The sequence below is a fragment of the Lates calcarifer genome, linkage group LG13, assembly GCF_001640805.2.
Source record: "Lates calcarifer isolate ASB-BC8 linkage group LG13, TLL_Latcal_v3, whole genome shotgun sequence".
NCBI lineage: Eukaryota > Metazoa > Chordata > Actinopteri > Centropomidae > Lates > Lates calcarifer.
This window is the reverse complement of record NC_066845.1, coordinates 3,169,496-3,383,191: the sequence shown is the minus strand read 5'-3', so window position 1 is coordinate 3,383,191 and position 213,696 is coordinate 3,169,496. Positions and strand designations below refer to the sequence as shown.

Sequence of the window (213,696 nt, the reverse complement as noted above, 5' to 3'; positions counted from 1 at the left end):
AAGCATTAAAGTTGATTATCTCCCCCTAGATACAAATGGCACAGTGGGGTAATGCAATAATTAACTGGGTGAAAATGATGAAAAATGTGTAAAAGTACATGCCTCAGTCATCTTTATCAGTTGCTTGGTTCACTACCATACTTTTTGAGAGCAAGCACCTGCTTTGCCAAACACAAAGCATACCGGAGAGCTTGCCATTACAGGTATTTCTCTAGGCCATCCATCATCATGGCACGGCAGCACTGAGGTATGCTTAGGTGAGCCTGATTAAAGCCAAGGATGCCTCCCGACCCGCTCCGAAGGAAACGAGAGGGGAGGGGGACCGGCACCCCTGCTCCATCCATCTCCCTACTGCTTTATTCATGTGCTATCTGGTTCACTGGCTTTTGCTTCGTGTTCCCTCTCCATTACTTGAATTCTACAGCAGGTGCTGGTGAATTGTGCATGTCTCATTATATGTTTCACAATACCTTCCTCTCACTGCTCTTTTATGTGTAAATGATTGTACCCTGGAAAGATTACCACCAACCATCTATTCACAAAATCCACCTTTTCAGATAATAAGAATAAAATTAACCATTGAATGTATGTTATCTTTTTTAACAGTTCACGAAATATTTTTAATAAAGAGGAGACTACTCAGTCAGTTAGACGGTATCATGATGATGAAAGGTAAAAAGAGATTTTAAACATACAATAATAAATCTTGTTATTTAGAAGTGTAGTTGCATGTTGTCGCAGGGTGGCGCAATACACTGTCCGCACACTTCATATTAGGAGCACTACGTGTTGCCTTTCCAGCACTTCCTCTTGAAAAGGCCCCGTGAACGCGCGGCAAACGTGGCTACACTATTCACGGTATGTAACTCCACAGAACAGTCTTAAAACTTGATGTTTTTTTATGAGTCAACGCTAATAAGCTGTTATTTTACTCAGAATCTCGAATGTGGACGTGAGGGAAACAGCCACTGTCGTGAGTTGAAAAACGCATTCTTTGCTAGCCTGTTGCTAGGTGCTGTGAGGAGAGAGTACGCCACACTTGCTGTCCAGTTAAAACATGTCATAAAACCCAATTGGTACGGTGGCCGACAAGGGTAAACGTACTGCACAACTAAGAAAACACACGGAAAAAGACAAAACCATGGGCAAGTTAAGAAAACATCTTTATCGGTCCTGCTACCGTAAATCGGGGTGATGAGAGTCCTCTGATTTTCCACTGTAGTTGGGTACACATTGTATCATTGCTGTGCTAATCACGTTAGTTATGTATTACGGTATTAATGTAACCCAGTCGTTTGTTTTTGTTAGTGGAACAGCAGCTGCGGGGCAAAGTATTAAAGATGCATTGCATCATTCTGTTGACATTAAAATCATTTGGATTTAGTGGAGTTAATTCACTTTAATGTTTTATAGTACAACTACAGCGTAAGTGAACTGCTTTTGATTGTTTGATAAAAATGTGCATGTTAATTTAGTTAGTGGTGATAATCAAGTTTGTATTCATGCTAAGTGGAGCATATTTAAGTTAAAAGGAGATATGTTACAGGTAAAAAGTGGTTTAAACTGATAACTAATTGATGTGAATATTAAAATACCAACTAATGTCATGATGTGTGGTGATCCAATAAAAATATTCATTAGTTTATACTAAAATACCAATTCATCTTATTGTAATCGAAGTGTATCTGAAGCAGATGATCAGCTCAATTCATTAATTTGGACACCACATAAGAATACATGCACACGATTACCTCTACCAGGGTAGTAGTAGCAGTAGCAGAGCATTCAACTCTCACATTCACAACAAAAAAGGAACTAAACTTCTGAATCTGATCCTGTAATTTAAAGGAGCACTGGAGTTGAGGGTTTCATCTCTAAGTGGAGTCATTTTTGTTTTTCTGCTTTTTAAAATTATATTTGAAAAAGATAAAGTCTTAGCACACAAACATACAAAATGTGGCACATGTGGCAGGAGCTAAGGACAAATGGAGGATTCAAATAGTGGCTTACATAGTTTGAATGTTTACTGTGTGCCCCAGGACTTGATTTAACCGTGCTTAAAAAGTAATCAGTAAAAATCAATTCTAAACAGTTAATCCGGGAGGAGATGCCTGAATTGGAATGGTGTGATTTTGTCTCCTTTTACCAATAAGGATCTGAGGAGCTGCATTCTGAGTAAAGTGGAAATATTAGAGATATGTGACTTGATGCCAAAACAGAGCATTACAGTAGTGTAGCCCAGGTTTTAAGAAATCAGGAAAGCAGCAATTGCATTTTCCAAATTAAAAATTTTAATAACTTAGAATAACTAGAAATTGGTTTTAAAAGGAAGAATGCAGAACTACACTCCGTAATCTTAATAGTGGTCTTTGTTTGCCATTACATAGTTAAAATTAGTTTTTCTCTTAAGTTAAACCATCCTGTTATATCTAGTGATTTGCATCTGTGAAGAATTCCTTGAGACTGTGTTTAACATGCAAGATTTAAAATGCCTACATAAAAATTATTCAAACAAATAAATAAAATGAAATACAATATTAATCGTTATGTATTTTCTTTATGTATTTACTGTTTCATAATTGAATGGAAATTAAAATTATTAAAATGAAACCACAACATAGAAAACAAAGTGAAGAGCAGTATTGCATTTCAGTGTTTTAGTCGAGCAGAGGCCAGCATAGGCCTGCCAAAACTAAATGCAAAGCATTGCCATTAGTTTATCATTGCTGATATGAGCTGTTGGCCACCGTGAGAGACTGCCTTTCACATTATAACAGATTCTAAGATATTAAAACATATAGGTCCTAAGACTGAACCTTGAGGAACTCCACAAGGTAATGCGTGCTGAAAAAGGATTTCAGTGAGCGGTAAAGTTGTAGTGGTATGAGCTGAGGCAGTTTAATGTTTTGCCTTTGATGTGAACCCTCAAATTTAAGGCAGCCCATTAAATCCTGTGTTGTCAAATGGTGCATTAAGATCTAATAGGATTCAAATTGAACTTTTAACCCCAATCTGCTGCAAAAATAAAATCACTGGGTGTAACTAGTGTAAAAATGACTGTGTACTGTATGCTGCTCTAAAATCCAGATGGAGTCATTGTTGTTTTGGGCTCATACCTTACACAAAACTGAGGCCATGGGGGTGCCCCAATAGCCAAGTGGTTTGGTGGTATATGACATTGACAACATCAGCACAAATGCTCTCAATAGAGAGTCCTCAGTTTGTTTCCCTGGTGGCCAGACCATTCCCCCACTTTTTTCCCCCACATTTCCTCTCCACTATTAAATAAAGGCATAAAATACCTTATCTTTCAAAAAACAAAAGCTGAGACCATGGACAAAGCCTAGGATTTGTAGGCAGTATTGTACTGTTAAATGTTAGAAAAGGCAAGGGAAATTAGGCATGGTAAAATAAGCATTGCTAGGAGATTATAAGGGAACAAGTGATTGACACCATACACAATTTAAATTCTATCAGACAGGAGAGAGAAACTCCCCAAAAAGTTCCATATGTTTGTTTGGCTGTTCTTGTAAGGCAGAAAATCAAATATTCTGTTTAACACTCCCCATAAGAATGTATGAGCTTTCCGGATCTTGCTGGACACTTTTCAATTTGTAAAATGAAATGAGAACCTGTGAGATTAATACAGCTTACCTGTGTGGATCACTGAGGCTTTCTTATACAGTACTCACCAAAGATGTGGGAGTGACTCAGAGAGAAAGTCGTGCTGAAGCCTAGGTCGATTAAGTTTTTTTTTTCCTTGTTTTTATGCTTCTAATGAGCTATTTCATCTCAGAGGGCTTATCCCTCTATTGAAGTGAATAAACTCAGTATAATGCATGTTTGGAGTTCAAAATGAGTTTAACTTCCTTTCACTATTGTGTAATGTAGTACCTTTTGTTAGGGGATCTATTTTGGTGTGAATTATACAAGCCAATAGGAGTGAAGTAAGTGACCCTTATTCAGATAGCTCTCACATTAACAGCGGCTACTTACAATACAGGCCATCACGGGCTTTGATGGTTGTATAAATGGACAGATCAATGAATCTGATTCATGACTGCGTAGTCATGATGCAAATCAGTGAATAGCAGAATAAGTAGCACCCTGGGAGAATTTCCGGAGGTACGATTATGCTTTCAGTTTGAAAACTACAGCACTGTAATAAATTAAATTTAAAAACAAAACCACTGTCCTTCTAAAAGCTCAAGATTCTTGGCTTCCAGTTTCAGGGGAGATATACTCATATTAACAAGTGTTAAAAGTGATTTTTGTTTTGGGTAGGGTTGTTCCTTTAAGTACATCAGGATTCCTTTGGCATTGCAGAGGACATAAAGTGTAATCCTCTAATGACAGTCAGGCCCGGCTTGGCTCACATATTACTGTGAAGAGGTAGTAGCTACGGCAGATCCTGTTAGTTTCAATTTGCTTACTGCTGCTGAGCCAGCAGACTGAACTGAATGATAAGGGACCAGATTCAAGCCTAATCCTTCTATCTCCCTCCTCCTCTGTCTCTCTCCCTCAAACTAACCACAACCAGTTGATCTGCCATCACCCCTGGCTGTGGGAAGAAGCCAATAAATGTTCTTCTGGATGTGATGTGATGTGATGTAGATTTTATTGTCTTCCACATAGACTAATGCTCATTTCTTACTAAGATGCAAGCAGAGAGGAAAAAGAAGCTCAGCGCCTTGATATTTTTTTTTCAATTCTGCTTCTGCTTTTTACTTTCTCCCCTGGCAGTACAGAGGGTTTGGAAAAGGCAGACTTACTAAAGCCTTCCCTTGGTGTATTTGACATTATGTGGCAATGCAGAGAAGGCAGTCTAAGCAGTATAATCTGGACCCCCTACCATCTGCCTGGAATTTGACCCATGCTCATGCTTTGAAGAAATAGTGCCCACAGAAATGTGCCTGCAATTTTAATGATATAGTGTATGATTTGTTTTTGCCATATGCAGACTGGCACACCAGATTTCTCATTTTCTAGTGTATCTACATTTAAATAGATGGCACTGGAATGGGTAAGCTCAATATAGCAGAATACTTGCTTCATGCCATTTTACTGTTAAGTAGGGGAACATTTCATTTGAGTGATTCACCTTGAGTAAAAACAAAAAAAAACCAAGTCGAACTCAGTGCTAAAACACTTTTGAGAACATATTTTTCTCCCCTGTTTATTGTGCTTCATTTGACTGCTGTCAGAGCTGTTTCATGTGCATGAGTATTTGAATTTCGACTCAAAGGGAGCACCTCTGTCTGAACCAGAAACACTGCAGGAAGCTCAGCAGAGGAAGGCGAACGACCTACAAAACAGAATCTATGTGCCAGTGTCTGCATGTGTGCGTGTGTTGTGGAGAGGAGTGGGTAACAGTGGGATGATGCAGATCAGAAAACCCATCCAAGTGTTGTTATTTGTATTCATACAATGTGAAGAGCTTTGAGTATAGGATTATTCATAAAGAAAGATGAATAATCACAGATTTATATTGTTTGTTGAAAGTGATACACCATCATTTGGATATTGATAGATGAAAGTAAATGTTCTATAACTATCTATTAAAAACCAAAATAAAAGAAATGAATTGGATTGTTGTAAAATAAGAACATTTAACAGTTGGCTGCTGATCACCATCAGTTGTGATATATGGAGTATTCAAATTCACATAATTCACTCTTGTGTGCTAATTTTGTGTATTTGGAAAATGTAGCGTAACAGCCAACTCTTACATCTCAGATCCCTGAGCTAAGAACACAAGAACAGACTTTCAACTAAGGCCAACTTTCTATTCTTATGTGGTGATAGATTACCATAACCATATGCAAGTTTTAACTAAACTCAAATAAACTGAACCTGGTAGAATTGGTACCTAAAATCACAGAAAAAGCACATTTACTAACATATTATACACTGTTTGGTTTGGGAACAGTTCAGCAGTAATGTAGAAAATGTGTCTTTTGTTCTGCACTCCAGCTTTGTTTTTTCCTCATTAGTTTTTGAATGTAAATAATACTGAACATGTTCTGGAAAACTCTATAGAACGTATTTTTTGTGCCTTGCTAAATACCATATTCAGATTTTTGTTGCTTTTACAAACAGAAACACAATGTCTTTAAGCACACAGTAGTCTACCTTGGTGGTGTTTCTGTGATGACATAATTAGCACATAGTTGAATGAGACAAAGGAAATAAATAAATAAAAAATCTTTGAATCTGCAGCCAAAGGACTCATAATTGGAAAGGTTTAAATTTACATTGTGATAATACATGCATTACGAGAAAATGCTTTGGGCAATTATAATGACAGTACAGAAATACTAGCAGGTTTCACACAGACAAACTGATTTGCGATGAGAGATGAAATGAAATTGTGTACACGTGTGTGTATTGAGGATGAGTGTTAGACTGCTGGTGGGAGTAGTGTGACTCCTCTCAGGAAGAGCTTGGGGAGGGTTGCACCATCTCATAAAGGATTTTGCAGCAGATGGTTGTCTGCCTGGTCGGGTCGAACGGTGATCCTCCCTGCCCTTGTCTCTGACCCGGTGTCATCCTTTTCCAGTATGGAGGGCAGCTGAAGGCCAGTGATTTTTCATACTCGTGCCTGCCCTTGGACCAGGAACACATCCGGCTTATTTGGACCAGGTTGTAAAATTGCTTTTACTTACAGACCTATATTATTAAATTGGGATTGCTTGTGAGGTGTTGATGACCCTCATGAGGTGCTCTTAAGAGGCCTGAACTTGAAAAAACATCTTCCTGCTCCCATAGCTAGTCTCATCATCTATCTCCATTCATTCTTTAAAACTCCAGATTTTGCGTCTGTGTTGCATCACAGATTTAAGGCTTAGCTTAGCTTTGTGGATGTTGGATTTGGGTGGGGTTGTTTTAATTGGGCCTCCCCAGCCAGTAACGTTTATAAATTCTTTAATCAAGAGGTATTCCCCAGTAAATTGAGAAATGTTTCATGTGTGACAGATAGTATCAGCAGATGTTGATCTCATAGACTCTGTATTGGAAAAAAATAATTTACCATGGAGGAATAAAATATTTATGATGCATTTGGAACAAATCCCATCATGTATTCGCCTCTGCAATTTCCTTTGAATGTGGAGCAGAGTGAACGAGGCAGGAGCTCTGTGCTGCTCTCTCCAGAGATGCCTGTAGACAAATGCTGGCTATATCAAAACTTCAGTGAGGGAGGTGACAATGTCAGCTGCTGAACTGTGGGGGAGTGCAAACTGTAGGCAGAAAGCAGAGTGTTTGAGACTGGCTGCTATTGGATCCAGACTTAGGTTTGTCTTTTGCAAGGTTTCTCTACTGACACCTAATGGCTAGTGTTATAAAATATTCAGAATATCTCCAAATAATTAGAGAATGACTGTAGATATGGCACATAAATCTTATCCCTACAACAGCAGGGGCTCCCTGAATAAATCCAGTTTTACAGAGTTTTTGCCTCTGCAACATTCTTTTTTAACTTGCTCACTATAAATAATAATGCATCCCCCTTTTCACTTTTTATCTCACACCTTTTTCTGCTTTTATGCTCTTCTTTATTTACGGAAAAAGAGAGTGGTAGTATTTTACGAATTACTAGTTCTCATCATGAATTATTAAGTCAGTAACTTATTGAAGTGTTTGTTTTACAGAGTTAAATCTCAGCCTGCTATTACTACTTTTAGAATAAGAACATTACATTCAGTAATGTGATTATTATTTATTATTGTCCTACATAAGAAATGGATGCTTATTGTCAAACATTCAAAATACATGTTTAAACATTTTGCTGTAGTTCTGTTGCTTTTGGTTTAACCTTATACATCAACCACACTGTGAATCTGAAGAAGAACAGTGTTCAGGGCCTAATACAGAGCCAAGAAATAGAACATAGTGCTTCACTTTTCAAGTGCTTGAAGGTTAATTATTCAAGACTTCCCTCTCTTCACAACAAGCCGAGAACAGCAGGATAGCACGGTGAGCTGCAGCTTCTTCTTTATTCCCTTGGAGAGTGTCAGAAGTTTAAAACCACTGTTCAACTATAATTGAAATGCACACGTTGTCTGAAGTCTGGCTCCTTTAGCCAAGGCAGGAAGAAAATAAAGGACAAACATAACCTCAGATACTCTCTCAGTAAGCAGAGCAATCAGCGATATGATTCTAATCAGCAACAAGGCTAATGTGTTCTTTGTTATTTTGATTATGCATGCATTGTGAGTGTAAATTATGTGTGTAGATAAGGTGGTTCGTCTGATTAAAGATTTTCTTTTAAAACCTACCAGTACTTTATTGTGAATATGTTGGACATGTAAGCAACAACACACCAAGAATATGGGTTTTATAATTAGGTTTCTATCATTTAAAAAAAAATCAATTAAAAGCAATTAAACTCAGCACATAAGGAGATGAAATGTTTTTAAGAAATGCATAACAGAAAATGTATGATATTAAAAAGGCAAACCTGATGCAGACAGAGCTGGAGATAAAAGAATGCCTTCACTTGGTTCACATATTGAAAACAACTCCACAAAATTTCTGTCTTGTTTGTGTATAAAGGCCTCTTTGATCCTGCCTTCATGAGTTTTACAAACCCAGTCTTTTCTCATCATTAGGAGTCCAAATTAGATACAGAAAATTTATTTTAACGAGTGAAAGCAAAACTGTACCCTAGACCCAGACCAAATGACCCCAGCTTTAGACTCTCTGCACTACTGAACAACAGCATTCAGTGACATCTACAGCTTCAGCAAAAGGCCCCAAACTGCACTAATTTATATTTCAGAATCATCTTAAACAACCAATAACCACAGCCTGGGGATTTTCACATCAACTGCATAGTTTTTATTTACCTCATATCATACCCTGCCTCATATCCTTTATGAACCAACAGGAGTTTACACACAATGAAGTCCATGTACTCTAGGGTCCAAGAACACACACAGATTTCATCTGAGCATTCAACACCATCTTTCCTGAGTGCCTGAGGAAATTTTCATATGTGGCCTCACTGTTCAGGTAGTTGCACAGCTACAGTGTGCAGCGAGCTCAACACTTCCAGTAAAGGTTGAACTAGAAAACTGGATTCACAAAAGTATAACCTGTATAATGAATTGACCGTCATGCTGGGAAGAAATTTTGATTATTTTGATGTAATAATGTAACTAAGTTGGTGCATTTATGGTCATTCTGCCAACAGTTTGTAGTTCTTTTCACCAAGAGGGACCTACCATCAGTATTAGATATCATAAAACTATAACTGACATGGAACTGTGGCAGTAGTGGTTGCTACTAGCAACAGAATGTTCAACTGAAACCAGCTGCTGGTGGCAAAACAGTGGGTATCAAGACCCCCATTTGCTCCTGGATTTTAGACTACAGAGATGATCCCTACTTTCTTCTCTTACCACTTCACAAATGGTTTTATTGTCAAAAGTAGCTCTGTCAGAATGGAACTGTAAAACTTGCTGACAACACTAGCTACGAGCCTCAAGGGCAGGTGGGTGGTGCATGGAAAATCACCTGATGCTTAACAGAGGGAAATCATACTTCAGACCAATATGTCAGCAATAATTTCATTTAGAAAACTCCAGTGATTTCACACAGGAACATGAGATGACTTACTTTCTTATTATTATTATTCTTTTATCTAAATTGCTGTATGTGCCGCTGAGCACTGTGTGTATCCAGGTTTTACTCACAGCAGCAGGTGATTTCCCTGATTTAAACCACATCTCTGGTTGTTAAACAGTGAAATAAGGTGCTCAGCTTGCATACATATGGTTCTACGAAATTAAAGTATAAGCCTGCCCTGCTGTCAGTATTCATAATATTATAATATATAATATAATATCATATTATAATATATAATAAAATAATACATATAATATTCAATAATAACAGCTCATCATCTTCAGGTTTTCAAGTGTTAACTCGGGCTCCAGGAAATAATTCTGAGCATTTTTCCCTACTCTCACATTTCATACACTAAACAATCAATACATTATTGAAGAGAGTAACTGTCAGATATATTGATAATAAAAAATAACTGTTGATTGTTGCCTCACAGTACATCTATGATGGAATGACACCACTTTGCCCGAGGCTCTGTGTGTTTATTACCTGATACACACAAAAAAAGAGAAGCAATTTGATAAAAAACAAACAAATGACCACATGACAAAACTGCAACAATTATGTCTTAAAACTAGATTTTTCTCTCCCTGCAAGATGGAGGATGAAGGACCACAACATAGTTGATATTCTACAGTGGTGCAAATACCTGACAAATTTCATTATGTAAATCTGAATTATATGGAGTAAAGCTGGGGCCCCTGGGTAGTTGCTGTTGATAATCCAGCCTGGGTGACTACTTGAAAAAGAAGAAAACTTTTAATTCATTTCAGTTTTCAAGAATTAGAAAAGAAAAGTTGCACAAACCACTGTAGCCATAAATAAGTTTCTAAATAATGCTCGAGTTATCGAGCATTATTTAGAAACAAATGATTATTAGGCCTTATTACAGTGTATTAATTTACATATTTTAGGCTTGGTAGCATATATCTGTATAAGAAACTTTGCCTAGCCTATATGAATGATGGGCTTCTGGTGTAAATGCACAATCTTTCACAGGGTTCAAATACAAAAGAAAACAGCTTTATAATATTGACTCAATAAATGTTTGGTTTAACAATATCACTTATTGCATGAACGGATCTGGTTAACAACTGGAGTTATCCTCTGTCAGATATAGCACCGCCCACCTCCGCAACGTTGCATCAGAATCGCAATATCCGGGAAACGTAAGCCTTCAACACCTTACCCGGCACCCTCACTGCATACGGTACACATTTCTCTTCGCATAAGTTATCTCTAAACGTGAGGTAGCTTTGCACTTGTTATGGCTGAACAGACGGTCGTGGAGAAAATGAGCGAACTGAAAGTGGACGAGGGTAAAAAGGTGATACTTCACTTTCCTTACCGGCTCAATTTAAGCCAAATTAGCGAACTGGCTAGCAGCTAGCCTAGCCACCAGTCAGATTCATGCTGCCATGTAGCTACCAGCAATGTGGTGCTAACGTTAAGGCTAGCTAGCTTTTACCGGTAACGTTATGTTTGCTTTACCGAAAATGCCTCTTTCAAGGTAACACAAGCACTGATTTATTTATTTTGTCTTTTAATCTGTTTAGGTGGCAACTTGTGCCACGTTGCAATTAAGCAAGCGCAGCCGGCTAGTTGGTTTAGCAAACATACCTTGTAGGAGAGAGCCTCTCTCCAAACTAAACTCAAAATTCTGGAAATTAAATGTTTCTCTGCTTATCATAGGCCCGCACACACGTTAAGGCAGTATTTAAAAAACTTGTACGAGTCACCTATGTTCTCTATTTACATCGGCACACGCTAAGTGGACCAAGCGGGTTTGTACTCGACATATTTCTAACAATTACTCAAGTGGTTTTAACTGGGAGGACGCTGTCAGATGGCGTGAGCCATTTATAAATTGTTACTGGATCACTTACTGGATTTACCTCAGAGTCACACTCTTTTATGGACTATAGGCTACATATACCCAGGCCTCTTTGAATTAAGAGATTTTGCGTAGTGTTAGTGTTTCCCAGTGTCTAGCATTAGCAGTGTATGTTACCATTGTTATATCAAGTATCGAGCAAGTGTGCGAGTTTGCCATCTTAATATAAGTAGTGTGTAGTTTGTATTTGTGTCTGAACCAGCTTCATACTAAACTTGACTGTCATGCACTTTGTTGATGAAACTAAGTTGTGAACCTCATGATGTGATTTTTGAAAAGGGTGGAACTGAAAGCAGTAAAGATGGAGGAAAGAAGAAAGCTAAGGCCGCTGGAGTCTCTCCAGGGAGGGTGGAGGTGAGTTGCTAAATCGTATGTATGTACTATTAGACATTACTTTGACTGCTTGTTTTAGAAGAACATAAATCATTCTGTATGTCCAGTGTTTGTGTACATCTGTCATTGTATGCTCATGCATCTAATAGTGGTTATTAGACTTAGACAGACTTTGTCATTCAAATTTACACCATACAGTGCACATCAGTATGAAATTCCATTGCCTTGGCTTGAATAGTGCAGAAATAGAACAGCAGCAGTGTTGTACATGAAAATAGAATGTTGCTAAAAATGAATAGGTATACAAGGAAGAACAGCTATATATAAAATACTATAAAAATCTAAATATTAAATATATTGCACTTTGTGTTGTGGTATTGCACAGCAATAGTATTGAACTCCTGAGTAGGGAGCAGTCCTGTGTGGGAGTGTGTAGGTGTGAGGGAGGGTGGGGGGAGTTAATTTTTTTTATGCAGCAGGTCCATGATTATCTGTGTTTGTCTGTGTGACTGTTGTGACATCTAGCCACATATTAATCTGGGAAACACTAGGTTGCTACAATTAATTTTCAAAGCAATAAATATTTAAGCAGGCTTCATCATGTACTGTAAATATCAAGTTTAGAGATTAGCTCCCACTGTCAGTGTAGTGACTGCATTTTGTGCTGTAACTGCTTTGTACTGATTTTTGTTATATATAAACAAAACATTTCTGTGTTCTGTGTAGCTGTCACAGTTTGATGTCTAACCACATCAGACTATCAACAACAATGAAGAGAGGCATTAGCAATTTGCACAGATTAACATCAGATGAAATTTATCCACAGTGACAGCATTACTGACTACCCCCCCCCCCCCCCCCATTTACTCACACCTCTCTTGTTTTTGTCCAGCTGTCACCACCACCTCAGTACATCGAAGAGCGCCTTACTTTGTACACAAAGCTGAAAGCCGAGCATGACACTCTGATGGCAGAGAGGGCTGCAAACAATAGCCGAGCCATCAAGGTGACCCTGCCCGATGGAAAGGTGGTGGAGGCTGAGTCTTGGAAGACCACACCATACCAGGTGGCCTGTGGAATCAGGTCAGTGTGATGATAGGAACGATGTCTGTCTGTCTAGATGCAAGTTTGTATTGTTTGTAGATGTGGCACTTCACTTTCATGTAGCTTAAAAAAAGAAAGGAAAACCTCAAGGGTATTTCAAGAATTTCCAAAGATTAACTGTCAAGTTTATTAGTACAGCTTGTAATTATTCCTAACAGTGTAAAAAGACTTAACAACACCCACATTATGAAAACAGTAATTCAAAATGACACCCGCCAACCTAAGACTGTCCACTGAAGACAAGAAAATGCTTAGACAATAACACCTCATTAGTATTAAAAGTAGAGGAAACTCTGCTGTGGTAAAGATGGGAAATTAGCTCCCTACCAACATAGCCCAATATACAATAAGTGATAATAGTATGTTAACAGAGATTAAAAGTTGATAACCACGGGGCACATGAACAGACTGCACAGTAAACACAGAAGAAAACTTGAGGAAATGTCAGGAGCTCTACCACCACGTTGTAAGAGTGGAAGCCAGTGTTGCTCCACACACTTGTAATTTGTTCATGGGTGTATATGGCTGGTGTCTTTAAACATTAAAAGCCCGTAAGTCTGTTCTTATTTTCTAAAATTGTCAATTTGATGTAGAATATTTGATGTTTTCTGTCCAGTCAAGGCCTTGCTGACAACACAGTGATTGCCAAAGTGAACAATATTGTGTGGGACCTAGACAGACCTCTGGAGGATGACTGCAGCCTTCAGTTGCTCAAGTTTGATGATGAGGAAGCTCAAGCTGTAAGTACACCTCAGCCCTGTTCTAACACAATGTGTATAAGTGCATGTATAGGTAAATGTAGATTCAGATATTTTCCCCCTATGGATTAATAGAGGGGAATTGTAGTATAGTAAATTCTTCTTGATGCACAGTTGGCTCCTTTTGAGCACCAAAAATTATACTCAATACATTTGTTGTACTTAGTAACTAATTTGGAGTATATTTTATATAGAACATACATAGAGAACTAATTACAACAGTTCTTTAGATTTTCCCAAAATTAAACAGTTGAGAACTCAGAATAATAAATATTTTTATATGCTACAAATTGTATCCCACACGCACTATTTTGTCACAAGCTATGATGTTAATTTACTTTTTTGGATTTTCTCAGTGTCCAATGATTTTAACAAAACCAATGGTTACTTAAGAGTATGCAACATCTTGAAGGGTTTGTTCAGTCTTATTGATATGCAGTTAGGTCAAGGTGCCTGGGCATGTAAGGTTAAAGTGATGACTGAGAGGTTTACAATCAATAATAAACCTCAAAGCTCTGTGATCCACCAAGTGTCTTTGCCACAAAGACATTAAGAGGAGATGTGAGAATATAAAAAATAGCTGCAATCATGCACTGCCATAAAAGTGACAGCAACTGGTCTCTCTAAGAGAATAATGAGGCTTGTTCCTTTAAAAAAAAATCCAGTTTGAGTGTCATTGTCCTGGACAGTCCTGAGCCATTTCTCAGCTAAGATTGTTAAGTACTTACACTAATGGAATGTGAAATGTTAATCAATTTACTTTCCAGTGTACCTTTTGTCAGCATATGGTGCATTTAGCATACTTTTAACATCTTTTATATTGTCAGAATTCAGGAGAAGTGAGATACCATGTTTAAGTTGTTTGTATGTTCTTGAAGGCTTTAACAAATTTTGCTGCTCAGAGAATGACTAATATTTGCACAGACATTAAGGACAACAGTCTTTATTTTCCATCATATTTCTCATTCTTAATAAACACAAAGTAATGGACTGGACTCTGATTGGACAATATTTTTTGTATATTGTTTAGGTTTACTGGCACTCTAGTGCTCATATCATGGGTGAAGCAATGGAGAGGGTGTATGGAGGCTGCCTCTGCTACGGTCCCCCCATTGAGAGCGGCTTCTACTACGACATGTTCCTGGAGAACAATGAGTGAGTCGCACAGGCTTTGGGTTCAGATTTGTCTGTATAATTAGTTGTTAGTCAGCTCTCGGTGTTATTTTGGTGTGTACCTCAAGGCTTAGCAGCTGTCAGTCGGGTTCAGTGTCTGAGGCAGGTAGCAAACACAAAACGTGTGGATTGTTATGACACTAATGCCGTCTAGCTGGATTTTCTTGGGTGTGGATTTAAAATGACATCTTTCAATATCTATGAGATTGGAAGCCTAAAAGCATACCTATTCAAAACACAGAAGTAGAGATTACTGCAGTGGAGCTTTGAAAGTGTTGAGACACCCTTAGAAATTTGAACACCTCCTCCTCGTAAACAACTTTTTCACTTGACCTTTCCCTGAAACAGATGCATTTCTCCCTGCTTCAGGCTACAGGAGAGCGTGAGGAGTGCTGTCTAATTAATTCTACAACCTCTATAATGAAGTCATTTTATGCTAATGGGATTCTTGAAGACTGTTTTTTGCAAGAATATTTTGACATTGCTCAAACCCTAAAGCCAAGGACTTAAAAGTATTTGCCCATGCTTGGCAGAGGTTATCAGTTCCTGGAAGTCAAAGAACTGGTGTAAAAAAAGGTCTGGTCACATCCATGATGCCCTCTAGTAACTGTGTCAGACTAAATTTAGCAATTGGAAGCAGTTTGCATATTAATGCGGGCTTCTAAGTAAGAAAGTCATTGTTGAATGTACTGTTCCTGTTTTGCTTATCTATTGATGTTTTGGACAGGGGTGTATCGAGCAATGACTTCCCATGTCTGGAAAACTTGTGCAAGAAAATAATCAAGGAGAAGCAGCCATTTGAGAGGCTAGAGATAAAGAAGGAGACTTTGCTGGAAATGTTCAAGGTATCTTAAAGAACTAACACACAGACAATATATACAAAAAAGAAAAAAAAGCTGTAAGGAGCATTGCTTTGGTACCAGAACTTATTAAACCACCTTGGGTTCTTTACAGTACAACAAGTTTAAGTGCCGCATTCTGAATGAGAAAGTCACCACTCCCACTACCACAGTATACAGGTGAGCCCACTTTCTGTGCTTGTACACGTTTTCATTTTTGAAAAATAATTCTGATTATTCTGGTTTTCTTATTGTCAGCAAATCCAATGAAAAGACCAAAATTGATCAGACTAATAAATATTATGTGCATTCAAAGCCTAATACAGCTCATTACCCTGTGCCACAGAGCTCCATTGTTGTGTCCAGAAACTATTGAGACATATAAATGAGCCTCACCATTGCACTTGGTGACATGATCCTTCATTACAATGAACATGGGCCCTGTAGTTTATTTTGAGTCACTCATAGACCATCCTGCTGAGGGAAATCTTCATTATCTAACCAAATAAATAAATAGTGCCCACTAAACTTAACATCTGTGTTTGTTGAAAACTACAGTGCCCAGTTGTTTAAGGAAATAGTTTTTCCTTTCAGAATGGAGGAATGTATGTGTAACCTTTTTTTTTTTTTTTTTTTTAAATATGTATATATGTATTTTTACATATGTATGTCTTCAGTAGTAACCAATGGGCTTGGGGCTGTCAGATGGGGTGGGGAAAAGTTGAAAGATGGGCTAATGTGTCTTTCCTTTTGGCCTTCTTATGGGATTTGTTGACAGTGACAGTCTAGAGTACTGCTAGCCTTATCCTAAACATGACTGGTTATTGTGAGGCATTTTAAAATAATATTTATTGCACACTTCAGGTGTGGTCCTTTAATTGACTTGTGCCGGGGGCCTCATGTGAGACACACCGGGAAAATCAAGGCACTTAAGATCCACAAGGTAAGCCTGTTTGTTTTCAGTTGTGCATTATGTATAGCAAAGTGGTTATAGTATATGTTGGTTTATTGTTGATTAAACCAGATAAGATTTCAAGTACCCTAGTCTGTGCCCTAAATGTCTGGCAGTAAGCACATTTGTCCCCATTTCCAGAGCCAAGGTACCTTATGTTTTACTCTCCAGGGAATTGATGCACCCAAAAGAGTGATGATAGCTAACATACTCCTTTTGTGGTGTGCTAGAATTCGTCTACGTACTGGGAGGGAAAGGCGGACATGGAAACCCTCCAGAGGATCTACGGGATCTCCTTCCCTGACCCCAAAATGCTCAAAGAGTGGGAGAAGTTTCAGGAGGATGCCAAGAACAGAGATCACCGCAAACTGGGCCGGGTATGTACTGAAATGTGAAGAGGCTGTCGGTTAGCAGATGAGTTGATGTCCATAATCCATACTTTTAAAGCCATCTCAAAAAGATTTTATTCTCAGAAAAAGTAGGCAAAATTAACCCATAGCATAAAGCAGCATTCAGTTAGTTTGCTACTAATCTAAGAAAGCACCTATTAAGCTGTAATGGTATCTTTAGTGACATATATCTATAATCAACTGACAGTTAAGGGTGTGTTTGTTGATGCCATTCATTCAGTATAATAACAGATGTGGAAAAGTGAGCTAAGCAGGAGACCAAGTACGTTGTCAGACAAACCTTGTTACATTAACTATGTGATGAGCCAGTTTGGCCCGAGTGGTGGCTCTTTCACGTCACACTAACAAAAGGTTTTTCTTTTTTTTTTTAATTCAGGAGCAGGACCTGTTCTTCTTCCATGACCTGAGTCCAGGGAGCTGCTTCTTCCTGCCAAAGGGAGCCTTCATCTACAACTCCCTGATTGAGTTCATCAGAGTAAGTCAGAGCTGTCAGACCTACAGTGGATATTTTCTGTCATCTCACTCTAAACTTTAATACAGAAGAGAAGACTGAGGTTATGAGGCAGGAGGTTTAATTTGCAGGAAGACCATGGAAGAAGGGAAGAGTAGATTTGTACTTTAGGTGGCCTATATGATAATAATGGTTTTATATATTCACATTACTAAAAACTAAGGACTAATGAATCAAGTCTCAGAAACCAGGTGCTAAGCATATAAAATGTTTCCACAGCCAAAATAAATTAATTATTGGACGGAAACTTGTGCATGCACATACAAGAAAAGGATAATTAATATCCCTACCTTCTCTCCCCTCAGAAATTATGCTGGACATAGATGTTGACACTTCTAATGTTAATGCTTATTCAATACGACATATCTCATTTTTGGCCAGGTAATAGAAAAACTTTACACAGTAAGAAGTTAACCTTTGAACACAAACTTATTATTCATAGCTGTTTATTTGGAATAAATCGAAACATGTAAAAAAGACTTGATTGACAGCATTGAAGAAAAGCTCTTAAGCTTGCACCTGCTCTGATATAATGGGCCACACACATCAATATGATTCATTCACTTTCTTGTTTTTCAGTCAAAGCAGGCACAATGCAGTGCACATTGGAAGTAATTTCACTTTAATGTGGTAAAATAGATTTCTGACTGAGGAGACTGTGAGTAATGAGATCTGTTTAAAAACAGCTCTGGATGTACAAGCGACAGAACACCTCAAACATCCAAATATTTGTAGCGTCTGTAACTGTCGGGATTTTAAATAAATAATCTTATTTTATTATTGCTATCGGCTGTCTGTTTTGAATTCTAAAACTAATGGCAAAGAAAACATGCCTTCACAAAGAGCAATAAAGCACCTTTTAGTTTTCCCCAGATCCCTTTCACAATGTGTAAACAAACTGGAATATGAATGTGCAGCAGTATAAACATTCTTAGAGATATTTTGCTTTTTCAAAACCTTAGTCTTTGCTTGTAGAGTAATGTATGTTTTAGAGGATATGCACCATTTCAGTGAGTCCTCTGGTATTGACAGAAACAGTCTCAACCATTTGTTTGTAGTTGTGATGTGCACGCAGAATTATGAAGCTGAGTTTCTTTATGTAACTCAAAACAGTCTTAAAAGTGAAATCCTCAGTGTGAGAAAACATTGCTCCGTCTTTGGCAGAGTGAGTACAGGAAGAGGGGTTTCCAGGAAGTGGTGACACCCAACATCTTCAACAGCAAACTGTGGCAGACGTCTGGCCACTGGCAGCACTACAGTGAGAATATGTTTTCCTTCGAGGTCGAGAAGGAGACCTTCGCTCTCAAACCCATGAACTGCCCTGGACACTGGTGAGGACTCCTTTTCCTCTCATTCAGAGATGTTTGAAAGTATAATTTTGATTTTAGCAAGCAACTCGCACATGAAGTGTAAAGAAAAACAAACCCACTTCTGTTAGACATTGTGTATCAAGTCTTGCTCTAGTGTGAAATAGATATTTTAAGTTGGTTTCTATCTGTAATCAGAGAAACAACTGTTTGTTGGAAGCATTAGGCAACGGGTACTGTTGTCACAATAGAAAATGATTTTAACCTTGGTAAAATATATAAAACTAAAAACAACAGTATCGTGGCAAACGGGGACAACCATTAAGTAATGTTTTACCACACCTGAATAGCTTTATAAGAGGTTGCTTGAGGGTTTTGTTATCAGTAGTAGACTCAGTCTTTGTGAAATAGCTTCATATTTCACTGCTACGGTAGTTTGTTATCCAGTTCGGCTCAGCTTGTAATGGACTGATGCTCTTGCCATGTTTTCAGTTGTTGAATGACCCAGTTCATTTTACTGCTGAATGCTGCATTGCAGTGTTAAGAGCCAGACTGCAGCTCTTTGTATTCAAATCTTTTATCTCCTTTTTACTGTTCCAATCTTTGTGCTATCCACATGGGCAGCCCCTCTGGTGATCACACTGAAATGGAAACTGAGCTTGCAAACACATTTTGTCAAAGTGTTGGATGTCAGTTAAATCAAGTATTTAATTCAGTCTTTTTCAGTGGCATTGAAGTAGTGGAGCAATTTTCAGTTATTGTGATAATTCTGGGTTGAAGTTAGCACTTTTTTTTACACTTTGCCTGTGTGTGTTTGGTATCAGTCTGATGTTTGATCACCGGCCACGCTCCTGGAGAGAGTTGCCCCTTCGCATGGCCGACTTTGGCGTCCTACACAGGAATGAGCTGTCGGGAGCCCTCACTGGCCTCACACGTGTCCGCCGCTTCCAGCAGGACGATGCTCACATCTTCTGCTCCATGGACCAGGTGAGGCCTGCACTGACTCTAGTTCACACAACAGATGTATTGTAAGTCTGATGGGAACATGAAATTTGAGCTTACCAGACCTAAGGGACATGCTCCTCACTGCTAATTGAGGCTAGTGACCAGAGGCTACATCAGCTTCTCACTGAACTGTCAGTGGTTGTGTTGCATTGTTGGTAATGTAGGTGCCAGGTTTTGACAGAAAAGATGAATGTATGGAATAAATAAGACCGTGTGTGTGATTGTGCTGCATTGATTTTCATCCCATATTTGACAGGATTTTATTCATTCCATTGTCGCATACTTCTGCCAGTACCTCTGACATATGTTTCCACTTGCTATTTAGATCAATAAAAATGCAGTGGATTCAAAACACTTGAAAGCAAGTTAAACAACATTAAGACAAAAAACAAGCACACAGTGGTAAGCTATCACAGAGTTTACAGGGAAGTAGCTTTCTGTCGAGAATCATTTATACCTGTTTGAAAGTAGCCCAGTTTTGAAGGCTCTGTGTACATCAGTGTCCTGCTGGGACAGTTTATTAAATAAATTCAGGTAATGTTGTTGGTGAACAGTCTGTCACACTCTCAGATAAAGTGAGAGAACTCAACGAGCCGCTGCCTGCAGCCTGATGTAGCAACTTGCATGTTAAATCCTCTCACCAGAGAGGAGCACTGCCAATACTGATGTACACAAACAGGATTTTGGAAGACTGAAGAGATTTCTTAATTAGTTTGTTCAAATGTAGTGACACAGCAACTTGCAGCCAGGATCCCACTGATTTTGTTTTCTCTTTATCAGTAATGGCTTTGGATTGAATGGTTAATTATTTGATTGCACTTTGTACACAAAGTATTTTGATTTTAATTTTTCACTTTCATTGCAGCAGCTGGAAAGCATATCTTGTACTCTTCGTTTTTTAAATTACAAAATCAAACAAACGTGGAGCAGACTGCAGAGGATATGTTTTTACCCTATAGCCACTATTAAGTCTATAATCAGTAACTCCAGATGGTGTCCCACGTTTAAGAAGTTAAAAAAAAACTTGCTCTGCAGAGACTTACCTTTCTTTTCAGTTCTTCTTGTCTTTGTGGTATATATCCCTTTTCACATCCAAGTTGTTAGCTCTAAACTTGTGATTGATCACATATGATGAAAGTCCATGATTGCCTCACAGGGACTCAGTGGCAACATATAACACAATTATATTATGATTAAATGTTGCCAGTGGCTCTGTTATCTAAAAGAAAAATGAGCAGTTTATCATCAAATAAATATTGGATCACTGTTTGATTGCATCATATAATTTCCTTCTTAAGTAATACCGGAACAAACAAAGATGAAATCAGTCCAGAAATTAAACTTGCAGACATATCCAGATGGATGATACAGATTCTGTTACATTTTGTTTTTTTGACCCCAGATTGAGGAGGAGATCAAGGGCTGCCTGGACTTCCTGCGGACTGTGTATGACGTATTTGGCTTCACTTTCAAACTCAACCTCTCCACACGACCAGAGAAGTTCCTTGGGGACCCAGACGTGTGGGACCAAGCAGAGAAGGTAATCAGAATGCCTCTTGTTTCTCTCATATAGTTGGAAATGTGAACAACCCTCAGACAAAGCCTCACTGGAGAATTAAGATGATGTTGGTGATATTATCAAGATGGAAATTACAGAGACACTCCACAGACAGAAAATGGAAGAGTGAGATTCTCTGAGACCCAGAGAACATTTATATTTTAATGGGTTTTATTCTGTAGAACTGCCTTCAGTTCTGAAGCAGAAAAAAATGTCTTCTCCAGAGAATCCACATCAGTGCAATCACTGTCAAATCAAGCTCACCAGTTACATTTTGCAGTTTTGGTTCAGATGTAATTTGCCCAGGGAAAGAGCAGGTAATATATTAAAATTAACTTTAACAAAGTAATGAGAGTGAGTGAGTTAAACTGAGTGATACTGACTTTTTATTGGTTGGTGCTTTCAGCATTAGATGAAACACAGTGAGGATCACTCTTAAGGTGTAGCAAGAATCAGCTCAGTATTAAATGACAGTTGTTCGATAAAAGTGCCCCAAGTAAACTGCATTGTTTTATCAGTAGCACAGGTGTATGAAGCACATGCAATTTGTTTATTAGTCTGGCAAGCCTTTACTCGCAATAGATGAAAAGGTCATGCAGCATGTGTTGAATTTCACAGTAGGGTGAGATTTTCTTTCCCTTGATTTTCTCTCTTCATTTGATTGTAAGAGGTATGTTTTATTTCACCAGTGAAATATATTTGCAGTGCATATTGACACACACTCTCACTCTGGAAACTGTTGTCTCACAGAATAAGATGATGGTTTTTTTTTGTTTTTTTAAACACCTTACTGTCCCCAGCCATGTGTCTTTTCCCCCTTCATCATTTGTTATGTTTTCATGTTTGGTTTGTCATCTCAATCAACTACGAGCTGCTGGGTGTCAAAATGTTCTAGAGTTTCAAAATGCATTGTCTGTTTTGTCAACACAAAATGCTCAACTCCTCTCACCCATGCTGATTCACTAGACAGATGTTATTTTGAAGTGCTTACTCTTTATTACTGGCTCCATTTCTTTCTTTCTTTCAATTCATTTGTAGTTTTAAGGGTATCTTTTGCCAATTGGAAAAAGTTACTTTTAATGTGTTATGTCATTAGTGTCAGTGAAGTTGTTACAGTAACTATTTAAATATTAAAGAGTTTGTTGCTGATGAACAGAAGAGGCCAGAGGATTTTAACACTGCAGTATAGAGATTGTACTAGATCTTACTGGCTGCATGTGCTAATGATGGTGCACCTTGCTGTAATTAACTTACTTGCAGTTCTCAGAACAGGGATAGTAGTTGTTTAAGGAAAACAAAAAGAAGAAAATTCTAATAGCTTGTAAGTTGTGCAGCTGATTTGCTTGACCTATCTGGATAGTTTTCTCTGAGGAAAACATTCTCTAAATTCAGCCCTGACTTTTTCTGAATAATATTTGTTCATACAAAGGTGGAAAATTGTACACAAAAAGTGACTTGTAAAGTTGGCCTAGTCACTGGAACAGATCTTGCTGCATGTTTCACTTACCTCATTAACTCCCACAAGCAACCATAAAATATTATTGAGACGTTAACATTTCTCAGTTCAGTGATTAGTTCCAGATGAAGAAAATGTCAGGTCTAAATATACAGCTTTGCTTAACACCACTGTTTACTTGTTGGTTGGCCACTGATATTGTAACAAAGCATTAATTGTTTGTTTTTACAGCAACTGGAGAACAGCTTGAATGACTTTGGGGAGAAATGGGTTCTTAACCCAGGGGACGGAGCTTTCTACGGACCAAAGGTGGGCTCTGCACTGCACTAATGATGTAATTAGACTGTGAAACAGCAGGATGGCAGTTGCTGACCGTGTGCCCTTTGATTGCAGATCGACATTCAGATCAAGGATGCCATTGGTCGGTACCACCAGTGTGCCACAATTCAGCTTGATTTCCAGCTCCCGATCCGCTTTAATCTCAGCTTCGTCAGGTAAGAGTGAAATGACGAATAGAATATTGTTTTTGTGTTTTATTGTTTTTTCAGTCAGTTTCTCATTTTCCCTGCTTGTCTGTGTCTCTTTTTCCCTTTTCTGCCTCCACCCCCACCCCCCAATGATTTTGTAGTCATGATGGTGATGACAAGAAGAGACCAGTGATCATCCACAGAGCCATCCTGGGATCAGTAGAGAGGATGATCGCTATTCTGACAGAAAACTACGGAGGCAAATGGTAGGTGAACAATCAATTTTAAAAGGTTGACTTGTCAAGTAAGACTGGACTCCAGACATTAATATTTTGTTTTATTGCAGATGTTACAGGGCACTGATGATGATTTTGAGATTTATGGGATACAAATAGATGCACCTCAACTCTGTTGGGCTGTAAATATTTGCACAGATTGTGTCTGGGCTGCTTTCTACCAACCAACTGCAAATATGTCCTGTCCTTTTTCAGGCCTCTGTGGCTCTCTCCTCGTCAAGTGATGGTTGTACCTGTGGGACCAACTTGTGAGGAGTACGCTCAGAAGGTAAGCACTGATCTCAGCCTCTTAAGTACATATTCACACTTCAGACACAGAGACAGCACAAATGGTACCCTGAGGCTATCGGGCACTTAAATTCAACACCAAGCTGATTTTGAATTTGTTATAGCTGTGCTGAACTTGTGTTTTCTCTCTCGGCCTATCTGTCTCTTTGTCCCTCTATGTCTGTTTCTCGTTTTCCCGCTCGCTGTCTCTTCCTCTCGCTCTGCTTCTCTCTTTTTCCTTCTGTCTCTCTTTCCTCTTCTGCCTCTGTCTCTCTCCCTGTCCTTCCTTCTGTCTCTCCTCCATTTCTCATCCTGTCTCTTTCTGCTTCTCCCTTTCTCCTCTGTCTGTTTCTCTCCTCCCTCTGTCACTTTGTCCTTTTCAGTCAGTTTCACATTTTCCCTTTTCTGCCTCCATCTCTTCTTGTCTCTTTGTCCCTTCCTTCTGTCTCTCCCTCTTTTGCCCCTTTTTGCCTCTATCTCTTTCTGTCTCTTTGTCCTTTTCAGTCTGTTTCTCATTTTCCCTCTTTGTCTTTTTCCCCTTTCTGCCTCCATCTCTTCCTGTCTCTTTCCCTGTCTCTCCCTCCCTCTGTCTGTCCATTTCAGTCAGTTTCTCATTTTCCCTGTTTGTCTGTGTCTCTTTGTCCCTTTCAGTCCATCTCTCATCTTGTCTCCTTCTGCTTCTCTCCCTGTCTGTCTGTCGTTTTCCTTCCCTCTCTGTGGCTGTCTCTCTCTCCCTTTCAGTCTGTTTCTCATCGTCCCTCACTGTCCCTCTTGCTGTCTGTGTCTTTTTCCCTTCTGTCTGTTTCTCCCTTTTCTGCCTCTATCTCTTCCTGTCTCTTTCCCTGTCCCTCTTGTTGTCTGTCCCTTCCTTCTGTCTCTCCCTCCATTTCTCATCCTGTCTCTTTCTGCTTCTCCCTTTCCCTTTTCTGCCTCCATCTCTTGCTGTCTGTCTCTTCCTCTCTCTGTGTCCCTTTCAGTCTGTTTCTCATTTTCCCTCTTTGTCTTTTTCCCCTTTCTGCCTCCATCTCTTCCTGTCTCTTTCCCTGTCTCTCCCTCCCTCTGTCTGTCCATTTCAGTCAGTTTCTCATTTTCCTTGTTTGTCTGTGTCTCTTTGTCCCTTTCAGTCCATCTCTCATCTTGTCTCCTTCTGCTTCTCTCCCTGTCTGTCTGTCGTTTTCCTTCCCTCTCTGTGGCTGTCTCTCTCTCCCTTTCAGTCTGTTTCTCATCGTCTCTGTTTGTCTGTCTCTTTTTCCCTTTTCTGCCTCCATCTATTTCTCTCTGGCTGTCTCTCTCTGCGGCTTTTTTTCTCTCCCTGTCTGTCTGTTGTTTTCCTTCCCTCTCTGTGGCTGTCTCTCTTCCCCTTTCAGTCTGTTTCTCATTGTCCCTCACTGTCCGTATCTTTTTCCCCTCTGTCTGTCTCTCCTTTTCTGCCTCCATCTCTTCCTGTCCCTCTCGCTGTCTGTCCCTTCCTTCTGTCTCTCCCTCCTTTGCCCTTTTCTGTCTGTCTTTTTTTCCCCTCCATCTCTTTCTGTCTCTCATTTTCCCTCTTCTGCCTCCATCTCTCTCTGGCTGTCTCTCTCCCTGTCCCTTTCTGCTTCTCTCTTCCTCTCTCTCTCTGGCTGTCTCTCTTTCCCCGTCTCTTTGTCCCTTTCAGTCTATTTCTTTTTCCTTCTGTCTCTCCCTCCTTTGCCCTTGTCTACCGTTTTCCTTCCCTCTCTGTGGCTGACTCTCTTCCCCTCTGTCTGTCTCTTTCAGCCTGTCTCTCTTTTTCCCTCTCCTGCCTCCATCTCTTTCTCTCTTGCTGTCTCTCTCCCTGTCCGTCTCTTCTATCTCTTTCTCTCTGTCCCTTTCTCTAATCTGGCATTTATCAGCATAGAGTAGAATTAGTAGAAATCTGTTAAAACGATTAAAGGAAATTAATGTACTTGCCTGTTTTTGATGGTTGGTTGTTTCTATGGTTAATATGGCAGGTCAAACAGGAATTCCACAGCAGCGGCTTCATGACTGATGTGGATCTCGACCCAGGCTGCACTCTGAACAAGAAGATCAGAAATGCACAGTTGGCACAGTATAACTTCATCCTGGGTCAGTAGCAACACACTTTTCTGTCTGTCTCTTCCTCCCTTTATCTGTTCCTCACTGTCCATCTAGATATTGATTTCTTTTGTCCTCTTTGCATGTTTGCCTTCTTGGGAAAGTGGTGGGAGAAAAGGAGAAGACGAGTAACACTGTGAATGTGCGCACTCGGGATAACAAAGTCCACGGCGAGCGCACTGTGGAGGAGTGCATCGAGCGCCTGAAACAGCTCAAGTCTTCCAGGAGTCGCAATGCTGAAGAGGAATTCTGAGCTCTCTTAAACTAGCTGCTATCAGCCTGACCTTCTCTCTGCAAGTGCTCAAATCCGGAAGGAAGTTTTTGATGAGGGATAATACTTACTTTACAAAATTGTCTAGTCTTTGTCCCCAAGAAATCACATTTTTCTGATTTGACAGTGTCTTCTGTTGCATTTTTACTGTATCACTCTGTTTTCAGTGATTAAGTCTCATGGTTGCTGTACTCTATAGACTGAAGTATAATTGTCAATATCCTCTCTGCTTATTGTTTCCTGAACAAAAGTAAGCTGAAAATCTCTGGATTTTGGGCTGTTGGTCACACAAAACAAGACATTTGAAGATATTACCATGGTCTGTTTGAAACAATTTGCACTATTTAAGTCAAAACACAACTGATAATGAAAATCATTAGTTGCAGCCATAGTTATGTTGAACATATTGTTACTTACACAATAAACAACTGACCCATCTCTCACAGTTGGACTGGCTAAAAACAATGTATTTGGTCTATGCAAATAACAATGATATGTGCTTTTATTTGCAATGAGAGTGGGGAAATGAGATCTGATCACTTGAGCAGTCATTTGAGACGTATGTGGCGATCACCCCAGACACATGTTAATGCCAGGTCTAAACAGGGTCTGTGTTTTCAGTTATCAAGTCTCATGGTCACTTTACTCCAGAGAATTAAGTATAATTGTCAATATCTCCAGTGGGATTTGGTCTGAAGAGCTTTACAGAACACATCTGTGCCATTAAATCTATTGTACCATAAAACTTGTCTTGAAAAACCTTATGTAATGAACTGAGGGGAAATGGTTTGTACCACTGTCTTAACCGGTTTGTATAAGTCACTCATTATTTCTTCAGGGAACTGTACATGAATTTTGAAAATAAACGATCTATTCTTGATGTGTATGTGCTGCTTTTTCTAAGATACTAAAAGATATGACTCACCTGTCCTTCAGCACCAAATTCTTGTTTCTTCAGAGTTGCGTCTTCTTAATTATGCTGTTGGAAACAAGGCGGTCTGTTGGTCACCTGTGTCAGGAAAAAGACTTTCAGTTACATGAACATTAAAATGTTTATAAAGCAATCATAGCAATAAAGTACAATTTTGGCAGCAGACAAAATCAACATGTATTTAAATTGTACTATGAAGAGGTGTGAGGACAGAAAAGTAGAGGTTTCTTTAATAGATGGCCCTTGGTGCTACTGACACACTTATCAAATGTGTTTTTATAGTCATAACTCACTTCACAAGTTTTTAGGCCAAAGTTGAAATTATTAGATAGTGCAAAACTTAAAACGTCCAATTTTCCACAAGGGTGAGGTGGAATTGGAGAGATGAGTACCAGTGTGGTAAAGTGGATCCTTATCACCCTCCTCCACTGGTGCGTCATCACTTAGGAAATCATAGAAATCACTGATGTGCTGGAGGGTAAACACCTGATGTTTCTCATTATTACATGCTTACTGAACTTGGAGAGACATTTACTTGTGCCGTCTGCTCCATGAGTGAAATATTTTTCATTCTGATACTGTTTCGACTTTGCTTTATACTGTTAAAAGATGCCATTATTCCTTTTCTCGTAAGAGGAAAATGTTTCCAATTACATGTAGCTACCTGGATGAAACATGCAGGATACATCACGTTCAAGTTACTACCATCTGTGTTCCAGTTATTCACTCCCAGTGCATTTATTGTCCATCTGCTCTCCTTATTTCTGCTCGACTCATGCAAAACTATACTTTAAAATGTGATACAGTTACAGTTTTTGATGATGTATACAATCTGCACATGTTGCACCCAGCTCTTGCTTTAAGTCTCATATTATTATTCCAACCACAAGTGGGTGCTATATCTGTATGCTCCACTCACAAAGCTGGAACAGACAAATAGTGAGAGCAGTGTGTTTCAGCAGTTATATAGCTGGGAAAAGTGGCCCTGCACCAATTATTGCCAAGGAACTTTTTGTGGAGAAAAACTCACCACAAAGTTGGTGAAGGAAACTAAAATGCTTTTGCTGTGGCTTTAACTGTTGCACTTATTTAGACACTCTGCTCACACAGGTTCAATATTCATGAAGTACTTAACAGGTTTAACTCTGGTGATGCTTCTGGCTATAGGATATGGCAGTAACTTGTTCCCTGTTTTATTTGGAAATGAGCTATTTAAATCACGCAAACTTCTCCCATAGATTTAGGTAGGAACATTAGCACTAAAGTTAAAGTTGAGCATGAAATATGGTCTCACACTTCCAGAAGAGGCAACGAGTGCCCAACTCTGAATACAGGCCAATAAAAACATTGATTTTGGCTGCCTCTGCAAGTTGCAAGCAATTAAAATAAGTGAGAAGCCATCAGTTATTTTGGCCAATTTGAACTTTTCAGCACCAAATAAAATATGTTCACAGGTTTGGCTTCTATATTTTATGCTTAATGAGACACAAGTCTGTAGCTTGGTTAAAGAGACATATTTAAAAGCATTTGTCATTATTTTGTTGAATGTTATGTTAGTGTTTCAGTTTTCTAAAAATGTTTTAAAGCACTGATCTAGCAATGATAGTCTTTAATTACTCATTATAATAACAATCATAAATGTTCATTATTTAAGTTTAGGTTTGCTTCTATAGAGAAATAGCAGAGCAGAAATTAAACTAGTAGAACAAGGAAATCAGAGAACAAAAAGTAAAACTTTACCTGTGTTGGTGTAAGGACGTCCTCATATCAAATCCGACCACAAGATGGAACAACTCAACCAGGATCCTGTGGGGGAAAAAAAAGGAGTGGGGCTAATGTCAGTGGAGTGTGGGAGAGAAAAACATTTTGATAAGGGGTTAATGAAAAAGTCAATGGAGTAGGAGAGTGTCAACAGACAGAGCAAGACAGCCAGAAACCTCTGGGGATTTGGCTCGGCTGTTGACTCTCAGCCTCCCTGTGAATCCTCGCTCCCTCTTTCCCCTGTTGGAACCTTTCCTGTATGCTTCACTGGCAACCTGGCCACGAAGGGTCACAACGCTTCACTGAACTGAGCAAACTTTTCTCTCTCTCACCACACATGCATTTTAAGGTATCAATTCACATGTTAAAAGGTCCCACTGCTGCAGCTCTTTACTTAGTTGATGCTAGAATAAGCCTTGGTATTAAAACTCTCTTTATGACGGGAGAAAAAAGTTAGTACACTCAAGTAGCTGGTAGCTGATTATCAATATTGCTTTTAAAAGCAGAACCAAGATATTCTAACAATCATCCTCCAAAAACATAAAAAGTGAAATGAAAACTACATTCCTGACAATCTCAATGGTGATTTTTTCAAATAATATAACTGACATTTTGGGATATAATAATAAGCTTATTTGCTCGTTTGCCAAGAGTTGAGAAGAAAAACACCACTCTCTGTCTGTGCCGTAAACATGAAGCTGGGGCCAGCAGCTGGTTAGCTTAGTTTAGCATAAAGACTGAAAACATGGGGAAACAGCTAGCCTAGCTCTGTCTGAAGAAAGCAAAATCTGTCTATCAGCAATTGTATAGCTCACCAATTAAGTGCATCATGTCTGGTTTGTTTAACCTGTACAAAAAACACAGATATAGCAAGTTAAACTGTGAGCAGATTCGGTTACTTTTAAACAGTGCCTGACTAGCCGTTTCCCCCTGTTTCCAGTCTGGTCACTAAACTTCATATTTAATAGACATCTTTTCATCTAACTCTTGACAAGAAAGCAAATTAAATATATTTCCCAAAATGTCGAACTATTCCTTTAAAACACATAATGAATGCTGAGATTTCTCATCCAATCTGCCTTTTGTTTTCTCAGCAGACACAGGTTGTTGTCCTTATTTTTTTGTTTATTTTCCTTTGTCACCATGACAACTGACAGCAGTCACTGCTGTTGTATACTCAGTTTGTATGATGTATGTAAAAAAGCTTTTTCCCTCAACTTTTTTTTTTTTCCAACAGTGACAGCCAAAAACCAAAAAGCCTCCCCTGTGACACACTCATGTTCCTACCTACTCTCCGCCCTTTCATCCTCGAGTCATGTTGCTTCTGGACCAAAGAAATGCATATTTGAATCCTTACCAACCATTTTCTTCTCCAGAATACTTCTCTGTCTCTGCAGCAACTGCTACCACCCTTACCACACACACACATGCATACAACCTCCTCCTGCACCATTACCCCTCTGCATAACTGCAACAGAACCCCAAATTATGGTCAGCCACTCATGAAGTTAGTTTTGCTTGGGAAAACCAAGCTGCCATCTTTAATATCATAATGTTACCAAATTATATGGTTCTAATTGGGAACTGTTTGATCACACTTTCTGTCATCTGGAAAGCTAGCGTGTGACCTTAACAGGCATTTTTTCTCATCTCAAAAGTATGACCTCTGCTTGTGACCCAGCATAAATTAAGTAAACCACTTTACACCAAGGAGAGGCCTTTGCCACCAGTCACACCCTGCATGTAGCCAACACCAACAATTCACTGTGAATATCTGTGATGTAGGTCTGGAGGATCTGCAAACACAAGACAGCTGCATGTCAAGCCAAACTGAGCAGCAGCACAGCAGTAAAGTCGAGGATGAGGACCAAAAACAAAAGTACAGAGAATAAACCAGTGGCAGCAGGTCAGATTTCTCTTTTACTCAGTTACAAATCTGGTCTGAAGTGACAACTAACAAATATTCTCATTCTAAATGATTTTGAAAGTAGATGATGTTTAATATTTTTTTCATACATTTGAAGTGCCAATATTTAGTTCAGTTTGTTCTGTACTATTGCCAGGACTTGGCCCATTACTTTTAGCTAACTGTTTATTACTGTTTAACTGTTTAACTGCATTTATTGACTTACTTACTAGGTAATTATTTCAACTGCCCCATTACCTTCAGCTAACAACAGGTTATCAATTACTTTTAGCTAACTATTTCAATCATTTATTTATTATGTTTAGCTAGAATTACAACAGTTTATTTAACTATTTCAGCAGTTTATCCACCATTTTGAGGTACTTTCACCTGTTTATCCAATAATTTTTAAAATAATAACTAATTATTTAAAATGTTTATTTATTACTTTTAGCTAATTATTCAAATAATTACTTTTAGGTATCAATGCTGACTTCTCTGCTTATATTCTAACTAATTTTCATGCACCATCAATGGCAACATGTGACTTTATGGACTTAACTGACTGAGGTTGGTGAAAGGTGCAGTCAGCCTATTGTAGCTGGTAGTTTTTATGATAAATCTACTAAAGATCACACAGATTTGCTGTCCTATTTGCATTTTCCTCCTAAACATGACGTCGGTACATTTATTTTAATCAGTTCATAGTTTCCTGACCTACTTCGCAATCTTTTCACCTATTCCCCAAATGTAGAGGTACCCCCTTGTGTGCAAGTTTGGGAATCACTGATCAGACCACTGACCACATCTCGTTATTTTCCTTTCTGATCTAGCCAACAGGACGTTTCTCACAAACTCACTGTGACATGATTATTTTAACAGGTGTTTAATAAAGTTTAACATTCTTGGGTTGTAACTGCAGTAAAAGCAATTAGCCCCTGACACTTTAAAACCCAAACGTCTTTTCCACAAATCAGCATTTTAATCTTAAATGCAGCGCCCAGAGCATCACAGTAGCAGTCAGAGTGGTTTTCTTGTAGCTAATATGCTCCTTATGGTGAAGAATTACATACTGTAAATCACTCATATGCACAGTCCACCTTCCTTTCTTGCCTGTGTTTGTTGAAATTGGCCCGCAGCACTGGTCCAGCCTGACTCTAGCAGCCTCATTACAACCAAGCAAAAGCCCATTACTCTGCTCTGCCCATGGGGAATAACACCTTTTTCTTCATTAACCAGCAAATAAGAGCTGTTACCCATAGTTTCCATTACTTTGTATTGTATGCCCTTAATACAAAATAACTCACTCAATCGACTTAATTTTCAACAGATTTTCCCTTTCAACACATTCTTTTCTCAAGCGCAATATCCTATTGAGTGACAAACCTAGATATTTTTAGAAAATGAAATGACATGAATGTAGCCATTTTTTCCTTTCCTCTATACAGCATTTTTCCAGGTAACACTTGACCTTAATAATTCTGTATAGCCTCTGACTGATCCCGTAGTAGTTGAACTGTTAGTTGGCTGTTTCAACCATGAATTCCTCCTTTCTCACCTTGCTTTAACTCAAACACAGTCTCTTCCTTATATGCAGCCAGCCAGATGTTTAGGCTGGAAGTTCTCCACAGAGGAGGCCTCAGTGGTATGCATGGTTGTTATTTATCTAAATTGTATTTTTCTCTTTAACAGCGTTTTTTCCCCTCCTTTCTGCTCTCAGGGGTGGTTTACTTTAGCCCCAAAGTAGGAGGTGCAGAGTGGGAAGGCTTTGCCAGCATACCCACAATTCACCAGTGGCTGACGGAGCTGATGAAGTTGAAGTTGACAGCTGCATAAATCACCAGCTCATGGTGCTAATAGGTGGCAGTATAAAATCAAGCTCAGACCACCCATGCTGCGGGGCAGGAATAGGAGCATCAAGTCATATCTACCATGCAGCACTGTACAGCCATCCGAAACACTTAACCCCCCTCTGGCTGCCCGGACTGTTCCAGTCCAAGGGGCTCTCTTAGCAACACAGGAAAGGCCCGTCTGGCATCCGCAGTGCAGTGATTCATATTTGGCACTTTCATAAAGGTTCCAGGCTGCTGGAGTTTTTTAGGGCCTATTGTCGAACGTTTCACTCCTCTATCGCCCTTTTGGAAAAACCTATAAACATTTCAAGGCCAATAACTGAACAGGAGCCTGTGCTTTTTCCTCTTTCATACAAGGATCTCAGTATGTCGTCAAATTCATTTTCTTTTTCCTCTTCACAGTGAGGAGAAAGGGCAGAACGCTCACCACTACCTTGATTTTTTTATGTGTAGTGTATTTCCACATATGAATGGAGAAGTGCTTTAGCTCATTCAGTAGAGCTGCTAAGAGAGGTGTGAAGGTGGCTGTTTGCAGGGCCTCTCTCTTTGTAAGAGGGGAGATAAAACACAAGCAGAGCATGAGGGGGCGGGCCCTCATCACACAAAGCAGAGCATATTGCTCAATAACAAGGCCTGAATCCCTGTGTCTAGCACAACAAAACTCTACCTTGAGTTGAGGGCCCCCATGCCATCAGGTTTGACCATGCATGTGCAGAATGAATGTAGACCCCCCACAACCCCATACCCCTCCACCCTCACGTCATTTTCACCATGTTTTTTTTTTGTTGTTGTTGTTGTTTTTTTGTTTTTTTTGAGCATGTCTGAGCTTCTGTTGTGTCCAATGACTTGTGGAAAACCCTAGGTTGTCCAATAGGAAAAGGCCTTGGAAGAAAAAAATAATGGTTTCAATCCCTGTGGAACCACTTTAGCATTAGTGACGACTGTGACCTTGAGAAGAACAGTGAATTGGTTCACCACTAGTGTGAGTGAGTGACACCTCTCAGATACATGTAGGTATTTGATCCATCGTTAATATAGAAATAGCAGCTTTAATCAATTAAAATGTTGCTTATTTTCAACAGACATATGTAGACCTGAAACGATCAGTCATTTTGAAATGTTGATCGGATGAAACAAGACAAGTGAAGACATCACTTAGAAAGACTGTGAAAGGCATTTTTTGCCATCTTCTGACTCTTTCTTGTTGGAACAACTGATCGATTAATTGATTACATAATTGCAAAATTAATCAATACTGAAAATAATCATTAATTGAAGCCCTAGACACATGGTTCATCTTAGTGTGAGTTTCACAGTTAAAAGGGTAACACTCGTCATCATAATTAATTTTGGTACCATTAACAAATACCCCGCAGAGACCATAATCCACAATGAATTGATGAGAAAAGAAAATAATGCCAGCTTCATGCTCTAACACCACCTCTGGCTCACATTTTTTCAATTCATTAAGGGTTTTCCCTCGGTTCACTTACATGTGAGAAACATTTAAGCCTGCCAAACCATACCGCAGAATTAAATAAGGATTTGAATGAGGGGAAGGACAATTTAATCACACCTGGAATTCACTTCACCACAGCAGCATTTTCATACCCTTCATCTGAAAATCCTCTCCTGCCAGCTGACCTGTCTTTTCTTCTTTGACCATACACTCTGCCTGCAACCTCCTGGCTCTGATGCACTTAAGCTGCTACAGGGTGTCCTTTACAGCCTATAAATGGCTTGGGGTCATCTGTCATTAAACTAGAGTGTGCAACAAAATGACTTCTGGCTGTGTTTGCCCCAGACGATAAAGCCTCGAGTGTTTATGGCAACTACCTGTTCCAACCTTTCTCGCTGTCTGCCCAGGTGGGCTGACGCGTGGAAAGGAAAATAAATGATGTTGATGTTTGTAACATTGCAGCCTCTTCTGTGGTTTAATGGTTAATGTTAGCGATACATTTGATGAATTTGTCAAAGTACCAGCTGCTGTAAAACACGGTATGCTTAAAAAAGTAGTGTAGGATTTCATCTTTTTAATGGTGAATTTATCGTTTTGGCTGATTTTAAGAATAATGATCTGTGGTGTTTTTGTGTGTGAATAAGCACCAGTGGGGGTTTTTTTGTTTGATTATACATAACCTTGAAATGTTTTCATGGCAATCCTCAAATTTTAATTTTGGTCTTAAAGTTTGCCTAATACAGTTGCTCACTATGCAGATATTCACTAATAACATGTTTTTAAAGGTTTAAAAGACTAGAATATGGAATAAAATCAGTATTTATATAGGAGTCAATTGTATTTTTCTTTGACATTTCCTTATTTCGCTCATCATAGACCAAGCATGATTGAATTACCTGATGTGTTAGTGTGGACAAGCGGTAGTTTGTGGTTTTGTGGTGTTTGTGGTGTGTGATCTGTTGCAGTCAGTGGTCAGACAGGAGGGGCCAAGCTGGGGCTGTTAGGCTGACCAATGACCACAGCTTAGTGTAAATGGTAGAAAGTGGTTAGCAGAGGCTATCTATGCATCAGTATGTACAGTATATATGTATTTATGCATTATTGAGTATGCACATTAGCATGAACATATTGATAGTGGAGGGATCTACAACTTAAATTCTAGACATAAATGTATACATATTTATCTCCTGTTCTCAAAGGGATCCAGCCATGGCTTTGGCTATGATGGCTTTTTCAATATGAACAAAGCTGCTTTAAGAGCTGCATTTGAACACTTATAACATTATAGTTGGCGAACTTAATGTTCCCCTCACTTTTTCACCTACAGCACTTACGCAATTTGCATTTGTTGGGTTTCTTGTGGAATTTATAAGGAAGACCAAAAGCCGACTGTTACTGACACAACTTAAATAATTGTAGAGCTGAAATGACTAGTCGATCAATTGATAAGAAAATTAGTCAACTGCTATATACTATAAGACAACAGAATATGTTTCGCTTTTTAATTGCAGCTCTAAAATGTCATGAAGTCAAAAAAACAAAATAAAACCCACTCGCTCCTAAAAAAATTCCCTAAATAAAGTTTGACTTTAAATACACAAGTGTGGACAATGAATCATAAAAAGGAGACAACCTATTTAACTGCCTGTAAAGTATTTTGCACTGTAGTCATACTTATTCTAAAATAAGATGAACTACAAGCTACCATTTTACCATGAACTGAGTTGCAAGAAACCACTGCAGCTGAAAAGTTGATCCAATTATATAAATGGAATAACAGCATTTAAGGTTGGACTTTAGCCACAATGTGTGAATGAGGTTTGAAGGAGGTGTCAGCATTTCATTACATCTGATAATGTTCCGTTTTCAGACACAAGGACACATATTTACTAAAAATCCCAGTTGTCCGCAGGTTGGTTTTTTTTTCTGGGGAAAAGAGGATTTTGACAGGAGTTCCAGGGAAAGACTATGATCTCAACTCTCAGTGTTCAAATCTTGTGCAGATATTAAGTAATGTAAAAACACAAAAGGACAAAAAGTTGGCTGTTACTACAGCAAAACAGTGTCCTGTCTGCACTCAGGTGATATTGCTGTTGACAGGATCACACATGTGACAGAACTGTCTCTGTAACAAGACACTTCTGAGTGTATTTATATAACCACTGTTGGCAAAATATTGAGTCGCTACATTAAAATAACTCTGTTTAGTTTGAGTAATCTTCAGTTTTTCAGTTAAAGAAACGCTGCTAACTGCGCTGCAGTCGACAAGACGTCTCACTCAAATGCTGCTTGATGTGACGTCCCACCCAAGAGTGACATCATGCCATGAAGAAATGTGACTTCATCCAGCAGTGAACCAATCGGGCTGCCAATGACTTGGGGCCTGTTTTTTAATGCTGTCATGGGAGAGGTGACTGTAGTTGCAAGAGCCAAACAAAAGGCTCTTTTGTCCCTCCGTCCACATCTGTCTGGACTCACCTCCCCTAATTACCAAGGTTAGTCTTTGGAATTGACAGCATAAATATTAAACTGTCAAACTCTGTCTGTTGGCAACACGTTCCAGTGTGAGTCACTGACTGCAGAGGTCGAAGGAAAACAACACCCTCTTTCTCTCTGCTGAGCACGGCTGGTCAACACAGGAGAAAAGTGAATACCTTAATGTTCATTCCTCCTTGTGCCTGTTTGAGTACTCATCATTACACTGTCTATGTTTTTATATTTGGTGCATTTTTCTTTGTCGTTATGTAAACCAGTACAGCTATAACCACACATTAGTGGTTTTTATACACATACACTTAGGTTTATCCTACCCCTATGTTCCTGTTCTGTTTAAACCCTATTAACACAGCAGCATATTAAATGAATAGTTTGAGATTATGGGAAATACACTTTGCTCTCTTGGAGAGAGTTAGATGAGATCAAGACCACTCTCAAGTCTGTACCATGAGTATGAAGCTTAAGCTAGTAGCAGGTTAGCTTAGCTTAGCATAAAGACTGTAAATGGTGGAAACAGTTTACCTGGCTCTGTACAACAGAAAGAAAAGCTGCGTAGCACCTCAAATGCTCATCAATTAACTATTTATATCTTGTTTGAAGTGTAGAAAATGTCACTGTTTCCATGTGAAAAGTAAATGTTGATTTTACATTTTGGTTTTCATATGGATCAAACAAACATTATTTAAAGAGGACATTATAGCCCAATGGATCTTTGGGGCAGAGTTTAAAAAATCCAATAATGATAAGTCTATAGACAGTGATTTAGTCATTTATACAATTAAGATTTTTTTGTTTGTGACAATCTGTGTTTTAAAGAATTGTGACCACACTGGCACATAATAAGCAGTGTGAATCCTAAAAATGAGCAGAACATTTTACAGTAGAAAAATAAAAGGATCAGTGCTCTCTGGCAGCCAGATTATGACAACACCATTACTGATGTATCTGCAATAAGCTAATATTGGCTAAAATATTGGCCTGGTCTGTTTACATTTGTAGTAACAGACCAACTCTTAGCAAGTAGCCAAAAAAACAAAACATATATTGCTTTAAGGAAGACTGGCATATTGCACCATACAAATTTTCAGAATGGGGAAAAAAATAAAAAATCTTTACTGCAGTCACCTGCTAGATGATCTTGAGCACCCCTTGGATCAAGGCGTGTTGAAAAGAAAGTGAATGTGCAGACTTTCAGTAGCATGGGGATGTTTTCTTTGCTGCTGTTTAGAGTGAAACACTCTGTTAGCCTTAATCATTTTCCAGACAAAGCCTGGGATTTCAGCTGAGGAAATGTTCTGCCTGCAAATCTATCACCGATGATCTTTTCAGATGTGGGTTGAGACGGGGGAATACAGCTGTATTGACGGGCATAAAACCTAAACAAACTACACTGACAAGACAGAGAGCTGTGCAAACAGAAGATTAGAGGAGAGATGAAAGAAGGAGGAAGCCGGTTCAGTCAGTCGATGCCAGGAGTCTGTGGCTTTTTGCTACTGTATCCAATGGTGTGTTTGAAACCTGAACTTACTGGAATCAAAAAGGTCTTTGACATGACTAAAAATGACAATGAAAAACTAAAGCAGAACTGAAATGATTAGTCATTTAATTGTTTAATCCAACAAGTCCCCCAAATTAAAACATTGAAATATGTTGCCCTCTAAATAGACATATAGAAGCATTTTCTGCCCTGTCTGCAGTGCAACATCATTCCCTTCCAACACTGTTAGAAATTTGGATTAAAATTATGACTGTATCTGTTTCAGTGATCCATCCATCCATCCATCCATGTCTCTCCCTGCGTGGACTTTGTTGCTCTTTACCAACATCACATGACCTGACCTTTGCTTCCACCATAACTACTTCAACAGGGCTTTCAAAGGAGGAAGACACTGACCCAGTATAAGCACTGATGCAGCTACACAAACTTACAAATCTAAAAATGCACTTCATAAATTATTCCATTCTGTGAATGGTGTCTGTTGTACTGTGTGTTGATTTTGTGTCTTGTTTAATGCTTTTGTGTGTGTGTGTGTGTGTGTATGCTACTTTCATGCCCTTCTAAATTGCTTCTTGGGGACAAATAAAGTGATTTAACTGACTGATTGAAATCAATCAATTGATTGCACTTTGAAGATGCCATCTTAGGCATCCAAAATGGATCCACCTCTTCGTGGTGGGCATTTTTTAAAGAACTATTCTGGCATTTTATGGACCAAGCAATTAACCAAGAAAATAATCAATACATTAATGATGACAAAAATAGTTATAACTATAAACAAACAAAAAAAAACCCTACTTGTAATATGCAAACATCAAAATTGGACAGACTCTTTTTAATTAAAAACTATGAAAAATTTGATTAATGAGAAAATACAAGCTTTCTGTGACACTTGTACAGAACTCTACATTGTACATTGAGCTTTTGTGTATGTGTGTGTGCTTGGTCTTCCCATGACTTGGAGGCATGAAAGGACACATAGTGGGATCTCCTGATAGCTCCTCCTCTTTAGTGAGGCAACAAAAGCACCCATCGTGTTATTTGGTTAGTTTCGCTGTAACCCCCACATCCACCGCTCCATCACACAGTAGCCAAACACAATCGAACAAACGCTGTCACCCAGAGTCGGTTGCTAAACAACCAAGGTAGGCATCCTCGGAGATGAGCGGCAGTGCCCTAGGTCTTAAGGACCCCTATCTGTGCTGTGGGCTGGCCATGTCCTGCCTGCAGAGAAGTGTGACAGAGAGACCTGACAGCTGTGCTGCCTTGCCCAAGAACACGCTGTCACAGAGGGATAATAAGAGCGGACTGAGTGGCCCCCTGGCCGTCAACAACACCACAGCCCCCACTGGCCGATTAGAAAGAACTTCCCAACAAAGAGGTGGCCAACAAAAGGCCCATGTTAAATTAGGCATTTAATTCAACACTCGGTCACAAGGTTAAAGTAATCAGAGGGAAATGGTAAAAACATATTAAAGGGACAAGATGAGACATAGTGTCAGAAAAGCCCACAAAGATGACTTTAAGTTATGTGAAGAAATACTGAACTCAAATTATTAAGATTCTAAGTTAAAAATAGTGAATGACGAAATAATATATTAAAAGCTTAGCAAAAAAAAGACAATTTTGTACATCAGAAAACATGAGCACTGTCACAAAATGAATACCCCAAACCACCAACTCTAATCTAAACTCCAAACTAAAAACAAAGCTATGAGGAGAAGGCAAGTTGCATTTGTCGTGCATCTCATGCTTAAAATTATTCTCAGCACATCAAAGACGATTGCAGAATTTTAGATTTATAGATTTCTGCTCTCATTCACTGCTCTTGCCCACTGGACCAGACATCAAAACCTGGATGAAGTATATTTCCAGTGTTGTATGAATTCTGTCTAAGCAAATAAAACCACAGTGCAGAACAACAGAGCAAGCCACAACGCCCAGCAACTCACAAAACGCCTGACTAGAAAAACACTGTAAACTGCCATTTGTAGTAACATGAGGAGAATCAGTACCTGCTAACCTGTTGAAACTTGTAATCTCCCCAAGTGTGTCACATTACAAAGCGACACTTCTCAGGATGCCAGCACTGGTTCAAGTCTCAGTGTCAGGCCTTAGAGTTGACTGATACAATGCTTCGGCAATAAAGAACATGATATATGACATAAGTTTAAAAAATGACATTGAGGAAGTCATCTGGCATGCACCCGTTTCCTCAAATCACAGTCTTACTGTGCTCGTTTTGAAAACTGAATTTGCAGTTGTTGTTATTTTATGATTTAATTACAAGTGTAAAGCTCTGAGGTATTGCAGGGGGTTAAAGGAGAGCTGCTCTCTCAGCGCTTGCTGAGCAGAGGATAATTATAGGGAGGGAAAACCTCGTCAGAGTCAGAGGAATTCACTCTGATTTGTTCAAGAGTGAAAGGATTCCTTGTAAGCCTTAAATAAATTTTAATTGCAGTAAGCTGTCTAACACAAGAGACCCCCCCCTCGTTCCTGAACCCTGGTGAGTTGGGAACTTTGATTAGATTACAAAAAAAGGACTGAAGGGGGTATTAAGGAGCCACAGGGGTCCCCGTACTCACACAAAATACTTCATTTATATTTAAGGAGTTTTGCTCCAATTCAAAACATGCACCACTTGCAAGAAGTCACAAACCTACACTGCAGCACAGCAGTTTTCTCATATAACAAGAAGATGATTTGTCAAGAAAAACAACTGGTGTGATAATTCAGAAAATGTTTTATAGTTGTAAAGGAAATACAAGACTGGATTTTAGTGACAAACCAGAAAATAATGAGTGTAAACTTGTAAGTGTTGAGCCTTAACACAGAAGTAAATTAATAAGAAGATGAAACCTAATTGACACACGTTGGAATGCGTGTTTCCGATATCCTTTGGCAAATCCGCCTTCTGCCCTCATGTCTCACTTGTCAAGTCATGTTGTGGTATTTATAGGTTTGATTTTCCAGCTTTGTACCTGCATTTTATCCTGTTTAAACCTCCCAATGCCTGTGTGTACATGCTGCTTTAATGTGTGAATGTGTCTCTGCAGTGGCATTTCATTGTCCTGATCACTGCTGAAGAATTTCTGACAATGTCACCAAAAACATTTAACAATTTATGGCAGAACTGTTATATTAGATTTTACAGGTGTATCTAATACACTAGTCACTTAATATATGTTATCTTGTTATAAACAGTAATTGTAGTCAATCACTGTTATGACACTGGATTAAGGCAACAGCGGCCTCTGCAGCCACAAAAGTGTTAATTACAGGACACTGGCGAATTAAATTTTGTTGAAAGTTTGTTTGTTCAGGTGCTGGAGGCAGCGTATCCCTAGAAAGTAACAGCTCATGTACAGAAACCAAAGCCTGTCAATTGCTCAGAAACCAAACACAAAATTCACTGAGGGGGTTGATAAATAAAAGAACAAATTACTGGGCTAGCTTCTTTTGTGTGTGACATAGCGCCATAGAACGTTAGGCACTTCTCGTAGGAGATCATACCCAATCAACCCAAGCTGAAGCCTCCATTAGACAAATCTGTGTAATTTATAAAAATGCATGAAACACATGATGTCCTCAACGTGATTCATGAGGCCTGAGAGGTTGTTTTGAAAATTCAAGAACAAAACAATGAAATAACTGATATCCAAGGTTTCTTCTAAATCTAATCAGTGGCACTGTGGATGGAGGAGAAAAGGACTGAAACCAGTTTCCCCTGTTTTCATCATGGGGTTAAGTAGAAAGCCCATTCTGGACGCTCCTGCCTCTCTACATGTGTGTGCCCTGGAGAAATGGGCTAGTAAAAGTTTTAAATGAGCACTAGACAGGTGTCAGCAGTCTTTTAGGAAAGACAAATCTGTCCACGGCATTCGATACTTTCCCCTGCAAAGTACAGACAGAAAACTGTCTGGGCGGACAGGGAGAAAGATAGAGATGGATGGATGGAGAGAGGGAGGGACATCTTGAAGGGAAATGAATACCTAGATACTGAATATACTTTCTTTTTTTCCTTCTTTCCACTGCTTATTCTCTCTTAACATGTGTTTATGTCTACTTATAAGGACCTACGGGAACTGCGATTGAGTAACAATTTGTTCATTGAATCAATCTGACTTTTCAGTGTTATCACATATTACTGTAAAAGGAGTGGTGTTAGATAGCTACAATTTGTTAAGCTTGAAATAACTTGGCAACACAAATTCATGCACCACCTATAGTACCAAGGGTATAAGAACATAAGTACACTGCATGAATAACACAGAGGCTGGAGACTGGAGAGAAACTTTATGTCTTAAAGAGACGCCCTTTTTCTCTGTTGGACCAGAGTTTCAAGACCCCTGCACAAGTTGAAGCCTGCTGCTGGGTGCTCAGGCCCCGAGGAGTGAAAAGGGCCGATAATTGAGCTGAAAGGAATGGAGGGAGGGAGTCATGTTCCGGCAATGAGTCCAAAACAAAACTCCTGCTAATTCTCCTCCCTTTCAAACTGTCTCCTGCCTCGGACATTCAGGGACTGAATCCAAGAGAGTACGGGGGAACTTTGCCCAAATTTAAAGTATAGTCATGTATACAGTAAACTGGAGTATAACATGTGTAGGTGTGTGTGTGTGTGTGTGTGTGTGGGGGGGGGGGGGGGGGGGGGGGGGGGGGTGATAGCCATTCAGATTTAAATGTTATCTTCTTAATTCACTCATAATCCATGTCCAGTTGCCTTTGACATTCTGTAAATAAAAACTTATTGAAAAACTCCTCCAGTGGATGTTAGGGTATCAAAATGTGTTCTATAGACAAAAATGCACAGTAAATGTAGTTGCTGGTTTTTTTGGGGTTTTTTTGTTTGTTTTTGGTCCAGACATGGCTGTTGGCCATGTTGGGATTTGACTTTTCTAACTAATCCTTGTCTGTATGATAGACAAGTCATTAAATTTAGTGAGGAGAAGTCAAATTTAAACAGTGACCTTTGCTGGTCACGGTGAAATGATGGCCCTTGAAGTTGCATTTGTGTTGGTTGATTGATCTGAGCCTGTCAAAGGTCTTGACGCAGCCTCTTCTGGTCTTCAGCAGCTCTGATGGCTCAGCAGTTTCTCTTAACAGACAGATCATTCTGCAGCAGCTGCTCCATTCTGCAGGGTCACAACCTGCGATGGACAGGAAAGACCCTGCAGGCTCTAAGGCACTCAGTTAAAGACTGTGTGCATCTGATTGAACTCTATCTCTCTCTGGATCTCTTTGTCCATTTCCCCTTCATTTCTTTCATGTGGATTTAAATGGTGCTGTGTGTGTGTAAAGATGGCTGACTATCTCTGGGCTTGTGCAAAGAAAAGGTTAAGTTCAGCAGAAGTTTGAGCTCAGACTGTGCAGCTCTCCTGAGGAGAAGCTCAACAACGCAGCAACAGAAGAAAAGAGGAAACCAAGAGGAAGAGCTAACCACAGGTGTCTTTGTGGAAAGCCTTAACCTGCCTCTGGCTTGATCCCCTCCACAAAGGCGAGCTTTGATGGGCTGATGCGCCGGCTTGTAATGAATATCACTGACAACATCTTCACACCTCCTCCTACGCATCGCTGAAATGACACAATGACTATGTCAACAGATGCTCTGCAGTATAAAGGCAATTCTGAGAGAAGCGTGTTGTCCCTCATATGTACATGGTACATGCATGAACTTGCTCATAGATACATAAACAAATAGACTTAAAGAAAATAATACAGCATATGTTCTTGGAAAATCAAATATATTCAGGACTTTTACAGGAGCTTTTCAATCCTACTAGTCTCTACATGTGCTACTCTGAACCCCAAAAGCATTTTAAACTAGTATTGTTTTAATGTATGCTGACTCTGTCTGCCTTACTGCCAGCTCTTCTTTTCAGCAGTAATTGCAGACATTGGATTCATTTCACCACATTTTGTACTGAGATGAGAGTGCAATCATCCTCCCCTCCCTTCCTCCTCTGCTCACGTGAGGCCTCTTAATGGTCGTGGTATTTTTCACCCAGTCAGGATAGCAGGAGTGCTGTTATTCATTATCCCAGGCAGCTGTTCCTGCAGGGATAACCTCACATCTCTGAACTGTCAGAGAGGGCAACTTCTTAACTTGAGATCTTCATTGACACTGAGCCATGTGCAGGTATGCCAGGTCACCCTCCTCTGCTGACACTCATTATGGCTCATACTAATTTCCACAAAATATTTAGATGATAACAATAAAATAAGCAATATTTGTAAAATCATCTTTGTTTGAGTTGTTAAAAATGTATCACAGGAAACAGTCTGATACCTCCTGGTGGCTAAGTTGGCTAAACACGTCAGTACGCTCCAGAAAAAGTGCTTGTCAGATCGTCAAACAGCATCTAAAACCTTCTCCTCACACCTTTCTGATGTTTGAATTGCTGAGGGCTGTATCCAGTAACCACTGTTTTCCCAAACTGCTAATCCACCACGGCAGCCCACTTCTCAAGCCACTGGCTAGGTGTGTAGAGGTAAGAAAGCATGCAGGATTTGTATTACTACTACTAACACAACTACTTCTGTCACTTCTTATGACAGAAGTGCAACATAAATGTAATTGTATCTGAGGAAAGACTGGCAGAAAATGTGCACTGTATCTGCATTTGTACAATTCATCATGCCCTGCCCTTTACTGTGATGGCTGGTTTAGAGTGCAGCCATTTGTAAAAAGTATAAACACTTTTGCCTTTAGACTTTATTTAACTACTACAGTATCCTACAAACTAGTTCTTTTCAAGCAAACTCAGCCTTTCGGTGCACAGCTTGTGATTGTAGGGCATACAATTCTGGATTCAAATCTCATCTATGATCTTTGCATATCATCAGTTTATGTCTTTCCATCCCTTCTTGCTTCTATCCGCTATCCATATCAAATAAAGCAAATCCATAGCAAAAAGAATCTGTGAAATTCTGCACAACAATAAATCTCTGAATGCATATCTTATCCTCGTGTCTTGTCTTTTTTCCTGGTTGGATCAGAAGAACCTTAGGCTATCTCTTCTTTTAACAAAAGCAACTGTTCCGTGAGAGGCACAATTAAAGAGTGGGAGGCAGGAAGATTACACACAGGCTTTATAGGCACCTCCAAATGACTCAAGAGCAGACTATTCACCAGCTGGTAAAATTATCCAGCATTGTCACGAAACATTCAGAGTCAATCTTTCTCCTGTAACGCACCCACCTCTCCCTCTCCCCGCTAGGCTAGGTTACCTCCGCAGGGGTTATATAAAGTCGAGGCGAGATTGAAAATAGTTCTGACGTTTGGGCAAAGTGAAAAAAGCAGTCAGTCTGGCTGCTGTCAGAATAGATAAAGCCACAACAGTCTTCAAAAGTCAGGAACATCAAGCACAGTAGATTAGTGCTAAGGAATTGGGTAATAACTTTAACACATGACATCTTACCACTTTCCATCACGTATGCAACTTCAAAGGGGGAAATATGGTATTTATTGATGGGCCCATAATTCAGTTCTCCTCTAAAGCAGGTCAGATTTCATTGGACAGGGCAGAGAGAATAGAAACCAGATGATATGAGGCCTGGGCCCCAGCTCCGGCTGAGCTTTCACTTTAGGCCTGCAGGTTGTCGGGTCGAATCCTGATAGGGGAGGACCCCCATCTTCCATGGATCATGGGGTAAAGACAAAAAAACAACCTCTAGAGCAGTGGTTCCCAGCCTTTTAAAAAAAAAAATAATAATAATCTGCCGTATCCCTACATCCCTATCAGAGTTTCCCTTCATCAACACCACCTGTCATATGCCAAGTACATTCACTTCATTTGATTCCAAAGTGGGAGTCACGCCATACTACATAAAGGTGTTGTAATTGTTCATACAGTACAGAGCTGCTCTACTGGGACAAACAGAAGCTGGATTCTTCAACCAGTCATTGCTTTGGCTAAATAATTAAACTGTGTAGTCTTTACTTTTATCAAACTATTTACAAACATATTTACATAACAAGGCAACCATTGTATTGTAATTATTTTTTGCATTGCTCAGCTCTTCTATCTCGTAATCAAACCGTTGATTTTCTTGCTTCCGCAGTGTAATATGTACTTTGCTCCACCAGCACAGTTACTACATATTTTACTGAAAACACACAGCCTCTAACACATGACATGCAACACGTGACTGCACTGAGGAGGGCAACTGGCTTGTGTAAGCCATCCATCCCATCTCACTCTGCAAACGCCAAAGGGATTTCCACAAAGCAAACACTGGTTAGCCTCGCTATTTAGTGTGGAGAGCCACCGCAGCCAACAAGTTCTCTTCCAGAAAATGGCTCAGTCTGCCCCTGATAGGGCACCAGTGTGTGTGTGTGTGTGTGTGTGTGTGTGTGTGTGTGTGTGTGTGTGTGAGTGATGTGAGAGAGAGAGAGAGAGAGAGAGAGAGAGAGAGAGTGTAATCCATATGATTCTGCATTGGCCCAGATACCTTAAGCAATGAATAATTCACTGGCAGAGATCCAAACTGGATGTGGTTTGATTCTCTTTGCTGTAGATTTTCTCCCAAAGGGGGGATGGTGGTTTTACTATCAATTACAGTGGCTAGAGCCCTGCAATCTGAGATCCTCTGTGATTCATCCATGCTATGCCTGCATGCTTGACTGGTATTCATGTTCTCTTGCAATTATCACCATACAGATAGGGAAAAAAAACCCTTCACTTGTCCGTTTCTGTTGTTTCGCTGCCTGCTGTCAGTTGTTTCATATTGTTGATGGTGTCCCTGATCAGCTGTAAAATTTTAAGAATTGAAGATATCAAGACCAGAATGTTTTTCTTTTGTTTCCTACACACTATAACAGTTACTTTTGCTCTGCAACTGTTTAAATACAGCTGTTTGTAATGTACTTAGCATTTTCTGAGGACACTGAGTACTTTTCCCATGGATAAGTTAGATGACGTGATTTCATGCAAACATATTTCAAATGCAAATGCAGTTCTGATGGAGTTTAACTGTGGTGCATTTTTCTCTGATCTAAAACATGTGCATTAAAAATCAGGTTTATCTCTCAGAATCAAGCAGTATGGACTTTCTGTGTAGAATCACAATTTTTACAGTGGTACTCAACAAAGCCCCAGTAGGCCAGAATGCAAGGTGGCCACAATACATGCTGCAATTTGAGTGATGGATAGTGCCACAATCATAGTGAGGCCCTGATATTCAGTGGAAGAAACAATGTAGTTGCAAGAGACAAATCTGACTTTTCTACCACCATCCACCCCATTGTGAAGAGAGAATAAAAAGCAAGAGCCCTGATATACTCCAAAACGGATTCACAATAGAGCAGATGTGGTTCTTTACATACTACATTGGGTGTTGTTTTGCATGGACAAGTTCAACACATGCAAACTAAAAATCAAAATGGCAACACCAATGCAGGCAGCACACTTGTACGCATGTACAGTCAGGTGCAGATGATCCGGGACATGAGCAGCTTACGAAATTTGTTTGATGTCAGACCCCACGCAGCTTCATGGAAAGTGTAAATTTGCCAAAGTTTGGAGAAATGCAGGGATTAAGTGAATGATGCTGACAAAGTAAAGTGAGGGAAAGTGGATACGTCAAAAAGTATATTACATCACTTTATCACAACAGGATTATCATTACACAACCGTGCTGACATGCATCTATACTCAGTAAACTGGTTGCTGAAAGTGTCACTCTTTCTTTCATATGGTTATCTCACAGTATGATTTCCCTATGGGTCCTCACAAGCGCCAGTGCCTGTTGTGTGCCACATCAGATCAGAGGTTTCTGAGGAGATGGCACCTCTCAGTTCAAGCATTATGACTGATACTCACTGATACAGTTGTACCCAAGAATAATTTTCACTGAGGTCTACATATTAGTCAAAAAACCACTGACCTATGATGGATGAGTTGGACATTCTGTCTAAATTATAATGAAAAAGAACCTGTAAACAAACCTGCATGACATTTGTGTGACAATTTGCCTCAAATTACAGTCTTTAACTACTAACTATTGTATAACCATTAGCAAAAAGGTAGATAGGAAATATCTCCCATATAATTTTGCTTTATTTTATTTCAAAAGTATTTGTAATATACTTAATTGTGATCATGGGAAATCCCACAGCCCTGTAATTGAGTTTTTTTTCCCCTTCTGCGAACGGCCACATTTATGGTGCTCATTAGAGAGCACAGAGTGAGTAACCCCCAAAGAAATGTCAGTAGCTGCTCTGTGAAACAGTCATTCATGAGGCATTCTTTGATTGCTCATTGGACAAATTGATATACAGCGAATAAAAGAGGGTCTTACACACACACATTAACACACACACACTGAGCTTCCCGTTAGTGTACGGGCCTCTTATTGTGCAGCTCAGCCATCTGTCTCTCAGCAGTAGGTCCTTGTTACCTGTTGTACTCTTTCTTACCCTGCTCATTCACCAATCCACTCTCAGTGCCAGCAGTTCTTTTTACCATCTTCCTCAGTAAAGAGTTCTCAACAAAAATTCCTCACAGAAAGAGGGATCCAAGTGTCTCACACTCAGACAAAAACTAGAAATAAGGAGCCTCTCTGTGCTGCTTGTTTGAACTCTCGAGTATTAGTTATTAAAACTTCCGACCTCTCTGATTCTTTAGGATGATTTGATCTGTATAAACTTAAGCAAATGGAGAGACTGAATTCTTTAAGCCATCTAAGATTTCAAATGTAAGCCACGTCACTGTCAGAGCCTTTGGCGATGGGCGAGGTGGATATTGAGAGCGACGGGGGACAGATGCTTCTCCTTAGAGCATGGGAGGGGGGTTTGCCTGTGGCCCCCGCTCAGATGAGATGCTAAGTTTACATTGCACCAGTCTGCAACAGTCTTAGAAGTCAGTTGGATGTCCAGACCCGCACCATATGGAGTTAGTTAGGGAAGCGGAGCAGTGAGCCTTCGGGCCCTTTCTGCCTCTGTACGGGACCAGCAGCGAGCAGTCGCCTCAGTGAGACATTTTCCAATCGCTGCAGGCAGCATAAAGCTTCAAAGATTACAGTCAAAGTTTATGTTTTTTGGACGTGAGAACAAAAAGGCTGGCATCTAATAATGATGAAAGGATTCCTGAGAAGGTGCTTTGCCTACAAAAGCATTGAAGTACGATGAAACTTGGATGGAAGTTAATATTCGGGTTTCATTTGGTGGCTGTTTGCCACTTATAAGCATGTCGTTTGATGTATTACGTGTTAAGTATGCACTTTTGTACTAACAGAAGTGCATATACACACACTCATGCCCTGTGTTTTAAGTGGCTTTGTCCAAACCATTTCTGCAGGCAACAAATCAGCATGCTCTAGATTTGACTTTTGACATGCAAATTCCCATAGAGGTTTGGTTAAACTTCAGTGCTTAATCAACATTTTTCCTTTACTTAGAGCTGTTTTCCATTCCAGTAAATTCAATAAACATTTAAAAAAAAAAAAAAGCAGCTGTTGCTTGTGTGAGACGTTCTTTCTAATGACCCTTAGTTAACTTTGCACCTAATGTGGGCGTTATCGTTGAATAACAGGAAGTTAATTTTCCTGTTCCTAAACTACCCAACCTTTTCTGACCAACGACCTCTCAGAATAAGGGGTCAGGGCCAATTATAAGCAAGCTGCTAATAGTGCTTTAGTGAGTCCAGATGTTGTTGGCCTCCATTAGTTAAAGTCACTGCACAGAGTAAATGACCACAACAAACTGGATCAGAGTCAAACAAAACCTGAAAACAAAGAAAAACATTGTCTGGCTATAACATCTAAATGTTTTTCATATACTGCTTAAATTAGTTTGCTTATGCTGCTTTTTTATGCTGATTTTTGACACTTGGCTTAGCATTTCAACCCTGTTTCAACTTAAATGTAATTATTTGGTTAAAAGATACTGTACATTTGGATTGTTTATAGCATATTCTAATATAATACTCACATGAAATGTGTAAACTTAAAAAAGTATCTGGCCTCTAATCATTGTAATACAATAATTAGAAATTGACAACCCTTATTCTGTGAATAAAATGCAATAATATAAGGCTTCAGTAGTCTGTCAGTCAATTCGGGTTTGGTATCTTTCACTGCAAAATCTAATGGATTTTGTATACCAGGTATGGTCGGAACAGAACATCAGCAATAAAGCTACATACAAACCCTACTAAAACAAAAATACCCACTTGATTATCTCAGACTGCTAAAGCCTCATATAAGCATCTGCTTAATTTAGAATGCTTTTCATTGAATGTGGACTTTGTAAAATTAATAGGGATTACTTCATGATAAGTTTCAAGAAATTATCACATTCAATTAACACTCTCAAACCTGCATTAACTGTTATTTACTCTCTTTTTAGCTTGGCTTTTGGTCTTCACCAATGCCTGAGGGAAATATATGGATGTTTAGCCACAAATGCTCAAGTACGCTCACCAGCTAATTACTGCCTTTGTTCATCTATCTCCATTTGGTGCTGGCCAGTGAACCTAAAATGTTTTGAGCTGTAAAACCAAAACAATGATCTGAAAGACACAAAAACGCCCCGTAGAGCTACAGGGACCTGCAAAGTACATAATAATTGTTTGTGGGATTGTTGTTATGAGCGCTTGGTGCAGCTGTAACAATGCCATGTGAGTATTGTGTTAAGACAGCACCCCTGTTTAACAGTGAGTTCTCCCACACATAAGCTAATTTTACTTTCTCACTTTGGAGCTGAGGATCCATAAAGAAGAACACAGACTTCAGCAAGTTTGCCTGACTAGGGAGAACTTAACACGTCTTAATTTAAATTCCCACTGTATGTGACATCTTTATTTCCATGTACAGAGTGGCTTGTTGTTGTTCTGGTGTTGGTGGGAACATACCTCACTCTCACAGTGTCAAAACCTTGCCTTCTTTCCAGCGTAACAGGAAGAGAAATGAGAAAATGGCACAGTTTGTCTTGTTCTTGTCTAAACAAACATCACATTTTCAAGTTTGTATATTTTAACATTAAAAAGGCGACACTGTGGCAGACACATTCATTCCGGGCTGTACAGCTGACATTTTAGTCATCCCGTGGAATGGCACATAGACACACATTTCACAGTCAACCAGTAAGTTGTGAAATGACTCCTGCAGGGCGTCTGGATATAGTCAAAGCACGAGCAAGAGATGTACTCAGGGTTATGTATTATTTGTTTGAGTGATTTTAAAGCTCTTAAAACAGCTCAGAGTTACAGTCAAAGCTGAACATCATATGCTAAAGTCTCTCACTACATAAGCTACAAATCTGCAGTGGTTTAATAAAAAAGATTCAACTAAAAAGACTCATTGAAGGCTTGTCATGCAAGAGACTTGTTTCTTGCTACAGAGCTGCTCCAAGGGTTTGGGTTTTAGAGGGTAGTCCATGAACAATTTATGTGCTTTTTTGTTTGTTTACTGTGGTTTGCTGGTCATAAAAATAAAGTCAGCTGAAGGAATCTCTCTTGCTTGCGTTCCATCTCTCTCTCTCTCTGTTTCTCTCTCTCTCTCTCTCTCTCTCTCACTCTCACTCACACACACTCTCTTGGCTGGCTGTCAAACCCTCTGAGCCATTTGGACTGTCACACCCACCCTTGGCCAGAGCTGAAATTAATTGCTGACGAAAAAAGCGCCTAGCAACTCCCTCGCTGCACAGCAAAAACACATCAACAGGTTGTCACTTGTGATATCAGGCGGGTTATACCTCCACTGAATTATACGAGCTGACACTATTAAATGATACACCGTTAGTAGGAATTTACATGACATCACTGAGTCTACAGCATACAGTACAATGTTGCTTATATACGTCTTTGGAGAATGGAAAAGTCGTCTTATACTGTGGTGCAGAGGCGCAGCATCGACACCTACAAGAAGAGGAGGCAGTATATATATGCGATGAGATTCTATAAATATGTGATATCAACATCCAAGAGGAAAGCACAAGTAAGAACATACAGTTTTTACTATCAATACAGAGATACACCAACAAACAAAGATGTGTCATATCATTCAAGACTGTTCAAGCCAAATTTGCTAATTGATCATGCACACTATTTGTAAACTTCCACATGAACTCTTCAAATACAGGGATAGCCAAGACCATCCAGCTGTATGATGCAGCCCTGTCTACTAAAAAGAGACAGTATGTGTCAATTTACTTTGCATTGCCTAAACATGTCCATGAATTAGTTGCCACAGGCAGTTATGGCAGGAAAACGTATAAAATGCATAGTCAGTGAATTTTGCAACTTTGTGGATACATTCATTAAAAATGTTTTTTTATTAAATGTAATCAGTGAATCATTACATTTCTCTCAAAATAAATTTGGTGTTGTAATTTAATGGTATATAAATAAACGCTTTAGGAGACAACATTAGTCCAATGACATGAATGATTGCAATTTTTAAAATATACCATCAGAATTTTGCAAGCTACCTTCAATCTCAGACATGAGTAAGTGCTGTTTACCAGTTTTTGCATGAGTTTCTGTTCTCTCATCTTTGTGAATACAGTTACATATGACTGCTTATGTTAATTACCTAGTTCCTCTTGTCTTCCCTGTGAGTCAAATTGATTTTTTTTTCAAAATTACTTAATTTAATAAATAAATATAACTTAATTTCAAGACTTAAAAAAACCATCTAGTAAATGAAGGTCATTCCATATTGACAACCTCATCAACATGCCATGTCCCCTGCAGTCTGCTGGGTGCACAGGAATGTTCACAGTAGGAAATTGAAAACTTTCTCATACAAGTTAGGGCAGCGGAAATTAAAATAATGAAGTCAAGCATTTGGAAGCCCAGATTCAAAACCTGAAGGAGTTTGGTCGAGACGTTTTTATTAACCTGCGTCTTCGGTCAGAGGACAGCTTATGAAGTGTAGCTGCCAAACAGTCCCCGAGGCAAAACATGTTTGAAATGGACCACGAACAACTCTCTCCATCTCAGTTACTGTTTTGTTTTTTGACCACATTTTGGTTTCTCAACATGCTCAATTTTCATCATGTTACAGTGTATGTGGCAGATGGTTCTGCTGTTCACACGACTTCCATGTTGGTTTTAGTTGGTGTTGGACAATGTGTCTCCTCCTCTGATTCAAACACCACAGGAGAGTTTAATCTTTGTTCTGAACTTAGCTCTATAAATGCTGAATGCAGAAATTCCTTTGGTGACTTGGTGCCTCTAACTTTCACTCAAAAGACAACATGCATGTCATGACAGTCTTTTCTTATCTTTCCATCTCTTGCTGGTGCTATCTTCCACTTTGGGAAAAGAATGTCTGCTGCTGTGTCAGGGTGTGCAGGCTGCATGAGCGAGCAAACAAGCAGAAAAATGAGCTGACACAAAACAGAGATGACTGCTAACTGTCTAAGGTCTTACTGTTCAATGATTCACAAGTGAAAAGTCAGCTAATCTCAGACAAGGTTTTGTTATTGGAGAGATGACTGGGAGCCCACTGGTTTCTGTCTATCAAAACACTTCTAGACATAGCTGTCTTGCTAGAACAACTGGAGTAACTGCAGAAACTCTACCCAACAAAAGAAAGAGTCTCCCTCTTGTCGGAGAAGGCAAAGAAGGTGAAGAGGGATAGTGATAGAAACCAAGGTAAAAGTTTAAAAGTTGTTTCCACTTAAACTAGACTGTTCTCTATCAAAGTAAATTATTTTTTTGCCACTTGACAGCTGTTTGACATCATTTCTTCCAGCCCATAGCTTGCTGGAAAGATTTCCTGCCATCCTTGGAACAAATCTATGACTCAAATGTCAAAGTTTGGGGCAATATCCAAGCAGGACAGCAATGTTTAGTGTGCAGACAGGGCTAGTGTAACACCAGCCTCTTAGACTATTCACTAGTTGTGACATTACCCATCTGACTCACACTCTTCACTGTTCTCCGGTTGTTATGTGTTCAGACATTATTTCCAGGACAGCTAATTGTGGCTAAAGTGCAAGGACTGAATTGATGTCAAATATTGAAACAAGTGCATGTCTTACATGGATGGCATCTGGACCCTTAGGCTTTAGTTGACCCAGGGCTGCTTCTAATTGTGTATTCATTAAGATAGTTTAGTAGCTAGAAGGCCTGAATGTAGCTCTGATAGTTCAGGGTAGCACCCAGAGAGAATGGCTATGCTCTAGGGTATAATGGGGGAAGATTTTTTATCTATAGCTCCATTCATGGGGAAATATTTCTGTCCATTTGGTGGAGGACTGCTCTCTCAGTGGGCCAAGCCAGAAGATAAGAGAGATGACTAAAGACAGGAGACAAGCTAATGGGAGGGAGAATTCCCATGGCTGGCCAAACCACTAGCAGCTGGCCATCTGCAAAAACACTACAAAGCACGAAAACATGATATTCCCAACAAGCTCGGGCCATCATGAGGACCAGATTCACAATTTTAACCTTTTTCTTCAGTTTGAAATTATGCCTTTGGGCTACACAGAGCAGCATGTCGCGTTATTTGTCACAAAATTCCTGTTGAGGTTTGACTTAAAATTACAGGTTTAGCAAAGATCCAACCCTCCTTTGTCTTTATTTGGGGGAAAGGGGAGTCAAATTATTTCCTTCCACAAAACCTCACTGCTCACCGTTTTCAATAGTCACATATTTAAACAGAAGCAGTCTCAAGTATTTTCTGTGCCCCCCATGCATTTTAATGCGTTTCCTGCAGGTAAAGGAAATGCAAATGAGCTGCCAATTTAGGGCCAAATTACCTCTAAAAAATACGTAAAACAATAACCACAGAACTTGTGTTTCTAATTTGATCTCTCCCAAATTCAAATTCACATTCAAAATAACACAAATATACAAAATCACCAATGCTCAAACTATTTTTTTTTATCATAAATAATGAGCTCCTCATATAAACTAGGGAAATACACAGTACAAAGTAACAATATGGTGCACTACTTGTACAATTTTTTACACTGCTATGTTTTGCTACCGGTTTGCTTTTTGAGTCTTGATTATAGTCAGTGTAGCTAATGTTTGGATTCATGTGATGTGCAGTAAAAGGGGAAAAAAGTATCTAGCCAGAAGAGAGGAAGAAATACTACTTTATTTGATCTAAGTACCCCGTTGTGACTGCAGGTGACTTTCTAACTCACTAGAGAGCACCACAAGAAAAGATCTACCCTGATTACTCACTAATCGTAAATTTGTAATGAGCTTGTTCTCCCAAAGTGTGCTACAGTTAAACATCAAAGCCCTCCAAAAAAATATAAACATACAATTAGAATTAAAATACTGATTAGAGTGCTATTTAGTGTGGAAAAAAATCTTGTTGAAATCCTAGACATACACATACTCTCCCTCAAGGACCCATCCAAAGCCACTGCCGGAAAGCCTGTGGTCTACAAGAGAAAAAATGTCCATAAACACAAGTGTGGGTTTGCCTTGGCTAGAGCATGTTAGTGTCTCTCTCTTCAGTGGGTGTGTAAATCTTTTCTGCCTGGTGTGCTGTGATTCTGCGTATAGCCTTAAGCAGCGCTCTATGCCAGCATGTATTTTTTTTTCTTCCCCTGCTTACGACTACGGTGCACAATAGTTTCGATGTTTCCCATCTCTGGTGGCGAGACCTAAGGTCAACACAGAGATGGAATATAGAGTCATACGCCAGTCAGACTAACGGTCCCGGCTATTTCCTGTGTCGCGGCACCGTGCAATATGATTGGTCATCGAAGGACTCTGTGTTATGGGAATGTCTCTGTGCTGCATCAGGCTTCATATGAGCAAATTGGTTCAGACCTGTTCTCTGTTTTCACTTAAATCTGCTCTTTTTCGTCAGCAGCTTCACCTCCAGCTTCCTGTCTTTGTCTGCCTGTCTGAGATGACTCAGATATTTCTGCTTCATAACATGAATTCTAAGTGGATTTGAGGCTGTGGTTAATCAGTGGTTTATCACTTCTATGACCATTTTTAATTTTGTGGGGAAATCTGACCACAGTGAGGTCCATTTATAAAAACAAATATTAAGACAGGCAAGGTACTGAGACTTTTTAAGCCAAAGAAACCAACAGAGAAATTCAACCCAAGCTGATGAAAACATATTTCTGCTCTGGTTATGTGGGGACACCACCAGAAGGACGTTTGTGACCCATCTGGTTTTCTGACCAGCAGTTAAAGGCACAAGCTGAAATCCAAAAAATGTAGAACCAAAACCAATACCACTCACATATGACACACTTTACTGAACACACTGTTCCACCTGCATTGACGCCTATTTATACAAGACTCCTGTCACAACTTGTGGATGTCACTGTTCACTGACACTCAAGTCTGCAAATAGTTTCACACACAACTGCTACACAAAGGTACCTGAGAGAAGTAGTCAGTTTAACCCAAACTACAATGCTTCCCCAACCTTAACAAAGTACTTTTTTAAAATTACAAACAATGATCTTTCCATAAACCTACCCAAGCCATTTTTGTGCCAAACCGTAGCCGCAGCATTCTCATATCATAAAAAGATTTACTTTTTTTTTTTTTTTGGTAACAGTTTTTGGAAGGAAAGACATATTATGTCGACCTGCCAAAAAGGGCATTAAACAAGGACTTTGGCTGAAACATAACGTTGCCTTGAAGATCATCTTTTACTGTGTCGACTATGCAGACCATTGATGCAATTTTCCAAAGATCTAGTTTAGTATATAGTAGTATATACTTAAGAATTTAGTTGCAGTGCTGGAGTATTAACAGCAATTGGAGAAACGGGGTATTTCGATTTATTTACAATCATGTCAAAAGATGGTGAAACATGCTGTTAACTATGTTTTTCTGGGAAAACATCATGACTATCTCTCTCCCATTTGAGTGCATCCACTGAATAATCTGCCGCCTTATGGAAACTGTTGTCATAATTTGGCGTTTGCCCTCGCTTCCTCTTTCTTATTATCTGTGAGAAAAACAAAACTGTGGATTTTGTCTGAGAGACAAAAAGAGAGCTCTCACCCACAAACCCTCTTAGGAACAAAATGAGTAAGTATTACACTGCTATACGTAGCCAAATGCACCTGGTTACAAATTGTCTGCAGCCTCTCTTGCACTAACAAATCTCCAGGGTGACCTGTAGTGAAGCTTTTCCTCTCTTTATGAGCCAGCTTTGGATAATTGCGTATCTTTTACAGTACAGTTTCCAGTTAAAAGTGCTTCACAAACAAAGAGCTTTACAGGGATCTGGAGGGCCGCTACATCTCTTCAGCGCTACTCACATTCAAGGTGCATGAAGAGAGGTAGTTTACTTTGGCTGGTGTTGGGGCTAACTCAGTCAGGCAGGGATCTGAAAGAAGATCAGAGGGTTTCACATTGTGGTCACTTTGTTTGATTGGACTTAATTCCTCTGAGTGCCACTAACACTCCCTCCTTTGTTGATTAACTGTGAGTGACAAAAAGCACACAAAGGGAGCTCATTAGATGACAGTGACTGTTGAGTGAAGGCATTTACATGATTTTAATCCACATTATGCTGCATGTCCTGGCTCAGAAATCAGGCTTTACTGAAACACATGTTCCACATTAACACCAGTTTGTGAATGGCTGCAAAACCCACACACAAAACAATTACCGCATGAATGAAAAGATAAATAAAGCAACAAAAGGTGTTATCTAACAGGGGCTAAGATTATGCAAGCAAAGGGTTAGAAAGTTAAATGTGGCTCTGTGCCCTTTGCTCTTCTCCTTGAGGTTTTGTTTGTTTAACAGCAATAGATCCTGGAAACTCTCAGAGGTGCTAAAGAGGGAGGGCAGTGTGGGTGTCAGGAGGATGTTCCACTTCCTAAAACCAAAAGGTGACATGTGTTGTGCAGGTTTTGGTTTCTGATTCTGATGAAGTTTCATTGAATGCAGAAGTAATCAAGTGAAAATTAAATACACACAATTTTCAAGTAAAAATGTCAAACATTTACTAATCTACATCTTCTATGAGGATTTGCCAATTATCTTTGTTTTATATAATTATAAATTGAATGTCTTTGGCTTTTGGACTGCTGGTCAGAAAAAACAAGCAATTTGAAAACACTGCATTGTTACTATTTTCTGACAAATTAAATTAAACAATGAATTGAAAAAAGTAATAAACAAACAAAAAAAGACAGATTTGCCAATATAAAAATAAGATAAGATAAGATAGACTTTATTTATCCCACTTGTGGTAAATGTACACAGTTACAGCAGCAAGAAACAAGAGTGATAGATGTGCAGTTTGTAATATAGGAAAATGGTGATAATCAGTGAGGTGATAATTGTTCAATCCCTAGTTTTACAGATCCATTAAATCAGTTTGGCCAGTTTTCATTTAAAAGTACATAGGTCTGTGTCAGAGATGATAAAAGCTACAAAACAGCAAAGACAAAAAGTCTGCAGTCATGCTAGCAGCTCTGTGAGACTTTACAGCTGTGCTTTGAGCTAAGTGATAGTATCAGCAGGTATATTGTTTACCATGTTACTGGCATTCTAGCATTTTCACACGCAACACAAACTACAGCTAAGGGTAATGGGGATGTCTTTAGTTTTGTTAGTATTTGGTCATAAACCAAAGTTGTCATTTTTCGCTTAAAAAATTACTTGAATTAAAGAAATCAAGTATCAAAATAGTTACTAAGTGAATTTCTGTTGCTATCAAATAATTACAACAGAATAGACAATTACTTCACTTATTGTTGCAGCTTGTCAGTATATAATGCATTTGTGTTTGGCTAAAACACAATTATACTTAGGCTGCAGAATCACAGGAAGCTTAGACAACACATGTAGAGGATTAGAATTACTTTGTGTGCAGTGTGATTTCATCACACAGTCAAGGCTTCTAGAAAATGTTTTCCAAATGCCAGTGACCCAGCTTTATCATAACACAAATGTCTTTATGCAGAGATTGTTTTTGAAGTGGTTTGAGGGAAGCTATGATGACAACATAACAAACTCTGCAAATGATCTTGGTAATTTGACTTTTAGTAAACACTGAGGTTGGACAACAGCGGTGGTAGAGATGGGGTTTACGAAGGAGGAGGTCTGCAATGACAAACTGAGAGCAGCTCTGTCAAACTCTGTTCCACTTCTTCTCCATCTCATAATACAAACTTAGCCTGCCCCTGACAGACAAAGATCAACACTGAGAAGAGTTTTGCCGTGGCCAAATGGTGGCTGCACACCTCATCTCTCAGCAAACGCAGCATGTCTCCACCTTACAACAACCAATGGAGAGAGGAAGTCAGCGGAGCAGCTGAGAACAGCCAGCTGGCCCATTTACACACAAGCAAGAGTAAGTGAGAATTTAAATATGCCCTTCTAGGAACGTCTCAAAACGATGACACGCAAGATTAGAGAGAAATATTGTCCTCATTAGCTCAAGTTTAGCATCATCTGGTGCTAAATAGACTGGATCCAGTCACTAGGGGTTTCCAAGATCTATGAGCACCTCCTGTACTTTATTCCTCGATAAGTAGCAGGTAACTACAAGAATCAAATGTGTTAATTAGAGGTGCATTTAACAATTATTTTTATTAGCGATTTCACTTTGGATTATTTTCTCATTTAACTGGTAATTCCCCATGTCTAAAAATTGTCAAGTTTCCCCTGATCCTAAGGTAACATCTTCAAATTGCTTGTTTTGTTTGACTAAGAGTTCCAAAAAATTGAAATCTAATAAGTTTATTAACACACATGATTAAGAAAAGCAGCAAATCCTCACATCAGAAAAACTGGAACCAGATAATGTTTGGTATCACTGCTTGAAAAATTGTCTCAGATTAATTTTTTATTGATCAACTAATCAATTCATTAACAAATTGTTTTATCCCTGATGTCCATTTTTTTGTTCTTAAAAGGAAAGGAAAATTGTGACTTTGCAAAGAAAGAAAAATAGAACGGCAGTGACAGAGATGGAAATTCAATTTACTAAGGTTTTATGAGGGAGGAAATATAGCCAATTCAACTTGAAAATCACTTAACAAAAATACATGTGGCATCAATGAATACTGGCTTTCTTTCAGGAAAATTGCCACTTATATTTTAAGACGGAATTTTCTGCAAATATTATCAAATGCAGCAATAAGTGTGTTTTTTACGACACTGTTAAGTTACGTTTTGTTCCTCAGGCTGAACTAATGTTTTGGCTAAGCCAAGCTGATGAGTGTACACAGGTATCTCATTAGGATCCTTTCTTTGGCTGGTTAACCACCACCAAACATACACAGCTTGGCTTCACGCCTGCTAAAGAAGTACTAATGTCAAGATTAAACATTGTGGTTTCCCCCCCAAAATGAGGCCAAAGCACGTACACACACACACACATCAAACCGCTCAGCTGCTGAACCTGCACTATAATGCTCTGCAATTAGTTTGTGTTTTGTTTGATGATGATCCCTTCTGCCCCGAGGCTCTTTCAGCTACATGATGAATTTGTCCCACTAACCTCATCATACAACCCCATCCTCCAGCTGTAGCTCTCACTGCCTCATGCCACAATGTCTGAGTAACATTGTTATTTTGTTACTTAGATACTGCATTATAATCTACTGTACTGCAGGTAAAGAGTTGAACAAAAAACATCTTCTGATAGCCAAACCACAAACACGAATGAAATCAGAGGATCATATTTCCAGGATGAGTGTTACACATCACAGTAAAGTAAGCAGAATCTATTGTCTTTAATCACAATTAATGACAATTAATGAAATTTGGAGACAGTTTTTATCTGTAAACTGCCGCCTTAAACAGTTTTTTTTTTCTGTCTGAAGGATTCAGCTGATTTATGGAGATGAAAAGAAATGACAGCTTAAGGGTGCCAGCTTGCCTCTGTGGCTTGGATGCAAGACACATAGAAAACAAAAGATCTCAGAGAGGTGTTAAAACCAAACACATGACAAAGCTCAAGTCAAGACCAAAATTACATAGTGGATGATGCCAAAAGTTTAGACAAATCTTTTCTCTCCCTTATAAATATTCTCAACTGTGTTTTCTATAGAACCAGACCAAAACAGACATGGATATGCTTCAACTATTCTACCAAAGAAGACAACATCAGCAAAACTGTGACACATAACCAGTATTAAAGCGCCTCCGTTTCTTACTTTGAGCAATGGGGTCCTGGTTGAACACACATTTTACTGCTAAAGTTTAAATAGTTTGGTGTTTTTTTCACATTAGAGATTTCTGTATTTGTATTTCTGCCTGTATTATTCCCAGCGGCTTTACACAGCTGGGGTTCAATTAGAAATATAATTTCTGTCAAGCTCATACAGTCATGAATATTGAATGCCATAGAGAAATACTTTAGATTTGAAAGCAAGGTTTCAGGAGTTTTGAAATGCACCACAGAGCCGTGCCCAGGAGACAAAGCCACCTGTCCAAGAGGCCCACCGGGAGGCTGAAGGCCAAATCTCCAGCAACATGTCAGATTCTTTGATTAACATTCCTGCCCGGGACTCATTCAGCGGCTCTGTCAACAGGTGGACGGCAGGGAGACAGGCGGCTCGCAGACAGAATAATTGGAGGGAATTCTGACTGTGTCCTTCATCACTGCTAATAATGAGACAGGTGAAAGAAGGAGCTGAACCTGTGAGTTTCTCTCTGTTTTACCTCCCTCAGCACCAGCCTCCTCTCCTGGACAAAGAAAAGAAAATACTTTGTTGAGAATTATAGAGAAAGAGGGGAAAAAAAGACGGAAAGTGTGTTGGTGTCAGGAACAGAGAGAAAGGTCTACTGGTGGTGTCGATTTGGAGCTGTTTCCTTGGTGAGGGGACTTTTCACTTTTTTGTTTCAAAGAAAAAAAGGGATTTTTTTTCTTTCCAAGAGACCCCGGGTTAGAAAATCCTGTGAAAGCAACAGCTGTTGTTTCCTTTCCTCCAAACAAAGGCCAAGGACCCACTGGAAGCTGATACGCCATTCAGGGGCAGTTGTAAAATGAAACGGGCGCAGGAGAAATGAGTCAGTTCTTCTCTAAGTCATGACAATTTGTTGCTGCAGGCGAAGATAGTCCAACGACAAGAGAATATCTAATGGCACCCTTTCTTAGTTTCAACCCAAAAAGCAGGAAAAAAAACTTAAAGAGACTTGTGTGTATAATCAGACATCAGACACGGGATGATTAATGTATTCAGCCGAGCTGCCAGCGGGGAGGTGCCAAACAAATGAGTGAAGAAAAGCACAGAAAGTGAGACACACAAACAACAAGACTTTCTCAACTTGTGTTTTGCTCACACTTCACAGCTAATAATCTGAAGGGAGGGGGAGTCATATATCTCCAAACCAGACGGTGCCATTTTCATTCTGCAAATAAACAAATATTATTTTCAGTGTTTGGTTTTGCAAATCTGGAACTGATTGCCTGGTTCATAAATCCCACTGTAGCCTTTGTTGTAAAGCTTTTGAGTATTGAGCAAGTGAGATATTGTACTACGTACACCACAACATTGTCTTCACTTTTGTCTTCACTGATTGTTCAATTCAAATAGTTCAAAAAGTAGCTTCAGAACATGAATGATGTTATCCCTTTGGCTGCTGTCTGAGGTGCAGTCGTAGGTCAGACACTGATCTAAATATTTACACCCATCTCTCTACAAATCCAGTTTCAAGGGTTTTATGTTTGACTGTCTCAGTAAATAATCACATGGCTCACAGTCAGACAGAAGTCCATAATTCTCCGCTGTGTTCCCTCCCCGGCCCACGCCAGCTAAATTAATTTCTGGAGCCGACCACAAGTGTTGCAACAGTTGTGTTTGGTGGACATGACCACAGGCTCTTGAGAAGAACAGACAACTGCAGAGTGTACTTGAGTTTGCACTTTGGGAATGAATAACAGAGACAGCATCTATTTCTTCTAAATATGAGAGGGAAGGACTGAAATGTTTATGCACTTTAGGAACATCTTATCTTATCTAACAGTCCAAAAACATGAGCACATGGCCTGACTGCTGCAGACCCAATCCCTGTTAATTTATCAGATAATGTCAACTCAATTACACCTTTGAATTAGCTTAATGAATTTTATGTCTGTGGTTATGAATATTCTCTTTTCTGCTTTTTCCCAGATATTTAAAGGAATGATCTGACATTTTGGGAAATATAGGTGCTGGTAGGCAGAATTTGTTACCTTTGGACAGAACCAGGCTAGCTGTTTCCCTGCATTTCTAATCTTTATGCTAAGTTAAGATAACTGTATCCAGGCTGTAGCTTCATTTATGTTAGTTATGAGAGTGGCATCAATCTTTTCATCTCACACAAATAAGCATATTTTCCAAAATGTCAAATTATCCCTTTAAATGTCTGCAAAAAATTATAGACATAAAACACACATACATAAAAAGTGTGTTTGTGCTGAAGTTAAGTGGGGCGGGGGGGCTCAGGCCTGAGTGGAAGCAGCTGGCTCCAGGGTTTTACCTGTTTGACTGCCACCAGCCCTGAACTGTCTGCTGCTGTCTGCCTGATCCACACCAGGGGCCTCAGTCCTGCAAAGACTCTATAATCCCATTTAATCATGAAAAATGTTTGAAAATCCATGCCAATTTCCGCATTCATAAAGTTAATCCCAGAGGTCTGAAAAAGAAACAATCATCTCTGCATGACCAGATTCAAATGACACACATGCATCTTAACCTGCCCAATAAACTATACATACAGTATTTTCTAAAGTCACATTTTTCCAGCACAGAGACCTGTAGTGCTTATTAACTTTCTTGTCCATAAATGAGAAGATCACTCTCATGTCTGTCTGTTTAATATGAAGCTACAACCAGAAGACAATTAACACTAAATACTGGAAACAGAGGGAGACTGGCTCTGGATCATTTGTTTGATCCATTATAATCTTAAGTGTAAAAATGATAAGTTGTGGATTTTCAGGGAGTTATGTGCAGTTATATGCAGAACTATTTCTGGGCTAGGCATTTCACTACTTGTTCTGGAGTCTTGTTGTCACTGTTAGCATGGAAGCTAAGCTAACATTTATCTTATATTTAGTGTGCTGATATGATAGTGATATACATGTTCTCATACAATTGTTAGGGAACAAAAATGTTTTTTCAAAATGTCAAACTATTCCTTTAAAATTTGATATCCTAAACTTGAAGCAGAAACTACTCAAGTAACTCCAAAGAACTACACACAGTGTGCCTATAACTTGCAGTATAATGCAGCACATATGAATAGCCATTTTCCTTGGTTTCAGTCTCGACATCCCTCCTACTTTCTTTCCGTCTCACTTTTGCTGACACAAACACTCCCACTTCCATGCCAAAATTTCAGCCTGATCACTTTCACTCTTGTTCTTGCTACTCCTGCTGTATCCTCCCCCAAACACACACACACACACACACACACACCACACACACACACACACATGCACACACTCATAACTTCTCTGTGTCTTGTTCCAGACATTACTGACTCCCTGTTGTACGCCCCGCCTTCCTCTGCTGTTTCTGCAGTGTCTTTAACATGACATATGAGCAGCTCAGGAAAAGACTCGCTCAGCTTTCTGTCTTTACTCGAGAGCTGCTAAGCTGGATTTCCATGGATTTCCATGTGACGAGGGGAAAAACAGGCCTAAATATGATCCAGGAAAATTGCAGTGGTAGAATAGCTCTGGATTTATGCAGTATTATTTTTGTCTACATAATCACCATCCTCCTTCAGGTCATCATTTTTGCCATTATTTTCAGTATTGCTATGTTTTTTTATGTTTAGCATGAATGTCAACTCACAGCACATCATCACACTGTTTTCAGGCAGTACTGAGCTGACAATATGGTGGAAAATGAGGGCACACATTCAAGTTTATATCTTCCTCATGAGCAGTGTTACTTCTGCTGTTTTCAAGCACAGTCACAAACTTCACTAGTGCAATCACAGAGGAAGAGAAATGCCAGAAAATCCTCCCCGCTTCATTTTTCTTTCAGTTTGTGGATTCAATCTGTCATCCTAAAACAATGCAGAGACATCTGAAAACCTTCCTGCTCCATCATGAACTGAAGCACAAAGAGGGCTTTATTAATGACCCTGAATCACCAGCCATGCTCTCGGTTGCTTTGGTAAACTGGACCATTGTGTGTAGCGCCTTTGCAGCCAGAGCGGAATTATTCATTATGTGTTTAGCTCGTGTCAGCTGAGTTTATTACAGATTCATCATGTTTTGTGCCTTTGTACCTCACAATTTAGGACACAATTTGACTGAAAAGGCTGAAAAGTTTGAATCATTCTGAGAAGAGATTTAAATGCAGTACATCACAAATACTACACTTATTTTTAAGGACTATTTATTGCTTAATGGGAGAAAAAAAAAATCTCAGATGACGGGTGTGGAGAAAAAATTCAACGTTAAGAAATATTATTAACAAACAGCAAACACACTTTTGCTTACTTCAGATATGTCCCTTTAAATCAACCAATTGCTTCCTGTTCCAAGGTAAACTCAGCACTTCTTTTTACTGCCACTTGTTGGATTTCAAACAGAGACGTCCTCTCCTCTGAACCTTTTTCAGCTGAGGGGTGAAGTGCTGCCTGCTGAAGGCTTTTGGATGTGTTTGCTCATGGGATTTCACTTGAGGATGTTTACAAATGCCACTGCAGGGAGCACAACAGGAAGAATAGAGATCTAAACCAGTGTTTTGAATGACACACTGAGCTTATGTGGATCATTTACTAATCTGCTGAATACATAAAGAATTATTATCACTGAGTCTCTACCCATGTAAATCAAAGCATTTTTTCTAGGCTTATGAGGGTTTTAAAGATCTGAAGGAATGTTATATCTATAATTATATTAAGATCTATAAATATACATTCAAGACAGAGTATACACAGTATACACAAATAGACTTAAAGAGACTCACTGAGACTGTGTTAAGAGATAAAACTGGGAGCCAGTGTTGTGATTAGCACCTTTCACAGCTTCCTCTGTCCCACGCCTGCATTTTCATTAATTACTCTGAAGGCTCCCATTTGTGTTTAGGTTAACAAAGCCACATCAGCTCACACACCAACCCAACATATTTATGACCTACAGTCTGTACAGAGGCTGTTCTGCATGAGGCCGCACTGCTGCCTGCCCTCTGCTGTGAAAAGAGAGCAAGCATAAAAGAGGAAATGAATGTGTGAGGGATGAATACGTGGCCCTGGGGGTCAGCTTAATGGAGTGAGACCCCAGCCCCTATTGACTCCCACTGCCAAACTATTAACTCCTCACTACTCCCAAGCTACAGGCCTCATTATTCATTTCAGGGTGAAAGCACATTTCCTGTTTATATATTTTGTCTTGTTTAGTTGACTTTTGTTAGTAGATTACTCTGACACTGCAAAACGATCAATGTTAATTTAACAGTGAGGGAGTAAAAATCAGCATATAAGTCACTTTTAATACCACACCACACCAATTAAAATTAATATGACACTGTTGGGTGGGTTTAAATAATCGCCTCTGCTCTTTAAGCACAGGAACTCTCCATATCAAATCAAACATTGCTTTGTTTACAGTGTTACTCAGCAAAATGCATTTTGCCAAACAGATATTTATCATCTTAAATGCTTTTCCCATCTCATAAAAATATTTGCAGAATCTTTTCAAAATGTTCTGAATTATTTGCATCAGTTGTCCTCTTCTCCTCTTTCAAGTCATTACCCAGCAAACTCTGGAGTGAGACAGAAAGAAAGTAGGAGAGATGCCGAGACACCAATACTCAATATATACAAACATGTAGTTACACAGCATATATGTTTGCGCATGCTGTTAGGCTGCAACTGATAATTTTCAGTATTGGTTAATCTGTCTGTTATTTTCTCGATTAATTGTTTACTAAACACTGGAGAACTGGAAAAGCTAAAAATGCAATGCGCTGGTGAGGACATGTTGCTTCAGATACTAGTCATGCAAAGGAAAATGCTTTAAGAAATTGAGGTTAAAGGTACCCACTAAAGTGTTTGACCACTAGTAGTGCTATGGAGCACTATTTGTGACACAATACATTTTCTTGCTCATCATTTCATTCTGCTCCGCTGATCAACAATTGGTGCAAGGAAGACAGATTAAAATATCCACAAGAGACCAAAACACTGCACAGTGGTTTGTGCAACAGGACAGTTGTGAATTTCACCAGATAAACAATAAAACTAAACAATAAAAATGTCACAAGGGACTCCAACAGAAATTAGCACTTGCACATATTTGATTGACAAATGCAAGTTACTGCTGCATTACATCACTTTACATTGCACTAAAACTGAGGCCATAGGTTCCAGCCCCCCCCCGTGACCCTTAACGGATAAGTGGTATAGATAATGGATGGATGGTTGGTTGAAGCCATGTTCAACGTTTTTACCAGACAACCCTGCGCTTTCCTTGCCTGAGCCTACAGCTGTGATCCAAATGATTTTTGCTTCTTTTTTTTTTTAGTGCTATTTTCTGAACAATGTAAACTGAGACCCACTCATCAAGACACTGGTCAGCCGCACCACTCCTGGTCAAAAACTGCACATGGCAACTTTAAAGAACGCTAAAAATTTAATGAAGATATTTTTGCTGTGTGCATATGGAACTTAAATGTTATCTAGAAGTTTGCAGCAAGATGGTCAGGCAGTGACACCAGAACAATCTTCCACAGAGACAAAATTTATGGAAATAAATCCACTTTCACCACAAATGGTGATAATTAGGAGGGCTTTGCATGAAGACGGTTGCAATATGATCTCTTAAAAATTCATGTGGCCTCTTGAGATGCTACGGCAGCTAAGAATCCCACTGCCGTGTGTGTGTGTGTTTGTGCATGTCTAGGGGCTGGGGGTGTTAATAACAAGCGAGAGGGGTATGTTTCTTTAAGACAAGCCCATAAATGGTGGCCTGGTCACCACCTCCTTCACTGAGAAGGGGCTGGCTGCAGTACCAGTTTTCCTTGGCGGGTCAAGCCTGCCATTGAAGTCTGAATGGGCTGCCATGGCAGATTACACTGCACAGCTGTCCCCCTACCGTGGAAATTAAGTTATGCCCCGTGTCAGCAAGTTTTGTGTTTTCCTCTCTCCGTCTCTTTCTGTCTCTCGTTCCTGCCCCTCCCCCCTTTCCTCTGCCCCCTCTCGTCTTATTCCTTGAATTGTGGAGGCCTCTCAAAAGTGCACAGCAAGAGCAGGCTTTTGGAGGTAGAGGTGGGTTATGGGTAATCACGCTGGGAAAAAGAGATGAGTGGCAAAACAACCTCAGTGCATCTATCTCTGAGAAAAAAAGTTTCAACATGTACTACAAAAGCAACAATCAGATTACTATGAAACTGACCTGCATGCCTCCACAATCTTCCAGTAGCACATGAAAGCATTTGCATACACATCTACACATGCATAAACACAAACACAAGCGTACAAGCAGAGGCGGCCCTGACTCGTCTCAGCGTCTCTTGGACTGCATCCTGCTGCACTCATGGCCCCTGCCTCGTGTTTTGTTTATTTGTGGGTGAAGTTGTTTGTGTTGTGGTCAAAGTGAAAGGCAAACACTCCAGCTCCTCCAGTGATGTGTGAACATGCTGGGAATGTCCCCCTGGGCCCGCAAAGCAGCTGGACCCACTGGCTGTTACAAGCTGATGGAGGGTGAAGAGTCACTGCAGCCAGGCGGACAGAACATGAGACATTGTTAAACACCTCAATTAAAGGGCTATAAAGTAGAATTTACTGCACAAAATTACCATAGTATATCTATGGAGAGATGATAGGGCTGATCAATAACAATGACTCAAAACAACGCATTGCCAAGTGCTCAGACATTTACTGTCACTGATAATTTATGTTTCATATAACCAATGTCAACTGAAAATACTGTATTTTTCCTGAGGTTGCAACTTTTGCTGTCAGAACAAGACAATAATTGACTGCGTCCCAACCCATTCAACCAAAGAGCTTCCATACTACTCTGAGAGTGTAACTTGTTTTAGGTTTAGAATAAGTCTTTTAGTTTAGTTTTCTTTCTTGTCAATTATCCACCACATTTACACTGTTTTACTGCTTTAACCACTTAAACATCTGCACTTTCATTATTTTTCATTTCATTTCACTGGCAATAAAATACACATAGCAGGTAGCCTGTGCAGTTGTATGTTGTGCTGCTTCATCATCAACATTTTTGCCTATTCTACAGTAAATAATTACCTATTTCTTTTTATAATTACCTATATTTTTATTCCTTCCTCATTGCATCCATTTACTGCTACTATGAGCCAGCTTCTCTGCAGGAATCATGAAAGTTTCATTTCAAGTAACTGTTTCTCCTGAGACATTTGATTACCCCTCCAACATGTTGTTTGCACTGCACAGATTGCGTACATGCTCCAGTACAATTGGATTCAATCAAACCACACTAGCTGTCATTCTGATTCCATGGCCACAACTTTGGGAGAGGACATGTACTGTAGTAAAAATACCTTACACAAACACACACACACACCATTTCTGTTCACCTCACTGGTATGTGTTTTGTTACCATCTGTAAAAACAATCCAGGTCAAGATATTCCCTCTTTTCTCCACTCACTAATGCTCATTACTAAATAGTATGAATCATACTTTTAACTCCACTGCTGCACAAAAACTACTTACAGAAGAAAAACTGTTCAAATCTTTAAAAAGATAAGGAAATTGTATTTGCAGCCTTTAACCCAAGCAAGCCAACACTTTTCTATTCTTCTGCAGTGAAATTACTATGGAGTTAGGTTTTTTTTTTTTTGCATCGTCTTTTTGATTTTTTCACTACACTACACCAGCTATATAAGCACTGCAGCACAACTAACAAAACCAGTGTACAACATTTTGTGACCCCCTTTGTAAAATACTCAACAGCAACATTTTAAACAGCGAATATATCAAATGGCTGCCACAAACAGTCAGGTAGCAAAGCGTTCTCTTGGTGACAGTGGGATTAGTGCTGCAGGTTTTCTCTCAGGACCCGAGGAGTCGGGCTGCAGCTTGAGTAACTGGATTACAGGCCTTTTTCTCATTTCAAAGGGTTGTGAACTCAGCAGAGGTCTTGCATGATGAAATCAAAGTGGCAGCTGAAATAGACGGGAGAAAAACAACAAGAGTTTCTTGAAAGTCTCCTGGCATCGGTCGAGCAGCTAATGAGAGAGATGCAAAATCAATGATCTTTGCTTTGCCGTGTCAGCGACATCTCCTTCGAATGGCATGAATTCAGAGAGCGATCCCCAAGCAAGGGTGAGAAGGAGAACATCATCTGCAGAACTGAAATAACTTACAATACCAAAAACATTGGTAGTAATTCTCACTTTCAAGTGAAAATAACAAGCAAACAACTAACAGCAACACACTTCCTTTTATAACTACCTTTTAACAAATGTGTGCCTGAGCTATGGCAGGAGCACAGAGGGGAGTCGAGGTGGAGCCCATTCCATCGAATACCCTGTGGTAACTTTAGGGGATTATTTCCAAATCCTTTCAAATGAACTTTCCATCTCAGTGCCTCCTCCTCCGTCTCAGCCATTCCAACTGTCCAACCGTTTCTACATCACTCTCTGCGCAACCTCGCATGGAGCCAAGGCCAAAACAAATGCCTGTGAGAAATATGGTCAGCACACGTCAGGAGTAAGGAGCTCCCTTCAAGGCCTGAATATTAAGGAATATTGTTTAGTTTTATCAATGTGAAAATCAGACACAGGAAGCCAGAGCTAATGCACATAATGCACATTCACAACCATGGAAAATTGTTGGAAAATAGTCAGATAAACAAAAATTTAACTTAATGCCTTACATACCTTGTTTATAAAGACTTAAATCACAACAACATATATGTTCAAGCTTCAGGTCCTTGGAGAATGCACTGAAACACTGACGTATTTCAGACTTTTTGTTTTGATTGAGGATTTTTTTTTTTTAAGTAAAACAAGTTCCAGCTGAATAGGCTCCATATAGGTTTTCCATTTACCTCTCCATGAAAAAACACCACCCCAACTGATGCCAGGACTTAAGTAAAAACACTGCAGGAAAAGTGGGGCTAAGGTCAAATATCCCATGTTGTCAAATATCCCTAGGAGTAATAAAGAAGTCATGTAATTATATATGGAAACTTAACTTATTCAACTCACATTGTTGAATACATGTAGAAGAGGGAAAAAAATACTATAAGGATTATAATAGATCCTGTTACAAGCAGCCTACGCCAAGCATTAAACCTCAAGCATCAGTGGTTGAGAGAGCTGCACCTTTGTAAACACAGTGCTGTGATATGCATGGGGTGAAGGGGTGAAGTGATCTGCATGGGGTGAAGTGTGGGCCGTTTTGTTCAGGAGGCCAAAGGAACAGAGCTTGCAAGTGAAGTGAACTCAGTGAAGCAAAGTTGATGGCAGAGATACCTTACACACGCTCAAAGAGCTGGAACACAAACAGCCACAGTTTGTAAATTAAACCCAGAACCACCCCCAACATACACACACACTCTTCTATGTGTGTAGAGGAAGAGAGTAGGGTGTTTTAACAGCAACGTGCTGTCACAATCAACTGTGATAATTTTTAAGATTTCTGAGGCACTTTTTGTAGCTGCTATATTTATTAAAATTTAACTAAAATAACACTTTATGCTTCAAACTTGCACCAAACACAAGATCTAAAATCTGCTTTGCAAGCACAACACTATCAAATGTATTCAAGCACTTATTGTACACCACTCCCTTTTTATGACATGTTTTGTGCAATTTTTTTCTACCTCACTCATCCATTCAAACACTGTGCATTATTATAGCCTAATCATCGCATGCTGTGCTTTTTCTAAGTGCTGAAACTGGCTGAACAAATGTGAGCGGCAAAAGAAAGACAAGAAGGAGGAGGAAGAGGAGGAGGGGAGGACTGAGACTGGGCTACACAACTATTCTCTTGCTGGAAAGCTTCATACCACATACCGACACTGTAAGAAAGCCTTCATAAGCCACGCTTATGAAGAGGATCCGGGGATCTCTTTACATACAGAACAGCTTTAGCTTAATATAACTTTTTCACTGAAATATTCACGCTGTAAAAAAAAAATATGGGAAAAGTTTTGAAGGTTCTGAAGTGACTTTTTGTATCAAGGTTGTATACCCTTTTTGTAATTTCTAGCTAAAGAAACAAATGCCAGTAGAAAAGATAGTTAACATAAGTCACAGGCGATGGTAAGTGAGGGTTCAAGATAAAACATCTCTCGCCAAGCCTGTCATGTGTTTTCTTCTTCTCTTCGTTTTCTTGCAGAGGAGGTTTGAGACCCAAGCGGCAGCAGATCGTTCCCACATGCTTCCCTGCCGCTCGGCTCTCCAGAGGTGTCAAGCCAGCCTGAAAGAATGAAGTGCCTCCCTATTGTGCTACCCAACTATTATGTGCTTAACATTTCCATGACAAAGATGCCACTCGACTTCTCCTCCATCCATTCAGCTGGAGGGCCCTTGTCCCCCCTCTAATAAAACATTTTGCAGCAAATCATTGATTTAAAGCCCCTGAAGTCGACCAAAGGGAGGGGTGGCATGATCTGCAAGATGTCTTGAAAATTACACTAGTAATAATTCTACAATAGTACACACATAGCTTTAGTAGAGGCTGTATAATGTAGTATTTAATTGAGAGAATAAATAAATACATCTTGTACCATAACTGCAGCCAATTAAAAGCTATCATTTATACTCAAAAACAAAGCTGTCCCTACAGAATTTAAATATGCTATTACTCCTACAGTGAATGACAGGTCTGTAAATAAATACATGTACTAATAACTATAATTAAGCCACTAATGTTAATGATGCTGTGAGAGGTTTGTTTACATTAGTAATGTTTGTAAACAATGGAGTAAGACACTCAGAATTTTGAATTATCCATCTATTGATCAAACTCTCTGATTTCATGTAAATATTTGTGGTGGGAAAAAAAGATTGTGTCTTTAACAACCCAAGACTGTAAACTCTGTCCTCACTATCTGGAGGCAGAAAGTGTTGGTGGTGGAGGGAGAGAGAGGGCCGACAGCTGCCATTGACAACAGCCAGGTAAATCAAGACAATGCAGGTCATTAGGCTATCAGTTAACAGAGCCTGTATACTGCACTGTAGTTACAGAAACAGGAGTGTAAAAGTTAATGTTTGTTAAACAGCTGTATTTGGAGATGCAAGAGACCAGTCATATCGTTTTATATGACAACCAAAAAATGCCTTATTTATCCCACATACTGTCCAATATAAAAATAATGTTAGTTTAGATTTTTGAATTAGATATTTCAGTTTTAACTTCATGAGCAACAGGGTTAATGTACAGTGTAACCTTATCTGAGTAAACCCACTTAACAAGTACTGTAAAACCAAACTAGCATAGCCAACATATAGCACTTAAAATCAGTCTATTATGGAATAAAATAAGCTGCTTTTATACTTGAAGTGAGTTATTTCATGCACAGCTGATCTTAACCATTATGCAAAGTGTAATGGGATTTGAAGAACTAAAGATAAGTGTGTGTAAAATAACGATTCACACACTTATCAGACTTACAGTATGTTTATTACCAATAACTGATTTGTATGCATAAATCAAGTCACTCCATACAGTTTTGTAACTTAAAGACAGAACAAACCGTCTGAGAAAATAAAAAGAAGAGCATAAACTGATGCTTTTCTCTCAGTGTGACTGATTTTTGTTCATATTGCAAGTGTCTGGGCTTGTGATATTTGATCCAACATTTATTTTCCAACCACTATTATAGCAAAACAGCACTGTTTACAAAACCCCCAAATTGACTGAACTGTGTTATAAAGGTTTTCAAATTCATTAAAAACCATTTTACTCTTTGTAACTCTGCACAACACCATCAGGGAAGTAATGTGGCAAACAACAACAAACAACTCACAGTCAAGAGCGATTATCTTCAAGTTTCCTTTATGCCTTCTATAAAAGTATATCATTGAGGCAATCATACAGTGGATTTAGACATTTCTTTCTCTAGGCTATATACAGTGAATAAATCATCTCATAGCCTAAAACATAGAGGATTCTCTGAAAAAAAATCTATATAGGCTATACACATATATACAATGTACATTATCTTTGAAGAGAATACAGTCAAAATAACTTCCCTTTAAAGCTGGAATTCTCAGTCTTTTATTCACATGATGGACATTTGGATGTAACTAGGTGGCATGTAATAAATTACTGTTTCACTTTAACTCCTAATATATTTACAAGTTCATAGATTCCAGCATTAAATACTTGTAAATCAGATAGCCAGGTGCCAAATGACAACAGTCTATCATACAAAAATAGTTCATATCTTTAAAAAAAAAGATTGGCAGTGCACAGCATGTACTGATTAAACGTTGCATTGTTACCAAAACAAACCAACTGTGTTTCTATTATGACAACTCTACTATCAGTCTGTGACTGTGAGAAAGTAGACAATCCTATTTAGCTTATCACATAAGCAAAGCATCTGGAGAGCCTAGAAGTGGTGTGGTTTGATAAGAGAGCAGCCCTGGAGCTCCAACAGTTTTACGATATATTTCTGCTTTCACTTGCATAGGAAATATCCTGATTTGATATCCTTCAGGGTCTAAAACTCTTAAATCAAACACGGCCTGCGCCAAAGCACCCTTTCCTCTACTCTTTGAGGCTCTAACCTTTCACAATAGTGGCAGGTCAATGAGTGACAAAAGTTTAGATTGCCTTTTATCCGGACAATAGTCGGGGCAGATTATGAACCCGGGGATTAAATAAGGAGCAATAGAGCCAAAATGGATGCCAGCAGGGTCAAAACACAGTGGGCCGCTGGAAGAGAGGCTCCATTCTCCGGCTCCTGCGGATAGTCCTCATCCGTCGAGTCGTCGTCGTACTCTTGGTCGTAGCCATCGTCGCCGCTGCCTTCGTACCTCTCGGTGGAGTCGAAGCACAGCGCCTTCATGCTGTTCTTGACAAACTCGCAGATGGCTCTCTCCGTCCCGTCACACATACAAGTGTCCAGCTGCTGACCCTTGGGTATTTTACGCATATTCGCTATCACGTTCCGGCAGGCGTTCGTGCAGACCGCCCCGCTGAAAAGTTTCCCGCAGTGGTTCAAATAATCGTGCATCGCGGAGCTGCACTGCTGGTCTCTCTCGCACTGGCGCCGGGCTTCCGTGCAGCCAGTGCTGGTAGTCCTGGGCAGGCAGGGCTCGATGGCCCGTTTGGTGCTCGTGCAAATCACGTCGTGGGCGCAGCTGCAGTCCTCCAGAGCCGGCCCGTTTTTGGTCAGGTTGAGCTGGACGAGCGAGGAGATGCAGTGGCTGGGACACTTCTTCCTCTCCCCGCTCAGCACGGGGCCACACGCGCGCGTGTAGTGTTCGTACGCGTAATTGCACTCGGGCTCGGCTTGGCAGTTCATGATGGCTTGCCAGCATATCAGCCGCCGACTGTGGGACGGCGAGGCCACGGAGAAGTAGCCCAAAAACAGAAGCACACAACTAAGAGTCGAAACGGATCTGCAGACGGTCCGTGCCAGTGCGCCAGGGGTTGCCATTGTTCTGGCTGCAGGAGAACGGTGAAACTCACAGCACTGTCATATGTAAAACTTCTACACTACTTCCATGGATCGTGTCTTCACCGGAGACTGTTATTTATTCCGAGGCAGATGGTGTGTGATAGGCCCGTGTGTGGGCGTTCAACAGGCTGGCAGTGCACTGTGTAATCCCGGCTCCATAAACCCGTCAACGTTGACCCATATGAGCCGGATTCTTGAGCGAACCTCCCGTTATCCATACATGATTGCTGCGAAAACTAAAATAGAAACTCGCAAGATTAAGAAAAGAAAGGTTCTCCATAAGTTAGGAGGAGTTTCTGCAGCGGCTTATTCCATCGCCGTGATTCTCTGAGTTCTTGCAACAAACTGCCTCCAGCTCAGCGATTCCCCGTTGCGAGCTCTCTCCTAGCGGATCTCCACCAAAACGCGAAGCCGGACAAGTCCCGAGAGTCCTTCAGGAGACTGCGCTGGATCATTTAGCAGTCCTTGTGCGAACGGGAGTGCAAACAAGTAGCGCATGGGGAAAAACAACAACCCTTATGGGTCGCAAAGTGGTCCTCTACTCTCTCCCCTTTGAGCATTTGTCTTTCTGTTCCTCAGCCCCCCTCTCCACACATTAGCGCGGTGCCTCTCATTGGTTGGGCCAATTGTTGTGGGTTTCTACGTAGTGATGGGCGGGAGTTTAGGGTGGGAGGAAGATGGGTTTGAGATATACAAGGTGAGGAGGGATGAATGTGTTGGAGAGTAAGTTTAGTGGGGAGAGGACTTAAGCACAATGGGAAGTAAATTGAACCACGTTTTATGAACGTAAAAATTCCTCAATGTACATCCTAAAGTGTTTCCCCCAAAGTGAACCCCACGGTTTTCATGAATATTTTGTCGATACCTGTCCATGTTATGATAAGTGGCTTTGATTTATAATTTTTTTTAGAACCTGGTCTCTCATCAATCTTCTTTGGCATTATGACACATAGGATAATAAAAAAAAGATGGGGTTGTTTAAATGGCTGGTGAGTTGTTATACCTCATCTGATGTCTTTAATGAATAAATATTTTGATTTGAGCAATAGTCAAGTGTTGTTTTTCCATTCACAGAGAAGTGTGATGGAGTTCATTTTTAGAGAGAGCTGTCCTCTCTGTTTATTATCTATTACACTTATTTTCGCCATGTTTGATCATTATTTATTGATTTACATCTTTAAAAATTATAAATGTACAAATTCAGGTTTGGTTCATGATGTTTCATTTGCAGTACTTAATGCAATCTCTTGACTATATCTGCATTACAATAAGAGCTACATTGTTCTATTAAAATGGCTTCTGACATGTTATGTCCCATCTTTTTTTAATTATTTTTTTTTAATTATTTGAATTTGTGGGTTAATTTTTAAAATATTAAGGGTATGCACTTTATAGCCTACATGCATTTTAAAGTGGTATTGGGGCTTTCTTCTTTATCCAAAGTTAGAGAGCTGACAGAAAATGAGAGGAGACAGAAGAGGAAAGACATGTAACAAAAGGTCTCCAGCTGGAATAAACACAACTTTTTTATGCCATGATTTCCTGTAGATAATGGGTAATGACACTGTGACTGTGCTGCTGTTCAATAATAAATTGAACCCCACAACTTCATGCTAACGATCTGTGCAGCATCCTCACTGATAATTTAATCATCCACATCCTATTAACTCTTCCTCAGCAGAGCAGTTGAGTACAAATTAATTGTGCTATAACAGGGCACTCGGTGAACATTATTTAATATAATCTCTCATTAAGGCTAACTTCCCTCATATTATTGAACTACATCTTCCACTGTCAAATGTTAAGCCGGTGAATCAGAGCACTCCAGCACTTTTATTTGCTGTGTCTTGCCTTAACACGTGATCTGCCATTAATCCTTCATTGAGTAGTCATTCTATTATCAGCTAAACCTGAATGAGTTGCTTATGTGTCAGTTTGTGATTTTTTTTCCATCTCCAGTAGCTTAGCAGTATGATGTAGGTGTCAAGATGTTAGGGCAACAGGTAATAAATGTGAGCAGAGAGAATTTGTGGTTGTGGATATTTGTGGTAAAATTGGAAACCTCTGCTTCTTCTGTGATTGAGAGTAGGTAGGCTCTTTGATTCTGAGGGATGGATACCAAAATCTACAGTTTACTTTCATTTTACAGACATAAATATTTCTAACAAACTCTACATACTCTAGTTATCCATTGGTATATGTCACTGAACAACAAAGAGCATAGAAAAGCAACGTACACTGCAAATAGCAATTTTTCAATGTTTTAATGTGTATTATTTGTACTATAATTAAAGAAAATGAATTCTGTGTTGGTGGTGATTCACACCTCAGTTTATACTCATGTTTTCAATAGTTTTCACAGCCAGGAAATTTGTCTCCCACAGGTTTGAATCATAGTTTTCTGTTGTCTAGTTTAAGGAGAGAGTTTTTGCATATTTATTGATACTGACTGGAAGGACCTCAACCACAGCTATGACAAAATACACACTCTTAAATCCTCAAAACAGCTGCAACCAACAATTATTTTATTATGTTGATGATTTTCTCTATTAACCAATTAGTTGTTCTGTCAATAACATGTCTGAAAACTTTGAAAAGTGTCCATCATAGTTTACCAATTTGGCATATTCATATGTCTTGTTTTTTTCCAACCATCAGCTAAAACCAGCATATCTTCACATTTGAGAGGCTGAAACTAGAGATTTTTATGTTTTTTTCCTTAAAAAAAAAATCATAAACAATTACCAAAATTGTTCCAACAAATATTTTCTGTTGAATTGTTTCAACAATATTTCTCACGTAAACATCCTTATTCACAGAGACAAGCAGAGCTTAAGGTTAGCAGACATTTGCTGATTCTAATCAATGCTGCCAAGACTAATCTGCTACCACAAACACATAATTCAAACTTAACAGTATGAATAAACAGACCAGAATGCTGTAAGGGAAAGCCAAAAGTTTATGAGCTACAGCTCTTCTTAAAGCAGCCCTCATGTGTGTTTTTATATTTCTTTCTGTGACCATCAAAAAGGTCAGTAAAAATCAGAATATTTTGTCTGTTTTAGAAAAAGTTTTGACTCTACAACTTTCCAAGAGCTTAGACAGTCACCCTTAGATACCTGCCTGGACCTCATCATCAAAATGACACATGACTGTGTGTACGTATGTGTGTGTGTGTGTGTGTGTGTGTGGGTGTGAGTAAAATGATAGCCCACATGTTGACACATGAGCGGGAGGAGGCAGTTTAGTTCTTGAGGCTTGATGTGGATGAGGGAGTCAGGGAAAGAGAGGAGCGAGGGCACAAAGGCTGTTTGTGTTTCAAACAGCATTCTGATCTCAGGAATGTACCTTTAGGCCACAGCCGTGAGCTTCCCACTGCAAACAATGCACTCAATGTCAGTTACGGCTGGCTAGCACAGACGCTGCTGGCACTATTCCAAGGTCCCAACTCGCCGAAAATGATGGATACAGGGAACTCAATACTTCAGGAGTCCCTCTACTGCTTTTCCCTCCAGCACAAAGAATGGAAACACTGTGTGCTCTGACAAAAGATTTCCAAACACCAAAGTCCTCATTGTTTCAAGTGCTTTTAAAACAACTGTAATATAAAACAGAGGCAACACCACCATGCAAGTGAGGTATCCATTCATTCATCTTTTTTACTGCATTTAGTGTTAATAATGCAGCAGTTTTGCCTTTCAGAGTCCATAATAATTTGCATATTTTGAAAATGGATTAAATTAAGACCTTTGGGAGAAAAGGCTGTTTAAAAACTCATCAACCACATAAAAATCTTTCATCCTAAACACTTACAGAAGGAGAAAAAAATAAAGAGCTGATCGAATCATCCAACACTTTTGTCTTTGCCAACAGCTGTATGTTTAAACCAGATGTGCTGCACTGAGAGCTGAGCGTTGTTACTTTGAGGGCTCAATTAAATCCGAGTTTGTGCCGCAACAGTCCAATTAAGGGACAAACATAATGATATTAAAACCATCCCCTGCTGATGTTCAGAGAAATGAGAGCTAGTGAAGTTCACATCATACCAGGCTATTAAATTAAGTTGACTGAAATAAAAACATACTTCTATATTTTACAAGACCCAAGCATTGCCAACAGGTAAGCTAATATGTAAAATATCTGTGTCTTTAACCTATTTTTATATGTTTCGCAGTTTGATTTTGCATGGAATTCAGGTCAATAGAGTTAATCTTTTAAAAAATGTCACAAATGACTTGAGTGTAAGAACTTTCTTGAGATTGTTACTTTAAGTCTGAAAATAAACTGATCACCAGACTGTGCTATCAGTGTCTCTCAAAAAAAATCCTACAGTAAAGACATTTCTAATGCCATATTTTAAACATTCTGAGACCAGTACTGGTCACAGATCTGCTGTAGTTGAAGTGCTGCTTAGAGTTGTGTTGTTACGGAGAGAGCTGATTCCCAGCAGTGCAGATCAGCAGCAGTGGGCCCTGCACCGTGCTGTCTGAAAAAGGAAATATCAGAATACAGGAAATGAGTTGGCAGGAACTATCCATTCAAATTGCTTCCTCTTTGGGATTTCAGAGAAGCGATAATGGCAAGTGATAAGTTATTTGGAACGTAACCAAACAAGATTAAGGATTCATTTCCTTCCTCATGTCTGCCTATTAATTTGCCTCTGTTTTGTCCGTCTGCTTCCGGGGATTTACGTTCACTTGTTCGGTTTGGAACTGCAGAGTGACGCACAAGTGATTACAACCGTACAAGTTGGCAGAAAATGGCAGAGAGCCATAAATAAACCACCTATTTTTACCATTGCTAGAGTGCTTCAGCTACAAAAGTCATGAATCCCTGGAAATTGCTTGGGATGGTGATTATGAGAAAATCCCCTGCAGGATGAAATGACACATTGTCTCTTTTCACAACACTGATGCAATACAGTTTTCAGGGAATAAACACCATTTACTTTTTTCCCTAGAGTTTGATGGGGTGGGAAATTCAAACTTCCTTTCCTATTGTGTTTAGAAAGTAACCATAATGAGTAGGTGGACCCCTTCTTCAAAATCCTGCTATCCTGGGTAAAATGTTAAATGAAGTGTTATGGAGGGGGTGTGTTCCTTTAATCAGTAAGATTAAAGTCATCCATCATGTCAAACACGCACTGATCTTCCTAACCTTGTTAGCACAGTCCGCTGCACTATAATTTCTACAAGATTCACCATCATCTGATCTACACATTTCATGACACAAACTCTCAAAAATAATTCCTGGGAATTTATGTGGAATAATGAAATGATGAATTTAAACTCTGATTGACCAACTTTGTTTAGAAAGCAACTAAAACTGCCAAATATCCAAATGTGTTTTAGAAGAAAAAGCAAGGAGTCAAAATAAAATAAAATGTAAAAAGACATGGGTTCATGTACCATGGTGGCCTTGGGTGTAAGGCGCTGATCTTGATCCATATGGTCCCTGGTTCACATCAGGTCTCAGACCTTTCATTCCCCACCTCTCTCTCCACTAATTCTCAAAATTCTGACTCTGCTGGTAGCAAAAAAAATAAATAATAAAATTATGGAAAAAAGAAATGGGAGGAAAAACACTCATCTCACTGTTATGTCAACTACCAGAAAACTACCAGTGTGGTTTTAGAACTGTAATTACATCCAGGTAACTTCTACAGTATTCACCCTGACAGACCTCTGTGAATTTCTACATGGCCTCCACACACCACATATCACACAAGCAGCTGTTGCAACATATGCTGCTCAGCCATCAGCCTGTATGAGCGGCTGTTTATACAGGCCCAAAGGCCTTTCATATCACTGCAGACAAACACCAGCACATATGGACCAACCAATAAAGATCTAACCCCCTGACACAGACATATGACCTTAATCTCCCAAACATGGAGCGCAGCAAGAAAGAATGCAACAATATAAAAACACAACAAAGCATACATATACATAATCAGTTTGACCACAAGTGCTAAACATTCCTGATCTGCTGTTGATGAAAAGCTCAGCTTTGTTATAGAGAGCAGTAACAAAGACTTGTGGTAGTAAACACTGCACACCTGCAAAAATTATTCACACAAACTAAACCTAGAAAACCTTTACTCAAGTCAACACTAGTCTAATGCATGAATAGCATGAATCCAGGAATATAAACATGGCATAAATCTAAACTTTGCCTTGATAAAATATGCAAGTGGGAAAGCTTACAAAATAATAACTAAACATGACTAAAAATCTGACCAAACAGTTAATGTGCAAGTTCTTAAAACTTGATACTATAGACACATTTTGGTATTGAGGTTCAACACCCCGCCCTACATGATAGTAGAACACACTGTCAGAGCATCAGTATCCCATGAATTGTGTTGATAACAGATGATTCTGCAGGTCACGATCTACTGTCCAATGCCAAAGTTCCATGCCCTTGCAGGAAGTTGTGTGCTATATGTGGCAAGGCAGAGAGCAAGGGCGTGGAGGTTGGCGTGGTGGGTGGGCATGTGGCACCTTTGGTTTTATACAGGAGACCAGAGTTTGCACCCTGTTACAATTATTATGTCCCATACTGATGATAGCTACTTGCGTTCTCTGGTTTATGATTTATTATTTGGAAAACCAATGACATCCCATTGTCCTATGAATTAGCCAATGTTAGCAACCTAACAAAATTTATAATCATAACACTGAGATATCGTAACGTTCATTTAGAGTCATGTTTCTGGCCACTGGGAAATTTAAATCCAATAATTGCCTCTTTTAACTTTTGGTCTCTACCAGTCCTTGTGGGAAATATGTAGCTTTTTAGCAGCTAAATAGCTAGGTGTTTACTGTGTCTGTCTGTCTGCTGTTTGGTGATGACCAGGTAGTGTACAGTGGACATCTGGACCAGAGAGAACAGACAACTTCCTGCTGTGGCCAAAAACGATGCTATGAGACCAGTGAGACTGGACCAAGACAGTAAAGTTGCAGGCTGGACCACGAAACAGTAAAGACAACAGTAAAGATGAGGCAAGCTGCAGATTCAGATGATCATTCTCTGCAGGTCAGTACAAGTGACCCCTTTCACTTTGTCACATTGTTTTCCATTGTCATTTGATAAAGCGTCATAAAAATATTAATTATTTGTTTTTGTTGCAGAACCCTAACCAGCATAACCCGAACTACCACACTCATTTCTATCCTCAACCATGGCATAGTTGCCTTGCTTCTGTGTTGTAGAAAATGAAAACTTTAAACACCTTGGCATTGAACATAAAAAAATCTTAGTCACATTGCATGCAATCTGGGGTTTGGATTTGTGGATTTGTCCAGTATCAATACACTTGTCTGGAAATAGGGCTCTTTTTGTATTGTGTAACTTAGAATACTAGTTTGGAAATAATTTAAAAAGAAACACATTCCACTGAACCTCTCTGCATCTGTAACATTTATTCTACCAAGTGTCTGAGTGCATAGTCCATAAGATATCTAAACAGCCAAACACACAGCAGAAAACCATCTCAACCATCTCGCACGGCTTTCAAACTTGTGTCCCAGAACCCCCTGCAGTTTTTTTGGCAGGCCTCCAAACCTCGAGTACCAATTTAAGAGATTAGACCCAGAAAAAGCACACAAGACCAAGACAAATGGCCCCCACCAGATCTCCCCCGGCCAAACTCTGGCATCACAGTCCGCTATAGAGACGTCAAGTAGTGCTAGTGGGAATGTGAAACCCTAGCATGTTCCCCCATTTGGCACGTTCCTGAGGCTCCAACGCAGTTATGAGGCCACTTCATAGGAGTGTAAACTGTGTATTTAAAAAGCCGTCATTGTGGGACTAACATTGGCCCTGGTGTAGGTTGTTAGAATAACTGAATGACACAATGGTTTCTTTTCTAAATAAACAGATGTGGGTAGGCTGTTAAAACCTTCATTTTTTTTCTCTTCCTCTTCATCGCCTCCTCCCCTCCTCCATCCCATCTGTAAGTGGCCTCACACACACACATATACACACACACTCACTCTCTCTCTCTCTTTCACTCTCACTGCTTCACTCTCTCACCCTTCCTCCCTCCGTCCACATGTCTAAGAAAGGCAAAGGGCCGGTTTCCTCGTGCAGCTGTTCAGTACAGACGGGCCTCTATTCCAGCCTCCACAGTGAGGTGATATCGGTCGTCTACTTGGGCTGATTAATTGCGTGTCATTCTTAACTCCTCCAAGACCACTGCCCCTCTGCAGCCCCCCGAGGTACCCCCACCCTCCTCCTCCTCCTTCTCCTCCCACGCTGCACATGGAGGAAATGAACTCACCACAATCCTGCTGGCACTGGACTTCTATCAGATCTAATTCTCAATGAAAGATTACTGTGGTATTTCAAAAAAGACTGAGGCTGGTCCAAATAATAATAATGATTCATAAGTTCTGTGGATAGCTAATGAAAAGCAGCTTACCTCACAATTATAGAAATAATATGTGATATCTAGTATTTTTCACTTCTGTTCACTGAAACCTAAACATTTCCTACATTTGATGATTTAGAGGAAGGTAAAATCTGTTTAATTTAATGCAATCTCCAGGAACACCAAAAATGCCATATTAATAGCAACTTGGCACTGACATACTACTGAGATAAGGTGGAAAATGTTGATACTGAATGTTAAGGGTAAGGAAACTTATCTAATAGGGTTCATTGCCACCAAAAGATCATGGTTTAGAGGAGCTAAAAACAGAAACTGTAAAGGTCTGGAAAACTGTGTCTGTTGTACAGAACATCCAAAACTGAGAGTTAAAATCTGTGCCCTTTTTTTAGTCTTTTTTTGTTTGTTTGTTTGTTTGTTTGTTTTGATGGGATATTTCCTGATTTAAAATCATGCAATTTTGGTAAAGGTTTTCAGAAAAAACACATTGTTTTTGCACAGTTAAAGACACGCATAACTTTTCAGATTAGATAGATTATTTTGTCCATGATTTTGTCCATTTTTGTACATTAATTTTCCTTCGTTCCTTTGGGAGTTTTTTCTTGACTGAATCAAGAGTTTAAGGACAGAGGGTCTGGTATGCTTTGGGGAGATATAAATTAAATTGGCTTGAATGGATTTTATTTGATTTTCAACATGTAAAACAGTGGATGTGTAAGATTCACACAAAGCTTGTGTTTGAACAACAAGCAATATCCAGCTCTGTAGTAGTAGTAGTCTATGGACACTGAAAAACTATTGCCTCTGTTGTGGCAAGTACAAACTAAGTCAAAGAAAATTCAAATAAGAACCTGGTTCCTTCAGCGGAGAGATGAAAACTTTCTGAGGTTTTTCTGTTTTATAATACTGGGTGGAGATTTGGCTATAAACAAACAACGTGAGCTTGAAAACTATTGAAAAGTGGTTCTGGTTCTGCTATGCTGATAAGGCAGCGTGGACTGCCTGGTGACCAAATAAAAAGCACATGTCTGACATAGCATCAGAGATGCATCAATCCTCCATGAACTCTTGACTCCAAGGGGATTACTGTGGATAAGACTGATGTGACCAATCGACATATTGCGTACTTTGAAGAAACACAGGCACCATTTTAGAGTGTCAGCTTTCAGAAAAAGTTTTTCAAATTCACACATTTGAAGGGTTTAGTGTTTTAATGTTTATTGTATTTACATTTGAACCTGCAGTCTCTTCCTTAAGGGCAGTTTTTCTAAGTTTAATAGAGCATAACACTGTTAGCAAACTGAACTGTATGCATGTTGTACAGTTCTCCCTTTGTTTGAAGCTACATGCAAGCTCAAGTTAAATTTTGAAATTGTGTAATATACAAGTTTTTGAAATACAAATACAGGATAACTTCTGAATTACTAAACTATGCCTGTGTGTGTCACTCCCAAACAATTTGCTTCAAAACAGGCTTTTAAACAGATAATAACATTATCAGAAAGGAGTAAAACCTGATTGCAAGATCAGCTCAGAAACCATCCTGAACACGAGGCTTGCTTCTTTTTTACTGCAGATTCCCTGTCCTCACCTTCAGCTTATTTTGCCTTTATCAATGCCAGTTACCTTGGCCTCAGGCTAGAGGCTGTTTCATTGTAGACAGCACATCAAGATGACTGACAAGTGTTCGGGCAACAGCTGAGGGAGAAGGAGAGCGGGATTAAGAATACACTTCACTGAACCAAAAGGCAAAAAGATGATCTGAGCCAGAATCTCCAATACAAGACAGTGTTCACATAAGACCCAGAGAAATATGAAACCCATCAGCAACAGAGACATATCAACAGATCTACAGTCTTAACTGAATCAGTAAGGCAGAACACCAATTTTCAACACCAGAATGTGCCAGTTATCACGAAAACATTTCTCCAAATCATTTCTCAAGGTGAATTACAAGCTGTCTGTCAACTGTGTGAGGAAGATGCCTGTGAGATGATAATGAACTAGTATCACTTTGTGCAAGAGCATAAAGTTTGCAACTAAAGCACAGCAGCACTCCCAGAGAAGACTTATTTAGCTAGGAGATCATTTTACCTTACTGGATTGCAGACCAAACTTAAAACTCTTTTGAACTCGTAAGAGACAAGAACTGATATAATTAGGTTTCGTTATCTGGCCTATTTAAATTAATAAGGTGTCAGCGATTACTTTGGTAAAACTGTAACAATTTCAAATCTGTCTGTCTGAAGGATGTATATCTCATTCAGTCAATTAGAAAAGCAAGAGAACTACATTTCTCTATTAGAGTTTTGGATTATCTAAAATGGTTAATTTTCTGAAAAAGACATCATGTAAAATTCTTTCCATATAATGTAATGTCCTTGGCAAACAGCTGAATTAATATTAATGCATTTGGTCCTCACATGTGTGTCATAGTCTGGGATTTCAGATGTCTGAAATTAGCTCTTCATATCATTGCATAAAGACAAAGTTAATTGGATTTCTAGTGCAATCAGAAATATCTATGATAAGGTGGATTCAAAACCAGTACATCATGATGACTCTTACTGACTTTTATATGAAATTTTTATGCTCCAAGGACTCACTCATAGTCTTATCTTTCTGTGCAAGAAGGTAACCCTTCCAACATTTTTTCCTCTGAGTAAGAATTCAAACTTGCAAATGTTAAACAAAAAACACCTTTAGTGCTGATGTTTTGCCACAACACACCCTGTCAGTGTCTGCTTTCAGCCGATAACCGCCAGGCAATAACTCTAGTGGGGCCCCAGATGGCTTTGGACAGACTCATCACAACTAACACCTCAGGTCACGCCTCAGGTAATCCATCAGGGCACTGAGCTAATTCAGTAGTGTCAGGTAGGAGTGAAATAAGTCTGTCTGACTTCAGCTCAGTTCAGGCGGAGGTTATGACTCCATTGACACAGTTTATGGCTTCTTCCGAGTGTGTAGCTCTGTGCACAGATCATGCTCTGATATAACAGGCATCAACAGAATCTATAACACTCTCACCCTGAAGGTAAATAAAGGTTTATGTGCAAGTCAGTAAAATAGTTTTGACACACACACACACACAGGATGACAAGCTGTTTCTGATTATTCTCCTACAACACCAATTATCTCCCAGGAGAAGAAGCTCTCATTCGATGACTGTACTGTATGATGTGGTGTTTGACTCAAATCACAGGAGCAACTGACAAAGTAAACCAGACGACGGCCTCATTATTCAGAACTCTGGGCAACTCCTAACATGGCAGCACGCAGGGAGGATGATTCCACTTTCTGTCTCAGCTGTGTCCTGGTTGCTCACAGCAACTACTAACAAACAACAGCATACAGTAAGAGTATTAGAAAGAATTAGGCAACAGTCAAATCTAGAAAAAGTCTTTCCTGGGTTGGATCTTTACACTGATGGTAAATAAAATCTCTAACAAACCAGGTTAAAACTGCCAAAAGGAAACATTTATTTAAGGCAGCATCTGTCTGCGTTGTGTTGGAAATATCCTCTATAATGCTGCATGACAGATATTCTTCACATAAATATAACGTGCGGCTCATTATGCATTTTCTACAAAACATCTGCAAGCCAAGAAAACTAATGACTTCATATCCCACATTGGATCGCATTGATAATTCTCATTACAATTGTTGCTACAATGGTTTAGGTTTGTTTGGTTTACATTGTATAAACAAGTAAGAACTCACACAGAATTCATGGCTAATTTAACATTGATCCACAGGAAGGGGAAGCTCAGGATAGTGATGCTTGAAGCTTAGTTATTACAAATATTTATTGGCCAAGACATCCAAATATCATAATGATTTAGCTCCAGGAAATATGATTGCACTGTCTGTGTGATTTATTACCTACGCCAAGGAAGTACAGAAGTACGGTTTGTTTTTGGTTTGTTTGTTGTTTTTAGTTTAGTCTGTTTGTTGGTTAACAGGATAACTCAAGCGCCTCTTAACAGATTTTAAATTAAAACTTTGTGGGAAGCTTAAGCTAGTGAAAAATAAGTTTTATGCTTCTTCTAAGCCAAAATTCTGTTTTCCTCAGTTCCTTGGTTCAAGGAAGATCATGCTCATTGGTGATCAAACAAATCTTCTGTAATTTGACCATTTTGCTTATTTACTTTTAATTATTCTCTGTTACTTGTTTTCATTTCATTCAGTCTTTACACCATCTTTACTGACATTTTACATCTGGATTGGCCTGAAAAAGTTACTCATGTGGTTTTTGATATCCCAAATGGTCTACCTAAACTTGGGTCAGGTAATCTAAAATCCTGGCCAATTTCTTACAAACCTCTATAACTCTTCACAGGGTAGCTGGAACCAATATTTTATGACATGTGAAAATGTCAAATCTGAGTGATACTGCAACAGGGCCACAGGTGATATACTTAAATGTCTGTAACCCCAAAACCTAAATATTCCTAGACATAACTCAGGCATTATTTAAAACTGTGGCCACTATTAGCTAATCAGTATGACTGTTTCTTTGAATGCATCTTTTCTATTAATAAAGTAAATTTACATCATTGTTCAGCCATGCTGGAGGTATTCATTTTCTGGGTGTATTCTAGTTTCAAATGTTGCTAATGATTTGATTGTTCAGCCTCAGTAAAATCCAGGCTTGTTTGATTAAGGAGTCAATACCTTTTATGCACGTAAATTGAACCCTTTCCCATGTCTGTGGGGTGAAATGCACCATGTCTTAAAATTAAGTGGGTGACCTCTTAAAATCACAATTTAAAACTATTAAAAGTAAATCAAACACCACATAAACGCTAAATTAGGAGTAATGTGGAATGTGTTTAGTCTTCCTCAGAAAGTTGGAAACAATGAAGAGCTGTCCTGCCTTGTTAAATGAAACAGGAGATGAGAGGTCAAAAGAGAGTGGGCATTAGTATGCACAATCTATACAACATGTTGGAGAATGATACACTTTTCATGAACTACGCTGATTAAGTTAAAGGTTCCGTACTAAGCTTTTGACCTTAGTAGTGCTATGGAGCTATCTTTGGGTCCCTGTTGTATTTTCTTAGTGCACAAGGATACATGCACGTGGGCAGTGTGATACAGTCCTGCCAATTGTTTGACACTATTCGACTGATCTACCGGTGGCGGTAACATGCCAAGACATGCAGACAAAAGCAGGGACAAAGACAGCAAGCTAGTAAATATGGATATAAACAATGCAGGATTTAAATGCTTAAAAAATAAACTTCGCAAATACTAATCAAACTTTACAAAATGTATCATATTTGAATGCACAATGCATGGTGAGTAACAATGAATGTAAACAACTTTTGCTTGTTTACAAGGGCACCTTTAATATAGCTAAGCCATTTCACTAAAGGACTGGTGGGATTGTAATGTTAGATTATGTGACAGGACTGTGGCTTTAGGCTTCACAGAATAGCATATACAGTATGTTTAACTGGATCAAACTGGCCAAAGTAAAAAGAACCACATCACCTAGATCATAAACGGACAAAATCTAAATAATGTCGAGCTGTGACAACTGGTTGATTAATTGATCAATAGAAAATTAAGCTTCAATTGTTTTGGCAGTTGATTAAACATTTCAAAATCTGACTGTTGTCTGGACAGAACAAGACATATGAATATTTTAAAGACAAAATAATTAATCAGTTAAGTGAGAAAATAATCTGCAGAATAATTAGTTGCAGCTTTAAGATTAAGTAAATTCTATTTAATTTGGATGTAAAAAGTGTCTAATCAGCTTCAATAAATGCTATGAAGTTGCCCCCTTAGGCTGGTTGATTTTGTTGCTACACTCACAGTCCAGGTGTGCACCTATGACTCCTCCCTGTGTCTCTCTGTGTTAAAGGGCAGGTGTGTCTCACTGTGATGGCCAAAGGTTTGCGACCTTATGTGCTGCCATTTTCTGTTACCTCACGCCATTACCCTCGGGTCGTCCTCTGAGCTGGTAGGAATGTGAGTATGGATGTGCAGTGGCTCGCTCAAAAGGCTTTTTATGACCCACGGGTGCCTGCTATCTCGGTCACATTTCCAAACCTAACTGGAAATATTTTGTAGGAAGATGTTCACTGATTTATACAAACTAAAATTCCAGAGAATATATTAGTGCTGGCCAAGACTGCATATATGGATAACCAAATAAGTTTGTGTCTAATTTAGAAGATTTTACAACAGAGACTAACAGGACAGCACAGGCTGATGCCTGAGAGCAGACTAACAGTGAGGCCACTGCTCTATTACATACCATATCCATCACTATGGAGAGACATTGAAGGCAAAGAGGACGTTTGGCATAATCATGGTCATTTCCTGGACCCAGCCGTGCACCCTGGCTGTCTCTTATGTATGGAGTCTGGCAGTCTGGGTCCATATAGACAGTGCAAACACACAGCGAACACACTCATCCATCCAGCACACAGCAGACCTCTGATCCATCTGCGACAGCAGCCGAACAATCTGCTCCTTCTTCTGGCCTACCCTGTCCAGACATACTTTCTGTTGCAATCTGTCCGCCCAAATGGAGATAAAGAAGAACACCAGAGCCTGATTTATCAGTCAACATTGAACTATCTGAAAGTCCCTTCCACAGATGGCTGGATAACGTCAACGCGAAGACCTTTCTGTCCCCCTGCTGGTTTCTTTTATCTACCTCCTCCAGACATGTTCCTGAGAATACTCAAGAGCACTAATGATAAGCTTGGACTTTCAAAGTCAGAACTCAAGGAGTAAAAAAGTAGGTCTCTATATTTCTTTTAACGGTAACAACAAGGCTAACCATGCACACTTAGATGACTGCAGTAGAAGTCATGATAATAACTGTAAAAATAACTTCCTCTGATTAGATGCCTAAGGTGACATTTGAGGTCAAAAATGTCAGGCACTCCAAAGCCAAGCTGGTAAAATTAGACAAGGATAGAAATACAGCTGCACACTCAGCTTCAGTTAATAAAGTTGTTACAAACAAATCTAGCCTTGTCACTGTGGCTGAAAGACACCTTGACGATGGCGCTGATGCCAGTTTTTATACAATAAGTAGCATCTCTATTAATGGTGCTGGTTTATCATTACAAAAGCTAGTAAAAGTAGCCTTAAAAATGTATAATATGAAGTTTGTCAATAATAAGTTTATGTGACTTTTTTTCTTGGACAGTGACTTAAGTTTAGATTGACATCACTATTAATTGATTTTTGGTCACTTACGAGGCAAAAGAAAAAGATGCTGACATACAGACATGAGCTAAGGAAAAAGCTCAACAGAGATGAGGTAAACTTGGAGTTGACTAAAAATTTTCTGTAGGTTTATCATTACGAGTGACCTCTTTCACATTAGACAATGACATTTGATTCTTCATTCATGTGAAAATTTCAATTAGTGCAGCTTTAAACAACCAGACAGAGACCTATTGACATGTATGGCCAAAGTACGATGGTATCTCACATAAAGGCTCGTATTTAACTGTCTCTGATAGTTCTCGTCGTCTTTTCAGCTCCTCCACTCTCCTGTCAAGTTAAATGCTCTGCTGATCACATTAAGCTTAAATGCTTTTCTTGTCTGTCAGCACAGCTCAACCCACAAACACACGATAAAAAACCTACAGTGATACTATCTGTAACTGGCATCAAATGTTCTTTCTAGAGGTGTTGTAATGTAACATCTGAAATAACTTCAACCTCAAACGTGTTTTGACAAATCTGGCATGTACAGCGGAGACAGATTTTGTTTTGTTTGTTAAAAGTATGTAGACTCTGATAACTGTCAAAATGTAATCAGTGGGATCTTCTTGATGAAATAGGCTCTGAAAAAAAACAGGTTAATGTGCAATGGTGGGAAAATGTCACGATTATTGTTTGTGTCATTGTCACCTGCTAAAGCGGTGACAATACTCTCCATGGACAGGAGACAGAGCCATATTTAGTTAGAGCTCATGGTGTTTGGCTTTGACTTGATTAATGCATGCTTCCTTGTTTTGGTCCACCAGCTTCAAAGAGGACAGAATAAATTATCAGTATGTTTTGGCAACATGTTTTTTTACAATTAGCGTTTGGAAGAATAATCCATCTGAAATATTTTACTTGCCAAAAACATGGTGAACATCATAAAGTTTAAAACAACTGTCGCTTTACTTCAGTTCAACAGTACAGACATTTCCTCCTCACACAGAAAAGGTCAGCACGTCTGGTTCTTAAACCTTTGATATCAAACTATCCAGCACACTCAGGTCTTATCATAAAAGCATTTTCTAAGGTTGAGTAAGCCTCTTCACAGACGAAGAAAGACACCAGGGCTACGCTTTGAACTTGAGATAATATGGTCTGCACATGGTGTGTGTTAAGGAAGTGTTTTCATGTGAGTGCATGCATTTGCATTTTTCAAAGTAGTATTAGGCATAAAGAGCATTTGGCATCTGTAGGGTACACTTTCCTTAATGTTTTTCTTATGCAGGCATCTTGGGAAAGAAACAGAGTTAAGTACAGTGTGTGAAAATGTTTTCAGATACAGATGTTAAACATCAGTACAGTCACATAAATCAAAATCTACTAAAACATTAAGCAATTTGCCACAACATGGTGCCATTTCTCTTGATTGTAATACTCTCCTCAACCTCAAACTCATTCTAGTTTCATGTTCGTTTTCCTAGTTGTACATGTTTAGGGCATCCAGAGGACAAACTCTTCAGAGTCCAGAGGATTACTTGTGAGTGGCCTGATTTTTCCATCAAGTCTCTGGCCGGAATTTGGGGACAAGCAAGACCTGATTTACACATCCTGCAGTTCCCCCCACCGACCCCCTCCCCTACCTGACAGGAGCAGCTGCACCTCATGACAGATAGGCCATGTCATCTCCAAAATTCCTGTAGCGCTGCCCTGCTCTCAGCATTTCTGTCAGCACTCAATATGACGTTCTAATTTTACCAAGGCTGGCAAGCCTGTACACCCTTAGTGTGCATACTCATGTATATATTCAATTATATAGATACATGAAGCATGTAGTGGTGGAGAGTAACTAGGTAACTAAGTAAAGTAAGTAAAGTAACACACTTCTACTCTATTTCAGAAGGAAATGTTGTAGTCATTACTTCACTGCATTTATTTGAAAACTGTAGCTCTTAATAACTTTACACAATACACACTGTATAACGTTTCATGTACAAAACATAAGCGTATGAGCTCATAATTATGATGCATTGCTTTACACAGGTCTACCCCACAGTATATAAAGTAATTACAATAGTATTCACCTCAAGCAGCTACAATATTAACACTCTGCTTACATGTTAACGGATCGGTAATAATAATCTAATGACTGAATGAAAAACTATAAAACATTATAGTGAAAACTATAATGATAGGGGCCATTAATCTTCCATGCCAAATTCTTTTAATTTTAATACTTTAAATACTTTTTGCTGAAAATATTCTCCTACTTTTACTTAGGTAAAATTTTGAATGCAGGTCTTTTCCTAATGGAGTATTTCTACATTGTGGTATTGCTGCTTTTACTTAAATAAAGGATCTGAATACTTCATACACCACTGCCACGTACACACAAACCAAGACAAAGTCAAACAGATACACTCTGTAAAAAAAAAAAATTAAAAAAAAAAATACTTGCTGGTATCTCTGGATTTATGGAGGCTGCTGAATTGTATTTTTTTTTTTGGTGAGAAATTGGTGTTGTAACATCCTTGATACAGTTAGGATCAATCATACACAACAACTAACACATAACTGTACACAATCCGACACAGGTCCTCCAAGGTCTTGCTAAGGCCATGGAATGAGCTGCACAGCCCCATGGGTAATGGACTGGGGATGTGCTGGAAGGAAACTCAAGCCTTCTTGCCATTCCAGGCAGAGCACAGCAGGCCATGCTCAATATCAATGACAAAAGCAGACAGGCAGCAAGCACTGATGCATAAAACATGAGCCTGAGAAAGTTAGCACAACTGAGTCAATTATCATTTTTTGAGGAACACTGAATAAGATTCTGCAACAGAATGTCTAAATTAGTGCTTGGTAAACCACATAATACCTTTGTATGACAAAGTAAGTTGCCATTATTTAAGCTGTGCTAATATAAACAATGCTACCTTATTGTCCCTTTATGTAACTTCACTGCACAATCTGAAACTCTGATGGGAAGAATGAAGGTGATCGGACACAGATTGAGTTCTCCATACCAAACAGTGTCAAACATCTAGACTCCATAGAGAATATGACTTAAAGAATTACTGAAGGAAAAGCATTGCATAGAACAATATTTAGTGAAAGATAAGGAGTGTTAACTCTAAGACAAACACATTTAAACAAGCATGTAGTGAAACTACTGTGTAGTCCACAAAGATACAGCAGTTTTGTATAAATTCAGACAAGGCCAAGGACTTGTTTTGGTTGGAACCATATGGGACTCATTTGTGAGGGAACTCCTGGCATCGATTCCAGGCCCTGGTTTTGATGTTCAGATAGGCACAGTACACATTTCGGTCAACGTGAAACTATTCCAAGATAAATGTGTCCCTGTCACCGTAATGGTGAAGAAAATTCCAAAACTAAACCATATGCACATTAAAATGACTTTTATTTCATTTTTCCACACTTCAACAGAAATGTAGGGAGTTAGGTTGTTCCATATTTTCAAATAATTCCATGCTACATCCATAAAAAAAAAACAAATGTCAGTTTTAATATTACTTGTCTATAAAGTCGAGCACAGTTTCTAATGGCGAGATATTCCAGTAATTGGAGTCCATTTTGAAAAGTGTAAAAACAATTGTGTCTATAAAGTTACAGTGGACGTTTCTCAGTTCAACTTTAACAGGCAGATTTGTGTCTGCTTTTCTCTCCGGCTTGGATCAAATTAGTTGAGGGGCCTGCTTAGGGAGAACTTAGGCTGCAGCAGGGACCGACACAAGGTTCAACTCCAAAACTCTATTGTTGCATCAGCTTCTCCTGTAGTTACATCAAATCTTTGAAAAAGAAAAAAAAAGACATAGATGGGAGGAAGCTTCCCGAAAAAAGAAGCCTCATGATGACTGGCTGAGCTAACCTGTGACCTCTAAGACAGGGCAGCCAAAAAACATCTGTGAGAGTTCTATTGTTGAGCTATTTGATGGAAGAAATCATTGTCTTTTAGGTTTGTAGTGTGTTTCAAACCCACAGTGGGCAAGAGAGAAGCTGTTTTTTCCCAGGCTGATAAAGCTTAAGAAACAAACACATACATGAATGATACAGTGTTACTAGTATTGGTTGTGCAGGTTTTTTTGTTTGACTTTTTAATCAAGGTTCTCACGATGAAAACAAAAGTACAGTGTCGAGTATGGGTCCCAAGAGCAGCCAAATTTAGTGATTGGCCTATTCAACTTGCACCCATAAAAATGCACACAAAAACTAAATCTACTACCTAAAAGTACATGAAATTGCTGCCGATTATGGTGCGGGTAATCATTCCTATAATGCTGGGTTCTTGTAATCTGCTGTGTTGCCCTGAGTGATTCAGAGTAATGCCCTCACCATGTTAGCCATGCTGTGATTACAATCTGAGCAGCTATGGGAAAGCCATTTGCTTTAGATGTACGGTAAATTACAAGGAAAACAAAGCACACACACGCATATAGCAACATGCAGACACTGTGGCACCAAAGTATCAAATCACATAGCTCATGTACCTACACTACACTGGCGTAGGACACAAGCAAGGAAAACTAGATTTAAGTATTGTACCATTCTCAAATGTCCAGTGGCCAAATTCTTGCTCTTTTAAAGAGGAAAGAAACAGCAGAAGCTCTGACCGGTCCAGGATTCTCAGCAGGTCAAAACTACCTTTAAGCATAAGTGGTTTCCTGGCAGATAGAGTGAAACTTCTCCAGATTTAGCAAGCAGTTTAATCTCTACCTTAAAGGTTCACATTTAAAAGTCTGCCTTGAAACAGTAGTCAGGTACTCAGGTTTTGCCTGCCGTAATTCCTTCTCCTGTCCGCCCTGGGTGTGAAGAAACCCCTTGCTAAGATGTTTCCAATGTAAGTAATGAGGGGAAAATTACACATTCCTCATTCTGAACAAAAATACATTCCAAAGTTTATTTGAAGCTAATATGAGGCTTCAGCAGTCAGAGCTAGACAAATCAAGTGAGTATCTTCCACAGTTCAATACTTTTTAGCACAAAATTCCCTCTTTCTGCAGCTGAGCAAGGAAGCACTGACTGTGGAAATACAACAAGGGAATTTTGTACTACAAAGACTGCAACTTTGAAAGCCTCATATTAGGTTCATATAAACTTCTGAGCACATTTTACAACAACAAGGACTGTGGATTTTGTCCCCCCATCACTTACACTGCAGTGCATAAGATGAATATGAACAGGAAGAATGGTGACAGTGAGAAAAAACGGTTTCAGTGTTTGTATGGCCAAAGACAGACTTAAAAAACTGTGAACTTATCCTTTAAGGGGTTTGGTTTGTGGAAATGTGTCCTAGATTATCATTTTTTGACTACATAAGACAACTTCTGTCTTCAACCTTAAGTGGAGGTGTGTGAAAATGTTTGTGAAAACTAAAACCTTTGATCCATAGCATGCAATATCAGTTATGGCACTCAGCTGCTTTGGGTATTTCCGTACATAAGGCAGAGGCCACAGTCATATTCCACAAATAACAAACTATTTTAATCCTGCATGATTGTAAAGCAAAATCAATCAATTCTGTGCTACTTACTCACATCTAGTTTAAGAGAACAAATAACTGCAGACATCATGGTGAAATTTTACCCAATAACAATTATTTATCATCATTTTATTACAAGGAGCCTAAACACCATGTTAAAATAATGATAATGTATTAAATGGAAGAGTTGGCTTTGGAGCAAGAAAGTTGAGAATGCTTTCAAGTGCTTGTGTTACATATCATTCAGTAGTTGTAGACAGAAGGTCAGTGGTAAAGCCTACAGGAATTTCTTCACCTCAGCTGAATCTGACAGACTCAAATCAAAGTGTCTTTCTTTTCGTCATGAAACCTCAATATGCCACAAACAAGGCCTCCTCTTTGAACAGTAAAGAAGCACACTGTAGGTTCTTCTCCTGCAGCCCCTGACTCTTTCAACCTGTAACTTCAATCTACCAGCAGCTGCACGCCCGCATGGAGCTGCCTCCATGAGAGATCCACTGCCTGCATCCATCAGACAGACAGAGACTGAGGACGCAGTGCAGGCTGCTGGCAGCCACTGCAGCTTAGGTTTCACATCCACATATTGATCAGAAGAGATATAGAGGATCACTAACAGGGACTGAGACACCCACTTTCACAAACTCCCACAGTGCTATTCTTTTAAGAGGATAAATATGGTGTCAAGCCTGTCTGTTGCACTCTGCCCTGAGCCCATTCATTTCTACTGAGGATGTGAATCCTAAATGGCTACATAATTTCATTAAACCTGCAAGGACTGATGTTTTTGGCCACTTGGGGGCAGCAAGTTGTGAACAGCACATTGATATATCATCACCTTTTAGGTTGATTATTATTAGTAGGCTGTTGTTTATTCATACATACTAATTTTGATTCTGTTTTTGGTATCGACCTACTTCTGAGGGAAGTATCTGGCTGTTTAGCTGCTAAATGTTCCACTATACAGTATGTTCACCAGCTAGTTGCCAACAGAGGAATAGGACTACACAGACTATACTTGTTAGAGGAAACAATTCACTTTTGGTTTTGGTCATTTCATGGGATTTGCGAACAAAATGGAAAAACACAGAATAATGTATTTTCTGTCTAAAAGTGTTGACCAGCCCATTGATATTATCTTCTGCCTTTAGGGGAATAGAAAGATGGAAGAATTTTCTGCATCTGTTATCATTTCAAATTCATGATTTCTAAGTGAGGACCGAATACTTGGAGAGAAATTAGATACCTTCACTTCTGGTGGTGACAGCTGGTCAAAGAGAAAGAGGTGTGTGCAGTGTGTGTGTGTGTGTGTGTGTGTGTGTGTGTGTGTGTGTGTGTGTGTGTGTGTCAGTGAGAGAGGATGCAGCTGCAACCTGGCTATATGATGGTAAGGGTCCAGAAGCAGATGGGGGCTTCAGACTGCACTACAACATGATAGCCATTTTGGAATACCCACATATGTTTTTACAAAAATAAATAAAATCACATTCTACACACAGTTTCTATCAACAGGAACACTGAAATATCAACCAAGGACAACACTGCATTTTCCATGCCCCTATTTATCTAAGCTTTTATCTCATGTTTTTAAGCTTATATATCCAGATGACATTTTCTTTCTGCACACTGTAAACACATTTACTTTTACTTTATAAAGAAGGCAGAGCTTCCCGTCACAGGAGGCATCAGCTGATTATGAAGTCCTGCAGTCCAGGACTGGAATCTTTTGTTCAAGGATTTCAGGTTTGAAATGACTGAAGAACTTTGGCATCTGAACTGAAGGAAACCCAATATTAGGAATGTCCCCCCATGAAGCATCTCTCCCTCCCCTCTTTCTGCCCTGAGTGCTTTCAGCCTATACCCTCCTGAGGCCTCTCTAATGATACCAGCAATTTTGGTTGAATAGGAAAGTTACTTTAAACTCTGAGTCAATCATAGATCGGCTGTCTGCGAGGAGTAATCAGCCTCTGATTAATAACATTTGTGTGAGGTTGCTCTCTGACAGCTAATATTTTCTGTTGAGTGGAAACCTGAGCAGAAACTCTCATTTTACGAAACATAATTGATTGGAATTTAAACTGTAGCTATGAACTGTATTATGCATCTTTCTGAACTTTATACATCACAAATAAATGTTACAGGCTCAAAGTGATAAAGAAGAAAGCTGCCTTGCTGCCCTGGTTGTAACCCAGACCTACCGTCCCTGGAGAATATTGACCCCCATGAGGCCGGGACCCCAGAAACTCACAGGAATGTCATTAGTCTTCTGCCAGATCTGTTTGATTATTTCTACTTTTCTCATGTTTGTCTTGTGAGACAGTTCTGGGAAAAAATGAAAATGACACTGACTGCACTACAATCCCCCGTAAAGTACTGCAGATTGATTTCAGGTGACATAACTAACGATCTGCAGCTTTAGTGACCCTCAGTCCTGACAAGTTTGTCACTGATTTATTTCACATCAATAATATCAAGTTTTCAGCCAGCTCACCACGTGGGCAACTACACAGATATTAAATATTTTCTCCTATTTAATCTTATCAACTTCAGTTCAACTTGAATACTTGGTTGTCATGGATCATATTAAAAACTGTAAAACTAATTATAAAGTGATATCTATTCAGTTGAAGCTCATCTGTATTAGCTCAAAACATGGGTTGCTAAGTTGTCTGGTTTTTATTCAGGTAGTGTTGAAGACTTTCTCAAGTGAACCACAGTAATACTAATTTAATTTTTTAAACTACAATTCAGTGCTTTGGATGAGATCAAGCACCAGCAGGAGCACTACTACCACCACCTCAAAACATTCACCTTAGTAGAGTGACCTACAACCAACCTTCATTCGTCATCAATCTTAATGGAAAGACCTGAACAAAAGCTAGAACTATTCCTTTAAATCAAGTATTGAAACATGTTATTTCTGTGTTTACAATTGAGAAATTAGGCCTCCATGAATGATGAAGCAAATGAGCCAATAAACGTTTTCTTTACCCTAACATGCAAAAACTTAACTGTCTTGCACAACAGCATGTAAATCACCCTATATGTTACCCAAGTCTGGACATGAGTTACAGCAGCTAAAATGTGGTAGCTGCTTCACTTTTATCACTCCAATTATAGTTAAAAACATGACGCCTGCATAAATGCCTGTTTGAATTTTCACTGGTCAGGGGGAGAGGTGGGGAGAGAGGAGGGCTGCAGAGGGAAACGTATACTCAACATTGTGAAGTGAGGGTTTATGAAGAGCCTATCCCCCCAGCAGGAGATGTTTTATTAGCAGTGTTTAAATGACCGGCTTGTTAAACATCAAGCGGCAGGCGGGCAGCCAGGCGGCTGTGGCCTCAGGATCCGCTGCACTGCTACATCGCTGGCTATTTTCACCCTCTTCAGAGCTTTATTTGACATGCTAGTGTGTGGACAGGGTTGTTTCGAGACACAATAATCACTTTTAACTTCAGCTGAAACACTAGATTCCCACCTGTGAGTGGGAGTTAGAACTCGGGTGGTCCTGGGTTATTCAGTATCTCCACAACATCAGAGACAGAAAAAAGTAGGCCAGGAAAAAGAAGTTAGATAAATAAGTCTTTCCTTTAAGTCTTGATGAGATTAACACCTTAGCACATGCAGAGAAATAGCTTAAGACCCTACATGGATACCCTGGATATTCATTCACGCACAAAAAAAGGCACGGATTAGTGTTTTTCATCAAACGAAAAGCCAAATTATTAAATTTTAAGGAAAGATATAATGCGATTCCTTAACGCGAAGGTCATGGGAGCACATGAAAAATAAATGATCCCTGGAGATGAGGGCTACAGTCATGGAAAATATGAGACATTAAGTGTGTTCTTTGATGATGATGACACAGATGGAACATCAGGAAATGGGGAAAAAGTCAAGCAATGACTATAGACGGCGATTCATTTTAGGGCATTGCTCAGTTATTGCTGATTATTTCCTCTCATTTCTCTGAACACAGCTCATGTCTGCTTGGTCCTGCAGGGTTCACACCCATCTGGACATCAGCCACGTACAGTTTTAATAGTGACGCCAGAAAAAAAAATTTCAAGGAAAGAAAAGCATCATGACCATTACTTATCACTGACTTCAATTGAAAGGAATTTTGCAATAATTATTCTAAAAGAATAATTAACCAATATAGAGCTGCAACACGAATAGTCAATTCATCAATTCGTTCAACAGAAAACTAATAAGCAAATGTTCTTACATTCGACTAGTATTACAAAACCATGCTGAATAAATGAAATATTGTAGAGTTTTCCACACTTCTGTTCATAACTCTCCCTGTTAACTAAGCTGAGTGAAAATGATAAAAAAACTCAAATTCATATGAGATTCAAATGAGTCCAACACAACAAAACTAATATTCTCATAGCCTGACAAGCATGACACCATAAAAATGCAGATTTGCCTTTCATTTACATAAGATAAGATAGACTTTACTTATCCCACTTTAACCCACTGAGGGTTATGAGATTTGCGCATAAAAAGACACCATCTCTGCACAATGCAAGTGAGATGCAAAAGGCAATTAATGCTCAGTGATAGCACACGAAATGCCTTCCTAAATTGGTGTGTTATTCATACACCATTTGGTGATACCAGGCTGCACAGTCAGAAACTTGCTATTGCAGTATCAAAGACGCTCCACCAAATCACTTCACATCCCACTGACTGTCAGTCAAAATGGGGGTATTCTGGTTGAATAAAAGGTAGTGAAGACTCTCTACCTCAGCCTTCAGTGTTATTCTTCTATGACTAGTTATTTTACCCTCTCTGCAGTCTGGATTTGTGTCAGTGCTGCTTGAGAGGTAAATATGAGCACTTCTCTGCATGAAGACAGAAAATTGGCACAGGATCCAAAATTTCAAGTTGAATATAAACCTCAGACAAGATCACTTTCAAGTGCTTTTTCTATGAAAGTCAAATAAAAGTATAATTCAGTATTCAGTGCTCTGAGGGGTTAACCTGGGTGACTTTCAATCCGATAAACTAGAGAATGTTTGTAAGTCTCAAGATCACTTGCCTAAAATGATGCAGCTTTAAGATCAACTAAACTAGTCATCTATGACTATCGCTGTTAATGTACTTTTTGTATATGAGTGTAACGGTTGTCTTTCATAGTCTTGTTGCTCCATATAATGACATACGTATTTTAAAGGTGACCAGCCATTTGCTGCCAAATAACACTGAAGAAAAAGGACAAAGTCAGAGTTTTGTCAATCTCCACCAAAGAAGGTAAAGTAAGCACCATACAATCACTACAAAGTACTGTAAGTTCCCATGCAACATTTTCACAGACAAGAATAGCATGCTATGTATACTGTAGATAAGTAAACAGGCAATAGACCTTGAAGCTATTCCAGAAACAGGCCACTCAAATTCACAGAAGACAACTTATCTCTGTAGGAACTCACATAACACACTGGATTTAGAAACCTTATCATCAAATCCACCTGCAACAGTCTAAATAAAGCTCTGTTGTCCTGTTGGACAAATTGCTGGAGTGCCAAGTGCCATTTGTGTTAGTTCGCAGCTCATTTGTGGTCCTGAACACTAACGGGGTGGTCTACTCTGTTAGCCAAAACTGTTACTGATACATTACCACTGTTTCCATGTTCAAGCCTGTAAGAACTCCAGGTTTTCCCTGACTGAAGGAAATAACTGTATCATGATTTGTGTTCACTTGAGTTTTCTTTTTGGCTGGAGGTGACAAAGAGATGTAGGATAGAATTGAAAATAATTCAAGGATAAATTCAACCATGGTATCCAGACTGGTTTTTGTAGATAAATAACAATTTTAGGAATGGCATGTTTGACCCAATCAGACAGATATCACATTCCTAGGAAATTTAATGACAACTGACAACACTGCACATTGTAATATGTTAATATGTTAGAAATCAATCCTTGAACTAACGTAACTATAATCATTCAAATAGTATGAAACACCAGTCAGCTGCTAAAGAGTCAGCTCATCCAAATTACAAAAAACATATCTCCAGACTTAACTGTAAACAGTTTCCACAGGGACAATTTCTTGGATTGCTTTCATACCTAAACTGTTACAGTTCAGTCAGGTGTTTGCACAAGCTTGTCTTGTCTCCTAATTTCTGGCCTTTCACTCATTTAGCTTTTTCCTGCAACACTTGTGTGACTTTTTCTTTTACAGAAGCATAAACAATCTTTTATTACGGAGCCCTGAGCCATCTATTTGATAGATGTGATTTTGATCCTGCTAGACATTGCTCAGTGTGGTTGTCCAGACTGCCTGTGATTTATCTCACGTCTCTAGATTAAACAGTGTACGCTCCTGGCAGCCTCAGAGACAAGCTGTGCTCTGAACAATTTCAAATATAAATACAACCTGACTATGAAAATCTATCTTTGAGCTTTGGGGCTTCACCGTGTTCTCAGAGCAAATGAGGGCATGGAGCAGGAGTAAAATGATTGACTGCACAGGGAGTCTTCCTAAAGCTAGTCAAAGACTTTGAGAAAGTGAACCTGAAAAATTGGGCTTCAAACCAGGAAATTATGTAAAACAATTTCTTTAGTTTGATACACTTTTATGCAAACAAAAGCATACCGGCTGATCAGATAATTCAAACAACAACATGAGAAGAGAGCAAACATATGGTCTAACATGGGGTCTAAGCAGAACAAGCTGAACAAATCCTCCTGTACTGTGATTATATTCTATTAACCCCAGACTGTTTTCTCTGTAAGAGACAAGGCCCAAAAGCAAATGCTGGCAGCACAGACACAGTGCTGTATTAATGATGCACTAGGGAGTGGTTTGAGTCCAGAGTATATTTCATGAGCCAGAAGAATGAGTGCTGAGGTTTCTGGTTTGGGGTCATCTGAAGAGTCAAGACCAAACATCCCTTGTGGAGTCCCCACAGGAAGTCATCGCTAGGAGCGCAATTAGAGTGAGGAGGCCCCAGTTTTTTTTGTTTTGTTTTGTGTTTTGTATTTTGTTTTGTTTTTGTGTTACTAAGAGTCTCCCTGTCCAATAGATAGCAATAGCATCTCTACCTTGTGTTGGGATAAAAAGGGGAATGAAATAATATCTGCTTGGTATCAGTTATCTGAGCTGTAAAACTGTCGTAAAGTCATTCATACAATAGACATGCAGTCCTGAAAATCACATTGACAATGTTCTTCACATAGTCAGACTTAGGGAGTTAATCATGACATAACTGAAGGGCGTGACTTAAATGTCCACTGAAGACAAAACATCACAGATCTGTGAGACTGTAAAGTTCCTCAGATTAATGCATAAAACAAACAGAATACGTCCATCACGTTTTCATTTGATTGGGTTTGACTGCTGCTCATTTAAATATCTCATTTCATTGGACCCTCTTCTTCTGCAGTGATTTATACTACCTGTCCGGAGAATTAGCGCCACAGGTTGTTCATATCAATATGCACAACTTGCGATATTCGCGTAACAGTGGTGGATGGAGATGCACACTGTGTGCTAAATTTGGACAGAAACGTGACTAGTGACTTGATCCACAGGACAGGATGAGCTTACTTTTTTACATGCAAACAAAAGTACAGTACAAAAGCTGAGGACTTCCTTCACTCGAAAAAAGTTTACAATCCAAGATGCAACTACATTCCCTATCAAAATATAACTACCAAAACAAATTAGTGGCAGATTAATGTAATTTCTACAAAAATCTGACCAAGCCTCGACAGTTTTAGTCTGGGCTCCAGACACATTTATTACAGCATTACAGTACTGAAATGTAATTCCCATCTTTAGTTGGGAATGAACACATTATACAAATTATTTGGAAACAAAAACAGTTTTCAGAAGTTACTCTGAAACTAAGATAATCATCCTTTTTAATCTTGTGAGAAAATTATAATTTCTGTAGTGTTCCCAGGTTTAAGTGAAACACACTGACAGTTTAATGTTGTTTTATTTGGTTGCAACCTTGTTTGAGTGTTTGTAGTGATTGATGAAAGTGAAGTAATCCAACAACATCTGACAGTTATCAGCTAATTTTCACAAAATTACACAAACCTATTTCCTTATGTCCCACCACTATTCTGAAACAGATCACAACTTTAAAACATACTCTGCGTGTTCATGTCTCCAACTGTGATGACTTTTACGTGACCGCTTACTCACAAGGCTGAATGATGTGTGTTTACGTGTTGAGGAGTTTGGCATAAGCACCAGGCGGGCTCCTGCTCCAGCTGATTGTTTATGTTCATGCTGGAGACCAACCACCTACGACCGACATTAATTCAGGCAAGAGAGACGCAACCACCATGTGTGAGTGTTCTCTTACTGTAAATATTTCCTTAGCTGTGCATTTGTCGGCTGCTCTCCCTGGCAGTGCTCACATTTTAAAAAGGTGTGGGCTCAGACAGATTTAGACAGCAGTGGTTCATGTTGTTGAAGATTACTTGTCAGAGAGTAAGTGCTCTCTCAGCAAAAATACTTCCTTCTACATGGGGATTTAAGAGAAGTTAGTCTAGGTAAAGTAATAGGCATTTTTATTTACTAAGCTGATTAACAGTGGCTTTGCCCTCAACATTTCAACAAATTAGTTGTTAGATACCTCAGATGTAAACCTTAAATCAATCTTTTTATTTTCCCTAAAATAAAATGTAAAAATGTAAAATATGTCAGAGCCAAGTCAGCAATTAGTCAATTAATAAATTAGTCAAATGCTAGAGTATCTTTATTATCAAATAGTTGTTCAAATAATCTTAAAATGGCAAAAATTAACTTCTCTCAGCATCTGAACCATGAATGTCTTCTGGTTTTTGTAGTCCAAAACAAAACATTTTAGGGCATCACCATGAGAACTTCTGCTTTTTTGCTAACATTTTATAAACTACATAATTAATCACGACAATATCTTGTTGATTAATCAATAACATAAACAACCAGTTAGTTCACAACACTTCTTTAAGTATTCTAAATACTGGATGAAAACAGATTTCAGGCATTAGCCTCATTGCCTCATTTACAGTAGCTTGTTTAAAATGACATAAAAGATAAGACTTTTTCCAGGATTTAACTTCAAGAATTGAATTTACTGTCAGTACATGTTTATATAATGAAAAACTCATTCCCTAGCTGCTCCCTTAGCAATATATACACAGTAAATGGATTTTATAATAAAGCCACTAAATTCTACAGTTCATTATTATTTACAGACCGTCAAATATCATCTTTAAAATAATACTGACTGGAGTGTATGAGTTTTGTAGGAAGAATATGAGATTATGTTGGCTTGGGACAGAGAAGACATAATAAAAAAATGGAACTGGAAAAATATTGAAGAAATACCTCTAAGATATTCATGTTGGCTCATGGTTTTCTCTTAAAAGTGATCACAGCAGTTTAAAGTTTCAGCACACAGTCATGTTAAGGGGTCATAGCACCATTGCGTGGGTGAGTGCCACAAAAATCAAATGTTTCTTGTGAGTCTTTTTATTTCACTAAAGCAAACACAAGCATGACTAATCACAGGGCGGTCTCACTTCTTTTTTCTTTTTCCACACATTTGAAGACTTTGCACTATTTATCTTCCCAAACAGTTTCAGTGTGAAAAAAAGATTTATTTATTTATTTTTATTTCAATCCAGAAAATAATGAATGACCATGACATATTAGTTGGGTTTAGAAATTGATTTTTTTTTTTTTTCAAACAATAAATAATTAGTTGCTATGGCTATACTGAGGGGAAAATATGATGTTGCTCCATTGGAATGTCTCCTCTGTGTCCTGCCAAATCTGAGCTGGAAACACTTAGTAGGGAACCTGTGTGTACGAGGAACCGCTAATAATTTGCTTAAGGGAACACACATCTGGTCGGATGGCTGAGGCAGAGGTTAAGAGTGTCGAAACTGGGCCACTGCTCCTTGCCAGTTGCAGGCTGAGAATAGGGCCTAATGTTAAACAAAAATCTTAACTACAGGAAATAGGCCTGTTATCATAATATAACCATTTGCCTTGGCTGACAACCAGACTAAAATTGCTCCTTGTTTACTACTTTTGAGTAGGGCCAAAAGTTTATGGACAGATAAATCACAAATCCTTAGCAGAGCAACAGCGGTCGCTGAGCTGTTTATTTTTGGTATCGTGGCCAAAAAGTAGAGCAAATAGACAGAACAAGTGCGAAAAAAGGCAAGTTTGTTTACACAGCTATCTGCTTTGTTTGAGGGCTTAAATGATAATCCGAACAGTTTCACCCTCTGAGCTACTGAACACTGACGAGTGTTCAAACGCTTCACAACGTTTTACAACAGCTGCTTTCAGAAACAGAAGCACAGAAAACTGTTTAAAATTTACAACCTGGCTGGAACAAAACAGAATACCAATTAACATGAGGAAAGAGATGTTTCTTCAGCCTGCTCATTTTGGGAAGTTATAAGAAGTTACATTACATACTAATTTTTCTCATCCTTTCTAGAATCCACTTGCTATCTACTAATGAAGACAACATGAGGGAAAGAACAGATGACATAGAGGAATGAAATAGAGAAGGAACATTTGGCAAGGCATTTGTTTTTTAGCATCATGGATGAAAGTTTTGTGTTTTTTGGCCTCAAGGTCCTCACCTGTGCTCTCCAAACACTGTTAAACTCTGCTGATGAAGCATTCCTTCCACTCGCTAAACCTTCAGTTCTTTTATGTAATAAATTAACTCAAAGTGACAGCATTGCACAGTTTGACATTAACGTGAAAACGACCTCTCAAATCCCCTCTGAAAGACTCTTTCAGAAGAAGGCAGCAGGACCTGAGCGGCTCTCTGGTGACCAGGAACAAGCCTCAAATCAGTGCAGTGTTTTGGCAGCGCGCCCTGCCCTGCGCTGATGGAATCAGTGTTTTGGTTCCTGTGTCAGGGTGTAGTTTTCCATCAGAAATAGGGTGAACCACATCCATATGAAGTGCTGCATATTTGAGGTTATTAAAGCAGGGGCTTAGTGGCCTATGCTGGCACTCTGATCCTCAGTTCTGTGTATGATAAAGTTTTAGGACCCCGGGACAGCACAGCACCCTTGTTACTGCAGCAGACCTGCTGAGAGAAGCCTAAAGTAAAAAGAAAAAACAGCTGGGAACACTTAAAACCAAAGCTAGCATATTAACTTTTTCCAAAAACAAAGTAAACATCTTTTCACTTCTATCGCTAATGTATCAGCTTTTTTTTATTTTTTTTTTTAACCCTTCTTAAATGTGAGCAGTGGTTGTTTCACCCAGTTTGTTCAGTGTTTTGCATACCAAAGAAAAGTTATTTTTATGAAGCTTCTGAGAAACTGTAAGGTAAGATTTCTGGGGCAGGACTGAGTGCAGTGTCACTTTTGAAATTTGAAGTTTTTTTTAAAAAAGCAGACTGTAGCTTTTGAAAAAACACAACAGTCAGCACTCCTCTTTCAAATAAAAAGTTGAATTCATTAGCAAAAAACACACTTATTCACTTTCTCAAATCTAGGGGTTGGTTTTGCTGCTACAAGGCCTATAAGGTCTTCTATGATCAGCAGCTTATGGTGGCTATGGCAAACTAACAATTGCAAACTTTTAGAAAAACATAACTATTGTGATGTGTCTAATTTCACATACTAACATACTCAAACTTGCTATGCGTGTATAAATGTGTTCAATTTGACAACAGTGCACTTTAAGTCCCAGAGGCTGCACTCAAACCGAGTAAAAAGTTGACTGAAGACAACCTCTGGAAACAGTGGGCAGAATATCTAACACACAGAACAGAATATCTAACACAGGAGTGCACTGAGAGCCAATTTCCAGCTGTTAATGAGTGATTTTAATATTTGTATCAAACATGAGATAAGAACTAGACCTAAATGTAACAAAATCTTCAACAACAAAAACAGAAAGAAATACAGACCATAAGAGAAAAAGTGGGGATTGTATGTGGTGTTTTGTCTTACTATCAGTTACACTAACACACTGTGTAGACAACTCCAGAGGGATATAATTAATGTCTCAGACCAACAAAAAACAGATGTAATTCTGTTCATAAAGAGGCCACCATGCAGCCTCTACCCATGTATTACTGAGAAACTATTTGCTCCAGGCACTGCTACATGCGTATTTCTTTTAACAAGGATGTCTAGGCTCATGATTCTCTCGTATTTAAGCAGTGAAACACAAAGAGGAGAAAACGAGAAGATGATATTTACTCTAATGCTAGGACACTGCAGGTATTACAGGAAAATCAGACCTTTACTTCTAGGGAAAGACCTGATTCAAAACTTCATTATGGTGCAGTTGGGATTTGGAAAAACAAAAGAGCACGTGATGCAAGTGACAGAGGCGTAATGGAGAGCATAAAGCTTTGACACGTGTAAGGTCACTTATATCCGACACAGCCAAGTGTTTCATTTGAACACCAACTACAAGAGCGCTTTCTGAAAACAGAGGAACCAACACGCGACAACACAGTGTGCACCTACTGAAGGGACAAATTCCTCAATCATTAGGTCAGATTTCTCTTGGTTTTATAGATACTTGCTTCTTTCGAAAAACAAAATTAGGCTCCTCCGTCGAGTGTGCCCTGCATTTCCTCAAACACAAAAATGACCATTAACAGCTGCAAGAGTGAGAGCCAGCTTTCCAGCTTTTTGTTTTTGGTCACTCTGACTAACACGATGACTCAGCTTTTTAATAGGGAAATGCAGCAGGTCTCTTTGAGGTTTACAATTATTTTTAATGAAAACTGTGTTGTAAAGTCATGAGTTACCGTAATAAATTCTCCAGTGCCAACCCCTTTCTATGAGGTCATTACATGCAAAAAGCGGATTTTATGTGGGACAAATCAAGGAAACAGCATCATTATGGATTACATTTGTGTTAACTTTACTCGACTCTAGAGGTTGTTTTTGATGTCTTGAAAGTTCTGCAGACATCTGCAGTTACTGCATATCATTGACATTTTAATGCCATGACAGCATATTCAATCTAAAACTGGGCCCACTGTTATCACAACAAAGTATTATTTTGTTTTCAGGGTGGGACAGGTAGAAGTCTGTGTGAGACAAACCAGTAGGTTTTTGTCTGCAGGCCTATCTTAACCATCTGAGGAAACCTAAAGCAGGGGGCTGTACCCAAATCTACAGACTCTTGTCGGAGTTCATTTCCCCAAAACCTCCTCCTCTCAATGAACTCCAGATGTTTTGCAGACGAAAGTGAATTTTAAGGGGTGGAGGGGTGCTGGCATTTGGGGGAGTTGTTCTTTTTTAGAACACTATGTATAATGTATGTATGTAGCCTACCTAAAAATCTGTATAGGCCCTTTACACATGGCAGGATTCCAAGGTCGTGCTGAGACATTTTGTCCTCTTGAACAAGTAGTGAAACTCACCATTCTGCTGTAAAACACATGGAATAATTTACATTTACAATGAATGCAAATGCAGAATCTACAGTCAATACAATTGGAAGAGTTGCAACTAAAAGCAAGTCCACACATACTATACTATTGCCAACTCAGTTCAAGTAACAGCCAGCACAGAAACTATTCCAAGTCTAATGAAGTCCTGACTTGCACATCTTTGGCACAGAGAGTCCACAATTCTGTGAACCCTCAAATTTAAATAGTAGGTCAGGCAAACAAGCAGAGGAGGTGTTTCAGATCTAGTGACTGTGTGTGGTCCGCCTCACTGAAATAACCTGAGGTAATGAAGTCATGACTGGAAGAAATATACTGCTCTCTATTTTTTAATAAATATCAAATCCTTCTTGCCTGAGGGCCAGATGAAGAGAAGCCTCGATCGAGTGTTCCTCTTGGCTCGTAATAATGTGGCAGCCCCCATGCAAGATTCTCAGACAAGGGGAATCAAACGAAAAAATGCATGAAATGCAATTATTGTCCCTGCAGTTTCTACAGAGTCTACACTCTACAAAAGATGTAAAAGTGAAGCACGTTGTCAAGAGGTTTCTACTCTCAGAATAAACTGAACCGGAAATGTGCACATATTACATAGGCCACTTTTAAGTCTTCTGTAAGCGTGTTTTCGCTTTTAGCTACTTGTGGTTTGTTTTTTTTTTTTCCAAATATGAATGAGGCTGATGTGAGAAATTAGTGTTTTACCATGAACTTCCCTGACCCCTCATCAGATCCATTAAGGCATCCCTCAAACCGCTCCCAGCACCACCATCCTCGAACCAGTCTGACTCCTAGCTGTAAATCATGGTTTCATGCTCGCCACTCTTTTGCCTGACTCATTCGACCAGGACTGCAGACTCATTGTTTGCTTTCCTTCCTGGTAGCGGCACACGTTGGCTACCGCGCATGACATTGGCAGCAGATGTGGCGGGACCCAGAAAAAATAAACTGGCCGACGATGATGCCGTCCGCAGAAGCTAAATATTGACTTAGCGACCTGTAATCAGATTCACACACATGACAGAATGGAAATAAACAGCAACATTTGCCCGTGTCGCCTGTGCCGACCCTCCCACCACAACACAGGAAACCCAGCTCGCTGGGAAAAACCAGCCGCCTGGGGCTCTCAGCTCAGCCGATCTGGTAATGAGAACTTGCCTATGACGCCAAGGGGTGGGAATAAGAAAATGGGAGACATTATGATGTATAATTACTTGTGTGACACTCCTGCCTCCTACCAGCTCTAAAATCAAACGCTGGAGTGAAAGCTTTTGAGCTGACTCCCCTCGGACTCTTAAAGTTCTTCTCAAAATAGAATTTAACTTAAAAACTTAACTGAGGATTTCAAGCAAAAAAACAACTTTTCGAAGTTGAAGCAGCTGAGTCTACGATTATACTGTGCATTGCAGCCATAATCTGCAACAATGAACAAGTAAAAATTGTTTTCATGTTTGATTCAGTGTTGTTTAGATGCACCACTTCTGTGTTTGACAAAAACTAATGTAGACTGTCTAAGAGATAACCTTTCTCCACATCTGTTTATAAGATCAATGTTAATCCAAGCATCTGTTTATCTGCCCGAGTCACAGTGCAGGCTCATCTTTTACAGAAAGAGAAAACATTAAGCCTGCATTCTCTGAGCTCTATAAATTAAGGCTCCAAATATAAGACCTTCATGTGGTTGGAATCTGGAGATTAAACAATGGTCGTAAATCAGGCGCATCTGGGGTGCAATAAATCTGTCGTTCTATCTTGGGCTCATCTCGCCCAGGGTCCCGTTTACCAGGATTTGAAGAGCTCTCAGTGCAGATAGAGGGATCACTTTGGGAGGGGATTGTCTCACACAGTTGTATTGTTCATCCATGAAAATCACTTTTTGCTATGGAACAGCATGTGCTTGGAATCTAATTGTCCATGAATTTCATTACTTAGATACTTACATTTGGTTCCAAGGATTATTTTGGCTCACAACAAGAGTTTTACTTTCCACTGATTTGCAAAAAGGCGCATGATTGATTCAGTGGTGACTCATACAGCTTCATAATTTGAACTGAAAAACTTCTCACCTTGCATGTTGCATCCCAGAATTATAAGCCAAAGTTTTCTTGACTTGAATTATGAGTGCTGCCAAACCTGCAAGAACTAGTCATGTAAAATAATTTCTGCATGAAAATGTGTCCTGCTGTGTTTGTAAGCATGCAACACTGTCATGTTTTTGCATTAGTTAAGACACCAGTCACTTCCTGCACACACATAACCACTCCCTTCTTTATGTGTTGAAATATGGCAATCATTCTCTCATTATCATAAAGTAATGTGTTTTCTGTCCTATTCAGAAAACTATTGAATACATTATTATATCACTATGTTGCCGAAGAAAAGCAAAGCCTGTAGTCACATCTATATTTGTGTTTCACCCATAATTATTATTTCTCTCCATGTCTTCCTGGCTTATTTGCAGCAGATGTTTGGGGATTGTTTCTGTATTATACACCAAACCATCTGTTATTCATTCAATCTTTATTTGTTTTGTTTTCTATGAATTGAACACCCTCAAAATGAATGTTCAGAATCTTTTATCACTTGCCAGTGGACCAAACTAATGAGGGATATGAAAGCTTTCTGCTGAGCTTTATGTTTCGGAGCACTTCAACCTTCAACCACATGCTTTTGTAGCCTATATATATGTATCTGAAGTCATCAATCTGAAGTACTGTAAGAGGATAAATTGATGTTGAAGTCAACAAGATGTTCATTTTTTCCCCCCATAAAAGAGTTAGCTGAATAAAAAGCTTTACTTAGACCACACCAAACTGGTGTGGAGTTTTTCCAACCCAAGCTGCACTCTAGGTTCTTACATAAGTTCAATACTCTCCTTTTCCCAGCCTTCTCACAAGCACTTGTAATGTACCAGGAACAGTCCTACATACAGCCTCTTCTTGCAAATTCAAGCACCAACAACTGCACCTACATTAAAAGGTGTCCACTGTGATGTTTTATGTATTTCGAGCAAGTTTCAAGTCTCTGCAAGTGGATTTGGATTCTGTGCTGACATGAACTGAAACTACTGACTGCCTTGAAGGTGCAGTATCTAAGGATCTATAGTACACTTTTGGAAAATTGACAGGATTTCTTTGAGATGCTCAAAGTACATCCAAATACAGGCTTGTTTGGATGTTCTGCTTCAGACAAGACAAAACTTGTTAAACTTAGTCTCAAGCATTGTTCTCTGGATAATGATGAAGGGGGTGGAAGCAAGTGGCCATTTTATATTTTGACCCAGATAATTCAGGGCTATCTGACAAATAATTTGAATCATTAGACTCAAAAGGGTGGCCCTTATTTGTTCACAAAGATCTATTCAAGCATGCAATAGGAATAAGTCATGGAAATACCTAGGACATAGTCTATTGCCAAGGTAACACACACACATTCAGAACTAAATTTGGTGTAATTTATTGTACTTATTCTACTGTGACTTTTGATGGTGGGAGGAAACGTGAGGACATGCCAAATTCATAGAAGATGAGGAGAAAATGCTTCATTAAAAAGGACTAAGACTGTTTTCTGACAGATTAAAGCACCCAACATTTCAGTGAGGCAAAATAATATTAAACTTTGCTCAACTACAACACATTGCAACATGTTAGCCTATTAAATATATTCAAGCGTCCATTCCTGGTGGATTACATAATGTGAACAGTTCATTTCTACTATTTACCCGGTGACTGTCAGAGAGAATAAAAGGACTGCTGCCATGAAACTTTCCCAAGCTGTAAAATTCCTCTTAAAAATATTATAAACCACTGTCTTTTAGCATCTGATAAGCCTTAAAACTTATAAATCATATGTCATGTCTCACCAGTGCCTGAAGCAACAGCCTTCACCATCACACTTCCTTGTGTTGTTTGGGACACATTTAGGATACAGTTAGCTTGAAGAATGTTTTCTTGATCAAAATATCAAACTTTTATCAAGCTGAGACAACAAACATTTTACTCAAAAATGTGTCCAGTTAAAAATCAATCGGTGAATATTCATGCCCACTAACCACAGTGGATTGTAACAGTTACAGTAAAAGCTTAATGTGGAAACAGATTTTAAAGTTCGTCTTTTTCCATACACTCCAAGTAGCAGGTTTTGAATCAGACCCAGGTAAGATGGCTGCCATATGGTTCCATTTGTGTGTGGGAATGTGTTTTGACATTTCCTTTCTATTGTTAAGATCTAAATGAACAATCCAAATGTTGCCTTTTATTTCAGTAGGAGGCTGTAATTGTCGGATGCCTGGATAAACTGTCAGCTTAGACCAATTTCTTCTGCAGCCATCTGGACCATTCACGATTTGGCCCATTAGTCCCCCTTCAATGCCTGCACATTTTTGGCCTCACTACACAGGAGAGGAGATAGCAGCTCAGATGACGCCAAAGGTAATCACAGGAACTCGAATGAGCCCCTGCCATTGGTGCACAGGCCAGACTGATAAGTTGGACAAAGCACATTGGAGGTTCGAGGAGGAGATTTTATTTCAGGTCAGGCTAATTGCTGCTGATTGCCAGGCAGATTGGTGGATCGCTGGCTAATCAAGATGGCAGCAAATTGATTAAACCCTGGCCAGCCCTTTGAATGAGGGACTGTTCCCTCCAAGTTAAATGACTCTATGATGGAAAAAAAAAAATCAGCAATCAGGGAAGAAACGCAACAGTTTCATGAAAAATATAGGTCATGATCACATACATTTATCTTTTTGGTCAAGAAAACATTAAGGCAAATGGCTAAACAGATTGTGACCTCATTATCATATTCAATATTGGATACTGTTTTAGTGGCTATTAAGAATGAGTGATCTTGTACAAAACAAATGCAGACTATTTTACAAACATCCAGTGTCATAAAACCTTATAAACAAGGATTTAACTTAATTGTTTCCAGGAAATTACATACAAAAGTACTGGTTTTGGCCCCAATCGGCTAATAACTGCTAAAAATATACACTTCATACTATATCACAGCTTGCATTAATAAATGCAAAAGTACAGTATAAATAAATCTGCAGCTGTAATGGCTTTTTCCAGTAGAAAATCTTCCTCCTGAATATATGCAGTCATAAGAACAAGTCTTCTGAACTGCACTGGATTTGGAAAAGACAGTTTATGCTCCTAATCTTTCTGTGATGAATGAAAGTCAGCTGGACCAGCTCTCAAGTTTGACAATGTGTATGGTAATGGGTTTATTGCATCTCTGTGTTGAAGACATGGCTTTGCCTGCTGTAAGATATTCACAGTGTCTAATATTCGCCTGGCTCCACTAGTCATTGGGGAGCAGGGGTTGCAAAAGGGTTGCTACTGAATACAGTCACAAGCACTAAAATGTAAAGAATCTATGTCACTAAGTACATATGCATGACCTATACCTACTGCCAGCACAAGACGTTGAGGGTTCTTGAGGTACAAACATGCTTCTCTATCCTCTAATATTCTAATATTGTCTTCCAGGGATACTTTGATGTTGTGGCATCTTTCTCATTATTACGACAAATTATTCTGCTATGATAACATTTCTTGATATAATATAATAATATTATATCATAATAATAAATTGACACATTGTAATTCCAACAGCTGACTCTGTATATTTGCTCTATTTGTCCTAATGATAACCTCATGTTTGGCGCCGTATATAGATCACAGGAGTTGGCAAATCAATACTTATAGAAAGAAAGTTATAGAAAGTACAATATTTGCCTCTAAACAGGTTCCAGTGAACATCCATCTAAAGAATGCAGGACTCTGCAGCAACAGATCTTTACACCTTTTATTCCTTTGGCATCTGCTACAGTCAGAGACAAAGAAAACACTCTAACAACTCATTTCCATGTACTGTTACATTTTTCAGTTACTTCATGCTTCCTCTATGCCATTAAATTGCCTACTATAACTTTGAATGCTAAACACTTCATTTATGGGTGACAGCTCTTCCTGTTTTTCCTGCAGAATGTGAGGCATCTGTAGGAAAACAGAGGTGAGCTACAGGAGTCATAAATCCTCCTCAGCCAACTTGTTGTTTGCTTAGTGAAGCTTCTTCAAAGAGAGTCCCTGTCTTCAAATGAACTTGTTGCCTTCACTGACACAGGTTTAGCTTGTCCAGCTGTCTAAAGTGTGTGTCATGAGTGTGTTCCTCTTGTATTCCTTTGAACTGTTCAAACGATGATGAATGGGATGGCAAAGCAGTGGACTCATCCAGTATCAGTATCAGTTCCCAGAACAGATCTGATCCCCAGAAAATCAGCCTGGAGAATATCATGTGCATCTTTGCTACATTTTCCATCTTATCTAATTAATTTCCTATGGAGCTTTTTCTCAAATAAAACTCTTCACTTGCCTCTGGCCAAGGAAAAACTGTGGAGTGAATGTTTTACTACTGTAGACAGCAACCATTACAAGGAACCACCAGAACTTTCAAACTCAACATTCTGCGGTGATACTTTTAAAGATAAAAAAAAACAATTTTAATTTCCCACAAATTAATTTGTCTATGTTCTTTCAACTAAGCAGCAAACTCAACAGCAGTATAATGAAGTGTAAGTATTTATGACCTATATATATGTCATATATAGGCCTGCGTGTCCACCAAAACCAAAACTCTGTGCTTGCTACTCTGAATAACATCTGGGGCACATACGTGTTGCTCAAAAACTCATCAGCCAATGGAGACGCACCCCTGAAAAAAACCTGGCCACGCAAAAGGTTTGTATTAGAACTGCAAACAGAAAGTCAGGCAGCATAAACAAGAGAGCTGGCAGTATTACCACCAAGCTGACAGTGAGGGCAAAGTCTAATCAGTGAGAAAGAAACAGAGGACAAGGAACAAGGGAGCAAACAGACATATTATCGAGAAAGCAAAAGACCAATAGTTTACATGATCACACAAATAATTTGTAAGTTATAAGTTTTACTTTTGAGATAACTTTTTTTTTTTACTTCAATGAGTTTAATTCTCTTTTAAATTGTCAGTGCTGTTTGATATTTAAGAAGTTTTGTTTTATTTAATTATATTGACACAAATCTGATTCTATAATTGATTAATTGGGAAAATAATCAACAATGAATAAACAGCATGAATTCTTAACTTTAACCTTGAGGAGATACAAAGGGTCTACTATTATTCTTCTGGCTAACCTGAATGCCTTATAGTAGAGCAAAAGGATTTCTGCTATTGAAGGAAAAGGGATGGAGGAAACAGAGAAGTGACGCTGTGAAAATTGAATTTAGATGTCACATAAACAGATTTGATTTTCAACCGCTCTGTTGTCTTTAATAGCTGCAGTCCAACTTCAGTCTACACTTGTAGGTGATTTTTGTGGGGTTTACCCGTGAATTTCACAATGAACCCATACAGTTCTTGACCAAATAAATTTAATAAAGCATCGTGCTGAGATTTGCCTCGGATGAATTTAAATCCACCCATTTCCATTTTGGAGGAGCTGTCTGAGATACAATCATGTCAGAGACAGGGGACAGCAAACCGTTGTTTATTCTTTAGTTTTCTCCAAGGCACTAAGAAAATGCCAACAAGGTTTCTATTGTGAAAGAACAGGCGTCCTTTGTGTGCCTTGCCACTGAGTTCTGTGTTTCCATAGCCCTGTGCTCTCCACCCTCTAAATCATATAATATTCCTGAACTACAATGACATGTGCAGGATAGGGTTTCTCCTCTCTCAGACATTTCTGTCAGAGCGTCTTAAAGTTTTGCCTTGGCCAGGAAATCTGAACCCCGATCCACAGGCAGTTCAACACACAGACTAAAGACAATGGCTTTCAGTAATTTATTGGTTTGAAGAGGTTTGGTGTAAAAAGCATAAAAGGTTAAAGCCTGATGGAGGAGGAATAGTTGCATCTGATTACCACATTCACCAGCTTAGTTTGGTGTGTTAACGTGCTAACATTTACTAATTAGCACTAAACACAAAATACAGCTGAGGCTGATGGGGATGTCATTAGTTCTGCAGGCATTTAGTCATAATCCAAAGTATTGGACAATGGACAGGGCGATGGTACAAGATGGAAACTGTGGGTATCATCCAAGTTGTTATAGCGTATCCTGAGTCAAGTCAAATCACAGGTATTTATAGAGCATATTTAAAAACAAGTTGACCAAAATGCTGTACAAAGTAAAATCAATAAACACCAAGGCAATAAAGTAAGAAAAAAAGACTAAAAACAAAACAACCACATGACACACAGCCTAAATCAACAAACATAGTCAAAGACATAGAAAAAAAAAACACATAAATTGGATCCAAATGCTAAAGAATAAAAATGTGTTTTAAAGCCTGGACTTAGAGGAATCAATGGAGGGGGCAGATCTGACAGAGAGAGAGGGTGGGTGCTGTTCCACAGCCTAGGGGCTGCAAAATTAAAGGCATAGTCACCCCTGCAGGGAACATGATTGACTGAACCAAACTTCGTGACAATCTATTAAATGGTTGTTGAGATGTTTCATTCAAAACCACAAATGTCAACCTCACTGTAGCGTTAGAGGAGAAGTCAAGGGATCACCAACGTTAGTGGGATTCATCATCTGGGAACCATGAATTTGTGTACCAAATTTTAAGGCAGTTCATCCAATAGTTTCCAAATATTTCAGTCAACCAACAAGCAACATGATATTTTTGGGAAATGCATGTGCACATGTAAATGTGTACATCTGGATTAGACCCGCCTACAGTTCCTGTGCATTAATATCTTGGCAGAAACACTGCTTCAGTTTCCTCTTTCCTTCTGTTATTTTCTCCCTCCTTCATTCTTCCTTCAGCTCTCCCTTCATTTGCTCCTCTCCTCTTCTCTCTTATTGGCTGTCAGAGACATGTCTGTGGTTCTGTGGGATCCTCCCATGTAAACAGGCATGTTTTACCGCCAGCAGACTGCCAAAACCCCTCAATTTGTCACTTCCCCAAGTCAGTTAGTGTTTTGCGGCTTGAAAGGTGCTAGCAAAGGTACTTCAAGGGGAAACCTCAGGCAAAGTGAGGCCAGAGATGGACGAGATGTGGTTGGTGGCTTGTGCTGTTTTGTAGGTGTGCTGAAAGTGCAAACCACGAGACTGCCTCCAACAGAAACCAATACAACCTTCATCTGTTTACACTTCAGAGTATGTTTTCACTTAACAGATGTTACTTCTTAGCGAATTAGACGATCAGGTCGTCATATTACTCGCAGTGTAGTTAAACTGTATAACCGATGGTCACTGGCAGACTCTGCACATCCAGAGCTTGGCATCCGCCTGGTCTGAACCACAAACCCACCATTCATTAGCAGCACATGGCCATGAAGGTTAATATGCAAAGTACAGAAGTTACACTGTCTTATGCAACCTGACACTTCATATGCTTGAGCTCAAAAGTCATAGAGTGAAGAGTTTAGCAGAAAGTGAGAGAGAAATCACACAGTATCATTCCCACACTCACACACAGCATGTCCTGAGAACAACAGGAATTTATCATTTAAAATGTCCCCACATTTCCAAATTTTTCCAAACATCATCTGTCAACATTCACTCTGGAAGAGCTGTGATGGGCATTTTTTCTTATGTTTAACAGACCAAACAATGAATCAAGAAAATAATCTTTCATCAATCAGTAATGAAAAAAATGGTTTACTGTAGCCCTAGTCATGACATCTTACAAGTAATTGTTAAAGCCAAAGTGCAGAGGTAAGTTAGTGAACATACAAGTCACTGATTTGACAGGGGTCTCAGCTGTTTGGACTTGTAACAGCTTGTCAGATAATCTGCTGCAGCATCTTTATAATCTGCTGTGGGTATGATGGTACTTTAGGTTTCATATGTACAAGGGATGCCCAAACATTGACACTGAGCAAGCAAAGCTAAGTATACTTGCATTTGGTCAAATTTATATTATTTAATTTTAAAGAAACTGCATGATAACATTAATACACATTCAAGTTGTTTTTCTGACCAGGGACCGGATCCAAAATGGACCTGGTTATCAGAAACCATCCCTAAAACTAACCTTATAAACCAGGGGAACAAGACATAAAAAAGTGATTTAAAGCCAAGTGGCTTTTTGTCTTTCATGACTAGGCAATCATAGGCAATCATATGCAATCATAGTGTCATAAATTCATAGTGTCATAAATTCTTTCTGCATCTTGGTCAGAAGACTGCAACACTACAAGTTTGACCCTGACCAATCATCCTTCGCGTCCTTGTGCATCATCGGGAGGGGAGTCAAGAAATTTTAAGCATGCCGTCAAGAGCATGCCTAAACAACAGGCAGCGATATGCCACAGTGTTTACACAAGAGAGCACGTTGTCATCCTATTGGTCAAGGTGAAAGAAGATGTCATGGGGGTTGTCACACAAGGCAGGAATATACAAAAAATTCTGACATGCAAGAGTTTTCATCAAGGTGTTGTGGTGCATCTCAGAGACCATATTGCTAGTATTCAATTCACACCACAAGACCTGTTAATCGTCCCTGCATTCATATTCTGGCCAAATGCTGGAAATTTGTTGGCCACAACAACATCATATCAAATCCGAATACATGCGCCCTGAACTTGGCCTTAGCCAAACACACTGCATTGACTATAACTACTTATAAACCATGTTAAGTTATGAGCGCTTATGTAATGAACCAGTAAACTCATTCCTGTATGATTCTGTTGTTGTTGAAACCAAGACAGATGGATACAATTGCTGTTAAGGAGATCAAATCTGTGATCTTTGTGTTACAAGACAGATGGACACAACCATCAGGCTTCTTTGCCAGCTTCTGAAACACAGCGTGTGTTCATGATATTAAGATATATTGGTTCATATTGAGAGATTTCAGCAGTCGTTTTTGGACAGCTTAGCAACTCAAGTGTCAGTGGTTTTGTGGGTGTTGGTTCAGTGTCGGAGCAGAACCAAGAGCTCATATGAAAATACTTTCAGATGGGATTTAGCTGACAAAGACTTGCAGTTGCCTTTGTCATCTGTGCATATGTGCACATATGCAGATGTACACAGCCTCCCACACACAATCCACACACACACACACACTCACCCACACACCTTCTCCCATTACTTGACTGTTGTCTTTCCACAGCTCATGTTTGCCAGATGCACCAAGAAACAGATGAGAGAGGGTGATAAAGACAGGAAGAGAAAGAGAGGGAGAGAGAGAAACCCTGAACAACTGAAGAAGAGACTGACAAAGTAAAAGAAGGCGATAGAGTTAGACAGAAGGGAGGAGAGAAGAGACGTGTGCGTAGGGGGAGGAGTGCAGGATAGAGCTGTGTACGTGTCTGATGATTCACGCCTGCAAGGTGAAGGAGAAGAGGGGTCAAGGGGACTGCAAGTAGGGGGGAGGGGGGGGGGGCTAAGGGTGAGTGCAAACCTCCACTGGCCAAGCTGAAAAGAAAAAAAAAAAACAAGCTGGCCTCCTGCTGATATCTGTGTTAGCCATGAGAACGGCATGGACAGGTCTCCTCACTTTCTCTCTCCCTCTTCATCACTCCCATCTCTTCACACACTCTTTTTCACACTCACGCACACCATCTGCTCTCTGCTCTGTCGCCTTGTGTTTTTCCTCTTTCTTTTTCCTTTTTTATAAGCTACTAACTGTTCCAACAACATGGCCTTCCTATCATCTCCCTCTTATCGCTCTTGCGCTGTTTGGGCTGCAAACTTACACCTAGAGCTGAGTGATAACTCTACAGCTGAAATGACTGGTCTATTATCATATTAGTTGGTTGACAGAAAAATAATCTACAACTACTCTGATAATCAATCACTGGTTTGAGTGAATTCTTCACGCAAAGAGGAACTTTCAGTGAAATTATATTGTGATGATATGATTTTCCCAAAATTCTATAAACTAAAGCTTATCCAAGTTGTTCCATTCAACAACAATTTAATCAGTTTGAGAGATTAAATTATTAGCCAATTAAAAATGCCAAAATTTCACTGGTTTCATCTTCTCAAATGTAAAGATTTGATGGCTTAACCTGATTGGTATACATGTGATTATTCGCCCTGTTGTACTATACATGTGTATCACCAAGCCCTACTTGCTACATCTACCAAACTTTTCTTGTGTGATGTGTCTCATGTGTCTGTCCACTCCATAACTGTACCTGAAAGTGTGTCCCACTTTGGTTCCCTCCCACACAGCCTTTCGCGGGCCACAAGGTCATACCAGAACACAGAAAAAGCCCAGGAGCCTCCTGGAGATATCTGGGGAATGCCGAACATGGCCGACAAATGAAGACACAGCTGCGCTCGTCTGAGAGCTCCCAGTCTCTCAGGAACGTGGAGTTATGAGGCCGCTCACACACGACTCTGTTTGCTTAGTCTCTGACACGGAAAGACAACCAACACGAGAGATGGGAAGAGAGAGAGAAAGGAGGAAAGAGAGGAGAAAAGAGGAGAGGGGTGAGACGAGAGTGGATGGGTGGAAGACTAATGGTGAAGTATACAGATCAAAGTTAGCACAAACACAGATCCTGTAAAGAGGCAGTAATACCAGGAAGATATTGGAAGGACGTTGCTGATACTGGAACGCTCCAACACCCTGCAGGCCCATGATCAGCCTGGACAGCTTTCACAATAACTGGAAGTCAGACAGTACACTTGTTAAATGATATGTCCCTTCAGAGGAACATTGACACCCTGAAAAGGTGTTTGAGCTTTTTCTCATAACTGCAGAGAGGTTCATTTGTTTCTTAAAAGAATGCAGAACACAATCCCATTCCAAAAAAAAACTGCAATATTATGTATCTGGATTCATTGTTTTCAGCTTCTGTATCCTTTGCCAAAGTTGCACATCATCTTTTGAGAAATATTTTCCCACAAACTTTCTTGAGAAAATGCCCATTTCAAAAGTTGAAAATCTCTTTTCATGATGATTCACTTTTGATTCTCAAATTACACCCAAAATTCCTGTATGCTTTACAAGTCAAACTTTTCTTTCCAGCAGCCAATCACAGAATTTCATGAGATGTCAGCGCCCATGCTACAGCCTTTTTAGGATATTATTTTGTGTTTTTCCAATGGGTGTGACTCACTTGGAGACAAAATGGCACAAAAATGTGCTCCCATCCCTACATTTTATTATATACTTTATAGATTTTACTATTCTGCTCTGTAACGAGATTCCAAACTTAGTTTCTGTCTGAGAACTGTAAGATTGAAGCAGCATTCTGTCTGTTGAATCCATATACTGTAGTCGCATATACTTTCCATTGCTGGTGACCTTTTGTCAAAGTTTTGTTAGAATAACAGCTCTTATGATGTTAACAGTGATAATTACATCTCAAACAGGGCGATTTTCATCAGCCTGAATGAAAAGTGTGGATTCCTGGAAGGTATAAAACACACACAAAAATAGGGTGTGTAAAATGACTGAGAGTAATGTAAAGTATACATGAAATGTAGCAAATGGGTTAATTTACATTTCAAAATGAAACATACACAGACACACAGTTTCATCCAAGAGGTGTCAGTCATTGCTCCCAGTTGGTGGCCCACTGATGTCAATCTCAAGACAAAACCAAAACACAGGCACACACACACACAGTTGAAACAGCTGGCCAAGCTAAACCTGTATCAGTGAAGGCAACAAGTTCATTTGAAGACAGGGGTTCTCTTTGAAGTCATGTCACTCGGTCAGCGAGCCAGCACCATTGTGAGTTGAGGAAGATTTACGACCTCTCCAGACTCACCTCTGCTTTCCCACAGCTGCTTTAACACTTTCTGCTGGTGACAGCCCAAACAGAAAACTGATAAAGGCTCAAATAAACACCAAGAGCACCACTGTGTGATGTGTTATACAGTCACTGAAGGTAACACACAGTAGTAAAACTACAAAAATGGTCTTTCTCTGTTTCTGTTTTCTAGTGCTGTTTGGATATTAAATCAGAATTTAATTTGTGCCTTGATTTAAATCCTGATCCTGTTAACAAAGTTATGCTATGACCTCCTCTCATCTAGTGGTAGAGGGAAATTTGAAATTTATATTCAGGGTGAGGTAGTCACAGCCTAATCAACCAGTGAACTAACGCCCCCTGCTGGCCATTGGCAAATACTCACAGACAGAAATGTGTCAAGAATTGAGATTTTGATAGTTTCTGGTTTGGCTGGATAAAATGACTTATGATCTATATCACAATAAACAACCAATAATAAAGGTAACAATAATTATTGTTTCATGTGTTATTTATTTCATGATGTTTTCTCCTTTTATAATGTTGTCCTTTTTATTTACAGTACAACCAGCTAAACATGCTGGGCTGCTGGCTGAATTTACAGTTGATGTAATTTGTTGTAGCAGTTATTGAAAATTCCATTCCATGTGACCATGAAGTTCCAAGATAAATTCAATTTATTGTCTATCCCTATGTAATGATTAATATATTGGTCTATATTGGTTTATATAATAAACTGGTGATCAATTATTATGATGAGTAACACATTGTTCAAGTGATTTTTTTCAAGCCAAAATGCATTCATTTCTGGTTACAGCAAATGTAAGGATTTGTTTTCTTTATCTTATTTGACATAAAGTGAATTTCTTTAGGGTTTGGATTGTTACTTGGACAAAAGATGCAATGGGAAGAAGTCACCACAGGCTCAGGGAAATTGTGATGAACATTTTACACGATTAACTGTGGAAATAATTGTTAGATTAATAGATAACGAAAATAACCTGCAAGTAGGGGTTGCAGCCCCTGAGACATTACAAACTGTGTAGGACTGCCGCTAACAATTATTTTCATCATTGATTAATCTGATTATTTTCTCAATTAATTGTTTGGGTGACATCTTCAAATGTTTTTCTTTGTTTAAACAGCAATTAAAAACCCAAAGGTATAAACTTCTCAGTAGAAGGAGACTATAGAGACCAGCAAACATTTACATCTGAGAAGCTGGACCCAGATAATTTGGCATTTGCCTTTAAAAAAATTATTAAGAGATTATCAAAACTGTGCAGCTATACCCTGTGTACACACTAGATTCAGTAATGTAAAGACTTGCACTCATGCTAACATGACTGCACATGAATGACAACAAATGAGCTGCTTATCTCAAACTTTGCCTGTCTGACAATAAAACACAATCTGTTTCAGAACAACACACCCACAAATACATTCAGATGTCTAATTAATCGCACAGACAGTTGCGTACTGTCTGCAGCTGGCTGATTATGCTTCCCTGCTGGTCTCCACTCCACAGTAACACCGCCTACCCAGGTTTTAAGGTCATTTAGAGCTCCACCATTATTTCTGTAAAAAACCCATATTCTTACTGCATTTGGTATACATTATTGCAACAATTGAGCTACACTTAAAGGCCATTATTTATGTTAGAGCTCAGGCAGCCAGGTTGAAACTAGAGCACCTGTCTTACATGGCCAAGAGGGAAACGGTGAAGCCTCAGCCCAAAGAAATAATGCCACCATTACACAACCCTAATGTGTCTGCTCATTCTTGGCTCCCTGATGGTGGAATAACTGCCCTACTAAGGTAAGAACAGTGGTCGCCTCCATCTTACAAAGTCATCTTTTCAACCATCACTTCATGTTACCGTGAAACAATCAGATCCCCTCTTGCTTTTCACACAAACTACTGCCTCTTTTTTCTTTCATTAACTCTTATTTATTTTTAGTGCTCATAAATGATATTGAATTCATGGGAATATTGTTAGAGAAATATTGCATTGGCAGTTGTGGGGCTTTTAATAGCTTTCATGCAAAGAAGTGGAAGCCTGTGAGGCAGAGAAACAGACCAAGTTCAAACTTCTGTGAGAATTTTCCATCCATACATCCATTAACATAATCTATAAGTAATCCCAGTCACTAAAAGCACAGTAATATAGACACAGACAGCCTTTGATGTTTGTGTGAGGTCATAAAAGTAGCTAAAAATCATTTTTTTCAGCAAAGATGGCAGAAGCCCACGCTGTTTTTCACATTTTCAGTAATACACCGCTGTGTTTGAGAAACAAATGCCAGCACTGCGTGAGTCATCCTGTTGCTTCTTAGCGTTTGTCACTCATCTGTAGCAGAAGCCGAACTGTAACACAAGGTTATGCTTTAGAAAATTTCAGTTCTATATAAAATCATACAACAACATGTATAGAGTATACTGTTGCATGGAATTATATACAGTTTTTGAGCACTGGGTCAAAAACTCTAAAACTGCTAAAATGTGTAATAGACAGAATTGTTCATTTTGATAAATGATTGACTGAAAAAACATTTGCTTGTTCCAGGCTCTGATGTGAAGATTGAATCATTTCTGCTTGTTTATATCATTGTAAATTATTAATAGCTGCTTGGACAAAACACACAAAACAAACTATCAGTCTATCATTATCAGATTTCTTTAAAACTCCCAAATATCAATATCAGTGTACAATCAGTTTGGCTATATCACCTGTGGTGGGCATTAATCAATATTTTCTTAAATTCTGAAGTGTTCCACAATCAAACAATTAATTGGAAAAAGATTCACTGACAGATTAATAACCGCTCAGCCACAACAGGTAAAGCAGAGCACATTTCCTCCCTAAAAACAATAGGACTTGCATATGGTGCTTGTTAGAGTGAAACCCTTTCATTCGGCACAACAGTCAGCAGTGTATGATCAATAGTTTCAGGCTTGTAAACGTCATCCACATTCACTGCACACCTGCTGCTCCAGATTCATGTGATTTTTAGTCACAAATGTAACATTTATAAAAAATCCCACATCCTGTGAAAATTAGAGCTCTGTTTGCAGAAACATGCAAAACTTCTTACACAAAAATGCAAACAAACAAAGCCAAAGCAAAACTGGGGTCACAAAATTGCTACGTTTGTGACCATGAAATTACAAGGTAACAATATAGTTTATACAGCTATAAAAACATAATTACGCGCTGTGGCTTTATGAATACTGCGGTTTTCAAAATTAGGCCCCTTAGAAAAGCTAAATACCTTTCTGTTAATTTGTTCCCTTTTCCCAGGCCTTTGATTCGGCCACTGCGGTGAGATAAACGTTTATAAATCACGGGGTTAGCAACTGAGACACTTTGTGCAAGCTCACAAGTGTGTCTGGCCAGAATGGATATGGTTTTGATTTGCAGTGCACGCCAACGCTCCAGCCAATGCTAATCGCCAGGGAAAGCTTGTGAAAACCATGATGGATTTCGCAGCCATGGTTTTTGAGCTTGGGGTTTCATCACAAATCCATTTAAGCTTTTATGTAATTTGGTTAAATATACAGAATCCTTTTTATCTTTTATGTGTCCATTTTTGACCCACTAGCCTTGTTGGAAAGTATGATATAGAAGGGGAACTTCCCATTGAGATTCACTTCTCCTGTGAAATTTAGACTGCAGTGTGTGTGTGTGTGTGTGTGTGTGTGTGTGTGTGTGTGTGTGTGTGTGTGTGTGGACAAAGAATGACTGATGATGACTGACAGAGATGGCTGAAGGGAAAGCCTGATAGTGTATAGATAGAGTTTAGTATTGTGGTGTTTTGTGTAAGGAGCTCTGCTGGCAGCAGTACAGGAGAAGAACTCTGCTTCCTGTCCTGACCACTGTCCAACCCAATTTCCACAGTGTAAACTAGAAAAAATGATTTGCTGAAAAACAAAAAGTCAGCCAGACAACGTAGGCACAGAGAGGCTGCTCCAACCTGCTGAGCTAAACAAGAAAGAATACAGAGAGACTGATGCTGTTAATGAGACCAAGGAGGATTCATCATCCAGAGTGTGTGGGTCTAATCTAATCTAGGAATCTATCTATATAGGCTCTCATTCATACCCCACAATTTTATGCACAATCCCAATTTGTTGCCCATATCTGCATATTTTGAATTTAGAAAGTTTTATTGAGTTGTGAGTTCTGACTAAACTGAGGCTTTGTCCTATGCTACAAAAAATATGACCATTATCTCAGCTAGTGCCTTTTAGGCTTGAAACTAGATATTTTACTCGGAGGGTCTGTCTTAGATTGGTGGGAGATGGATGAATGAATGCTTTAAAAAAAAGAGACAGTGTCTCTATATAACCTTCCTGACTAGAGCAACTCCTTTGCTTGGTAACCATCTGACTGAAACTTTACATACTGTGGTCAGTCTCATCATCGCCGGTTTATAGAAACACTTCCCCACTTCTATTAAAACATCACTCCATCCTCCAAACAGTAAAAGCTAAAGAGTGTCTAACTGTACCAAAGGGTGATTCCAATAATCACTGGTGACACAGATCCTGCAGGAGAGAGCAAGATGAGGGTCCTGAGACCAGTCAGTTGATAACTTTTTAATGCCTAATGAGGCTCCTACTCTCTGTTTCCATCTAGTGTGAATAACTGGATTAAACCCAATAACTTAATTAAAATAAAACAACAGATCTAAGTATTCTTGAGAAACTTACGATTTTCCTTCTACAGCTGTTATTAGAAAAACAGTCACATCACTCTCCAAGCATATGTCCCTCCAGGAATTGTTCTTGGACAATTCCAGTCACAGCCACAAAAAACACGAGAGGAGAAAAGAAAAAGAAGGGAGAAAAATGTACCAATCTGGCAAATAATGTGGTGGACACTACCAACACAGAGCAAAGGCAAAGATCCAAAACCACTGATGGCCACTGGAGGCTGGCTCCACAAATCCTGTCACTCAAACTTCTCTCTCTGTAAAAAACTGAAGATTTCACATCTTGCAAAACTGTCTTAGTGCCAATTAAAAACAAAAACGAGGAGTTTCTACCTGTCACTGTCAGCTGTGCTGCCACCATGTAAAATATACTATATATACACACACATGCACTCATTTAAAAGAGACACTGCCATATTATTATATTATGCAAATAGAACACAAGGTCTGCCTGAGTTACACACCCAAGCAGTTCTTCTCTGCACTCTAAACTGCACAGATTTCTAATCCTGGGCCCAGGTCAGAAGATTGCAACATCACCATTATAAAGGCCAGGATATATGTACTGTGTAACTCCAGTTGCTGCCGAAGGTGGCAACAAACCAGACAGACAAATCCAAGTTTTAAAACACCCCATCAGAAACTTGTAAATGATATCACAGATACTTCATCTTTAAGCGTTTGCAGGAGTGTTACATCAGAATGTGAAGATGAGCAGTGCAGCAGCAGCAAAGCAAAACATTCATGTTATGAGGGCGGATATGTGACAAGATATCAGGTTTGCAACAAAACATTGTCAACATGCATATTTAAAATCATAGCTTGTGGCATTTAATCAACAGATGCCCATCCAGCATACCTTCATATTCATTTATTTAACAGTCACAGACATCCATAAAACCAATAATATTACCATATGCTAGTAACACAAGTTTGTGAAACACTAAGCAGCCAAGAAAAACAACTAAGGCTGCCACAAAACCAAACCAAGCTCATCTATCTGTTCTGTTAAAAACTCATGTGGCTTCACCACTATGTAACACAACAGGATGACAGCATCATAACTCACTTGACAAACAACAAAAGTTCAGCCACAAGTAATTAATTCACACTGGCTTCCAATGAAGATGCGACAAAACATGTAAAAAAAATTAGCATGCAGCCAGCAGATGGTGCACACCACAAGAAAATCTGCACAAACAACCTCACAACTATTTCAAGTCCACAAAAGCTGACTCAACAAAGCCAATACTCAAAATCTTCATATAAACACATAAGAAGCAAATTCTTACCTTGGAGAAGTGAAGCAGCCGACATGTAGCATCTTAGAGTGGGCGTCCACACCAGGTGTGTGCTGGTACAGGTGAGCGTCAAAACTCCGCTATTTTGGTTTAATCCTTCCATTCTTCCATATCCTGCCCGATCAACAGGATCGGGCTGTTGACAGGTTAGCGTGCTGATTCAATGGTACAAACTGCTGCTTGTTTCTTGCTCAGCAATCTTTACAAAAGTCTAGATGAACATCAGTGCAAGATGGTGGGCAAGGGCATGGGGAACTCAAATGGGCCGCCGTGCACAGGTGAAAGGGTGCGTTGGATTTGAGTGTCAATGACTAGAGTTTGTCATGTGTGAGTGTCGCTGTGGTCCACTTACCGAGCATACCTAATGAAAGCAAGCCAGCGACTGTGTTCTGTACATTTTAATAAAAGCGAAATATTTACTATTAAATCATTAATTTTGTCATTTTAATCATAAAAATTGGCTGGAACTCTGTGAAATAATAAAAAAACATGAGTGCATCAAAAGATTAAAGCTAGGAGTTAAATAAAATGTATAAGGCAGAGTAATGAAAGAAAACAGTATACACAGACCCATGTACACTGTAGCAATAAAAATGTGTTCAGTGGTCTGACAGCCTGTTGTTCCTTCTGGTGGTGCTGGACCATAGCTGTGTTATCTCATACAAGGTAGCTGTCAGTCTGTAAGAGAGGAAGGGAGAGTCCTTCAGGATGCTGGAAGCATTTTGCAAATACCTCTGTGAAAATAAATGATGAATGGTGCTACTTTAACAGGACAGAAGAAAAAAAATGCATGTACTGTAGTTTGAGACTGTTTTTGCCTCCCACAGGCCAACTCAAACTCACCCATCAATCACATGATGAAACTTTACAAAGTAACACAAGTCATTACAGATATTTGCCTGTTTGAAATTGATATGGTGGCTGAGGGAGGTTGGAGGAGAGTGGAAGGTTGCATCCAGCTGTGCAAACACAATCTTGGTGATTTATGAACCCACCTGTGAGCTGCTAATGCTCCAACATGACACAGGAGCCACTGCAGCTCTCGAGTCATGACCCACTGATTACCAACCGCAACACAGACTGATAAATATACAGTACAGATTGGTAGGTAGGTGGTCTGACACACAGATAGAGACTGTTTCTTTAGTGTCCTTTCATTTTAATCAACTATTGTCAATATCTTATCATTTTGTATATCCCTATGAGACTACAACCATACACTTTTTGTTTTAATATCTGACAGCAACCTCTGCACAGTAAAATAATATTTTGCAGTGAGTGAGCCTTTGATTATGTCTGTATATATAACAGAGAAGGGAAGATGAAAAGATAGATAAAGCACAAATGTGTATTTATACAAAGGCAACAGAGAACAGAGAGAGCCCAAATCCACAGCTGGAGCTGAGTTAAAAGATTCTGGAGTCCACATCTCCGCAGAAGACACACAGTGAAAACACACCATAATGCTATTAATGAGCCCCCTAAGGTAGTAAGTTGCAACCACAAGCACACTTTGTGTCTGGATCTCAGCTGTAATGGCTGCCATTACTACCTGTCTCAACCTAACTACAATATCTGGGGTTATTATTGTAAGATGTAACACTTTAAAAGCTATAAAATATCTGGTGGAATTTTACTACTGACAATAACCAAGGTTTAACTTACCAGTGAATGTTTATATTGCATATGTAGCCTCCAAAAATATAACACATGTGATGGTGCAATTACATAAAGGCCCAGCAGAGAGCAGAATGAGGTTATAATTGAGTCAGTGCTTAAAGAAGGTTTCTCTGTAACAGCATGACACAGCTGAGCAGCAAGTTATTTCTTTTAAAAAAGGCTGTTTAACAAGTAAATGTGCAGCTTAACATGAGGGGCTAGCTTAAGTTGAGACAAGTCAAACATCAGTTCACGAGAGCCTCATATTTGCTTGAACTTGGTTAACAAACATCAAAAGAAAAAAAAGTTCAACCACTACAAGAATTTAATTCAGAATAAATACAAATGAAAATACAGCAGCAGAAACATTGCAGAGTAGACATGATTAACATTTTACACAAATATAACCTGCTCAAAATATAACCATTAAATGGTGAAAGTATTTAAAGAGCCACATGATGGCAGAATGGGACCATTTGTGAGTCAATGCTGCTGAAAAAGTTTTCCTCTATCAGTAACTTAGGCATCTGTTTGGAACTCAGCCACTCAGTGAGACATCTGAATAAACACTTATGACTTCCATTTTGTGCTGTTTATGGACCCTTCTCCACAGAACCTCTCAGCTGGTCTCTTGTGTGTTTTATAGTCAGTTTCTTAACTAGTTATTATGCTTAAAATATATGGCTTTTCACCTATGTGGGTTCTGATGTGCTTTTTCAACCTGGTGCTGAGTGTGAATCCTTTCCTGCATCTGAGGCATTTATAAGGCATCTCCACATATACACCTTTATATCAAGGTCGCTGTGTATCTTTATGAAGTATACTATAAAATAGGTCTTGCAGTATTTAACTAGTCACTTGTTGATTAACTGTCTCAGACATTGGACTGCAGACATTTTCAACAAATTAGGACAGAATTTATTTCAAAACAAAGTCACAAGTTGAGGAGTTAAGGCACTTACATAACAAAGGTGCAGTTTAACAATTTCCAACAATTTCCTGTATAAAAACAATTGTCAGGAAAGATTTCTCAATGCTTTATGAAAATCTAAGTCTGTGTTTAAAAAATATTAACAGGTTTCTGACTATTTCTCTGTAAAACAGTCTTTATTCTACAGATAAATGCTTCAGAAAATGAGATTCAAGATTGTCTGCCTCTGGACACAGGCATCACATTCCTCCACATCTGAGAAGCAGGCAGATCACCCTTGGAGGGGGATTCCTACCCTGAAGATTTTTGATAAATACCAGACACTAAAAAACATTTACCAACAACAACTTGAGCATTAGCTTTGACTGAAACCTCCCTGAATTACCACAGTAATATAAAGAATTCATTTTGAGTCAGCAAAAAATTTGGCTGCATCAAGTTCTCCTGCAATGCAACTTAATCCCATAAAGGACAGTGCAGTCAAATACATGCAAGCCAAAGTAATGAGAATTGTGCAAATGTACTGTTTACATCACAAAATGAAAGATTTACTGTTACTGGGGCATAAATCTCTGTGCAGCTTTTCTGCACTATTTATAGAAAAGTATTTCAAATGCCATTTTAACACTTTACTCTTTCATATATTTTTGCAAATATGTAATCACAAACTGTGAAGAAAGTAAAGAATATGGAGAGAAATAAAACATACAAACAAATTGTATTAAAAAAAACATGTAAAGACACGAAGGGAACAGGCTGGTATAAAGATAACTTGCTTGCAGCACAAAAAACATCATGTTCATTGATTGCCTTTTGAAGACAATGGTAAGTAAAGTATTTAGTCTCTTGTTTACACCCTTCAAAAATATATAAAATAGCCAGGTTAATCCGTTTAACCCTGTATGATTGAAATCTGCTTACTTGCAGCTTTAAAGGTCAGTTTCTCCTTTGCATAAATTTTAAACAAATACTTGTCATCAATCCTAAATGGATTCTTAATGTAATTTACGCACCATCTGACTTTATGTATGTCCTGATAAAAGGAATGACCCCCACCCCCCACCCCATAAAAAAAGAAAAAAGAAAATTCACAAAACCACATTGTCTCTAGTAAGTTGAGTCTTCTGAAACACATTTTTCTGAGTTGGTGTTTTAAAAAAACAAAAAACATATTACATTCTTCCAGCAGAATTCTCCGCACTTAACAGAGGTGCTTATTTGCTACTGGATTGTGCATACAGTCTCCCATGAATCCTCTGACAACATTCAAGTACATTCTTGTTCCCATTTTCCATTCACATAGTAGTAGGGATTGTTTGTAGAGTCTAGAAATTCTGTTTGGCTTTGTCATCCATATGCTGTACAAAATACATTCATTATGCCTTTCTTTTGTGTTTATTCTGTATATCCATTTTACCTGATAGAAATCATGTTTGATTTGTGAATATAAAAATGATTTTATTCCAGTTCTTATCTTTCAGGGTTTAAAAATGTTGACGTTCCCCATTAGTCATAATGAAATTGATCATTTTTACCACATCATTCCACATTTTCAGAGGTAAACTGATCTATGAGTTGTCCTTCTCTGTTAGATGTGCATGTACCCTTTATCTGGTACCACAGGTTGAATTCATATATTGTCTGTTAGAGCAGTCTAAAAATATTTGAATCGAGAATAAGTGCTCTTCCTGGATTGTATTTCATCTTTGTGATGGTACCTGAAGCAACAAATCCTCACCAATGCTGCCCCCTTCTGTTTTTAAATGCAGCTCAAGTCTGAACACCTGGCAGGTCCAAAGTATGTTGAACCTAATTTGTGCAGCTAACACAAAGCATTAGATTTTAATTACAGTCAAGAATGTGACGGAACAACCAAAAAAACACAGGGTTCAGAATGAAAAAAAAATCTGAGGGTGTCTGCTTAAGGTTAGCAGCTAGAGGCGACATTACCTTCCACTAATGAAACAATCCCTCTACCAAACTGTCAGACAACATTAAAGTGTAGGAGTTCAACGCTAAACCAGTGGAATACTCTTTTTAAAAGCTAAATTAAAAGCTTAAAATTTCTGCAGCAGATGTACTTTAGCACAATTCATTTACTTTTATCACAAGTTTATGTCAAAAGCACTTGTTTTTAAGCAGAGGAGCTTTGTTCATCTCTTGTGTGGAATCTCTTGTGCCTGTGGAGTTTTAACCAGGTGGAGAACTGTAGTTCGCAAGTACTACATTTGTAAGGCTTCTCCCCGGTGTGTATCCTCATGTGTAATTTCAGGTCTGATTTGTGACCAAACCTCTTGTCACACACACTGCACTTATGCGGCCTTTCACCCGTGTGTGTTATGGTGTGCCTTTTCATGGTCGTCCTGGTAGCAAATTTTTTCTTGCAGTGAGGACACTTGAAGGGCCTTTCACCCGTATGAACTCGTTGATGATTTTTGAAAGATGAAGAATCTGCGAATTCCTTCCCACAGTCGCTGCATGTGTAAGGCTTCTCACCTGTGTGAATTCTCATGTGCCTCTTCATATTCACACACGAGGTGAAGCTTTTGTCACAGGTGTTGCACTTGAACGGCTTTTCCCCGGTGTGAACCCTAACATGCAGGTCAAGATTGTAACGACGATTGAATCCATGTCCGCAAACGTCACACTTGAAAGGTTTCTCAACTGAGTGAATTACTAAGTGTTTGTTCAAATCCCAACTCTCCCTGAACATTATCCCACAAGTGTCGCATTTGAAAGTCTTTTCAACAGTGTGAGATTTCATATGAAATTTGTAGTTTTTGAAATTGGACATCACTTTACCGCACCGGTCACACTTGTAAGGGTTTTCTTCATCCTCAATACTCCCAGTTGATGAGTTCCCATCTTTCCTGTTTTGTTTTGAGTTAGAACCTCCATTTGATGTTGATTTCTCATTGTTACGTTTCTTTTTTTGTGTCGGCTCTGCACTTCTTGTTGATGTTGTATTGTCATCCTTACACCTCTTATTTGGAGTTGTATCAGTACTTCCATTTGATGTTGTGCTACCATCCTTTTGTTTTTTACGTGGTGCTGGCTCCTTACTTGTTGTCGACATTGACATTTTCCTATTTTTGCATCTCTTATCTGGTGTTGGTTCTGTGTGTGTGGTTGATGTTTTCTCATCTTTGGGTTTCTTATTAGGGGTTTGCTCATTACTCTTACTTGATGTTGTGTTCTCTCTGCTAAGATTCTTACTTGGTGTTTTCTTTGTACTTCTGTTTGATGTTGTCTTATCATTGCATTTCTTACTTAGTGGTGTTTGAGTACCTGAAGTTGATGTGGCTTTCCCATCACTGGGTTCCTTTGGTGTCTTGTGTTCTGTGTCTTCTTTTTCTTTTGGTGTGTTCTCATTGTCGCTTTTTTCGGTTGGTGTTATTTCCGTACTTCTGGTTGATGTTTTGTTATCATTGCCTTTCTCATTTGGTCTCCCATCTAGGCTTTTCGTATTTGGTGTTGGTTCAGTACTTTTAGCTGTTGTTGTTTCCTCACCATTACTTTTCATATTTGGTGTTAGCGGAGTACTTGTGTTTGATACTGTCTCATCATTCTGTTTCTTACTTAGCAATGGTTTAGCACTTGAAGTTGATGTGGCACCATTGGGTTTCTTTTGTGTCTTGCTTTGTTTTTCTTTTGGATCTGTATTTTGTGTTGATGCAGTATTTCTGGTTCCGGTCGTGTTTTCATCATTAGGTTTCTGTTTTGGTGTTGGGTCCATACTTTCAGTTGATGCCGTGTTCTCATTGATGCTTTTCTCATCTGGTGTTATGTCTGTACTTTTGTTTGATGTAGTGTTCCCATCACTGGGTTTCTCATTTGGTATTAGCTCAATACTTTTGGTTGTTGTTGTGTTGTTATCGTTGTCTTTCTTGGTTTGTCTGTCTTCTTGGCTTTTTTCATTTGGTGTTGGTTTGCCATTTCCTTTTGATGTCAGGTTCTCATCGTTACTTTTCTCATTTAGCGTTAGCTGGGTGCCTTTATTTGATGTGGTGGTCTTATTGTTACATTCCTTATTTTGCGCTGGTTCAGTACTTGTGTCCCCTTCATTGCTCTTCTTATCTGATGTTTGCTTAGTATTTGTAGCTGATGCTGTGTTCTCCCCACTGTTTTTCTCATTTTGTACTGACTCAGTATTTCTATTTGGTGTTGCACTACCATGAGTAGAAGATATGGCATCTTGGCTTTCAGCTACACGAGAGTTGTGAGAGAGGAGGTGCTGGTCACTGTGCGGTGCAGATACTGAAGAACTCTCCCTGTCAGATTCAAATAATGTCTCTTTGTTTGAGATGCTGGATCGAGGATCATTATTTGCTGCAGTCTGGGGTTGATCGGTGTCCGAAACCTGAGACTGATCAGTGTGGACACGTCCCTCGCAAGCGGGAGCCAACTTAGAGGCATCAGTCTCCTGTTGCTGTGCAAGCTGCTGTCGCTCCTGACTAATGCACATTTCCACGTGCTCCTCTTTAACCCGAGAACGATCTGGTTGAATCTGACTGGAGCTTGTCTGCTGATTACAGTGCTGCTGATGGTTCAGGAAAACTTCTTCCTCTTTATGGACAGTTGTCTGTGGAAGTGCTAAGGGGAAGGACAAAGGAAGTCTATATGTAACTGTTGTGAATAATCCCATCTATAATGAGTAATGTTAATTGGAAACACAGCAGTGAAAAAAAAAAAAACAATATCTTATGGGTAGAAAATAGACCCTCACTCCAAGAAGCAGTTTTACTGACTTTAGTGTATAACTAAAAGTGGAACATGGACTCACTCACAACGACTTTTCCAGTTTTACAATAATCCTAAGTATAGTGTCTTACAATATTCCTATAATTGACTGTCAGTGCGCATAAGCTGCAGTATGATCTGGACAGGAGTTCCCCCTCCTCTTTGGCGTCCCAGGCGACCGCCTAGCCTCGCCTGTGTCTAAACAGCCCTGGACGCAGCAATAAGAGCGGTGGGGAGGCTCTGGTTTAGTATCTGTCAATTATTGACTTGTATTATTGCCCAATTCCGGGGATATGACCTTAGGACTTCCGCGTGTATTTTTGCATCATGTGACTAACATGTGTTGTAATAGTATTTGGATAAAAATAAGAACATGCCGGTGTACAAACAATCCCAACACACATGTACCATGGCAAATACGGGATACGCCCAACTCTAATCGATCACAGCATGCACCACGTCTCGTCATACCTGTCAAACTGGTCTGTCTGTAAGACAGGGCACGACATGGCAAAAACTACAGTATAAATGCACCGATAAAGTCGCATGTTTAACACATAAGTTGTTTCATCAAAGACGCATTTTTCCATTTTACCAACCTGTCCGGTGTAACTTTAACTCGGGCGTTAAAATTACTTCCAAGAGTCTGCGTTGACGAGCGATTTCTGTCTCGTAATCTGCTATTTTGTTTTCAAAGGCTCCCAGTATTTCCTGAGCAGCCGCAGTTAATCGATCACAGACAAACTGTCGCATACTTTGGACTGAGGCCATTGTCACATTAAAACTGAGATATTCTCTTTTCCTAAAACTTCATCGAAACTCTTTGCGTTCTGTTTTCTGTTTACTTCCGCATGATATGTTGCCGAAATAAACGAGCTCTTTAGCTCACACTGCCACCTACTGGTCCGGAGCGAGTTTGGAATTACAGGTGTTTCTGTTTTTTTGTTCACCCCATTTACATCAACGAGGTTAGGCTAAATAAGAGAAACATCCCTCTGTGTAATGCAATACAGACCAACAGAGCCACAAACGTCCAAAATTATCATACAGTTGTATCAACACGTCACCAAAATAATTTCAATAAAAACTGAACATCATTATCTTCATGTAGAGGGGATTCACTGCAGGACTGTTGTATTAAACCACATTACTCGTGGATAGGTGTAACTAATAAATTGCCAACTGAGTGTATATACTTTACAAACTGTGTATAGTACTTTATTTTAAGAATAAGCAGGTTTATAAAACTGTTTTATTATTGTCTGTTCAGGTAGATATCATTTTCCCCATTTTACTGGGTGGAGATACAGAGTTGCACCTTATGTTACTGTTAAACTGCTTATGTGCATTTGTATTTGTATTTGATTTGTGTTTGATGGTTTATCCACACTCAGTACACACTCACCTGTTGTAATTATGGCTGAATTAAAATGGTCATTATTGTTGCCACTGAAACTTTTTTTAATCAGCGTGTCATATCCAGTGACTTGATACTGTCACTGACTGGCATGACAATCTAGCAAGCAAAATGGTTTGATCATAAGAACATGTTGGAACAAGCACAAGAATTCCTTGTAAATAAAGTAAACATTTGTGAATAAAACTTTCCCTTTTTGACATATTAAGTCCACAATGCGAGACTTACTGAGAAACACCACACAAGTCTCTTGGTAAACAGTCATTTTCTCCTTCAGAGTGGAGCAGCTTGTGAACTCTTCTCCCTCGAGGCTGAGCTTGTGTCTGAATAAGCCTCTGCATCAGTTTTACCTAGAAATTGTCAGACCTAAAAACTACAACGCTTCCAACATGGCACAAGTTTAAGTGGAATCCCAACAACCTGATCTTACTTTGTGTGATTTTTGAATATTTTTGAACTTTTGTCAGAGGGAATTTCAGCTCTGTTGTTTCTCCCTTGCATGGATCCTTCTATGTAATCTCAGTCCTGTGTTATGAGCAAAATTCCTCCCACAAAAGCTGCATTTATACGGCTTTTCCCCTGTATGCACTCTGGTGTGTATTTTCAACGTTGTGCTGACAGCAAACCTTTTCCCACACCAAATACATTTATAAGGCTTCTCCCCCGTATGCAGTCGGACATGATTTGTGAGAGAGGAGTGGTAAGAAAACTCCTTCCCGCAGTGGACACAGCTGTAAGGCTTCTCCCCTGTGTGAGTTCTGTTGTGCCTCCTCAGGTCTGCTCTGCGACGGAAACTTTTCCCGCACGTGACACAAATATGTGGCTTCTCGCCAGTGTGAGTTTTCATATGACTGACAAGGTTTGACTGACAGTTAAATTCCTTTCCACATACTCTGCATCTTAAGGGTTTTACCCCTGTGTGAGTCATCATGTGAGTCCTGACCAGAGCCTTTTGGGTGAACCCTTTCCCACACGTGTCACATTTAAAACGTTTTTCACCAGTGTGGGTTCTTATGTGAATTTTTAACTTCAAGAAATCATGAAACTCCTCAGTGCAAAATAGACATTTGAAATGTAAATGTTTGTTCTTTGGTTTCTGATCAGTACTTGCATTCTCTTGGTTTCCTCCTCTGTGGTCTTGGCTTTTAGCTGTGTGAGAGTTGTGAGAAAGGTGGTGGTCACTGTTTGGTACTGATACACCTGAGCCTTCTCTGTCAGATTCAGATTTTATCACTATAACTGATATGTTGGTCAATGGCTCTCTTTCTGCTGCACCCTGTGTTTGGTCAGGATCCAAAATCACAGTCTGATCTTCACTGTGATCACTTCCCTCAGAAGAGGGTCTCAACATCAAAGGATAAGTCTCCTGCTTTAGTACAAACTGATCTCTGTCTTGACTGGTGCAGAGTTCCTCCTGCTCTTCTTTCACCTGTGGAACCTGTGGGTCCTCTTGATCCAGACTGGAGTTCCTCTCCTGGTTACAGAACTGCAGCTGGTCCAGGAGAAGCTCCTCATTACATTCAGATGACTGTGATACATCTGAAGGGACAGACAAAAAAAGCACTCTCTGTGGTTAGGTTTAAGGAGCTAAGTAAAGCTGAGAATCCTCCAGTGATGGAAGAAGAATTCATTTAAATTTTATTTAAGTAAAAGTAGAGCTACATTAATTATTTTCATTACTGATTAATCTTAAAAGCATTGTCTTTCAAATGACAGAAAATAGTGAAAATGTCTATTATAGTTTTCCGCAGACAAATGTGACATCTTTTGGAGTCTTATTAAATATTCATAAATGCTAATAAATCATTAATCTACAGTACTAAATCGAGTCTGCAGTTAATAATGTGTTGGACAAAATGTCCTGCAGCCCTTTTCTAGTTAAGTGATACAGTCAATTGGTGGTGGTAGAGTCTCCTTACTAAATTTAAGAGATGGCTAAAAGGACATAAGTGTCATGCTGGAGGAGGATTTTCCACAAACTGACAACCCAAGGGATATTCTTATTATGGCTTATGACTAATCCGTTTCTAATTAGTAAATATAGGCTAGTGCTTATTCAGTAAGTGGTACCCTGTGTCATTTTAAGTACTGATAGGACCAGCTAAATAAGAATATACATTTATACCCATGTTTTTATTTAGCAATGAAAAGTGTAATATTACATACCTTTCCTGTCAAGTTTTATCTGTGGCTTCAAGACGACATCCAACAATTTGCGCTGACGATCGATCTCCTCCTCATACACTACGATTGTTTTTTCAAAAACTCCTAATATTTCTTCAGCAGCAGCTGTCAGTCGCTCGTTGACAAACTCTCTGAAAGTCAAAACTGCAGACATTGTCAGTGAATCAGCTGAGCATGAGATGCTCTACAGGACAAGACTAAAACATGTCATATAAGAGCTAGACAAGTGAACTTGGCAGGAATCCGCATTGCTGTAATTGTATGTTTACTTCCGCCGGACTCAATATGATGTTACTCTGATTTAAAGGGAACGCGCGTCCTGCGGATGTTAGTGGTTCATCAATTCTCAGTGTGTTAATATATCAGTAATAAGTCAACGCCAAGTCTAAATACGCGCGTAAAGGCAAACTATTTGAGAAATAAGAAATTCACAGTTATAAAATTTTTATTATTCACTGAAAATGAACAAACCTCAACAATGATAAATTAAAAAATAATAATAATTTTTCAGGAAAAATATCATACCCATCACTTCATGGGTCACGTTTTCCTTTTATTTACGTCTCCGCAAACAAAGCTTTAATTATATTTTCAGTAAATTGTATTTTATTTCCCAATTTGAAAATGTAAATTTTGTTTAGAAGCTCTCTCCACTGTGCCAAAAGTAAAATACTGGAGGAGAAATGCTGGATTCTTAACTATTTTGCTGGCCTAAAAGTAGTCAAATTTAAACATATTTATAGCATACTGGAAAAATAAGCCTGATGTGCATGTTTGATTCAACTGTAGAATGTACCTGCAGATTACGTCCCAACACAAGATTCACTTATAAAAAATTTTAGTGTAACAATTTACACCATTTCATTGTGGTTTCCAGTAACATTTTTCATACAGTGACAGCTTCTATCCTGTCTACCATCTGCGACCTTACTGTACAGAGCCATGTGCTTCTTCAGGTTTGAGGATGTTGTGAAAGCTTTATCACATGTTTTGCATTTATATGGCTTTTCACCTGTGTGGATTCTGTGGTGGACTTTCAATGTTGTACTGACATTAAATCTTTTTCCATACAAACAGCATTCATAAGGCTTCGCCCCGTGTGCACTCGGAGATGCCTCGACACAGATGAGATGAGCTTTCTTGCAGTACTGGCAGCAGTAAGGTTTCCCCCCAGTGTGAATTTTCATGTGCAATTTTAAGTTTGTCCTAATTCTAAAACTTTTCCCACAGACAGTGCACATATACTGTTTCTGCTCTGTTCTAACATGTTGGATATGGTCACTGTTTGGTTCTGTCACTGAGGAGTGATTTCTGTCTGATTCAGATTGCAGCCATTCATCTGAAATGTTGGACTGAGGTTCTCTCTCTACTGCATTATGAGACTTTTGATCAGGGTCAAAAAGTAGAGTGTGATCTTTGCTGTGGTCACTTCCATCACAAGTAGGACTCAATTTAAAAGATTCATTCTCCTGTTCCAGTACAAGTTGCTCTCCTTCCTGACTTGCACAGAGTTCTTCCTGCTCCTCTTTAATCTGGGTCCAGACTGGAGTCCCTCCCCTGGTTACAGAGTTGCTGATCAGTGAGAATCTCCTCCTCCTTATGCTTTGGGAGCTCTAGAGGGAATTATAAAGGAAGTACTCTTTAAGATTCCAAAATTTAAAACTATTGTCATTATTGATTAATCTGCATTATTTTCTAGATTAATTATTTAATTCAGTCAAATATATTTTAAAAAAAAAGAAGCTCCCTAACAATTAAAAGATATTCAGCTTACTATCATATAAAACTAAGAAAAGCAGCAAAGTCTCCACTTGAGAAGTTGAAATCAGAAAACAGAACTGAAATGATTAATTGAATAATTGTATTTTTACATTGTTTTTATGTGTGTAAATGAACTGTGTCTATGCGCCTGTTTGGAAAGTCACTTCCCTAAGTCTTCTGGAAGAAAGAAAGTCAGAAGGCAACAAGAATTAGTTCAGCCACAAGAGTAGAGCTACAACTAATAAGTAGTTTCATTGTTTTATTTTTTGCCAGAAAACTGTGAAAACGATTCCCAAGAAGATGGCATCTTCAAATGGCTTGTTAAAAACAAACCCCAAACACATTCAGTTGACAACCACATAAGACAATTTCTTCATGAATCCTGAGGCCTTCCTCAAACTACTACCACAAAGTTGGAAACATACTATTGTCTAAAACATGACTGCGCACTGCAGCATTACGTTGTAGCTGTAGATTTTGTTTTCCCATAACTGGAGGTAAGGGGTCTAGCATGAAATACCAAAAGTATGCAAAACATTAACAACATCAAATATTCCTTGAGGCACATGGATTTTAAGTTCTTGTTCAACTTGAAACTCAAAAGTGTTTCTGAAATGCCTCATAAATACTGACATTTGGCACAACCAACAGCCATCCAGAATCCATCTTTTTCCACAGGTGTTATTCAGTTGTACAGCTTCTCACCTGTGTGGGTTCTTATATGAACATTCAGTGCCAACATCTTTTTGAATCTTTTCCCACAGGTGTTGCAACAATAAGGTCCGCCACCTGTGTGGTTTCTTAAATGGTCTCTCAGTGACGATTTCCTCTTGAATCTTTTCCCACAGGTGTTGCAGAAATACGGTTTCTCACCACTGTGGGTTTTTATGTGAACGTTCAGTGTTGATGACTGTTTGAATCTTTTCCCACAAGTGCTGCAAGAATATGGCTTCTCATCTGTGTGGGTTCTTACGTGAACATTCAGCGCTGACGTCTGCCTGAATCTTTTCCCACAGGTGTTGCACAAATACGGCCTCTCACCTGTGTGGATTCTCAAGTGTGTATTCAGTTTGGACTCATACTGAAAGGTTTTTCCACATGTGTCACATTTGAAAGGCATTTTATCTGTGTGAATGTTACACCAAATCTCGTTGATAAAGTTGTTAGTTTGACTCTTGTTATGACTCCTCTGTGGTTCTGGCTCTGCAGTTTTAGCTGAGGTTGAGTCTCCATGCTTGCCTGCTCCATGATCTTGGCTCTCAGCTGACTGAGAGTTGTGAGAGAGAAGCTGGTGGTCCCTGCTTGGTTCCAGTACCACAGAGCTTAGTACAACCAGTTTGCTGACTACAGACTCTTCCTCTGCTGCACTCTGAGATTCATCAGTGTTCATGTACATATTCTGATCTTCACTGTGGTCTTTTTCCTCATGTATAGGAGTCAACATATCTGTCTCTTGCTTCATTAGAGGCTGCTCTCCTTCCTGACTGGTGCAGAGCTCCTCCTGTTCCTCTTTAATCTGTGGAAGTTCTGGATCCTTTTGGTCCAGACTGGAGTTCCTCTCCTGGTTACAGAGCTGCTGGTGACCACGAACCTCCCCCTCCTTAGAGAGCTCTACAGGGACAATGGACATGAGTAGGTTACTAATGTCATGGTAAAAAAAAAAAAAAAATCCAAGGAATTATAATAGCTCTGGAGGGACCAAGAAACACAAGAGTGACTTACTAGTGCGATGATTAAAAAAAACTAATATCTGGGTGAGTTTTACAGACCTATCCTGCGAATCCTTATTTCAGGTTTCCAAACGATTTCCAACAGTCTGCGCTGGCGATCGATCTCCTCCTCGTACTCAGCGATCGTTTTTTCAAAGACTCTGAATATTTCGTCAGTAGCAGCGGTTAGCCGCTCGTTGACAAACTTTCTCAAACACTGAACCGAAGACATAGTTGCTTAGTTACAAGTGAAACGTTTATTAGCGCGACGACTACAAAATCAACCGAACTGGCGCCCGTAATGATTACTTCCGCTGGGTGTCACGCTATTAAGTTCCGGCAGTAGAAGACGAGAAGAGAGCTTTTTGTTCCGTTGTCGTTTGTTTTTTATTTTACATGCACTACATACACAGACACGTACATACATGAATATATACAGTATATATATATATATATACACACACACATATATATACAGTATCCACACACACACACACACACACACACACACACACACACACACACACATACCAATGGCCTAAAAATTCACATAATTTGCTTTTTAAATTAGAGTGACTGATATTCTTATATTACTGCCATATGCCATTACAGTGTTGAAATAAATCATAAATTATCCTTCAATCTGTTAATGAAGAACATCAGTCTGAATAACTAGGATCAAAACACATATTAATTAAATTAACTAATTAAATTAGTTGACAGTACCATGTAGTACATCTTTCCAATTTATGTATTCACTCTAAATCCCAAATTGACAACAATTATTTCAAGTTTTACCAATCACATACTACATAATTAAAATCTTAAGTAAAGAATTTAAACAAAATCTGAAGACAGAATTGGTACATTGGTTGGTTAAATTGGTAGGGACTGTCACTGTGCACTCACTGTGAAACAAAAGATTTGAAAGAAAGAAAGAAGATTTACAAAAATGAAAAATGAAGGCTATTTCAACAAATGTTGACAATGTATTGTAATCTCTTAGCAATATGAAACTTTCTTCATTCAGTTACTAAGATGCAGTTACTGCAAAAGCTCAGTAGTTTCTCCTGTGTAATCCTCAGGTTTTTGAAGTGTGTGATTTGTGAAAAACATTTCCCACAAAAACTGCAAATATGTGGCTCTTCATTCTTCAAATACAAGGCTACTTGCCTGTGTGTGATCTTACATGCCTTGCCAACTGAGACACACCAAAGTATCCTTTTCCACAAGTGTTGCAGTGATATGGCTTCTCGCCAGTGTGGGCTCTTCCAGTGTGGGCTGTCAATTCACTACTAAGTCTGAAAGCTTTCCCACATGTTGTGCAAGTATATGGCTTTTCACCAGTATGGATTCTTGTGTGCTTTTTAAAGTTTGACAAGTGGCAAAATCTTTTCCCACAGATGTTGCAAAGGTACGGCTTATCGCCTGCATGCATTCTCATGTGAACTCTGTAGTCACTGCCAAGTCGGAAATCTTTGCCACACGTTTTACAAGAATACGGTTTCTCACCTGTGTGGATGCTCGTATGCCTTTTCAGGATTGATAGGTCACTGAATCTTTTCCCACAGGTGGTGCAGGGATACGGCTTCTCACCTGTGTGCGTTCTCATGTGGACCAAAAGGCCACTACTAGATATGAAACCTTTCCCACATGTTTTGCAAGAATACGGCTTCTCACCTGTATGAGTTCTGATGTGGACCATCAAGCCATTCCTAGATCTGAAACTATTCCCACATGTTTTGCAAGAATATGGTTTCTCACCTGTGTGGGTTCTCATGTGGACAAACAAACCACTACTATATCTGAAATATTTCCCACATGTTTCACAAGAATATGGTTTCTCACCTGTGTGGACTCTCAGATGTATAATCAATTGGGACTTACACTTAAATGTTTTCCCACAAGTGTCACACTTTGTACCTGTGCAGGTATTTGGGTTCATCTTTGACATGGTAGAGTTATGTACATGGTTACTGTGAATATTGCCTTTGTGATGTCTCTTCTTTGACTTAGTCTCTGCATTCCTAGCTGATACTGAGTCTCCATGCTTGCCTTTGTCATGAGCTTGGCTTTCAGCTACATGAGAGTTGTGAGACAGGTGCTGGAGGTCACTTGGTTCTGGTTCACTGTAGTCACTTTCCCCAGAAATAGGAGCTAACAAAAAGGTATCATCCTCCTGCTTCAGTACCAGCTGCTCTCCTTCCTGACTAGGGCAGAGTTCCTCTTGTTCCTCTTTAATCTGTGGAGGCTCTGGGTCCTCTTGGTCCAGACTGATGTTCCTCTCCTGGTAACAGAGCTGCTGGTCAGCAACCTCCTCCTCCTTAGCGATATTTTGCTGTCGGAGATCTAAAGGGACAATGGACATGAGTAGGTTACACAATATCATGATTTTTTTTTTTTAAAATCTCGAATTTGCTTTTTAAAGATAATTAAAGTTTTATACACCTATCTTGTATAGCTTTATTTCGGGTTTCAAAACATTATCCAGCAGTCTGCGCTGACGCCCGATCTCATCCTCATACTTCACAATAGTCTTCTGAAAAACTCCGAATATTTCCTCAGCAGCAGCACCCAGTCTCTCCTCGATAAACTTTCTTAGACCCTGGATTGTAGACATTTCCATTCAAACAGTCGGGCTAGCTAACTTTTCCAGGAACGCTAATATTACAATAAATGCCGGTGTCGGTATTTAGGTAACGTATAAAGTCGATAGTTATAAAGTCGTTAAGATCCGAGAGCAACGTACAGTTGCCCCCAGATGCAGCACTTTCCTTATTTACCTATTAGCATGACGTTTAGTGGGTTTAACAACAGTTCCGCAGGTCCTGTTTGTTTCCTGGGGGAAACATATTAAGACGGAATTGTTTCCTGTAGTAGCTTACTAGTGCTAGGCAATGTTGGTTTGCGAATAATTAATGAATAAATCAATCAATAAAGGATTGAGATGTTTGGTTTGGCTCGGGTCCTGTGAAATCTCAACTCTAACATATTCTCGGCTTCTACACGCTGTATAAATGGGTGCTTATTACTGTGCCATATGTAGGCAAACAACATTCACCGGGAAGGGACATATATTTGGGAAAAATCATCAAAGCAGGCTCAGAGTGGTTCTTCTCAAATTCTTAGAAAAGGTAAGCAAACTAATGCCAGCCGATTAATACGGATGTCAGCTTTTCCCTTCTATTTGCGTAGTAGCCTAGCTAGCTGCAAACCGTCGTTTGAGCGACACTAATTTTAAGTCTTTTGTGTTTAATAACTTGTGCTATCTGACATTCATTTTTGACTATAAATTGTTGTTGAGTTGTAGTAACATATCTGCCATTTGTCACATTGAATGTTATTGCCTACACCATCTTATAATAATGATGTGTTACTGTTTTGTATCTTATATGTTTTAATACGTTTTTTTCCGATTATATCTGCTGTTTCATGGTTTCATGTACAGAGTATGCACATCACACATATTATACTCTCAAACGTATTCAGAGTTGTTTTATTTGATTATTGATCATTTATTTCACACACATATTTGTACTGTGTATTTGTACAGTCTAAACTATTTTATTCTTGGAGTCTTAAATAAACAACACCACAAATTACAGCCTCCTAAACAACATTATAACCTTCATGGAGGTAGGATTTTTTTTGCAGGGCTGTTGTATTAGACTGCATCCGGTTTAGTTAGAGTGCAACATTTATGTTTCCTGTGTTTGTTTCATCCACTGTCTCCCAGGTGAAGGAGGCTCGCCGAACACTTAAAAAACCCCAAGTAGAAAAGTTTGATTGTACCCAGCACAAGCAGACATTCTGGTGTTACTGCTGTGGGCTTGAAGTTGATAGAAACGTTACAGATGGCAACATGACCAGTACTGTATGGTGGCTTGCTAGAACACATGGCCACGTAAGTTTTTATTTAATTGTAATTAGCTTATTTTGTTTGTATGGACATGCTTTTATATTATTTCTGTCTTTTTATAGTCTCTTTTGCTTTGTAGGAATGTAATATGTAATTTCCCCAGGAGTGCCTAAACATTTCCATACAGCCATATAAGACATATGTTGCCCAAACTACAAAATATGCATTTGTCAAACATCTTAGGGCTTAACAAAATTCTCATGTCTTTGGTTTCAGTCCAGAACACAGGAAGAATACACACAAGTTCTGGTGGGACAATAAGGCCGACCCCAAGCTCAGAGACAAGGTCATCATCACAGAGGAGGAGACTGAGAGGTATGCCCAGTAAGCTCAAAGTCTATATTGATTTGTTTTGAAGATAGAAAATTCTCTGAATGCATCATTGTTTGTTTTTGTTAAGGTTTAAAGCTGAGCTGGCAAACGTGTTGGAATCATTTGTGGAGAAGGAGGATGAATTCATTAAACAGGTAATGCAAAGTCATTCTCTCTCTCTCTTTTTTTTAAATGAACTTAACATTAACATTAATGTGTAATGGCTCTGAGACAGCCACTAGCTTGGCTAAGAAGTCCTAAGGAATGTTATTTTAACCAGACTTGAAATCTGCTTTTTTATGTTTATGTTTATTTTTCTTTTCATGCCTGCAGCAAGCTGATTATATCCGGTCCCAAGAGAAGCATCGTCAAGAGGTCCTTCAGTCTCTTTTAGAGGTTTGTTTTCCAAGGATGCAGTGGCAGTATCCATCACTGTGGGCTTGACTGTTGATTTTCAGGAGTTGCATGCAGGATGGGAAATCCCACCATTCTCCACCTAAATTAAAGCAACCCTCCTCTGGAAAACCTGTTTAACTATGTGGTCTTCCACATCAGCTTATGGTAAAAATGAGATAGAGATGGTCATAAGAGAGGTTTATGTTCACATTTGGGGCAAAGTAGTGTGTGTGTGTCGTGATGATAATAGCTGAGATGATGCATGATCAGTATTCAGACTTCCTCTGTGAACCACTGTTGGCTTTTCCTGAATCAATATCAGCGCGAGGCAGAGCCAGAGTTGTTCAGTGGACCCAATGGCACAGACATGTCTACAGAGGATACTGTCAGGTAACGCGTGTCTACCCATGATACTTTATCCTTTTTTTTCTTTGCTATGAATCATCAGTAGCACTTGAAATGACTTCTGCTTCTTTGGGGTTCATCTTTGGGGAGCAGCTCTCAGTTTACATCTCAGGGATCAGACCAGCAGCCGGGTAGCAGCTTTGTGGACTCTATGGTTGAAGGACCATGGGATGCAACAGGACAAGGCCTGACTTTCATAGGCTATCAGGTAGACAGACAGCTATCATGAATAAAAGTGTTTAATTATTAAGCATTTCTTGTTTTTTCACATAAAGACAATCATTTGTTCTTTGTTACAGGATTCATCAAACAGTGGAAATGTTCATACAGGTACTGTGATTATGAACTATTAAGTATTTAAACTTATCTTCCTCTTGCATATGTTTGATGAAGAGTAAGCATATGGCCTCTCTGTGTCACAGGCGCTGTCCCTCCTTGGCTCCAGGATGATCCTCTGGAGGGGACTTCCAGTTCTTCAGCACATCCAGAGATTGGCCCATCGCTCCAAGAGTTCCTCAAACAGAGTAGGAACCAACATTTTCAAATGTTGTGTGTTCAGTCAATTTGTTGTCAGCTCATTTGCTCAAAGAAATGTTCCAGACTTGATGATAATTTCAATTAGACTTGAGCAATTTTATTGTTATCGGTTGCTGTCACATCACTTGTCTCCTCATCTTGGATTGTATCCATGTAGACTCTAGGAAAAATCGACAAAATCTTAAAATGGCTTTATCTGTCTTTTGCCACCAGAGGAGCAAGAGAAGCTGAGGAAGCTTCCACCAAACAGAGTAGGGGCCAACTTTGATCACAGCTCACATACAGATGCCAACTGGCTTCCGTCCTTTGGTAGAGTGTGGAACAGTGGCCGACGCTGGCAGTCCAGGTGAGATCACAGTGCTCTTCACTACGCCTTAGATTGATATAAAATGATTGTAAACCAGGACTCTTTTCACTCATTTTTACATAATTACAGGCCTTAACTTAAAGTTTGATATCCTGAATGAATAGGACTATATGTGAACAGAAATGATGATTATATGATTGTTATTCCCAAAATATAAAATGTTTTTGTCTGAGAGAGTCAATGGAAATTATTCTTCTAGTTTTACAAATGCTGCCAAATTTGAATATGAAAACACTTTGTCATTAAACATTAAAAAAGGCACATAATGCTTCAATCTTCAGTTCAGTACATTGATGTCACTGGTCTCAGGATACGATTGTGACATCGTTTTCCCAACAGGCACCAGTTCAGACAAGAGGAAGGGCAGAAGAACAGACAAAAGAGGAAGAGGGAGCACAACACAGATGGGTCAAAGAAAGCAAAAACGACCGAACAGCGGACAAATTCTGACAACAGTTAAAACTGAGTATGCTGTGTGAGAATTCATGAGTGAAGTGATGTATAAAGTTTGCAATGTGTGAATGAGGTTTTGTTCTGTGTTTCTTGGGGAGTTGTGCTTGGTTGAAATACTCAGACTGACTACACACCTGCTGTCAGCCAAACTAACCCTCTTTGTGATATCAGTGGGAGAGTCTATTGTAAAGATGTTAACTTACTATATTTTTGTCGGAAAGCTACCTTTAATAGTTGCAATTTTATTGTATAAAGAACGCATAGCACACTAATTCATAACAACAGCCTGCTGCACACTCAAAGATTAAAACCAAACTGTTCACTAAGCTGATTTTTGTTTAATCAACTGGAAATCGGTGACTTCAGGCAAAGACACCAGAGAGAAAAGCCTAACTGAAATTCTTTTCCTGCCCACATTTGTCCACTAAGTCCAGCAATTTGATCTGCAAGTTACAGCTCTTTAAGACACTGACATGACTGTTCTGGCAAATGACAGCAGGGGGCGCAAGACACACAACTAACGAAAGGCACCTGCTGTGTGTTAAGAGAGGAGCTGACATGAGGGCAATCTGTTGAAGCCAACATTTAGATACAACATGATGAAAGCCTAAACTGTATAATCCATTTTTTACATGACAAAGATAAAATGTCAAAGATTTGGTGTCAGTTTTTGTAGCTGAGTATTTTTTTCACCTCTCAGATTCTGACGTATCACTATTATTTTTTAAACAACTCAGTATACATATTGAGAACAGAAGTTGTCAGTGTTCCTCTACAGTATACACGTCTCATTTTCGCAGTGAACTTGAGCAACAGATGATGAGCTTTCATTTCCCTTTTCAGATCATGTTACGTGATGATTTACTTGTGAAGGCGTAAAGGCTACATATGCAAATGCTTATGGCTTTGAGAGAAGATATGATCAAATGTGATAAAAATATATAATTGAAAATAAATGTATATATTTTGTCTAAATTTTCCGTGCTCTCTAAAATGACAAGTTCATCCTCTTTTTAAATCTTTAATTATAGATAGAAAGATAAACTATGATACATGAGCTGGCAAATTAAAAATATCCAAGTGTCCTCTGTTTTGTACTTGTGCCCAAACTGTGAGCACAAAAGAGACAACCCATAAAGAAAGCCATTTGAAAAAGGCATTGTTTGCAACCATAGGGCAGGCCACCTTTGTCTGCATGCATGCTTAACTACTGCTGATCTCTTCAACTCTTCCAAATGCAGATTTTTTCTGTGCTTAAAATGATAAAGAAGCACTTGATAACTGGTTTTGTGATAGGTGTAATGATTTTGTTATAATTTCCTGCAGTATATAATACAGCATAATGTAGATCTAGGATAAAAATGATCACTGTGTAATATATGCATTGGTTGCATTGCCAAGTGGAACATCAAGACAGAGATGGATGAATGGCCACGAGCAGTAAACGCAGCATCCCATATTCTACTCCCTGAGATTACAGTAGGCCCTTCATTTCATCTCTACAGGCCTCCTCGCCTCCACAGCAAAGTGTAATCAGGCCCCAGTGCGCTCTGGGTGATGGGCGTGGAGCTCAGTGCAGCCGCAAAGCAATATGGGGATACAACGTGTAGCTTATCTATTCTTAGCTCCGTGACATGGCTGGGACTGTTTCAGTATAAGCGGAAGAAAAGAAGGGGGTTGCCATGTGTACATTCGACTGCAAATGTAACCGTTTCCGTGTGTATTTTTTTTCCACATGTTGATGTTAATGTTGTATAACTATATAAAGTTTTTGTTGAGTGTATTAGTACGTGGTTTATTGTATTTTTTCTGTTAAATATTAGAGGATCTATTGACAACACAACAGCCACCCTCAGCAGTAAAGAATGGGAGGGGAGAAAAAGCACGTGTACTGGGCGTTTCTTGAGTTAATCCATAGTCCAATCACGGAGCGGGTTTTTTTGAATAAATCTGCATGTTTTAAAGACGGCCTGATCCCTGAGTGCTGATTGGCTGAGCGGAACAGAAGCGACCAATCGCTTAAATGACAGGCGCTCAGCTGGCCGTGAAGCCCCGCCTCCTACATATCAACTAGCGAACCCCGGAAACGTTGTTGCTTAAAGGGACAGGAGAGGAATTTCAGGCAAAGGGTGAAACAACGAAAACAGCTGCGAGCACAAAAAAAGACAGGCACACAGAGAGGAAGGGACGTAGACAGTAAGCAAGCAAGCAAGCTATGTGGCAAGACGAGACTGAAACGGTCCGATTATATTACCCATCAGACATCCAGGGATAAGACGGCTAACAGCTTTTAGCTTCGAAGTCGATTTTTGCCCCGTAACGTTAGCTACCTGGAATCCAACAACGCAGCAGTCAACACGGCAGAGAGATAACAAAAAAAGGCCAAACTCCCATACGACAGGGACGCGTCAGTTCAGACTGTGTTTCCCGTCCTGAATCCACCCGTTTTTCATTTCTGTTAGGTGAGTAAGCTTTAAAATCTCAGATCTGGCTAGCTGCCTTGTAATCTCCTGCATTGTGTGAACTTTAAAGATGGCCATGTATGGAAATTGCACAAAGGTTCATGTTATTTGATCATTTCTGGATAGGATTTCTGGTTTCAGATAAATGTTTGAACATGCAGGATCGTCACAATCATAATTTCCTTTATCAATCTGTGAGGCTGTGCAAAGAATGATTGGAATCCAGCCTAAGCCAGTTGATGACCTGCCAGTATCTTGCAGGGTGTAGGGGGCGTTCCCCTGCTTTGTCTGCTTTCCTCACTCTTTCTCTATGTATGTGCGTGTGTGTGTGTGCATGCACTCTGCGGTGGTTAAGGACAAATTGATTGAAAACCCAGTGCATCAGTCACAGTCATGGGTGTGTGTGTGTGTGTCTCATCAAAATGCGTGTGTAAATATTTAATTTTGTCATAGCTGTACTGCACACTCATGCCTCTTCTGGGATTGTGCATATATGGGGCTGTGCAGGAAGGAGGGATCAACCAGGACTGGCATATATCTGAGATTATGACTGTAGCTCAGCGGGTGGAGTGATGATGATCACTGTAAAGCTTACAGGAGAGAGGATAGCACTGAGTGCAGTGGGCGTATTGTTCCCTTGGATTGCACTTGGGAGTTGCATTGCATCATGCAGTGAAGGGAGCATTGATGTTGGCACTAAAGCTTTGCTACAGTTTATATAAAATCTATAAAGTGCTGAGAGTAGATTCAGTTATTACAGTGTAATTATGCTCAGCCTGCAATGCACTTCCTCCCATTGTCCTGACAAGCAGGGCATGATGGCATTGACATACACATTAGGCCCACGTGTATGGAGTCACACTCACTCTACATCACCCATACAGCACACGTGCATAATCCACCAGCTGTGTCACATGAATGTAAATAGAAGGTTTCTGCACACACACACACACAGAGCAAATCCATTTGCAAGTCTACATTTCTCTCTCTCTCTTGCTTGTCCTTGCATTGGTGTGACAGCCACCCCCCACCTCTCTGTCTGCGAGAAAACCAGTGGGCTTTGTCCTCAGCTGAGTGTGACGTCATGCAGATCTTTGCTGCTGTAACCAGCCCTGGAGGCAAGGTGCATGTTGTTCAGCAGTCCTGGGTCTGGGCTTGCCCTGTGCACAATCACGCTTTGACTGAAGTTCTTTAATGCTACAACATGATGTCAAAATAAAAGAGAAGAAATTTAGTCTGTTCAGGTGAGACAAAGAAAAAAAAACACTCATCAAAAGAAAAGGAAGGAGGGTATGGGATCAAAAACTCAGCAAAGATGAATGTGGGACATTTTTAGCATGGAAGGGAAACAACACCAGGAATTCCCAGTGATGATTGGTGATTGTTTGTTATTTCAAAATACTATGTTCAACCTCAGGGAAATACACTGTATGCTTCTATGTTTACTGCCCAGCCAAGTACATTGAGTTAAGCAAGAGTGTGGTCATGAGTAGCCATGTGTTTTCTCAGAGTGATATATGGAGCCACCAGTGCCTTGTTAGGCTGTTAAGAAGATGAATACATTATAGTCAATGTGATGCTAACTTGAGACTTGTAATACTGTGAGAGCCCAGTTTCTCAATTTTTCTTCCCCCTGAGTGCCCAACCTATGAATGTCTTGCCAAATGGATTGTACCTTCCATGCCTCATATGGTTATCTGACTGAGTGGTTATGGTTCATGGTTGCAATTCTCCTTTTTAGCGTCAGTACCTGGCAGCACTTTGTGTGTGTGTGTGTATGGAAAGTGGGGGTGGCTATTAAACGCTTTGAGCTGATGAAGGCTTGTTGTCAGCCTTCCAATGTGTCCCTGTAGGATTTGATGTCAGAGATTACAGATGATTATGTGGGTTAGATCCAGTACTCAACAATGCTCTGGGGCTATATTGATCTCTAGTGTGTCTGCTTGTGTGTATGTGAGAGTGAATGAGTGTGTGTGCATGCACATATTGTACTTGCGTCCTTTATGAGAGCTAAACTAGCTCTCTTAAATAATGAGCTATTTAGCCATTAAGGATTAGATTTAAGGTTAAGAGAAGGGAAGCTCCTTGCAAATGTAGCTGTACAAGCATGTGTATGTCACTGTGAATACATGTTTTAATAGATAGCCTTAAGCCATCACCAAGAACCAGTGCTGACTGGTAGACTGACAGGAACAATGCCTCTTTCTTACTTTAAAATACAGAAATACTACCTCTCATAGTAGCTTCTTTTTTTGTGGAGGTGCAGTGGCTGAAAGTTGTGCATTTTTTTATTCTTTTTTTTTTTTGGATGAAAACATTTATCACAAAGATTAAAGGCAGTATGTTGGTATTATTAGTTATGTTTTTCATGGCATAACTCCCTCAGGACCCAAGCCAGGGTTTGAGAATCACTGCAACAGAGAGTCAATGAGAGTGATGCTAGAAGATACCTCATTTAGCCAAGGGACAGAGAGGAGGCAGGCTGAGATGAAACATAAGATTAACAAGAGGACAGGTCAGAGGGCAACATAAACTGTGAGTGTGCCTGCTCTATCTTCACCTGAATGATAACCACATGTTATAAGGGAAAGCTTCCAGAGTGAAGACATCTCTCTGGTTGTCATGTCTGCAGTGGTCTCTTTGGAGGAGATAAAGACATTACAGGAATCACGTTTTTTATGTTGTGTGTTGGATAAAAGCATGTGTGAGAGAAAGTGCATGTTTAAATCACCCTCTCTACTTAAAAATGGCTTATTCCTGAGCTCCTGAAATAGCACTTGTGCAGCTTTGACTAGTGTACCTTGAACCCTGACACCGTCACTCTTTTACTTCTGGTCTTTATTCACACTTGAATACTTATACACAAACCCATGCACCTAACTGAACCCAGATTCAGGCTTACCATTAAAGGTCAGTTCGTCCATTTAAAAGCCTGTCAATAAGAGGAACTAGTTAGTCCTCTTGCAGAACTGCAGTGTCCATGTGTTTGCAACAGTATTCTCTTAGCACTGACTGACTGTGGTCAATAGATTAACCTATTTATAGGGCATGGAAGGGAAGGGATTGCCGAATGGAAATATTGAGAACTGGTTAAAAGCTAATGGCAAAAAATTGGCTATACATTACTATTTTATGTATCTGAGGATAGAAAAATCTGAAAAGACTGCTCTACTTTTTTCACTTCCTTTATTCAGACTCATGTTTCAATCATAGTAGGAAACCAGCATCACACCTTTTGAGAGGCAATCATCTTTGTTTAGAGGATTTGGTTCTCCATCTATAATAGAGAGCCTCCTCTTTGTTCAAACACAGCTGACAACAGAGGTCCAGAGAGAGAGAGGAGGATGTCAAGGTGACAGTACTACCTGCTGAATAAATCAACATGGTTTGACATTACACCCTGAGAGGCAAAGCACAGTTCTATACAGTGTTGGTATGTGGGAGTTTTATCTTGGGCTGTCTTTGTCAGCAGTATGTATAAGTTTCATTTACCCAGCAAAAATGCCAAACATTTACTGTAGAGCTGAAATAATAAGTCAGTTCATCAAGTCTTTATCTTATTTAGTAAAATGAAGGTTTTAGGTTTTTAAGTGGATGTTAAATTTCTATCAGTTATGTCTAACATCCAGTGCTGGGAGCCTCATAACTACGTTGAGATTCATACTTGATCCACATTGGCATAGCATGCAAATAATGCACAGGTTAAAAATACAATTCCATGTATATGACTTCCACACAACCCCCAGAATCAGTTAGTAGATGTTGGAGGGCAGATGTATCTCTGTGCATTATATAGGTCAACACAGAGCTTATCAAGCTAAGACCTGTGCACTCTCTGTCCCTCTCCCTCTCGTCCTTGTCTTGTCCCTCTCTCCATTAGTCTCCTCTATCTTTTCATTTGTCTCGTTCCCCTCGTCAAGCCTCAGAGCCCTCTGTCTCTCTGTGCTGCTTTTACTCCCATCTTTCCATCTTGTGGAGGCTGAGTATGTATGACAGGGCAGGGCACTTGCATGCATCATTTGTCACTTAAATTGACTTTTACATAGCATGAAAGAATGTTCCTCCCAGGAGAACTGTGACACCCACACTTGGAAATTCATTAATGACATTGTTTTACATCATTGATTTGTATGTTTGGATTAAAAAGTGAGTAATTACCTTCAGGTAATGATCCATAATAGATAGGAAGCTTTTTATTGCATCGATGTTTGTAGTGTGTATACTTGGTGTGAAAACGTTGGGTTCAGTTAGTTCACCAGTCATGTTTTTCCTCATTTTAAAAGAACACAAACGATTGTGTATTTTCCATGTCCTCCCAGAGAGTTTTAAAGCTGTGGCATACAGAAAACACCTTCAAGCAATACAAGGCTGTACATGTGTCTGTGTGTTTGCTTTCCACAGTTAGTCCAAGTGAAGCAAGTACTAATCACACGGTAGGCCTACAGAACGAAATGGAGCCCTGATGCCTTTTGTTAATCACTGGGGCATATCTATGTCATTACTTGTATACCTGTGGTTGTAGTTTGTCAGTGAGCTGTGGTAGAAATGTTTGTGTGGGTGCGTGGCCAGTCTCCTGCATCTTATCAGAGTCAGGGAACAGCTGAGATGGAGAATTTTTGTCTCAAAATGACTTAATATCTCAGTAAAAATTGACTGTAATAATCAGACATAGGTAATTCAGTCATTTATAGAGTATATTTGCCTTCTTGAACTGAAGTCTTTTTTTATCCATGTTAGTGGCATGGTTCAAGGCATGGCATTCAGTCAATCTCTCAGTCAGGTCAGTTGTGCGGTCAGTCAGTCCACTACTTTGGTCCAGGCTGAAATATCTAAGCAACTATTGGATGGATTCTCATGAAATTATGTGCTGTTTGGATTGAATATTTGCTAAAGTCACTGTCATATTTTCATGCAGATTACCACATCAACAAATAAAGCTTTCATACAAAGAGATAACAGCACATATTAGATCTTTGTCCAGATTATTTAGGTTGCTTGTGTTTTGCCTAGTTGCCTGTTTGGCATCTGATGCATGTTAATAACTGTAAATATAGAGTGTGTACAGCCCTGCCTAAGGCTCAAACACAGAGCACCAGCTCTTGTGGTACCAAAGCTTCTCATTATTAACTGCTGCTTAACAACCATGAGCGTGTGTGTTGTGTGTACGTGTGTGTTTGTGTTGGACTGATCTCAGGATTAACCCTAGCCAGACCTTTCTCCACCCTTCACCCTGTAACGTCCCCCAAACCAAAATGGATGAGCTGCCCTCAGTGTGCATGTGTGTGTGTTTATAATCATGCACGTGTTTAGGTTAGTTAGGTTAACACTTGTCCTTAAGGTCATTTTAAAGTTGTTCTTTGTTTTTACCTCCTCTTCCACTCACTCTGCTGTTTGACAAGTAGTAACCAATCATCAGTCAGGATGGCTGGTTGAATAGTGACAGTATAGCCAGGTTAGGTATTAAATGAGCAACATAGCAAAGAAAGTGATATTTTTTCCTCTTTTCTTTTCAATGCCCAGATGGCAGGCTAGACTACTCTCAGCCGCTACCAGTCTGAGTGGTGCAACACCACGCTGTGCGAGTTCCCCAAGCATGAAAGGGAATTGATTTTAAGCTGAAGGAAGATGCACAAAAAAAATACCCCAAAGGCCAGGAGAAGGTGGAGGGAGAGGAAGAAACACACATAGACAAAGAAGCAATGTTCCAGAGAGGGAGATGAAGGTGAAAAGACAGGCAGCTGAATTCAGGGTGAAGTAGTGAGGACCGAGAGGGAAGGGAGGAGAGGTGGAGAGAGAGAGAGCAAACGACCGAGCTTTATTTCCTGTCCTCCACGAATAGGGAGCATATTTCTCTGGAACATTCCATCCTCTGAGCTGGCCCGGCCTGTCACCAAGACTCAGGGTGCCACACTCCTCCCCATCTCTTCCCATTGCGCACTCTCTCTCTTTTCTTGTACTTTTATTGTACATATCTGCCACTACTTGATCTTTTTCTGCTAACTGTGGAGTGTTTTGCTCAAACATTTTTACCCAGACACCCCAAAGTATCACAGAGTAAACCTCTACATTTGTGAGTGGAAGGATTAAATATTAGATAGAGAAAGTAACAAAACCTATGACATAACATTAGTGAGAGGTGTTGATCTATAGGTAAATAATCATATTGGAAAAATAATAGTTCATTTTTGGTGATTGATGTTGAAAGGAAGCTTGGATTCAGCTGCATTACACCAAACCAAACTAATTATCTTTGTGAGGAAATTTAATCACAGGATACAAAAAAAGCAAAGTCTAGTCATCTCACATTGCTGCTGTATATTGAATTAATAAATGAATGGTGGAAATGTTTGCAGAAGTGGATGGAAAGACATATTTGGCAATGGAAAAACAAACCAAACTTATTTCGGGAATGCTTTATTTGGACAGTCCAGTTTTTAAATTTGTCTTAACCAAAAGTCTGTGTTCAGGAATGTGTGTTTGTTGCATCTGCCTAATTTAAATCTAATTCTGAATAATAAATTTAACACAGACACAGTTTTCCTCTAAGCAGTTAAGTTAAACGATTATACTTAAATAGGCTCTGTGTCTCCTTTCAGCTTTGTGAGCTTATTTATCAACAGGCAGCTGGTCAAACATACCCCTCTAGAGAGAGTTCATCTCACCAGATTGTTACACTGTTTTAGAAATGTAAATATAAAGAAACCATTCTGTGTGTGTGTGTGTGTGTGTGTGTGTGTGTGTGTGTGTGTGTGTGGTGTGGGGGGGGGGGGGGGGGGGCAACCTGCAAGGAACTCGCTATCTGAACATGTCAAAGTTTTGTTTGTGGGGTTTTGGGCGGAGTTATACTGAAGCAGTTAAACTGGCAAGTTAAGCATTTTATTCATCCTGTTCTACAGTAAAATCCAGTTGCCTGAAGAAAGGAAGTGGGCCGTTGAGGACAATTTGGTCTTGAAAATAGAAAGCAGTTAATGTTATAACCATGTGGTGACGCATAATAACTGAGGCTGCTACAATTAGAAGATGAAGACTAAGACACAAAGCATGTGCTGTATAAGTGAGAAAGACCGTTTTAAATTTGCACTTTAAACTTTGATCCTGTCAATAGTATGGCACTCAAAGTGGGAAGTGTGTTATATTTATTTGAAAAGTGTTTTTAAATGGCTTTAATTCATGCTTGACAGTTAAAAAAAAGTGAAGGGCAGACGTCAGATGCTTGTCACTGTAAGTATCAGCTTTCCTACAATATTTCTATCTTATTACATTACTACTAGTTCACCTAAATGTTACAGTAAAACCAAACACATTGCATCACAAAATTCAAATGGATTTGATCCAGCAACCATCCAGCACATTGGAGCTTGCTGTCCACTGGCTGCTGCTCGCTCTCACCACACACTTGTCTCTTAAACACACATACGTCTCCATGTGTGCACTACTAACACACAGTCCTACATACCAGTAGACACAGACACCAACACACGCAGGGATCCACGCCTCTTTAGACATGCTCTGTATTATACAGACAACCCCCCCACCCCCACCCCACCCCCAGCATGCACACAGATGCACACACACACTTTCCTTTCCCACCCTTCCTCCACCTCCCCTCTTCCTCTCCTCCTTTTGTTCTCTCCCTCCCCGAGAAAGGAGGGTGAATTGTGGACCTTGTTTTCGATATTTAAAACTGGTCATTTAAAACTGTGACCAACTGATTTTCTCACAGAGGTTTTGGACTGGTAGAGTCGAATCGAAGCTTTTCAGTTTCTCAAGGCTGTGACTGTTAAGAGCTGGTGGGTAAATCCCCCCATGCACAAACACAGCTGGTGTCACTTTGAGAGGCCGCAAAAAACAAGGTATGTCTGTGTGTCTGTGTGTGTGTGTGTGTGTGTATGTGTATGTGTGTGTAACGCAGTTTCACATGCCATGATTGAAGATCCAAGCCTGTCATAGTCATGTAGACATCAAAACAAATACAGCCATGCTCTCAGGTCAGGATTGCATCAATGCATGTGTTTGATGGAATGTGAGTGAGTGTGTGTTTTCAATGCTTCTTTCTCCTCAGCTGCACTTAGAGTGCCCTTGAATGGAGGAGGGTCTTAATAGAGAAGGCACACCCTTTTTGTCCCATATATGGAAGGCAGCATGGGCTCTTAAAGGTACAGACCTGCGTGAGTGTGTGTGTTTATGTATGCTGAAACACAAGATCCAAACTATAGCACTGTTTAAGAGCAGAAAGTCACCATTATTAAAGCCTCTTTTTTTCAAGCATTGCCAACAGCAGTAGCTCAGCCTGTTTGATGACAGAAACCTTGCCTGATTTCAGTCTCCTGTCAGTTCACTTTCCTCTGTCTCTAATGCTGTCTTCTATGTCTTCTGCGCCCCCCCCCCCTGATCCCCACATCTCTATATTTGGAGGTATGTAGCTGACGGTGTGTCTTGTTTTTCAAACCTCCTCTCTGCTCACTTTTACTGTTGACACACACTCAGGAGAACAAGTGTGACATCCTCCCTCCCTCACAGATCTATGCATACTGCATCCATGTACATGGACATTCATGCAGAGCTGCAGCCATAAATTGATTAATCAGTTAGTCCATCAGCAGAAATTAATGTGCAACTGTGTTGATAATTGATTAATCATTTTAATCAGTTTTTGATCAAATAAACTAAACATTTCTTATCTCTTAGATCAGGTTTTTATTTGTCCTATATGATGGTGGATTGAATATTTTTGGGGGTTTGGATTGTGGGTTATATAGAACAAGCATTTTAAATACTCTACATTGGGCCCTGGGAAATTATAGTGGGTAATTTTTTCTGTCCTGCAACATTTTACAGGCAAATTGTTTAATCGAATAATGAGGCTGCTAGAGTGAAGATTTAGAAGTCCAGTATTTACAGTATTAGGTCTGGTGACTGCAGATGACCTTACATCCTGCCCTATAAATATGTTACCGTCTGTATTAGTTTTTAAATGCAGTTCAGAACAAACCAGACAGATTTTGAAAATGACAACATGAACAAAGTAAGCAGTCTAAACCTTTTAAATGATCATTTGTTATCTCAACCTGATGTTAACAGTGTTAAAATGGCGTAACTATTAAAATCATCTCTATTTAAATATCCCCAGATCACACATTAAGCTCTGAGAGATTTAAAATCTTTACATCATACAACACTCTATACTTAAACCCTTAAGTTGGTGAATTTAAAGTCCTCAAAACTATACCTATGCATAACAGGTATACTGAGGCAGTGCAGCAGCAACTGGCATGTGTACATTTTTCATCCTGTTTTGGAAACAGAAATAGTGTGTCACAGTTGGAAACTGAGCAAGAGATAGACATAGAGGAGTCAGGGAAAGAGACAGAGAGCTATCAATAGGTTTGTCTCACATGTCTGGACCAGCACGCATCTGATAACAAGTCAACCCTGGTCTCCTAAATAAAGATAACCAGTGTTAGGTGTGTTTGTAACAAGAAGGTCAGACAGTCGTCTGCTGAATATGTGTTCTTGACAACTTCAAGTATGTTTTGTGCACAGTGCTTGAACTTGCGTAATCTCCACCCACAGTTTGTGTGTGCGTGTGTGTGTGTGTGAGGCGAGAGAATGCACACAAGTGTGTGATGCACTTGCTTGCACTGTGTGTACTTTAACCACACCACAAAAAATAGTTCTTGCCTAGTCAACATGCTGTTCCTTATTAGCTCACAGATGGCAAGATACACACACACTCACATACACACACACACAAACGAGGGCTGCTCTCGGTACTCAGCTGATAAACACATGCACTTCATTCTCTATCTGTACTCCAGCAGCAGATAAGCCCTCTGCTTATGGGCTTGTACAGACTATAGACACTGTGTACATTTCATACTGCAGCGAGGGGGAGTGAACTGCTAGATGTTGGTATATTAAGGCATTACCTCCTTTTTATTTGGTGTTCTTTAGACACACAACCACACATGTGGCTGGGAAGAGATTACACAAAATAAATACTGTACACAAAACATGCTTGAAGCTGTCAAGACTTAGATGGACTTTATTGATCCCTTTGGGATGACTCCCTTGGGGAAATTACGTCAAGGACACACATTTAACACACAAACATTGTTATGGGGAAAGAGCACTTTAGTCTGGCTCTTCCGCAGAACAGGCCGAGCAGGAGCAAGTGGGCGGGGTTTCAGCTCACGCCGCCTCCCCCCTCTTTGCCTCCCTCCCCCCGGCCAATCAGGAATTCAGCCACTACAGCTGGCCCCCCTATTCTCTAGCCAATCAGCTGGCAGCAACCCCCACCCTTTTCTTTTCCCTGTATGCCTTCACTGCTGAGTGAGCAAAGCACACCTTGCTCTACTCGTATCAGCTGAGAGGAAACAGACAGAAAGAGAACACACATCGAGAGAGAGCGAGAGTGAGAGGGGTAGGAGAGCGAGAAAGGAGGGGCCTGAAAGTAGATAGAGGAAGAGAGGAGAGGGTGAGGAAGAGAAGGAATGGGAGGAGAGGAAAGGGGGAATGCCAGCATGTGAGGTGGCTTTTGTATTCAAGATATTTTGGAGGGGCGCGAATGAGAGAAAAGCAGAGGGCAAGGGGGGGAGCTCAAGAGAGAAAAGGAGAGGGAGGGAAAGAACAAGACGGGTGGGGGGTGAGAGCTGCTGATGGGTTTTTGATTTGTGTATGTGTGTGACTGAGGGTGGAGAGAGGTAGGCAGGAAGAAAACAAAATACGGAGAGAGAGACACACAGAGCTAGTGCAGCCCATTGGGCATCCTGACAAAACAAGCGGAGAACAACTTGACTATTCTCCATCTTTCACAACACCAACTATTCAGGAGGAAGGAAGCAAAGAGACACAACAAACCGGAGAGTCAAGAGAAAGAGAGAAGGCAGTCTGACCCAGTGGAAATAGAAACACAGAGGAGGAGGAGGAGAGAGAAAAGGCAACAGAGTCACCCATCCAGCCACCAGGCGAAATAGAGGAAGGAAAGAGAGACAAAGAGTGAGACAGTGAGCTAAACTCCATCTCTCTGAGAGGGTGAGTGTCACAAGTTCTCCTGCTGTTAAGTCAAGTAATGTTGCTCCTGTTGATTGCTGTCATATTGTCAGCTGGGCTCGGGTGACTCAACGTCTCCTAAAATGGCTACATGAAAGGCAGGCAGGCAGACAGACAGATAGGCAGGCAGTTATACAGGCAGAGGGAGGGAGAGACAGAACGGGACCCCGTGTCAAACAGCATTCTCAGCAACTATGTCACTGAGCCAGCTTAGTTTAGACTGCCATGACTCCCCAGCCTGAGCACTGTATGTGTGTTTAGTGTAACACTGCCTCACTCCGAGGTTTATCAGTTTCAATCAACTTTACCTCTCTCCCTCTGTCACTTTCTGTCTTTGTTTGCCGCTTCCTGTCCTCTGTCTTTGTCTGACACTCACAGACACAGTAACACTCAGACACAGTCAACTGTCATTTGATCCCCTTGTGCACACTGATATCAGATTTCCAAACTCTAGATGGCTCCTGCAATCCAATCAACAGGTGATTGTTTACAGGAGCATTTAGCAACTTTTCATGTTTGGGAATGCATACGTAAGTGTGTGTGTGTGTGTGTGTGTGTGCATGTTTATCAGCCTCCAGACACAGGCCTGGGAGGAGCTTGGGTGGGGATCTGCTAAAAGTTGATGAGACAATCGAGGCATTTGGGAGGCTGCTAAACTCATACTGATGCTATCACACCTCTGTTACAGGATGAGTGTCAAGGGTGGACTCAGGACACAGATTTTCACAGATGGCCCATTTGGGACGATTATGTCATGGTTTGAAAAGAAAGAATATCAGAAAAAGTTAAAGTACCCCTTCTTTCTTCAAAGGAGTGTCATAATTTGATTACTGGGTGATTTTATCATTTGCTAATACAGTTGCATGTGCATCTTAAAAACTTTTCTTAATGACTAAATATGTTTTTTGTTTGTTCATGTGTTTAGGATAAAAAAAAATAGAAACGCATGCCCACAGCCTCAAAAGTGCAGAAGGTGCTTTGAATGCTGTGCGCTGTGTGTGCCTATGTTGGTGTGTGTGCACATGCATGTATCATCTGGGTGTTGTGATGAATGTACGCAGGCCAAATGTCAGGGTATTTTCTGAGGGTAGGTGCCGGCTGTGAACTCTGCCCCCTTCACCTCCATACATTTTACTGAAAGCTGGTTTCTAGGTCAGAGCTGCCAGCATACCCCTTATTGGCAAGTTTGTGTTTACTTTTGTGTGTGGAGGTCTGTTTTATTCCACCCACGTGCAGCTTTTCAAAGTTTACAGGGTTCACAGAGTTTGTGTGTACATTTGCTTAGATGCTTTTGCATAACAAAGTGATGGTCTTGTTGCCAGTCAAATAACTGATTATGTATTTCTGTAGCAGGCAGTAGAACTAACCCAACGTACATTGGGATGTAGATCAGCACCTTGTTTGCCATTGTGTTAGCCTTTTACCACCACCCCTAACATCACCTCTCTCATGATGATGAAATGAAATGCTTCTGCATCTCCTGAGGTCACCTGATCCAAGACTGTTAGTCTTTGACCTCATGACCACAGTCTTCCTTGGCCTAAAGGGTGCTCACACACTCATATTGACACACAGCAGTGCTTATGTGCAGGAGTGAATGCATTTTTATGAACCAATTACTGTGTATACAATCACTGAAATACATGCAAGTCACAGACTTGCATATATTTCACCACACCTTAACAGTTAAAAATCCTCCTTGAAGTATATAGCAATCCTCTGAGCAAAATGTTTGAGCTCCAAGTCAAAGGTGCTGAACTCTTTGACCTCCCTATGCATGACTGTGAATAAGGGTGTTAGTGTTTCTTGATGGTTTTTCCTAGGTTGGGATGCTCATGTGAACTTTGAGTTTCACCTTAGGTTTTAGTCCAAAATAACATTTAGTGGCCAGATCAGATTTTAGACAGCAAACAAACTCCCCCTAGACAGTCACCATAACCATTTCTAGAATGGTAATTTCCCTTATTTTCTGCTGTGCATCTTGGCAGTAAATACAGACAGAAGTTCTCCCTTCACTGTCTCATCTTATTTTTCTGTTTATTGTTGCTGGAAAATTGTTTCCCAGGTTTGATTATTAGCTAATTCTGTTTGAATGTTTTTGTAAGCATGACTCAGTCTACTCTCATTTTGGTCCAGATCTAAGCCTGGGCCAAGTCAAACTAGACTTGTTTTTATATATATATTTTTTTGTCCAGTGGTCCCATTGGTCTTGTACACCATTTTACTGGGTCTTCATGTGAGTAGGCTTTTGCTTTTTTAAAATTTTTTCTGTCTTTGTTTTCAGATGTGTTTTTTTTTCTCATCTGTCTCTCCTCCTTTGTGCATGCAAATAAAACCTAACCCTGAAATGTGAGTTAAACACGTTGAGCCCAAGTTAATTGATTAGTCATCTGTGTGGATTCCCTCCCATGCCAAAAAATATTTTTGAGCCTTTTAATTATAGCTCCAACGTTGATTATATAACTCAAACTTTATTTATTTATTTTAACTGAAAACAGTTTTCTGGTTACTGTCATATACTGTACATTCTACCGTGTAGCTTCTTTTGCTGAGGTAATGACTTGTCAGAGAAGGGTTCTGGTGGCTCTAAATGTTTGTTGTTGTTTTTTTTTTATCTGAAAAGGTTCACTGATATTCACAGAAGGCTGACGTTTGTTACAACTTAATTTAAATTTTTCAGGCTCTGCGCTAACAAGAACACACAAGAACACACTGAGTTGGCCCTGACACTGTTAAGCTCTACCTGCTCCTGCTGTATTTATACGCTATTCAAGGTCTTTGGCTTGGCAGTAGTCTCTGTTTGTTCCACCATCCTCTCTTTCCTCTCTGTCTCTGTCTGGCTGATTCATTTCTGTCAGGTGTTTCTCATTCCTTTGTCTGTCATCTCAACATTTCCACTCTTGCTCTGTCTCTTTCTGAATGATTGCCTGCTGATCCACTTCCAGCAATGCTAAAGATGTTGCATGGAGACTGCACAGGGCTCGCCAATGACGTGCAACATTTTCATACTTCATGTCAGCAGCTCTAAGTCAAGGAAATATGAGTTGAATATTTTAGGGTAATGATTTTTCGAAAACAGTGATGGCAATTAAAAATAGCTTGAAAAGGGACAAAGTAGTGATTTTAGATGAGATTATATTTGTCTTGGTTGCCCATATTTGAGAAATTGATCTAGTGAACTCAAGAAAGAGTTCTCAAGTTCTCAAGTCTGAGCTGACACACACACCCAGCAACCTGAAGCCTTTCATTGGGTGAAGCCAGGGTGTCTCTCCTCCACTGCTGGATCCTGGATCAAGCCTGAAAAGGGTTGGGCAGGCTCTGCCAGGCTCCTGCTCAGCTAGTTCAAAATAAGGTCAGAAATCAAGTGGGACCTAGCAGAGAGCCATTGGGTGCTTCCAGTGAGCTCTGACAGAGGCAATAACTATTAATACCTGCTGCTGATTCCTCTACCGTTCTTCCCCACCCCCCTCTCCCTGCATCCGCCCCTGGGCGCTCACTTAGGAGACTCCACCAGTCCTCAGGGGTGACAAAACAAGAGGAGGTGATTTTTTGTATTGTGTTGACTGAACATACATACTGAAGTCTTGCTGCCTATCTTTTGTTATTTGACTTGGTAATGATAATTAATCAGATAGGGACAGTTCTGGTTTGGCCCTTGAGTGTCCCACATCCTGAGAAATATCAGCAAACTAATCAAATGCCTTGGGTTACTAATTTGTCTTCCAAATGTCCTGGCTTGGGCAGCAGTTGATATGTAACTCTTCATATTTTTCAGAACCTATAGAAACATTGCCATTTTCCTTTCTGCTCATATTCTAATAAGAAAACAGTGAGTTATAACAGAGGTACTAGCTTGATATTTACTTTCAGTTGTATTTTTAAGCCTGTACTTTGCTACTAAAATGCGATTTATTTTATGTGCACGTGTAGTACTATAAATTTATATTTTGCTGTGCAATTTGGGAGAGGCACTTGTTTGTGCATATGTCTCTGCAACCTGGGTTTTCCCAAAGGTAGCACTGTGTTAGTGCAGAGGCCATATATCATGTGAGTAATTACAAGTGACAAAGACTTCACTCCTGACTTTGTCTCCTCGTGTTCTGTGACAGGAAAGCATCGATTACCTGATGATATACCATTATACTGCAGTTGCATATAATTGGGTTATAATGTATATGGAGGAGTTCATGGCCAGTCTGTCTGGATCCCTCTCCTTCTTGTGTCATCTTCAGGCAGATAATCCCTTCTTTCATGTTCACGTTGAGGACTGCATTGTCCCAAGTAAATTGTGAATCTGGTTGGAGGAAAGATATGAAACACAATATATGCTCATAAACACTTGCTGTCAGCCAAGCAATTTAAATACCCGCCACAGGTCACCTAGAGTGCGGCTAGGTAAGTAATACCCCCTGTATCACTTACCTTCTTTGAATCACACATTTGTATAGAAATTTGGGGATTTTATTCAACATCCCTCACACTTCCCCCAGTGGATACATTTCAGATGTGTTTCAATCTTGTGTAAAATACCCACGAACAACTCACATTATCTGCGTTTCCTTTTCTCTCACCAGTCTTTGCTTTCCTCTTGCTTGATCTTTAGGCCTTTGTCATCAGTTCTGTGTCTCTAACTGATTTCTTCATGTGTCATCAGTGTTTCATCATGATGATTTAAAAGGAAATACAAGAAACTGAAGTAACCAGTTGCTGTAATGTAGCTCTGAATGGGAACTGTATTTCAATTCTTAAGTGATTTATGTGGATGCCAGCTGAGTGTTAGTCAGATTAGCTTTTGGGTATTTTCACCACTTCTACAGTTGTCACTTTCTACATTTCAAGCTTTGGATGAAATGTTTAAGCACTTCAAACAGATTCTTGTACCTTTTTCTGTATGCACCTCATGGAGGACAGCCATTTTCTTGCCTCTGAAGATATTTTCTTGGAGGAGCATCTCTGCCAGCCCCCCCACACACCCCCCACCGTCCACCCTCTCTCTCTCTCCCTCTCTCTCCCTGGCCCTACTTCTTTTTCTCCCTCTTTGTCACCAAGCACAAAGGAGCTGTTATCCTTGGGCTACTGGTCGCCATGGTGACTGCTCACTGTGACTCCCCCCCAGCCCTACACATTCCCAAGTTCTGGTCCAAGTGGGTCGGGAAATTGCCCGCTTCTCTTGGCATAAGCACCATTTAGTCCCAAGTTTGATCCTCAACCCAGAGTGTTTGGGTTTTTGTGCTCAAAATGGGGTATTTTGTTATGGAGAGTACAAGGGAATGAGAGTAGTATTTCTCCCTCAGTTGATTTGTTGAGTACTTTAATGATAAGGGGTTTGATTATTTGATTGAGTTGCCTTTCTTCTCGAGTTCACTTGTATTTGTGTTTCTGTGGCTTTCAACTGGTCTGATTTGTTTCTGTCTTTCTGTCTCTTCAGGGATTCTGGGTGGAATGACCCTGTCATGATGCCACAGCCATGCTGCACCCCACGTTTAGGTGACCAAGGAGGGCGTGCCTGGCTATTGGCCAATCACAGGGGGAGCCCCAGTAGAGTTACTTTCGATTCTGGTGTAGAAACATTTCCTCTCAAGAGCCTTGTGCATTACTGACACTCCGCCCCCCCTGGTAAGTTTTACCCTTCAGCTTGATGATTTGATCCAAGTCACTTATTGCAGGCTGGTGTATATTAAATGTCTTTCTTAAACCAACAAATATAATGTGATTTATATGCATCAACAAACTGGTTGCCCAACCAAGTTGTTTGTAACTTCTAATGGTTAAAACAAAACAAACCATTTTTATTCTTATAAATGTATCTAAGATTTATAACAGGAGTGGAATGTCTTCAGTTCTTTTACAGCACTTCATTACACATAAACACACTGTAGTAACTCACTGACAAACTGCCAATCTTTTTATTTCTCCTCAGGTTATAGCTCCTGTGCCCACCTCCTTTACTCCTACTTCCTCTGGAGTCAATACTGTTTTCTGATTACCTATCTGGGGATGTTGGCATTGTTTCGTGGCATCTGCCATGGAGTTAGACAGGTTCCTTTAGTAGGCCATTGTAGACACAACTTCCAGATGTTGTGCCAGATGCAGCTTGTCCACACGGGCAGAATTATACAAGGACGGGCACAGAGGTGAGATACTGATCTTGGGTATTGTCTTATATATTATTCAATTAGGCAGGAGACAAATTAGACTTGTTTTTTATTCCTTGCTTAACTTGCATTATGTACCTTTAGTGAAAAAAGCTGTATTTTCATACTGTTTTCATAAAGCTTGAAGGTTGTCAGAAGAGATAAATACCTGATTTCCCCCCTGCCAACACCAGGACATTGTGAAGTCATGATATCATAGCCATTTAAATTTAAGTGTGAAGACAACAATCGGAGCATACCATTCCTTTGAAGTCACAATAAAGACAGCAGCAAAAAGGGACTCAGTTTTAACTGTTTACTTTAGAGCTGGGGGCATTTTTATCATTTCGTTCTGTGCTTCTTCTGAGGTAAAAATAGGATGGGTGTGTTTGACAACACCTGGCTGAAGTGAGTGTCATCATCAAGCATGTACCAGAACTCAGTGGTGTGAATTGACATGCTGTTACAATGGATATGATTTCATGCCATGTCTATGGCAGTCAGTCATGTGGAGAACTGCAAAAGAATAGAAAACATGCATACAATTACCACCTGTAATTCTGCTCAGTTATGTAGCAAAATTTTCCTTGTGTAATACAATGAAAATGTTAGTTAAAGTGTATTATCAGAACCCAAAGACCCTACATTGCAGATAACAAAAATATTCTTGCAGTGCCCTCTTGTCCTTGGAAGTTTTTCATGCAATTTTATTTTTCCATCACTCATACAGTGTACTGTTAATCACTTTATTTAAATCTGTTCTGAATAGTAATACTGTATTTTGTTCCTCTCAGGTGCTGTGCGGCTCAGCTTCCTGTTTCACACTGTTTGATAATATCACAGCAGGAACTATAGGACTTCCTATTCCTGTGGAACATCTTACTCTGCCTCCTGGCACTTGTGAGGACCTACTTGACCTGTTGCACAAAAGTTAGTCAAGACTCTTATCCTCCAGCATAAAAACCATGCGGCACATTCACGTGGAATTAGCCCACAAAAAGGCTCCATTAGAGCTTCCAGCCCAGGAGGGGGACCTGCCTCCACCTACAGCCCCAACACAGGGCCTAGACCCTGGGGTCAGACCAGGGGCGCCTAGACACTTTGGTCAGGAGGAGTTGCGGCTCCAAAAGGTCTACCAGCTCTCCATTTTCTCCCAGCTGGGGGGATTTTCTACCTCCACTGAATCCCACACTGATGCCCAACAGAGGCCTGTCCGCTTAGGCGTAAAAAGGGGGCTAGAGGAGCCCCAGTTGATCCATAAGCGTCCTCACCTAGGAGACTCTTCAGACAGGGAGGCACTGGAGGGAGGAGTGCTTTGTGGGCCAGCCCCAGCTCAAGGTGTTGGGATGGGGTTAACGATGGGCCCTGGTGGGCCTGGTCCTGTATATTCTTGCACACAGATGGAGCACAGAGACTCTGAGGGGGGGCTCTCGCCCAGGTCTCCACCCCTCTCCCCAAGTCACAACCCCTCCCGACGCCCAACTCAGCACAATCACGATAAGCCCATTCCTGATGTATTTGCTCCACTCTCACCTAAATCACCCCCAATGTGTGACCCACATGGCCATCTCTGTGATCAGGGCCTCTCCCTCGGAAGCTCAGCCAGGACTGAAACTCCTAACGGGGGTCGCACACCCACCTACTCACTAGGTAGCCCTGGAAATGAGAGCTGCACTAATGGCTCATCTGGAGGCCAGCCCAGCCCCCACTTATATGAAATGTCCACATATGAGACTCCCAACCCTGCCAGTCCCACCAGCCCTCCAGGTCCTTTCTCCCCCCCACACCACACAGAGCTGCAGGAACCAGGGGAGGCCACCGAATGGGAAGTTGGACTTGAATCCTCCCCACCCGAGCGAAGTGCCACCCAGGCCGCTTCTTCCTCCTCCAATGGCCTGGCTTCCTGGGAGAAAACACCCAGCAGTAACGGCCACCGTCTATCCTCTGGAGGCCACTGGCCAGCCAAAAAGAGGCTGCTGTCCCCAAGCGATACAGGGGAGTCATGTTCGGAAGATGAGGGACCCTCCACATCCAAGAGAAGCAGGCTGTCACTGCTGGCTCCAGGACTTGGCCCTGCCTCATGCCGCAGCACTGATGCTAAAGCTGCCCCTTACTGGAACCACCTGCTGCCCTCTGCATGGGACCGGCCTAAGGTTAGCACACTCACATACATACACAAACACGCATCATACATCTCTCTTGGAAATTAGCTTTGAGCAGTCCAATTTGCCAACAACTGCATCAGCCTACAGTTCCAACTACTGTACTAGCTAATTGCTAAAATGAACTATTAGGTTACAAGACAATACCACCAAGCCATATTTAAACCACCAAATTTATCAGTTCTCAGTACTGTTGGAGGCAGAAACACTATTAGCTGCTCTGAGAGAAGTAAAGAACCTCCAGTTTGATTGAAAGAGTCTAAAATGCCCACATATAACAAAAGACAGAAGGACAGAATTTAGAGTTGACAAAAATGGGTTTCTTTAATGACCAGATGATAGTTTTCCAATGCTAATAACTACAAAAGAGAGATGTTAGAAAGAGACTTAGGGTGATTTTATTGTAGCATAAATTAAAAAATCAGCATATGCAGATTTACATGCAAATACTATGCTTTTAGACCCCAAACCATTTAGGCCCCTACTATGTGGAAGCTCTTAAAACTTTGAATAAGGAATAAGGAGTAGTTGTTCAAAGTAAGTGGCTGATTCATTCAGATATCTGTGAGCCTTGACAGTCCTAGAAAAGAGGCTGATGCATAAATAAAGAGAAACTAAGAGAACGAGTGATGGCCGGCTCATTATCACACCACGCTGGAACAGGCTGAGTAGCTCCAGAATAAAGCCCATTGAGGGAGGATCCATTGTTCTCCAACATGAGTGTACTGTGTCTCTCACACACACACGCACACATAACCACACACAGACAAATACACATATACATACATCCTGCTTAAAAAATGGTTCTGGAAGTGATTTGGCCATTTTTTTAAACATTGGGAGGCCAGAAAGAGCTTTGAGTGTGTGGGTTTGCGGGATGGGGAGTGTGCTAATGGTGACAATAGGGTTCACTAGTTCACTAGTTAGGTTTCATACAGTGGTGGGTTCACTGTGACAAGAGGTGCTCAGTGTTTGTGTCAGGGAAGCACAGGGAGAAAACAGACAGATGTAAGAAAGACTCAAGGACACAAATCAGGGACAGAGAGAACAGTGAAAGGAAGAGAGAGCAAGGCTAAACAGTCACAAGTGATAGTTTTGTAAATAAAGGTTAGAAAAAGGTATTCAAGAGACACAGACAGGCGAGACTGGATATAAAATGTTGTATGTGATTTTGATCGAGTGTGATGATGAGGCGACCAGCTGACAAAGAGCTTTAAGCTTGGTAGAGAGCCAGTACGAAGCTAACCATGGGTGAAACATTTGCTGCGAGCAAATGGCTAGCAGGTAACACAGGGGCGGCTAGGGAGGAGTCTTCTGACAGTTGGGTGGCCTTTAGGATGAGTGGCAGCCTGGAAATGGGGAATATTTGTGCACATGACACAACATCCAGCAGTCAATGCTCAGTAAGTAAGAGGACACCTGAAATACACAATTACTCATATAGATTTCTCTCATAGGAACACAGAAACACAAACACAGCCATTCATTCTTTTTTTAAAATATATTTTAAACAATTAAAAATTTTCAGTTCAGATCTTTGTGAATAGTTAAGTAATAAATCAGAATATTAATAGACAAAAACAAATCATATTTTTTTGTCATCTCCTTGTCTAGACTGCCACAGACTGCACAAGATCAGGGAGACGACTAAAAAGTGGGCTGCGGTTGAAAAGGTAAGTCATCCATCATAGTCAATCAAGTTATATACCATGATTAAAAATATCAAAATAAAATGACAAGATCTACTAAAAAGGGATTAAGAGAGCAGGATTCAAAGTTTAGCAGGTTTGTATGTGTAAATCCAAGCACACATGTGGATGGATGAGAACAGTTCAATGTCAGTCAGATTGACTGCAGCAACATAAACACAGGGAAAGGAGGTGGGAGTTAGGGTAGGTTGTATGTTATTCTAAATTAAAGGGTTTTGTGTCTGGAGTTGAATACTCAGACACACTCAGAGGCATGTGACATGTCGGTTAAGACAAAATTAGTGTAATCTTAACCGCTAACCACCAGTCTATTTTGTGTGTGTTTGTGGTCATATTCAGTCGGCAGCTGCGCAGCGGCAGACACACAGACACCGGCCGATCCACACGTTCCAGCTGGCCCTCATCTTCCATCAGCAGATCACTACTCGGCAACTTTGAGGTACAAATTTTGACTATTACTTTTAACAACTTCCAGAGACACAAGTGGCTGCAGGTCAAAGATAATCCTGTCTCATTTTCTCGTGTTTCATGACTGTTGAGCCCTGCTCTTTCTCTTCAAGTCTTCAGTCTTTTCACTGTTCTCTCTGTCTCTAATTTGTGTCCTTGAGTCTTTACATCTGTCTGTTTCTAAATGTACTTTCTTAACACATACACTGAACATCTCTAGTCATAGTGATCCCATGTGTATAAAAGCTAGCTAATTCCATGCCAAGATGCAAACTTAATGACCTAAACCTTTGTCAGGAGGAGCTGGGGAGAGCCTCGGTTCTGCAATACCATGAGGACCAATTTTAAGATTTTGGAAAGTTAAAACTTAGATTAAGTCTTGACTATACCAATGTTCAAGGAAGATCCAATTTTGAACTTTATTTATTTGCTCAAGCTAAAATCAAACAAACTTAGCAATTATGTTGAAATAATAGTGTACGGTAATGTGCAGGGGCTCATAACAATAATCTATATCAAACATTTTCAAAGAAGACTTTAATGAAGATGGAATTTTAACCTTTAATAAGCTGCATAATATTGTAAAGCTATTGCTGCTGTTTTTCCACTATGCCCTGTTTAATCTGAATATCACTGAAAAAAACCCAATTGTCTTGGTCTTTCCAGGCCTTGCTGTTTTTCTAACTGTTGCAGAGCCTCACCCAGGATTATAAGAACAATAAATGCAGAACATAAGTCAGCGCCAAAATGACATGGTTGATATGTCCAACATATTTGATTTACTCCTTAGTGTAGCTAATTTAAAGTCAGCAGTGCTAATATAGCAGTTATAATATATTGGGATTAATATGAGATAAAACAGGCTCACGTTATTGTTGGCCAGTAGATGCATATTTTATTACACTGCTTTGGTTTCAATTAAAATAAATAAGTAAAATTAGATTTTTTTATGGATATGGTCCAAACAACTCCACAGTGCAGCAGCAGCCTATCTCTAATAAAGAGTACAGTATAAACAGTTTTAAGGGGCTCCTGGTCTTGACTATATATGCTCTTCTCTTTGTCTTGCGTGTTGCAGGAGTCCATACTGAAGGGACGATTCTCTCCGTCTGGTCAGATTGAAGGCTTCACAGCGGAAATTGGTGCCAGTGGCTCCTATTGCCCACAGCACGTCACCCTGCCTGTGCAGGTGACATACTATGACATCTCAGAGCACAGCGCGCCCTCACCTTTCCTGGTCAGTCTGCGTATACATGCATCCGTTAGATATTCTTTGTTTGTGTGTGATTATGTGTGTACTTAGTCAGGCACAAACTATAAGCCAAACAAAAACCCAGTGCTGTTTATTGCACATGGCAAGTTTGTTTGCTAGTATGAAAATAAAACACTCACTGAAAGAAAAACGAAGCAAAATTAGAGATCAGAGCAGTTTTCCAGAACAATAACAAATGCAGAATTGGCTTCAACAGCATTGAGCTCCTTCAAAACCAGATGTAAAAAAAATATGTGGTATGTTTTTCCCTTTATGTGTATATCATAAAGCATTTTTCCACATCAGTACTAGACATTATACATTATCAGATATGTAATCATGTAGGACCAGCACATACTTGATGAGGTAGGACCAGCATTAATATGTGCACAACTTTAGTTCTACTCAAAAGAAGTCTTGAATCACGTCTGCTGTTAAACTGGGCCATTTGGAAACCAGCTGTTTTCACTTTCTTAGCTTCATGCCTCCAGTCGACTTTGAATTGCTGTGTATAAAAGTGGTGAATGTTGTGCCTCTTTTGATTCAGTTCTTTGAACTGTCAATTACATTGAACATAATATAACATATTGTGTAGCTGCCTTTGTAACTGCAGCATAATGTAATTATTTCAGAGCCTCTGCGCTTTCATTTAGGATTGCTGTTTTTCTGTGTTTAGAATTAGTGATGATGGTTCTAAATGCATAAAGGACAGATGTGTGTCATCAGTGGATCAAACCAGAAATGAAAATTACTATTGTAATACCACAGCTCCCTAAAAGTTTCATTTCAGAACATTTAATCCTGATCCTGATGTAAAAGTTCACACATGAAAATGTGCCACAGATTACTAGTTCTATCATTACGGTAATTGAGGATGTTTATTCTGTGCCATGTCTCTGTCTCTTTCCCTGACAGGGTGTGATTTCCCTTGAGCCTCTTGGAAAGAAAGGATACAGCATACCCAAAGCAGGGACCATTCAAGTGGTAAGTCTGTCATTTTAAGCTCATTCTTTGCACAGGAAATGGCCAAATTGTCTACAAAAATGATGATGTTGCGGTTTTCATAATATAAGGATCAGGTACTTGTCATTGCAAGATTGAAACTGTGTGTATGAATTTTTTCACTCAGTTTGTGGGTTCAATCAGGAAAAATAACCTTTTTACACTTGAATTAAAAACATTGCTAATTAAATTAAATTTTAGCCATTTGAATTGCTGACTTTGGTCTGATATATCTCCTCAGACCTTATTTAATCCCAACAAAACTGTGGTGAAGATGTTCCTGGTGACTTACAACTTTGGCGACATGCCTGTCAATCACATGACCTTCCTGCGCCACCGTATCTTCCTGGTGCCTGTAGAGGAGGGGGTTGAGGGGAAAGGCGAGGCGTCTCCAGGGGGAGGAGCGCAAGACAGGAAGAAGATTCTCTGCTACCTGATACATCTCAGGTAGGGCTGAGGTTTCAGCTGTCTGCATCGCCAAGAGTTTGATGAGATGATTGATACCACTCTTATAATTGTACAGCAAACATGAAGCTACAGTCAGCAACAGATTGGCCTGGAAACAGGGAGGAGCTGCTAGCCTAGGTCCATCATTGCGCCCCACTAAGAAATACTTGTGCACATAACTCTGGAAGGTGGCTTTTACGTTTTACGTTTGGACCGAGCCAGACTCGCTGTTTACCCCCATTTCCAGTCTTTATGCTAAGCTATTCTAACCAGCTGCTGGCTGTAGCCCAGTTTTAAATGGACAGATATGAGTGGTATTGATTTTCTCATCTAACTCTTGGCAAGAAAGCCAATGAGCATATTTTCAAAGTGTCCCACAAGTATTCATTTACAGCTTTGTTTCAGTTACTTCAACAGTTTTATTGAGTTAAAACAAAGTGTTTAGCTAACACACTTCTGGTTCTTTCCTTTTCAGATTCCAGAGCTCCAAGTCTGGGAAGATCTACTTGCACAACGATATCCGGCTGCTATTCTCCCGCAAATCCATCGAAGTGGACACGGGGATCCCTTATGAGCTGAAATCTTTCACCGAGGTGCCACGAAACCCCAAATACTCCCCCCGCGTGTGACCCCAGACCCTTTGACCCTCCCCAATGCCAACGCAGCCCCTCCTGTGCTTCCTAAAGAGGAGGGAGGGAAAATGACAGACTTCTAGAATGATGGACAGAAAACTTGATAAGACTGAAACATGCCACATGTACACATATGACACATTGTTGGTCGTTGGAAAAGCCCCACTTTTAATGCATTTATTCTCCATTGAAAATTCAGATACAGATATAAAATGTCACTCAACCAAACATGGCATTCCTTGTATCTTCCATTCACTGACCATAGTAAAGATATTAGAAATATTTGTGTAGGTGCAAATTAGCATGCATGCAGTCAAAAGCAGGACTTTTCCAACACCTTTATCTGAACAAAGAAAGAAATGCACAAACACTGACACACACACCAAAAACAGACCGACAAGACTCATGCACAGCACATATTACATGCGTCACAGCTGAAACACTTGGTGGCGGCTCTGAGTTCAGTGTTAACATGCATGCCTTGTGACTTAAACACCTGAATTTTCCTCTAGTGCCATATCACACTGTCCTTCACTCTGCCTGCAGCTCTAACCGTCTCATTGGACCAATAATTTCCACAATTTTGGATTTGACAAAAAGCCACAAACACAGAAGCACATCCCCGATTGTGGGGTGTATAAGATGATTACCCTCCACCCAACTTTTGCACACACTGAGCAGAGACACAAACACGAGTGAAAGTGAGGGCTGAATTAAAATCAGCCATCTTGATTGGATGTCTTACCACTTAACACACAATGAAAACCACACCAACATGATTTGACCAAACTTAACATTTTCTTAACTTTCACTTATCATGGTATAGACCACCATGTAGACTTCAAGGCAGGAGGATTGTACCATGTCAAGACAAACAGGGGAATTCAGTTCATTTTATGTAGCCAGACTGAGGGACACTGTGCTGTTTTCTTTTTTTCAATTCTTTTTTAATTCTGTTCAGAACAGTCTGATGTTGGAGCAGAAAATGAAAAAAAAAACAAATTGTAGTATTTTTAATTTATGTTTTCGCAAATGTCTTAATAAGCAATATACTGCACAAAGTAGAGTGTGTTTTTCAACCGGACGAGCTTTCTCTCTGGAGGTGGAGGGCGAAACAGAGAAAGCAAAGAATTGAGAGTGAGGGAAGAAATGGGAGGAGGGAGGGATGATGGGGGGGGGGGGGTATTTAATATGGGGAAAAAGTCTATGTATATTTAAAAGAATAAACTCTGCGACTAGTGGGTAGCACCTGTGTTTTTTGTTTTTGATTGACAGACATTGTGAAAATCTCACTTCTTACCACATCACCACTGATACTGCACTTTGGCTTTCCTCTAGATTGGTATTTGTACAGATATTGACCCATTAGATATGACTATAACACACTGAAACAAATATTTTTTATCATTATATACCAGACAGATATCCATTAGGCATTTTGTGCTGTAATTGGTGTCGCTTTCTCCTCTATTTTTGAGTACAGTCTTTATGAGAGCAGTTTCATGTCATAGTATCATTCAACTGATTTTACAGGCTGAGTAGAACTAACCATGACCAGTAATCTGAAGGTCATCTGTGAAATTGGTGGTATGCTTCTTTAAATCCAGTCAGTTTTCTTCAAAACAGTTTATTTTACCAGCCACCCCTACTTGAGACAAACCAGAAATCTGTGTCACACTACAATATTTTAGTTCAGCTGTGTAAGAATTATCTGAGAAAACATCAATAACAAGATCATTTTACAAAGGAGGTAATGTTCCATCAAGCTTACATAAGTTGTTTATTTACAGCACTCGAGCATGAGCTTTTCTAATTGTGCATGCATGTGTTTTGATAATAGCAAATTGGAGACATAACGTCAGACCCTGGATTCGGGTATTGAACATAATATAAAGGAGGCAGCTGACTAACAGTCACAAAAGCATTTCTTTTTGCAGACTGCTTAAAAATCAAAACAAGAGGAACTCCCTCACCCCTTCCAGCTCTGGCTGCACCACTGAAACTGCTCAGTGGGTAGGGTTATAGGAGCAGACAGTCTTTGGTTGTTCTGGGAAGTTCTGCAAATATTAACGTGAAACTGTGTCAAGTTGCTCACTCAGTGTAGCTGAAAAGAGAATCCATGCTCTGTAAATATTCCCCTACTAAAAATACTAAGGAACATCTATATATATCTTACTAACAAAACAGGCAGTCCTTCTGCAACACACTGCTCATAATATAATGAAAGTTTGCTGGAAGATAAGATAAAAAAAAAAGGCCTGATCCTGAACTTACAAAAAGATTTAGTGTCTTCTAACAGGGTCATTGCATTGGTCTCCAAGATGGTGTGATTCAAACCGCACATGTCCATTACTTTTAATTCATATCTTCTGTTCCTATCCTCTTCCAAGTAGTCATGATTAACTTAATGAATATGAATGTTGCTGTTTTTGTGTCTGGCACATATGCTGGCATATGCTCAATCTGACATATGCTGCTAAATGGTATTCAAATTCATATGACCCACATAGTAGCAATGTTCAGTCAATCAAGAACCAACGGAGCCCCCCACCTTTCTTATTTTGTGAGGGGGGTGTATGGTTAAAAATAAACGAATCCACCCACCTCTCTCATCACCAACCCACACAGACACACAGTTATTCATTTACACACCAGTGCTACCCCTAAGTTGTGCTTCTACAGCGGCTCGAAAGGCTCAGATGGGTGTGACTAACGCTGTAAATTTTAAGCAGAGGGAAGGGGGTTGGATAAAACCAGCAGTCCCTGAGAGACCAGTGTTTACATGAGAGCCCAAATAGGAAAGAAAGTTAAGGAACCCGTGAAGCCAGAAAAGAACAGTCTTTCATTCTTCTTCTCCTTAGCTTTTTTTTTTTTTTTTTTTTGTCTTAACTGTTCTTCATTATACCTGACTATCATGTAGGCTTAACAGCAATATTGACAGTGTTATCTTAAGGTGGAACTATTAAATTATGGCTGATTTGGGTGGGTTTGAACGCCCAACTGTTAGTCCATTTTTGTGAGACCAACATTTAGGATCCCAAGTGCTGATTTGGCCTCTGGGATTGACTCACAGCATTTTTTTGACACCTGGTGGCAACTTCTGGTATTACACCCCACAGGCCTGCAGCAGGGCATGAGTCTGCAGTGGATGTAAGTGAAGCCCAAAATACATGTCGGTTTTTAATGAGGTGAAGCCTCTGTTTTTGACAAGTGCTCTCAGTATATAAATGATTTACCTATATGACACACATTAGCATCAGTAATAATGAGAAAGATAAAAGTTAGCTGCTGATGACATACAAACTCTATTACATTTAACATAATCAAGATAGAAGAGTGGGACATTTATTTGCTAATGAAAACAGAGATGCCTTTGTCTTATATAAGCATATGGCAAGATAAGATGATGTCTGTCAGAGTCTTCATTGCATTTGCCCATGGCTCTTTCTCTGTTATTGCTTTAATGAATCTTGTGCAGAAAGACAAAGTAGAGAAAAATGTGTGTTGCCAAAAATTATGCTTTAAACCTATGCAACTGAAAGTAAACGTTAACAGTTAAAAATAACCACAACTATGACAGCAACAAATTGCAACAAAATAGTTCATCTTGTCTTATAGTTCATGAAAAATACACATACACACTGAATCACCTCACTTAATATCATCCATAAAGTCACATCATCACCCAGATGATTGGTGCTCATTGGCTGCAGGTCCCTGTCTTCTTAACAAAAAAATCCCTGAGTGAGTGCAGTTTCTCCTCCTCGCCTATATGACATCGAGCAGCATGTGGGCAGCACCGTCAATGGCCTGGCTCAGGACTGACAGGTGGTAGTGTACTTTGTCCCAATCATTTGACTGACCTGATGACTCAGCTTTGTCATAGGCATCAGCCAAACCTGGGAAGGTTGGCTGGCCAGCACTACTTGAGGCCCAGATAACATGCCTGTGTGATGTGAAGGGAGAAAAGAGAAATATAACAATGAGAGGCAGCTGAACAATTAACAGGGATGTGCTTAGTCACAATGAAGCAGATAATCACTGTCATTTTCCCTTCAGTGCCATAAGGAGAGGAATGTAACAGAGAGAGGAAGAGACAGAAAAGATTTTTCAAAGAAACAGAGCTGTGAGAATACTTATCAATACAGCATGTAAGAAATAAAAGACAAGAAGTCGATTTATAATGAAAGCTTCACAGGTGTCTGCACAACAAACCTTGTTAGCAGCTCTGTCAGGCTGTATTTAGTCACAGTGGCCTGAGCTAAGGTCAGCATGCTAACATGCTCACAGTGACAATATACAGCCACAGTTGTCAACCTGATGGTGACACTCGAGGAAAAGTCAAGGCATCTGTGAACCATGAATGTCTGTTCATAAATTCATGTCAATCCATTGATCCCTCCCCACCCCTGCATTTCTCCTGCTCTCTTTGCATGCATTTGCCTTGCAGCTTTCAAGTAAAGTGCACATATCAAACTACACATGGCAGCTTAATTCTATTTGCAAATAGTGCGCAGACATGAGACTGGCAAATCATCTTCTAACCTGTATCCGTATTTATCTGGGAAGGCCAGAGGGTTCAAGAAAGCCCGGTCCAGCAGCATGAGCTGGTCGTTGATCATTCTGACCTTCAGCGGACTGAAAGAAAGATGAGAGAGAGGAGGGTGATATGCATTAATTTTTACGTGGAAAGCAGAGGAGGTAACAATATGTCTGTGTATGTATGATTGTGCTCTTACGTTTCATTTGCCAGGTCTGAACTATGAATCACCTCGTCCAAATGACTAGCTGCACTGGCGAAAGCTGGCCACTGCATGTTTTAATGGCTCTGAAACCAGACACAGATCATTGTAACCTCTCAGCAAAATTTTCACACTCTCTAATCTCCTGTGGCTGCTTGGTCAGTTCTGTCCTTAGGCGCAAACTGAAGACAGACTATTATCACTTTTGTCATGTGTTTTTCTGCTATAAAGAGCATTTTGATTCATTTCAGGATAAAAATCGGGGGCATTGTTAAACTTAGGTCCAACAGTTATCCCTATTGCTTGGCCCAAGATAGCAGAAATTCAAAACCTTGAAAATATAATACTGTCCCAACTGAAACATTAAACTCTAAACATGACTGCAGTATTCTCTTGCATCATTGAGGCAACTCAAACTGTCTTGTTCTTACCCATGGATATATTCCTAGCTTTTAGTTGATGTTGATACAGGTCAATTGCTGTTTTGAGGTATTCTTCCAGACTCTCAGCATAGTCACTACAATTTAATGGCAACACCAAGCTGTCAGCCAATCGGATCAAGATGTTTCCTGCTGTCCTGCCAGTGGCTTGGTGACTCGTGAACCCTGAGAGAACGAAGGGATAGAATGAGATGTTATACACCACAGGAATTGTTGGGGATTTTTTTGTTGTTGTTGTCTTTTCAGTTGTCAACAGAAGAGTGAGAAATTAATTGTAAAACATAAAAGAAAGTGTAATCTACTGTTCCATAACAGGAAAAAATGAAGGACTGTTATTTCTACCATTGACTGTGGCTGTGCAACAAATATAGAACAAGAAAATTCAATATAACAAGAGAGACAGCGCTCACCAGGATCAATGAACTTTGAGGCATAGTCAAAGGTGTCGTATGCTGTGTGGTATGCAGGGTAAATGCGAGCATTTGTTTTACTCTGTGTGAAGAAAAATATCCATATGATAGGAGTTACATGGCTGGGTAAAAGAACTGAGTTTAATTCTGAATTTTATGCCAAAAAACTGCCATAGATTGAAGAGAACTCACATTGTAATCAGACAAAATCTATTAAGTCAAAGGACAGTGACTTTCATACCCTGTCATATGTGTAGGAAATGTCCATCGAAGTGATTCCCAGGTAATGGACAAAGGCAGCATAATCACTCCCTGCACCTGACAGATACCCCACCCTGTCAATGGAATACAGAAAACAAAAAGCATTTATTTATTGATTTATTGCATCAATTTAATGATTTGTTGACAGACCTGAGACTTCAGAGGGGGTACACACTGTATATTTCAATATGAACACATTCAGGATGCAAATCACCACACAACACAGTTAATAAACCATGTACTGTATGGAAAGAACAACTCAGATTGAGCTACTTTTCAGCTGCACACAGTTACATACAGTATAGATCCCCATGTTATATTCATACTTCCTCTGTTGGCCATCTGATACAGGCTATACACAGTTAACCAGCTAACCATTTTCTGTTTCAAATATCCAATCACAAGCCAGTTCCTTAAAAACTCATCAATCCATCATGACTAAATTTTACCTAGGAATGGTTCCATGGGCTGGACTTGTCTTGTTGGCATATTGTATCCAGTTGTCGTAGACAGACATGGAGTCCAGTCCAGGTGCATCGACCTAGAGGACAAACACACTTTAATGTGACAGGGTCCTGGTCAAGTTACAAAAACAACAGAAGCACCTAACATGTGATTGACAAAAGACTTTTTTTGTTTGTTTGTTTTTTTAAGAACTGACTTGTTTTGCAGCTGTGAAGATGACATTCTGTACTGATGGCATCCCTGAGGCTCTGAGGGTGGCATTGGCTGAGAAACAGAAGATGAATATTTTAGATAACCTCACTATTAACTTAAATTAAATCAATTTCCAAGGCACAACAATTGTGGCCAGTGAACACAACCTGCAGCAGCAACAACTGTAGGAATCCCTCTTCATGAATGTAATATTTTGTATGTATATTTTTCTGGAGTGGTTGCCTCTGTCCAGGTGAAACCAGGGACTGAGACTATTACAAGGCATTAGATATTTATTTTTCTCCTGACAGCTTCTCACCAAAAACAGCTATATCCACATTGATGTAAGCAACGGTGCGTTCACTGAGTTTGGTGAAGTATTGCTGGAGAAAAGATGAGAAAACAGTCAGATTTGTGAGTGTAGGTAAATATACAAGCAATACTTAAAACAAGCTATATTATTTGCCACTGTAGTGACAATTATGAAATATCTGTAAAGTAGAAAAGAGCAAAATGACTCAATGATGTATATTCATCTAAACTTTGCTGACATTAGCTAACATTAGCCACTATAAATTACTGGTCTTCCTTTACAAAAAAGATACATTTGGCATAAAGGTACAATTATGTACATATTTACCTCCTTGGTGTTGTGTCTTATCTTATAGATTTATTGTAAATCACCTCTGTGTATTCTGCAGACCCAATAAGGCCGAACTCCTCCGCCCCCCAGCTTCCAAAGATAATGGACCTACGAGGCCTCCATTTGCCTGCCACAGACAAGAACAGAAATGTTTTTTTTTGTTTGTTTGTTTGTTTTTTTTGTTTTGTTTTTTTTAGTTTTTTTTTTTTTTTATCAAGCATCATATACAGTGCGAAACAATCAGAAGCTGTGACTCTCCTCACCCTGCTTGACCATCTTGCCCAGCACCCTGGACAATTCCAGCATGACTGACGTCCCGCTGCTTGGGTCGATGGCACCATGAACCCAACTGTCTCTGTGGTTCCCGTAGATTACATACCTGTCTGTGTATGTAAACACACACACGGTACAAACACAGAGCAGCCACAGATTAATCACAAGATAAAAACAGATATTGTCATATGGCTGACTTGTCTTTGGCTACAAGTCTCACCTGGCTCCACACTCCCTCTGATAACGCCCATCACATTAGCGGAGCTCCTCACCTCTTCATAGTTGAAAATGTCCAGTTTCACATCACTGGAACAGAGGTTCAAGTTCAGAAGTGTGAAGCAACAAGGAAGACAGACAAATAGACTTTCCACTGAAACACTGCTGTTGTTTATGGAAGACTTTTGCACTTTCCTGTTAATTTTTATCTGTCTTCCTATCTGATTTGGAAGCAACTGCCACTCCCCTCTGTTGTAACACGATTTATTCATGACTTATTTTGATGAAACAAGTCGATTGCTCAGTAAAAACAATTACTATTACTCCTAGTTCAGATTTCAATGCAGCTACTCCCTGAATATGTCTGGTAGTTGACAACCTGTTGTTGAATGTGGATGTATGTTTGAACCCTGGACCGCCAAAGTTGTAGGTGCAGCTGAATGATCCCTGCCATTCAGATGGAGCAGCTTCTCCACCCAGCTCACTGAAATGTCCAAAAGGAAAAGAAAAGTTACACTTTTAATTCAACTATTTTGGGCTGTATTAATTCCACACGTTTCTCTCATCTCAGACCAGATTAATATGTAGGCATCCTCAAATCCAATTGGCTGAATTGGAATAGGAGGGATTCCTGTAACGTTCTTGGCTGGAATTCTGTAGGTTTCCTCTGCAAAACACAGAATCATTAGTTAATTCAGGTTTTTGTTTCTGAGAGGTTTATGGAAAAGTTAAATATTGAAATAAAAAGGGTAAAAACCTGGTTTTATCTTTAGTTTGTAGCTGTTGTAAAAGTGGCCCCTAAGATAGTATTGGAGCCAAAGTGCGGCGATAGTAGAGTAAACACGCAATAAAAAAAGAAAAGAAAAAAATGCTACCCACAGCTACTGCTTTTTACGCAAGTCACTGGTTACCTTTGGCAGCCAGGTAAGGCGTGAGCATGTCTCCATAGTGATTCTTAAAGGATCCTCTCTCTACACCAGAGGGCGGCAAATACCAGGAGTGAGGATAAGTCTCATTGATATCTGACATGAGACCATCGTTGATGTCCAAAGGGTCTGTGTAGACGAGCACACCGATGATGCCATAGGGTGCTGCATTGATGGCCTGGATGAGACCCACATGGCATTTGGGAAACCTTATTAATTTACACATTAATCTTTTCATTAAATGTAATAGACATTCCCACCTGGAAGCTTCCAGTACAACCATTATTTTACTATTTCACGCTATTTAACAGTGACAATACTCATGTGACATGCAAGCTTGTCCAAACCTTTTAATGTTTGAGTTTCATATCTGTCTTTGTGTTCAGTTTTCTCAGTATTGACTACCTATGTCATCTGGGTTTTGTTGATTAAATTATCAGTAGCAGATATCAGGGGGAATGTGATTCAAACTGTTGTAGTAAATCCTCCTTACATAATGCTCAATTGATAATTTATGCAGTGTAAAGATTCATGATATTAATATACAGAATCTGTGGTTAAAGAGTAATAGCTTTACATACAGAAACAGCACAGTCACGCTGTTGTAAAGACAACTCTGGCCCATAAAGACTCTGATTTAGATTTGTTAGATGGCAAACTAGTGACATTATAACGTGTTTGTCCTCGAAACCTTTTACTGTCTCAATAAAACATGTTTAAAGATTAGAGGTGTTGACTATATGGATGACACTTGTCAAAGCACTAAAAGCTCACTAGCTCAACTGCCACTTTGGGCACAGATCTTTTATTGTTTTGCCTCAGTAGATTGTTTTTGACCAAACACAAACTTGATTGTCATGCAGAATTAATCCTGTGTATAACTCACTTTAGCTGCTCTTCCTGCTCCACCATATCTGGTGATAGCAATGGTGCCATTAAGGTCAATTGTCCGGTTCAACAGCTCATAGTCACTTGGTTTTCCCTGGTTGGCATAAACCAGTTTCCCCTAAAACCATCAGAAAAGTAAAACAATATGTCAACAACAGCAACTCAAGAAGCAACCAATTGCTGTTATGACTGGATGATGTGATCTTTTTTATTCCACAAATTTAAATAATCACAGCTGCTTTTTCCCCAAGAAATATATACACTGTATTTTCTGATTCTCAAAAACCTCAATTCCATTGAAAATCCTTTCATTACACTTGAGTGCTTTTCTGTGATTTCAAATACAATGCTGACTATGCATCCTTATCTTATCATTCTTTATTACAGCCTCCGTCATCCCCTCTAATATAGATGGGCACAGATAGTAATATTACATGTTGGTTTGTCTTAACAGATGGGCACTTGTTATTTTATTGACTCAGTCCACATCACAACTTATAATGTTATAAATACTTGATAAGACATGCAAAAGGTTTTGGCCTTGAAGATGCCATACCGTTTTGTGGCACCAGTAAACTAGAGAGAGTGAAACAGCTAAAACAGATCCAAATTATTGTTCTTTGTGCTTTCTGTCTGGAACATTCGATTCTATTTAATGTCATCATTTTATTTGCTCATTAGGGTGAGAGTTTCCTGGTCTTTCTTTGATCACCACTACCGTCAAGTTATTGCATGGCCACAGATATTCCTGTGAGCCTATAATGAAAGTGAATAAAAGACAAATTACAGATAAATGTCCCTTATCTGTCAGAGGACAAGAGAAGTTAAGAAAGAGGCCTCAAAGGTTATGACAGGTAAATATGTGGCGTGTGCCAGTGAGGCAGAGAGGCAGAGATGTGACAGTCATGTGATTTTTTATAGTTTCAGTGAATTATTTCCTGGAATGTATATATGACTTATTTAAACAGGCAGTTTTGTTCGTTATTCATCTACCCATCAATGTACCTCGGCACAAACACACAAAAAAATACTGGGTGTTTCTTGCAAGACTGAATGGTCAGTGATTGTTGATTGTTTAAACAGAGATGTAGCTTTTTACCTTTGGGTGTCCTGCAGGAGAGTATGCAGCGTATGGACTGAACCACCTCAGGATCTTCTTGGTCTGCAGTATAAGGCTTCTCTTTTTCTCTGACAGTGTGCAGCACAGCATCAGATGGGGTCACTGAAATTAACAATTCATGGTGACTGGTCTGCTCATAAGTAAGTGAAACTTACTGGCAGAATGAATCCTCACTATTCCCCAAGTTAATTCCCACACATTGAGGAACCTGTTTACTCACCTACAGTGACACTATTGGGGTTCTTAGGGTCAGGAAAGGACAGGTAGACCATATACTCCTCTCTCCAGGCCTGGTCCAGACCACTTTCAGGGTCCTGCCATCTCTTTAACATAAACTTAACAGTCTGCTCATCTCCAGCTGTGGTGGCCATATGAGGCACTTTTGTCAACTCCCTGAGTAACACAAGAATAAAGAAAAGTTTGATTCAATAATGTGCAAGATATTGGCAAAAAACAAAATGTGGGTCCTTGGGGAAACAACACAGTGACCCTACAGTTTTCAGGAAACCGTCCAGAATATGTTATAACAAGAATCTCATGATGCTCAATGAATCCTATTGAACCTCATAAGAACTCAGATTGGCTCTAAGTTTTTGAAGCCCTTTCATAATACACCTTTTTCTAATTCACACAGACAATGTTTTTTGGACTTTCTATTTTCACAAGTTTGATCAGCTCACCGTAAGTTTTCTTGAATCTGGATGTTGTCCACCTCAGACAGGAACTTCTCAACAAGACTCTCGTCCACATCCTTTGCCACATCCCTCACCCAGGATGGTGCAGAGCCGCTGCTTTTGGTGATGCCAAAGTGGCCAATAAGGATACCTAAGGTCAGCACAGCAGCGCTACACAGAATCCCAATCAAGACCTTCTTTATCATTCTCCTCCCTGGGATGAGCTCCTCAAGAGAATAGTTCACCTCTTCTTTGGAACTGAATCTTGTGCAGTGAGCTTTCTCCAAAGGTCAGAATGTTTTGGGGACAGGATGTTGCTTACAAACCCATTATGTAAGAGAAATTTATTGTACCTGATTCCCAAATGATCGCTGCAGAACCAGAGCAGCAGCTGAAGAGACCTCCCATAAGAAAGAGGCACTATCATTGTAAGGTTTACTCATTACTATTTGCAGATGGGATGGACTTTAGCCCTTTGTGTATGTGTGAGGGGTTGTAAATCCATTTATTTTCAATGTCCACACTCACCCTGTGTGAGTGTGCCATAAATATTGGAATTTCATGTGATTATCATAAGTGCCTCATTTATTGGTTTAATTTAACTTTAAATGAAAAGTGACCGTCTGAAAAGGATTAAGATGAACGACTTAACAAGAAAACCATCTCCCATTTATTCTTTCAGGGTACTTATCCCTTATGGGTTGATTTAATAAACTCTTTGTTACTTTGGGACTGTTATGTTACTTGAAAAAAAAAAATCATTAATTAAAAGACAATGTATTTTCTTTTAGAATGAATTTAAATGTTGTAGTGTTATGTAGAAGTAGTAGGAACTTCTAACATTTGATTTATAATGATTATCAGTGTTACAAAATGTTAATAGTGTGCTGTGTTGTCACATTCTTTATGTATTTTATGTGTTTTCGGGTATTGACATCTAAGCCGGCATACCTCTGTGTCTGTACATTCATTACAAAACTGTACAGTAAATTAAAAACACTCTGGCAGGAACATATTTATCAAATGCTCTACTCAATACATGAACTAGATCATACGTCTTAACTTTAGGGTTTAAGAATATGGTTATTTAAAAGCCAGGAGGGTTCGTGATGAATTTAAGGGAAATAGAAATGACCATTAATTAAAGCAATGGCACACTCTAGTGGTGAAATATATTATTGCAGACCAAAATAACACGGAACTTCCTGTTCACGGTGAATGTTTCCTGCTATTTCCTACTTAGATAAATTATTGCTCTTTCTTTGTTTCCTACTTTGAACCACCACTAACTGGTGCACTAATGTAACTCTGCGAAAAATGTGTCAGCCGTGAACTCGTAGCTATGCTCTGGTCTGTATAGAAGAAGAATCTTGTTGTCAACTTGCAGTCATGTCACCACAGGTATAGGCACTGGTGTTACAGTGTATGATGGTATATAACACAGTAGAAGACGTTGCCTGTGGTTTCTCCCAGCATGCAATTCCACCTTCAACTGTTTCACTTTCACTCTTGAATTATTTGTGCCGGAGCTTCGTGCAGAGGAAGACACGGTAAGTTGAAAAATATGAAAAAATGAAGTCCATAATCAACCAGATAATGAACTGAAAATGAAAGTTTGGTAGATTATTAATGTTTTCTATAGGGCTTTATAGGAACTTGAATGAATGGAAGTCAATGTGAGATCGAAAGTGTCCCCTTCCCAGATCACCTGTCATGTTTGTGCCTTGTCATTGTCTTATTTTTGGTGTAGTGCAGCAGGAGTTTGATTAACTATGAGTTTTTAAATAAACGAAAGAGATCTTAGGAACGTGACACCTACATGTAAAGAAATGTGGTACTAAATACTCTACTCAAAACGTCGTACTGATTCTTCACTAAGCATTATCCCTGCGACTTTTAAATGAGATTGAACTAGAGAATGCAAAATAAATAAATAATAGTATTTCTGAACAGAATGCATTTCTATGATATTTGTATTACAGGTGAGAGGATCTCCTGCTCTCATTGTCACCATGTTAGTGGCTCCTGTCCTGCTGCTGCTGCTGCTGGTTCCCTTTCCTCCCTCATCAGGAGCACAGCTGCCAAACCAAGGCCAAGCCAAAGACCTCCCCATAGCCACCAACGGTCAGCCCTTCCCCTGGGACCGCATGCGACTTCCCAAAACCATCTCCCCCCTCCACTATGACCTGACCATCCACCCTAACCTGACCACCTTGGATTTCACCGGCGTTGCTCGTATCGAGCTGGATGTGCATGAAGACACCAGCATCATCATCCTCCATGCCAAGCAGATGCAGATATCCAACGTGCTGCTCCTGGCGCCTGAAGGCATCAGGCCTCTTCACGTGTTGGAGTATCCCCATTTCCATCAGCTCGCCCTGCTGTCAGACTCAGTCCTGACAAAAGGGAAGGAAGTATGAAGTTCAGCTGGAGTTTGCTGCCAACTTGTCTGACAGCTACCATGGGTTTTACAAGAGCAGCTACCGCACCAGCAGTGGAGAAGTCCGGTAAGAGCATGAAACTTATTTTTGAGGTGCTGTGTGTATGTGGGATTTTACCACCATCGAATCATTACCAAATTAATTTGTTACATTTGAATAAATGCAGTAAATCAAAATCAGTTTAAAGTGCTGATGCTATTCCAGACAATTAAGGCTATGTTTGGGTCTCATTGGTTATGCTAATCACGTCAAAGCACAACAGCTTTGGCAATGATAATTCAATCTTAAAAATGCTACATATAGCAGCTTTAATTCTTGTAGCCCTCTAACACTATGTTCTGTTACATGTTTCTTGCATGTTGTGCATACTTTTTTAGGGTCATGGCATCCACACAGTTTGAGGCGACCTTTGCTCGTGGAGCCTTCCCCTGTTTTGATGAACCTGCCTTTAAAGCCAACTTCACCATCAGGATCATACGAGAGCCACGTCACATAGCCATATCCAACATGCCTAAGGTACACAACACAGCAACATCAGTTTACCTTGTTTTTAGTATAAGTGAGGAACTATTACAAATAAGAGATGGTTGACAAAATCGTGTTCCTCCATTATCTTTGCAGTCAAACTTTAATAATGAAATGCACCACACAGTAAAGAATCATTATTATATAGGTATTAATTCTCTGTATGTTACCTGTAATGGATACACTGACCTCTCTTTTCTTTTCTCCATTTCTCTCACCACACCTTTGTCTCTCAGGTTAAAACAGTGGAGTTGCCGGGCGGTTTGCTTGAGGATCACTTTGACACCACTGTAAAGATGAGTACGTATCTGGTGGCCTACATTGTGTCTGATTTCCTGTCTGTGAGCAAGACCACCCAGCACGGTGTCAAGGTGAGGAGGACAACAGAAGAAGCTGTTTATATGGAAACATTTGTGGCTTTTTAAATTTACTTTGTTTTGGAGAGACAACTCTGACAGTTTATACAGTATACATTTGAAATTGTCAGTAATGCATCCATTGATAAAACCACACATTCAACTCCTGTTACATTAATACTGAAGAGTGTGTGTGTGTGTCTTCATGGTGATTCCCATCAGATTTCAGTCTATGCTGTACCTGAGAAGATCAACCAGACAGCCTATGCACTGGATGCTGCTGTCAAGCTGTTGGACTTCTATGACGACTACTATGATATCCCTTACCAACTTCCCAAACACGGTCAGTAAAGATACTTTATTATTAATTCCTTGGGATAAAATCGGCATAAATGGCAATCACTTTATCACCATTGAAAATAGTGTGTTAAAGCAACAGGTCTGCATTTGTGTGTGATGTCTCATTCATCTGTGAAAACTGTGTGATTTGCATGACAAATAGAGTTAATGTTGGCTTCATGCAGACAGCCAGAATGTCAAGTCCCACTGCTCAGTGATGTGTATGTGCTTGATATTGTTTTCTGTAGACCTGGCTGCTATCCCTGACTTCCAGTCAGGTGCAATGGAGAACTGGGGGCTGAGCACGTACAGAGAGGCAGGTCTCCTGTTTGACCCTGACAGGTCCTCAGCTTCAGACAAACTGGGTATTACCAAGGTCATTGCTCATGAGCTCGCACACCAGGTACCTGTCCTGTATCTGTTATGTCCATCAGCATTAGCTAGAAAATGATGACTAAAAATTGCAGTATGGTGCAGCAGTTCACCACTTGTTAGTTACGTCATGCCCTTTAATGTTAAGTTGTTCTTACATGTTCTCCCACCTGTTCAGTGGTTTGGGAACCTGGTGACGATGGAGTGGTGGAATGACCTGTGGCTCAACGAGGGTTTCGCCAAGTTCATGGAGTTTATTTCCCTTGACATCACCTACCCAGAGCTGCGAGTGGTGAGGGAACTGACTTGTATCTTACTTAGAACATGTGAATGAGCAGTCAGAGCATTCAAATCAGTTAAATCCTCTAATTTGCCTGTCTATCATACAGTGCACTTTATCTTTTTTTTTATTCATACTCTCTCCAACTTAAATTCAGACATTATTTACTGGCATAACAAGAAAGATAACAACTCTTATGCCACAGTATTTGTGGATTATTTTGACATTGCAGTGGGTGTGTAATTGTCCTAGGTCTGACCTGAACCTCTTACTTTTCTCCTCCCTCCACTCCCACATTTCCCCCCTCCCTTTGTTTTCTCTCAGGATGACTTCTTCTTGGAGAAATGTTTTGAGGCTATGGAAGTAGACTCCCTCAGCTCCTCCCACCCAGTCTCCACCCCCGTGGAAAACCCCATGCAAATCCAGGAGATGTTCGACGATGTCTCATACGACAAGGTCAGCTTCGTTCTGGGATAAGGGCCATTCATTTGGGGTTGATGCACTTGGATATTTGAACATGGATGTTTGGTTAAAAGTAGACTCATCAAAAGCTGGAAAATTCCCAAAGCTTAACCAAAACATTGAAACACAGGTGACGCAATGAAAGTAATTAATCAAATAACAGCAAGAATTTGGATTGTTCATTTTCAGCATGCATATGTGTTTTTTCCTCTTAGGGAGCATGTATTCTGAATATGCTGCGGGACTTCCTGACTCCAGAGGCCTTTGAGATTGGCATCATCCAGTACCTCAAGCGCTACAGCTACCAAAACACTGTCAACAGCCACCTGTGGGAGAGCCTGACTAATGTGAGTGATGTGTGTGTGAGTAAAGTGGTTGAAGGATATGAATACACCACAGTGTTTACACGAGAGCTTAAAATAATTCATTCACTCTCAAAGAGTACACATAGTGTATGTTTTGTTGACTGTTACAATGGAAAGGTTTTATTACCAATTCATTTCAGTGAAATGATCATTCAGGTCAGGAAATTATGCTGAAACTCAAAATCGGTCAACTTTAGTGAATAAGAGGGGTCATTTAGTGTAACAGAATACAGCTGTTGTTCGTTTGGGACATGGTGGCTTTGAGATTGTGTCTGTTAACAGCAGCGTTGGAACTGTTGTGATTCTCTGCTTAAGTTTTGTGCCCCTCATTAACAGATCTGCAGTTCAGATGATCTGGACGAAGGCCGACTGAAACACAGAGAATTCTGCGCCAAACGCAACCTCCCCTCTGGAGCATCTGTAAGTCTCATGCTTTGTAGAAACCAACACAACAACACAGCACTCTGTGCTACTTAAGTAGCTATGCCGAAATCTGTCTATATTCATGATGTTAAATAATTTATTGCTTATCACAATGTACGATGTGTTTATACATACACAGAAATGGCACTCTGATGATGAGCTGGATGTCAGGGCCATCATGGATACCTGGACACTGCAGGAGGGCTTCCCGCTGGTCACTGTGGAGGTCAGAGGTCGTGAGGTCAGGCTGAGTCAGGAGCGTTACCTGAAGACAGACGACCCCTCCCTCACTGAAGGGTAAAATTAGTGTGTAATGGCAGATAATGAGTGCACAGTGTCACTGCAAAGGTCTCTCTTACTGCATTTGGAGTAAACTGTAAAAAAAGAGAAAATGTAATTATTTGTATGTTGATAGATTCCTGTGGCAGATCCCACTGACCTACATGACCAGCGCTTCCAACACCTATCCACCGCTTCCTGCTTAAAACAAAGACTGGTGAGTGTGTTTGCTCAGTGTGATGAAGCTGATTTTTAGATTGCTATATTTTTTATCTTTTATAAACACGAATAAACATTTAATTCTTACACCTCTATGCAGATGTCCTGTATCTGCCAGAGGAGGTGGACTGGGTGAAATTCAATGTGGACATGAGCGGCTACTACATGGTCCACTATGCAGGCGAGGGGTGGAACTCTATAATCAGACTGCTGCAACACAACCACACAGCCCTGAGTGGCAATGATCGTGCCAACCTCATCCATAACGTCTTCCAGTTGGTCAGGTCTGTTCATCCTGCATCACACATTAATCACTTTTAGTGAAGCAATCTGGCTCTGTCTCACTGACAGCTCCCCATAAATAACATTTAGCTAAATATCAACTTTGTGGTAAAAGGGAGTATTTCTTGCTGACGGTGGTTTGTGAATTTTGAAATTCAATGTTGCACCTTTGGTTTTTTCTAATTAACCACATTTGACATATAGTAACTTAAACTTAATGTAGCATGGTGTTGATTTGAAGCCTGTATTGTGTTGCAGTATAGGGAAGGTGAGGTTGGACACGGCTCTGGAGCTGTCTCTGTACCTGTCCAGAGAGACTGAGATCATGGCTGTGACTCAGGGCTTTGGAGAGCTCGTACCTCTCTACAAACTGATGGAGAAGAGGGACATGGCTGCTCTGGAGAACCAGATGAAGGTTAGTAAAGACAGTAGCCTCAAAACATGTATCAATAAAATGTGTAAAAATCTTGCACTAGTCTGTCTTAAAGTTGAAAGTGATTGAACTCTTAATGGAGGTTAGAACAAAGCAGTTAATGGGCTCAGATTACACTTGACTACAGTAGAGAAATAAAGCCTTGTGCGGTTTAATTTATACAGTGGCCACTTGTGTTTCTCAGGGTTACATTGTGGATCTGTTCCGGGGGCTGATTGATCGACAGGAGTGGACTGACTCTGGATCAGTGTCTGAGCGAGTGCTGAGGAGTTACCTGCTGCTGTTTGCCTGTGTCAGGAACTATGCTCCCTGTGTGACCAAAGCCACCCAGCTCTTTAACAAGTGGAAGGACTCTGATGGCACCCTTAGGTCAGGAGTCCTAAATAGCACACACACAGACACAGACAGTCAGAGCTATACTTAAGCACTTTTATGTAAACAATTACAGATTTTCAAATCATGTTTTTTTCTCTGTTGTAGCCTCCCAGTCGACATCACAATGGCTGTGTTTGTGATTGGAGCTCGAACACCAGAGGGGTGGGACTTTTTGTTTGAGAAGTACCGCCATTCAATGCAAATGTCTGTCAAGAGCCGCATGAAATTTGCCATGACTGTCACCTCACTGCAGGACAAGCTCAAGTGGTGTGTACATTTGTAAATTGTGACACATAAGTAAATCCTACAGGAAATGGTTATTTCCCCTGCCTGTCTCTCTAACTTTCTCTTTCTGTCTGCAGGATGATGGAGCAGAGCCTCCTATGGTGAGGTGATGAAGACTCAGGACCTCCCAGACGTGGTTGTCTCTGTCGCCAAGAACCCCCATGGCTACAAACTGGCCTGGGACTTCCTCCGAGCCAACTGGCACACCCTGATCAAGAAGTCAGTCTTAGCAGCCTAAATTAGGAAACAGAGTTACATTTTAAACATTTCATTGCGTCTTTGAGATGTGATAATAGTTTGGTACTTATGTGCAATTTGTTTTTATGTCTTTCTTTTTTTAATTTCACAAGAAAATGTTAACAGACTTGACTATTCTGAACTTTGAGTTTTATTTAACTGTGTTTGCTTTGATTTCACAGGTTTGACCTTGGCACCAACACTGTATCACACATGGTGACAGGGGTGACCAACCAGTATTCTACCAGGGAGATGCTAGATGAGGTAAGCAAAAGAGGCACAGACCTTCCTCATGCAACTGGCTTACAATCCACCTTTCTTTTTCTTTTCTGTCCTGTTTTGCTGCAATGTTATTTGTGCAAACAAAAAAAACTCTGAAAAATATTAATATATCTATACATATACATTAATTAACATATCTGCAGTGGCCGAGCCATAGTGTCTACTGTACAAACATTATATGTATTGTTGTCAGTGACTTATGGGAGACTTTCTCCTCTGTGTGTGCTCAGGTACGAAGTTTTTTTGGCTCCCTGACTGAGGAGACAGGCTCAGAGATGAGGTGTATCCAGCAGACCTATGAGACCATCGAGGACAACATCCGCTGGATGGATACCAACCTTCCTCTGCTGCAGGCCTGGCTGAACAAACGCAGCCACAAAGTGGCTCATGAGGATTTATAGCACCAAGGGAAGCAAAGAGTCCAGTGTGGATGATTCATGTTGCTAAAGGCAGAAGTGTAGACTGTAGTCACAAAGTGGGTGACTTTATATTTGACTACAACAATGAAAAAGCCTTGCAACTCAACTCTGACTTGACAGCAATAACTCCTGACTTGGACAATTTAGATTTTAGACCCAAAGATTGAAAAACATCACAAGTGGAATGGACCTTGTGTCATTGAAGTGCACATTATTTGCAAACTCCAAAACTGACTGATCTTGACAATGACTTTTTCACACTTCTGTAAACTGCAGCCTAAAATAATAATAATAATAATAGTAATGTGATGTTCAGCAGGTTAAGTGCTGTTCTCAGACTAGAGGTAAACTTCCTCAGTATCTGAGCCTTAAGAAGTGCCTCACAGAACTCCCATATGTGAGAAGTAACATCAACGAACAATCTGGGTTCCTTTGTTGTTGTGATTTTAATAACTCAAAAAGTTTTTATCCAAAAATTATTCTTTGTGAGTTGTTTCCCTAATGAGAGTACTCTACAGTAGGCACAACAACTGAATATTTCCATTTCTGTCTGTGTATATCTGTATATAATTGTGGGTTATTGTTCATGTGTGTGAAGTGTGAGTGAGCTTTTAACTGAAATCAAGATGTTCAAAGATGAGTGCAGTGTTGCCTGCAGTCTCTGTTGTTGCGAAGATGATATTCATTCATGCTGTATCATAGCAACATAAATAGTGTACAGTGTTGTACAAATACTAAATGTTGCACAAAAGAAATGTTCTGCACTGCCTCAGATATTTGATTTTCCTCAAATATGCAGGTATCAGAGCATTCCTCATGAAAAACAAAAACAAACAAAAGATGGGACATGCCCTTTAAAGAGGAAAGTCAAAAGGAGGCTCACTGCCTCCAGACTTCAGTAAAACTGCTGCAAAATGTGGGAATATCCACAGCTACAGCTACAGCTACACCTGAATGAACTCTGAAAAAAAAATTGAGGGCATAGAAAAAGTCATCCTAATGCACATGTGTATATTTTTGTATGGACCAAGTGCTTTTGAACCATAATTGAGAAAAGCATGTTTAAAACTCTGCACTGATTGAGTTTCCAGTATTGGGAACATGAAGTCTAAGAAGTCTAACACCATCGATGTAAACTTTTTAAAAAACTGTTTTTTATCAATCATCAAAATTGCTTTGAATACAGAGTTATTAGTATGAATCATAGACGTGTGTGTGTTTTCCTGATGGTTATTGAGGATGGTTCAAAATTGGACATTTGACTTTGAGATGAACACAATTTTGCAGTAGATTCTGGATTTGGACATGGAATAAATAACTGACAGTTTCATTTAACTCAATTCATTCAATTTCAACACATGACAGAAAATGAACAGAAAAGTAATGGCGCACTCTAGTGTTGAAATATATCATTGCAGACCGTGACAACACGGAACTTCCTGGTTACAGTTGATGTATTCGACTGTTTCCTACTTAAACACGTTCTCGCTTTGGCCTTATTTTATATATATAATCAACGCTGACTGATACAGTGATGTAACTCTGCAACATGTGTTTTGTCGGAAATAATATCTCCTGATCTGTACATGCTGCAGACATGAGAGGACGCCCTGAAACTGAAAAAAAATCTCATTTCTTTGCAGCCATGTCAGCACAGCTACAGATAATAGTGTAACTGTGCAAGATCTAAACTGATATGAGGCATCAGTGGAGGACGTTTCCTGTGGTTTCTCCCAGCATGCAATTCCTCCTTCATCAGTTTCACTTTCACCCTTGAATTATTTGTGTTGGGGCTGCCTGCATTAGACGATACAGTAAGTTGAAATATGATGACATTAAGCTCACAATCGACCAGTGTTTACTGAAAATGAAAGCCTCCATAACCTCTAAGGTTTTGATAGAGTATGCGTGTTTTTCAAAAGGCTTTATCAAGACCACGAATGAATGGAAATTAACGTGAGATCGAAAGTATTGATTTTCCAGCCAGTCACGTTTGCGCGTTGCCATTGTCTTATTTCCGGTGTATTTGTGTAGCAGTAGTTTGATTAAGTCAGTCCTGGTTCTTCCTTAAGAATGATCTGTGTCCACAGGTTCATACGAGTTTTAAATAAGACTAAACTAGAGAATGTACAATAAAGCAATAGTATTTCTGAACAGAATGCATTTCTATGATATTTGTATTACAGGTGAGAGGATCTCCTGCTCTCATTGTCACCATGTTAGTGGCTCCTGTCCTGCTGCTGCTGCTGGTTCCCTTTCCTCCCTCATCAGGAGCACAGCTGCCAAACCAAGGCCAAGCCAAAGACCTCCCCATAGCCACCAACGGTCAGCCCTTCCCCTGGGACCGCATGCGACTTCCCAAAACCATCTCCCCCCTCCACTATGACCTGACCATCCACCCTAACCTGACCACCTTGGATTTCACCGGCGTTGCTCGTATCGAGCTGGATGTGCATGAAGACACCAGCATCATCATCCTCCATGCCAAGCAGATGCAGATATCCAACGTGCTGCTCCTGGCGCCTGAAGGCATCAGGCCTCTTCACGTGTTGGAGTATCCCCATTTCCATCAGCTCGCCCTGCTGTCAGACTCAGTCCTGACAAAAGGGAGGAAGTATGAAGTTCAGCTGGAGTTTGCTGCCAACTTGTCTGACAGCTACCATGGGTTTTACAAGAGCAGCTACCGCACCAGCAGTGGAGAAGTCCGGTAAGAGCATGAAACTTATTTTTGAGGTGCTGTGTGTATGTGGGATTTTACCACCATTGAATCATTACCAAATTAATTTGTTACATTTGAATAAATGCAGTAAATCAAGACAGTCAGACAAGATTGGCAGCCTTGCACACATGCACAATTGAAGTGCTGCTATGTCTGGCAATGGCAGTGACAGAAAACACAAAAACATGCAAAACTACTCACAAGTCGAAGCTAGAACTAGGAACCTTCTCAGTGCAATGGGAAGCACTAGGGTTTATGAAACATTTGGTATTAACTTTGAGAAACAGTGCCATCAATACTAAAAGTATGAGTCCATAGTCCTGATTGTCACATTGATTATGTCAAACACAAAATTATGCCAAGTACAAAAAAAGTAGCAATGATGATTGATGTTGAAATTGCTGCAGGTAGCAGATTTAATTATCCTGTTGTCTTCTTACAGCATGCTATAAAAAAAAAAACCCAGACTTATTTCACTACTATATAATTACATTTTTAGGGTCATGGCATCCACACAGTTTGAGGCGACCTTTGCTCGAGCAGCCTTCCCCTGTTTTGATGAACCTGCCTTCAAAGCCAACTTCACCATCAGGATCATACGAGAGCCACGTCACATAGCCATATCCAACATGCCTAAGGTACACAACGCAGCAACATCAGTTTACCTTGTTTTCAAGTGCATTGATAAATGACTATAAATAAGAGCTTATTGATAAAATCAAGTTCCTCCATCATCTGTGCTTTAAACCTTAATAATGAAATGCACTTTACAGTAAAGAATTATTACTAAATGAATTAAAACATATAAATTCTCTGTACTTTACCTGTAATGGATACACTGACTTCTCCTTTCTTTTCTCCATTTCTCTCACCACACCTTTGTCTCTCAGGTTAAAACAGTGGAGTTGCCGGGCGGTTTGCTTGAGGATCACTTTGACACCACTATAAAGATGAGTACGTATCTGGTGGCTTACATTGTGTCTGATTTCCTGTCTGTGAGCAAGACCACCCAGCACGGCGTCAAGGTGAGGAGGACAACAGATGCCGGCCATGCCATCATTTAGTTCTTCAGAGCTTTTGACAGTTTATACAGTATACATTTGAAATTGTCAGTAATGCATCCAGTTGATAAAACCACACATTCAATTCCTGTTACATTAATACTGAAGAGTGTGTGTGTGTGTCTTCATGGTGATTCCCATCAGATTTCAGTCTATGCTGTACCTGAGAAGATCAACCAGACAGCCTATGCACTGGATGCTGCTGTCAAGCTGTTGGACTTCTATGACAACTACTATGATATCCCTTACCAACTTCCCAAACACGGTCAGTAAAGATACATGTTATTATCATATCAACTGATATACTATAACAAATATATTTATATTGTAGTGTACAAAATTATTTCACTGTACACAGATTAAGAAATGTCTGACCTTCATGCAGACAACCAGGATAAATGTTTAGCAATTCGTACTGCTTAGTAACAGATCACTTTGACCTAACAGCATATATATGTAAATAAAGATTTTGGCTTTTAACAGTGCAAATGTTCTGTGCCTGGGGTAGTTAAGACATTTCTCCAATTTGGAATGAACAGAGAAACTGTAGGAAAGTAAATTCAGAGGGAACCTGCCATGTTTCTTGAAGTCATTTAAATAGAAAGTATAAAATGTGAGCATCATGTTGGAAGCATTTGTATGAATGTATGTTTCAAAGGAGAATTAGAGACACAGGTATGATAATTGGACCAGCAGATTAACTGCGATTAGCAGCGCAACTGCTAAATATGGTATGTGCTTGATGTTGTTTTTTGCAGACCTGGCTGCTATCCCTGACTTCCAGGCAGGTGCAATGGAGAACTGGGGGCTGAGTACCTACAGAGAGACAGGCCTCCTGTTTGACCCTGACAGGTCCTCAGCTTCAGACAAACTGGGTATTACCAAGGTCATTGCTCATGAGCTCGCACACCAGGTACCTGTCCTGTATCTGTTATGTCCATCAGCATTAGCTACAAAATGAAGCTAGAAAGTTGCCAGAGTTATGAAGCTATGAGGAAGAATTGTGTTACTGTGGGTTAATGATTGAAACTGTCAGTCTGCACTGTTTACAGTGCAGCTTAACAGCTCTAAACTCTAGTAGCCTTTGTTAATTACATCATGTCCCTATACACTAAACCGCTCCTCTCCCACCTGTTCAGTGGTTTGGGAACCTGGTGACGATGGAGTGGTGGAATGACCTGTGGCTCAAAGAGGGTTTTGCCAAGTTCATGGAATATATTTCTCTCGACATCTCCTACCCAGAGCTGCATGTGGTGAGGGAACTGACTTGTATCTTACTTAAAACATGTGAATGAGCTAGTCAGAGAATTCAAATGAGCTTGATCCTCTAATTTCCCTGTCTATCATACAGTGCAGTTTATCTCTTTCTTATTCATACCAACTTAAATTCAGACATTATTTATTCTTTTACTTATCTCAGCGCTGCACTCCCATATTTCCTCCCTCCCTTTGTTTTCTCTCAGGATGACTTCTTCTTAGGGAAATGTTTTGATGCTATGGAGGTAGACTCCCTCAGCTCCTCCCACCCAGTCTCCACCCCCGTGGAAAACCCCATGCAAATCCAGGAGATGTTCGACGATGTATCATATGACAAGGTCAGCTTCGTTCTGGGATAAGGGCCATTCATTTGGGGTCAGTGCACTTGGATGTTTGGTTAAAAGTAGACCCATCAAGACGTATAAACAATTCCCAAAGCTTAACCAAAACTGTTTAGTTGAAACAAAATACTAAAATGCAGGTAACACAATAAAAGTAATTAATCGCACAACCTGATGTATTTGAAGTATTTGTTAATTAATTTTCAGCATGCATATGTGTTTTCTTTCTCTTAGGGAGCATGTATTCTGAATATGCTGCGGGACTTCCTGACTCCAGAGGCCTTTGAGATTGGCATCATCCAGTACCTCAAGCGCTACAGCTACCAAAACACTGTCAGCAGCCACCTGTGGGAGAGCCTGACTAATGTGAGTGATGTGTGTGTGAGTGGTTGAAGGATACACTGCAATGTTTGGTGGGGTGTTTGGATGAGAGCCTAAAATAAGTCATTCACAGTTGAAGAGTGCATTAACATTTTAGTGATGTGGTCACTCAGGCAGGAAATTGTGCTAACATTTGGGGGTTGAAAACCAAAATCAGTCAGCATTCTTTTGGGACATGGTGGTCTTTGAGATTGTGTCTGTTAACAGCAGTGTTGGAACTGTTGTGATTCTCTGCTTAAGTTTTGTGCCCCTCATTAACAGATCTGCAGTTCAGATGATCTGGACGAAGGCCGACTGAAACACAGAGAATTCTGCGCCAAACGCAACCTCCCCTCTGGAGCATCTGTAAGTCTCATGCTTTGTAGAAACCAGGTTCAACACAGCACTGTGACGGAGCAAACAGAATCCAGTATATGATTTCTTGCAGATTGAAATGCGTGATGTGTGTGTGTGCATACACAGAAGTGGCAGTCTGATGATGAGCTGGATGTCAGGGCCATCATGGATACCTGGACACTGCAGGAGGGCTTCCCGCTGGTCACTGTGGAGGTCAGAGGTCGTGAGGTCAGGCTGAGTCAGGAGCGTTACCTGAAGACAGACGACCCCTCCCTCACTGAAGGGTAAAATTAGAATGAGTGTACAGACTGTAGATGTCCCTCATCCTGCATTTGAACTAAATTGCTTTTGTTGTTGTTTTGTTTTTTTTTTTTTTAAATTGTCAATTGTGTGTTGATAGATTCCTGTGGCAGATCCCACTGACCTACATGACCAGCACCTCCAACACCATCCAGCGCTTCCTGCTTAAAACAAAGACTGGTGAGTGTGTTTGCTCAGTGTGATGTGGCTGCTTTTTAGTTTGCTATGTTCCTAAATGAATCTATAACCTACAAGTCCTCTTTACTTAAAAGTTTGTCTTTACCCTATACTTTCCCTTCCTCAGACATCCTGTATCTGCCAGAGGAGGTGGACTGGGTGAAATTCAATGTGGACATGAGCGGCTACTACATGGTCCACTATGCAGGCGAGGGGTGGAACTCTATAATCAGACTGCTGCAACACAACCACACAGCCCTAAGTGGCAATGATCGTGCCAACCTCATCCATAACGTCTTCCAGTTGGTCAGGTCTGTTCATCCTGCATCACACATTAATCACTTTCAGTGAAGCAATCTGGCTCTGTCTCACTGACAGCTCCCCATAAATAACATTTAGCTAAATATCAACTTTGTGGGAGTATTTCTTGCTGAGGGTGGTTTGTGAATTTTGAAATTCAATGTTGCACCTTTGTTTTTTTTCAAATTAACCACATTTGACATATAGTAACTTAAACTTAATGTAGCATGGTGTTGATTTGAAGCCTGTATTGTGTTGCAGTATAGGGAAGGTGAGGTTGGACACGGCTCTGGAGCTGTCTCTGTACCTGTCCAGAGAGACTGAGATCATGGCTGTGACTCAGGGCTTTGGAGAGCTCGTACCTCTCTACAAACTGATGGAGAAGAGGGACATGGCTGCTCTGGAGAACCAGATGAAGGTTAGTAAAGACAGTAGCCTCAAAACATGTATCAATAAAATGTGTAAAAATCTTGCACTAGTCTGTCTTAAAGTTGAAAGTGATTGAACTCTTAATGGAGGTTAGAACAAAGCAGTTAATGGGCTCAGATTACACTTGACTACAGTAGAGAAATAAGCCTTGTGCGGTTTAATTTATACAGTGGCCACTTGTGTTTCTCAGGGTTACATTGTGGATCTGTTCCGGGGGCTGATTGATCGACAGGAGTGGACTGACTCTGGATCAGTGTCTGAGCGAGTGCTGAGGAGTTACCTGCTGCTGTTTGCCTGTGTCAGGAACTATGCTCCCTGTGTGACCAAAGCCACCCAGCTCTTTAACAAGTGGAAGGACTCTGATGGCACCCTTAGGTCAGGAGTCCTAAATAGCACACAGCACAGTTACTACAAGACAGTCAGAGCTATACTTAAGCACTTTTATGTAAACAATTACAGATTTTCAAATCAGTTTTTTTCTCTGTTTGTAGCCTCCCAGTCGACATCACAATGGCTGTGTTTGTGATTGGAGCTCGAACACCAGAGGGGTGGGACTTTTTGTTTGAGAAGTACCGCCATTCAATGCAAATGTCTGTCAAGAGCCGCATGAAAACTGCCATGACTGTCACCTCACTGCAGGACAAGCTCACGTGGTGTGTACATTTGTAAATTGTGACACATAAGTAAATCCTACAGGAAATGGTTATTTCCCCTGCCTGTCTCTCTAACTTTCTCTTTCTGTCTACAGGATGATGGAGCAGAGCCTCCTATGGTGAGGTGATGAAGACTCAGGACCTCCCAGGCGTGGTCGTGTCTGTCAGCAAGAACCCCCACGGCTACAAACTGGCCTGGGACTTCCTCCGAGCCAACTGGCACACCCTGATCAAGAAGTCAGTTAGCCCATCACACATACACATTTCGTTCATTTTCAGCTAAACTATGTATAATTTGTATGTATAAATGCAACTATTTTCTTAGTCTAAATAACAAAATGGGGTTTTGTTTTAAACAAACATTTTACCATGTCCTTGAGATGTGATGATAGATGTGCTATGTTTTTGTCTTTTATTTTTAATGTTTACGAGAAAATGTTAACAGAGTATCCTGAACTTTGAATTGTGTCTGTGTTTGCTTTGATGCCACAGGTTTGACCTCGGCTCCAGCACCATATCACACATGGTCACACAGGTGACCAACCAGTATTCTACCAGGGAGATGCTAGATGAGGTATGCAAAAGAGGCACAGACCCTACCTAACTGAGTTTAAGTCCAGCTTTGTACTTTGTATCACACTGTTTGTGCAAACTCCTGAGAACAAACTCCAAAAATAAAGAATCAACAAAATATTTTCAGTGGCAGTAATATCAGCTATATGAACATCATCAAGTTGCACGTGCTTGGTGAATTCATGTTTAGTATCTGTAATTTTGAAGTCAGTGGTTTATGTTTTTATTTGCATCTTGTTCTTTTTTCAGGCCTGTTCAGAGGTTGAATGAGTATTTTTGCATCTTGTGTGAAATGTAATGTATGTACAGTATTTAAGTCTTTCTCCTCTGTGTGTGCTCAGGTACGAAGTTTTTTTGGCTCCCTGACTGAGGAGACAGGCTCAGAGATGAGGTGTATCCAGCAGACCTATGAGACCATCGAGGACAATATCCGCTGGATGGATACCAACCTTCCTCTGCTGCAGGCCTGGCTGAACAAACGCAGCCACAAAGTGGCTCATGAGGATTTATAGCACCAAGGGAAGCAAAGAGTCCAGTGTGGATATTATTATGTTGCTAAAGGCAGAAATGATTAGAAGTGTGGACTGTAGTCACAAAGTGAATGACTTCATATTTGATGACAACAGTCAACAAAAACCTTGCAACTCAACTCTGACTTGACAGCAATAACTCCTGACTTTAGATTTAGACCCAAGGATTGAAAAACATCACAAGTGGAATGGACCTTGTGTCATTGAAGTGCACATTATTTCAATCTCCAAAACTGACTGATCTTGATAATGACTTCTATAAACTGCAACCTAAAATAATAATAATAGTGATGTGATGTTCAGCAGGTAAAGTGCTGTTCTCAGACAAGAAGTAATGCATTTCCTCAGTATGTGAAAGTAGCCTTAAGAAATGCCATTTAGGAAGTAACATCTTTTCATTCATTTTTCAAGGAACCGTCTGGGTTCTTTCGTTGGTGTGATTTCAAGAATTCAAGAATTCAGGTTTTTATCGAAAAATTATTCTTGGGAGTTGTTTCCAAGTAAAAATGTTCTGCAGAAGACACAACACCTGAACACTTCTACACAGAGCTGTCTGTGTGTATCTGTATTTATTGAGGGGGTCATTGTGCATTGTGTGTGTGTTTTGCAGGTGAAGTGAGAGTGTGTAAGCTTTTAACTGAAATTTTCTAGATGTTTAAAGATGAGCGCAACTAGTCAACCTTGGTAACATTTTTAATTTAGAATTAAATTCTAGCTGACCAAAGAAAGTCTAATTTAAGGATGACATTATTACAGAAACAACCTTTGGTTTTTTCAACAGAGCAGTGTATGTCTTATTTTTGTGCTATGGTAAAATTGCTCTTTTGTAGGAGATGAAAAACTATTCTGTTATTTTCCAAGGAGAACGTGTGTTTGTTGAATTAAATATTGGACCAATAAAATGAAAATTTAGAGTTTTATTTCTATTATTGTATTGTATTATTTTCCTAACAGCTACAGGATGTAACCTTTGGACCTTTTTACCTCTCTGATCAGTAGGTCATGTGCCTCCCGGCAGGTTAAGTGAAATTTCCAGATTTGTGGGGTAATATACTCATCAGCTCGTGTTTCCTTTCAAACATGTTTGCTCAAACCAAACATGAGAAAGGATCAAACTACTTTGTGTTTAAATAGAAATTCCAATTTATTTTATGCTTTAAAATCACTTTATATGTATCCAGGCCTCATTAGCCTGATCCATTATGGTAGAACCCTTGTGACAAATGCTAAATTAACTGAAAGGTCCCATGAATTCATGCTTTAACCTTAATTAAACTAAATGTGTCAAGGTTTTTCCCCCCACAAGCTGGCATGAGCACTCAACCAATCTCACATGTGTCCACATGCAGACATGGCTCATATTCTGCCTACTTCCTCTTCAGGGTTTTAGGAAGAAGGGCAAAGTGCTTAACTGTCTGATATAAAAGAAGGAAAAACGCTTTCCTCAGCTGTTGCTTCGGCATCAGTATTCCTTCTGATTAATCTTGTTGATTAAAAATGTTTATTAGTTCAGTTTGTTTCTAAGGTAACTTCCATCTCAGCTGAGCCCTTCTGGAGAAAGGTAGCTGTTACTTTAATATGGCAGCATAGACATAACACTGTGTGTGTTTAGCTGACTTGTGTATGAGGTTTAAACACACTGCTGATATAACAAAGAACACTTCGATTTCTGAAGGTGGGCTGATACACACACACACACACACACACACATATATATATATATATATATATATATATATACATCTGTCTGTGTCTGTGTGTGTGTGTGTGTATATATATATATATATATATATATATATCTCCTGGGCTTTGCACTTTGGCACACACAGACACCGCCTCCTCATCAGCACACCCACAATAGAAACTGCACTCTGCTCCAGTGAGTTTGCCCTCCCAGTCCTACACCTGTGGAGAGCCATCTCTAGACCAAAGGTAAGAGCCCGAAAGTGGTGGTCTTTCTGCTTCTGCTTCCCGTTTGTGAAACTTACTGCTCAATCACTGAAAACTTCATCAAATTCAATCCTGGAACAAAATATCTAACATGAAACATGTTAGGAGTGTTTTATTTGTTTAGTCAGTATTTGCAGACATGGCCCCTGTTCCAATGTGCTCGCCGATCGTGCGTTGTGAATTTTGACCTGTCCTGGCTCTTGTGATTTTCGTGTGTTTGCTTGTTTTTGTTTAACAATCTACTCAGTATATAAAAGGCTGTGATGTTGGACCACCTCAAAATATGTATAGATTAGTTATAGTTATTATTTCCTTATGAGTACAGATTCAACATCACATTGAGGATTTGATCCACACTTTATGTCCAGGTGGACAAAGGTGAAAGTTGAATTTTGATCAAAAGTTGTCTCCTTTACATAGCTGATGTTGGCAAATGTTAGATATGGATATAACGCTGATCAAAACCTGTGACAGATTCAAAGAGCCACACTGTTCCTTGTTCCTTGAATTTCCACCTGATAAGGCAGGAAATTAAGCTAAGGGGTACCAGCAGTTACAACTTGTTAACAGTAACTTGTAGCACTGTGGGTTAGTGTTACCTATGGAAACCCATATAAACTGAGCCACACTCATGTAGGGGCATATATGACTTGTGCCTGGAACATGTTTTGAGGTATCTGAGATATGATATATAAGATATAAGTTATGTGAGTAGTGATATACTTGTGATTCAAGGGTGTTATTCAGTGTCAGTCAATTTTGTTGTGGTAGCACGAAATTAATGCATGTTATAAGTTATATAAGTTATAAACTGATAAAGGTTCAAGTAAACCATACAGGAAGTGACAGGTATTATTTACAAATATATCTACATATTACATCTTTTAAAATTGGGTTGACTTTAACAACACAAATTTTTAGTTAAACTACTTACACAATTTTGTATTTAACAGTTATTGTGGTTTGCTGTTACTATAGATATCTAGTTTTGAACATAAAACCGTTTGTTGGGTTAGAGCTGCAGTTGTAATCAGTCAAGTGTGATGGTAAAGAAATTTCTAATGAGATTTTGATGAGATGGTGTGACGCATTTCACCACCATGTTCCAGCTGTTTAACAAGTGAGCATATACTGTAGGCTTAAAGTACACTACATCGTTATTTTCTTCATCTCACACGAAATCACAGACATGGGTAAGATCTTGACAACACACAGTGAGAAACTGCACATCTCATCTCTGTTTTGAAAATCACACTGAACTATTGTAGACTGGTTGTAGCTCAAACTGAGATGAGTTACTTATATTGAAAATCTGTTTTGCTATTCTTTCAAAATCCTGAAGATTTCTAAATTAAGTTTAGACATACTAAATTATGTTAGGCTGTGATATTGATGCCTCTGACTTCTTTTTACACTATTACCTCAATATTCCTGTTAATCACCTGATAGGTTTACAAGCAAAGTGGAACAAATGTAATCATTAAATCTTTGCGTAATACCAATCTGTGCAGGTCACTTGAATGGCTATAAAGACTGCGATTACCGCAGGACAGACTGTTGTAAGCAACGTGCCTTTTCTCCACCTACAAGTGGAGACAGGCAATAAAAAATTCTTGGATCATAGTGTCTAGGACAAAACATTTATGGGTCTTAAGTTCAAAGTATTCTTGTTGGTCATGATGAAGAAAAAAAATGTGGTAGGCTGGTGATATTGCGCAAAGACTGTTTTTAGAGGACATCAATATGGGTCTTCCTTAAAGCAGTCATACAAGGCAAGCATGTTTAGAGTCCATAGTTAAGCAAATGTGGAGAGATCAAATGTTTTTAGAAAGTGAAGCATTAATTGGTGGCAAAATGAATATGCAAAGTTTTGCCTGTTTCCCCTTCAGGTTTATACTGTGGTTTCTAACACTTCCATTCTGGTCCATTGGTTTATCCACACAGAGGCAATGATGGCTCTTCACTACATAGAGTAAGGCACATCTCTTTTAATCTGAAGTTTCTTTGGTAATTAATTTAACCATATTGCATTGTTGACTTTGGCACCCAGTAACAGAAATTCAAATAAACTTATGAGGAATTTGGTACTGCCAACACAAGTCACAGATATTGAGTGTATGTCTTCCTCTGTTTTGCACCCATCTCCATCTTTCTCATCCTCCTCTCACCCATCTCCTCCTCCTCTTCCTCTTAAAGGATCTTCCTGGGCATCCTGGGCTTTGGTCTCTCCATCATGTTCTGCACCACCTTCTGCAGGGCGTGCAGTCGCTTAAGGGAGGAGCAAATAGAGAGGGAGGTGTGGAGACGCAGCGAGCAGGATGGGCGCCCGCCATCTATATATTTCATCCCCTTCCCTCGAAGCACATCACAGGACAGTGAAGACTTCAGGGTGCCACGACACAGTCAGGAGCTCCACGCACCTCCAAGATACAGCACCACTGCCTACTCTGGACCCCCACCTCCCTATAATGAGGTGATCCTAAAACAAAACTACTCAATGACACATAAAAACCGAAAACTTTACCAGCTAAACCAGGGTGCATCAAATCTCAGAATGTATCAGGATGTCTCATTTTGATATTGCATCTAGCACTTCCTGTCCCCAAAACCACAAACTCACTGTAAAAATAATGCGTAACATTGACCTCAGTGTGTATTTCTGGGTACCTAAATTTGAACTTTGTGTTTTTTTTTTCTGTTTTTCAGCTGGGATGTAAACCTGATGATCTTCCCCCTGCTTACACAGAATGTAATGTTCCTGTGTATCCAATAACACCCCAGCATCACACAGACATGGTACAATCGGAGACTGTGTCGCAACCATAAGCCAGGACCTTCACACTTTGTCTGTGTTGAGGTTATGGACACTTTTGATTACTGCACTGAATCATGGACTTGAGTGTGCTGGTAGCTGGAGTTTACAATATTTTAAAGAAAGGGTTTATTTTATTGTGGTAATGAATGGCACAGAAATGATGAAAGCTGGCACTAGGTTTAAAGCTTCAATGCCACAAGTTTACGACACATTGTCCACCCAAAATAGATACTGTGTGTATCATTTTCCTAAGTTGTGTTATTACCTCTGTGATAGAGGTTGTGTTTTTAGTCCAGTTTATTTGCATTCTGTCTGTTTTTTTAACAGGACATTTCAAAAGCCAGGCATTAGTGAAATTTCAAGTAAATTCAGGTGCAGATTCAAATCCAGTGGTGCCACCTTTTGGCTATTTATGAAGCACTTTGTTATGGCTCATGTATCCTGAACCCCCCAGATCCCTTTTTACCTCTGCCAAGGAGGATATGTTTTCACCCATGCCTGTTTGTCAGTTTGTTTGATTAGGATTACACAAAAAGCACTAAACCAATTTTCACTAGACTTGATGGAGGGATGGGGCATGAGGCAGAGAGGAACCTATTAAATTTTGGTGCAGATCTGGTTTAAGGGGCAGATCCAGGAATTCTTAATTTTTGCTGACAGGTGGCAAAACAACCTGATAAACTGAAATGCCCACAGCTCAATATTCACTTAATGGTGATTCACATGATTTTGGGGCACAATTCATCCTTGTATAAAACCCCAATATTCACAGAATTTATATATTTCCCACATATCATGGCAAATATTATCTACTCACCATCACTGTCAGATGCTGATCCAGATGCTGATTACAACACATTTTATTTAGTCAAATCATAAGCTGAGAAGACTGTTCAGCCTTGGGAATGTGCTAGGTATGTGCTCTCTCAGTGTTTTGTAGTTAGAATAGACAGAGACACAAAAGGTTGGATTATACATTTCTTTCTACTCTCCTTCTCTTCTATATTATTTTTCTTTTTGGTAAGACTGGGCCAACCCACTCTTAAATACTGGAGTCACATAGTATTTATTTGAAAGCTGAAAGGAGTATTTTAAAGTCAGAGGCATGCTGTTCAGTCTTTCCAAAAGGATGTGACTGCATGAAGTACTGATACAAAAGTACTGATTAAACAGCCTTCTCTGAACACAGAACAGCAGAGAACTTTCCTTTAACAGTGACTGTAAAGTAAATATGCAAATGATCAAATAGAACAAACAAACAAACAAAAAAAAAATGATATGAATGAATGGCTGGTCACATTTTTTGTGTCACTCCAATGATATAACTGTAATATCACCCAAAGAAATAATAGGCTAAATATATACATATATCTTTGTATCTATATATTTAATTTGACATCACATTTCTGTGTAAATATATAGTGTTCATAATGATGATATTATCATATGTGCAGATCACATACATTTTTCACTAAACAATACTGTAAATACAGCACTATACCTTAACTGTGATATGTATCAGCATTGAGGCACAAAACCCTTCCCTTGAGAGTTGAATAAAAGTTGATCTGTTTTGCAAAGATAGTGTGGTGAACTACCAGGCTGAGTAATTGGCCTGCTGGGGAATTCTGAATTAAATTTCAGCTGTATCTATTTGTGTTGGCTCAGTAGAGATGACAGAATGGATTTTGCAAGAGTGGACTTCCTTGATCAGTATAAAGAGGGCAGAAATCTCCAATTAATTCAGATGTTTTGCATGTTTTGCATTACAGCACTCCCAATGTAAGATTTGATACTCTTTCACAAAGGGATGTGTCACTGTTTGTTTGTCTTCAAGTTCCAAGATAATGGGATTTTATGTTATCTGGTTTTGTGTGCTATCCATTTTAAGTTTGTATTTTGTTCTATCATTTTTTTTCAGGCCAGCAGAGTCCACTCTTGCACCAAAAGTATAACCTAAGCACATGTTAGTGAAGCACTTAAATTTACAAGATCCTCACTTCTATTGTGTGCATTTCTGTCTAAGAATTACATTTTGCTCTCCTTTTTCGTGTGCTAAAAATTAGACGAGACCTTCAAACTAGCTGGTGGAGTGTTGTGCTGTGAGTGCTCGTAACATGTTTGCTTATTTGTGTAATTGCTGTTAAGCCTCAAAAGCTGTGTAGGCCTGTGACATCATCAGCCTAATTGAGGCACCTGAGAAATCAGCTTGCACACCTGATATTTATCTGCTGTCATTTGCTCGTCAGCTCTGCC

General features: G+C 39.7%; 12 protein-coding genes and 1 long non-coding RNA gene across 14 annotated transcripts; 6 read left to right on the top strand and 7 right to left on the bottom strand.

Annotated features, from left to right (window-relative positions):
* The first annotated feature begins 10,784 nt into the window (after positions 1-10,784).
* On the top strand, positions 10,785-27,202 carry tars1 (threonyl-tRNA synthetase 1). The gene is made up of 19 exons (XM_018672908.2): positions 10,785-10,954; positions 11,801-11,875; positions 12,747-12,937; positions 13,575-13,698; positions 14,747-14,871; positions 15,617-15,734; positions 15,844-15,908; positions 16,593-16,671; positions 16,911-17,057; positions 17,467-17,565; positions 18,766-18,932; positions 19,733-19,895; positions 21,316-21,453; positions 23,159-23,236; positions 23,321-23,421; positions 23,556-23,660; positions 23,886-23,958; positions 25,928-26,042; positions 26,156-27,202. Exons 1-19 carry the CDS (start codon positions 10,895-10,897, stop codon positions 26,302-26,304), a joined length of 2,172 nt encoding a protein of 723 aa, XP_018528424.1. The 5' UTR covers positions 10,785-10,894; the 3' UTR covers positions 26,305-27,202.
* LOC108881468 (uncharacterized) lies at positions 27,024-130,581 on the bottom strand. The gene is made up of 3 exons (XR_001960619.2): positions 129,897-130,581; positions 28,994-29,059; positions 27,024-27,331 (listed from the first exon to the last, which is right to left on the bottom strand). It is a non-coding gene; the product is annotated as an uncharacterized LOC108881468 (long non-coding RNA).
* gas1a (growth arrest-specific 1a) lies at positions 74,058-76,322 on the bottom strand. Its single transcript, XM_018673256.2, has one exon. It carries the CDS (start codon positions 75,684-75,686, stop codon positions 74,901-74,903), a length of 786 nt encoding a protein of 261 aa, XP_018528772.1. The 5' UTR covers positions 75,687-76,322; the 3' UTR covers positions 74,058-74,900.
* Positions 130,582-131,871: 1,290 nt separating the features above from the next.
* LOC108881080 (zinc finger protein 37) lies at positions 131,872-138,144 on the bottom strand. The gene is made up of 2 exons (XM_018672872.2): positions 137,835-138,144; positions 131,872-137,088 (listed from the first exon to the last, which is right to left on the bottom strand). The coding sequence occupies exons 1-2, from the start codon at positions 138,004-138,006 to the stop codon at positions 134,630-134,632; spliced, it is 2,631 nt and encodes an 876-aa protein (XP_018528388.1). The 5' UTR covers positions 138,007-138,144; the 3' UTR covers positions 131,872-134,629.
* A 325-nt stretch (positions 138,145-138,469) lies between these two features.
* LOC108881256 (zinc finger protein 771) lies at positions 138,470-141,128 on the bottom strand. The gene is made up of 2 exons (XM_018673131.2): positions 140,819-141,128; positions 138,470-140,191 (listed from the first exon to the last, which is right to left on the bottom strand). Exons 1-2 carry the CDS (start codon positions 140,988-140,990, stop codon positions 139,128-139,130), a joined length of 1,236 nt encoding a protein of 411 aa, XP_018528647.1. The 5' UTR covers positions 140,991-141,128; the 3' UTR covers positions 138,470-139,127.
* Positions 141,129-142,246: 1,118 nt separating this feature from the next.
* On the bottom strand, positions 142,247-145,044 carry LOC108881305 (zinc finger protein 33A). The gene is made up of 5 exons (XM_018673230.2): positions 145,033-145,044; positions 144,838-144,844; positions 144,367-144,543; positions 143,303-144,208; positions 142,247-142,449 (listed from the first exon to the last, which is right to left on the bottom strand). The coding sequence occupies exons 1-5, from the start codon at positions 145,042-145,044 to the stop codon at positions 142,364-142,366; spliced, it is 1,188 nt and encodes a 395-aa protein (XP_018528746.2). The 3' UTR covers positions 142,247-142,363.
* A 241-nt stretch (positions 145,045-145,285) lies between these two features.
* LOC108881228 (zinc finger protein OZF) lies at positions 145,286-147,094 on the bottom strand. The gene is made up of 2 exons (XM_018673084.2): positions 146,755-147,094; positions 145,286-146,655 (listed from the first exon to the last, which is right to left on the bottom strand). Exons 1-2 carry the CDS (start codon positions 146,930-146,932, stop codon positions 145,472-145,474), a joined length of 1,362 nt encoding a protein of 453 aa, XP_018528600.1. The 5' UTR covers positions 146,933-147,094; the 3' UTR covers positions 145,286-145,471.
* Positions 147,095-147,162: 68 nt separating this feature from the next.
* On the top strand, positions 147,163-152,478 carry cenatac (centrosomal AT-AC splicing factor). The gene is given in 12 exon segments (XM_018672795.2): positions 147,163-147,440; positions 148,043-148,174; positions 148,176-148,210; positions 148,442-148,540; positions 148,626-148,692; positions 148,871-148,933; positions 149,256-149,323; positions 149,432-149,546; positions 149,638-149,668; positions 149,761-149,862; positions 150,089-150,221; positions 150,582-152,478. Coding segments are annotated over 12 exon segments (1,083 nt in total). The 5' UTR covers positions 147,163-147,323; the 3' UTR covers positions 150,703-152,478.
* A 281-nt stretch (positions 152,479-152,759) lies between these two features.
* LOC108881017 (protein FAM214B) lies at positions 152,760-178,181 on the top strand. 2 transcript variants are annotated; one of them, XM_018672781.2, is made up of 10 exons: positions 152,760-153,157; positions 169,638-169,825; positions 170,130-170,343; positions 171,138-172,496; positions 174,120-174,178; positions 174,554-174,653; positions 175,740-175,898; positions 176,829-176,897; positions 177,157-177,362; positions 177,838-178,181. In XM_018672781.2, the coding sequence occupies exons 4-10, from the start codon at positions 171,309-171,311 to the stop codon at positions 177,989-177,991; spliced, it is 1,935 nt and encodes a 644-aa protein (XP_018528297.1). In that variant the 5' UTR covers positions 152,760-153,157; positions 169,638-169,825; positions 170,130-170,343; positions 171,138-171,308; the 3' UTR covers positions 177,992-178,181. The 2 variants fall into 2 exon arrangements, with proteins under 2 accessions (XP_018528297.1, XP_018528276.1); XM_018672760.2 differs by lacking the exon at positions 152,760-153,157 and adding an exon at positions 163,516-164,191.
* Positions 178,182-181,419: 3,238 nt separating this feature from the next.
* naaladl1 (N-acetylated alpha-linked acidic dipeptidase like 1) lies at positions 181,420-189,653 on the bottom strand. Its single transcript, XM_018672748.2, is given in 21 exon segments — positions 181,420-181,940; positions 182,540-182,632; positions 182,734-182,786; positions 182,788-182,822; positions 183,168-183,341; positions 183,587-183,668; positions 183,828-183,921; positions 184,297-184,388; positions 184,509-184,576; positions 184,824-184,887; positions 185,189-185,274; positions 185,411-185,530; positions 185,641-185,726; positions 186,016-186,120; positions 186,210-186,303; positions 186,548-186,740; positions 187,449-187,568; positions 188,550-188,585; positions 188,587-188,672; positions 188,791-188,963; positions 189,251-189,653. Coding segments are annotated over 21 exon segments (2,232 nt in total). The 5' UTR covers positions 189,451-189,653; the 3' UTR covers positions 181,420-181,762.
* A 1,001-nt stretch (positions 189,654-190,654) lies between these two features.
* LOC108880877 (endoplasmic reticulum aminopeptidase 1-like) lies at positions 190,655-198,824 on the top strand. Its single transcript, XM_018672626.2, is given in 22 exon segments — positions 190,655-190,794; positions 191,227-191,648; positions 191,650-191,751; positions 192,063-192,201; positions 192,447-192,581; positions 192,789-192,909; positions 193,154-193,308; positions 193,456-193,569; positions 193,882-194,013; positions 194,235-194,366; positions 194,721-194,804; positions 194,947-195,104; positions 195,223-195,271; positions 195,273-195,303; positions 195,406-195,589; positions 195,846-196,002; positions 196,205-196,389; positions 196,501-196,662; positions 196,758-196,776; positions 196,778-196,899; positions 197,100-197,181; positions 197,430-198,824. Coding segments are annotated over 21 exon segments (2,826 nt in total). The 5' UTR covers positions 190,655-190,794; positions 191,227-191,256; the 3' UTR covers positions 197,601-198,824.
* Positions 190,658-207,599, top strand: LOC108880951 (endoplasmic reticulum aminopeptidase 1-like). The gene is given in 20 exon segments (XM_051075017.1): positions 190,658-190,794; positions 199,805-200,325; positions 200,837-200,975; positions 201,228-201,362; positions 201,543-201,663; positions 202,157-202,311; positions 202,538-202,651; positions 202,862-202,993; positions 203,231-203,362; positions 203,639-203,722; positions 203,840-203,997; positions 204,114-204,193; positions 204,318-204,501; positions 204,752-204,908; positions 205,110-205,294; positions 205,411-205,572; positions 205,668-205,689; positions 205,691-205,809; positions 206,065-206,146; positions 206,487-207,599. Coding segments are annotated over 19 exon segments (2,823 nt in total). The 5' UTR covers positions 190,658-190,794; positions 199,805-199,834; the 3' UTR covers positions 206,658-207,599.
* Positions 207,600-208,482: 883 nt separating this feature from the next.
* Positions 208,483-213,020, top strand: si:dkey-283b1.6 (uncharacterized). The gene is made up of 4 exons (XM_051075270.1): positions 208,483-208,607; positions 210,515-210,597; positions 210,822-211,098; positions 211,332-213,020. Exons 2-4 carry the CDS (start codon positions 210,575-210,577, stop codon positions 211,449-211,451), a joined length of 420 nt encoding a protein of 139 aa, XP_050931227.1. The 5' UTR covers positions 208,483-208,607; positions 210,515-210,574; the 3' UTR covers positions 211,452-213,020.
* The last annotated feature ends 676 nt before the right edge of the window (positions 213,021-213,696 follow it).

What these genes read in the sequence shown, in the direction of transcription:
- tars1 (XM_018672908.2), top strand. Translation starts at nt 10,895, where the DNA reads ATGGCTGAACAGACGGTCGTGGAGAAAATGAGCGAACTGAAAGTGGAC. An exon ending in TGTGGGACCAAGCAGAGAAG is followed by an intron (nt 21,454 to 23,158) that starts GTAATCAGAATG and finishes TTGTTTTTACAG; the next exon opens with CAACTGGAGAACAGCTTGAA. An exon ending in ACAGTATAACTTCATCCTGG is followed by an intron (nt 26,043 to 26,155) that starts GTCAGTAGCAAC and finishes TTCTTGGGAAAG; the next exon opens with TGGTGGGAGAAAAGGAGAAG.
- si:dkey-283b1.6 (XM_051075270.1), top strand. Translation starts at nt 210,575, where the DNA reads ATGATGGCTCTTCACTACATAGA. An exon ending in ATGGCTCTTCACTACATAGA is followed by an intron (nt 210,598 to 210,821) that starts GTAAGGCACATC and finishes TTCCTCTTAAAG; the next exon opens with GATCTTCCTGGGCATCCTGG. An exon ending in CCCCACCTCCCTATAATGAG is followed by an intron (nt 211,099 to 211,331) that starts GTGATCCTAAAA and finishes TCTGTTTTTCAG; the next exon opens with CTGGGATGTAAACCTGATGA.
- LOC108881228 (XM_018673084.2), bottom strand. Translation starts at nt 146,932, where the DNA reads ATGGAAATGTCTACAATCCAGGGTCTAAGAAAGTTTATCGAGGAGAGA. An exon ending in AATAAAGCTATACAAGATAG is followed by an intron (nt 146,656 to 146,754) that starts GTGTATAAAACT and finishes TTGTCCCTTTAG; the next exon opens with ATCTCCGACAGCAAAATATC.
- LOC108881017 (XM_018672781.2), top strand. Translation starts at nt 171,309, where the DNA reads ATGCGGCACATTCACGTGGAATTAGCCCACAAAAAGGCTCCATTAGAG. An exon ending in AGTGGGCTGCGGTTGAAAAG is followed by an intron (nt 174,179 to 174,553) that starts GTAAGTCATCCA and finishes GGTCATATTCAG; the next exon opens with TCGGCAGCTGCGCAGCGGCA. An exon ending in GCGCGCCCTCACCTTTCCTG is followed by an intron (nt 175,899 to 176,828) that starts GTCAGTCTGCGT and finishes TTTCCCTGACAG; the next exon opens with GGTGTGATTTCCCTTGAGCC.
- gas1a (XM_018673256.2), bottom strand. Translation starts at nt 75,686, where the DNA reads ATGGCAACCCCTGGCGCACTGGCACGGACCGTCTGCAGATCCGTTTCG.
- LOC108881080 (XM_018672872.2), bottom strand. Translation starts at nt 138,006, where the DNA reads ATGGCCTCAGTCCAAAGTATGCGACAGTTTGTCTGTGATCGATTAACT. An exon ending in GTTAAAGTTACACCGGACAG is followed by an intron (nt 137,089 to 137,834) that starts GTTGGTAAAATG and finishes CCTTCCCCTTAG; the next exon opens with CACTTCCACAGACAACTGTC.
- LOC108881256 (XM_018673131.2), bottom strand. Translation starts at nt 140,990, where the DNA reads ATGTCTGCAGTTTTGACTTTCAGAGAGTTTGTCAACGAGCGACTGACA. An exon ending in GATAAAACTTGACAGGAAAG is followed by an intron (nt 140,192 to 140,818) that starts GTATGTAATATT and finishes CTGTCCCTTCAG; the next exon opens with ATGTATCACAGTCATCTGAA.
- LOC108881305 (XM_018673230.2), bottom strand. An exon ending in AATAAGGATTCGCAGGATAG is followed by an intron (nt 144,209 to 144,366) that starts GTCTGTAAAACT and finishes TTGTCCCTGTAG; the next exon opens with AGCTCTCTAAGGAGGGGGAG. An exon ending in TCATATAAGAACCCACACAG is followed by an intron (nt 142,450 to 143,302) that starts GTGAGAAGCTGT and finishes AATTCCCTCTAG; the next exon opens with AGCTCCCAAAGCATAAGGAG.